Raw genomic sequence first — 288,358 nt, 5'->3', positions numbered from 1 at the left:
GAGGGCTGAAATTTATAAATAAAGGGCCCATAACGTTTGTTGATGGCCCATAAGGGGTGATCTGCAAAAACGTAACTTATTCTGTTGACTTTTGTGCTTTTTGATTTAAATTTGAGGAAATAATAAAACTGTTTACCTGCGCAACATAAAATTTTTAACTGCGAACAACTAAACGTTGCATACAACTTATTTAGGCAAGGGTTCGTCCAACAACAAAGTGACAAAAGTTTGTAAAAAAAACAAACAATCGAATCACGTGATTTTCATTGTTTAGTGAATTTCACTGTAATTTGGCCTACTTAAGGGTGTGGGATAAAAAAAATCGTTGCGTTGTATTAGAATGAACCCTCACGTAAATCAGTTAATCATAAAGGGGCCATTCAGTAACCACGTGATTACTTTTTTGAAAGTTTTAGATTTTTTCCCTCTTGTGAACATCGGTATATTTTGATTTATTCAACAAGTTTCATAAAATACTACTTTTTTCGAGTTGCATACAAACTTAAGTGACGGAATTTGTGAATGACCCATGTACAATTCTTTTGTAAATATGCTCGGAAACATTATATAAAAAATATATAATATTTAGTATCCTTTTATCTTAAACAACCAACTACGCATTCACCTTTTTTACCATGTGGCCAATATGATTTAAAATTTCGTGACGTTGCAACGCAAACTTAAACCTGTTGTAACTTTGGATCTAGACAACCAATTTAGTCGCTCTAGGTTGCATTTGAAAGCTCTTTCCAAGTACAAAGAGCATCCGAAATATCAAAATGATTGAATGTTTAGTTTTCTGTTGGTATAAACAACTGTCCCTTTTTCGTGACGTTGCAACGCAATATAATGGTAAACTTACCCAAGTAGCAAGAAAAACATCGCTTTTTATTTTTTGTTGAACAATTGCTGCACAAGCGTTTTTATACGTTAATTATTGAACTAGTGTCATAACAATTTGTAATTTGTTCAAATTTTGATCAAAAAACCATTGTTAAACATGGTTGTGTAACATAAATGCCAAATCTAGCAACGGATTACGAAAAGTTCATTTTGAAGTTTATTCTGACTTAAATGAAACATGCTTGTAGAACTCGGAGAGCAAAATGACATTTGTAGACATGATGTTACATTTCAGTTTGCTAAACATGATAGCATAGTAGATTTGACCTTTGGCTTCGGCTGGGATTTCTCGTAAACAAGTTGTTAATGTAAAGTTTGCCTTCGTGTTTTAAAAACCGAGAAAGAACATGTTGACGAAACAAGCACAGATAGTTCTAAAAATAGAAACAGCTTATGTTCAAGGGATGTTTTAGCAAACTGTTAGTGAACTTGGTAAAAGCTAGATGACCGCAGACTTCTAATTGACGTTTAGGCCTACTCATCCAACATAACCCCTCGTGGAAAGAAGCAGACGCGCGCCCGGACTTAACATTTGGAGTGATCGAGGGTTCGATACTTGCCGTGAGGATTCTTCATCAAAAAGGAAAACTGAAAATGCAGCCACCGGGGGAACCAGCAGCAGAGTATTATATAGCAGCAAACGATGTTGATTAGTACTTAAAAATTGAAAAAAATATCTCCATAAGCATAATAATGAAATTGAATGATTTTTTTTTTTGCTGATATTTTTATTATCCATCGTATCCCTATCAAAACTGACAAATCACAAAACTAGTAGTTAAAGTATTGTAAAGTGACATTACATACAAATAAAGTTTAAAATAAAGATACATATATTTAAAGCGAAAACTTGGGACGTATACTATGAAAAGCCTCTTTAAATTTCTTGTCTGCCACAATATGTTCTTGGACGGTTCTCAAAACGTTTTCCTAAATCACTTCTGAATCTAAAAGGCAGGATGTTGTTAAAAGGTTCTAACAACGTTCACCAAACCCAATTCAGAATCTTATAGTCAAGAGTTCTTATGACATGTTTAACAAACGTTCTCTATGCAATGATGCAAAACTAACTTAAACCACGCACATTTCTGACGGATGAAGAGATGTTCAACAACAGAAAAACGTGCGCTTTTTCCAGCGTTTAAGAGTCCTCAGGGACGTTGGGAAAACATAGTAAACGAGTTCAACAAGCAGTTCGGAAATCTCTTGGCGATTTAAGTGTGCTACTAGGGTACACTAGTTTGAAAAAATACTTTACTTAAGATAAACGGCAAATCCATGACATTTCCGTTTAGTACAACTAAAAACCTACAAAATGCAATCAAAAGAATAATTTTTGGATTTTATTTCGCTGAAAACCAGGAGTTTTTAGAAAAATGTTTTAAAACGCTGATTTTATCACAAATTGTTGCATAACTTAATCAACTTGTACATAATGATATTCAAAAGTTCAATTAATGAAAACCATGATTTTTGAAGCTTCAAGTAGTCTAGAATCGAGGAAAAATATCCAAATAGCTCATACACGCTTTTCAAAATTTCATCCTAAGGTGTACATTGCCGGAGAATGTGTCATGTAATTTAAATTTTCTCATTCGCAAAGTATTTTGAATCCCCCCGAAAAATGACAGAAAAGAGCCATTGTTTGCCATAGAAAACAAACAAATTTTCGCCTGAGCCCCAATTCCGTAATTCCCGTTTAATTTTCTCGCTTACAAACTCAAATGAAGCCCAATTCAATTTGCTCGCGGCCCAATAGCAAAAGTCGTTCATCATACATGCAAATACATGCATGTGCCGTCGTTTTACCATAATTGCAGTTTATCCCAGGGAAAATTCCATGCATATTCTCCGGTAATGCGCTGCCAAACGAGATTACCCACTTTCAACCTGACTCACACGTGCCTCATGCCATATGCTGGAGAAAAGTTCCAACTCATTGTCTGTTCTGAGAGGTTGTGGCGAGGAAGGGAGTTGCGCAGTCAGGAATCGAATTAATTACAAAGTTAATGCTTCCATTACACTTGGGGCAAGTGCATTAACCAGGAGAAAAAAAAACGCGCTTCACGCAAGCCCCACTTTCCATCTGGGAAAACTTAATTAACCAAAATGACTATTGAAATTTCGACTCGATGAAATGAAACTATTTTCCGCGGGGTTGGAGGACAACTTTTTCACTCAAGAAAAGTGGAACGACACAGAGTGAATGGGGGTGCAACTTGCATAAAATTGCATTCCTCACTAATTGCACCGGCAGCTGCTGGCTTCTTGTTGGTTTGTGGGTTGCAGGGAGCAGTGTCGGGGTGGTGGGAAATTGAAAACTTTCATTCCAAGACATCTTCGTCGTCGTTGTCGTCAGTTTGGGTGAGCTCCTCCGGAGAACCGCGTCGTGTTCTGCAACCGAACTATATATTTTTATTTATGTCCTCTCCACTTGGCAGCCAGAAATTGGTTGATGCTATCAACGCAACGGAATTGGCGTTGCAATTTTGAGGTGATTGATAAATTGTATTGCAATTTGGGCTGTGTGGTTGCTTTGCCCTTTCATGGTGGTTCTTGATCTGGAGAAAAGTTTCTTGGTTAAGGAGATTTTGGTATCAAATTGATGTAAACTGTTTGGTTATCAATCAGCTTGACAAACATGATCCAAACTTTGAATCATTTTATGTATTGGAAGGGAATTCACTAAAATTCAATTATGTCATACCTTGGCAAAATTGAAACGTTTACAGCCTTCAACATAAAAAATGTCGAGTTGTGTTTTCAACGGCACACAACTAAACACATTTAAATGTGACATTTAAACCACGAGACCACACCACCAATGATGTAACCATAATGTATTTATTTGCTCATTGTGTGACACCTAATTTCAGGAGAAAAAAAGGTGACGGCTGGTGCCTGCGGTAAACCGTCGATTTTTCTCCGCAATCAATACCCACATCACACACACGAAAAACGAAACTATTGGCACTACGCCCCCCGGGGCATGGCCTTCCTCTAACGTGGGATTTCTGCTCCAGCGCCTCTGACGAGACAGGAGAAACCGGGACCGACGTTTTACTTCACCATCCGATAGAAGCTCAGTGGATAAGGCGGGAATCGAACCCGCGTCTCATAGCATCATCGGGATCGGCAGCCGAAGCCGCTACCCCTGCGCCACGAGACCCACATCACACACACACTCACATCGATTTCGTCAACCACCAAGCCACAATCTACGTTCAAGCTCCGACTAGCTAGCTGTGTGGAAGCCGCTCAGTAAGCAAATTTGTTTCCCTGATTCAATAAACTCAAATCTAATCAAAATCAAACAGTCACATTGGCATCTCGTTGGTGGTGCTGGCTTCATCGTCGCCGTTGGTGATGCTGGGTGAGAATTTTTCCTGCAAAATATCCCGTGACATGTCGGAAAAGCGATCAAACACACGACCATTGCGGAGAGGAAAACGAAAGCGAAAAAGCGAGAATGAGATTTACATATTGGCAATGCGACACACATTATGTTTGATAGTCGTCACCAAGCGCACACACCAGTGCCGCCAGGGTGCTCAATTCGCTCAATTTTTCGATCACAGCCAGCAAGAAACTTCCCACTTTTTGGTGTTCCTTTTTCTTCAGGGTGGAAAACATGAAGAAGCAGTTTAAGGAGCTTTTGATCAGGCCACGTGGTGCAGCCAATATTTAAAAGGAATATAAATTGTCGCTTACTTTTTCAAAAGGTCCTATGTACATAGGAAATTGGTTTTTTTGAAAAATTAATCAAGAATTTTAAAAGAGAATTGTTGTTTTGAGGACAGGGTTGCCAATTATGTAACAATTGGACGATGCCCGAGGTATGCACGTATGTATACATTAGACTGGCTCGTCGTTATTTGATTTTTTAAAAAGATCAAATCAAACCAGAACAAAGTTTTTTGTATGCCTTTCAGACCCCTAAACAACTCCCCAAAATTTGGGAGCGAATTATTGCGTCCACAGCTAGCGAATTGAATTTCAAACTTGAATGGGATTTACACGGGGAAAAATCAATCAATGCGAGAACCAAGAAGGAAAATATTCACGTTTATAGTGCAAATGCACCATACTCATGAATAAATTCCTTCGTGGTTCTCACATTCATGAACTTAAATCACGATTACGAGAATTGATTTTTTTCTGTGTAGTAAATAAATAGTATGGGAAAAGTTTCTTTTTACAGTTTAATTTGAATCATTTTTTTATTTTCCTAACCAACACAATGGTGTAAAAATCTGAACATTCCCCAAGAAAGTATTGTGCTATCTTGCTCCTTTCAAGCGATACAGCGTGCTCAAAACTGGTCTAAAACGTGATTTCCGAGCAAAAACACGTTTTAGACCAGTTTTGAGCACGCTGTATATTATGACAGGAGCAAGATAGCACAATACATTCTTCCGAAAAGTTTTAGAACATTTTCTCAGTGTGTTGGTGTTGGTTTGAAAAAATTAGTGGAAAATAAAACTGATAAAAATCAAAATATAAAACTGAAGGTTTTTCCATACTAATTCCCATGCAAAATTGTGACGCAATCGCTCCCAATTTTTGGGGAGTTGTTTCGGGGCCTAAAAGGCATACAAATCTATGTTTTGGTTTGATTTGATCAATCTTAAAATTGTCCATATAACGACAAGTTAGTCTATTATGCTATTATCCATTATTATGCTTTTTATCCATTTTTCGAATAACACCAGATTAAACTAAAATGACTCTAATTTTGGTTGTTTTTGATTCATTTATCAGAAAATTCTAATGCTGATTTAAAATAATATTTCAATTTGAAAGGTTACGTATGTGAAATCAAAAATAGCCATGGCCATTTCAAATTGAAACCTGTCCTGGAGTTGTCATAGAGATTTATTAAGATAAATACAAATTAAACACAAAGCTGGGCATGTTTCTATTTAAGATCCTTCAAAATGTGTGTCGAAATGAATCCCTAAAAGGTGTTCAAATAATTCCACGAAATATGTCCCATATTACCCCCATAAAATTGTTAGTAGGTTGGCTTGCTTTTTTAGGCAAAAATAATCAACTGTGCAAATTTTGAGCCAAATTGGCTAAGGATGATCGTTCAATCATTGGAAAATTTCGCATAAATGTATGAGGGAAATCAGTGCTTTAGAATATAGCCAGCAGGTGGCGCCAGTCTCGCTCAAAATTTTCCAAGAGTGAGTTTTTTGTAGGAAATTCAGTTCCCTACAACTTTTTCGAAGGGTGCAAGAAGATCTTTTTTTTATGCAAAGCTTAAGCAATGTGTTTAAAAGTTGCTTTGCCTTTAGTCAAAATTTGGTTACAAAGTTAAACAAAACAAAATAGATACAAATAAAATAAATAACAAAGATTTCAACATTTCAACGAAAAAAAGCGACGTAAAATGCATCATACAACATTCGTTCGCGCTAATTTGCACGTCTATTTTAATTTTAATTTAAAAGTTTTTGAAGATAATGTTTATGCCTCTTGAGTCTGTTTTGTCTCCGAAAAAAAGGCTAAACTTTGCAAGAATATAAATATAGAAATCAAACATAGACAAAAATATTTAAAAATATGCTCACAAAAGTATATGCATTGCTTACCGACTTATCAAAAATATTAAGTTAATAAATCGACAAACTGCTATGGCGACAATGGGAGAGTGCACTGTATGTTCAAATAATTCACCAATGGAAAAAAATGATTCGAAAATCATAGAAATTCCCACAAAGAAAACTACTTAAAAATAAACAAAGTCGTTATGAAGACATATTACTGTCTATCAACTCACACAAAATTTGAAAAGCTTTGTCCGATCCCTCTTCGATTTTCGTTTAAAAAAATTGATTTAAGGTTAATCCTCTACTGCCCAAATTTTTTTTTTCGAAATTTTTAATTTATGCCGTGTTCAGGAGGTCATTTTGAGCAAGCTTTGTTTTACGAAAAACATGACTTCTCTAGTTTTATGTTTAAATTGTTTTATTTTTATTATTTTAATTTGCATTTATCTTGTTAAGTTTGTATTTGTTTTTGGTAGTATTTGGCATATTCTACCACCTCCTATCATTACATTTTGTCTATCTAATTTTTTCATGTATTTAAAGTCACTTTTTTGCTTTTTTTACATTTTCTGCTAAAAATTGGCAACATTATCATCTAAAAAATTCGTAGAGGCATAGTCTAAAAAACACAACCAAAGCTGACCTTTTGAAAAAAATGTCACATACAACAAGTAAAACTTCCAACCCATATTTTTTCTTAAATTTTAAGAAATGCTTTTAAATTTTGCAATGCTTTTTAAAAATCAAAAATTGGTTGTAAAATGGATTTCTGGCGATTTTTCAAATCGAAACACGTCTAAAGGCGGCATACACGCATAGCATAGCAAAGCATTGGTGTCTACCTGTAGATGCTACTTCGTTATTGACCAGGACCCCCCAAAATTGCTCCGTGGACGATCAACGATGATTAAAGAAGGACTTATGAAAAATAAAATGGGTAATTCTCTACCAACTCACACGAAATCGGGAAAAGTTGCCCCGACCCCTCTTCGATTTGCGTGAAACTTTGTCCAAAGGGGTAACTTTTGTCCCTGATCACGAATCCGAGGTCCGTTTTTTGATATCTCGTGACGGAGGGGCGGTACGACCCCTTCCATTTTTGAACATGCGAAAAAAGAGGTGTTTTTCAATAATTTGCAGCCTGAAACGGTGATGAGATAGAAATTTGGTGTCAAAGGGACTTTTATGTAAAATTAGACGCTCGATTTGATGGCGTACTCAGAACTCCGAAAAAAACGTATTTTTCATCGAAAAAACACTAAAAAAGTTTTAAAACTTCTCCCATTTTCCGTTACTCGACTGTAAAAATTTTTGGAACATTCCATTTTATGGGAAATTTAATGTACTTTTCGAATCTATATTGTCCCAGAAGGGTCATTTTTTCATTTAGAACAATTTTTTTTTCATTTTGAAATTTCGTATTTTTTCTAACTTTGCAGGGTTATTTTTTAGAGTATAACAATGTTCTACAAAGTTGTAGAACAGATAATTACAAAAAATTTGATATATAGACATAAGGAGTTTGCTTATAATCATCACGAGTTATCGCGATTTTACGAAAAAAAAGTTTATGAAAAAATGAGTTTTTTGGATTTATCAACTCAGGCTTGTATTGTAGCGAGTTGGTGTCTTCTAGACATTTGTAGAGCTTATCAAAACACACATTTATCTTCCAAGAGAGCGAAAATCGGACATTTTAAACGAAAGTTATAGCCAAAATACGACGAAAAAGACGCCATTTTGAAATCTGAATAACTCGAAAAGGTGGTGGTGTTTGATCTTGCTCTTAGAAGCATCTGAAAGTACACATTATAGAGTACATTTGCTGAAAATATCTCGGAGGTATTTTTTGTTTAACTTATTTAATCTCAATTTGAAAATGAGCATTTTTAAATCGTTTTTTGCCCATTACTTTTGATAGAATTGACCAAAATTCATTTTTCAAGAATAAAAATTTTCATTTTGACAAGCTCTACAGTTGTCTAGAAGGGCCCAAAAATTTACAAAATGATCTAGTGGTTGTAAAAGAAGTTGCAAGGCTGAAATATTTCAGGAATAAATTTAATTAATTTCTGGAGTTTTTTTTTGAAAAGGTTCAATGAACCAAATTTCCAGATTTTTATTTTTGAGTGTTTTTGAAACCGCCTTGAGTCAGGGGTATTGAAAAACACCCAAATAGCAAAAACTGAAAATTTGGTTTATTGAACCTTTTCAAAAAAAACTCCAGATTTGTTGATTGATTTAAGCTCTACAAATGTCTAGAAGACACCAACTCGCTACGACACAAGCCTGAGTTGATAAGTTAAAAAAACTCATTTTTTCATCAACACTTCAACCTAAATTACAAAAATGGCTCTAGAAACTTCCCGTTTGAAGATAGAGCTTTGTGCTCTTCAGCAAAGTTTCTCAGAATGGTGTTTCCTACAACATTTCTGGAGACACCAAAGCGCTATCTCGTCATCCTGCCAAAATAAAAATTCTGAACCACTCTAAAATTTGGACCACCCTAATGTCCACCATACCAAAAGATGCCCCAATTGACCCTGATCATTTGTCCGCAAGACACCAAAGCTCTAAATCTTAACGTGTGGCCGCTATCAATTTTGTCACGCTAGATTTCGGTTTAGGACCACTGTGCACTGGATGTAACTGAAATTGGCAGAGGTACAATTATTTAATTACTTTCTTAAATGAAAATCCCGTTTTTCCTGAAAATAAGTACGATATCAAATCTGGTTTGCAAATTTTACATCATACTCTATTGACACCAACAGTTTTGATTTGCGCACAGATAACGATATGCATTTGCGTCGGGCTTCGGACGTTCGGAACATTTTAGTAGAACCTTATCTTCAACCTTCCATGCTGTCCCCAAATTCGAATGAGGTTCAAATTGCCTCATTTGATTCTCCCTTCTTGTTTTAAGTATATTTCTGCATAAAAAATGTGTCTTTTATTCAAAGATTAAATAAAAAAATCAGCTTCAAAATAAATCATTCCCATGAATAAATTTGTCGGCAAATAATCATTATGAAAACGCTCCTCAAACAAAAATCCTCACATTAGCGAAGCTCGAGGAAGGCAAATTGTAGAAGCACATCTCCACGAGAACATTTTATTACTTTTTCAACATTGCGCCACCTCCGCACCCCGGTAATGCGCAAACATGCCTTACGGGGCCGTGTAAGAATCCGCCGATGGTTTGTGTCCTGATATCCTGGACGTGCAAACTTGGCGTTTCTCCTACTCCACATCCCTCCGGAAATTGTTGATGATAAATGATCGGTTCTTATTAGCAGTGTACACCGCCGTGAGCACGCTCGCGACTGGAAGCAACTTTTTTTATGGGCCACAAACTAAATTGGTATAAGGGTCATTCTCTGCCAATTCACACAGCAGCTGTCCCGATCCCCCTTTCGATTTGCGTGAAACTTTGTGCTAAGGGGTAACGTTTGTCCCTGGTCTTGAATCCGAGATATCAAAAAGCGGACCTTGGATTTGTGGTCAGGGACAAATCGAAGAGGGGTTGGGGCAACTTTTCCCGATTTTGTGTGAGTTGGTAGAGAATTACCCATAAAAATGGGGACTGGTGAGAAAAACCTGCTCTGAGTAGGAAATAACAATGATGTCAACCTCATTTGGACGCGATTTTATGGCAGCCGAGTAGAGGAGAGTTGTGCTTTTGGAGATTTTCGGAAACAATGCTTCAAAGGTTTAAGGAATTACATTGTATTTTGGTAACTTCAGAAAAAGAAGATTTCCTTCGGGTGTCTTTGCAAACAGCTTAATTAAAAAAATGAGGTCTTAAATTGTACATTTAAAATTGTCATTAAATCGACTGAAACCTACAAAAAATCATAATCACCCTAATCCCAAACCCCCCTCTAAAAACCAGCACCTTCCGTTGTTTTAAGCTCCAAACCCCGGAGCCAAACGCCATCAACTGGTTAATAGTTCCCATAGATCACGTGTAACGACCCCGTCGTCATCGGTGCCGCCACGTGGGTTAGGGCAAGTGCCAGCCTGGTATGGCCCCTCGTTTATCATCGTTTCCAGCGTTGGGCTCATCCCGGAGGGAACTTTTGGGCAATCTATTATGTAGTGAAAAACTTAAATCTGTTTAGCTTTCCCTTTTTCCGCTAGGCAGAACTTGGGACGGAATGAGGGCAAAGATTTTGGGGGTGGAGATTAACCTAGTCACCACATCGTTACTGTTCATTTTTTGTGAGCAGTGTGTGCTGCTGGTATGTGTGAGAGTATGTTGTTAATTTAAGTGCAGAGAAATGATTCAGCTCAAAAATGCTCACTATAAAAAGTTTGCAAATTTTTCTTGACATTTTATTTAAAATTTATTGCAAAAAAAATGTTTTTTTTTTTCAATCAGTTTTTCCGTGTGTATAAAATAATAACAGAAATTTGTTCAGGGAGAAAAACGATAAAATTAAGTTCTGTAATCTTACTGTGACAAAAGCCAACACACACAAACACACTTACCCAGTTTAATAAACCGGAAGTGATGGAGGGGGAAATGGGGTCGTCGTGTGGTCTGGACACAGCGAAAATGAGAGAATCGTTCCACTCACACGCACAACACATGTACCACTTAAGCGAGGAAAAACTTCAAAAAAGTAGCTTTCTCACTTCCTGCCCCTACTTCCAAGGAAAAAAAACTCACTCACACACACACACGTAAAATCTTTCGGGAAGTGTGTGTGCATGTGCGTATGGTGTGGGGAGAGGAGTAGGGGACTTACACAAAATCACACACACACACGCGAGAGTACGGTTCGATGAGTTGAGGTAGAGTGTACTAACGGCAAAAAACGGCAAATCATCCAACTTTACGGTTTGCTTTTATCTTTATGTCGACTACTTTTGCGACACAAGTTTGTCGTGACTGGAGCATGTGTGAGTGGTGTGTGGGTGCGAACGATTTAAGCTGTCTTTCAAAAGAAATAGCCACCTGGGGTCTAAATGGGGGAAAATGTTCACGTTGGGCTGCATGCTGTAATATTTTAAAAGTATAAATTTGAAGTTATGTTGAAACATGAATTATTTTAATTCAATATCTGATAAAAATATTGATTTAGGTTTGGTGTGAAATTTATTTCAATTCTTTGACGTTTCGAAAGGCAGTTCAAAAGTATTAGTTAGTGCATAAAAATGCTTGTTTATATAAATCCGGATATGTGTTAAGATATGTGTTCAGAAATCAACTGAAACGGCATCATGTTAAACAGATAATCGAAATATCTTCTCAAAGAATACAAAATTAGGAAGATCTGGCAACCTTATATCTGGTTCTGACCACTTAAATGATGATTATATTCTTTTTGCCTCTCTCACTGAGGTAAAGCTTTAACCCTGCTCTAAAAGAAACTTTTTTATTGAAAACTCTGAGACTCAATCGACCCATCGTTGGTTAGGTCTCATGTTATGACCGCTCAAGTTATATTTATGTTCATTTTTGAAGCCAGATATCAATTTTTCTATATATTTTTTCAGGATGGAAAAATAGCAAGTTTCACGGGGCCATTATTATTCAATTCAATTAGTTTTTATTACTAAATAATCAATTCACAATTTCGTAATTCTTATAACCTAACAGAGTTTTAAAGTACCTTTCAACTATGAGTTGTACTATAGTTCATTTTGATGTAATTGAATATCGTTACAATGGATTTGCCAAGAGATGGAAAAATTATTTAAAAAAAAAAACTTCAAAAATTGCTAAGGAAAAGGATAGAAATAGAAAAGCTTAAAACTAGATCACAGGGCCGTTATTATAAAGTACCAAATTTCAAGGGAATAAAAAGGGTTAAAATATCGTAGAACTATCATGTTAAAAGTACAGATTGTATTTTCTGCACATTATTTGTTACTATTCGTTGATCGAATTTTATGTATCTTCTCCAATTCGGTTCGTGATTTTTTTTTATTTGGACACGTAAAAAAATGGTAATACAATCAATCCTGATTGTGAAAATAATAAAATAATAAAAATATGGCCATTATTATGTTCATAATTTTTAATGTTGAAAAGTTATAATCAATACTATTTTGCATTTTGAAGTTAATTTAATTTGGAAAATAAGAGCTAACACTCAACTCTAATTGCGAAATGCAACTTAAAACCTGTTGACCTAACTTTTTCAAAAGGTCCTATGTACATAGGAAAACCATGGCTCATTGGTTGTTTAAAAAAAGTAATCTAGAGTTGAAAAAAATAACCATTATCAACATCATAGCACTCTTCTTGACATCCTCAACCGTTTGTAAATTGATTTAAATATTTTTAGCAATTCTATTTTTGACAGTCCAATTTCAACAGTTCTTGAGAGCTTATTTTTTATTGGTACAGATTTGAAAAATTAAATATGTGATGGAAAAATGTAACATAGATTCATATTTTCATTTTTTGACATTTTCCTGCATCTTTATTTCGCAAATATGGATTACAATTAGAAATTACTTTTACTTTATTTGTGTTTTCTGATTTAAATGAACAAAATATCTCAAAATGTGATGGTTACAGAAAAATCCAAATTTCACTGTTCTATATCGTAATGTTTCGAATTTCACGGATGCTCTTTTAAATTTATATTTTAAAATGAAACTGTTTGGCACTACCTTAACAAAGTTTAAAATTGTCCAACTAGGTGAAATTCCAGTATGTTTGGCAAGTTAAACGCTCGCTCCAAGCTCCATCCAATCTGCTGATTTTCACTATATAAACAAATATTTTAGCAAAACTTTTGATGGCAACTTGCTTGCTCGCTTCCTTTTGAGCTGATAATCACTCGATTTCAGTTGAAAACGCTTTTTATGAGCTGTAATTTAATGTCAAAGTGCTGATATGGCAACATTAGAGGCACGCTGGTATTCGATGCTGTTCCCCTATATGTTTTTTCCATGTAGCTTTGACCACTGAATGTGCCCTCAATTGAGCGTAGGTTTCAAAATTCAAAATAAGTTGAAAAATCATATTGTTGGACAATTTTTAATTTTCGTGTGGGTGGTGGAATAAGTCATTTTCAATTGATAATATCACGAGTTTGACCTTCAAATGCAACCTGACGAATAAAGTTTGGCTTGCGTTTTTTCTGAAATATTTGAATTTTACTTGAATCTTTTTAAACTGACTGGCTTTTATTTTTGACCCTTGTGTTTGAAATTGATTTTCAAAAACTGAAATGTTTGCTTTTTAAGCTTGATATGTGCTCAAAACATGATTATCATGAATCGCTAAGCTTTGTTAGCACAGAGGACGAAAAAAGAAACAAATATTAAAAAGCATATGTTGTCAATTTAGACTGTTTCAAATATTTTTCAGTCCCTTGCCTCCGGGCAGATTCGAAAAGTAGGGGGGGATGATTAAAAAATAAAAATTTGAATTACTTTACTTGGCAATCTTTTATTTGACGAAAAAAAACTTCGGTACTGTACATCAAAATTTCATACTTCAACATATTTGTGAACTGTTTTGATCATGATGAAAGTGATTATCAACGCAGGAAAATAAATTAAAAATTGAAATTCTCTGCCATTTAAAGTTTTTTTTTAAATTTGTGTTGCCTAGGTTGAGGTGCCTTAGGTGAGGTAAAATAAACAGAAAATGAAAATATTGGAGCGATACGACAATTTTACGAAGCAGTGAACACTCAAATTTGATAGTTTGGCAGTTTTATGATATTATAGAAGAGCAATTCTCTACGAAATCGGTCTTTTTTTAGAATTTTAATTTTTGTATTTTTAAATCCGAATGAAACTTTTTTGGTGCCTTCGGTATGCCCGAAGAAGCCATTTTACATCATTAGTCCATATAATTTTCCATACAAATTTGGCAGCTGTCTATACAAAAACGATGTTTGAAAATTAAAAAATCTTTTGAAGGAATTTTTTATCGATTTGGTGTCTCCGGCAAAGTTGCAGGTATGGATAAGGACTACACTGAAAAAATGATACACGGTTAAAAAAAATGGTGATTTTTTATTTAACTTTTTGTCACTAAAACTTGATTTGCAGAAAACACTGTTTTTATTTTTTTATTTTTTGATATGTTTTAGAGGACATCTAAAACTTTTCAGAAATTTTCAGGTTGTGCAAAAAATCTTTGACCGCATTATAAATTTTTTAATCAATATTATTTTTTTCAAAAAATCGAAATATTGGTCGTAAAAATTTATCAACATCTTTTTTCGATGTGAAATCAAATTTGCAATCAAAAAGTACTTCCGTGAAATTTTGATAAAGTGTACCGTTTTCAAGTTAAATCCATTTTAGGTCACTTTTTTGGAAATAGTCGCAGTTTTTTTTAATTAGTGCGCATGTTTGCCCACTTTTGAAAAAAAAAATTTTTTTTTTAAACTGTGAAAGTTTTCTATATTTTACTTTTTTGAACTTTGTAAATACGACCCTTAGTTGCTGAGATATTGCCATGCAAGAAGGGTGCCCAGAAAATGGGACTTTTCTCAAAACCTCGCTCCACACGCTGATTATTGTTTCTTAAGCTATTTTAGGACTCTGGGCCAAATATGAGCAAAATCGGTCATCGGACCATTGATACTCGGAGGTGAAGTTTGTATGGGAGAAATCGAAAAAATGTATGGAAAACCCAAGTTTCTTACGGTTTGGGCAGCACGGTGCGCTTTTTCCATTTAAATATTCCCAAAAGTGACATTCTTATTTCAAATTTAATGCTTTACAACTTTGTAGAACATACCAAAATTGTAAAACTCGATCCTGAAAAGTTATTGGCGATTTAAAAAAGTCATTTTTGTATGAAAAACATTTTTTTCACCAACTTTAGGCTCGGGTATCAATGGGTTTATCTCATCCACTGTCGCTCAAAATTTACACAGATGCTTTTCTGCTGTGGAGCAGGGGGTCATTTTTTCTGGGCACCCTACCATGCAAGTGTAAAAAAACAGGAAAATTGTTGTTTTCTAAGTCTCACCCAAACAACCCACAATTTTCTAACGTCGATATCTCAGCAACTTATGGTCTGATTTTCAATGTTAAAATATGACACATTCGTGAAATTTTCCGATCTTTTCGAAAAAAATATTTTCGAAATTTTTAAAACAAGACAAACAATAAAAAAGGGCGTAATATTGAATGTTTGGCCCTTTCGAATTGTTAGTCTTGATTTGAAAATTTTGAAAATATTGTTTTCGAAAAGATCGGAAAAATTCACGAATGTTTCATATTTTAACATTGTAAATCGGACCATTTGTTGCTGAGATATCGACATTAAAAAATGGTGGGTTGTTTGGGTGAGACTAAGAAAACTTCAATTTTCTTGTTTCTTACACTTACATGGCAATATATCAGCAACTATAGGTCGTATCAATTAATCAATTATTTTGAAGACGGTGCACTTTATCAAAATTTCACTAAAGTACTTTTTGATTGCAAATTTGACTTCACATCGTAAAATGATGTTGAAAAATTGTTGCGACCAATATTTGATTTTTTTCAAATCAGTATTGATTAAACAATTTATAACTCGGTCAAAGATTTTTTGCACAACCTGAATATTTCTGAAAAGATATCAAAAAATAAAAAAAAAATGAAAAAAGTGTTTTTTTGCAAATCAAGTTTTAGTGACAAAAAGTTAAATTAAAAATCACCAATTTTTTATAACTTGTATCATTTGTTTCAGTGTAGTCCATATCCATACCTACAACTTTGCCGAAGATACCAAATCGATCAAAAAATTCCTTCAAAAGATACAGATTTTTGAAATTTCATACATCATTTTTGTATGGACAGCTGCCAAATTTGTATGGAAAATTATATGGTAGGATGTAACAAAATCACACTTTTTTGTGGGCATTTCAGGGGATGATCCCCTAGGTGTACTGAGTCAGAATCCCAAATATGAGCACGATTGGTTGCGACAGGACCTGGCGCTCCGGCTTTAAAGTTTAAATGGGATTTAACCCGTAAAATCGGTGCGTTTTGGTTATTGCCATTTTTGAGTCCTTCAACGATTTTTGGATTTTTCAAAAACCTCATGAGCTTATAGTTTGAGTTTCAGGGCACAACTTTGCCGAAGACTGTGAAGAGATTTGATAATTAGTACTGCTTGTATAATGATTTGAAAATAAAAAACTTTTTGCCATTAATTTGTTTGATTTGTATTGGCAACACTTTCATTGAACGCACGCATCCTGAGCCAGGCGTCGTTACTATAGCAGCGAGAAAACATCCAGCGTACAACGGTCAAAGTTTGACACATGGAAAGAAAATGCTTTATTTGGATGTTGTGCTTATGTCGATGGTGCCGGAGGATTTGATCACCGGTCGGTGCTGCTCTTTTAATCTGTCGTAGATTCCGGTATTCTATTTGGCAGTGAATCGCAGGATTTAGTTCTAAGCCCACCTGGTTCTGTCTTTAACCCGTGTGGATCTTTTTCTTCGCGACCAATTGTGGTGCTGGGGGAAATGTTAGCGAACCTATGCTCGAACATAGTGCAATTGGTGTCTAATGAATTCGCAAAATATCTAGCCAGAGAAGTCTGCTGTATGAAAATAGTGTTTACTAATGTTGTCAATGCAATACATTAATTTGTTTATGATCGATTTTATTGCCAAATTGCCATAACTCTTTGATTGATTACAAAGCGAGTGAAAACTCTCACTAAAATGCGTGTCTCTCGAAATATCTTCGGGAATACGGAATATTCAAAATGCACACAACATCCGTGCGTAATAAAGCGCTTTCAAGACAGCCGCGTTAGTTGGCACTTGAGCAAGGTTTAGAATCGGTTCTGCCTGGGCATCCAACTGAACCCTAAGAGTCAACCGGAGAGCTTCTTGCAATTCCAAAGAACTTTCGTTCTCAACAATCACAACAACAAAAACAACAACACGACGCTGGACAAATACATGCCGACGCATCGCGACGCACCGTAGCATGCGTTGCATAGTTTGCCGAAAGCACGCCTCAAAAGCGAGTGTTGCCAGAACATGTTTTACGTTATCAGAAAAACAAGAGAAAAGATTTTGTAAATTCTGTACCATTTTTCAGAGCGGTCAAATCTCTTCGCAGTTTTCGGCAAAGTTGTACCCTGAAACACAAACTATAAGCTCGTGAGGTTTTTGAAAAATCCAAAAATCGTTGAAGGACTTAAAAATGGCAAAAACCAAAACGCACCGATTTTACGGGTTAAATCCCATTTAAACTTTAAAGCCGGAGCGCCAGGTCCTGTCGCAACCAATTGGGGTCATATTTGGGATTCTGACTCAGTACACCTAGGGGATCATCTCCTGAAATGCCCGCAAAAAAGTGTCATTTTGTTACATCCTATTATATGGACAAACAAATGATGCAAAATGGCTTCTTTGGGCGTACCGAAGGCAGCAAAAAAAGTTTCAGTCGAATTTAAAAATAAAAAAAATAAAATTCTAAAAAAAAAGACCGATTTCGTAGATCGACCGATTGCTCAGTTAAGTAACGGGAAATGGCAGCGATTTTAAAACAATTTTTTAACTTTTTTTGATGAAAAATACGTTTTTTCGTAATTTTGAGTACGCCATCAGGAGTCTAATTTTACACAAAAGTCCCTTTGACACCAAATTTCTATCTCTTCACGGTTGCGAGCTATAAATCACTAAAAAACGTGTCAAATTAAAAAACCCGAAAAATGTAAGGGGTCGTACCACCCTACCGTCATGAAAAATCGAAAAATGGACCTTGGATTCGTGATCAGGGACCAAAATTACTCCTTAGAGCAAAGTTTCACGAAAATCGAAGTGGGGTCGGGGCAACTTTTTCCGATTTCGTGTGAGTTGGTGGAGAATTACCGCTATTTTTTTTCCATAGTATCATAAAACTGCCAAAAATTTAATTCAACCGGTCATACCTTTGTAAAATTGTCTCAATTTTTCGATTAAATTATGTATTTTTAACATGCCTTGTTTTTGAAAACGAGCTAAGGCCGTTGCAAATATTTTTCAAAGTTTAATTCTTAATTTGCAACAGAAGTAATGTATTCAGAATTCTTGGACATGCAATGTGATGAATAATTTTTACTTGAACTCGGTGTGCCTGTTCAATCAGCAAACATACAGCAGAAACACATCAAACTGTTTGATCTCCCAGAAAGTGTCGTAATTTCGTGTGTCAACATTCAAATTCACTGCTTTCGACAAATAACTACGCTGTTAAATTTGATTATCATCAATAATTCAAGGTGAGGAAATCCGTGCCGTGAGCGGTGGTTATCGACGACGTCATCAACATAAAATCATCATAAGACGTTGGTGCGTGATGCCACGTGGAGGTCCTTGCGTCACGCACATACACAAACAAACACACGTGGATGGAAACCCCCTTTCACCCGCACCATTCGAGATGGCCCATTAATGTTTATTTATTGGTTAACTGGCAAGCGATCCAATCATGGAAATTGAAAACGGTTATAATTATTGATCCCCCAGCCTGTACTGGCTGTGTAACACACCAACAAACGAGCACACATACACACGCTTACAGCAGGTTGTTGGTGTGCTGTCACTGTAAAGAGAGAAGGGTGGGGGATTTAAGTGAAATTTAATATTTTAAAGAAAGGAACAATACGGCTCAGCTGGAGGGTGTGAGGTTACGGTCTGATAGAGAATAAGCATTAGTCGACGTTCCAGCTGGCGATTAGTGGCGGTTTGGTTGGCACGTGGAGCAGAAGATGTTGGCATTGGTCGTTGCGAAAGTTTTTTTTCCGAAATGAAACTTTATGAAAATTGGTCTGGGTGGCGTTTTGTGATGTTGGAAATCATGTTTTACACATGTTTGATTATTTTTTATGGTTTTTGTTTTCATTGTATGGCTATAGTGATGTATCATAAGACAGAAAACTATTTGAAATGAATTGACTTGGGAACTTTTTATAAGTTTAAGTTTTGGAGTGCTGATGTCTTGAAACTAAGTGTTTTAAACTTAAGGAAAAAAAACATTGAAATTAGGAAGTTCTCCTCATGACAAATTTATCTAAATAATCAAGAAATGAAGCAAATTTTGCCTTCCATTACGACACTTTCCAAGATGATAAATGATAAACGACTGCGGGAGTGACAAATTGCAAATTATTACTCAAATCTAAATTACGGAAAACGCGCGAGATAGAGAGACGAAAAAAATCCTGCCCCAAATTCACTTCGCTCTCGTCACTTTCTGCTCATAATCCAATTATTTTCCGCTCAAAAAGCTTATGCGATGACCTTTTGGGGCCGCCAGTGATGTACATTTCCAGGGAGTGACCTATCCCCCTATATTGGAATGGTGAAAAGGGGGTGGTGGTAAAATTAAACATGACAAATTTCACACAGCATACGCCGCCAACAATTACTGTCCCGGCTAACGGTAACAATTTGTCCGTTCTTCAAGCTCTCAAGACACTCCCCACCCACACTATTGTGATGGTAGTCTGGTGCAAAATAGTGTGACAACAGCCGGGAGTAGCCGGCCGCACAGGCAGAAATAGAATCCTTGGCACGAAAGCAAGAGATGGAAAAGCAACACCGTTCAGGCGGGAATTATTACACAAAGGAAATAAGTCAAGCACAGTTGAAGCTTAAATCAGAGGAAAGCGGAAAGGCACCCACTGCCGCCACCCTGTGGCTCTTCTGGACTGGCCTCTCGGGCAGGGCTGCTGTCTCCCGTTTTGCCTCTGTGGGGAGTTTGATTCAGTGGTCCACCTATAAAAAGTAATGTTTTTCAACTGTTGCTTTTACATAACAGAAAAAAACTGAAAAAATAAAATAAATTCTTCTGTTGTATATTATTTTTTCAACCGTAGAATTTTAATTTGCATTTTTGTTGAGGCATAATTTAAATAAAATTCAAATCATAATGAATAGCGAATGCTTCTGAGCAATTCTCTGTGATTTTGGTAGTTCGATTTTTGTTGTTTTTTTTTTTAAACCGACTAAAACTTTGTTAGTGCCTTCGGTATGCCCAAAGAAGCCATTTTTCATCATTAGTTTGTCCATATAATTTTTCATACAAATTTGGTAGTTGTCCATACAAATATGATGTATGAAAATTTAAAAATCGGTATCTTTGAATAATTGATCGATTTGGTGTTTTTTGCAAAGTTGTAGGTATGGATAAGAACTACATTGAAGGCAAGAGATACACCGTATTTTTTAGTGATTTTTAATTTAATTTTTTGTCGCTAAAACCTGATTTGCAAAAAAAAACCCTTTTTATTTTTTTATTTTCTGATATGTTTTAGAAATCATCAAATGACATCTTTTCAGAAATTTCCAGAACGGGCAAAAAATCTTTGACCGATTTATGATTTTTTGAATTAATACTGTTTAAAAAAACGAAATATTGGTCGCGAAAAAAATTGAACTTCTTTTTTATATGTTAAATTGAATTTGCAATCAAAGAGTACTTTAGTGATTTTTTTTATAAGGTAAACCGTTATCAAGTTATAGCCATTTCAGGTAACTTTATTGAAAAAAGTCGCAGTTATTCATTTTTTAAAATTAGTGCCCATGTTTGCCCACTTTAAAAAAGATATTTTTGAAAAGCGTAGAAAATTCTCTATAATTTGCTTTGTTGATACAACCTTCAGTTGCTGAGATATTGCAAAGCAAAGATTTTAAAACTGGAAAATTGATGTTATCTAAGTCTCATCCAAACAACTCACCATTTTCTAAAGTCGATATCTTAGCAACTAATGGTCCGATTTTCAATATTAAAATATTAAACAATGGTGAAATTTTCCGATCTTCTAGAAAACAATATTTTCAAAATATTTAGATCAAGACTAACATTTCAAAAGGGCGTTATATTGAATGATTGGCCCTTTTGAAATGTCATGTTATGTAGTTGTTTGAAGCCGAATCTCAATTAAATGTACAAAAACAATGTCCGGATCCATTATTCAACGCATCGTTGGTTAGGCATTCGAAAGCCCTTTCCAAAACATTGATGATCTGGCAACCCTGTCTCGAGTTATGACCACTTAAGTCAGTGGTCCTCAGCCAACTTATTCTCGCGGGCCGTTTTAGCAATTTGCTCCAGATTTGCGGGCCGCATGTGAAAATATAAATTAAAATTCCTTAAAGTTCTAGTATTTGAGCTGTTTGAAAGTTCAAACTTGCAAAAAAAAAATATATATATATATATGAATATTGAAATAACATAGAAAAAGTTTTTTGAAATGTATTGTACTCGAGTTAAATTTTATTATAATCATTCGTTTTCAAAAAAATTCAGATTTGTCGAAAACAAAAATTTTAGAGAAAAAAAAGATTCTAAACGCAGGAGAATGCATTTAACATTGATTTCAGCTGATTGCACTTAAATTTCCATTGAAATTTTGAAGTTTTATGAAAAAATATATTTTCTGCTCCCTGATTTTTCGGGCCAACTTTGAAGGGGTGGGGGGGAGACATAAACTTTAAATAAAATTTATATCAGCTTTATAAGAACTAATATGTCAAGCGTCCTGTCACAAATGTTGTTGTTGTTGATTTTATTAGGGGAACTTTAACCCTATGTGTCATTAGCTCCCTGGTAAAATTAAATAAAATTTGTTTTTCTAGGCCATGTAACACATCCAAAATATTTCATAAGGAGATAATGAAAGGAAAGGAACCAAATGATTTTAAAGACCACTCCAGAGAAGCAAACAAATTTTCCACATCAGGGTCATTCCATCTCAACTGTGCACGAAAAAATGCAAATTTGAAAATTACCCTCTCCGATCCTGCTCAAATTTGGCAGAGCTGTTGATACTATCAAAACACGCAAGAATCCCAAATTTCATCCAAATCGGACCATCCCCCTCCATTTTTGTACCTCCCCAAAAAATCGACTTTTTGGCGATTTTTGACCAAACCTCCTAGTTTCAAACGGCGATAGCTCAGGAACCACAAATCTCAGAAGGCCGGTCTTAGACTCAATTTTGAAGGAAATTGGACGTAGAATCCATTTCCGTGATCAAAATTTTGATTAATTTATTTTTTCTACCTGTATTGCGCAATTGAAAACTTTAAACGGCCGTATCTCAAAACACCCCAACTTTTTTATTTATTTGACCTCACCATCGTGTTCCCCGGCCCGTTTTACATAAGAATCACTTATCGACAGAAATGAATATGTTTCGTTCCAGAGATATCGAATTTTAAAGTTTTGGGTTTTCGAGATTACCTACATCAGCTTCATTTGCCGCATCTGCTAGAAGCACACAGGCGGGCTGATCAATAACTGCTACCTTGTGCTGGGAGATGATTGATTTAATTTATTTTTTAAATTTTACGCAAATATTTATTCAAATGGCTCATAGGGGAAATTCTCGTATGTTTGGCAGCTTAAGTCCTCGCTCCTAGTTTCGTCCAATTTACTCATTTTCACTATTTAAACAACAAATTTTGCAAAACTCGATAGAAACTTGCTTGTTAACTTCTTATTGAGCTATTTATCACTCGATTTCAGTTTAAAACGCTTTTAATCAGCTGTAATTTAATGCCAAAGCGCTGATATGGCAACATTAGAGGAAAGCTGGAATTAGATGCTGTTCCCCTACCTTGATCAATCTATTTTTGTGAAAGGAATATTTATTGGGTTATTTTGAATGCACCGTTTTTTACGTGTTGCTAACCGTTTTAGAGTTTAGAGACTAGGGCCTTTATCATGGGCGGTAGCAAAAAAGTGTCACTCAGCAAAAACCCCAAATCCTGCTTTATTATTATTATAATTATAGTTAATTATTGACACTTTACCATAATTTGGCAAATCTGATTTATGGTTTAAAAGATTGACCATATTAGATCAATTTTTATATTGTGAGCCAGCTCCATTTGATTAAAAGTTGATTTTGGTCAAGTTACATTTAATAAAAAAAAACTTTTTGCAATTCCGTCGTGAAACTACTCACTTTTCCTGTCATTCTTGAACGACGAAATAGCCTACTTTTCTGTACCAAAAATAACAGAATCAAATAGCAACACTTTTCAAAATAAATGCTGAAAAGTTCTACTTTTCAGCACTCAAATGGGTGCTGAAAAGTTGAACTTTTCAGCACTTGTTTTGAAAAGTAACACTTTTCAACATTTTTTTGATTTAAACGATTTATTGACAAAATATATGAAAATTTGACTCACTGACTGTGTGTTTTTTGGAATTGCAAAAAATGTTGTATGGAACTCGTTGCAAAACTTGATTTTTTCAGCACTCTTCGTTTTAATCCAACTCGGTGAACCTCGTTGGATAAATGTCGTGCTGAAAAAATCTTCTTTTTGCAACTCATTGCATAAACTACTATTATACGTGAGGACAGCAGTTGTATTGTGTTCGGAGGGTGTCGAAATCATCGCTTCTTAATTTGGGGAATTAGCCGCTTTGCAGCAGATCAAACTTTGTGATTTTCTTACATTTTTCAGTTTTATACTTTCCAGAAATCCTTTTTCTACTCCTTGTGATCGTCCTTCATTAGAGTACAACGTATCAACAAATTTTATTAATTTTAATTCATATTTTTTGTTCAATAAAGTATCGTGCACTTATTGTTCAGTGTTACTAACAAGATTAATTGCATTTTCCTGCTCGCTCCGTCGAAATCCAATTCTGCCCATTACTGTGTGTCGTTATTGCGCTGTCCTATGGGTTAGCACAGAAATTCACTTCATTTTTTTTTTTTTTTGAGCAGATACACATTCGCAATTAAACTTCAGTTTCCTACAGTGTTATACAGTTAATTTTTGCCCAATTTGGTAAAAATTATTTATGATGAAATATCATTTCAATAAATGGCCAGGTAGTAGTTATTGATCAGCCCACCTGTGTGCTTCTAGCAGATGCAGCGAATGAAGCTCATGTAGGCAATCTCGAAAACACACAACTTTGAAATTCGATATCTCTGGAACGAAACATATTCATTTCTGTCGATAAGTGATTCTTATGTAAAATTGGCCAGGGAACACGATGGTGAGGTCAAATAAAAAAAATAAGTTGGGGTGTTTTGAGATACGGCCGTTTAAAGTTTTCAATTGCGCAATACAGGTAGAAAAAATAAATTAATCAAAATTTTGATCACGGAAATGGATTCTACGTCCAATTTCCTTCAAAATTGAGTCTAAGACCGGCCTTCTAAGATTTGTGGTTCCTGAGCTATCGCCGTTTGAAACTAGGAGGTTTGGTCAAAAATCGCCAAAAAGTCGATTTTTTGGGGAGGTACAAAAATGGAGAATCTATAAAAATTAAATTAAAGTTTTAGTTATTTTTCGTATATTAAATTTTTAGTAATTCAATCGTTTTATAAAGAAAACTTGTTCATTATTTTACTAGTAGACTTGACATGAAGACTAAAACCAGCTCGTGGGCCGCATTGAAGATCTCGGTGACCGCATGCGGCACGCGGGCCTCAGTTTGGTGATCACTGACTTAAGTGATATTTTTGTTCCTTTTTTTTTATTTTGGATTTAAAACAAATAGATGAAATTTGTGCCCAGATGCGTATGCCCGATTAGGGTGTAATATGGTTGTATGGAAAAAATTAAGTTGTCCAAATTTAGATAGCACAGCATTTTTTAAGTTCCTTTTGGGATCCTAAACAACTCCCCAATGTTTGGGAACGATTGGTTTTGTCCTCACTTTGCGCAATGTGATTCAATTTTCCATATAAATTTGTATGGGAAAAGCATGTTTTTGGAGATTGATAATTATGAAATCCACATTTCACGCTGTACTAAAACCGGATTCATATTTGGATGCTCTGAAAGGTGCTCTACAACTTTCCAGAAGAGTGTATGGTGCTAACTTGCTCCTGAAAAAAAGATACAGCGTGTTCAAAACTCGTCTAACACGTGTTTTTTGCTCTAAAATCAAGTTTTAGACGAGTTTTGAGGACGCTGTACATTATTTCAGGGACAAGCTAGCACCATACTCTCTTGGGAAAAGTTGTAGAGCACCTTCCAGAGCATCCGAATATGAATCCAGTTTAAGTACAGCGTAAAACGTGGATTTTATAAAAAATCAAAATCCAAAAAATGGGTTTACCCATAAAAATTTATATGGAAAATTGAATCGCTTTGCGCAAAGTGATGATTTAACCAATCGAACTTTCGGGAGTTGTTTAAGACCCCAAAAAGGAACTGAAAAATGCTGTGCTGGAAAATCGATTTTGATATTACACCCAAATGCCCCATCATGTCACCCACTGTTTGTAAAGAGCGAGGAAGGCATCAATCACATAGGTGGGTTAATAGGGTGTAATATCAAAATCGATTTTCCAGCACAGCAATTTTTCAGTTCCTTTTGGGGTCCTAAACAACTTCCCAAAGTTTGGGAACGATTGGTTTAGTCCTCACTTTGCGCAAAGCGATTCAATTTTCCATATAAATTTCTATGGGAAAAACCATTTTTTTGAGTTTTGATATTTATAAAATCCACGTTTCACGCTGTACTAAAACAGAATTCATATTCGGATGCTTGAATGTTTTACTTTCCGAAGAGAGTATGGTGCTAGCTTGTCCCTGAAAGAAGATACAGCGTCCTCAAAACTCGTCTAAAACGGGATTTTCGAGCAAAAAACACGTTTTAGACGAGTTTTGAACACGCTGTATCTTTTTATAAGAGCAAGTTAGCACCATACTCTCTTCGGGAAAGTTGTAGAGCACATTCCAGAGCATCCTAATATGAATCCGGTTTTAGTACAGCGTGGAACGTGGATTTTCTAAATATCAAAATCCAAAAAAAAATGGTTTTTCCCAAACAAATTTATATGGAAAATTGTATCGCTTTGCGCAAAGTGAGGACTAAACCAATCGTTCCCAAACTTTGGGATGTTGTTTAGGACCCAAAAAGGAACTGAAAAATGGTTGTGCTCGCTAAATTTGGACAACTTTATTTTTTTCCATACAACCATATTACACCCTAGTGGGTTAAGTTAGTTTTTCACTAGTTTATGGTCAGCTTTTTATTGGTGGTGGCCTAGGGGAACTATACCCTTTCTCAGCCTATTTCTATTATCGGCCTATCAGCACTTTGATCATGAATTACAGCTTTCATAAAGTGTTTTTGACTGTTCCAAAGTGATAAATAGCTCAAATAAAAGTGAGCAAACAGCTCTCCATTGTTGATACATCTGAAAATGTTGATTTAATAGTGGAAAACGGCAAAAGTGATGAGAATTGGTCGAACGGCTTAGAGTGATAAAAATGGCCATATTTCCCCTAATTTGTGATTTGGGCCATATTTAATAACTTTGCACTGTAAATTAAGTGTAAAATTTTGGCTGATCAATTGGGTGTATGTATTCGGTATAATTTTTATTATTCTAACAATCTATCTATTTTTTTATAAGTGCACATTGTCAGCCACCTCGGAAAACAAAAACATTCCTTCGGGGAAAGCGTAACACAAAACCCAGCACAAAACACACAAACACACACACACACACCGACGTAGGAAGCAATCTTGCAAGAAAAACGACAACGACAAAACCGTCCTACAGGAAAAAAGGGGCATGGAAATGTGGCGGAAAACCTCTTTCAACTTCAACGAAGGCGAAACTGAAACGATTGCTGTCGTCGTTTTCGCCGCCTCCGTCCTGGGTTGACATCTTCTTCTTGGTCTTGTTCTTTTTGTTGTCAGTTGGCTGTGCTGAGCCACGTGGGCGCAACAGTACGCGGAAATGGGTCACGGGGAAAAGGGATAGGGCACTTCAAGGTTGCGAAAATTGTCACCGTGTCGTCATCGCCGCATCGCAACCTCAACCAGGATGGGCGGACGGGAGGGGGTGATTAAGGAGAGGGGGAAAAGTGATGATGGGCGCACACCAATTCTTGACAGCGGAGTGACACGTGGCAGGGCGAGCAGTGACACACACACACAGACATGATGGGAAATGTTTAGCGCGGTGGACTCCAAAGCGGAAGTGGTGGTGATGGTGATGGGAAACGACATGAGAGAGGGGGACGTAAACCGGGAGGAAACCCGGTTCAGTATTATTCCCTTGATTACACTCGAACAAACCCCGCGTTAGCTCTCATTCAGCGGAAAGTTGAGATATGTCATATTCAAAAGGGGGAGCAGTGACGTAATGTTGATATTTTATTTTAAGGGATCGTGCATAAACCACGTCTCTTAACATTTTTTTTTATACTTTTTATACAGAGCGTGGTTTTTCACAAGACCCCAAACCAAGATCAAACCATCCACTTTAACGACCCTCAGGTTTGTTGTGGTCTCTATTGCAAGTTTGCACGGACCGAGGAGTCCAAAGGAATTACTTATCGGCCTACAAGTTTGTTATGCCAAAAGGAGTTATTACACTGACTAAATAAAAAAAAAAGAAAAAGTCTACTTGCGGAAATGGAAAGAACTTCTCTTCTTTAAAACACCAATAATCAAATGGTACATTTTTAAAGGGATAAATTAAGTTAGAGAATTATATTAGATGAAAGAAAATGTTATCTTTGAGTTTTGGTACAGAGTGATAAAATATTATGATTCATGCAAAATTATGGTCGAAAAATTTTATTTAAAAACAAATCGTAAATCTTCCCAACTAAATATTTGAATCTTAGTCAAAAAACTAACTTAATCCACCTATGTGGTTGGTGCCTTCCTCACTCTTTTCCAACAATGGGTGATATGTGATATGATGGGTTTGGACACAATTTTCGTCTGATTGCGTTAAGTTTCGGAATACAAAAAAACACACATATCACTCAAGGGCTTATAAGAGGCATCTTAAGTGGTCATAGCTTTAGACAGGGTTACCAGATCTTCAATATTTTAGACTCGTTGGGAAGGTCTTTCGATTACCTTATCAACGATGGGTCGAATGATGGATCCGGACATTGTTAACATACATTTAAGTGAGATCCGGCTAGAAAAAAGTAAATAAATGTCACTTGAGTGGTCATAGCTTTAGACAGGGTTACCAGATCTTCAATGTTTTAGACTCGTTAGAAAGGTCTTTCGATTACCTTACCAACGATGGGTCGGATGATGGATTTGGACGTTGTTTACATACACCCAACTGACAGTCGCATGATTGTGATGCATGGCGGCATGAAAGTATATCAGAATCTGCATGAAAACTGTCCTCATGCATTTTTTGCGATATAGGGGTATGACATTTTTGCCCGTTACCGACAATTATCGACATTACCGACGGCTTTTTGGTTGTATTTCACAAAAAAGAAACCCTTAACAGAACGAGGGTTGAACCACTAACTTCTTGGTTATTGATCCGACACACTACCACCGCGCCATGGACGCTTGATGAAAAGTAAGTGAAAGAGCACCAAGATATGCTTCTCTTTGGAGTGTTGCTCGGAGACGGGCTAGCGTTATATGTGTTGGTGAGAACTGCAGATCGCTGAAATGTTTACACGCGGGCAAAAATGATCTAGGGGCTTGCTGCAAAAAATGTTATAAAATATGACATTTTCTGCAACAAATCCACTGTTGCAGATTTTGAGATATATTTTTCCTTTGGGTGTACATTTACGTGAGATCCGGCTACAAAAAAAGTACATAAATATCACTTAAGTGGTCAGAACTCGATACAGGGTTGCCAGATCTTCAATATTTTAGACTCGTTGGAAAGGTCTTTCGATTACCTTGACAAGAATGGGTCGAATCATGGATCCGGACATTGTTTATATACATTTAAGTGAGATCCGGCTACAAAAAAGTACATTAAGGACACTTAAGTGGTCATAGCATAAGACAGGGTTACCAGATCTTCAATGTTTTAGACTCGTTGGAAAGGTCTTTTGATTACCTAACCAACGATGGGTCGGATGATGGATCCGGACATTGTTTACATACATTTAAGGGAGATCCGGCTACAAAAAAAGTACATAAATATCACTTAAGTGGTCAGAACTCGAGACAGGGTTGCCAGATCGTCAATGTTTTAGACTCGTTGGAAAGATCTTTCGATTACCTTACCAACGATGGGTCGAATGATGGATCCATACATTGTTTACATACATTTAAGTGAGATCCGGCTACAAAAAAGTAAATAAATGTCACTTAAGTGGTCATAGCTTGAGACAGGGTTACCAGATCTTCAATGTTTTAGACTCGTTAGAAAGGTCTTTCGATTACCTTACCAACGATGGGTCGAATAATGGATCCGGACATTGTTAACATACATTTAAGTGAGATCCGGCTACAAAAAAGTAAATAAATGCCACTTAAGTGGTCATAGCTTGAGACAGGGTTGCCAGATCTTCAATGTTTTAGACTCGTTGTAAACGTCTTTCGATTACCTTACCAACGATGGGTCGGATGATGGATTTGGACGTTGTTTACATACATTTACGTGAGATCCGGCTACAAAAAAAGTACATAAATATCACTTAAGTGGTCAGAACTCGATACAGGGTTGCCAGATCTTCAATATGTTAGACTCGTTGGAAAGGTGCAGCGACCTCAAATTTAAATCATTAAATTTGTCCATTTTTCGAACCTCACCACAGTTCTGACCATGCGCGCTTACGCAAGCATAAATAATTTTACCCGTCGACTCGCGTTGCGCGACAAATAATTAAGCTTATGTACAGGTGTGGATCATGAGTCATCCTCACCTGAAAAGCCCTTTATTAATTTTCGCCAATTATTAGGCAATCACAAAAATGGTTAAGCTTTCAATTATGAATGTGCGATGTTATTCCATAGGGGAAATTGAAGGTGTGGCTTAACCAAATTCATTGGCATGTTTGTTCAATGGAGAATTCGACCTTCTCATTATTGACTTACATTTTTGAGAATATTTGAGGAACATTATTTTGATATTCCAATAACATAATTTAAAGTTTCACGACAATGGTTCGAACCCATGACTTCCGATTTTGAGGTGAACTCACTACACCATACGGAAAGTCATGAAGAATTGCAGAGGTCTGCACAATTTAATTCATGAGGTTCATCGATGCTTCTCATCGGAACGGACAACTTTTAGTAGAACAAAATTTAGTAGAGTTTTCGGGGACTGACTATAAAAACCCCAAAATTCTTGAGGAGGGCAGTTAGTTCCAGAATTAGTTCCAGTCAGTTCCAGCCAGCTCCACTCCAGTCCAGTTCCAGTTCCAGAAGAAGCCTCAGACCAGCCGGACCCGCCAGCAGCCACCAGTAGCAGAGGCCCCAGTCCAGCCGGGACTTAGCCGCCGTGAAGAGTCCGCCGGGACTTAGCCGCCGTGAAGAGTCCGCCGGGACTTAGCCGCTGTGAAGAGTCCGCCGGGACTTAGCCGCTGTGAAGAGTCCGCCGGGACTTAGCCGCTGTGAAGAGTCCACCCGGGACTTAGGAGTTCGGGGTCTGGCATGGCTCGGCGAAGAGGTCTGGAGGACAAGTCTGGCTTCAACGTAGAGAATTGGCTCGACGAAAGTCTTAATGAAATTAGCAACAAAAAGTTGAGTGATGTGATCGTGCGCGTAGAAGTTGAAAGTGTTACCACAAAAATGTAATCTTTTAAAAATGTAATACACAGATAAGTGATGTTTACTGATCTGTTTTGACTCTACAAGTAAATATCACAAAATCCTGAAAGCCTAAACCGCTCGGGCCGTTCAGGTGGTGACTAGCGGAAAGCAACGCTGTGTGTGTTTGGAATCGCCATTATGATTGGACAGAACCGAGAGTTGAAAATGTGACTATGTGTGAAAGCTAATGAACAAAATGATTTCGCGAAGTAACAAACGGTTAAAATAGTGTAAAAACGTTAAATTGAAGAAAATGTTATGTGAGGAGTTCTAAGATGGAAGCAAATGTGCAGCAGTACGAGATGGAATCAAAACGGGCTCGACCAATGGCAGAAGCATCGAAAATTTCAAAACCGGCCAACGATGGACAACACTAGGGATTCAACAATGACGAGATCATCTGGATCAACTGGAGACGAAATTCAGCCGCATCGAACACCCAAGAAGACGATCATGGAAATCTGGCAGTTTAGGGTGAGTAAACAAAAGTTACACCGAAATTTGATGTAAATAGTTAAAAACACGCTTAAAAGGGTGTACAGCAATCAAGGAAGTTGTTGTCTTCTGGTGCCAAAATTGACAAACTTACGGACCCAATCCTGCACAAATCTGATTGTAAAAACAGGCAAATTTTGTTGTAAATCACTTAGTAGACAGTACTTAAGGGGATGAATGAAACATTATATCGATAGTTCCCGTAGTTTCGAAAATACTAAAATATTTGTAACAAAAAATCTTGGTGCAAAAGCTCTTGTTGATGTGCACCGTTAAAGATGGCGAATTTGGAGATGAAGGATTTAATCCAGCTTATTCCAGAATTTGATGGGTCATTAGACTCACTGGAGCAATTTTTAATGATATTAGATTATTATGCTGATCAAATTCCTGAAGGCGAAGATCAGAGTAAATTTTTAAATATTGTTTTTATGAAACTAAAATTTAAAGCAGCAGCACGTATTAACCGAATTTATGCAAGCACTTGGGAAGAAACCAAGGCAAACTTAATTAGAGAGTTTGGTATCAAAACTACTTTTGGTAGTATAATTGAACAAATTGAAACTCTGAAACAAGGACGGGATGAATCATTTAAATCATATGCAGGAAGAGTTCTTGACATAAAATACGAAATCATAAAAATTGATCAAAGTTACAACGAAAATTCATTTACAGCTTACTGCTTAAAAAGCCACTTTATAGTTGGAATTATAAATAATGAAATCAAAGCAATTGCCACTAATAACCGTCATATGAAGTTGGAAAATTTGCTAGAATTTTTAGAAAATGAACGAATTGACAGAGAGTCTTTAAGAACTCTCGAACAAAGGTTACTTGCTAGTACTGAAAATTCAAACCTTAATTTTGACAGAAAAACAGAAATTTCAGATACAATAAAAATACAAATTTTTATCAAAGAAATAATTATCAAGCTAACAAATTTTATGAATGTTATAAAACGAATACTGCAAAGAACACTTTTAAACGAACTTATACAAATAGTCGACGCAATAAAAATCAAATTCCAAATAATTTTAAAATGCAATTTAACGAATACATTCCACCACATGAAACATTAAAAATCAATTTCAATAATGATTCAATATTTTATGCAAATATTGCTACCTTGGCAAGGCCAACAAAATTTCACAAATTTATAATTGACTCCGCATCATGTAACAATTTTGTAAGATGGGATGTGGTTAGTAATATGCGTTTAACTAACATTGATTTCAACGATAGAATTTCCATTAGAGGAGTTCATGGAATAGCAGAAGATACAGTTGGATCTGTAAATATGATTTTAATTATAGGAAATTCAAAATACGAGGAAAAGTTCTACATTTTGAAGCATTTCGCTGATGATGCAATTCTTGGAGCACATTTTCTAAAGAAATACACCTTATATATTAGTCAAAGTTTCGACAACATAGTTTTACGAACGCCTGATACAAATAATATGCAATATAATAATCATGAAATGACCAATTTATATAGAATCAATGACATTGAAAATATAAACAAAGTAAATATGGCAGGTATTGAAGCAAATAGTTATGACAATTTTAATACAAATTACGATGAAAATAATGGAAATAATCATGATGATGACAATGGCTGCAATGGCAGAATCCAACCGTGCATTGAAGAGTATTATGACGATCAAATTGAAATTGATGATGATAACCAAGATTACCCAAAAGAGATGAATTTAGAAAATGATCGGGATTATGATGTGATTGAAAACATGAAGCATGAGAAACTTACAGGAAATGAAAGAATGAGAAAAATTTATGAATTGGTTAAAACAGACCACTTGAAATGTGATATCAATCAAGAAATTAATAATATTTTGAATGATTTTAATGAAATATTTTATTTAGAGGGTGACGAGTTGACTTATACCAATTTAACCATGCATGATATTGAGACAACAACTGAAATTCCAATTAACAAAAGACAATATAGATTTCCTGAAGCTACCAAGAAACACGTAGAAGAACAAGTGGAAGAAATGCTAAAATTGGGGATAATACGCCCAAGTAAAAGTCCGTGGAATGCACCGGTATTATGCATCCCAAAGAAAGACTTAGACGCCGAAGGCAACAAACGCTACAGAATTGTAGTGGATTTTCGAGACCTAAATACAATTACTAAACCATTTGTGTATCCTATACCGCTTATTAGCGAAATTTTGGACAGTATTGGAGAAGCTCGATATTTCTCAACCATTGACTTGAAATCAGGATTTTATCAAATCCCAATTAACCCGAAGGATGCTGCGAAAACCGCTTTTTCAACATTTCTAGGACATTATGAATTTTTAAGAATGCCAATGGGACTGAAAAATAGCCCATCAACATTTCAAAAATTTACATTCACACTTATTTACGAAATACAACCAGTTAATGCGTTTGTATACTTGGATGATATTATTGTATTCGGTAGAACTATCGAAGAACACAATGAAAATTTATATAAAGTTTTGAATGCATTGCATGAACATAATTTAAAAGTTGAACCATCAAAATGTAAAATTTTACACAAAGAAGTCAGATATTTGGGTCATATTATTAATGAAGAAGGTATTCGACCAACTAGTGAAAATATTGATACAATCAAAAACATGAAAAGGCCGCAGACGATTAAAAATGTGAGATCATTTTTGGGAACTGTTAATTTTTATGGAAAATTTATTCCAAACATTGCAGATAAACGTAAGCCACTTAATGCATTATTAAAGAAAAATGTGAAATTTATTTGGACAGAAGAATGCGAAAATGCTTTTGAAGAATTAAAAAACTATTTAATTTCAGAACCAGTTTTAGTTAGACCGAACTACAATGACAAATTTGTTTTGACAACTGATGCTAGCGATTATGCTATCGGAGCAGTTCTTACTAATGAGAAGTCAAATGATCACCCCATCGCTTACGCAAGTCGTGCGCTTATCGGGGCTGAAAGAAATTATTTTACTATTGAGAAGGAACTACTAGCTATTGTTTGGGCAGTAGACCACTTCAAACATTTTATTTATAACCAAGATTTTATCGTTTACACAGATCATAGACCATTGGTAGCTCTATGGCATTTGAAGGAAACTTCACCAACGTTGACAAAACTTCGTTTGAAAATCCAAGGCATTGGATGTGAAATTCGTTACAAGCAAGGAAAGGAAAATGTGGTTGCGGATTTTCTCTCACGTTTAAATAATGATGAAGATCATGCAGATGATAAACAAGCATCAAAATTAGTAGCAATTACAACTCGTCAACAAGCAAAACAAAATAGACAAAATATTTCAAATAATCAAAACTCAACAAATACTCCAAACAGACAGAATTCATCTAGAAACAATACTAATTGGAATAATAATATGAATGGACTTCAACAAATTGACATAAATTTAGATAATGACGATGATAGCAACGATAAAACATTTACCTACAAGGATTTCCAAGATACAGATATCGATTTTAACGTTTTAAAATTTTCTAAAAATATTATACCATTTGAACAAGCCGAAGCTACATTTATGATATTAAACAGTGTTACGGTACACAAAGAATTGAGTAAATACATTGACCTTCCACATGGTATTAAGGATTACACCAAAGAAAATATATTTGTATTCCCGCAAAAGAAAATTTGGGGTTTAATTTTGAATGGAACATATCGTTCAGCAGTTAAGAATGAAGAATTTTTCGATGGTTTATTTGAAAGCTTTAAAGATTATCCTGATTTTGCTAAAGATGCATCAGTTATACAAATTATTTCTCATAGAATATTTAAAACAGAGTTGGAACTAAACTTATTACGATTTTTGCAATGAAACTTTCAAAGTCATTTACACTATATGCAACAGAAAATGAACGAATTTATGTAAAGCCAGAAGACAGAGATCAAGTGCTTAACGATTTTCACGACGCACCGTTGGGTGGTCACGTCGGAGGTAAACGAATGATAAAAGAATGAGTCCTCTATTTACATGGGAAAATATGCGAAGAGATGTTTTGAATTATGTAAAGCAATGTGATTCTTGTCAAAAGAATAAAATATGGCCAGCAAATAAGATGCCAATGAAAATTACGACAACATCGTATGAACCCTTTGATAAAATTTATATGGATGTGGTTATGTTACCAATTTCTAATAATGGAAACAATTGTGGACTTGTGATACAAGATGATTTAACAAGATTTTTGATTGTAGCTCCCATGGAAAACCAAGAAAGTACTACAGTTGCTAGAACTTTTGTCGAAAACTTTGTTTGTAAATTTGGTGCTCCTAAAGAAGTTGTAACCGATCGAGGTACAAACTTTGTAAGCAAATTATTGCAACACACATGCAAAATATTACACATTAAAAAGATTGTTACAAGTGCATATCATCCTCAAGCTAATTTAGTAGAGAGATCAAATAGAGAGTTGAAAGTTTATTTACGAAATTTTATTGGCAAAGATCCACAATGTTGGGATGAATTAATACCATATTTTATGTTTGAATACAACACTACAGAAAATTCATCAACTGGATATTCTCCCTATGAACTTTTGTATGGAAGAAAAGCTACTATACCAAGCACAATTTATAAAATCAATGATTCAGATTTAAATTATGACGACTATATTTGTTCAATGAAAAATATATTCAAGGATGCTCATGAAACTGCTAGAAACAACTTAATATTGTCAAAAGAAAAAAGAAAGGAAATTTATGACAAAAAGACAAATGATTGGGTACCAATGTGGGAGATAGAGTTTTGGTACAAATGGTACAGACAGGAATTGGTCAAAAGTTACAAAATAAGTGGCGAGGCCCTTATGATATCGTTAAATTTAACAGCGATCAAACGACCACTATTAAAAATGGAAACAAATTTGAAGATGTACATAATAATAGACTAAGAAAATATAATGATTAACATAACACTAAATGATAGTTCAGAATATACCCGTATAAAAATACATTTAACATTTTTTTAACAATTTATATTGAAAATACCTTAAAATTAAATGCTCCAATACTAGATAAAATATTTTTAAATGACAATTACAGTACAATTAAATAAAATTAAATAATAAATTACGATGAATGAAATGAATGACTTAGTATCATTAAAAACGACTATTAACAAAATACTACAATGAACGAAAATATTTATTTTAAACACGGGATTATTTATGTATATTGAACAAAAAAATAATAATAATAATATAAAACTTATTGAATTGATATGATTGATGAATTAGAAAAAAACGATTGTTATCAAGAGAACTAAATGAATCAAACCAAATGTGTTACAAATACCGATTTTTTTTATATAGAAAAATAAACATGAAAAAAAAGAATATATGATTGATTTGATATGATAAATGAATTAATGTTGAGTTAAACAAAATATGAATGATTATTATCAGAAAAATGCGCAAACAAGAATGTTATGAATTGGGAATGAAAGATAATTTTTATATGATTGAATTGATGGGGTTTAAAAAAGAAACAGATTAAGAAAATACCAGTACTGAGTTTATACATTTTTTTTTTTTGAAAAACACGTGAAGCGATAATGATCAAATATAAACATAATAATGAAGCAGTGATGAAACACGTTAAAACAATTAAGAAGCTGTTGGGTTGCAATTTTGGGAACATACTTAATTGAGCTAAAATGGGTTAACAGGGTATTAGAAAAACAATGACGCAATTTTTAACTACAAATAAAAACAAATCAAACGGACTGAACAATAACGAAATTTCAACGACAAGCAAATGAAGATGGTGTGATTATTAAATGTTTCAAAACAACATGTATGCAAGTAAGAGTGTGTGTGAGAATAATTGGACAAGGGAAGGCCACCCAGAATGAATGTTGAATGTAAACTTGTGTTTTATAATTTACTTAACAATGGATTAAGAATATATTTTCAGATTTTTATACGCTAATACGAAGGATTTACAGGAAACCATTGGAAGACGATCAAGAAGACAACAATTTCAACAAGGACGAATATGAACTACAGCTCAAGGAAAGGTAAAATTTGTGAGTATATCGTGGGGAATCGGAAAGGACGGTAAAAGTTCCGATCTAGGGATACATAAACTGATAAAGCAACGCCAAAGGGATTAAAAAGTAGACAATTGTACTCTATGGGGAGAGTTTTTTTGTCGAATAAAGCTTCAAAACAGTTGTAATCCATGGGGGGATTCAATATGTTAAAAACATTTCAAAACATTTGCACTTTACGGGGATAGTCAAATGATTATTAAAGGAATGGATAAATAATGCTTCAAGGGAAAATCAAGGGATAAATAATGCTTCAAGGGATTTTCAAGGGATAAAAAAATGCTTCAAGGAAAAACACCTTTAAACTGATAAAATTCAGAGGGATAAAAAAAAATCATAATGATTCAGCATTTTATTGCGAATTGCTCAAATAAACAAATTGATTGAATGGATTTGACAAATTTGAAAACACAAAGTGACAGACAAGTTTCATAAAAAGTGATATAACAGAAAGGATATTCTAACATGCGCAGTATTGCAATGACAAGATGATAGGATGTATAGATCAATTAAAAACTTTATAGAGTAATTTTTTTATTCAAGTATAAAAATAATAGTCAATTAGAACTGATTTTTTTTAGTATTGAAAATAATAGAACTGATTTCATATAAAAATATCAACAAGATTTATAAAATTGTAAGTAAATTTTAAATTCAATTTTGCACATAAATTAAATGATATTCATGCGAAGAGAACAAGTAAGAAATTTGTGTGGGAGAAACAAAACTAAAAAACTGAAGTATGGCAGAGACACAAGGATGATCGACGCGTTCGTATGCGGAGAAGTTCTACGCGTTCGTATGCAGAAGTTTGTGATGGCAAGATGGGGAGTGGCAAAGTCATGCGGGAGGTTGGACAGGTAACGGTGTTGATGTTGTTGTAAAAGGTCATATCAATGAGGATCAAGTCGAATTAAAACGCAAGTTTAGTAACGAAACATTCACGTAAAACAAATTACTAAATCAAAATGTGGAATTAAGCGAAGTAAAGATGATTGAAATGCGAAACATCAATTATGGAAAAAAAAAATGCAAGTTGAGATCATACTGCACGTCTGAAACTATTGAAAAGGAGAAGATCATGATAAACAAATGATAACATCTTCCGATGTCATTAATTTACAAAAGCCAAAGTTGCAAATTACACGAAAAGACAATTTTGGACAAACAACATGTTCTAAACATTTGAAAAAAAAATTACATCAACCGATGTAAATTATTCGAGAAAGTCAAATGTGCAAATTAACTTGAAAAGTCCAATTTTGAAAAAAATATTGGATTTACGATCAATTCCACATTACTCAGCAAATGAGAAGTCAATGCACTCTCAAAACTGACCATAGTCAACTCACAGCTGGGTTATGAAGCATAATTCATGATGGAAACGACAATTGCATTAATCGACGAAATTCAACACCTTAGCCTCGAAAACTGATCAATTGACCAAGTCACTGTGGAATGAATAGCCTCACGATAAAGACGATTTTGATGGAAGACGACGACGATAACAACCAGCCGATCAACACAGCTCTACAACAACAACAAATTTTGCTTACAGTGGGAAAAATGCAATGATTTTTTTAGGATTGATAATGAAAATTAATTTCAAATGCAAGTTTATTTAAATCAGTTTCAACGAAAATATTTTTAATAGAGAAGTTCAAAACGGTAATTCAGGTAATTTAACAGGACAGAAGATCAAAAGAGTAATGAAAATAATTTTACAGTAGAAAAATTAAAAGAGCAATTATAATTCTAAAACAATTTACAAGAAAGCACAAGAAGAACAAATTGTAAACCGCGCGATCACTACACCCGACAACATTCTTTCCATAGATGATCATTTCTTTCAGACGATCATCTAGCTGATAAGTGTGGGGGAGATTAACCGAACCAATTTTTTTAATCAATTTTTATAGCCAGCCATTTAAATATTTTTATGATTTTTGCAAAGTAATTTTCACAATTTAAATTATTAACTTTGGGAATATTCTTCCAACCTACAAATAACTTTCGATAGATGTTTTTAATGCTTTTCAAGAATACAAACATCTAGCTGGTAAGTGTGGGGAATGCAGCGACCTCAAATTTAAATCATTAAATTTGTCCATTTTTCGAACCTCACCACAGTTCTGACCATGCGCGCTTACGCAAGCATAAATAATTTTACCCGTCGACTCGCGTTGCGCGACAAATAATTAAGCTTATGTACAGGTGTGGATCATGAGTCATCCTCACCTGAAAAGCCCTTTATTAATTTTCGCCAATTATTAGGCAATCACAAAAATGGTTAAGCTTTCAATTATGAATGTGCGATGTTATTCCATAGGGAAATTGAAGGTGTGGCTTAACCAAATTCATTGGCATGTTTGTTCAATGGAGAATTCGACCTTCTCATTATTGACTTACATTTTTGAGAATATTTGAGGAACATTATTTTGATATTCCAATAACATAATTTAAAGTTTCACGACAATGGTTCGAACCCATGACTTCCGATTTTGAGGTGAACTCACTACACCATACGGAAAGTCATGAAGAATTGCAGAGGTCTGCACAATTTAATTCATGAGGTTCATCGATGCTTCTCATCGGAACGGACAACTTTTAGTAGAACAAAATTTAGTAGAGTTTTCGGGGACTGACTATAAAAACCCCAAAATTCTTGAGGAGGGCAGTTAGTTCCAGAATTAGTTCCAGTCAGTTCCAGCCAGCTCCACTCCAGTCCAGTTCCAGTTCCAGAAGAAGCCTCAGACCAGCCGGACCCGCCAGCAGCCACCAGTAGCAGAGGCCCCAGTCCAGCCGGGACTTAGCCGCCGTGAAGAGTCCGCCGGGACTTAGCCGCCGTGAAGAGTCCGCCGGGACTTAGCCGCTGTGAAGAGTCCGCCGGGACTTAGCCGCTGTGAAGAGTCCGCCGGGACTTAGCCGCTGTGAAGAGTCCACCCGGGACTTAGGAGTTCGGGGTCTGGCATGGCTCGGCGAAGAGGTCTGGAGGACAAGTCTGGCTTCAACGTAGAGAATTGGCTCGACGAAAGTCTTAATGAAATTAGCAACAAAAAGTTGAGTGATGTGATCGTGCGCGTAGAAGTTGAAAGTGTTACCACAAAAATGTAATCTTTTAAAAAATGTAATACACAGATAAGTGATGTTTACTGATCTGTTTTGACTCTACAAGTAAATATCACAAAAATCCTGAAAGCCTAAACCGCTCGGGCCGTTCAAAGGTCTTTCGATTACCTTAACAAGAATGGGTCGGATGATGGATCCGGACATTATTTATATACATTTAAGTGAGATCCGGCTACAAAAAAGTACATTAAGGACACTTAAGTGGTCATAGCATAAGACAGGGTTACCAGATCTTCAATGTTTTAGACTCAGTTGACAGCAAGCCTTTGTGATCGACGGAAGTCTTTCCAATTCGCTGATTGAAAGCTACATAAAGCGAAAGTGCGATATAAACAAACATTGCCAAAGTGTATTTTGGCAATCATGGCGCGGTGCTACCGCAAGCACTCACTGGTGATTGATTTCACATCAATCCCAGAAAAAATTACTCTAGAACAAGTACGCTCCTTCGTCTTCGACAATTTGGAACTCAACATCTCACAAGTCAAAACCTACAACTGAGCATGACAAATGCCCGTGTCTTCCTGGAGATGGGAAGCACAGAACAAGCCGAAGCTCTAGTTCTAAAACACCACCTAAAACACGCCCTACAAGCTGATAGTCAGGACTATGCTATCCCGCTGTACATGGCTGATGGTTCCGTTGAGGTGAAGGTCTATGACCTCCCTCCGTATCTACCAAACGGAACAATCGCCAAACATTTGTCAGCTTTCGGAGAGGTGCTATCGATCAAAGATGATGTCTGGCAAAAGTTTTTCCCGGGAGTTCCCAATGGTACACGGACTGTGCGCATGAAGCTGAAGAAGTCGATTCCCTCGTACGTGAATATGGAAGACGAATGTGCGTACGTAAAATACCGCAATCAAATCGCCACCTGTCGCTACTGCGGGAGAAACCTACACATCGGATCCAAGTGCTCGGATGTCAAGAAGGCACTGTCCGGTAACAGCGCTAACGGCCTGACCCTTGCTCAGATTGTTGGTGGAATGAACCCGATTGTGCCGAACGACGAGGACAAGACGCCGGCGAAGGAAACATTCCCTCCGGCTCCAGCGAAGCCGATCATCGTTCCAGCGCAGCCAGCTACTCCTGCAGCTCCAGTGAAACCAAACGCCCCGCCAGTCTTTCCATCTGACCCAATGGACATCATCAGCCCCCAGGACCCTGGACAAGATCGCAGTCAGCCCTTCTCAACGATATATCGGATGATGACAATCTTCCGGCATTAGATGGGTCCCGCTCCGCTACTGAAGTTGAATCTCCGGAACAGTCAGATGTGGATACAGAATTCGGTAAAGGAGGACGTAAGAAACGTCCCGCGTCGCCGAAAAACAAAAAGAAGAAAAGATCATCAAGCCTAAACTCCAAAAAGTAAATCAAGTTTATTTCGTCATCATCACTTTTCCCACGGGTAAGCAAACACAAATGTATATGTACTGCCGAAGCACAAGATACTGCCGTCCTCAAGAAGTCTCAAATCCTCGCAGATTCATCCGATACCATACACTGCCAACACCGATTGCTATCAACCTGCGCCCGCACCAGCTTCCAAAGGTAACAGCTGCGGTATATGTCCTGCCGAAGTCGATACTGCCACCTTTTTCAATGAAAATTACGCGTCATTCAGATTCAATTATCATCAATGGAGATCACACAGAGAACTCACCGATACACAGCTACTCAACGTTGTTTTCCCACTCGCTGGACATCCTTCTTGTAAAGGTAAAAGGCTCCAGTCGCTCCGGTATATGTCTTGCCGAAGCGCTCAGTGATACTGCCACTCCTGTCAAAAAATTTCCAATCAATTCAGACAATCTGCACCGCTCACCACTTAGAACATCAATGGGAACTCACCTGCTGGGTTACAAGAGAGCCACGACGACGAGAAAACGCTTGAAGACAACGAAGAGCTGGATATCTGGAGAATATCAACTGTCTTCGCTAACACCGTCTGAGCAGGTGAGCGTATCGATATTGTTTATAAACAACACTGACACTCAAAGCAATCTGTCAGATGTCAAAAAACAAAAAGCAGAGACCGGGAACGGCAAAGTTTTCACTGTGTGTGTGAGATTGCTCGTTGGGTTCGCTCAGAACAGCGCCATCTGTGTTCTCGCGCCAATAGGCAAGAAAATCGTGACGTAGCAAATGAACTCAAAGAACTCAGTATTCATTTTGTGAGTGCCTTTTGAGTGGTTTGACAGGTGTCAAATCGGGACTTAGAATTTTTTGAATTTGCTTCCGATTGCGCGAAACGTCATAACCCATTTTTTTTTCGTATCAGTGTCCTTGTGCTTGTCCGTGTTCGTATACGTGTACCTGACCACGTAGGTACCTGTTCCTGGTCGTTCCCGTGGCCGTGCTCAAAGCCGTGTCCTTGTCCGGACTTCTGCCCGTATTCGTGCCCGTGCTTCCTGTCGTTTTCGTGTCCCTGGCCGTGTAGGTGCCTGTTTCTGGCCATTCCCGTGGCCGTGTCCTTGCCGTGTTCCTGGCCGTGTTTGTGTCCATGTGAAACGGAACAACCGGAGCAAAATTATAATTTTAAATGCTAAGTCCCGGAACTGACACCTGTCAAAAAAGTTCATTCGGTTGTTTACCTTTGAGGTTAAGTTCCGAGCTTTTCTCCTTTATATCTCCAGCCCCTCTTCGATAGTAACATTTAAAAAAAGCACTGGCTGAAAGTTTTAATTTGGTAACATTAAACATCAACAACATTTCGAACCAAACAAAGTTGGACGCACTTCAAAACTTCCTAAGGATAAACGAAATAGATATCGCTTTTCTGCAGGAGGTTGAAAATGATCAAATAATTATACCTGGATACACAATTTTGTTCATTATCGACCACCGGAAGAGGGGTGTGGCAGTAGCACTTGGAAACAGAGTAGAGCATGTAACAGCAGAAAACTCGCTGGATGGTAGACTAATCGTCATTCGCTTAAGAAACGGGACAACTCTCTGCAACATATACGCACCAAGCGGAAGCCAGAACAGAAATGCGCGCGAGGATTTCTTCAATTCTACCTGTGCACATTACCTTCGAAACGTTACCGGTCCAATCATTCTCGGAGGAGATTTTAACTCCGTTGTGAATGACAGAGACGCTACCGGTGGCACTCCTCGGAGTGAAATGACTTCCCGATTGATGCTGGCTCTAAATTTGATCGATGTTTGGCGTTGTATCAACCCACGTGACACTGATTTCACCTTCGTTCGCACTGGATGTGGCTCCCGTCTAGATCGTTTCCTCGTCTCAAAATCTACCCGTGATTCCCTGAGAACTGCACGACACGTGGTTACGTGTTTTAGCGATCATAAAGCGCTGATTATTCGTATGGTTTTACCAAGAACAGGAGAGGCGCGTGGAAGAGGTCTGTGGAGACTAAATGCTCACGTGTTGGACGATGAAGACACAATCAACGAATTTTCAAGAAAATGGCAATACTGGATAACACAACGCAGAAATTACACATCGTGGCTCACATGGTGGATGCAATTCACCAAGCCAAAAATAAAATCGTTTTTAAAATGGCGTTCGTCTCTTCAGTACCGTGACTTTCGTGACACATTTGAGCTTTTGAACGGAGAGTTAAGTAGAGCTTACAATCTGCACTTGAATGACAATAACCAGCTTGTGCGGATTAACAGGATTAAAGGGCTTATGCTGCAGAAACAAAGAGAACATTCCAACAGATGTCGTATGTTGAATGAAACGTATCTACAAGGAGAATCTACAAGTCTTTTCCACGTGGCGCAGAAAATGCAGAATCAACAGGGCAGGACGATAAGGGAACTGGATGTGGACGGAAATGTTATCAACAATGGAACCGAAATAGAGCAAAACATTGTGAATTACTTCGAAACCCTTTTCTCGGCTACTCCAAACCGGTCACCTGTGGCAGGGTTTGAGCCAGCAAGACGAATTCCTGACAACGTTGCAGCTAACGACGACCTCTTGCGACCCCCAGACGCAAACGAAATCTTCCTGTGCATCAAAAACAGTTGTCCCAGGAAATCTCCAGGAGACGACGGACTGCCTAGGAATTCTACTACAAAACATGGAACATTATCAGCCAAGAATTCACTTCCGTTATCAATGATGCTCTTCGTAACCCTGACACCGATTCAAATTTTATGAACGGCGTTGTGGTCCTCGTCAAAAAGAAGCAGAGCGGAAACACAGTGAAAGCGTACAGACCAATTACTCTATTAAATTTTGACTACAAAATTTTAACGAGAGTGATAAAAAACAGAATGATTCCGCTGGCTGAACACGTCTTGTCTCCACACCAAAAATGCTCGAACGGGAAACACAACATTTTTGAAGCCACAACACAAATTCTGGACAAGATTGCATCGCTGAAACATAGAAGGCAGTCAGCCACACTGGTGTCATTCGATATGGACCATGCGTTTGACCGGGTGAGGCATGACTTTCTCTACTACACCCTCACACAGATGAACTTCAACCCGCAGCTGATCGACCTTCTACGGAAAATCTATGCCAACTCCTTCTCAAATATTTTGATAAACGGTAAGCTGTCCAGATCGTTCCAAATGAGCAATTCTCTACGAAATCGGTCTTTTTTCTTCAATTTTAATTTTTGTATTTTTTAATCCGGCTGAAACTTTTTTGGTGCCTTCGGTATGCCCAAAGAAGCCATTTTGCATCATTAGTTTGTCCATATAATTTTCCATACAAATTCGGCAGCTGTCCATACAAAAATGATGTATGAAAATTCAAAAATCTGTATCTTTTGAAGGAATTTTTTGATCGATTTGGTGTCTTCGGCAAAGTTGTAGGTATGGATTCGGACTACACTGGAAAAAATAATACACGGTAAAAAAAATTTGGTGATTTTTTTATTTAACTTTTTATCACTAAAACTTGATTTACAAAAAAACACTATTTTTAATTTTTTTTTTTTTTTTTTGATATGTTTTAGAAGACATAAAATGCCAACTTTTCAGAAATTTCCAGGTTGTGCAAAAAATCATTGACCGAGTTATGAATTTTTTAATCAATACTGATTTTTCAAAAATCGAAATTTTGGTCGTAAAAATTTTCAACTTCATTTTTCGATGTAAAATCAAATTTGCAATCAAAAGTACTTTACTAAAATTTTGATAAAGTGCACCGTTTTCAAGTTATAGCCATATTTAAGTGACTTTTTTGAAAATAGTCGCAGTTTTTCATTTTTTTAAATTAGTGCACATGTTTGCCCAGTTTTGAAAAAAATATTTTTGAAAAGCTGAGAAAATTCTCTATATTTTGCTTCTTCGGACTATGTTGATACGACCTTTAGTTGCTGAGATATTGCAATGCAAAGGTTTAAAAACAGGAAAATTGATGTTTTCTAAGTTTCACCCAAACAACCCACCATTTTCTATCGTCAATATCTCAGCAACTAATGGTCCGATTTTCAATGTTAATATATGAAACAATTGTGAAATTTTCCGATCTTTTCGAAAAAATATTTTGGAATTTTCAAATCAAGACAAACATTTTAAAAGGGCGTAATATTGAATGTTTGGCCTTTGTGAAATGTTAGTCTTGATTTGAAAATTCCAAAATATTTTTTCGAAGAGATCGGAAAATTTCACAAATGTTTCATATATTAACATTGAAAATCGAACCATTAGTTGCTGAGATATTGACGATAGAAAATGGTGGGTTGTTTGGTGAAACTTAGAAAACATCAATTTTCCTGTTTTTAAACCTTTGCATTGCAATATCTCAGCAACTAAAGGTCGTATCAACAAAGTCCAAATAAGCAAAATATAGAGAATTTTCTCAGCTTTTCAAAAATATTTTTTCAAAACTGGGCAAACATGTGCACTAATTTAAAAATGAAAACTGCGACTATTTTCAAAAAGTCACTTAAATATGGCTATAACTTGAAAACGGTGCACTTTATCAAAATTTTAGTAAAGTACTTTTGATTGCAAATTTGATTTTACATCGAAAAATGAAGTTGAAAATTTTACGACCAAAATTTCGATTTTTGAAAAATCAGTATTGATTAAAAATTCATAACTCGGTCAGTGATTTTGCACAACCTGAAATTTCTGAAAGTTGGCATTTTATGCCTTCTAAAACATATCAAAAATAAAAAAATTAAAAATAGTGTTTTTTGTAAATCAAGTTTTAGTGATAAAAGTTAAATAAAAATCACCAAATTTTTTACCGTGTATTATTTTTTCCAGTGTAGTCCGTATCCATACCTACAACTTTGCCGAAGACACCAAATCGATCAAAAATTCCTTCAAAAGATACAGATTTTTGAATTTTCATACATCATTTTTGTATGGACAGCTGCCGAATTTGTATGGAAAATTATATGGACAAACTAATGATGCAAAATGGCTTCTTTGGGCATACCGAAGGCACCAAAAAAGTTTCAGTCGGATTAAAAAATACAAAAAAAATCGAATGACCGAAATCCTAGAGAACTGCTCAAATCAGAAAATCAGTCAGGCAAGGTGACCCACTGAGCATGCTGCTATTCGTGCTGTACTTTCAACCACTGGTCGACAAGCTGGCAACAATTGGAGCTGCAGGGAGTCTTCTGAACGTGTATGCAGACGATATCAGCATGGTGGACGCGGATATCAACAACTTGGCTGAAGCTGTTATTAGAATACGAGAGTTCGAAGAGGTATCCGGTGCTGTCCTGAATCTGACGAAAACAACGGCAATGAAAATTGGGAATCCACGTACAGAAGGCGTACTTACCTGGATCAACTTCCAAGATTCACTGACAATTCTTGGTTTAACGTTCACCGACTCCGTCAAACAATCCATTGAGTTAACGTGGCAGAAAACTCTAAAAAACTTAAAATGGAGACTCTGGATGTGCAAATCCAGATCACTGAATTTGCTGCAGAAAGTAATTCATTTTAATACCTTTGTATCATCCAAAATTTGGTACGCTGCCTCAACGTTTCCGTTGCCGAAAAAGTACGAGAAAGCTATCCTCAAGGAATACCGAAACTTTCTGTGGATAGGACACAAACAACCCATTCGTTTGGAAACTTTGTTCCTGCCTAAGGAACGAGGAGGACTAAACCTACACTCGCCAGGATTGAAGTCTACTGCATTATTAACTAATAGAATGTTGGCTAATCAAACTCTGCTTCCATTTTTTAGTGACTTGTTGGGCAGCACACCTGTTCTGCAAATTCCCCCGCCTTTCCGCAAATTAAGATTCCAGCGTTAGAAATTTCAACACTTCCAACGCAGATCATCCGGCATCACAGTTCAAGCGGAATCTATAAGGAGCTAATCGATGGAGAGAGTGATCCACCGATACTTGAAACTCGAAGGCAGTGAAACGGATCTTCAAAAATCTAGCTGATCAACGAGTGGCTTCAACCCTGCGTGCCAACTGGTACATAATTGTGCACGAGAAGATTCAGCATAATGTTTTGTTATACAGACAACAACGTCGAGATAACCCGGACTGCAACGAATGCCCAGGCGTAGCGGAAACACTAGAGCATAAATTGTTTAGATGCATAACAGTTCGCACAGTATGGAATTATGTTCGTTCTTTGTTAGGGAATCTAGATCCACGTTTACAGTGTAAGCAAAACGAATACTTTATGTTTCCGTCATTACAAGGACTATCAGCGCCAGTAGCCCAAAGAACCAAACATATTGTAGCTAAATATCTGCATTTTGTTGTAAGTAATCCTATTTCTAACGTAAGTGTAGATAATTTCAAACTTGAATTGTAGAATAGCTTTTAAAAATTGTACCAAATAAACACTGACCAGTTTAAAAAAAAAAAAAAGTGGTCATAGCTTGAGACAGGGTTGCCAGATCTTCAATGTTTTAGACTCGTTGTAAAGGTCTTTCGATTACCTTACCAACGATGGGTCGGATGATGGATTTGGACGTTGTTTACATACATTTACGTGAGATCCGGCTACAAAAAAAGTACATAAATATCACTTAAGTGGTCAGAACTCGATACAGGGTTGCCAGATCTTCAATATTTTAGACTCGTTGGAAAGGTCTTTCGATTACCTTAACAAGAATGGGTCGGATGATGGATCCGGACATTATTTATATACATTTAAGTGAGATCCGGCTACAAAAAAGTACATTAAGGACACTTAAGTGGTCATAGCATAAGACAGGGTTACCAGATCTTCAATGTTTTAGACTCGTTGGAAAGGTCTTTTGATTACCTAACCAACGATGGGTCGGATGATGGATCCGGACATTGTTTACATTCATTTAAGTGAGATACGACTACAAAAAAGTACATAATTATCACTTAAATGGTTAAACTCGAGACGGGGTTGCCAGATTATCAATGTTTTAGACTCGTTGGAAAGATTTTTAAATGACCTAACTAACGATGTATAACATGATGAAGTTTGGTTTAGTTTACTGCCATTTATTCAACTTTCGAAAATATGCGAAAACACATTTTTATACATAACTTTTGAACTACTTATCGAAACTTCAAACAATTCAATAGCACCGTATGGGACCCTAAATCAAGTCGAATGCAACTGGTTTGGTCAAAATCGGTTCAGCCAGTGCTGAGAAAACTGCGTGACATTATTGGTCACATACACCCCTAGTAACATTTTAGGTTTTAAGTAGGCCATAAAAGCCTATTTAGGCCGTATGCGGGTTTTCAGAACCATGATAAAACCTGTAAGTTTAAAAATGTTACTAGGGACACACACATACACACACACATACACATACACATACACACACACATCCACACACACATACACACAGACATTTGTTCAGTTTTCGATTCTGAGTCGATATGTATATATCAAGGTGGGTTTTCGAGCTTTAAATTAAAATTTCAATTTTAGAGCAGGATTATAGCCTTACCTCAGTGAGGAAGGCAAAATTAAAAAGGTTTAGCTTACACCTAATATTACATTTCAAGCAATTCCAGCAATCTGCAATTTTTCTTACACACTCGATTATTCGAAGCCTCGATTATCCAAAGCCTCGATTATCCAAAGTTTCGATTATCCGTAGGTCTGTATGGGACTTTGGATAATCGAATCACGAACCAATTTTTTTTTGTTTTTCTTGTTTTAAACATTAAATTCGAGTTGTGCGACCCCAGTTTAGTCAAATTTGAATAGTTGATTGCTTATTAAATAATAAAAGGCATTTTTTCAATATTTCGTCACCGCCATATTGGCCGCCATCTTGGATTAAAAAAATGTAAATCACTTTAGCGTAGTTTAGGGGTCATACTTAAAACTCGACAGAAAAAAGACAGCGAAAAAAAAAATGTGAAGTTCGTCCAAAATTTGCAATTTTGACAACTTTTTTGTATTTTTTTAGGGGAGACATACCATCATGCATTTTTCGTGAGTCTTTTTGTAACATCTTAGGCTATTTCCTCAAAAAAAATGAAAGGAAAAAATCGTGACATCACCTTAAAATTTAACTTTTATTCTTAAAAATCAAAAAAATCACATAGAAAAGGCGTGTTTTTTCTTTCAGTGTATTTTTTTCAAAAAGCCCGTCCAATTTCTTAAGAGTTTGTCTATGTCCACTTTATGACACGATGCAACGGCTTCGAAATACAGCAATAGTTAAATAACGAATAACAAAAATATCTAAAACATTGACGTCCTTCTTAAATGTAATTTTCGAATCAAAAATGGTTTATATAAGTCTAGGACGAAATGTCAACAATGTTTCATTGATATCGAAAGGGTCCTATGCAAAAGCATAAGAAAAATTCCAGATTTGAGCTGGAATTGCTCTTTTATAAAAAAGTTTTGACCTAAACTCAATGTAAGCTATCATTTCCGTCTAATTTGGTCGGTGCTCTCTGTTATATTGTGTAATTTATAATTGCCGATTAGAAAGCGATGGAGAGCATAATACAGGGGTGGGTGCAGAGTTTTATATTAAGGCATGGTACAAATTTATATTTCATTTAAAGTTTTAGTACGCCTCCCTCTTTATAGTCATCCCGAAAAATCTAGGGACAGAAAAAATATTTTTTCAAAAAAGATTTTATTTGCAAGCGTTTAGAATTATTTGCAGCATGTTTGGATTGATTAAAAATCATTTAAATTTTACTTCCTTTTCGATGTACAAACTATTTGTTTTATTTTTCAAAAAAATATCTGGCTATAATAGCTGTTCAGGTGTATAATGCATTTTACATGTTTTTTTTTTTTCATTGACATGCTGAAATTTTGGCTTTTGATTTCAATTATATTTTTTTTAATTTTTTTACCCCCTCCCCTTGACCTCGGCCAGAGTCGAGGGACAAACACTTTGAAAAAAAGGTTGCATCGGCCTAATAAAATTTTCAGTCATGGATGTTAATTTGCTAAACATATACATTTAAAAAAAATAGCTTCTTAGTTAGTTGAAATACAAACGAAATCAACTGATTGATTCATCTTTTCGAAAAGTTCAAGCAAATCATGCAACCCAAACTTCTAGTTCGAGCATCCCTTGATGAGATGAGGATCTTTGTATCGTCTGAATTATTCAATATCATGCTAATTTCCCCTGAATTATCACCCCCAAGTCGGAGCTCGTCTGCTCCAGGAAAAGTCGACGCCTGTGCTTCGGAAAGCTCCACCACCACACCCACTTCCTTCCCTAGACACACCCTACCGCCCAACCGCCGATTCCCGCTCCCAGACACGCTCAACGGCAGCCCTTAAAGCCCAACCTCTGGTCTATTTTTAGCCCTCGGAAGGCAGTTTATCGACCGTTCTGATGCGACAGTGCCAGAGTTTATTTTTAGCAACTTTTGCGGGACACGCCGCCGCTGCCACTGCGTTATGCTCGGTGTTCCGGTCTGTCCCTCTGTATGTGTGTGCGCGTGTGTATGTGTGAACTTGTGTGCCGGAATGTATGCTCACCGAGGAAAAGGGGTTTCAACGGAGGGAGGGTCGAGAAGGGGAAACTAGGTTATGCTATGTATTCACGCGTCGTTGTCGCCAGCATACAACGAGACTGTATGTGTGCATGTGTGTATGTGGGTATGGCGCGTAAAGTATGCATGATACTCGCATATCTTCGCAAATACAACTGCAAAAATAAGAAATGTTAGTGTCGTGGTTGTGCCCACTTGATGCGAAGCATAGATTCACATAACTAGCGCACTTGGCAACGAAATCACGCTGTGCGTGTTACACTCTGTAGCAATTTCATTTGTAATGTTTTCCTTCTCTGGCATTATTTTAAGCTAGTTGATCATTGAACTTTAATGGTTCATAAAGTACCAAGTACACACGCAAAGTAAAATATTGAAATGAAATACAGCCATAACAATTTATGTTTTCTTTTCCATTGTAAAAATCTACACTTTAACTTAAACTGGAACATTATTTTTTAAGTGTGTGTGATGGAAAATCAGGTGTCACATGATTTTTTGTATTTTTGTGTAAAATTAGATGCCCGAATTGAAAGCGTACCTACTCAAAATTCCGAGAAAACATATTCTTCATCGAAAAAAAATTAAAATAAGAGTTTAAAAACTTAGCCATTTTCCGTTGCTTAACTGTAAATTTGTTTAAGAGAGTAACAGTGTTTTAGAAAGTTTTAGAACAGACAATTACAAGAAAGGCTATGATCATCTACGATAAACTTTTTCAAACCTTGTTTTCCGTAAAATCGCGATACCTCGTGATGGTTGTAAGCCAACCACTTATATTTATATCAAATTTTATGTTATTATCTGCTCTACAACTTTGTACAACATTGTTACATCAAACACAACACAAAATAAATAAATAAAAATCTTTTGTGCGAAAACCAATAACGTACTTTACGAAAAGTAGCTGAGGCTTCATCCATAAAGTACGTCATACTAAAATCAGCCAAAATTTACCCCCCCCCCCTTTGTCACGCTTTTCCTATACTTATAACACGCAATGTCACACTTCTTCAGACCCCCCCTCCCCCCCTAGAGCGTGACATACTTTATGGATGACGCCTGAGCAATTCTCTACGAAATCGGTCTTTTTTTCTTAATTTTATTTTTTGTAAATAGTCTCAGTTATGGGTCATTCCATCTCAACTGTGCACGAAAAAGTGCAAATTTGAAAATTACCCTCTCCGATCCTGCTCAAATTTGGCAGAGCTGTTGATACTATCAAAACATGCAAGAATCCCGAATTTCATCCAAATCGGACCACCCCCTCCAATTTTGTACCTCCCCAAAAAAACGACTTTTTGGCGATTTTTGACCAAACCTCCTAGTTTCAAACGACGATAACTCAGGAACCACAAATCTTAGAGGGTCGGTTTTAGACTCAATTTTGAAGGAAATTGGACGTAAAATCCATTTCCGTTATCAAAATTTTGATTAATTTATGTTTTCTACCTGTATTGCGCAATTGAAAACTTTAAACGGCCGTATCTCAAAACACCCCAACTTATTTTTGCCTTCCTCACTGAGGTAAGGCTATAATCCTGCTCTGAAAATGAACTTTTTATTAAAAGCTCCTAGACCCACCTTCATGTATACATATCGACTCAGAATCGAAAACTGAACAAATGTCTGTGTGTGTGTATGTGTGTGTGTATGTGTGTGTGTATGTGTGTGTGTATGTGTGTGTATGTATGTATGTGACAAAAATTCTCACTGAGTTTTCTCAGCACTGGCTGAACCGATTTTGATCGAACCAGTTGCGTTCGACTTGGTTTAAGGTCCCATACATCGCTATTGAATTGTTTGAAGTTTCGATAAGTAGTTCAAAAGTTATGTATAAAAACGTGTTTTCGCAAATATCCGGATCTCAATTATATGCACGTAAACGATGTCCGGATCCATCATCCGGCCCATCGTTGGTTAGGTAATTGAAAGGCCTTTCCAATGAGTCCAAAACATTGAAGATCTGGCAACCCTGTCTCGAGTTATGATCACTTAAGTGATATTTATGTACTTTTTTGAAGCCGGATCTCATTTAAATGTATGTAAACTATGTTCGGATCCATCATCCGACCCATCGTTGGTTAGGTAATTGAAAGAACTTTCCAATGAGTCCAAAACATTGAAGATCTGGCAACCCTGTCTCGAGTTATTACCACATGAGTTATATATGTGTTTTTTCTGGAACTAAAAAAAGCTGAAATGTGTGTCCAAACCACTCATATTACCCATTTTTGGTAAAAAGTGAGGAAGGCATTATCCACATAGGTGGTTTAAGTTAGTTTTTTTATTTGACCTCACCATCGTGTTCCCCGGCCAATTTTACATAAGAATCACTTATCGACAGAAATGAATATGTTTCGTTCCAGAGATATCGAATTTTAAACTTTTGTGTTTTCGAGAAAACCTACATCAGCTTCATTCGCCACATCTGCTAGAATCACACAGGCGGGCTGATCAATAACTGCTACCTGGTGTTATGGGAGATGATTAATTTAATTTATATTTCTATAATTTTACGCAAATATTTATTCAAATGGCTAATAGGGGAAATTCTCGTATGTTTGGCAGGTTAAGTCCTCGCTCTTAGTTTTGTCCAATTTGCTCATTTTCACTATTTAAACAACAATTTTTGCAAAACTTTTGATTTCAGTTGAAAACGCTTTTAATCAGCTGTAATTGAATGCCAAAGCGCTGATATGGCAACATTAGAGGAACGCTGGAATTAGATGCTGTTCCCTTACCTTGATCAATCTTTTTTTGTGAAAGGAATATTTATTGGGTTATTTTACGTGTTGCTAACGTACCTCCGAGGCCATGACTAGGGCCTTCATCATGGGCGGTAGCAAAATAGTGCCATTTGGCAAATCCGATTTATGGTTTAAAAGATTGATCATATCAAATCAATTTTTATATTGTGAGCCAGCTCCATTTGATTAAAAGAATCCAAGAATGATGTAAGAAAAAAATACTGTTGTTCGGACGGTGTCGCAATCATCGCAACTAAATTTGGGGAATCAGCTGCTTTGTAGCAGATCAATCTTTGTGATTTTCTTACATTTTTCAATTTTATACTTTCCAGAAATCCTTTTCTTACTCCTTGTGATCGTCCTTCACTAGAGTACAACGTATCAACAAATTTTATTAATTTTAGTTCATATTTTTTACTCAGTAATGTATCGTGCACTTATTGTTCAGTGATACTAACAAGATTAATTGCATTTTCCTGCTCGCTCCGTCGGAATCCAATTCTGCCCTTTACTGTGTGTCGTTATTGCTCTGTCCTGTGGGTTAGCACAGAAATTCACTTCATTCATTTTTTTGAGCAGATAAACATTCGTTATTTAACTCCAGTTTCCTACAGTGTTATACAGTCAATTTTTTCCCAATTTGATAAAGATTATTTATGATGAAATATTATTTCAATAAATGGCCAGGTAGCAGTTATTGATCAGCCCGCCTGTGTGCTTCTAGCAGATGCGGCGAATGAAGCTGATTTAGGTAATCTCGAAAACACAAAATTTTAAAATTCGATATCTCTGGAATGAAACATATTCATTTCTGTCGATAAGTGATTTTTATGTAAAATTGTCCGGGGAACACGTTGGTGAGGTCAAATAAAAAAAATAAGTTTGGGTGTTTTGAGATACGGCCGTTTAAAGTTTTCAATTGCGCAATACAGGTAGAAAACATAAATTAATCAAAATTTTGATCACGGAAATGGATTCTACGTCCAATTTCCTTCAAAATTGAGTCTAAAACCGACCCTCTAAGATTTGTGGTTCCTGAGTTGTTGTCGATTGAAACTAGGAGGTTTGGTCAAAAATCGCCAAAAAGTCGATTTTTTGGGGAGGTACAAAAATGGAGGGGATGGTCCGATTTGGATGAAATTCAGGATTCTTGCATGTTTTGATAGTATCAACAGCTCTGCCAAATTTGAGCAGGATCGGAGAGGGTCGTTGTGGGTCTCGTGGCGCAGGGGTAGCGGCTTCGGCTGCCGATCCCGATGATGCTATGAGACCGCGGGTTCGATTCCCACCTTATCCACTGAGCTTCTATCGGATGGTGAAGTAAAACGTCGGTCCCGGTTTCTCCTGTCTCGTCAGAGGCGCTGGAGCAGAAATCCCACGTTAGAGGAAGGCCATGCCCCGGGGGGCGTAGTGCCAATAGTTTCGTTTTTCGGAGAGGGTAATTTTCAAATGCTGTTCCGCTTCAGATGGAATGACCCTTATTCATTTTTTATAATTTGTGAACATGTTTGCCCACTTTTGGAAAAAATATTTTTGAAAAGTTGAGAAGATTCTCTTTATTTTGTTTTGTTGAACTTGGTTGATACAACCCTTAGTAAAGGTTGAAAAACAGGAAAATTGATGTTTTCGAAGTCTCACCCAAACAACCCACCATTTTCTAATGTCGATATCTCTGCAATTAATGGTCCGATTTTCAATGTTAAAATATGAAACATTCGTGAATATTTTCATAAATTTTAACTAAGACTTATATTTCAAAACGGCCAAACATTCAATATTACGACCTTTTAAAATGTTAGCCTTGATTTAAAAAAATTAAAAATATTGTTTTTGAAAAGATTGGAAAATTTCACGAATGTTTTATATTTTAACATTTTAAATCGGACCATTAATTGCTGAAATAATGACATTAGAAAATGGTGCCTTGTTTGGGTGAGACTTAGAAAACATCCATTTTCCTGTTTTTAAACCTTTGCATGGCAATATCTCAGCAACTAAGGGTCGTATCAACAAAGTTGAAAATAACAAAATATAGAGAATTTTCTAAGCTTTTCAAAACTATTTTTTTCAAAAGTGGGAAAACATGGGAACCAAATTAAAAAAAATAATAACTGCAACTATTTACAAAAAAGTTTCCTAGAAATGTCTCTAACTTGGAAACGGTACACTTTATCCATATTTCACTTAAGTACTTTTTGATTGCAAATTGATTTTACATCAAAAAATGAAGTTGAAATATTTTTGCGACCAGTATTTCGATTTTTTGAAAAAATCACTATTGATTAAAAAATTCATTACTCGGTCAAAGATTTTTTGCCCATTCTGGAAAAATCGGGAAATGAATATAGTGTTTTTTTGCAGTTTTAGTGACAAAAATAAAAAATAAAAAATCACCAATGTTTTTTACCGTTTTACATTTTTTCCAGTGTTGCCCTTATCCCTACCTATAACATTGCCGAAGACACCAAATCAATATATACCTTCAAAAGATAAAGATATTTGAATTTTCATATATCATGTATGGGCAGTAGGATTTGTAAGAAGCGACCGCGTGGTCCCGTTTGGTTGGTTGCACACACACACACACATCATATATGTATGGGCAGTAGGGTGTAATATCAAAATCGATTTTCCAGCACAGCACTTTTTCAGTTCCTTTTGGGGTCCTAAATAACTCCTCAAAGTTTGGGAACGATTGGTTAAGTCCTCACTTTGCGCAAAGCGATTCAATTTTCTTTGTGAATTTGAATGGGAAAATCATTTTTTTGAATTTTAATATTTAAAAAATCCAGGTTTCACGCTGTACTAAAACCGGATTCATATTCGGATGCTCTGGAAGATTTTCTACAACTTTCCCGAAGAGAGTATGGTGCTAGCTTGTCCCTGAAAGAAGATACAGCGTCCTCAAAACTCGTCTAAAACGTGATTTTCGAGCAAAACACACGTTTTAGACGAGTTTTGAACACGCTGTATCTTTTTTTAAGAGCAAGTTAGCACCATACTCTCTTCGGGAATGTTGTAGAGCACTTTCTAGAGCATCCGAATATGAATCTGGTTTGAGTACAGCGTGAAACGTGGATTTTATAAATATCAAAATAAAAAAAAATGGTTTTTCCCATACAAATTTATATGGAAAATTGAATCGCTTTGCGCAAAGCGAGGATTAATCCAATCGTTCCCAAACTTTGAGGAGTGGTTAAGGACCCTAAAAGGAACTGAATAATTGCTGTGCTCGCTAAATTTGGACAATTTTATTTTTTTCCATATAACCATATTACACCCTAATGGGCAGCTGCCAAATTTGTATAGAAAAGTATATGGACAAACCAATGCACAGTGGTGCGAAACCGAAATCTAGCGTGACAAAATTGATAGCGGCCACACGTTAAGATTTTGAGCTTTGGTGTCTTGGGGACAAATGATCAGGGTCAATTGGGGCATCTTTTGGTATGGTGGACATGAGGGTGGTCCAAATTTTAGGGTGGATCAGAATTTTTATTTTGGCGGGATGACGAGATAGCGCTTTGGTGTCTTCAGAAAAATTGTAGGGAACACCATTCTGAGCAACTTTGCTGAAGGGCACAAAGCTCTATCTTCAAACGGGAAGTTTCTAGAGCTATTTTTGTAATTTAGGTTTAGGTGTTTATGAAAAAATGAGTTTTTTTAATTTATCAACTCAGGCTTATGTCGTAGCGAGTTGATGTCTTCTAGACATTTAAAGAGCTTATCAAAAAACACATTTATCTTCCAAGAGAGCGAAAATCGGACCTTTTAAACGAAAGTTATAGCCAAAATACGACGAAAAGACGCCATTTTGAAATGTGAATAACTCGAAAGGTGGTGGAGTTTGACCTCGCTCTTAGAAGCATCTGAAAGTACACATTCTAGAGTACATTTGCTGAAAATATCTCGAAGGTCTTTTTTGTTTAACTCATTTAATCTTAATTTGAAAATGAGCATTTTTAAATCGTTTTTTGCCCATAACTTTTGATAGAATTGGCCAAAATTTGTTTTTCAAGAACGAAAATGTTCATTTTGACAAGCTCTACAATTGTCTAGAAAGGCTCAAAAATGTACAAAATGATCTAGTGGTTGCAAAAGAAGAATCAAGTTTTTACTGAAATATTTCAGGAATCAACAAAATAATTAAATTTATTCCTGAAATATTTCATTAAAAACTTGTTTCTTCTTTTACAACCACTAGATCATTTTGTACATTTTTTAGCCTTTCTAGACAATTGTAGAGCTTGTCAAAATGAACATTTTCGATCTTGAAAAACGAATTTTGGCCAATTCTATCAAAAGTTATGGGCAAAAAACGATTTAAAAATGCTCATTTTCAAATTAAGATTAAATGAGTTAAACAAAAAAGACCTTCGAGATATTTTCAGCATATTTACTCTAGAATGTGTACTTTCAGATGCTTCTAAGAGCGAGGTCAAACTCCACCACCTTTTCGAGTTATTCACATTTCAAAATGGCGTCTTTTTCGTCGTATTTTGGCTATAACTTTCGTTTAAAAGGTCCGATTTTCGCTCTCTTGGAAGATAAATGGGTTTTTAGATAAGCTCTTTAAATGTCTAGAAGACATCAACTCGCTACGACATAAGCCTGAGTTGATAAATTCAAAAAACTCATTTTTTCATAAACACCTAAACCTTAATTACAAAAATGGCTCTAGAAACATCCCGTTTGAAGATAGAGCTTTGTGCCCTTCAGCAAAGTTGCTCAGAATGGTGTTCCCTACAATTTTTCTGAAGACACCAAAGCGCTATCTCGTCATCCCGCCAAAATAAAAATTCTGATCCATTCTAAAATTTGGACCACCCTAATGTCCACCATACCAAAAGATGCCCCTATTGACCCTGATCATTTGTCCCCAAGACACCAAAGCTCAAAATCTTAACGTGTGGCCGCTATCAATTTTGTCACGCTAGATTTCGGTTTCGCACCACTGTGCAATGATGCAAAATGGCTTTTTGGGCATACCGAAGGCACCAAAAAAGTTTCAGCCGGATTAAATAATACGAAAAATATCGAATAACTGAAATCTCAGATAATTGCTCAGCTAACCCTGTCCCTGTCTGCCACGTTGCCTAACTCACTTCCGAATCTTAAAGGCAGAATGTTGTTTAACGGTTCTAACAACGTTGTCCTATCCCCATTTAGAATCTTTCTAGAGTTCCTATGACGTGTTTTACAAACATTCTCTATTGAAATTTGACTCGACTTGGTAAAACTAACTTAAACCACGCCCATTTCTAATGAATTTAGATGTGTTCAACAACAGCAAAACGTGCGCTGTTTCCAGCATTTAGCACTTCTCAGGGATGTTTGGAAAACATGATAAATAAGTTCAATAATCAGTTCGGAATTCTCTTGGCGAACAAAGTGTGCTGCTTGGGTAATAACTTCAGAAAAGAAAAGCATGTTTTAAATCTAATAAAACTTAGATTTATTAGTTTAAATTCAACTTCAAGTTGCTTTATCTCGAAAACGGTGCATTTTGTCAAAAATTCTATACAGTACTATTCGATTGCAAATTTAATTTTACAATAAAACTGAAGTCAATAAAAATTTATTAAGAATTCTATAAGTTTCAAAATTGTTTAGTTCAGCGGGATTTTGCTTAAAGTGAACTATTTTTACCCTTAAATATCAAACAATTTAAAAATATTAATTTTGGGAAATTGTTTTTTTTTTTGTAAAGAAAGTCAATTCATAAATAGATGTTTTTTCGTGCACTTATTCTTTTTTGAATAGTCCTCATCAACTTTACCGCAGACACCAAATCGATCAGAAAATTCCTTCAAAAGTTACAGATTTTCGAATATTTACGTACCATTTTTGTATCTGTCAAAATTGTATGGAGTCTAGAATGGGTGAACCACTTACACAAAATGGCTTCTTTGGTCATACGGAAGGCCCCTTCAAAGTTTGAGCCAAATAAAAAACTATTAATAATATCAATTTCCGGTTCAGGTGAAGAATTGCTCAAGTGACTTATCAATAATTCATTAGAGTAAAAAAATAACTTGTCATGTGAAGCATAAACCCAAACTATTTTAACAAACACATTTCACTCCAAAAGTGCACCATCACCAGTTTTCACATTTGTGGATCCGCTATGAGTGCAAGTATTAACGATTTCAAAACCAGCAGAGCGGGTGTCACACATCATAAAAACGAACAACGTTTAAAAATCAATCATCCAGAAATGTACTCAACATGTACACTACACTCTTGGCTACACTCCACCGGACAAGTTCTGCAACAGAGATTGAAAATCTGAAAACTTTCCAAATTCAATTCACATCGGGAATAATTCCTACTCCCCGTTCCCTACTGCTTGCCCTCTGGACCGACGCTGTTCACTTTATTATCGAATCGTGCCCTTTTTACGAGCAAAATTCAACTATAGTTACAGTCACCCACGTGCACATACTCACACACCCGTACACAATGATGGTGCTCAAGTACGCTGGTACTCAATCGATCCTCGTGTGTTCCCATTACAACCCACTACTCTTGGAAAAAGGGGATACAAGGGGGGAATGTGTACTTTTTGAGAGTAACCCTTGCCCCGAACCCCACTTCCTCCCTATAACTTAAGTGCCACGTTTATTGCACTTATCTTTTATGATTCACCTCTTTCGATGTATGCTGTTGCACTGGACTATCGAAAATATTTTCCTTTTGTTAAAAGTTTTTTTCAGAAAATACTCTGTACCAACTTCAACAGCACTTTCCCAGGGTCCCCCCTTTCTTGTTTGACATTCGAGTACATAAATTGGAGCTCGTTCGAAGCAATCACTCCCTGTGATTCCGCCTCTTGCAACTGACAAACAATTTGCGACCATGACGGTACACAACTGTTTGGACATTGTCTGATTGGAGTTGGTTCTGGGAAAGCCTGTTGCGCCCCCCTTCCCGGATTCCACTCAGAAGATAATTTTCCGACTTGCCTACCGGGGGCCTCCGGAGGTTGGAACCTGTCCAAACTATGTGGGGCTAACCGATGACACCCTCCCCCAAGAACTGGAATTCAATTTAACACATATACTACAGCGGGCACCCAAATCAACTTGGGAACCGCAAGCTTTCACTCGAGCACGTGGCAGGGTGGCTACTCAATTTAGGGTGCCCAAAATAAATAACAAGCGAAAAAAATGGTTTTTTGGGTTATTTCAAGCAGCTATGTCAATTTTGAGCGAAATTAGTAGAGATTAATCCATTGATATTCGGGCCTGAAATTGGTGAAATGTTTTTCATCATTTGGTATATTCAACAAAGTTGTAAAGCATTAAATTTCCAATAAGAATCTCACTTTTGGAAATATTTGGATGAAACTTGAAGACCGCTCAATCAAATCCGTAGGAAATTTGGGATTTTCATATTAAATTGATTTTTTCCATACAAACTTTTCCATATTTATTAGAAACGAAAAAAATCAATGCTGAATTTGACCTTCTGGTTTAAAAACTGTCTAGACTTTTTCAACATTCCAACGTCCAATGCTCCAAAAAAGTTGGAACGGTAACTTCTCGGGCATAACTCAACCAATCAAGATGATTCTTCTTTCCAGTGATTTGTTAGGATGTCCAGATGATTCTAGAACTTTGCAGAACTTAATTTGATCAAATCTGTCTGAGAACCAGCCAGTTGAAGTTACCGGTCCACCTTTTTTGGGAGGCTTGGGCGTCCGTGTAAGTTGGACTTGCGTTGGGCGTTCCAGTGTTCTATAAAATTGAATACCAAAATAGGAACTTTGGGTTTTTATTTTAATTATAAAAATCTCGCAAACAATGCACAGTGGTCCAAAACTTAAATCTAGCGTGACAAAATTGATATCGGCCTCACGTTAAGATTTAGAGCTTTGGTGTCTTGAGGACAGATGACTAGGGTGGTCTAAATTTTAGGGTGGTTCAAAATTTATAAGTGAAGCGGGATGACGAGATAGCGCTTTGGTGTCTGTAAAAAAGTTGTAGGAATCATTATTTCGAGCAACTTTGCTCAAGGGCACAAATCTCTATCTTCAAACGGATTTTTTCATAGCCATTTTTGTGATTTAGGTTATGGTTTTCATGAAAAAATGAGTTTTTTGATTTATCAACTAAGGCTTACGTAGAAATAAGTTGGTGTCCTCTAGACATTAGAGAGCTTAGTTAAACCAAGGGGTTTCCAGCATCGTATCAGACTGGGCACTAATCCAGAAAAACTTGGAGTTAAAGCAAAGAATACTGTAATTCCGGATTTACACAGTGATTCCAGTGTAACTCTTCAAATTCCTTAGAATTTCAGTAATCTTGCTTACACAATAAAAATTACTGTTAAAAGAAAATCTCGATTATTGCCTATTAGCTTTCAAGTATGGAACCAAAGCTGTAGCTAATACGGAATAATTCAGATTTTGAGCAAGTAATTCAGTGATTCCAGAATTACTTCGCAATTCTGCAGAAAATCTTGTGATTCCGGAAGTACTTAATCATTTCTTAGTAATTCGTGTAATTCCATAGTTCCTCAGTAATTCGTGTATTTCCCATTAATTGAAGTAACTAATGTTAAACAGAATGCATTTTGCATTCATTTATGGTTATTAGAAGTTCAGACAAAATTGGGAATGTCCGCTAATTTGAATGCTTGCTAATTCAAATGTATCCGTATGAAAAAGCACTCAAAGATCATAACCGGTTGTCAATCTGAAGTTGATATTTACCCCATTGTTCGATGATTTTCAAGTAGGGCTTCCAATTTTCCTGGGAAACGGGAAAAATATTTTTAATATCGGATTTTTTTTGAAACAGTCATAAAATCTTTGTTATTATTATATTGTTATGTTTTCCATGCTTTTAAAATCATAGAATTAGCTCAATACTATTAATATCAATCTAAACAAGGATAGCAGTTTTAGATAGCTTAAAAGATTATTTTTTTTGTTCTTTCTTGTCCTTTGAATTTTAAAAGCACCAGAATTTCTAATCCAATATGATATTAATTAAACAAGTTTCTTATTAATAATTAATTTTTATTTGTTTCTATATGACATGACTAAAACAGCTTAAAAATTCGTTCAAGTTGTCTCAAAAAACATAACCGTCAACAAATAAAATGATACCAATTTATGTAAAATTCTAAATAATTTTAGACTTGTTTTGACTCAACCAAAATCAATCTAATAAATCTAAATATTATGCAAAAAAATTGCGTAAACAGCTGTCTAAGTTCGATAGATTGGTCTTGATTTAGTACAAATGCAGCATACACCTGCAGATGAAAAAATATGATTTTTTTTTAATTTAAAACTATGAATTTATGTATATAATACTGTCTTTTCAAAAATTGATAAAATGAAATAGAAAATATTCAAAGCGTTTGGCATTTTGCGAAAATGTAAATATTTTTTTAACAAACGAATGCTGATTTAAAATTGCTATGCTATACACGTCTTATCCTGGGTGATAAATAGAGAGAATGCGTAACGTGATTTTCGAATGGTCCCACTTTGTTTACATCCTTAAGTAGGAGGCTGTTCAAGCACAAGCATGACTTTTTTCTTACTAGAAAATGAGCTGTTTTATAATCAGTAGCTTGTGTTAAATTTTTTCTAGTATTTTACATATTTTGCTGGAAAATTGTATGTTTTTTCAAATATCGATCGGTTAGAAGAGGTTTCTCTTTTTTACGGGTGACGAAGAACTGCGGCGAGAGTGTCGTTCTGCGATGTTGCAATAAATTCCCTGGTTGATTTTTGAATCCTGCAGCTCTTTCTGGTCCAGCGAAAAAACATCGCTAATTCTAGCGAAACTGATCCAACAAACAGAGAAGATTTTCAGTAAACCAGGTTTTCAAACGGAATCAAGCAATAAAGACAACTTTTGGATGGATAAAACCGCACCGACTCCATTCACAACTTCCATTCATAATTATAAAAAATGACGATCTCGCCTATAACTTTCTTATGATTTCTTGACTTCCAGGTCCTCAAAAGCCACACATTTTTTTCATTCTTCCAAAAAAAAAACAAACAATTTTTAATGAACGATAACAATACTCTCTACTTTTGTCGAACAGTAAATTGGTTCCACTTTGACAGTTCCAAATTGAGGCCGTTTTGCGAACCACTATTCCGCACCCAGGTCTTATCGAATACTTATTATTCCCCTTTTCATCTATTAACACAACCAAATCTACCAAAAAGACCAAAATTAGACTTTTTGCAATTCCGGGATTTCTCGGTACAAAATAAAAAATCTTCGGATTAGGAATATCCGTTTTTTTAGCGAGTTGTGGCGCTATAACCACGGCAAATTGTGTCCAGGGCATTCGTGGAAATACAATGTCCCATCCCAGAGGGTCCCGGAGTACCAAACCTTCTTAGCATGGTGCTCCCAACGAATACAACCAAAATCTCGCAGCGTATGGTGGTGTGTCCTCACGCTTCTTCCTCCCCTGTCGATTCAGAATTGTGTTGTTGTTCGAACACTCAGTGCTCAAACTTAACCCAATTACGAGTCATCTCTGCGATACGGCTTTACGCAGTAGGCCTGGCCGCTTTAACGCTTGTGATGTTTCAATGCTTTCCGATGCAATGGCGCACTACAAATGTTAATAAATGACAAGAAGAGTGCTAGGCGTCATCTAACCTAAGGCACTCTCCAGAATCCCTTCGAAAGATTGGCTGCGCTAGGGTCTGATTAGATTAGATTAGATTAGGATTAGGGAATATCCGGTTTTTGAAAAATCCCCTGCATTTTGCCTTGGGAATTCCCGGCATGGACGCTCTATTTCCAAACACGTGGTATTGTGTGTTTGACAGCTGTCAGTCTATCCAATTCTACTGACTTTTTTTTTCAATATGCTGGAAGGTAGGCAGTAATTCTATACAATTTTTATTAACTTTGAGCAATTCCTAGTAATCTCAAGGAATTCTGATTTAGACTGATCTGACTGATCAGTAATCCATGATACTGGAAACCCCTTGAGTAAAACAGACAATCCTTTTCCAGGAGAACGAAAATCGGTCCTTTTAAACGAAAGTTATAACCCAAAAACCAACAAAAAAGACACAATTTTCAAATGTGAACAACTTAAAAAGGTGGTGGAGTTCAACCTCGCTCTTGGAAGCATCTGAAGGTACACATTCCAGAATACATTTGTTAAAAATATTTCGGAATTTTATTTAGTTGAACTCATTTTATTTGAATTTGAAAATGATCATTTCTTTATCGTTATTTACTCATAGCTTTTGATTAAATTGACGAAAATTTGTTTTTTTTTTCTAAATGAAAAAGTTCATTTCTGGAGTTTTTGTTTTTTGAAAAGGTCCAATAAACCAAATTTTCAGTTTTTACTTTTTGAGTGTTTTTTAATACCCCTGGCTCAAGGTGGTTTCAAAAACAGCCAAAAAGCAAAAACTGGAAATTTGGTTTATTGGACCTTTTCAAAGAAAAAACTCCAGATTTTGACAAGCTCTAAAATTGTCTAGAAGGGCTTAAAACATACAAAATGATCTAGTAGTGGTAGAAGAAAAAAAGTTAAAACTTAAATATTTCAGGAGCGATTTTTATTAACTTTGTTGAACGGATGGTACCTCCCCTTCAAAATTAGACATCGCAAAATGGGCCAAAATTTCCCCCTTTAGAACAATGTTTTACGCAAATTGGCGGAGAATTACCTAGACGTGAATTGAATATTCAATATTTAAATAACCTCTTTTGCAACACCCTAGTGAAATCACTTAATTTGTGTGCCATTCTCGAATTTATTGAGTGCTATAATTTTGTCCGACACTTCTATTGTCAAGTTATATAAATAATGAATAATAATTTTTAAAACGGTTTTTATTTGTGACAGCACAAACGTTAAATTGCATAATTTTTTAAATTTATCACTAAGGAGACACCAATTGCTCTCACTGACATATGCTAGAAGAGCCAATTCTCGTTGAGTGAGTTGCAACTTAATTGACTGAGGAGCTCTCCCTATCTTTCTGTGCTCTGCTCTACTGGCGCGTCGTCCACATATGCATAACCATGTCCAAAGAAGCAGAAACTCTCGAGAAGAAGGAGCCGGGGTTGGGGGGGAGTGGGGGGACACGGAGTAGGGTTCCACCCACTCAACCCTTCCCCGAGGGGGCCGAACGAAATTGGTCTTCGATGGGTATTAAAATTAAATGGAGCTCTTTGCAGCAGCCCCGGCCTGGTGTCCCATAAATTCTTCGGTACTCGAGACCAGCAGATAGATGTCGTTATCATCGTTGTATGTGTATATGTACAGAAGTTGAATGGAGTTTGCGAATGGGGAGAGGGGGGAGCCTGACGGAGTCAAAAGGGGGTGATTAGTTTCGAGCACCCTCAGGATATGTATTAATGGGTGATGTGATAATATTCGATATTTTAATAATAAGACCTCGTTCTTGGAGCCATCCGAGTCGGTCAGCGTCGCCACTGGCATGGAAAGAGGATCCTTGGCTACGGGTCAGGGTTTGATGGTACGTATACTACGCTATGAGATGCGAAAGTGAAATTGGAAACTGGAAATCAATCTACTGCTTTGGCAACGATATTAAAATGGTATGTTTTAATTAAGTTTTTTTTCGGCGTATTAAAATTGTTCGATACATTTTCAATTTGCTTAGGCATAATTAATAAAGGAATGTGTAAGACAGAAAAAAAGCTTTCCCCGTATCAGTTCAGCATTTGATTTAATTACGCACGATATACAATATAATGGTTCTCCGCCTTTCACAGCAGGTGCGCCGATCCCTCTTAAATTAGTGAGAAACTTTGTCTTAAGGGGAAATTTTTATAACTGATCACGAATCCGAGCTCCATCTTTCTATATCACGGATAGCGGAGCGGCGGTACGAACCCTTTTACTTTTGAATTTTTGAAAAAAGACGTGTTTTTCAATCATTTGCAATCTGAAATGGTGATAATTTGGTAATTTCAGTTCAAAGTGACTTTCGTGTGAATTTCCTTTAGATTTCTAAAACTGAGCGAGTTGTGGCGCTATAACCACGGCAAATAGTGTCCAGGGCATTTGTGGAAATACAGTGTCCCATCCTCGAGGGTCCCGGAGCACCAAAACTTCTTAGCTGGTGGCTCCCAACGATTTATTGCTCCTACAAACAGGAACGTGAGCGGGGGATCCCCACGTTTCTTCCTTCCCTGTCGATTCAGAAATGTGTTGTTGTTTGAACATTCGTGTTCAAACTCAATCCAATTCAAAGAATCATCTTTGCGGTAAACTTTACGCAGTTGGCCTGGCCGCTTCAACGTTTGTGATGTTTCAAAGCAATTTATTGCATTGGGCACTGCAATTGTTTATAATGACAAGAGGATGCTAGGCGTTAATCAACCTAAGGCATTTTCCAGGATGCCCTCGAAAGACTGGCTGCGCTAGGGTTAGATTAGATTAGATTAGAATTTCCTTTAGATTTCTAAAACAAAGTTCTGGACATTTCTGGCTTTTTGAAAGAGCACACGATTTTGAATGAAACTGCATAATTAACACAAAAAAAAATCAAATTATTCGCTCTACAGCATTGCCTTGGCGTTCTCGATTGCGAGATTCCTACTCGAAACTGAAGTAAACCTTGATAATGATCAAAATCCTCGTCAAAATCTAATTTATTTATCTCTTCCAAACAACATAAAAACAATCACACGTCCGTCATCTCCAAATTATTCTCTCACTCTCATGTCAGACGCATACGCATCAGCTCCTATCCCTTAACGTCAACATTTTCTCTCGCAAACAATAGTAGCATGGAATTGAAACTCGTCTGAAAAATCTGTATCATTTTCTCATTCGGAACAGTGGCGCCACGTGGTGGTAGCTGCCCTGTTTATTACACTGTAAAATTATCCATGGCCAATCCAAGGAACCAGAAGGTGACAACAGAAATGTCCGTCCAAAATGGGTGCTGCAAAAAAACTTATTATTTTTAACAAATTTTCGAACAAATCAGCAACACTGAAAAAATCTGTCATAGCAAACTCATGTGCTTTTTCACGTGAGCTGCTCCAAAAATTAACACGATAATTTGCCATGCGTTTCCCCTGACCTAGACGTGTTTTTCACGTGACATTTATTTGATAATCATTTGAAATAAGCTGATCGCAAGCGAGATTTTTTTCATTCACTTTGGATTCAGCAGAATTTCACTTGGATCTACCCCATTCGACTTTTCCCTTGATTTCATAGTGAAAACCACGTGAGATTAAAATGTATTGGTTATTGAAGATGTTTGATTAAAAAAATACTTATTCGTAAGATGGCGACGGACGAAAACGGTTCAGTTTGCGTTTTCTTTCGTCGAAAACCTGAAAAAAAACTTTTTGGTAAGTATTCAATAGAAAAAACAGTGAAAATTCACAAATTCACATGAAAACTAACATATTTGGCCATGCATTTTCAAGAAATAAAACTCCGACGAAGGATTGGCTCGTGAATTCGTTTTTTTTTCTGAGGACAGACGCTGAATTTACCGATTGATCCGTGAACGTCAGCATAGCTTCTCGTTACCGTACCCAGATCCAGATCATCAAGGTCGAGTCGGCGGAGACCTCCAAGAACCGTCGGCAAGCAGTTTCATACCATCAAAAGCGTTACCGGAATCAGCTACCCGTCGTCGATGCCATTTTTAATAAGGGAAAGTTATGAGTGAAAAGCGCAAAAAATAGATCGGTGGTCCGGTTTTTTTAATGTAATCTGTAATTTGTTATTTGTTTCATAGATCAATAAAAAATGGTTCAAGAAAACTTATAATCGTAATGAAAAATCTTTTAAAATAAATCGAAAATTATATGCAATATTCAGCTCACATGAATATCACTGGAAAACCATTGTAGTTATACAACAAAATCATTTTATATTCACATGCAAACCATTCAAAAGTCATTTGAGCTTTCACGTTAAATTAACGTGTTTTGCATTTGGATTTGCCGGCTCGCTCGATCGATTTTTTTCAAGTGATTTCCACGTGACATTCACAGACTAAGTCGTATGGGGTAGATTCATGTGCAAAACATGTGACATTGCTATGTACCTTTCTTTCAGTGAACGAATTACAGGTTTGACAGTCGAACAACACTTAAGAGCGAGTTTTTCACCGATGTGAAACAGGTCGTATCGAGGTGCTCCGATTTGGATGAAACTTTCAGGGTTTGTTTGTCTATACATGAGATGAACTCATGCCAAATATGAGCCCTCTATGACAAACGGAAGTGGGGTAAAACGGACTTTGAAGTTTGAGGTCCAAAAAACATGAAAAATCTTAAAATTGCTCGCATTTCCGTAAAACTTCATCAATTCCAACTCTCTTAGATGCATTCGAATGGTCTTTTGAGGCCCTTCAAAACGTGCTATAGACATCCAGGATTGGTTTGACTTTTTCTCATAGCTATTGCAAATTACTGTTAAAAATGGATTTTTTTAAACCCTTAATAACTTTTCCCAACAGCCTCCAACACCCATACTCCCATGGGTCAAAAGTTTGGGAATTTCATGGACTATAAGCCTACGGTATTAACTTTTTGGCCAATCGCAGTTTTTCTCATAGTTTGACGATTTTTCTAGAACAAAAATTTTACAACGTTAGTTTTTGCCCTGTAGGCCTCCATAGCGGCACTTTTTGGTCTCAATTTTGACATATTCGGAATCCTCAAAAAAATTTACATTAGGTTGAGGTGTTGTAATTTTGAATTTGATTGTAAAAAATGCCATTTAGAATTAATTAAACTATTATTTAGCATTTTGTCGGATTAAGGATAAAACAACCCAGTCAAATCAATCCGAATTCTGAAACGGAATCTAATTAGAATCGTATACAAATTCCGTTTAAAACGCAACAACCGGTTCCGTGTTCGAACCGGTTGTTGCGTTTGAAACGGAATTTGTATACGATTCTAATTAGATTCCGTTTCAGAATTCGGATTGATTTGACTGGGAAGTTTTCGCCTACTTGATACAGCATTTGACGTATTGTTCACAGGATAAATAAGGTCTATTTCTTTTTTCAAAAATGTTTTATTTAATTATTTTTTAAAGCAAAATTACAACTCCAATACTTCTAACTTACGTGAAATTGTCCGAGGATTCCGAATATGACAAAATTGAGACCAAAAAGTGCCGTCTTCTCGGCATACAGGGCAGAAACTAACGTTGTAAAATGTTTGTTCTAGAAAAACCGTAAAACTATGAGAAAAACTGCAATTGGCCAAAAAGTTAATACCGTAGGCTTATAGTCCATGAAATTCCCTAACTTTTGACCTATGAGAGTATGGGTGTTGGAGGCTGCTGGGAAAAGTTATTAAGGTTTTTAAAAAATCCATTTTCAACAGTAATTTGTAAAAGCTATGAGAAAAAGTCAAACCAATCCTGGATGTCTATAGCACATTTTGAAGGGCTTCAAAAGACCATTCGAATGCATCTAAGAGAGTTGGAATTGATAAAGTTTTACGGAAATGCGAGCAATTTTAAGATTTTTTATGTTTTTTTGACCTCAAACTTCAAAGCCCGTTTTACCCCACTTCCCTTTGTCGTAGAGGGCTCATATTTGGCATGAGTTCATCTCATGTATAGACAAACAAACCCTGAAAGTTTCATCCAAATCGGAGCACCTCGATACGACCTCTAGAACAAACCGAGCAGAATCTACAAATACTGCCTCTTAAAAGTTGGTTTTGTTATTTGTTTTGCAAAACCGCATATTTTTAACGAAAGTGTCAAAAATATTCGTAATCACCTTTTGTCTCTTGGTGGCGCTTTGTGTTAGTATGTGTGTGGTCTATGTTTGAGCACACGATTTTGAGTGAAACTGCATCAATAACTCAAAAGTGATGAAAATGCATATGGGAAATTTATGCGGGCAGTACTCCTATTTGAGAATAGAGACGTGGGGTTACATCGTGTTGCCACCTGGTTTTTTAATGTGCAAGAGTGGAAAAGTAATCGTCTAAAAGTAGACGGCGTCCTACACAGAAAAAAATATGTAAATTTACACAGCACGTAATTGCTGTTTCTTATGTAAACTCACTCAATGTAATGTTGAAATATGATGTAATGAGGAAAAAGTAATGGAAATTACTCCGATGTAAATCTAAATCTAATGTAAATCATGAGTCTAATGGAAACGTTGAGCATGGAAACTCAAATCTGATGAATTTCTACCCGCGTTCGTCTTCCTGTAAATTCCTATTTAATGTAAATCATATATCCAATGTATTTCTGCCAAACGTTGACTTCAAAACTACCCGAACTAAAAATAGTTATATTTGGTTCTCTTTCTATCGCTCTCATACTTCGCTGGCTCACTGCCTGTGCCTCGACCTGAACAAGTTGATGCTTTAGCCGCTCGTTTATAAAATGCGAAGATGGCTCAGTCGGCAGCGGGTAGCAACAGTAACACCGAACATCCTACCCGTCGTCTGTTCGATTCCAGTCCAGCGTTATTCCACTTGGCCGTCGACGAGAAAGCGTCCCCTACCTGTGAAACAACTTTTAGAATCAGAATTTCCTTTTGCTGCCCGCTTCAATAATTTTAAAATAGAACATAGGCCACACCCTTTTCCTACTGCAATCCAAGTCGAGCTTCTCATTCCCATTGGCCAATCAGAATTAGTTGATTTGAAATAATGTAAAATCCAAAACTAATGTAAATTTTCAAAACTAATGTAAATTTCCAATGAATCTAATGTAAATTTCCAATGGATCTAATGGAAATATACATCATTTATCATGATACCTTTTGGTACATGATAAATAATGTAAATTTACAGAAATATTTTTTTCTGTGTATCTCGCCCAGCAAAATGAAGTCGATAAAGTAGTCGGTTTCGATGAGAAAAAGTGGAAAACGTGGTCTAAAAATAGCGTCGCCATCCCCCTATTCCCTCACTTACACTTTTGTTACACTTTTGTTACTAATCAAAGAAATACTTTTGTTACTAATCAAAGAAAATATGCTAAACGACATGCGACACCTAGTGTTGAGTAGCAGAACAGAGCGAAGAATGTCGATTGAAATTTCCGCCCTTTGAGGTTATGTATGCGAATTCTGTTTTGTTAAATTCCAGCGTTCAAAACAACTTTTGAGCAAAAATTCGAACTGATACTTTGTTAACTTTTGATGCTCTATCATTTTAAACAATATTATTTTTTCAAAATTATTTTTTTTTTGAATTTTTTTTATTGCGTTAATTTATAGAGGGCAAAAAGTTTACACTCGTAATACTTGAATTTTTTCTCAAAAGTTGTTCTAAGAGCTGTAAATTCAATTTTTAGTTTGCATTCCTATGTAACCGAACAGCGAAAATTTGAATCGTCATTCTTCGATGCTTTGCGCCATCTGTCGGAATTTTTGAGCTTTTAATCGCGAATTAAAAAATAATAACCAAATATGGACCAGTGGCTGGCGTGGTCGAATGGTTACGCTGTCCGCTTTGTAAGCGGATGATCATTGGTTCGATTCCCAACTGCTCCAGCCTTCCGTCGGATGGGGAATTAAAATGACGGTCCCGGCCTTGGTTACACTTTAATTTTTGAAACAGATAAGAGTAATTTTTTTAAAAGAATGTTGAAAAATTTTGGATTTCTATTTCATCCACCAGTTGGGATACACATCTGTATGTGACGCCACACAAAAAATACCCGGTGTGCCGTTGATCAAAGCGTGACGTGTGACTTGTTGAACAAACCGTACGGTGTACCATTTTACCAACACTGACAGGATGGGCATCGTCAGGCAGTCTTAAATTGAGCAGCATTTTTCTGTTGTTTGTTTTTATGCCAACGGGCACTACCGCTGCCACTACACAGTAGAAGCAATTTTTAAAACCCGTGTTCACTTTATTTTTTTCTCAATTTGTGTTGAATTGGTGGAAGTCGATGTATATTTTCAGATGTCTAAAACCACCATGACTTTTTAACTGTGTCTATGGCAGCATTCCGGGACATTGATCCAGCTGCATCAACCATTCGACAGCCTTTCTTTTTTCCACATGTTCACGGCAGCTTCCGGGTTGTGTTGATTGTGTTGTTGATTGTTGAGCCTCTCTATTTGAGCTACATCGAGGGTTGTAGACTTGCGATGGTTGACTTTTTGTGACTGATGCCATGACGTGCGCGTCGAACTGTGCCAAATCAGCACTTTTGAACGTTCCGCTCGCGCAATAGACTGGCAGGTGCCAGGAACTCGTTTCGGCTGTTGTCGATTCGTTTCCGTTTGATTAAGTTGGTGGAATCTAGTTTAGTTTATTCGAGGTTACAATTTTTCAAATTCTTCAAAACTAAAGGCAACTCACACCTTCGCTGTTTTCACACAATTTCATCTTCTATTTTGATTACAGAATCACTTAAACCCTCCGAGAGGAGCCACTTGCTCGCTGATGAATATCCATTTAATATCTTCCCTCATCATCTTTGTCTCGAGTTCTCCAATTACTATTCTTCATCCCAAGAGTCAACTCTCCTTCTGCAAAGGCGGAAGCATCAGCAAAGCACAACAACAGCAACAACAACAACAACAGTACGTGATTACTATCAGCGGAAGAGTTTACCCTGATGGAAAAATTGAAGCTGAAACCACTTTCTTCCCTTGGAGAACCAAGCTTTTTGCTTGCTTGCTTGTTGATGCTGATGCTGCTGTGCACCGTCATCTCATCGGCTTCTGCTTGAGCAGCTTGCTTCCGGAAGTTTGCTTTCTTCTTCCTCCTCCTCCTCCTTCTCAATTGCTCCCCTCCCACACAAACACACACACGGACCTAAAGTGCTGATAGACGAACGAACGCGACCCAGTCGACGCTTCGTCATCACGCTCACGCCGTTGTTCCTCGGGTTGCATCGTGTGCCTTTGTTGAGGACTCCTTTTGTTGTGCACAACGTTCGCGCGATGTCATCGTATCAGCTGCTGCTGCTTCCTTCTTTGGTGGTTGTTGCTGCTCTTGTTGTTGTTGTGGTGTGGTCCTTCACATGAATTATCTTCTTTCGCCTCAACGACCGGTTTGTGTGGCGCGAGCGCGCGTGATGCGTCCGATAACTTCAACTCGACAATGGAAGCATGCTTGAGGAATATTGTTTTGAAATGAAGGGGCACTTTTTATGCTATCAATATTTGGCAACGGATTTCAAGTTGATGGGGGACGATAATTTTTTCAGCAACTTTGTATGAGTGTTTTTTTTTGGAGTCGAAGTCAGAGTGGGTGGAAGTCGGAGTCAGAGGCACTCCAGAATCACACATTCTTGAAAACATGCCAATAATGATTTCGTAAATTACCTTGAGAAAAAGTCCAAACTCGATTATCCCAGGTTCGATTATCCGAAGAATTTTATGGGACTTAGTTTTTGGTTGCCTATTAAACTAAGAATCACCGCCATTTTGGCCGTCATCTAGGATTTAAATAATCTAAATCGCTTTAGAGTTGTTAAGGGATCATACTTAAAGACATTAAAGCAAAAGTCTGCAAATAAATATCAAAGTAGCTAAATGAAAGCATCTGCACAATTCCCACAAACAACACCTTTCTTTAATGGAGACACATGGTTGATCAAACTAAACAACCACACACAACCAGGTAGGGGAAGCTCGATGAGTTTACGTTCAACTCGATAGCTACCGTTCCGTGTGACTTGGTCCATTTGCATCCGGATTGCAGTGGCTCGTCGACACGAGCAGACCACCGACGAGATTGCCGGGCTCGGCAATTTCGGTCCGTTCCTTCGTCTTCGTCTTCGTTCATTCGTTTAATCAGTGCTAAATTGCATTCCACTTATCCGGTGAACACCCAACATGTCCTGCTTCTGCTACCGCCCAGCATCACCCCCTTAGTGCCTAGTCCCGATTTCGAACCGATTTTAATCAATTTGTGTTTTCGTTTTCTTCTTCTTCTTGCAGCCAAGCTGGACGGTGTCAAGACCTACATGCGCATGAGACGGGTCCCCAACCATCTCCAGGTGAAAGTGATCAAATGGTTCGACTATCTCTGGCTGACGCAAAAGTGCTCAGACGAGGAGAGAGCTGTATCATGTCTTCCTGATAAATTAAAGGTGAGTTGCGTACACGGATTCTGCATTTTTTGTATTCGTCTTCTTCTAACCTTTACGTGAATGTTTCCGAATGGATGATAGCAGGGAGACGAAAAAAGCTAGGAACGCCTCTAAATTATAAAATGCTTTTTTTAGTTTCACATTTATCAAAGAATCCAAATCCTTGACTGTTGGTAACCAAATTTTCATAGTAAAAGTAATTAAATTATTCACCTGGTAAAAAAAACAAAAAACCTTTTAAAAAAATCTAATAGCCTCTAGTTAAACCAAGCCAAATTTTATCTAAAAACAAACAAAGCAGTTTCAGCCCAGAAATGAAACATAATGGTCATTTTGTGTTTTGCATCGGCACCGATATTAAATTGTAAATTAAGAAAAAAAAACTTTCGCGTTCTTTGTAAAGTTGAGGTCCGTTAATTGAAAGAATAGGGTAGAGTAGTCATCAATGAGACACGGGGAACAATGATAAAATGGCTCTCACAATTAGTAGTTTCAACCAATCAGGCTCATATTTTTGGGAAAGGTTCGTCTACAGGATACACGTCTGCCATGATAGTGGCTTTGGTTATGGGCGCTCCCTTGAAAAGTAAATTATGGACAAAAATCTTTTGCTCGAAGGCTGCCATTTACACCAAAACTAAAATTTCTTCAGATTTTTTTCGAAGTTTCGTAAGGAATGAGTTTGGCTACAATGTCCTTTCATTAGGTTTGACAAAAATTTAGAATATACCCAGAATCCAGGGCTGTTCCATTGTTCCCCGTGGGTCCATGGGTAGCAATGAGACACTTTGATTTTTCTTCATTAAACTTTTCAAAATCTATGTAAATTATTCAAAACATGAATTGAAAGTGATTTTTGGCGTATTCATTGAGTTTTATCTCTATTTTACCAAAATATAAAGTTAGTTGGTATGAATATATGGATTTTACAAAATTTAAATACCTTTAAGCATAACTTTTGTTAATTATAGTTTCAAGTTGGCGAAATTGCCGATCTTCAATGGAACAATACAAAAACATAACGTTTTACTGGAAAATTATTGATTTTCGTAGAGTGTCTCATTGTTCCTGCCAAGTGCGTCTACAATGAGACAATTTTATAACTCTGGATGTAGTCGTCAGATCGATCTCTTTTTTTTTTAATGTTAGAATTAAAACAAAGTTAGTGCAACAAAAGCTCATTGAAACATGCTGATGACAAAATTCAAAAATCGTTGAAAGTTAAAACCAAAAGTGTATCATTGATGACTACCCTACCCTTCAGTTAATACTGGTAAAAGGAACATGATACAATACAGTTTTCAGGCTCAAAAAGCCCTAGAAAAGGTCTTGTATTTGCAGTTTTAGAAAGCATTTCTTAAAAGTAGAAATAATACTTCAAAATTTCGGAAAGGTTACGCAAATTAATGTTTTATTGATTAACTCTGGAGTTTATTTATTTATTTATTTATTTATTTTTTTTTGAAAAGATCCAATAAACCAAATTTTCAGTTTTTGCTTTTTGGGTGTTTTTTAATCCCCTGACTCAAGGCGTTTTCAAAACACCCAACAAGCAAAAACTGGAAATTTGGCTTATTTCATATATTTTCAAAAAAAAAACTCCAAAACTGAATTTAACTGTAATTCAATTCATGCATATGTCGGGTGAGTTTTCAAAAAGCCGTAAGAGCCACCGTGAACTCTTACACGAATTTTCGTTTTTCTCGAAAATGAGACAAAATTTCATTTATTTTTAGTGTGGGGCACTTGAAGGACGTGTAGATGAACAATCTCGAGCGTTTTTGATATTAATTTTTCATAAGTAGGTCGAATACCGATGTAAAAAGGACTTTGTTTACCAATGGCTCTTACGGCTTTTTCAAAACTAATTTATTACATTTCTTCAAAATAATTTTCACCATTTTAACAAATTTTAATAAAAACTAATCATCCCGGAACTTTCGATTTCCGGGAAATTGAAAATCTCGAGAATCGTCACCTCATACTCGGAGTGGTTGAAAATATTCATAATTTTTAGCCACCATTGTTGGTCCTCTGAAAATGCAAATGAATTCCATTTTTGCGTATTTATTTCAGGGATTTCACCATCCATAAACGACGTGGACACTTGTCTAATGTGTTTTTTTAAATAATGTTTATGGGCAGTTTCGGATGGAGTTTTACATTTTGAACAATAATTTACACATTTTAAAGCTAGCTCAGATAAAAATTGAATTTTGGTTACTGATTTACCGAATTAAAGTTTTGCTTAAAATAACAAAGAAACAAAACATTAAATGCCATTTTAAGTCTTCTTGTGTTTTGTATCAAAATTGTGAGTCTTCCACGGTTGATCTTCAACTACGGAGGATATTTTTACAGTTTTCCTTGGTGATTACCGAAGTCTTTCAAACATAAAAAAAAAATCAAAACACAAAGAATTTATTGATATTCATGTCTAACCATTATTTTAACACTTGTTGATTACATTTCTCACTATGCTGGATAAAATTTATTTGGATTAGCTGCAGTCAAAAATGCAAATAATTATATAATCGATGTTTTTAACTCAGAAAAACACAGGGCTGTATTTTCATGAAATAAAGTTAGTAATTAGATAAATAAATATTATAAACTTTGAGTTAAATACTAAAAGTTTTAATAAAAGATGATAAAAAATTATGTATAAATAATGTCCTTGGAAAAATGTAGTCAGAATTGTCCTACTATAATACATCAATAGATTGTCTCCCCTCCCACTAACATTTACACACAAGATCCTCTGTAATTACTCTCAGCTTTAAGTACAATGTAAATACAAAAGCCGACTCGGTCCTAACCAGGTCCCAGTACCGAAAAGGACCAAATAAAGATAATTTTATGATAAAAAAATACATCAATAATTCAAGCACAATATTTTAAATGGGCCTGTGGGTGTTTGTTAACAAACAGTCAACCCTGCTTATGGAAAACACAAACATTCAATGAAGCGAACTTAAATGAAAATAATTAAAAAAAATAGATTTTTTAAATGGAATAAAATTTCCCACAAAAAAATATTCTTATTATTAAAACACTAATGTGCAATTCTCTACGAAATATGCTGATTGCGACCATTTTTATTCTTTTTTTATTTGGCCACAGAAGCTATTTTGTGTCATTGGTTCACCCATACAAGTTTCCCTAAAATTTTGGAAGCTGTCTAGTAGAGTGACAAGAAACTGAAAATTTTGGAAAATCTCAAGAGATACCGCTGGTTCAATTGTTTAGGCAAAAATAAGTAACTGTGCCAATTTTGAGCCAAATCGGTGTAGGATTAAGGGTCGCGATCTGATAAAAATAAATGGAAAAATAATTATGCTAGGCGTCATCCACAAAGTACGTGATAAAAAAAGAGAAGAAACAGAGTTTTCGATGATAGATTTAGTATGCTTAAATCATAAGATTTTCAAAAAAACTGTTGATGGTGATTTCTATCGCTAAAACATTCTACAAAATAAAAATCTACACTGAAAAAAAATAAAAGTATCAAATTCCTAAATTCTAGGAATTTTGGCTCCTTTCCTTATTAAGTAATCAAAAAACCCGATTACTAAATAAGGAAAAGAGGCAAAATTCCTAGAATAAAGGAATTTGGTACTATTTTTTATTTCAGTGTAAACACAACCTGTAAAATTCAAAACTTTCTCGATTGAACTCCGAATTTATAAATAATCCTATACAAGGGTCCTGATTTTCGGTTCAATGATTAGAAACCACTCACTCATCACCTATCCATTCGTCGCCTATTCCAACCCGCGAGCATTCATGAGCGAATGAGACTCGCATACAGCCAGCGAGTGGCCCGAACTGTTCACTCAGCGAACAAATACATCGTGAAAATATTTGCCTACTCCGTCGCTCGACGACACTCACACACTAACATGCTCAGCGAAGAGCGATTTTCACAAAATGCCAGCGCTGCAGTCTTTTTGTCTTCACGCCCTCAGTTTGCCATCAATTTGATTTTTTCTTGGTGGAAGTTTCTTTGAATCGTGTCTGTAATATTATGAAATTAAAATAAATGCACAATTTTTGATAACATTGATTTTAAGCAACCCAAATCAATGAGTATAACGCAGCGCATCAGAGAAAAAATGTTGTTTATGGGTTGTTTTCGACTGGTATACTTGTTGCGAGTTGTTTGTGGCTTTCTCAGTCAATAAAACAAATCAAACGATTTTGTTGTTTGAAATTGCCCGACGTTTCGGCTCGGGTTTGAGCCTTTTTCAAGGGAAATTATGGTCAAACCCGAGCCGAAACGTCGGGCAATTTCAAACAACAAAATCGTTTGATTTGTTTTATTGACTGAGAAAGCCACAAACAACTCGCAGAAAAAATGTTTTCAGTTCAGAGTGATCGGAGCCGGTCGGCCTGCCTGAGCCGTTCGGAGACTGAGCCGATCAGAGAGAGAAGGAGAGTAGAAGAGAGTGTTCGGGAGCGAATGGTGTGAAAATGACAAACAGTAGGAATTCATTTGGCCGATTTTAGCGTGACATACTTTATGGATGACGCCTTATGTATTTTATACGACTTTTAAAAAAAACCACTCGTAAACAATATTGACAGCGCTTCTGGCGGTGACTTCAAGTACCTGCATGCAGTGTTGGAATTCGAGCGAGAAAAAGGAAAGCATTTCTCGCTCGCGAGCGAGGGTAAGAACTTGTCGTACTCGCACTCACATTTTCGTTCGCGTTCTCGCTCTCGCCGCGAGCGCCTCGTGCTAGCCGTTCGTCCCAAGCTAGCAATATGTTTATCAGGCTTATGAATACGAACCAGGCAATGTTATAGAAGTGTATCTTTAATTCAATGTGTTGTTTTTTTTGTTTCTAACACGAAAAAAAAACGAAACTATTGGCACTACGCCCCCCGGGGCATGGCCTTCCTCTAACGTGGGATTTCTGCTCCAGCGCCTCTGACGAGACAGGAGAAACCGGGACCGACGTTTTACTTCACCATCCGATAGAAGCTCAGTGGATAAGGCGGGAATCGAACCCGCGTCTCATAGCATCATCGGGATCGGCAGCCGAAGCCGCTACCCCTGCGCCACGAGACCCACCGTTCAACTTCTAACACGTTCAACTTCTCGTGAATGGGCAATTCTGGCTCGCGAGCTTTCCCGTTCGCGAGCGGAGGAGAGTACGGGCAATCGGTGAGTTTCTCTCGGCATCTCGAGACTCGCGGTGAGAACTCGAGAGAGAGAAATTTTTCTCGCGAGAGCGCGATAATACCAACACTGCCTGCATGTGTATCAAATCCTTGATGCTGATGCGATTGCGAAGGCACTTGCTCAGAACTTTAGCAGAAGGTGTTGATTACGTCGGTCGAAGCAACACACCAATCCTTCGTCCCCATCGTCATCGCCCACTTTTTGCTCAGCTCAGTTCGGCATCCCTGATTGAGCAAACTCAATTACTCGATCCTTCAGCATGAGTGTATGAGGCGTGGGTGTTACAAGTACGGAAAAACAAAAACAAAAATCACAAAACAGCAAAGGGGTATGGATTATCGAAACCGTTTAGGCGAAAACCCAGAACAAGATTTAGCGCAATTCATGGGCTCGATTCGTCGAAGAAGTGAATTGGCCGGGCAGCAGGTGGAAAGGGAGGGGTGGGCGGCGCGCGTCTAATGAATGGGCTTTTGTTCTTTTGTGTTTTGCTCTCGTGACGGGGCTTCACATGAACGACTTCTGATGAAACCGATTAAGGGGCTGGGGAACGATTCCTGAATGACTAGGCAATTTGCACCGTTTGACACGACAGAAAGAAAGAGTTGGTTGGTAACTTTGAAGTGTGTGTTGAGATTGATTGAAAAAAATGGTTTGCTTAACAAGCTGCTGTGATTTCTGAGGGTTAATCGTTGACTTAGAATGTTTGTTTTTCAAGTATTGAAGAATTTTGTTACGTAACTATCCCCTGCAGTCAACGCGGAACTATCCAACAAAACCCTGCAAACCTCAACCAATTGTGCAATCAATACACGCCCTAATCAATGCTTTCTATTCTTTTCTTCTCCTTTTCTTCCCACCCACAGGCTGAAATAGCTATAAATGTTCATTTAGATACACTTAAGCGAGTAGAAATTTTTCAAAATACCGAAGCGGGCTTTCTGTGCGAGTTGGTGTTAAAGCTAAGGCCGGTGCTGTTCTCCCCGGGCGACTTCATCTGTCGGAAAGGTAAGTTCCGAGGGTTTTTTTAGCCTCCCGTTCGAAGGCTTTTGATTGCAGAAATCCTAACATAATTAGCTTTTTGGCACGAACATGATGACGTCCGTTCTTGGAAGGAACCAGCAGCATACGTGACGTGCAGTCGAGATGCTACAAACGGTTTTCAACGACGTTCTGTTAGGCGGATCTATAAAAAGTTTATTCTCTGGAAAAGTGAAATTTTATTTACTTCTTCATTCTATTACTTGTATAAACTTCTTTTGATTTTTTCTGATCAATTTTACCAACAAATATTCAAAATCTATGCTTTCTGCTCTATTTTTCTTCTTCTCGTAGGTGAAGTCGGCAAAGAGATGTACATAGTGAATCGAGGGCGGCTGCAGGTGGTCGCGGACAACGGCAAAACGGTGATGGCATCACTCAAGGCCGGCTCGTACTTTGGCGAGATCAGTATCCTCAACATGGGTACGGCAGGTAAAGCGCTCGGTAAATATGATAGCCAAGCAAAATACTGTTGGTATTGACGTGTTGTATTTGTTCTTCTCCAAAAAAAATCAAAAAACCACGTTCCACGTTCACTACAAGCTAAAAATCAAAATCAAACCGAATGTCAAAAAAGAAACCGAATGAAATCCAAACAAACAAAAAAATGCTCGAAACCCGAAACTCCCATCACAATGAAGAAGTGTGTACATATGATAGGACCACAACTGCAACCTAGCGCGCGACTTCGACTTCCTTCAACTGCTCTCCGCACCAAACCAAAAACGCACGAAGCTCTAGAGTGGCATTATGGCACGAGACGCGAACCACGTTCCGCGTGGAGGAAAAAAAAGCACTAAAACATTCACTCGAAAGCTCGAAATTGCACGAACAAACAAAAAACACAAAATCACACATAACCCTGGCACTTAGAAGAACCGTAGAGTCAGAGACAAATCGTAAAAAGTTGTAGGGTTTAATCGTCCTTTTGCTGACGAAGAGCGAGAGCTGGGAGAAAGGATTTGCACACACACAGGCAGACAAAACATACACACAAACGCATACCCAAACAAGCTAGTTCAGTCGTGAGATGCATTAATGATCACACATGTGACGGTAGAAAATAGACTGATGCTTTTTTGGAAGCAGAATCAAAGTTCAAAGTTCATAACACGTGTCTGATTTTCGTTTACAACTGCACGGAAAAAAGTGATGATATTATTACATTTGGAAATGGTGACCGATTTTGTGTCAAAAATGTGTAATTTTACGTAAGGAACTGATGATTTTTTTTATCATTTTCTGTTGAATTTAACTTGTTTACACAGTTTTTTTTAAATAAAATTACTCAAAAAAGAGGTAATATTCAACCAACTCTAATAATTTTCAACCTTCCTAAATACAACTTTTTTTAACTGTGTGTTCAATCGTTGAAAAATGCACTCTCATTTGCAAAAGAAAACCCAGATTACATCTGAAACATAGTCAAAATTAAGTGAAAACTTGGTGCATTTTTAAATACTTTTGAAAAGTATCACAGTCATCCCACAAAATTCGAAACTATTCCTAAATACCGTCATCAGGGGTGGCATTGAGTCATACAAATTTCAGCATTTTTGTAAGGCCCAATCTCACCCCACAGACCCAATGTCAAACCTGATGACGGTACCTGGAAATTTGTCTGTGCTTCCACGGAAGAATTTATTCATGAGAATGGTGCATTTGCACTATAGCCGTGAATATATTACTTAGTGATTCTCAAATTCATGAACACAATTCACGATTTCAGGAATTGACATTTTTCCGTGTGTGTTAGTTTTTATTATTGAGTCACTAATCAAAATTTGAGAGGTAGCTCACGAGGAAAGGATTGCGTACAGGTCAAATTCAAAGAAACGATTTGATACTTGTAGTTGTGATATCTATATATTTTAAAATTACCCAATAAAAAAATCATATTATTATTACATCTCAGAATGGGTACAACATTCACGTCAGAAAAAAATTGTAATTTTACCTGTCAAAATCTGTAATTTCACCACTACTTTAATAATGCTTTGCCACTTTATCAGTTTAAATTGAGGTAATATGACACCTTTCAAATTTACACTTTTTAACTATAGGGGAGGGTGGGGAGACTTGATCCCCTTTTTGTATCGCACATAACTCTGTCAATTTCTCACAAAACTATGAACTTTTTGCATGAATTGAAAGCTTAAACATTCAACTATGTTTTGCTGATAAGGGTATTTCATCAGAATAACTCATCGAATCATGCCAAGCGTTTTAAAAAATATTTTACACCGGCATTTTCAAATGTTGGGGGTAATTTGATCCCCCTTTCAACATTTTGAAGAAATCTGAAGCAAAATGTTTATTATTCATCCAAACTTTTAATTTTCTATAAGTTACAGCAATTTCACACTACACATGTATGTTTGTGTTCAAAATATAACAAGTTTAGCATGCAAAATATTTAAAAACTTAAAATTTACTTTTTAGACAAAAATTGGGCATGTTTACAAAAGCTGGTAATTTTTGTTTACAAAACTTTTGAAAAATGGTTCAAATTGCAGTAAGTTATGTACAACTATACTAAAGGAAACTATGTACGAAAACCCAGCCCAATTATTTAATCTTGAGGCTGACTCCAGTGACTTTAAAAATGCAGGGATCAAGTCTCCCTAAACGCACTTTTTTTTAAATAATTGATTGTAAAAATAGTACGACGATAAATTTAACGTCAAATGCGTAAAGGTTTTGGAGTTGATATGTTTATCAAACAATTCACGTATAAAATATATTTTTTTGAATAATTTTTGAGTGTTTTTTACACTTTTAAAAACAAAGAAAAAAGATCTCTTGGAAGTTTTTTGCAGCACTTTTTAGAAAAATGTGTGTTACTCAACCCAAACATTTTTTAATTTTTTTCTTTGTTTTCTACGATGATTTTTACTCAATTTCGCACAACTTTCTAGAACAAAACAAATTTTTTTACCCACATGCTGACGAGATACAGGCTTGGGATCAAGTGTCCCCGGGGATCAAGTCTCCCCACTCTCCCCTACGCTGAAAACAAGTTCACAACACTGTTTGATCAATGTTATAGTCGAAATAAAAACAGTTATTTTAAAAATCATACACTTGCATTGTATTTTTAAATATTTTTTTTAGATTTCTTGAAAAGTTATAGAAACATTCATATTATTGTTTAAGCACAGATAAAATGATTTAAATTTTATTTCAAATCCATCAATCAATAATTTGAATCTATTTCAGCCTGTGTAATACACAATTGACAGCTGACCTAAATTTTAAGTGATATCAGTTTTTTTTTGAAATGAACTGTAACAAATTTAAAACAAATTGAACCGTGTTAAAATTAAAAATTGAATTGATATTAAATCTGGACAGAAAAAGCAAAAAAAAATGTTTTCACATAATATAATAAAACAAATACCTAAATAAACATATTTTAACATCGATAATCGTATTCAGCATGTTAAAACTCATTATAAAATACATTTGGGTCATGCCAGGTCAAATGGGTACACTTTTGGACTCGACCTTCACCGATTTGGACCAAACTTGGAGGGATCTATCGATAGTTTAAAGAAATCCAAAGTTTGGTTCTGATTGGAACTTCCCACTATTTTTGATGATTTTTTTAAAATCTTTTCTTTCTTTTAATCATAACTTTGCAACTATTTGAGCAAAAGACTTTTTACAGATTGCATTTATAAAAAAATGCTCAAGAAATTCGATAGAAATAAAATTTTAACCCTTCAATGCCTCCTTATATTATATTTTAACGTTTTAAGTATTAAAATTCAGTTTTGACAAATTCCTTATATTTGTATTAACATAAAAAAGAGGACGGTGCCAAAAATAGAGATGTTTCAATCAGGACCAAACTTTGGATTTCTGTTAACTATTGATAGATGAACGTTTCCTCCAAGTTTGGTCCAAATCGGTGAAGGTTGAGTCCAAAAGTGTTCCCAGTTGACATGGAATGACTTATTTTAAATATGATTAAAATGCCTCTGCAAAAATTGCGTAACATATTTTTTTCTGAAATACTTAGATTTTCCGAAAACTTATGATGAAATAAAATTATACTGGTGTATTATGTTTTAAATAACACTCATTTAATTGGAATAATGAAAACCAAGGTTGGACATTTTATTTATTTTTTCTGATGGTCAAGGGACATAAACTTTGAAAAATATTTGTGTTTCAGCATGTTTTGAAGTATCATTACTTGAACATGGTTTCTAAATACTCTAGTTTTTTTGTATTTTTTTTAATTTTCAATGTAAAATACTTTGAATTTCTATAGTTTGCAATATGGGTCTTATACAACGCGGAATTTGGAATTGACTTTAACTTTATTTAAATTTTAATTCATTGAATGATTGATTCATTGTTTGTTTATTTGATCAATTTTCCTTGGACAGGAAAAGCCACTAGAATGTTGACATAAAAACCTGCTTTTTTTGGTAAAAGGAAAGTAAGAGGAATTGACACTTAAATATCAAAGAAAAACAAGAATTTTGTGAAAATTTATTTTAAACCAAGATTTGAAGAAGTTGAAGAAGAAATTTCACTTCGAATAATCGAATCACAAAAAATACTATGTCTTATTTTTGACTGTCTAGTTTAAATATGACCCCAAACTATTCGGTGAGTGTAAAATATAAAAACAATGCATTTTTATTTAATAGGAAATCAAAGATTTAAATTTTACTAAAACGGGGTCGCAAAACTTGAATTTGATATTAAAAGTAAGAATCGGATAATCGAGGCTTCGGATAGTGTGTACACTTTGTAGTAAATGTTGTATAACAAATTGTAATACAGAGATTATCTTTACAATAATTGACATCGTTTAAAACCCATAAAACATGCAATATTAAAAATGTGTTTCTTTGAACTTTTAAAATCTAGGATGATTTTCTGCAATAAAATCATTTTAAGACGTTACATTTAATGACTTAGCATCGCTTATCTCCGATATAAATATCGAACCTTTGCAGTAAAATTGTTTTTTTTTGAAAATAATACTTCAAGGTTTGATCAAAATAAATAATAATAAGGAACATTTAGAAGTTCCTACTGTATTTGAAAGTATAGTATAGTTTAAACTATACACATGTACAATTATATTTTTCAGAAAATATTTTTTGTTCAAGCAATGATTAAGTTTAAATGTTAAATGTAATCAACATTTTTTGAGGAAATTAAAGGAATAAAAGAAAAATGAAAATGTGAATTGAAATCAGAAAGAGAATAAAAAAAAATCATCATATCATGCAATGGAACGTGGAAGTTACCAGTGTCATATAACATCATAAAATCATGTTAAAGGTATAATGTAGCAGTTTGTAGTTAGTTTGTACAAGTGTTCGTTTTTTTAAATACAATTATTGTGTAGTTTTGTTTGTGTTATTGTGACGAGAGTTGATCAAGTTAACATGTGTTACCATTTTTGTGTGTGCTATTTTGAGTGTTTAGTACATTTATCATAGTTTGTTTTATAATCAGCTATATTAATCAAGTGGTAAAAACTAATGAACAATACATTGTTTTATGCGAATTTATTGAAACAAAGCATTATTTTTCAACACATATTGAGTATCAACATTATTTGAAAAAGGTCGGTTCGTAACAAACAAAAGCATCCCATTCCTCGTGGGCTACTTTCTGCCACATTTCGACAAGCAAACAAGAAAAAATCAACTCCGAAAATCTCTTTTTGTCCTCTCCGCATACCAGTCCCTTCCAAGGACTGTCCATTCTAACCGTCAAGCTCTAGCTAACGGTGAAGCCTTTTCTACTAACCAAAAGTCAACGTTAAAAATCTCCAAATCTCTTCGGATCGTTTGCATAATTCTACTTTTTAAACCCAAATGTGTGTGCGTGTGTCTGTTTTTCGGGGGGCACGACTCCAGTTCTTTCCCAGCTCATTTGCTCTTGAAGTAGAACCCCTCCAAAATTCATTCGAAACATCCAAGTAGAAGCCCTTTTCCTTTCAAACTACTTTGTCCGGCAAATCCTTGCCCCTTTCTGAATCTTTTCACTGAAAGAATTCTACACATTCAATGCTCTAGGTTAGGCTGGCTTAACAAATTTGACTTTTCGTGGGTTTTAAATTTAAGCTCAAGTGAATCATGCTATCAAACGACGTTTTTTTTACGTTAATTAAGGTTTGCTTAAGCTTAGATTTAACTCATATCAATGAAATATTTGAACCAGTTTATTACACGTCAGGTACAGTTCAATACAAAAAGTAAACACTCTCTATAAAATAAGTGCAACTACTTCTACTCCTAGCCGAGTCATTCGCTAGCCACGTGTGTCGCTACCATAGAAGCCACAGAGCCATAAAAGACAGAAACAAAGCAAAATTAAACGCTGACTTAAAAATGTTTAGAGGAGCGAGCAAACATTCGAAAATCATCAAAGTATCAGATATCTTTATTAAAAACCATCTCTATTGAAATGCTTTGCTTGGCTATAATACCTTACCATAATCGAATCGAAATCGAAAACTCATTCGTTTGTTCGTATATTTCTCATAGGTATAAGTCTCCATCGCCACTCATGTTTCGCTATTTTCCTCTCAACTTATCTCCAAGACTTTCTCTCTGTCTATCTCTGTCTATCTATTTATCTTTGTCATTAATCTCATCAATTTGTGTGTACGGTTTGTTGTCTGTGTCGTTCGTTTTCTTCTACCTCCACAACCAATCCACTAACGTTACCATCACCACCGTAGAAAGTCTTTTGTAGGGACTTTTAGTCTATTTTTACTTGATTTTACGCCCGGAGAAAACTTTTTGATACAATCAATTATATGCTCTTTGAAAGCGTGCCTATTCCTCTCTATCTCTGTCTCTATCGCAGGATGTCAACCATTCTTTCTGTTTATTGTACTCTTTGTTGTCATTTTCTTTATAATTTTTGTACCTTTTTTGTCTCATCATGTTTACAAAGTTTACAGACACGCTTTCATTACGTTTCATATCAATGTAATCTTTTCTAAAATCTCTGATTTGCTTGACCAACTCAATTCGACACTAGTGCACTCGAGCATTAAACTTGTTTTCATCGTACGAGCAAAGCTGAACCTTCTGTACTCTTTAGACAGAGCTCGATGCTTAGAAAACTAGATTGGACTAATCCTTCTAGTTGAATTGTCACCAAAGCTGATGTGGTTTTCCCCCTTCCCCACCAGTGTTGTGTTAGATTGGATCTCCTGAGGGGATATGAAATGCACAACTAATTGAATTCTTTCAAATTTCTTGATGCAGGAAAATATAGGAGCTAGTGAAAATATTTGCTAATTTTTGAGGACCATGACAGAGCTCACTCTAGTTGAACAATTCATGTTCAAACAAATTTCCTCAGTACTTTTCAGTACTTTTTACCATCCATTTGAGTGCTGTAAAGTTAAGCTTTGTTTTTTCCAGCACTCGTCGTATTTAATCAACTCGCGTTATTGCAACTTGCAACAATTACTAACGTCAAGATTCGGAATCCGGACACTTAGTAGCATATTATTTTTGTTATAGCTGGCAAAAGATCATGTAATAAGTTGGAAATGTAGAAATATCATAAAGATGTAGTATAAACAGTCAGTTTTAAGATAACACATGCAAAATATGTCTTTTCTAACAATTTTTCATCAGAATTTCAAAATTTAAATGACTTGTTGTGCTTCGAATCCTGGACACTGCTAAAAGCTGATTCGAATTCCGGACACTTTTGATTCGAATTCCGGACACTCGTTTTTGCTTATGAATCACTCAAATTTGGGCTGAAATTTAAGTGAATGACATTCTTTAGATCTCAAACAAGCTGTTGACATCAAAACAATCGATATTTTGTATAAAAAAATTGGTAGAATTTAAGGAAATCAGAACCATAAATTTCTGCTTTGCCGGTGCTTCGAACGCCTATGAAATATTTCAGCGAAATGTTTCACAGTTTTAGTAAACTTATTATTCATTTTATTCAATTGTTTTGGCACAAACTACAGCGTTCAAACATACATTGAAAGAAAGTTTATGTAAGAATTCATCAAATAACACAGTTTTGACATTCATAATGCGAACTTATATACAAATAATTGATAACACAAGATGAGGTGTCCGGGTTTCGAAGCGTCCGGGAATTCGAATGATTACGTAATCAAAAATAAAAAGTGCTTAAAGCAAAAATATTCAAAATTTAAATCAAGCTCATCAATCTAAAATTAAATCACGTACGTCGATTGGGACTTGATTGGATCTAATTCAAAATTCACAAACCTTTGTTTTCCCATGAACTGCTCTGGCCAAACTGCATCACTAGATAGACCGGTACTACAATGTATATTTGAATAATTTTTGCAACAATGTCACAAAATACCAATCTCGTGCAATCCCTGCCGATGTGGAAATAAATAAATTACAGTTCGGACGTTGGTGCTGTCAACCATAAAATGTAATTTACAAATGACCCTACATTGCAGTGCAACCATATGCAACCCTACCCCAGCCCGTATGCTGTGTGTCAAATTTACCCCACTGTTGGTGTTGGTGAGAAACTTTCAACCCAAAGACTGAAACAGAACAACAACCCCCTACCGAACTTTGCGTGCACCAAATTATTAGTCAGACAATTTCAAAATTAAGGGGGTGTAGCCCGGAAAACCACAACCAAAGTTCAAAGTCCATTTTACACGTGGTTTTCCGATTTGCAAACTCTCTTGCTCGACTCTTTTCGTTTCGGGCCGAGGAGTCTCAGTGTGTTTGCAATGTTTATTCAATGTTGTGCTGGAGAAGTTTACCATTTCGTCGTTGTCGTACAAACTTGTCACACGTGTATTTTAGGCCAAATTGAGTTGAGATATAATTACAAATATTTGCGGTAGTCGAGTTCGACCTTGTGTCAAACGTGTTCTGACCTGAAATCCCTTTGGCCAGTTTTCACACTTACATCAATTGTCACAGGGTGTGTCAAAATAGCATCTTGTCGTGCTATCTTGACACAGCCTGAAAAATGATGTAAATGTGACAAATGACCAAAGGGATTTCAGGTCAGAACGCGTTTGACACAAGGCCGAGCTCGACTAACGTAAACATTTGTAATTGTAACTCGGGACTCCAGCAACCTTTGTTTTCTTTGCGTGCTCTTGCTTTTTGTTTATTTACGGTCAAACATTCAAACGCGTTATTATAGAAACGTCAAAATGCGACGTGCAACAAGATAGCACGACAAAACGATTTGCTAGTATTGTAATCTTATTTTATTGTTTTTAAACCAGAATTCCATTCGAAGAAATTTTCTGGGAAAGAAATGTAGATCCCAGTTGTTGTTGGTTGGATATCTGTGGAATGCTTTGAATAAATTTCACTTTCTCAGATTTGTTAATTTTACCCAAATTACAAGAGTTCTCGTTGTTTTTTTTAAATCATCGGGCAACTATTCAGATCAAGAGATCTTTTTTGGACAAATTATTTGAATAACTAAAACATGCCATTATTAGAGTTTTGGAAAATATTTTTCGGATAATTATTACATCTGTCCATAAAAAATGGCGCGTAAAAATTAATTTGCTGAACGATTTGATGTATTCGGCTCAGTTGTATCCCTTGTAACATTTTAGGTTTTAGCCCAAGTAACAAATTAAGTTTTCTAACACTATTGAAGAGGTATTCAAGATCATTCAAACAAAATTGGAAATAAAACATTTAACTCCTGAAAGCCGCATTAAATAAGAGTTAAACCTGCGTTAAGTGCAAAGTGGACCCGTTAAGGAGGTTATCAAGATTATTATTCAATACCAGTTTAAAACGTTTTGGTCCTATCTCAAAGTTTTATGTTGGTTCGCAAAAACTCTCTCAAATCTCATTAAAACTTATTCAAAACCAAGAAGCATTCAGTCTAACTTTCAGAATTCTTTAAAAGCAAAATAAAACATGATTTGACACCTTTCAGTCTTGCATCATGTCAAATTAACCAAATTTAGAACCAAAAGCACTAAATATATATTATTTTGAAAGCCATTCGGTTTTGTCAATTAATCTTAATAATTGTATGATTTTCAGAGTTACGGATACACAAATTATAAATATGATATCATTATATTCTAGAGAAAATTATTAAGATTTCATCAATGATATACCCCGTAAGTCCTATGCCACGGAAATTTCACTGATTAATTTTTCGTAATACTTCGTAAAAAATTATCCCCTTGATATTTTTCCCAAAATTACATCGATTTTGAAACAGAAAAATATTTTATTTGGCTTCCTCTTCATAAATTCAACATGGCTGCTTTTTCAGCCGATTTTCAGCTCTGCAAACATGGCGAAAGAAATCAAAACTCTATTTACTCAAATAAAACTGCTTTAAATGTTTTGAACCTTGTAATGCTCTTGTTAAAAACTTCTCAAGAGTGTCAGGGCGAGAGAAGCTCTTTTTTGAGAATACTCAAGAACTATAGAATTTAAAAAGGTTTTAACTTGGCTTTTATCAAGATAAAATCGCGTATTGCCAATGCCGTAGCGCATGCTGATTTTGATTGATTGGTATAGATCTGGTAGGGAGAAAATTTTGAAATAAAACACATTGGGCGATTTTTTCAATTGATTTTATTTATTCAATCGAATCGTACACTTAGAACACCAACATTGCGTAATTCATTTTAAATATCAGTTTTCACTTTTACTGTTTCTGCTGTCAACAGAAAAACAACTTATAATATCAAAAAGTCGGCGTTTTCCTCTGTATCACGCACAATTCACAGCATTTGTCTTCCTAAAGTTACACTTAATCACATAACACTTAAAACACATTGTATAGACCGTTTTTGAATCGGCGTTTAATTTTGAAGAAATTATTAACTCATTTTCGGATACCGATTACTGAACTGAAACGCTAAGGCGTACTAATACAAAATGTCAAACCGACGACGTCAAACTGTAAATGACAGCGCGTAGCAATACACATAATTAAATCTTTTTAGTTTTAGACAAGATAACTTCAAGAATGAAAAATTTTTTTTTCAAATTCTTTTCGAAAAGACGAAAACCATACATTTTTAAAGCAGTTCTAACCAAGGCTGAATGGCTTTTACCAAAATGTAAGCCAAAAAACACAACAACGAAAAAAAAAATCAATCAAACGTCTCGTTTATTGACGATACATTGTAAGACAACATAATTTATATCCACTTTGCCACAAAAATGATTATGCGCAATAACAGTACAGACATCAACTGCAAAACTAATCAATTTTAGTTTTGGAAAATATTCCGTTTTCTCACAATTCTATCTCAAAATTCAAACACACCACCAACTCAGTCATATTTATTATTATCAGCACACAGTTGATGAGACAGTTATTTGTAAAAATTCACTAAGAATTTACTAGTATTTAAACCTAAAACGTAATTTAATAAAACAGCTCGCCTCTTGAAAGTATTTCACTGCGGCGTTCGTCACGGACAACTAAATGTGTCGAAGTGACAGCACAAATCAAACAAGATTAGTAAAATGCTCACTGAAGTCTAAAAAGATTTAAAGCAGACTTTGTTAAGTGATTTAGGCTTTACCAAGAATTCTTCAGGGATACTTAAAGAAAAAAGTTGAAAACTGAATTAAAACTTCTAAACACATTTCTTTATCATATCTTGAGGAATTCTTGATAATATCTTTCAGATTTTGTGACGATAAAACCGGTTGGGTTTGGTGAAAAATGTAATAAATATTTTTTGCATTTTATAAAACTAATATAAAACTACATAAGAATCTATAGCATTTGTCTTGTTACTTGGGAGGTAGGCCATAAAAGCCTTTTTAGGCCGTATGAGGGTTTTCAGAGCAATGATAAAACCTGTAAGTTCAAAAATGTTACTAGGGATGCATTAATGAGAACTATTCAAATAAAGGTACTCTATAAAAACAAAGTTTTTTTTACAGTAAGTTAATTACCGTCATCTGGGCAAATCGGGACTACAGTCTGAATAAGGACAGCAATGTTTAGAGCACTTAAGAGGCAGTATTTGTAAATATTGCTCGGTTTGTTCTAGAGGTCGTATCGAGGTGCTCCGATTTGGATGAAACTTTCAGCGTTTGTTTGTCTATACATGAGATGAACTCATGCCAAATATGAGGAAGTGGGGTAAAACGGGCTTCGAAGTTTGAGGTCCAAAACACCTAAAAAATCTTAAAATTGCTCGCATTTCCGTAAAACTTCATCAATTCCAACTCTCGTAGATGCATTCAAAAGGTCTTTTGAAGCACTTCAAAATGTGCCATAGACATCCAGGATTGGTTTGAAATTTTCTCTTAGCTTTTGCAAATTACTGTCAAAAATGGATTTTTTTAAAACCTTAATATCTCTTTCCAACAGCCTCCAACACCCATATTCCCATAGGTCAAAAGATAGGCAATTTCAAGGACTATAAGCCTATGGTATTAACTTTTTGGCCAATCGCAGTTTTTTTCATAGTTTTTCGATTTTTTTACAACAAACAAATAACAACGTTAGTTTTTACCCTGCTGGCCTCCATAGCGGCACTTTTTGGTCTCAATTTTGTCATATTCGGAATCCTCGGACAATTTCACGTAAGTTAGAAGTATTGGAATTGTAATTTTGATTTAAAAAATAATTAAATAAAACATTTTTGAAAAAAGAAATAGATTTTATTTACCCTTTGATCAATACGTCAAATGCTGTATCAAGTAGGCGAAAACCTGTTTTACCCCTAAACCAACAAATTGTTAAAAAATATTTTAATTCATTCTAAATGGCAATTTTTTCAATCAAATTTACCACTCCAATACTTCTTATTTTACATGAAATTGTCCGAGGATTCCGAATATGACAAAATTGAGACCAAAAAGTGCCGCTATGGGAGCCTACAGGGCAAAAACTAACGTTGTAAAATGTTTGTTGCAGAAAAATCGAAAAACTATGAGAAAAACTGCGACTGGCCAAAAAGTTAATACCGTAGGCTTATAGTCCATGAAATTGCCTATCTTTTGACCTATGGGAGTATGGGTGTTGGAGGCTGTTGGAAAGAGATATTAAGGTTTAAAAAAAAAACTATTTTTGACAGTAATTTGCAAAAGCTAAGAGAAAATTTCAAACCAATCCTGGATGTCTATGGCACATTTTGAAGTGCTTCAAAAGCCCTTTCGAATGCATCTAAGAGAGTTGGAATTGATGAAGTTTTACGGAAATGCGCGCAATTTTAAGATTTTTTATGTTTTTTTGACCTCAAACTTCAAAGCCCGTTTTACCCCACTTCCCTTTGTCGTAGAGGGCTCATTTTTCGCATGAGTTCATCTCATGTATAGACAAACAAACGCTGAAAGTTTCATCCAAATCGGAGCACCTCGATACGACCTGTTACACATTGGTGAAAAACTCGCTCTTAAAGGTTTTAAATATGCATATGGATGTACACATTTTGTTGGTCTGAGTCTGTTCTAACCGAAACCAACCAAAAAATTAAAATATTGTGAACTTACATGGTTAAAACTGCTGTCCCAATTGCCCCATGTGTCCCAATTCGCCCCAGTTGACGGTACTCAAAATCAAATTCAAAATTTGGGGCAAAACCTTGCATCTTTTGAAACATATCGTTATGATTTTTTGAAAAAAAAATCGTTTCTTCAGTTGTTAATGTATAATCAAACTTCCTTTGAAACGCTCTTAATTTAAATTAAGTGCGTAATTTTCAAGACCACTTAAAATCTGAATTTAGCCTTAAAAAATCTGTTTTTCGATTTTTTAAAATAGTGGCAATAAAAGACAAATGGTGAAAACAGTTTTCTTTCAAAAAGTTCAGAAATTTTCAATTAAAACTCTTTGAGAAACTTTGAAGAGTAGACCTCTGGTTTCTGAGATACACTGCATAAAAGAAAAAAAAAACAAGAAAAATTGTTTGAAGAATGATTTTTTTTTAAACATCTACAATATTTTCCTTGAGAAAATATGTAAAAAAAAATCGAAATCATTTATTGCAAAGCTCATTGCATGTTGGACCTTTTTAAAGGATAGTCTTGATTTTAAACCTTCAAAATATTTTTTTCTTTTAGATCAGAAAATTTTGCATGTTATGATTTAGGATTCATTTAAATGAAAATTGGGTGGAAAACACTGTGTGGCAAGCCTGATGATTGGCACCATGAAAGAAGGGCTCTTTCTCGACATTAAGTTGGGTCCGTCGAAATATTTCGTCGGAAAGTAGAGCAACATTTTGTTTGAAGATTTTTTTGTCGATTTTATAGGATTTGTCTCCAAATAATTTCGATGGTATTATTATTATTTATTTGATGAATTTCGAAGGTATTATTATTATGTATCACATATATAGAAAGTGAGTGCTGAATTTTCAGGGTAAATTGTACTAAGAAAAGATTTTTTTTCGGTCGTTTTGGGAACCCCAATTTTGGGGATATTTCAAAGAAAGTTGAAAATCTGCAAAATTTGGTTCCGATACCCTTTATTGGAGCTCAAATATTGGTCAAATATGTAATTTAGAGTCTCTTGATGCATATTTTTATGAAATTTGATGAATATGTACTAGGGTGCCCAGAAAAAATGACCCCCTACTCCACAAGCGGAAATCGGTTTTTTGGGTTATTTTAAGCATCTGTGTAAATTTTGAGTGAAATTGGATGAGATTAACTCATTGATACCCGAGCCTTATGTGGGTGAAAAATATGTTTTTCATACAAAAATTACTTTTTTAAATTGCTAATACCTTTCAGGATCGAGTTTTACAGCTTTGGTATGTCCTACAAAGTTGTAGAGCATTGAATTTTCAGTAAGAATCTCACAGTTGGAAAACTAGGGTTTTCCATACTTTTTTTCCGATTTTTCCCATACAAACTTTACCTCCGAGTATCAATGGGTAAATGAAACTGAACAAATCCGGTTAAGATTAAATTGATACTGTTATAGCACAAATTTGACAAATCAAAGGTCTCTTTCTATGACCAATAGAATAAAAAAAATCAAATTGTATGGTTGAGCACCCCTGCCTTACAGTCTCGTAGAATCCTCCCTGCAAGAGTACCCAAAATGAGTTACGATAAATTAAGGTGGTTCTACTCCACTTTAAGGGGATGATAAAATATTCAACTTAATTTCAGGTGAATCGTTCCATGTCCTCTTTCCGGGTTTTACGGACGGGACAGGCCCCTCACAGGTGTGCGCCATCACCACAACAAACTCCAGCCTAGAATGTGTCTCTGTGTCCGGTTTTGGCCAGTCAGCGGTGGCAAAAAGTGGGTAGCCTAGGGCCAGCTTCCACCAGCAGCAGCTGTTCATTACATGCTCAATTTGTAACTCTCGGGCACCACGGCTGATGCTGTAAATGACTGCTGCTGTAAATGACTGCTGCTGCTGCTGCTGTTCCGGGGTGGTAGCACCCGGTTCTGGGCCTGCGCCTGTTTCGGGCGGTTCGGTGTTGTTGGCGTTTTGTAAAAGTCCATTTCAAACGGGGTACGGTACAGCAACGCAGCAAAACAACAACAGCAACAATGGCCGGCTGGTGGTGGTCTAGATTGGTCCTTTTCTGAGCTGTGAACTGGACAAAATTCCATTTTCCATTTGGTGCCGTAGGACATTACGGGGTACACCTGTTAGTAGCAGCAGCAGCAGCCAGGACTTGGTTATTCAGATTCAGTGGACTCTTTTTGGTGCCAACCTACCTGTCTGCTCGTCTGAATAGTCTGTTGTTATATGAACCTTGTGGATGTTGGCAGGAAAAACTGAAAACTTAGATTGACACAAAATTTCTGCCAATATTTCATTTATGTTTAATTCTAATGCTGACGGAGCCAACAGCTGAAAAAATTATATAAAATGTCATTAATTTGCAAAACTATTTAAACTTCTATTTTTCATTGAACTAAAAAAAGGTTTGGTTAACAAATTTGAAAGCACTCTTTAGTTAATTTGAAAATCAAATCATTTTATGTCTGTCTAAAGTTATCGCATCGATCTAAATTCAACATTCCAGCAAGCTCACCCCTCTGACTACTTCAATTTGTTCTGTTTTCAAATGCAAAATATGCATCATTAGTCAGCGAGAGATTCCTCTCCTCTGATTACGTTCGTCTCGTGACATTTCATATTTTCCCTATCTTTCGATTTTGTTCCGTTTTCAAATATTGGTTTCAACCTTTTGCTTATATTTCCATCACGATTTTCATTTTGCCACAAACATACATCCACTCAGACTCGCATAGAAGATTTGTCTGCATCCGTTCGGCACCGAATCTATTTTCCTCCTTTTTTTCGAGGACATTAATGAGCGTGTTCTCTCTTTAGAAATTTCGCTTCTCCTCTCTCTCTGTCTCTGTTTCTATTGATATGTCTCTAAATCTGGTTAGTCTCTCTCTCTCTCTTACTCTCTCTACTTCTTGGTAACGAATTGGAACGACTTTTTCATCATGATTATTTGTTTGGTTTATCCTAGCGGTTTTTTTCTGTTCTCTTGTATCGAGCAAATCTCTGGGTTTCAACAATTGACTCACATTTATGTTTTTGTTTTAAATTTTCATGAAATTTTGTCCATCCGTTCCCTAAAACTGAAGGTTGTATTTGCATCGTGAATTTTGGATACAAGCTTTCATACAATTTATATTTTCTAAATCTACAATACTGCTAAAAACACAACTCGAAAATATGACTAATAGTCATTGACTATGGGTAATTATCCATCAGTGGACCTCTTTCCTAAAGTGAAGGTGTTTTGATAAAATGTTCAGCATAATTTGAAACAAAGTTTACTGGTTAGCTGGTGTAATGCCACTTTTTCAGTCTAAATTGAGGTAAAATTACATCATAAAAGAGGTAAAATTAAACCTTCCAAAATTACAGCTTCCAAATTTACATTATTTTTTACTGTGTACATTTCATTGCCCTTTTTGACATAATACGAGTTTTGAGTTCAACACTAGCAACAACAACAGAATAGCATAAATTTTTTATGATTGAAATATCTATCCAATAATTTTTCGACTGATTATATGGAATCGGTCTTTTTTCTTTAATTTTAATTTTTGTATTTTTTAATCCGGCTGAAACTTTTTTAGAGCCTTCGGCATGCCCAAAGAAGCCATTTTGCATCATTAGTTTGTCCATATAATTTTCCATACAAATTTGGCAGCTGTCCATACAAAAATGATATGTGAAAATTCAAAATTCTGTATCTTTTGATGGAATTTTCTGATCGATTTGGTGTCTTCGGCAAAGTTGTAAGTATGAATATGGACTACACAGAAAAAAATGATACACGGTAAGAATTTTTTTGGTGATTTTTAATTTCACTTTTTGTCACTAAAACTTGATTTGAAAAAAAAAACACTATTTTAAATTTTTTTTTATATGTTTTAGAGGACATAAAATGCCAACTTTTTAGAAATTTCAAGAATAGACAAAAACTCTTTGACCGAGTAATGATTTTTTGAATCAATATAGATTTTTTTCAAAAAATCGAAATATTGGTCGCAAAATTTTTTCAACTTCATTTTTCGATGTAAAATTGAATTTGCAATCGAAAAGTACTCTACAGATTTTTTTGATAAACGGCTCCGTTTTCAAGATATAGCCACCGAAAGTTCGATTTTAGCGAAATATTTGCAATTTTTCAATTTTTAAAAATAGTGACCATGAGTGACCATTTCTGAAATTTTGAAAAGTTCAAAAAATTTGCTATAAAATTGTCTAAGAGACATTGTAGATTGGACCTCGGGTTGCTGTTTGGATGAGACTTAGAAAACTTCAATTTTCGTGTTTCTTTTCCTTTAAGCCGCTGTATCTCAGCAACCAGAGGTCCAATCTTCAATTTCTCTATGACAATTTTATAGCAAATTTTCTGAACTTTTCAAAAAAAATATTTTTAGAAATGGTCACTCATGGTCACTATTTTTAAAAATTGAAAAACTGCAAATATTTCGCCAAAATCAAACTTTTGGTGACTATATCTTGAAAACGGAGCCCTTTATCAAAAAATCTGTAGGGTACTTTTCGATTGCAAATTCAATTTTGCATTAAAAAATAATGACAAACTTGTGTTTGCATGGAACTTCAATTTTTTCCAAAAATCACTATTTTTTCAAAAAAATATAACTCGGCGGCAGATTTTTTGACCATGTTTCTCTATGGCTCAAAAGTTGCGGATTTTTGTCTTCTAAAACATATCAAAAAATCTCGAAAATCAAAAAGTACGTATTTTGGGAAATTGAGTTTTAGTGAAAAAAAAGTTGATAATTTTTTTTTTTCAAAAGTCCTCAACAATACCTACAACTTTGCCGAAGACACCAAATTGATCAGAAAATTCACTCAAAAGTTACAGCTGTTTGAATATTTACATACCATTTTTGTATGGACAGCTGCCAAAATTGTATGGAGACTTGTATGGGTGAACCCATGACACAAAATAGCATATTTGGTCATAGGGAAGGCCCCCACAAAGTTTGAGCCAAATCAAAAAATACAAATAAAATCCATTTCCGGTTTTGGTAGAGAATTGCTCCCTTATCAAGAGCAATGAGTATTGATGTTCAATGTGGAGTGGAGTTATTTTTGTATTTACTTTATGAGTGTGAGAGACACCAACCACCTAAAGGTGAATTAAGAAATGTTTTTTTTTTTTTTTTTGCTTATGAAAGCACCAAAGTTGCTGAAACCGTAAGAATTATCAATAAATCAAAACTATTAATTCTTGAACTTTGCTCAAACATCATAATTAAATTTTCAATGGTATTTTAAAATAATAAATCAAGAACAAAACATTGTTTATATTGAAAATGTGAGGTTTTATCAGAAACTATAAAGAAATCTATTGTTTTGATTTGGTGAAATTTTTAAACTAATCGATATTTAACGATTCTAATTAAAATTATAATTTTTATTCATGTATATGCTTTCAATAGTTTTTGTCTCGTTTTCTTTAATCTCTTAGTTTGTTTTAAGCCATATTTGTCAGAAAAAAAAAACATATGTAGTAACAATCAAAAGTGAGCAAAAGCCCTATTTTTACATAATATCAATCATTAGATCCACACCATGCATCAAATCATCAAAAATCGGATAAATCTGATATCAAAATTTAAATATTAATATTTTTTATTATTAGCACTATAGGAAAAGGGGTCCGAAACAGGCAAAAAAACCTTAATTTGCAAATGGCTATTTTTCAGCATGATGATTAATTAATAGGTAAAAAAATAATCGAAATTGTTTAAAAGGCTTCAGATTTTATGGTTCAGAATAAAGTGTTATGAAATAGTGCTTAAAATATTGAAAACTAGTGAAGATGCTCGTCGGCATTTTGGTGTCGGAATTATGTGAAAGCTTGAACCAACAAGCGGTGTTGGAAAATGTTAAGGAACTGATGCACAAAGTTTCATAGCTTTAAATCTCTTAATTTCAAAGGTGCATTAAAAGTGTTCATTTTCCAGGAGAATTGCTCGATTTCGTTTGTGTTCCGGTACGTTTTTCTCGGTTGCTGTATTTGTGGCCCCCCGTTCAGCTTTTTGATCTGAGATTGATGTGTCGTCGTGTAACCACACCTTTCGCATTAATTTTCCCCCCCTCGTTCGTTTCATTTACATTTTTCGTCCTAAAAACAATGAATTCGCTCCCACGCACACACACATCTGCAGGTGAAATGAATTAATCGAATTTTTCTGTCTGTATTTTTTTTTGCCTCCTCTTCTTCGTCACAAACGAACGGGAAACACCACCACAAACAAAACACACCACCACCACCATCACAGGCAACCGGAGGACGGCGAGTGTCCGTTCCGTCGGCTACAGTGACCTGTTTGTGCTGAGCAAGAAGGACATGTGGGACGTGCTGAAGGAGTATCCGGCGGCCCGGGTGCGGCTGGAGGCGATCGCGGTCAAGCGGCTCGAGAAGTACAAGAAGGCCCCACTAGAGAAAGGTAATGTCGGGATGAGAAAGCCCTTCGCCCCTCCCTCACTTTTCCTCTCCCCTGTCAATCCTCCCTCACTGCTACCCGTTCCATTCTTTTTCTACTTCCATTTTAACTTGCGATGGACCTGATTTGTAGAAATACTATCACAGATATCACTACAAAGAAATTGAGTTTGAACTCTTAAGACGCTCTACACCACTGATTTCCAAAGTATATTTGATCATACAAAGACTTCCATACTTTAATGGTGAGAAACACTGCTTTACACACTTTGTTAAGTAACTAACATACATAAAATTTGATGTTTAGTAAAACCTAGTACTACATTTTGTTCAGTCATTCTTGCAAAATATTTTGCCACAAAAAGTTAACTAAATATTGATAATGCTGTGAAAAAAATACCAAAATTTTCCTAGAATTTGTTGCCCACATCGGTTTGGCTCCACTGACGCGGTAAATTAATTAAATTGAGCCTAAATCGAGCAAATCCATGCCCTTTCACAAAATTGCGTAAACCACACAAACCTGCAATATTTCGCCTGTTTTTCTCCTTCATGCCGTCCACTCTCTGGCCCAGCGTTCTGTTCCAATAAATCTCCGAAATTGCATAATCCAGATTGGGCAGAATTAATTATAGCCCAGAGCAGAGCACACTTCACGAGTGCTGAATTTTGTCGATTTGTCGATTTCCAGCCGAATTAATTTCCACTGCAGGAACATTAAATATTCCATTTGTTCAGGACTCCAGGACAAGCCCCGCGGCTGCTGCACCAATTATAACTTTTTTCTTTCTCCAGTGCTGCATTTTCGATGTATTAGTTGCACTATGACTCGGAATTGTGATTCGTTGAGCTATCGATATTACATTTCGATAATGCGTAGTACTTTGTTTGTATCCTGCCCTCAACAGTCCGGCTCAATTTACTGTTGTGAGCTTCCATATGATCATTAGAGCCTTGGAAAATCATTTATTGAACCTAGCAACAAGTACTCAGAATCACCTGCTATTTGCATTACGCTATTTCGAATAAAATACTTTAAACTCATTTTGACCATTTTTGTGTGGACAATTGCCGAAGCTGAATGGAGCACACCACTTATGCAAAATTGCAGTTCCGGTCGTGTGGAACTGACAGCTAAATAAAAAATAATTTAAAATAAAACTTTTTCCGGATTTCTCCATAAGGATGAAAATAAATAAAAAGTGTTCTAAGAGGTGATATTGGGTAAATTTTCAAACAATTGGAATTTAAGGTAGTGTTCATCAAAATCCACCATATTTTGGGAAAATGTTAGTAAACTATCTATGAACAAATCTACGTTGAAAGATTTTCGATGATATTTAAATTGGTTTTTGTTACTAAGAAATTACGAGATGTGTATTGTTTTTTGACCCATTGTCACCCCTACTGACGGTATCCTATCTTTTCCCATCAGACGTGCCATAAGTTAGCACACATGAATAGAACTACTGGAATCAGCATTTTTAAGTTCAATTACAGCTTTTTAAAAGCGTTCTCATTTGAAATTATATAACAAATCAACAAATGGGAAAAGCCAGAAAGTTCCATAATTCCTTTCCAACAATGGCCAAATTCTATTTTTCAAGCTCACGATTTTACGAAAAAAAAGTTTTGAAAAAGTTTTTCGTCATCGATCATGGCCGTTCATGGTCACCCGCGATAGACACGGACGACGAAACAAAGAGAAACGCAAAAAGGTACTTTTTCAAAACTTTTTTTCGTAAAATCGCGATAACTCGTGATATTTATGAGCAAACCCCTTATGTCTCACAGAAAATTTTTGCTGCTTTACAACTTTGTAGAACATTGTTACACTCTAAAAAATAACCCAGCAAAGTTAGAAAAAACATGAAATTTTAAAATGAAAAATTTTGTTCTAAATGGAAAAATGACCCTTCTGGATCAATTTAGATTCGAAAAGTACATTGAATTTCCCAGAAAATGACATGTTCCAAAAAAATTTACAGTCGAGTAACGGAAAACGGAGCATTTGTAATTTTTGCCTTCCTCACCTTACTGAGGAAAGGCTATAAAATCACTCAGAAAACGAACTTCTTAGTTTTACCTCCTAGACCCACCTTCATGTATACATATCGACTCAGAATCAAATTCTGAGCAAATGTCTGTGTGTGTGTGTGTGTGTAGGGATGTGGGTCTGTGCACCAAAAAATATGCACTCGATTATCTCAGCACTGGCTTAACCGATTTGGACCGTTTTGGTCTCATTCGATTCGTCTTGGGGTCCCATAAGTCGCTATTGAAAATTATAAAGTTCAGTTAAGTACTTCAAAAGTTATGCTAAAAAAACGATTTTAACAAAAGTCCGGAAGATTGTAAAAAGGGTGGTTTTTGTAAGAAAACCCGTCATGCTATACATTTTTAGAAAGGTAATAAAAAGACCTTTCTAATGCGTCAAAAACATTTAAGATCTGACAACCCTATCAAAAGTTATAAGCACTTAAGTGTTATTTATGCACTTTTTGGAGGCCGGATCTCGAATATTTCGATGAAAACGTTGTCCGGATCTCTCATGCGACCTATCGTTGGATAGGTAATTAAAAGAACTTTCCAACGCGTCCAAGACATTGAAGATCTGACAACCCTATCAAAAGTTATAAGCATTTAAGTGTTATTTATGAACCTTTTAGAGGCCGGATCTGATATATTTCGATGAAAACGTTGTCCGGATTTATCATGCGACCTGTCGTTGGATAGGTAATTGAAAGCCCTTTGCAACGAGTTCAAAAGATTGCAGATCTGACAACCCTATCAAAAGTTATACGCACTTAAGTGTTATCTATGAACTATTTTCAGGCCGGATCTTATATATATTGTTGAAAACGTTGTCCAGATCTATCATGCGACAGGTCGTTGGATAGGTAATCAAAAGACCTTTCCAACGAGTTTAATAGATTGCAGATCTGACAACCCTATCAAAAGTTATAAGCACATAAGAGCCCTGAATTATGAAGATCTGACTATACCCAATCTGACGGAATGAATAATGAATCAAGTTGATAGAACACTGAAAGGTCCGCCCTTTTGTATCTATTTTGGATAGCATTACCCTCTAAATGTGAGGAAGGCACGAACCACCTAAGGGTGGATTAAGTAACGTTTTTTTAAATGTTTTTTAATGTTTTTTCGATGAAAAATTTGTTTTTTCGGAATTCTGAGCACGCCATCAAATCGGACGTCTAATTTTACATAAAAGTACCTTTGGCACCAAATTTCTATCTCATCACCGTTTCAGGCTGCAAATTATTGAAAAACACTTCTTTTTTCGCATGTTCAAAAATGGAAGGGGTCGTATCGCCCCTCCGTCACGAGATATCAAAAAACGGACCTCGGATTCGTGATCAGGGACAAAAGTTACCCCTTAGGACAAAGTTTCACGCAAATCGAAGAGGGGTAGGGGCAACTTTTCCCGATTTCGTGTGAGTTGGTAGAGAATTACCCAATAAGCATTGATATGTTTTAATTATAATAAAAAAGTGACCTGAATATATATATTCAATAATAAATGAATGGGCAAACGCAGTATTTTATTGTTTTGTTTCCAACACGTTTAATATATAAAAATAAAAAGTTTTCTCTAATTCGCTTCATTTTTATCCATTTTACATTTCATAGAATTCCAAATCAACAAAATCTTCACTAGGCTAGCCAAAATGATGTATATAACTTGAATTTTCTTCGAAATTCGGAAAACTATAAAAGAGCAATAAATATTGAAAATTTGCATCTCACCCTTCAATACTTTCACTAAAAATCATTTATATAAGCTGTATCAAACAAACAAAAATGTGCTTTCTAATATCCAATTTCCACGTAGACTGTCAAACCAAACTCATAAAATTTCGTGAAAATTTCACGGGACTTAAGATTTTTAAGATAAAATAAAATATTTTGAAGCCAAATTCATAAAATCATGCAATATAAATAATTTTAAATTTTCAAGAAGACTGTTAAACCAAAATCAAAACATTCCGTGAAAATTGCCTTTGAAAATATCTTAAATATTCTTAAAAGCCCAGAATGTTCATAACAAAAATAATACTTCAAAGCAAAATGTATAATGTCTTGTTATGACATTTTAACACGAATGAATGTTTTAACACAAAAAAAGCTTATTAACCCTCGACAACCCAACCCCGCCTCTAAACGGGTTTTCGTTTTTAGTACAACAAAAGTTGCTTAAAATGACCTCCTGAACATAGAAAAAATAAAAGTTTTAGAAAAATAATTTGAGCAGTAGAGGGTTAATCTTTTAAAAATCAATTTTGTTCAAAAGCATGCTTGCTTTTCTATTTTTAAAATATTTTTTTGACAAGGTCCTATAAGCTAATGTGTTTTATATGTTATAGGACCTTTTCAAAATAAAACTCTAGAAATATAATTAGTTATTTATTAGGTAATATATAACTAATTATTGATAAAACTTATCACGTTTTTAGATTGAAAAACTATTATAATTTACATACAATGGTTTTGTGAATGAAATATTTATCGAATTTATATGTTATATTTTGCATTTAAGTGATATCTTATCTGTATGAAAACTATATTGCATTTTCGTATCAAGTCATTATATTACTTGCAATGATTCCTCTGTGCTCTCTAGTATTAAGTTTACTGGCTTTCCTATCTAGTTAGCATCGTTAGCATCTCGTCGCCGTCGTGCTAACTTGTCGGACGTGCATTTTGGGCCAAATTGAGTTAAGAACGCCATTTTGTGCAGCTCACAATGCCTCACCTTTTGACCTTCGCAGATCCCCATAATTCGATTTCAATCCTGAGATATTCAACGAAATTCGAAAAAACTCCGTGCATTTTTGTCACTTTACATATGAAAGTAGTTTTAAATCTTGTCTTGCTATCTTGTCACTCCCTTTCATTTCAGGTTAGAACGCTTTTGACGCACGTACACTAACATAGACTAACATAAACATTTGTAATTATTACTCGGGAATCCAGCAACCAACTTCAACCAAACTTCCAGACAATGCACATAATGGTCACCCAAACAAAACGTATTTGTAATTGTTTACATTGCGTGCTTTAGGTTTTGTTTATTGAAGGTCAAACATTAAATCGCATTTTTCTCGGAACGTCGAAATGGCGGGTGCGACAAGATAGCACGACGATGTTGATTCTGTAGCTCAAGGGAGCACAGAGGCATCGTTATGATAGTTTTTTTCGTCATTCTGATGGTCATTGCGTTTCCCGCCAACTTTCAATCCTAATTTCTGGTCCATTTCCACACTCCTGTCACTCCTTCCTTTGTTTAGAGAGAACGTTATTGTGTTAACTATGTGCTATTTTTGCGATTACCTACTCAACCATCAACCCGGTGTATGTGTGTGCATGCACGTTTGTGTGCGCGCGTGTGTATGTGTGTGTTTTTTTTTTTGGGTTGCACACCGCCCAAAGTCGCCATGGGACGCTGCCAGTCGACGCCAGGACTTGTGGAGACCCGGGGCCGCACCACCATCGAGGACATGTGGATCTCCCCGACGACGGCGATAACGACCGCCAGCTCGATGGTCCCGTCCACATATCCGTCGGTGCCGTTGCCGGGTTTGGGCAGGTAAGGAGAAGCAGGTGGAGGAGGGGACCACCGGCTTCGCCACCGGAAGTGCCCTCGGATTGATTCATCCACTATCGATTCCTTTCTGGTTCTTTGCTCTGGTTGTTTCCCCTTCGTTCCCATTTCCGGCTGTTTTTGTTTCGTAGTTACAACTTTTTTCCGTACAAAAATGCGCAGTTCCTCATCCCGACATTTCCATTGATATGTTATGATAATGTGCATATTTTTTAGATACTTTGTCAAAATGCTTGTTTTTATACTTATAATTGTTGTCTTTCGATTTCAGAACAAGTGAATATCCACAATCTTTGGCGTAACGCTTTGGAGCTCGGGATAATTATTTTATTGTTTCAAATATTTCTATCAGATCATCTTAGCTTTATTTCTTTAAATCCGCACCAAAAAACATAAACTCTAATAAAACATTATGATTGGTTGCAAAAAAATAATTAAAATTCAAGTTTATTCACCAATTAATTGATTTCCAAGTGAGAGAATGTGGCTTCATTAAAAATATTTTTTTAATTTCTTACGTTATAAAAGCAATAAATCATATTAAATCAAGTAAGTATTTCAACCCTTCCTCATCAATTATAAACCAATGGCTGATAGAAGTCTTATTATGGTTATTTCAGTATTAAGCAAGGGTCCTGATTATTCCAAAAGACTCATTCACTCGCGACCACAAATCGAACCACAAATCGACCCCTTACCCTTGGCTATTTAAGAGCTGAATGCTAGTATGAAAGAATGTTTCTATCTGATAGCGTTTTGTGTAAAATTCCACATAAAATCTTATATTTATATGGGAATTACTATGAGAAATTTGGATTTTCTAGTATGGCCAGACATGAGCAGAATGGTCTGGAGAACAACTTTCTCGAAGGAAGTACATATATCGAGACGTTGAAATGTAATGAATGCTTGATCAACATCACTGCGCCTCATGTCAAACTACACGGAAAAAAATCAATTCTCGAAATCGTAGATTAAATTCACGAATGCGCGAACCACGAAGGAATATATGTACGTTTATAGTGCAAATGCACCATACTCATGAATAAATTCCTTCGTGGTTGATTTTTTTTCTGTGTACTGCAACGTGATTGTAATATCTGAACCATAACAATATGTTTTATCATATAGCCTGATGATGTCGGAATCGTGCAAAACGATAATGCTAAGGCTCAAAGGCAGACGTTTCGTATAGCCAAAGCTAATCCTATTTGAAATGTAGCGTCGTGGTGTTCATCAAGATCTCGTAGCAGGCTAAGAAAAAAAAATGCTTTCCAGGGTAAAACCGATGATTCCGACGACCCCGGATGTATAGCCGTTGAGCCCGACGCAGGTTCAACGAATCGATATGTTTCCTTCGTGAGTGTTGTTTTCCAGACAATTCCACTCATGTCTGGCTATACTAGAAGTTGCTGCTTGTTTTCTCCAGACCTGTAGAAGCGATTGTACAAAAGTCAAAATTTCCTATAGTTATACCCGTATAAACATTAAACCGCTAAGCCAGTTTTCAATCACATTAGTTGATATTTTCCTTGTGGGAAACTTTATCTGAGAACTTTTCAAAATCCGTACCCATCGAATTACCCATTCATCAAGGTTCCAGCCCGTTCGGTATCATTTTCAGCACTTTGCTAGTCATTTTTCTAATGTATGTTCTTTGTATTTCGTAGCAAAAGCCCGATGCACCAAGCGTTACGCCTCCCGTGGATATTCACCGGCTTGCCAACGGACCAGCATTTCTAACCTCGATCTTTCTTGTCTGTCTCCTCTGTCCGTTTTCTCTGTCACCGTCCTCACCCACAGCCGCATGACCAGTCCACGATCCCATCGGGGTGAGCTTGCCGGCAGTCAGCAGCCCCAATCGCCCGGTTCGGTGAGCCCCAGCGTACACAGTTCCGGCGAGGAACGGCCTAGAAGTCGAGCGACGTCCCACCAGACATCGCGACCCCAGTCCCAGCCGAGTCGGACCGGCGGTGGTGGACCAGGCGGAGGAGCGGGAGGAGGCGCGGCAGGTGGTCGACGGAGTATCTGCGCATCGGTAAGCGGGTTCACTACCAACGAAAGTAACAACCTGCTCGGACCGCCGTGTGACTCGTTGACCCACATCGAATCGTCCGGGGCAACGCCACTGCTGGGATCCCACGAGGCCCTCGAGGGCGAGATCAAACGGCTGCGGGAACGTCTGCACACCGTCGAGTCGGAGAACTTCAGCCTGAACGCCAAGCTGGCCCAGCAACAGTGGGAGGTCGAGCATCGGCTGGCGGAAATCGAGATGCAAATCTGTGGCGCGTCGTCCGCGTCCAGCATCAGTCAGGAGAACGAAACCGAGGACCTGGAACGGAACCGGGAGAGTATCATATAACACGGAAGCGAGCTGCCTCAAAAAGTTGCCCTGGTGTATGTGCGATGCATGACTTGAAAACAGCGCTGAAACAGCACACGTGGGAGGACGACACCGGAGACTACACAACACGGCCATTTTCGGATATTGGTTTGGTTCTGGATCTCACCTTTTTACTCATTTATTTCGATTGGAGGAACCATCTACCTAGCAAACATCAAATCAAATACTACTTCCGCATATTTAGACATACACACAGAGTAGGAAGGAGCGGGCGCGATAACAACCTGCAGAAGACGCCTAAGTTTAGTCCAGAGTTTTTCTTGTTTCGACCTACGAATGTGAACAATCAAGGGGGTTCCAACATAATTCTGTACTTATCTCATTATTTCATTGAACTGCTACTTGTTATTTGAAATTATTCAGATAAATTTGGATGAGCTCATGAGCATCCAGAGGCTAAATATTAGAAATTGTTGACAAGTATCAGTTTGTGTAGATTTCTGGATTTTAGTCAATTTTCCCCCAAATTATCTTCCATTTAAAACATTATTCTTTCTTGAGTATTCGGTGAGACTCAAGAGGGAAGAAAAAAGTAATACAGCGGGGATCAACAAAGAGAGACATCTTTCATTTAATTGTAATTAGGTATAAATATCCATTGATAGTATAATTCAAAAATGTATGCAATGGTTCAATGATAATTCTTATTATGCCAACAAATTCCAACTTCGAACTTTGGGAAAGATTTTTTTGCGAAAAAAATTCCGTCAATGCCTCGATATTTTCACTTGCTTTCCAATCATTAGTGGAAAGCAACTGTACACCTGTAAAATTTTAAAACACTTTTTTCATCCAAATGTTGAAACCTAGGCTTGTAATTTAAATTTTTTTGTCCCCTCCCTCCACAAGTAACATTTTTTCCAGGAGTTCTACAAGAGCTCTTCAAGATAGCTACAGCATAGCAGTTTGGACCGCGGTAGGATAAAATTCTCTTCAAAACTTCTTCAGGAGTTTGGAAGAATACTTGAAGAGAGTTTTATCCTACCGCGGTCCAAACTGCTATTCTGTAGGTATCTTGAAGAGCTCTTGTAGAACTCCTGAAAAAATGTTACTTGGGTCGACTTTGGTCAGAGCCAAAGGACATAAACTTCAAAAAATATTTGCAACGACCTAATTAAAATTTTGTTATTTTTCCAATTTTTATGCTTTTGATTCATTTCGTTCAATTTTCTTTTGATTTTACTGAGTTATTCTCTGATTTTGCTATGTTTTAAATTTTGGAATTGAAATTGAAATGAAATTTTTAAATTCTTTAGATTTTTTTTCATTTGTCGCTGTGTTATTTTCAATACCTTTTTTTTTAATCTTTTTGAATTTGATTTATTTTTATGAACATATTTGAGTTAATTGAATTCATTGGAATTTATTTAAAACCTTATTTTTTTAATTTATTGGATTTTTTTATTTTTTTGATTATTTATTAATTTCTCAGATGAGTAACTTTTTGCGTTTCTCTTTGTTTCGTCGTCCGTGTCTGTCGCGGGTGACCATGAACGGCCATGATCGATGACGACCAACTTTTTCAAAACTTTTTTTCGTAAATGATTATAAGCAAACCCCTTATGTCTCTATATCAAAATTTTTGTAATTGTCTGCTCTACATTTTTGTAGAACATTGTTACACTCTTAAAAAATAACCCTGCAAAGCTAGAAAAAACACGAAATTTTAAAATGAAAATTTTTGTTCTAAATGAAAAAATGACCCTTCTGGGTCAATGTAGATTCGAAAAGTACATTAAATTTCCCATAAAATGACATGTTTCAAAATTGTTTACAGTCGAGTAACGGAAAATGGGAGAATTTTTAAAAGTTTTTTAGTGTTTTTTTCGATGAAAAATACGTTTTTTCTGAATTCTGAGTATGCCATCAAATCGGGCGTCTAATTTTACATAAAAGTCCGTTTGACACCAAATTTCTATCTCATCACCGTTTCAGGCTGCAAATTATTGAAAAACACCTCTTTTTTCGCATGTTCAAAAATGGAAGGGGTCGTACCGCCCCTCCGTCACGAGATATCTAAAAACGGACCTCGGATTCGTAATCAGGGACAAAAGTTACCCCTTAGGACAAAGTTTCACGCAAATCGAAGAGGGGTCGGGGCAACTGCTGTGTGAGTTGGCGGAGAATTACCCATTAAATAAATAAATTAAATGCATGTTTTCAATATTTCATCACCGCCATTTTGGTCGGGGGCATCTTGGGTTTAAAAATTGTAAATCTCATTAGAGTAGTTTAGGGGTCAAACTAAAGCTCAACAATAAAAAAAATAAGACAACGAAAAATAATTTTGATTCATGATTCGTTAATCTGAAGTTTAATTGTGCAAGACCTTTGGATAATCGAGTGTGGACTGTGTTTGGGAAATGATTATTTTTAATTCAATATTCTATTTTTTATATATAATTTGAACAATCGTTCCAACCCCAGACGTAATCAGACGATGTTGGAAGCCCCTTGGAACGTTTGAACGAAAGAAGAAGGCAACGACTGTCAGGGAGAGAAACTACCGGAAGAGTAAACAGAGCGAAAACAGCATTACGGGTCATCTTTGACAAAGGCAGCTATTCTACGGAACCACTTAGAGAATGGGGGTGGAGCAAGCGAGAAACCCCTTTTGCGCTGCAGAGAGCTGCAGTTTTTGATAGAAGTCGGACAAAACCAACAACAACTACAACCAAAAAAATGACTACGTAGTTCACAGATAGTGAGTTGATTTGATACAAAACTAGCATTACAGAAGAAAAGAAAGAAAATAACATGTTGTTTGAAATATCGAGCGTCACTACTGATTCGGGTACTAAAGTCTGGAGGAGCAGACCGTTAATGAATCTGATACTAAAATCGTGCTCTGTATGATAGTCGAATCATTTCATAAATGTTTCTTATAGCAGAGTGTTACGAAGCTAACCCGTGTGTATAAAGGTATGAATTATAGCGACTAATTAAAATAAACTCGTAATACGGAACAAAAATGAGAAGAGAAAGATTCGTTATTATCGAACGAAGTAGATTTTTTACTAGCAGATATAAAAACTGAAAAAAAGTAAAAACCAAAACAACTAAACGTGAAAAAAAATAACTGTTGAGAATATTTTGGTGGCGCTGGTGCGGCTGCTTCATGAGTTTAATTTACTGTTACATTCGATAGTATATTTTATCACACAAACAAAAAACACTTTGTTACGAGCACAGTGCCACCGAAATCACCACTACACGGAAAGCATTCGCTCAACAATTGAACGACAAAGCCTGCGCTAACCCCAACCGCGAAAACTGGGGGAGGCTCGGGGCCAAATGTGAATATTTCACTGTAAAAACATATACATATAGTACCACAAATCTAAACCGAAACTTGCCAGTTTTTAAAAGTTTTTTCCATTGGCAAAATAAAACAAAATTATTATCAAAGCAAAAAAAAACATGACAAATAATCTTTCATCGGTCGTTGCAAATCGTTTTTTCCTCATTCCATTCGTCGAAAATATGCCACAAAATGAAAACATACAAAAACACACTTTTTAAATTTTTGATAACTAGGATTATGGTCAAGTACTAATCAATTTTATTCTTTACGAAACCCAAAAAAAACAAGCAAACCTTTAAGTAACTATTAAGTACTCGCGTGGAAGACAGAACGGAACCGTTGTGTGTCCGTTGGATGCGCGCACGAAAGTTGAATTACTCCTTAATCCCTTTACTCGAAATTCAAGTTGATTGTTAAGAACTAATAAAGGAACACACTCACACACATACAAGCCCACACTCACACATACCAAACGAAATAAACAAGCGAAACGAATCTTTTTGAAGCATCTTTGATTAGCGAATGTGAGCTGTACTAAACTCTATCAACCTTATCACGTTTAGCTTTTCTTTGTTTTATTGTCAGTTTTCCTTTTTTTTAAGAGTCCATCAATCTGGTACTAAAGTTAACTTAAAGCATTTACAAGTCAGCGCTCGAATCGTACTGAAATTTAATTTGTCAACATTACACAGAAAATAATCAATTCTCGTAATCGTGAACTAAGTTCACGAATGTGAGAACCACGAAGTAATTTATTCATGAGTATGGTGCATTTGCACTATAAACGTGCATATATTCCTTCGTGGTTCTCGCATTCGTGAACTTAGTTCACGATTTCGTGAATTAATTTTTTTTTCGTGTATGAAGAAATATTTCCCGAAATCTTAAAAGATCGTCAAAGAGTAAACAATATTTTCAAACTTTTCTCGGTTCTTTTTTTAAGGGGTTATTTATATGTAAATCGGCAAAAATGTCAGAGGTTAGTTTGAGCACACACTTAAACTTTTTTCAAAATCTGTTTTCAGGGCATTAAAAAATACATTTCCATCTATTAACAAAACAAATTTGAAGACATTTGGTTGTATCTTTGCCGAGATATTGCTATTTGAAGTTAGCAGTTTTAAAAAACGGGTGCCACGATATCTCAACATTGCTTCGACCAAATCGGCTCAAAATTTTGGTGAAGACTCGTTAAACCGTTCCCGTGTGCATGACGGAGGCCGATTTTCAAAAAGATTGTTAAAAAAAGATAAAAATATTTATCTGTTTTTCATATAAAAATCGCCAGTTTTTGATTTTTGTAATTTTTGAAAATTCAAAATTTTTAAATCAGGCTTCGTCATGCACACTGGACATATCTTGGGAGTCTTCACCCAAAATTTCAGCCAATTTGGTCCGTCCCATCTCGAGATATCGTTGCACCCGTAAATCAACTTGGTGTTCAGAGAAAAACGCTCTCAAAGTTTGACAGCTCGCTTTGCGCATGGCAAAATTCTCAGTTAAATCATGAAATATCTTCATGAAACTTTCAGGAGTGATTGAAAATCATCTTTTAAGTTGATTTAATAATTTTTCTGTAATATGAAATTTTGTGATTTTCTACATGTATGTAACCCCTTAAGCACTGTTCGTGAATTTGTATGACCCTTTATGTTTTAAATGACAATGAATTAGTAAGATTGAAATACTTTTTGAGTCCTTTGGAACTGGGTTTTGAGCTTTATTATACCGATATTTGACCATTATAAGAGGAATACTATTTCATTCAAATTTAACTTTATACGAGTTTTTAGAAACCTGTCCAACAATTTAACAATTTGAATGTTTTCATAATTTGCAATAATTTTAATTGATAAAATCGAAGTTATCAATGTAAATAATATTTTTTTTACAAAATATAATTTATTTGGAAAATAATTTAAGTACAGATTAACAACACTTGTACAGATTAACAAAAAATCGGCATTTCGTGAAAATTCAATTTTACAATAAAAACTGACTTAATCCACCTTTGTGGCTCTTTACAAACAGTGGGTGCCATGATATTTATTAACTGAAGTGGTCATAACATGAGACAGGGTTGCCAGATCTTCAATATTTGGTCAAATAGGAAAGGTTTTTCAATAACCTAACCAACGATGGGTCGGATAATGGATCCGGACATAGTTTATATACATTTAAGCGAGATCCGGTTTCAAACAACTACATAAATATGACTTTAGTGGTCATAACTCGAGACATGGTTGCCAGATCATCAATTTTTTAGACTCATTGGAAAGGTCTTTCGATTACCTTACCAACGATGGGTCAGTTGATAGATCCGGACATATTTTACATACATTTAAATGAGATCCGGATATTTGTAAAAACACATTTTTATACATAACTTTTGAACTATTTATCGAAACTTCTTACAATTCAATAGCGAAGTATAGGACCCTAAACCAAATCTAATGCGACCAATTCAGCCAGTGCTTAGAAAAGTGAGTAATATTTTTTTTGTTTTTTTTTTTACACACACGAATCTTTTATTTTTTTTATTTTTTTGTTTATTTTTTAAAGAAATCGAAAAAATCTGGCCAAGGACCGACAAAAATTTTGGAAAATCTTTGAACTATCAACGAAGAAGGGGAGGTTGGACATGAATTTATTCTAAAGTTTGTTAATTTAACTTTTAGGCCTCAAAGGTTGGATTTACATAATCATTCAAATAAATAATTACTGTTTTTTTTTTCATTTTGTTTAATGAACTCGCCAAATCAGATAGTAAATAAAAATTGACAGAAAATTAAATATAAGTCAAATGTGCCAAAATCTGGCACAGAGAATGAATAATCTTTATTTTTACTGAACTGGCAACCCTGGCTATGACCCAGTAAGGGCAAACTAGGGACTCTATATAAAGGAGAAAAGCTCGGAACTTAACCTCAAAGGTAAACAACCGAATGAACTTTTTTGACAGGTGTCAGTTTCGGCACTTAGCAATTAAAATTATAATTTTGTTCCGGATGTTCCGTTTCGCATGGACACAAACACTCCTGGTCAAGGGGCAATAGGGTGCCCAGAATATGGCACTTTTTTTCAAAACCTCGCTCCACAAGCTGAATATTGTTCCTTGACCTATTTTAGGACTCTGGGCCAAATATGAGCAAAATCGGTAATCATTTACCCATTGATACTCGGAGGTGAAGTTTGTATGGGAAAAATCGAAAAAATGTATGGAAAACCCAAGTTTCTTGCGGTTTGGTCTGGACGGTGCGCTACTTCCATCCAAATATTCTCAAAAGTGAGATTCTTATTGAAAATTTATTGCTCTACAACTTTGTAGAACATACCAAAGCTGTGAAACTCGATTCTGAAAAGTTATTAGCGATTTAAAAAAGTCATTTTTGTATGAAAAACATTTTTTTCACCAACTTTAGGCTCGGGTATCAATGGGTTAATCTCATCCAATTTCGCTCAAAATTTACACAGATGCTTAAAATAACCCAATAAACCGTTTTCCGCTTGTGGAGCAGGGGGTCGTTTTTTCTGGGCACCCTAAGGGGCAAGGACACGGCCACGGGAATGGCCAGGAACAGACACCTACACGGCCAGAGACACGAAAACAGCCAGAAGCACGGGCACGAACACGGGCAGGAGTCCGGACAAGGACACGGCCTAGAGCACGGCCACGGGAACGACCAGGAACAGGTAACTACGTGGTCAGGTGCACGTACACGAACACGGCCAGAAGCACGGACAAGCACACGGGAACTAATACGAAAAAAAAAACTCGGATTATGACGTTTCGCGTAATCGGAAGCAAATTCAAATTCAAAAAATGCTAAGTCCCGATTTGACACCTGTCAAACCACTCAAATTGCACTCACAAAATGAATACTGAGTTCTTTGAGTTCATTTGCTACGTCACGGTTTTCTTGCCTATAGGTAACTAAACGAGTTTGACGTATCCAAACGAACATTTGACTTTACGCCTAGCAAAACATGGCAGTGTTGGCAAGCTCAAAACATACGTTGCCAGTTCGATTTAGCAAAGTCTGGCCAGTCTCCCTTTTAAGAGTCTCTTGAGCAAACAGTATTCAGCAGTATTTAGTTTAACAAAAAATATAATTGTTGGATACTTTTTGGAAACTTATAAATAAAATCACTTCCCTGTTAGTTGCAATGTGCGATTTGCAAACAATTTCACTCTGAATCTGCACTCAGAGTTGAGCCAAAGTGTCAAAATGTTGCTTTTTGGATATACATTGTGTAAATATGATAATTTTATGTAGAAACCTTAAATATTTCTAAATATCAATATTTTGACAATTTTGCCCAATTCTAACGGCAGAATAGGATTTATCGAGCAAAATTACATGAAAAAACTTATAGTTCGACAGTTTTTGTAGTGTTAAATCGCTACTTTTCAATGTTACCTTGCGCTTAAGATGGCTTTAACTTTTGACCCTTATGTTCAAATTAACGTGTGAAAAAATTAAAAAGTTTCAAAATTCCCCGAATTTAACTTTTTTCAAAAACTTAATCCTGAATTACTACATTCTAAAAACTGATTTTGAAAGTTTGTTGGGATACTACCTCAACATTTGGTCGAAGAAGGCGTAGATTACGAAATAAAATGTTGGTGTCTACAATAGAGTTGGTGGAATTGGCAAGCCCGACAATTTTCTAAAAATCAACAAAACTCGCAATAATAATGAAGTGACCTGTTTTTTTCCTTTTTTTGTTGATGAATGTCAACGTGCTGAGAGAGAAAATATCGTTAACTCATTGATGATCTTTTAAAAAAGTTCTATAGAGATTAATTTCATCATGTTTCACCACGTCTCACATGTATCAATGAGAAAAGTCCGCTAGCGAAAAATGAAATTTTGAGAGAAATTCTTTATCGCGTATAACGCCTGAACAAATCTACATTCCTGGATGATATTATCGATTTCCACCATTCAATGTCAGAGTTACTGGCTTGTAAGATAGTTTGACTTCTTTTGTTTGAGCAAAAATCAGATTCCAATTCTCAGTGGATCAATTTCGCAGAAATACATGAAAAACTAACTTTTTTATATTATTAGCTGTAGTAATTGCAGACAGATCTCATTTTCAATGCACCAAATAAGTCACGCGCTCGTAATTTGATTAAATTTCGCTTCGCTTCGAATTTTTTTTTTGCGACACTTGCTACAACTAGTTACGGAGAGTAAATTAAAAACGGATAGAAGTAAAATTTGTAAAATTCAACAAAAGAGATTCTAAATAGCTAGCAAACCTAGGAACAATTTAAAAACAAAAACAAGTAAAAACGAATATTTTCTCCCAAAGTGTGAGGAAATTTAAGCCACGCCCTCTCCCATGTTCATGGCGATCCGTCTCCCTAGTGAAATCGGGGTTCTACCTAAACTCATACTCTTTTGTTACATCGTTTAAACCTCAAGGAATCTCTTCCAGTGAAAAGGTCTACATTTTCAGGAGATTTGTTTCAAAGGCCTAATTATAAATCAGAGTATAAAAAAGAGAGAAAACTACCACCACCTCCACCAAAGCCACCCTCACAAACACACACACAAGCTCACTATGCGACCCACACAGACTGTTATATCCCGGCCATTGCAACGGCTTCTTTCACTTCTTTTGCTTCTATTGAACTTCTACAGCGAATGATCACGGAAAAAGGTACATCTTATGTTTTGTGAACAAAGTGAGGAGTGTTGGCTGGCTTCCTAAAAGCTCAGACAAACTAGACACCACACGAACAGAAAAGTTGAAGAAAACAGCTTAAAAATACAACAGAAACAAAAACCCAAAAAAAACTCTGTGGAAAGGGACCAAGTTTAATTGTAAAATAGCAGTTTACAAACAAAAATCACACACACACTCACACATACCAACACATAAACCAATGAAAAGTCAGATTGGCAGTGCAGGCAGAATGACCATTTCAGTTTAAGTTTGTCTCAACGGTTAAGTGCCAAAGCTTCCCGTGCCTATCGGGGTAAGCGTTTGTGGTTTGTGTCACGGCTAGAAGTCGAACGCGCGCCTGATTCTGTTGTGTTTTTGGTAAGCATTTTGGGGTGGTAGCAGCTTGGAAGTGATGCACCGAAAAAAAAACTATAACCATATAAAAAAAATCACTGAAAAATCAATCGTCCGAATCGAATTCAACACAAATTAATCAATTTTATAAATTTTGAATAATTGTAATTACGGAAAAATTGAGTCCCAAAATCTTAAGGGACCAATCTCTTACTACGTAACCAGGTAATTTGTAAATGCCAGATTTTTCACGCGTTTCTCTTGAATTGAGCTGGATTTACTCTATAAAAAGTTATGAGCACTTAAGTGTTATTAATACACTTTTTTGAGGCTGGATTTCAAATATTTTAATGCAAACGTTTTCTTAATGTGTCATGCGACCCATCGTTGAGTTCGTAATCAAAAGATCTTTTCAATAAGGCTTTCTAGGAACAGAGGAAGATCTGAGAAGTATGGGAGTTCCGAGTCGGAATTGGAGAGTAGCAGCCCAAGACCAAGTTCAGTGGCAGCGCATCTGGAGACAGCTCATGACCCGGAGGTTGTACGAGCAGTAAAAGTAAAAATAAGTAGGAACAGTGAAAAAAAAAATTAACTCAACAGTGACGAACTCCTCGTCACAGTGTCCTGATACAAAAAATGATTGAGCTCAAAAAAACCAACCAGGACAAAAAAACTTTTGTTGGAAAGAGATAGCAAATCTGATGCAAATAAACCCGCGTTGGTAAATTTCTGACTAGAATGCCTTAGTAGCCCAAAAAAAATTGAAGATCTGACAACTCTGTCACAAGAAATAAGTAATGAAGCTTAAGAGACAGTGTTTGTAGATTTTGCTCGGTTTACTCTAGATGTTGTATTGAGGTGCTCCGATTTGGATGACACTTTCAGCGTTTGTTTGTCTAAACATGAGATGCACTCATGACAAATATGAGCCCTCTATACGGAGAAAAATGAGTTCTCAAAATCATGAACAAGCGTTCATGAAATTCGGAATCACGAATAAAATGTTCAAATTTCACGGTACGTTTTACAAAATCGTACCGTGGAATTTGAACACTTTGTTCGTGGTTCCGAGATTCATGGACGCTTGTTCACGATTTTGGGAACACTTTTTTTCTCCGTGTACGACAAAGGGAAGTAGGATGACATGACAGCCACATTTTTCCTAATGTTGGTGCCACTGCGCGATTTTGACATTTCGGGCGTACACCATTTGAACGCCATCTTCGCTTAAAAATCTGGATAAAAATCCATTTAAAATTATCATAGTTGGTTGTGTAATGGGATTTTCTTTCAACTGAAAAGGGTAACAAACTGAGTTATTTTTCGAACAAACCTCTGTTATTATTTTGTTTTTTTTTTACAGCTAATCTGGGTGTTTTAATATTCTCGATTTCATTGGTAAGTTTTCAAACGAGCACTTACAATGCACTCATTTTCTTGAGCGATGAACTCCAATGCATGTAAAAAGTCACAAACAGGAATAAGGGAGCAAAAAATGGGACGCGAATGTCAAGAAAATGAAGGAATTCGACGCTAACGGGAGAGACTTGAGCGAAAAGAGACCGGAAATGGACATTTTTCTCTCAATTCTCTCTCGTTTTGCACAAACGATGAACGTTTTGACCGAACGATGATCATTTTGCTTCGTGCGCATTTGAAAAGATCTCAGTGAAATCGAGAATAACAAGTCCTGACCTCCTGAAAAAAAAAAATGAAATTTTCCAGCCTCTTTGTGAGTGCTTGAATTGTGGTTTTGAATTCCGTAGGTTGCATTTGTTGAGGTGTTGAAAAACTATACATTCAGTGTGTAATATTAGATGACTTTGCTTACAAATGGACATCACATGCTTTTGCATGCGATTTTTACAACGGATTTTTGTGTAGCATTCATTTTCCAAGCTGGTACCAGCTCATATTTTCACAGTTTGTTTTTGAAACTTATTTGCAAACATTTTAAAACAAAGGTCAAATCACTTCTGTTATTGCACCAATATGAAGCCGTACGAATTACGTGAATATTTATGCTCATATAATACGCCGTATGCAATACACTCAAAGTGATTAAACCCTTGTTTTAAAAACACATAAACACATATAACTGCCATTTCCTAAAAATGAAAAATCAACAAAAAAAACACAAATACACATGAAAAAACCCCAAGATAAATCAGAAAAAAATAAAATGCAGAGTTGGGAATACGCTCACGATCATTGAACATAGCTACGAAATAGAAAAAAAAACCAACACGCTGGAAGAAACTGGTACATATTGTAGGGAAGCAATTCAATATCGACAAATTCACACGAATAAAGAAAAGAAAAAACACACACACAAGCGAGAACACACACTACTATACCGGTAAAGATGAAACCAATAAGTGAAATTTTGAAAATATTAGTCAAATATTAATAATAAGCAGAAATGAAATGTGATTGTGCGCGGCGAACTAATGTTAGAAAACTTTAAGAAGTGAATTAGAACAGCGATAAAATTGCTAAACACGAGAAATAGCAAAAAAAAAATAAAATAAAATAAATCTCGTACGTCACTGTAACATATAGGCGTTAAGGACAACTAAGTGTAAGGAAGCGCGAACTAAATGACTTTTACACGTCGTTCACACATGGACAAACACACACACATACAAACAAAAAAACGCTGAAACAAAATCACACAAATGAACAAACACAATGAAGCAAACGGTGGCGGTGGTTAAGGTTTAGCTAATCGGGAGCAGTGAATGACTTGCGAGCAACGTTGAAACTTTAAAGTCGTTGAACATGGAGAGCGCAAGAGTAAATGAATTCAAACGAACGAATTCACAGCCCAATTAAAGAATTGTAATAGAACATTTTAAATTTTTGAATTAATATGAGAATGAAAACTGCCAAATTTTTAGATAAAAGTTTAATAAGAAAATAATTAAACACACAGAGAAATAGAAAAGAAAGGAAGAGAGGAAAAGAAATTGAAACACATTTAATAAACACGCAGGAAGCAACCCTAGCAAACGAGTTAAGAGAAATACAAACAAAATAGTGAAAATCCATACCACACAAGTAACTTGTAAATTTGCCAATTGCGAAACCATAGAACAGGAAGGAATATTAGTTGTAAGATATTGAAATCTTTTAAGTTTGTATCACTCAGTTCCTTAAATTCCGCAGGAAATGAAGAAAAACGACAAAGCAGAGGAAAGAAGAGTTGTAAATAAAACAGTGGAGCCAAAACGGTAATGTGCCAAAGTCTTGCGCTGACGGAGTCAGCGAGTGCCAATGGAATACCCGATTCGACTGGTAGTTTGACAGTTCGCTCCATAAGAAATACATTGCTCACTACCAATCGCGTCGGGTACTCCATTCTGAGTAGGCTGTTCAAACCCTCTTGTGGAGCGCCTCTACCGGCAGCTGAGCGAAGGTTGCTTTCGTAGTGCAGCAAACGGGAGCTTTTTTTTGTTCCTGTGATTTACTCTTTCTTTGGGGCAGCAACAAACCAAACAAAAAAGTGGAGCTCGACGAGAGCTCGACCTTGAATTTGAATTTGATCCGCCAACGCTGGGAGCGATCCACCTAGGATGACTTCGGGGTGGTGGGATAAAAATTCGAACGATGCGATACAGCAGGTCCAAATCGAATCCGTTCATGTCGCGACGAAATGTTCAAATTATGCAAAACCAACCCCGGGTGAGAAAAGGAAAAGTTTAACCACGTTGCGTCACATGTGCCGCGGTGGTGTGGCGACTGACTGGTCACCAGAAACAAAGTGTTGCTGGGCAGCCGTAACCCTTGGTTTGATCGGTGAATGCAGTTTTGGATAGAATCGTTGCTTTTTTCTTAACTTTATTGGAAGTATTTAAAGTTAGCCTGCATATTTTTCAAATATCTATTTATTTACAAATATGAATCATGGACTAGTTTGAGTGGATATTTCATAACAGGGTTGTCAGATTGTAAAAATAGCATCATTCTTGAAAAATCGAACGAATAGGTTAAAAAATAATTTTAAAAAGTGCTATAGGTTAAACTCGAACATTTAACACACAATGTGGCTTAAGACGAAGTGCTCGTTATGAATTTACAAAAAAATGATTGTGTCAAAAATAATCCATTCCAAATTCCACGTCATTTTGCACCCGTTTTGATTTATTTATTTTTTTAGCTATTGTCCTACAATATTCAAAAGCAGGTACTTTTACCCTACTGTCCAACGGTGGAGTGGGGACGTCTACCTTGCTCTCTAACAGTACTCAACTTTCCAACAGTGTTCAACATAAGGGATATTTACTATACTGTCTAATAGTAGAAGCCTCTACTCTACAGTGAAACCTCAGAGACATTCCAACAGTAGAGAATTAAACCTTATTGTTCAACAGTAAGAACATTTATCCTACTCTTCTATTGTAGGAACGTATACCCTATTGTTCAAAGTTAGGGACATTTACTCTATTGTTCAATAGTAGAGCAATTCCCTCAGATTTCGGTCTTTTGATTTTTTTTATTTTAAATCCGACTGAAACTTATTTGATGCCGTCGGTATGCCCAAAGAAGCCATTTTGCATCATTAGTTTGTCCTTATAATTTTCCATACAAATTTGGCAGTTGTCTATATAAACATAATGTTCAAAAATCTGTATTTTTTAATGGATTTTTTTCACAAGGCAAAGTTAAAGGGATGGATAAGGACTACACTGAAAAAAATGATACACGGTAAAACAATTGGTGATTTTCTTTTTAACTTTTTATCAATAAAACTGCAAATCAAATAAACAAGTTTTATTTTTTTATTTTTTGAAATGCTCTAGGGGACATCAAATGTCAACTTTTCAGAAATTTCCAGAATATGCAAAAAATCTTTGACTGAGTTATGAATATGAATATGAAAAAAATAAACATTTTTCGAAAACAATATTAAGATTTTTTTAATCAAGACTAACATTTCAAAACGGCTTAGTATTGAATGTTCAGCCCTTTTGAAATGTAAGCCTTGATTATTTTTTTTAATATTGTTTTCGAAAAAATCGGAAAATTTCACAAATGTTTCATATTTCAACATTGAAAATTGGACAGTTGCTGAGATATCGACATTAGAAAAAGGTTTGTTGTTTGGGTGAGACTAAGAAAACATCAATTTTCCTGTTTTTAAATCTTGGCTTGGTAATGACGTCATGATTCGAAATCCGGACACTTAGTAGCATATCATTTTTGTTATAGCTGGCAAAAAATCATGTCATAAGTTGGTAATGTAGAAATATCATCAGGACCCGCATAAAAAAGTACCATATAAAAACTTTTTTCATATGGTAATTGAACTTTAAACTATATTGTTACTACCATTTCCAAAAATGTTTGACTACTATTTTAAAAATGGTATTTATATGGTTGGCATGAATTTTTACTATCTCACAAATGGTTTAACCATCTGGCATAAGGGTGGTTAGCAATGGTAACCTTAAAAACTCAGTACTATTTTCGTCAAAAACTGTTTGTTGTATGGTAAATAAATGGTTTAAGTACTATTTGGCAAAAAGTAACCTTAAATCAAACAGTTCACAAATAGTTTAAAATAGTTAAATTTTAATTTTGGGAAATTGAAAAAACGATTTCACAAATAGTTACCATTTCTCAAACTGTCATTGTATGATCCAATATGGTAATCAAATGGTAATTTTTTATCCGGGGATGTAGTATAAACTGTATATTTTAAGAGAATGCATGCAAAATATGTCTTTTCAAACCATTTTTTATCAGAATTTCAAAATTAAATTGACTTGTTGTGTTACGAATCCCGGACACTGATAAAGCTGATTCTAAATCCGTACACTTCTGATTCGAATTCCGGACACTCGATTTTGTTTATGAATCGCACAAATTTTGACTTAAATTTTAGTGAATGGCATTCTTTAGGTCTTAAATAAGCTGTTGGTAACAAAACAATCGATATTTTGTTTAAAAATATGCTAGAATTTAAGGAAATCATATCAATAAATTTTTGCTTTGCCTTCCCGGTGCTTCAGACGCCTATGAAATTTTTTAGCGAGATATTTCACATTTTTGGTAAAATCATATTTTTATTTTTTTTGGCATTGGCTACAGCGTCCAAACATTTTTGAAATGAATGTTGATGTTAGAATTTATCAAATAACATTGCTTTGATAATAATTATGCCAACTTATATCCAAGTAATTGATAAAACAAGAGGTGTCCGGGGTTTGAAGCGTCCGGGAATTCGAATCATGACGTTATCTCAGCAACTAAGGGTCGTATCAACAAAGTTCAATAAAGCGAAGTATAGAGAATTTTCTCGCCCTTTCAAAAATATTTTTTTCAAAAATGTGCAGACATGGGCACTATTTTTAAAAAATTAATAACTGCTGCTTTTTTTTCAAAAAAGTTACCTAAAAATATCTATAACTTGAAAACGGTGCACTTATCGAAAATTCACTATTGAACTTTTTGATTGCAATTTTGAATTTAGATCGTCTAATGAAGTTCAAAATTTGTGCGACCAATATTTCGATTTTTAAATCAGTATTGATTCAAAAACTCATAACTCGGTCAAAGATTTGTTGCACAATCTGGAAATATTTGAAAAGTTGGCATTTAATGTCCCCTAAAACATATAAAAAATAACAAAAACTTAAAAAAGTGTTTTTTGCAAATCACGTTTTAGTGACAAAAAGTTAAATGAAAAATGACCAATTTTGTTTTACCGTGTATCACTTTTTTTCATTGTAGTCCTTATCCATACCTACAATTTTGCCAAAGGCTTGGTGATCAAAAGATACAGATTTTTGAATTTTCATACATCATTTTTGTATGGACAGCTGCCAAATTTGTAAGGAAAATTATATGGACAAACTAATGATGCAAAATGGCTTCTTTGTGCATACCGAAGGCACCAAAAAAAGTTTCAGTCGGATTTAAAAAAAAAGCATTTAAAATGAAAAAAACGATTTCGTAGAGAGTTGCTCAGTAGGAGCATCTACCATAATATCTAACCTCAGGTACATCTACCCTACTGCTCAACAGTAGGGACCTTTACCATTCTTACTAGCCAAAGGGGCGTTTACCCTACTATCCAACCACAGTAAAAAAGTTGTATTTTTGAGGGTTGAAAATTTTGATGGTTGACTACAGTCGACTTTCCAAATGTCAATATTCATCGGACCATCGAAGAAAAGATATTCGAAGAAAAGAACAATCAGTTCACAGGACGATGCAAAATGAAGAGTTGATTGAAAATAGGAATGTTTTTCGCCGTACCTTTCTGTGGGAAACAACCATGGCAACTTTTATGTCAAACATCCTCCGAAGCTTGGTTTCGCAAAGAAAAATGTCTATGTAATCCATGAGAAATGAAATTATTGACAACCGGAAGACATTTTTAAAGCAAGAATGGTGCAAGAGACCGTCTAGGCAGAGATTCTTCAATCAATTTCGAGAAATGAAGAGAATCGAAGTATGCAGTTTGAAGAGACTGAAGAATTCATCGTTAGATGGAGCAAAATTGAGATCGAGAAGATCGACAACCAGAGAGTTGACTGTATTTCCTCTTTTTCAAAGTATAGTTTTTGTGGATGAAGTGAAATTACAAAATTCTATCGCTGTTAACCGGTTTGAGGTTAACTTTTCATTTGTGATCTTCAACACGGCTGCTGAGTAAAATTTCAAACATAAATTCCAATCTGGTCAGCCAAGGGTTAGTCGAACAAATTCCACCACAAAACAAAAACTGGTATCGAAAAAATGCGTTCAATATCATATCTTATCGAAGCCACAATGTGACTAAATTCGGTGTCATCTTCATCTCGCGATCGATTGCTAATAGAGATTGCGTCAAGAGCGATACTGCACGGGGTTCAAATTCACGGTCCGGCCAGCTCATATATATGTTAAGGTCCTGCTCACAGCGCGACAGTGGAAAAGAGATTAGCAACGCGATGTTGAGTTGACATAAATGACGACAAAGTTGCGCTTTAGGACCGGTTCTCGCTGTGTGCAGTTATTAGTGGAGATGAATTTGCATACGGTTAAATTGCATCAACAGTTGTGATAACTGCGACGCGGTGCATGCTGCTTGAGACTAGGAAAAGTACTGATTGTGTGGTTCAGATACGGGTTTTCTTTCAAAATTGATTTCGACTTCACTTTATTTGAATTTGAAAAGATAGATGAGAATTAAGAACAAGCCAAGTTTACTTCCGCAAGCGAGCAATTGGGAAAAAAGAGAGTTGCTCTCTTGCTCTTGCACTACAAAATCAACCTATCGCTCACAGAGGCATTCCATTCAACTGCCATTAGAAGAAACGTGCAACAAAATGACAAACAGAAGAATCAACAGCGACCAGTAAATCAGTTGTTACAAATTAAGTACAAGGAAAATAAAACGAAAAATGTACTCTTGATAGACCTATCCAAACTATTAAAAAGTTGCCAACAAACAGCCAAACGGAAACAATGGAACATGGTTTTAAATGCACGTATTTGTACACTAGCAATGGTCACAAAGAAACAAGATGATTTTAAAATTGCAAAAAAATACAAAAAATCAAACAAACTCCAAAAAGACGGAAAAGAGCATTGTACAGAATTGATAGGAAGAGGCGGATTTATTATTATGTTTATTTTAAGAGCAAACTGAATTATAACTTATTACAACAAGAAAAAAGAAAACAAAATGGTGAAGAAAATGCAGATGATCGATTCAAAAGAAAAAAAAAACCATTTGTTAAATCGTAATATTTTCAAATTTATTGTAATTTCTATGAAATATATGACAAAAATTGCAAAAAAAAATGATATGCGTTTGCAATCCTGTTGTCCCTGAGCTCATCTGAACGTCGTTTATCAGCTTTCTCTTAACGCAGGCTCGAGTTGTGTTCGAATTCCTTAAAGTACACTGAATAAATCCTCTGGTAAGAATCAGTTTTCCATCCAAACTTATTATTTGAAATAAAACCTATTATTTAATCACAGGGTTAAGTTTAATTTCACAATAATAAAAATTCAAAACGATTAAAAATATATTTTTTTATTTTTTTACAGCTGTGCAAATGCATTGTAGCCTGCACCTCCCTCCGGCTAACCAGTTCAGTCACAAGCGGAAACCGGCAAAATTTCCCCCTCTAGCTTTGCCATTCCATCAACCAGTTGACAGTCGGCAGGCGACTGGAGTTTTGCAAAATTTTCAATGTCAACACGTTCTCGGCTGCGTGAAACCCTGGACTCAATTCTTTGACGCCTCGGAGCCTTTTTGAATCATGGTTTGGGTTTTTTTACTGCATTGACTGGAAATGATCAAATTATGTTTATGAAAATTTTACCAAATCAGTTTATTTATGACTTGAAAATAATATGTTCATTAATTTAATTTAGTTTTATAACCCAAATATGGAAACATAATTTGAACATCGCCATTTTCTTCTTGCAAAACTTACGCACCTCTGACGTTTACAAGACAAACTGCACGGTATCGATAACAAACAACACGTTTTGACGATGCAGCGCGCTACTTTAGCGAACCACTCTGTGCTGCGCAGCGCGGTGCAAGTGCAAAACAAACAAAACCGTTAAAAAAAACTCCAGTGGCAAGTTTACGGGGTCGTTCATAAATAATATTAGCAAAAATGATTTGAAAGTCTGGTGAAAAACGAACACATTGCGGAATTAAAAGAAAAAAACTACGTTGTCTATTAATGAACCCTTGCACGAGAAAAAAAAACGCAATCCAAATCGCTGTGCGTAAACAACAATCTCCGGTTGATCTTTCGTTGTGGAGGTTAAAGTACCAGGTTCAGATACTGACTCTCATGTTGACATGTTTGAATTTTTTTTTTGAATTAAATATACTTTATTGAATCTTAATTATAATAATTACATTTGATTTACATAATAAGTGGTCAGCTGTGGCTCTTCAGCTTTAGTTTGCTTTTCGTGATTTAAACACTGTTCATTTTTATAACTTGAAAAGTATATGATTTATCATTTTTGTAACACTAGGTACAATGAGGAAAAAAAAGAAAACATAACCTAACCTAAAACTAACTTAAACTTACAATAAACTAAACCAATCCTTGAATCAAGGGGTATTCAGATATAGCACATTTTTCCCTGAATTTCAAACATTTTTCTTGAATCTTCTGATCCAACATTTTTACTTCTGCTAATTCATGAACCTCACTTGATCTTGTCCAGCCAGGAACATTCAAAACCATTTTGAGTACCTTGTTTTGGACACGCTGGAGCTTCAATTTATGAGTTCTAGCGCAACACTCCCAAACAGGTACTGCATACTCAATAACGGGGTAAATTATTTGTTTGTAAACTGCTAGCTTATTTTTCAAAGATAGCTTTGATTTTCTGTTAATTAAAGGATACAAACACCTGATGAGAATGCTGCACTTGTTCAATATTTTATCTACATGCTGCCGAAACAATAGTTTCGAGTCAAGTATGAGACCTAAATAGACAACTTCCTTTGACCAGGGTATCGAAACATCATTCATTTTATCAAAACATCATCCTTTGGGGCAAATCTGGCCGATTTGGAAAGTGGAAAAATGATGGTTTGAGTTTTGGCTGCATTTATGCGAATTTTCCAGTCGCCAAAGTATTCGGAAAGAACGTCAAGACCCTTCTGAAGGCGGCCAACTAAATATCTGGTTATTTTACCCTTATAAATAACGGCAGTGTCATCAGCAAAAGTGACAACACACCATTACCAGGAAGAGTAGGCAAATCAGATGTAAAAATATTGTACAGAAGTGGGCCAAGAATACTTCCTTGGGGAACCCCAGCATCAATGTTGAATAATCCAGAAGCAATCCCATTCAGAAAAACCCTGAACGATCTCTCCGAAAGATAGTGCTGGATAATTTTGATAAGATACATTGGAAAACCGTATAAATACAGTTTATGTATCAAACCATCATGCCAAACATTGTCAAAAGCCTTCTCAACATCCAACAAAGCCATAGCAGTTGATTTAGACTCAAGCTTGTTCTGCTTGATGATTTTAGTTACTCTCGTAAGCTGATGAGCAGTATTATGTCCCTTTCGGAAGCCAAACTGCTCGTTCAAAATTATATTATTATCGTTGGTAAAATCCAAAAGCCTTGAATAGATGACCTTCTCAAAGAGTTTGGACAGACTACTCAAAAGACTAATGGGACGATAACTTGTTGGCGATGTTGGATCTTTTGAGGCTTCAAAATTGGTATGACTTTGCCCAGTTTCCAATTGGTGGGGAAGTAACCAAGTTGCAAACATTTATTGAAAATATTGGCTAGATGTTGAAAGAACTGATCACTCTGTTTTTTCAACACTAGATTAAAATGTTATCAAAGCCTGGAGCTTTCATATTTTTCATTTGTTTAACTGCAACTTTGACTTCCTCACCAGAAACATGGGAATCTGCAGGAAATTCAAAGGTAGAGTTATTAATTGTTGAAATACTATTGGCAACTGATGTTTCTTTACGGCTGGTCATGGAAGCGCCAAGATTATGAGAACTAACAAAATGAAGCCCAAGTGCATTTGCCTTTTCCTCGGATGTAATCAAACGAGAATCCTCAACAATAAGAGGAGGAATAGGCTTTGGTTTGTTTTTAAGAACTTTTGAAAGTTTCCAAAATGGTTTTGAATAATTCCCAAGCTGGCTTACATGTTTTGAAAATTCTTGATTTCTGATATTGTCAAGTCGGTCTTGTATGATTTTGTTCAAATTGTTAACTGAAATCTTTTGTCATAGTCCCCAGTCCGTTGATATTGTCTCCTATAAACATTCCTAAGTCTAATCAAGTGTTTAGTATCTACGTCAATATCAGTTACCTTAAAATTAACAGGAACCTCCCGAACGTTGGCAGCCTCTGCTTGGTTGATAGCCTGCTGGATCACCTCCAGCGAACGATCAATATCGGCAGAAGTTTCCGGGTGTTGATCATAGTCGATGTTGCTGTCGACCACTTGCTGAAACTGCTGCCAGTCAACGTTGTGGTAATCTTTCCGGGTTGGTTGCCGCTGCGGAGTAACGGAAGCTCCAACCTCCACAACCACCGGATAGTGATCAGAACTCAACTCTTCAAACACCTCAGGATGAGCCACGTTCTCAGCCATATTGGTAATGAAGAAGTCGATGATTGAGTGATTCCCAGACCGAGCCACCCTCGTTGGACGATCTGGACTCACAACGTTGTAGTATCCGTTTTGCAGATCGTTGTGCAGAATCACTCCGTTCCGATTCCTCCTGCTGTTGCCCCAAACTTCATGCTTCGCGTTGAGGTCACCAGCGATGATGTACTTTGCGCTCCGCCGTGTCAGCTTCTGGATATCGCTCTTCAGTTTTGCTGCTGAACCATCTCTGGAATTCACCTGACGTGGGCAGTATGCAGCAATGAAGAGTACTGGGCCAACTGAAGTGGGAATTTCCACCCCAACGGCCTCGATGATGTCCAGCTTGAAGTGTGGCAGCCGGCGTGGCTTGAGATCACGATGAACAGCGACAAGCACACCTCCTCCTCCAGAGGTGGTCCTATCGAGCTGCGTCGCGATCTTGTAGTTTTGCAGATAAACTTTTTCACCGGGCTTCAGATGAGTTTCCGTGATGGCAGCTACGTCGATCTCCTTCTCGCGAAGAAAATCCACCAGCTCTAAATTCTTCTCCTAATGGAGCAAGCGTTCCAATTCAGCAGCTTGAGGGACCTACGATCCATACTGGATGACGAACGAGGTCAGCACTTCAATCTGCTGGGTCTTGGTTTTGCATCCACGCAGTGCAGCGGACATCTGTTTGAAAATATTGAGGAGTTCGGTTGAGGTGTAAAGATCATTACCATTTTCCTCAACTGCTGGTTCTTGGGTTGGTCTTGGCTCCTGGCTGAAGCCCGGTGGTGGCGGTCTCGGCTCCTGGCTGGAACCCGGCCGTGGATGATTCATCTCAGCTCTCTTCCTGGGATCCAACGGCAACGGTGCCAAGTTCGGGACCTGGCGTCGCGGTTGAAGAGGTGGAAATTTTGCTCCACCAGGGCTGGAGGAGTTCTACGACGCTGAGGCTGATTCTTCGTCGATGCTTGCTGCCGAATTTTCACGAACTCAGCTCTCTTGGGGCACTTTCGGTCGGTTGACGAGTGCTCACCGTTGCAGTTGAGGCACTTCACCAGCGAATCTTGGATGCACTGGGATGTGATGTGCGCATCGGTACCACATTTGGCGCAACGACGCTTCAGGTGGCAGTTCTTACCTCCGTGCCCGAAGCCCAGGCAGTTGAAGCATTGCATGTTGACATGTTATTTGCGGTGGGTTAAAGATTAAGAAAAAATGCACAACTCCAAAAATGCCCTCAAAATTTTATCATACAGCATTTAATAAATTGGTGTTGTTCTGAATAAGATTTTAGAAGAAAATATATGCTATTTTTTTACTAAAATGCCAATAACTCATATTTTGGCCAGATGCTAGTTTCATATGAACAAACAACCTCTGAAAATTTCAGGCAGATTGCTGAGGTCGATGCGAGATGGGTATGTTTTGCTCGTGGACTCGCTCTTAAATTTTTCTCGAATGTTGACATCATTTCATCCCAGATAAAATATGTTTGCTTGTGCTTTGTCCGGAATTTAAAATATTCTGCATTTTTAAATATCATGCATTAATATGCAACTTGACGATTTCAGCAAGTTGATCTGTAAATAATGCTTAATAACTCTTTACTTTTGATAAGGTTGTCAGAGCTTCAAAATAAATGGACCCTTGGAAAGTTTTTTTTTTTTTGATTACCAACTCAAGAATTGGTCACATGATATTCCGGATCAAGAATGTGTATAATCAACATTTTTGTGTCCGTAACTTTGAATAAGGTTGTCAGAATTACATTATTCAAATACCTTTCGAAAATATATCTTCTAAGAAACCACGCTTTTTACTTTCTTTCGGACACCGAATCGTTTTGCTTTCCTCACTTCATTGAGGAAAGGCTTTAAAATCACTCAAAAATTTAACTCGTAATTTGACCTCGTAAACCCACCTTCACGTACACATATCAACTCAGAATCTAATTCCGAGCAAATGTCTGTGTGTGTGGTGGGATGTTGATCAAAAAATTATCACGGGTCCCATAAGTCGCTATTGAGTAAAAACCCGGAAATGGATTTTATTTGTATTTTTTTTATTTGGCTCAAACTTTGTGGGGGCCTTCCCAATGACCAAATAAGCTATGTTTATGGCTGCTGTCCATACAAAACGTTACTTAATCCACCGATGGTGGTTGGTGCCTTCCTCACAATTATGTACATATTTGTTTCTGTAGTAAGAATGTCAAACCTACAAATTTTATCTAAATTTTACTTCTTACAACATATCTACATGGAGTATGGGGTCTAGAATCCCAAAAATCATTGGACGTAATATTAGAACAACACCTACGGGGCTGTTTCATGAAAATTGTTCACTTTCAATAGTTATATTACTTTAAAGTTTTTTAAGCCTTAAGGCAGTAAAAAATATATCTGTTCATTTTTCCCGGGAGTTTCAAATCAACAAAATCCCGGGAGCCAGATCTCCGGATAGATCCGGACAACTTTTTCATCAACATATTTGAGATCCGGCCTCTAAAATGTGTACAAATGACACTAAAGTGCTCATAACTTTTGATAGGGTTATCAGATCTTCAATGTTTTGGGATCAATAGAAAGGTCTTCCAAATACCCTTCTGAAAATGTATGATCAGACGGGGTTTCTTACAAAAACCACCCTTTTTACAATCTTTCAAACTTTAGCCAGAATCGTTTTTTTAGCATAACTTTTGAAATACTTAACAAAACTTCATAATAGTTAATATAGGTCTTGTGGGACCCTAAGACGGATCGAATGAGACCAGAACGGCCCAAATCGGTTCAGCCAGTCCGGAGATAATCGAGTACATTTTTTCGGTGCACGGACTTACAGACATACACACGCACAGACATTTGCTCAGAATTTGATTCTGAGTCGAAGGTATACTTGTAGATAGGTCTACGAGGTCGAATTGAGAAGTTCATTTTTCGAGTGATTTTATAGCCTTTCCTCAGTAAGGTGAGGAAGGCAAAAATGGTATGTAAATATTCAAACAGCTGTAACTTTTGAGTGAATTTTCTGATCAATTTGGTGTCTTGAGCAAAGTTGTAGGTATTGTTGAGAACTATTGACAAAAAACAGGTACACGTAAAAAAATGCAGTTTTTTAATCAACTGTTTTTCACTTAAACTTAATTTCCCAAAATACGTATTTATTGATTTTCGAGATTTTTTGATGTTTTAGGGGACAAAAATCCGCAACTTTTGTGCCATACCCAAGTAACATTTTTTCCAGGAGTTCTACAAGAGCTCTTCAAGATAGCTACAGCATAGCAGTTTGCACCGCGGTAGGATCAAATTCTCTTCAAAACTTCTTCAGGAGTTTGGAAGAGTACTTGAAGAGAGTTTTATCCTACCGCGGTCCAAACTGCTATGCTGTAGCTATCTTGAAGAGCTCTTGTAGAACTCTTGTAAAAAAAATGTTACTTGGGATAGAGAAACATGGTCAAAAAATCTGCCGCCAAGTTATGAGTTTTTGAAAAAATAGCGATTTTTGGATGAAATCAATGTTTTATACAAAAACAAATTTGATTTTATTTTTAATGCAAAATTGAATTTGAAATCGAAAAGTACTTCACAGATTTTTTGATAAAGGGCTCTGTTTTCAAGATATAGTCACCGAATGGTTGATTTTAGCGAAATGTTTGCAGTTTTTCGAATTTTCAAAATAGTAACCATGAGTGACCATTTAAAAAAATTATTTTTTTTTTTTGAAAAAATCAGAAAACTTGCTATAAAATTGTCCAAGAGACATTGCAGATTGGACCTCGGGTTGCTGAGATAAAGCCACTTTATGAAAAAGAAACACGAAAATTGAAGTTTTCTTAATCTCACCAAAACAACCCACCATTTTCTAATGACGATATCTCAGCAACTAATGGTCCGATTTTCAATGTTAATACATGAAACTTTAAAATGCCTTTAAATGCTAGTCTTGATTTAAAAATTTTCAAAATATTTTTTTCAAAAAGTTCGGAAAATTCACCTACACAGAAAAAATATTCGTGTAAAATTACATTATTTATCATGTACCAAAAGATATCATGATAAATGATGTATGTTTACATTAGGTACATTGGAAATTTACATTAAATTCATTTGAAATTTACATTACACAGCTAAAAAAGTAGTAATCCAGCTGCGTGTAAAAGGCCTGGGTAAAAAATAAACTTTGCATTATTTTATGAAATTCTGTGTAATATTACACCCTGAAATATGTAGCCCATCAGTATGGGAAACCTACTTAACCGAAATGTCAAGCTCATATATGCGTTTATCCTTACAGCTTTTCATCGGTCTGATGGCCGAGTGGGCTAAGGCACCAGTCCTTACTGTTGGTGCTGGGTTAGAATCCCGTCGGTTGCAACTTTTTTTTTGTGTTTGCAAAAAATTTACATGCAGTGTGTAATATTAAGTGTTTATTTTGACGAAGGTGATGTGCATGCTTTTGCATGCGATTTTACCATCGGATTTTTTGCTGTGTAGTCCAAATCAACGAATTCTGATTGGCCAACGGAAATGAGAAGCTCGATTTGGATTGCAGTAGGAAAAGGGTGTGGCCTATGTTCTATTTTAAAATGATTGAAGCGGGCAGCAAAAGGAAATTATGACTTTAAAAAGTTGTTTCAGAGGTAGGGGACGCTTCCTCATCGACGGCCAAGTGGAATAACGCTGGACTGGAATCGAACGGACGACGTGTTACTGCTGCTACGCACTGCCGACTGAGCCATCTTCGCATTTTATAAACGCGCGGCTAAAGCATCAACTTGTTCAGGTCGAGGCTCAGGCAGTGGGCCAGCGAAATATGAGAGCGATAGAAAGAGAACCAAATATAACAATCTTTAGTTCGGGGAGTTTTGAAGTCAACGTTTGGCAGAAATACATTGGGTATATGATTTACATTAAATAGGAATTTACAGGAAGCCGAACACGGGTAGAAATTCATCAGATTTGAGTTTCCATGCTCAACGTTTCCATTAGATTCATGATTTACATTAGGTTTAGACTTACATTGGATTAATATTTATGACTTTTTTCTCTTTACATCATATTTCGTAATGTTGAAATATGATGTAAAGAGAAAAAAGTCATAAAATGAAAAAAAATTAATGAGTTTACATAAGAAACAGTAATTACGTGCTGTGTAAATTTACATTTTTTTTCTGTCAGGCAATTTAGCGGTCTCCATCACTCAAGTATCGGACTACCATTCCCATCCACTTCCGCGTGTCTTACCACTGGTCGTGGCCGGCGTTGGTATTGATCAGCATGATAGGGAGCGTTCTTTTATTACGTAACGTAAAATTCGCGTAATACAAGATCATTTGCAAATTTTTATAGGTGCTTATATGAAAATTTTGCGTTAAGCAACATAATTTTTCATCGCAATGTGGTTTATACAAAAATTTACAAAGTGGCCGATTGTGGGAACACTCTTGCCCGGTGGAAGTCACCCCAACGGCCAAACAAATAAAAACTGGGTTTTCAAATGGATTTGTTGTTTAAATCAATGAACGATGGAGTCAAACTTTTTGAAGCAATCGGTTTGTATACTATCACTAAACAAGAGGTCCAAGTTTCAACTTATTTTGTAGCACCAGTTAAAAGATACAGTGGAAAATGTAAACTAAAATCTGAGAAGCAAGAGCTAGAATTGTGCTTAGTTGTCAAAAATGTACTACGTGTCAAAAGTTAGAAACGAATTCGTATAAAACTAAAATTAGCTTAAATCAATAGTTGCCGGGACCCGTGGTGTCCTTCCCCAATTGACGGGGAAGTAAATGTTGGCCCCGGTCTAACCTAAAGGGTTAGGTCGTTAGCTCAGTCCAGGTGTAGGAGTCGACTCCCTGGGTCCTGCCGCGGTGGAGTCGCTGGTACGCAGTTGGACGCCAAGGCAATGCTGTAGAGCGAATAATTTGATGCTTTAGACTTAATTTATATATATTTTTAAAAACAAAAGAACATATGGCACGTTTTGAAGTGACATACTAATGCAAAAGGGTGATTTGTAGATTTGAAGACTCATCTAATGCTCACCAACTCTCTAAAAAACAGTTATAAAACGGGCTCGCGCTGTTTACCGTCAAACCCAGCACTCTCCTCAAATCCAAACCAAGCACAATAAGAGTGCATCTTTGCAACCGGATTGCACCGAGCCAGACCAGGTAACACTACCGACCTGCCACCTACTCCTGCTAACCCCGGCTCGGCAGCCGGGCCGGTTTACCCCGCCACAAGCCACTACTGGTTGCTCGTAGATCTTGTTTTCCAACAATTTCACTTGAAAAAGGTTTCACGAGCCGTAAACTGGGGCAAATCGGGACACCACGTCGGTAGGGAAATTTAAATTTCATGTTCCGATTCACCCCACCGCACGGTTCCCGTCTGCGGCCAGACTCCAAACAGGTGTGCGAAATTGGCGCCGCCAGACATTCAACGACTTGGAAGGCAGACTGCATTTTTTGGGGGTGGCACACCGCCTGGAAAAGAGCAAAAGATCAAAAAAGACACACAAACATTCGATTCGTTGAATTTATGCAGAAAAGCGCGCGCGCTCGCGCAGCCTGCGATGTCGATAGCTGAAAGAGAGCCGGCGCGCGGAGTGTGTGATGAAAGGTCGTTCGCTCCTTGAAACGTGAATTAACAGGTTGTTAAAAATATAGCGGGTTTTTTTAAAGATACTGAGCGAAATGGGTAGATAGATATCTAGGATTAAATTTTCAACTCCAATTCAGAAGAAATTCTCGCTGTTTTTCAGTATTTTAACATATTATAATTCATACCTGTGGAATTCAAACCCAGCACAAATAAATAGGGCCTCGTTTTATCCCAAATGACTATTGAATTGTGGGATGGACAAACGCGTATACACTTAATCCCCTAAATACGCTCCCCCCGATTGCGCCTCCTCCGTTTTGCGCCCCCCGAATAGCGCTCAAACCCCGAAATAACGCTCCCCCCAAATAACGCTCCAATTGGCGCAAATCTGGGGAGCGTTATTGCGGGTTTTGGCGTAAAATGAGGTTTATTTTTTAAATGTACTTTATTTACATATAAATGAAACATTTGTATAAGGGGTCATCCACAAAACACGGATAAGGGGCCATCCACAAATCTGGGTATCCAAGAACTCCCGGAAGTCATGCCCTAGATATCTACCCTAGTATCTACCCGATCATCGGGGGTCTACATGGGTGTAGCTTCAGGTAGCTTCACTGAACAACGATGGATACTCTGGGATATGTTGGATTGTTGTGAGTCATCCAAGACCTCCCGAATGTGATGACCCGATGATCTACCTGATCAACGGGGGTCTATATGGGTGTATTAACCATCGGTATAGCTTCAGGTAGCTTCAGTGAACCACGATGGCTACCCATCACCATGTTGGATTGTTATGGGTCTTCCAGGAACTCCCGGGAGTTATGACCTGTTGATCTACCTGTTCAACGCAGGTCTATATGGGTGTATTAACCATCGGTATAGCTTCAGGTAGCTTCACTGAACCACGAAGGATACTCTGAGGTACGTTGGATTATTATAGGTCATCCAGGAACTCCTGGAAGTCATGGCCAGGATATCTACCAGATCAACGGAGGTTTATATGGATGAATTAATCATCGGTATAGCTTCAGGTAACTTCACTGAACCACGATGGATACCCTGTGCCATTTTGAATTGTTCTAGATCATCCAGGAACTCCCTTAAGTCATGGCCTGGTTTAAGTAGACACCCAGGCCATGACTACCTGAATTGCTGGAAAACCCTAAACATTTCAGCAAGCTGCAGAGTATACATCGTTGTCCACTGAAGTTACCGGAAGCAATACCGATGGTTCATATACCCATATAGACCCGCGTTGATCAGGTAGATCAACAGGTCATAGCTCCCGGGAGTTCCTGGAAGACCCATAACAATCCAACATGGCGAAGGGTATCCATCGTGGTTCACTGAAGCTACCTGAAGCTATACCGATGGTTAATACACCCATATAGACCCCCGTTGATCAGGTAGATCATCGGGTCATAACTTCTGGGAGTTCCTGGAGGGCCCATAACAATCCAACGTAACCCAGAATATCCATCGTGGTTCACTGAAGTTACCTGCAGCTTTACCGATGGTTAGTTCACCCATATAGACCTTTGTTGATCAAGTAGATATCTTGAGCATGACTTCCGGGAGTTCTTGGATACCCAGATTTGTGGATGGTCCCTTAACTGTGTTTTGTGGATGACCCCTTATATGAATACTTCATTTATATATATAAATAAAGTACATTAAAAAAGAAAACCCCATTTTACACCAAAACCCCGCAATAACGCTCCAGCGATTTGCGCTCAAACCCCGAAATAATGCTCCCCCTGTTTGCGCTTAAACCCCCAAATAACGCTCCACCGAATTGGGCTCTCCCCCGATGTGCGCCCCCCTCCCAAAAAAGAGCGCACATGGGGGATTTAGTTATGAGATTGATATTTCAGTCTAGAAGATTTCCCATTCGGAAGGGCAACATATTTGTAGGTGTAATATTACACAAAATTCCATAGGATAATGCTAATTGTATTTTACATCCAGGCCATTTACACGCAGTTGGATTACTCCTATTCAGAATGTGATGTGTCCCAATTTAGGCTATTTGAACTTTGAATATACTTTAATTTGAAAATTTGGTATGCTTGTTCCTTCATATTCATATTTTTCCATATCCGTTCTATAATATTCCGTAAGCTTCTTATTCCAGTACATGTTCTCGACGTACGATTGTCAGGCATGAAATGCCAACACCAACCGGTATCATAGTTCAATAAAGCACATCAAACGGTATTGTCGGTCACGATGCGGTCGCTGCCAAACCCTAACCCAACCCGCAATGAGTCCTTTGAAATTATTTGCCCCACCTCTTTCCCCTCACTCCCCGTTGCCAGAAGCCGGTTTAATCAGCGGCAATAGCAAGCGGTAGTGCTCGTTACACGACTCATTTGCAACCAAGAACCAACCTTCCACCGAGCTCTGGCAGCTCTGTCTAACTCTCCTCCGCCGGTGACGACCGAGCTGCTATTGCTAAAGTTCATCAGCTCCATTATATTGAATCGTTATTACCAGCTTGCACTTGTTCCTGCTCTACTAGGCACCGCGCACCACATCCACTCACCGCAAAACTGTACGGCGGCGTTGTGCTAGCTTGTCCTACGTTTTTCATAACATCGCAGCTTGGAGGGTATGGCGACGAGGTTAAATTCAACACGATTGTGCTAGCCATCTCCATAACATCGCGGCTCAGAAGGAAGGTATTGACAAAAAAAAAACAGTACAATTCAGTTTGACATCAAAGCAGACATGCGACAAAATAGCACAACGTTACAAAGTTGCTTAGTCTGGTTGCTCTTCAATGTGGCCAAATAGCAATTTGCTTACGTGATGGCACGACTTGGTGTTGCTGATCGTCAAATTCGCCTTTCCTTTGGTGCAAAGTTTTTCGAGGGTTGGACCTGGCCCGCAAAACAGACTAGAGAGGCGGGTTTCGACTAATTATGTTGTTAGCGTGACAATTGCGCCCAAAATTTGGGCTGCAGCCCAACACCGTTGTGCCTGCTGGGCATGACCATCACTTTGGGTCTGCAGGTTTTCATGCGAACCATACCTGTCTGGGCTGTGCCCGAGTGTGTTGTGTTCCCACTAAACACCCCGTGATCGGGTGGTTTGGCGTGTCGGAAAGAAGTGCAGTTTTAATTAAATTTAATTTGAAACACTCAAAAGAATATTAAAATGCTACGGCACTCGTAATGAAGCACACAGTTGCAAATGATAGTATTGTTTTAGTTCAAATAAAAACTAACCTAATCCACCTATGTGGTTGGAGCCTTCCTCACAACAGTGGCTGTACACAAGTTTCATCTATTTTTCAGATCCGGCTTCAAAAAAGTATATCAATATCACTTAAGTGGCCATATCTCGAGACAGGGTTGCCAGATCTTCAATGTTTTGGACTCGTTGGAAAGGTCTTTTGATAACCTAACCAACAATAGGTCGGATGGTGGAGCCGGACATAGTTTACATACATTTAAGTGAGATCCGGCTTCAAAAAAGTACATCAATATCACCTAAGAGGCCATATCTCGAGACAGGGTTGCCAGATCTTCAATGTTTTAGACTCTTTGGAAAGGTCTTTTGATAACCTAACCAATAATAGGCCGGATGGTGGAGCCGGACATAGTTTACATACATTTAAGTGAGATCCGGCTTCAAAAAAGTACATCAATATCACTTAAGTGGCCATATCTCGAGACAGGGTTTCTAGATCTTCAATGTTTTGGGATCGTTGGAAAGGTATTTTGATAACCTAAACAACGTTGGGTCGGATGATGGACCCGGACATAGTTTACATGCATTTAAGTGAGATCCGGCTTCAAAAAAGTACATCAATATCACTTAAGAGGCCATATCTCGAGACAGGGTTGCCAGATCTTCAATGTTTTGAGCTCGTTAGAAAGGTCTTTTGATAACCTAACCAACAATAGGTCGGATGGTGGAGCCGGACATAGTTTACATACATTTAAGTGAGATCCGGCTTCAAAAAAGTATATCAATATCACTTAAGTGGCCATATCTCGAGACAGGGTTGCCAGATCTTCAATGTTTTGGACTCGTTGGAAAGGTATTTTGATAACCTAACCAACGATGGGTCGGATGATGGACCCGGACATAGTTTACATACAGTTAAGTGAGATCCAAATATATGTGAAAACACATTTTTATACATAACTTTTGAACTACTTATCGAAACTTCAATCTGTATAAAACTCGATCTATGGGACCCTAAACCAAGTCGAATGCAACAAGTTCGGGTCAAATCGGTTCAGCCAGTGCCGAGAAACATGAGCTAGTTTGTTGGTCACATACATACATACACACACACATACACACACACATACACACACACATACACACAGACATTTGTTCAGTTTTCGATTCTGAGTCGATATGTACACATGAAGGTGGGTCTACGACGTTTTTATAGGAAGTTCATTTTTAGAGCAGGATTATAGCCTTACCTCAGTGAGGAAGGCAAAATAGTAGTTTATGCAACAAGAATCAAAAAGGAGATTTTCTCAGCACGAGTCGTACATTTATCCAACGAGTTTAACCGAATTGGATAAATACGACCTACGTGCTGAAAAAACAATTTTTGCAACGAGAAAGCAGCCCTATTCGTCATGCGAGAATGATAGGAAAAGTAATTAGCTTCACAACGGAATTGCAAAAACACTTATTTTTAAAACATAACAAAATCGTGACATTTCTTTGTCAAACACATGTTTAAACCAAGAAATCCACTCTCTTGTTATTGGTGTTCCTTGGATCGATACTCCCCTTTAAAATAGAGATTATGGATTCTTTCAATTCGACGTTGTCGTGCTATTTTGTCGCATGTCGCTTTTTGACGTTCCGAGAAACGAAAAAAGAGCACACAATTTAAACAATAACAAACAAGTTTTGTTTGGTATACCATTCTGTGCATTGTCCCGATGTTTTATTGAATTTGGTTGCCGGAGTCCCTATAACTCAGGACTCCGGCAACCAAATTCATTAAAAATGTTTACAGTAGTCGGGCAGGTTCGTGTGTCAAACACGTTTTGCCCTGAAATCCCTGTGTCTTTTTGTCACATGAACACGTCAGCACGGCAAAATTGAAACTTATTTTATATGACGACTGACAATAATGCACGGATTTTTTTTTCGGTTTTTATTGAATATGTATCTCAGGATTTAAATCGAATTTTGGGGATCTGAAAAGGTTAAAAGGTGAGGCATTGAGAGTTGCACAAAATGGCATTCCTTACTCAATTTCAAGGTAGTTAACGATAAAATTATCGAGGCTCGATAACGATAACGATAGTTCTATCGTTATTGTTATTCCGATAATTCTATCGGCGATTATTAATTGACGGTAACGGATGATAATTTACATTGAATATATTTCTAAAATTGAATAAATACATCCAAATTATGTTGAATTTTCAAGCTTCCTCTTAGTAAATATTTTTGTGATGATATGGTAATTTTCAAAGTATAAATACAAATAAAAAAAACCACAAAATACCGTATTTTTTAAATGCTCTCAAATTAAAAAAAATGCAATAGGGGTATCAAACAATTCGAAATTTTGCATTTATTTAAACTGTTTCAGAGTTTTTTAAATGAAATACAAAAAATCAGAAAATACCGTATTTTCTAAAAAAAAATCAAATTTTAAAAATTTGCAATATGGGTATCAATCGATTTGAAATTTGCATGTATTTTAACTGTTGCAATGTTTTTAACGAAATACTAAAATATTCATAAAATATCGTATTTTCTTAAAAATACTAAAAATTTTATTATTCGCAGTATTTTTATGAAACGATTAAAAATTTTAAATGTGTTTTAACTGTTTTACAGATTTTTGAATAAAATACTCAAATTTTCACAAAATACCGTATTTTCCCGAAAATACTCAATTTTTTATAATTCGCAATATGGGTACCGTAAACTGGGGTGACTTTGATAGCCCGGGGTGACTTTGATAGGTTTTTCAAATACCCGTCAAATAAGTATCTAAACATTTTTGAGAATTTTTAGTATGTAAGCATTAAGGGATAGCTTATCGAACATATATGCAAAAATGTGACTGTTACATTGGATGTATCAAAATTAGTGGCCAAATCAAATTTCTATCAATGTCACCCCGGGCTATCAAAGTCACCCCAGTTTACGGTATCAAACGATTCGAAATTTTGCATGCATTTTAACTGTTTGTTTTGTTTTTTGAATGAAATACAAAAATTTTCACAAAATACCGTATTTTTTTCGAAAATGCTAACATTTTTATAATTCGCAATTTAAGTATCAAATCATTCGAAATTTTAAATGTACTTGAACTGTTTTAGATTTTTTTTTTTAAATTTGAGTATTTCATTCAAAAAACTCTAAAACAGTGGACATGCATGCAAAATTTCTAATCGTTTGATATCCATATTGCGGATTATAAAAAAATGAGTATTTTCGAGAAAATACGGTATTCTGTGAAAATTTTAGTATTAAGTTAAAAAAAACTCTCAAACAGTGAAAAAGCATGCAAAGTTATGAATCGTTTGTTACCCATATTACCGGAACCATGGTGTAGGGGTAAGCGTGGTTGCCTCTCATCCAGTCGGCTTGGGTTCGATCCCAGAAGGTCCCGGTGGCATTTTTCGAGACGAAATTTGTCTGACCACGCCTTCCGTCGGACGGGGACGTAAAAGTTGGCCCCGGTCTAACCTAAAGGGTTAGGTCGTTAGCTCAGTCCAGGTGTAGGAGTCGTCTCCTTGGATCCTGCCTTGGTGGAGTCACTGGTAGGCAATTGGACTCGCAATCCAAAGGTCGTCAGTTCGAATCCCGGAGTGGATGAAGGCTAAGGTGTAAAAAGAGACCTCTACCTATCGCAAATTAGTGGAAGGTGGAGTTGGTTTCATTGGGACTCACAAGTGTTCAAAAAAATAGGTGTGCTCGTCAATTTGATCATTTTGAATTTCCACCATCCACTTTATACTGTACCACACATGATTCAATTCATTTTCCTGTTTGCATTCCGTTTGTTCGCTGACACTCGCCAATTGAATCCGGCTTAATTAACTGTGCCAATAATGGCAAAAAAAAGAAAAACACATAACCGTGTGTGGTGTTCAAAGAAAGAAGAGTGTATTGCTCATCAACTTGACCGCGCGCCGATCATGGCAGAATTCCCCACCGTTCATATAGGAAATCAGCGAGCACATTTCACCTTGAAACATTCCAAAGTGGCCAGTTTTGGTGGCGGCTGCTAGCAGACCTTCTATTTCTGCATAGTAAATTTAGATCGTCTCGATGGTGACTTGAACGGCAAACTACAACAACAACAACAGAAAAAAACAAAAACAACGAGTTTTGCAGTTGCCTTCTTTTTCCTCTCTTTTACGTGAACTCACCATTCCGGCTCTCTCGCGTGTTGCTGGCTGCATTACCGCATAGCTACTATTGCTGCTAAGAGTTGAGTCAAGCTGGATCCAGATCAAACCGCCTAATGCCAAACACCACCAACAGTCAAATACTAAGAAGAAATCGCGACATAAAAGTTGGCCGATGTTGGCTGCTGCATTTTTCCTCTCTGTTCCTCCCTCTCTCTCTCTCTGCGAAGAAAACTGCTAGTCTGAGCACCAACCCCATCATCATTCCCTATTCAGTAGTTAACAATATAATTTTGTCAGGAGTTTTACCAATAGGACGGTTGTAGGCGCAATATATTAGGTAAAATTCTCATATAATTAAGTTAAAGATCCGGTCTTTAAATCCATCCAATTCGAAGATGTCCTCTATTTAAACAACTTAATACTGAGCTAATTATGACCTGATTTCAAATTAAAAAGCTTTTTAGAAGGTGTAATTGAACGTCAAAGTGCAGATTTAATACATTCTGTTCCCCAAATTACTTATTCTAAGACTTTTATTGTGTTCTTATGAACAATTAAATTTTTAAATTTAAATTCATTCTCAACGCTGCTACTCAAAAAGATTGACGAAAGAAATGAGAGAAAAATCAAGAGATTCCAACTAAAAGAGACGAACCCTTGCTCTTCATTATCGCGTAATTTATATTACACTACAATTTCATTTATTCCAGGTCAGCTGAGTAGGAAAGAGTTGAGAGACTTGATCCCCAGCCTGTATCTGGTCAGCGTGTTGGTTATAAGATCAACACAACGTCATGATTCGAATTCCCGGACGCTTCGAAATCCGGACACCTCATTTTGTTTTATCAATTATTTGGATATAAGTTCGCATTTTGAATGTCAAAACTGTGTTAATTGATGAATTCTAACATCAATTTTCATTTAAAGTTTGTTTGAACGCTGTAGTTAATGTCAAAACAATTAAATAAAATAAAATTATAAGATTACCAAAAATGCGATGTACACAGCAAAAAATCCGATGGTAAAATCGCATGCAAAAGCATGCACATCACTTTTGTCGAAATAAACACTTAATATTACACACTGCATGTACCATCATTTTTGCAAACACAAAAAAAAAGTTGCAACCGACGGGATTCAAACCCAGCACCAACAGTAAGGACTGGCGATTTTTTAAAGTTTGGGGTCGAAAAGTACCCCAATACCTATGTGATTTTTTTAATATCAAGGAAAATGATCAACGGCTTCACCTTAATCAACATACAGTTTTTACAACTTAAGATTGCTGATTTTATTGATTACAGTGATAAAGCTTATTTTTCTGAGTACAATGACCCTTTTTACGACCACAAAGAGTTTAAAATGGATTTTTAAATCAATTTTGAAAAATAAACCATAGTTGATCCATCGAAAAAATGTCGTCTTGTCAATTTATTTTTTTGCATTAAAATGAAAAAAGTGATCAGAAAAGGTTTTTAATCGTGTTTTTACCGTTGTACAAAAAATTGACCTAGGGCTTTAGTACCCAATTGTTTCAAAAGTGCATTTCGTTAGACTTGATCCATGCATTTCAACGGATAAAGGTAAAATTGCATCACACTTATGTACAGCAATTCCCCATAAAAACAGCATGGGAAAAAACAAAAGTGCTCGGATCGGGCTCAAAATTTTTCTGGGGGTTCCCTGGTCGAAATAATTAGAGCTGTATTTTTTTGTTTGGCCATTAGGGTGACCTATGCCGTGTTAGGGTGGTCTGAAAAATTGCCATTTTCGTCGATTTTCGCAAAAACCACTTTTTTTGAAAAATCATAACTCCTCGCCATTTCAACCGATTTCAATTGTCTTATACGCAAATGAAAGGTTATAAGTTGGCCTTTCAAAGAAAATAGTAAAAAGTTTGAAAAATCTAGCCTAACATATGAAAAGTGCGTATGAAACTTTAAAATGCCGTATTGACGGTGTCTGCATCAAAGAGCCTATGTCTGGAAATGTATTTATCGGATTCCCCGGACATTTTTACGTAACATACTAAAAAATGGGAGGAGTTCATTAACAGGATTCCGAGATCCGAGTTGCGTCTTTCAATTACGAAAATTTTGGTACCCAAACATGTATAGGGGTAATTCTCCGCCAACTCACACAGCAGTTGCCCCGACCCCTCTTCGATTTACGTGAAACTTTGTCCTAAGGGGTAACTTTTGTCCCTGATCACGAATCTGAGGTCCGTTTTTTTGATATCTCGTGACGGAGGGCGGTACGACCCTTCCATTTTTGAACATGCGAAAAAGAGGTGTTTTTCAATAATTTGCAGCCTGAAACGGTGATGAGATAGAAATTTGGTGTCAAAGGGACTTTTATGTAAATTAGACGCCCGATTTGATGGCGTACTCAAAATTCCGAAAAACGTATTTTCATCGAAAAACACCAAAAGTTTGAAAATTTCTCATTTTCCGTTACTTGACTGTAAAAATTTTTGGAACATGTCATTTTATGGGAAATTTAATGTACTTTTCGAATCTACATTGTCCCAGAAGGGTCATTTTTTCATTTAGAACAAAATTTTTCATTTTCAAATTTCGTGTTTTTTCTAACTTTGCAGGGTTATTTTTTAGAGTATAAGAGTATACAAAAATGTAGAGCTGACAATTACAAAAATTTTGATATATAGACATAAGGGGTTTGCTTATAAACATCACGAGTTATCATGATTTTACGAAAAAAAAGTTTTGAAAAAGTTGGTCGTCATCGATCATGGCCGTTCATGGTCACCCGCGACAGATACGGACGACGAAACAAAGAGAAACGCAAAAAGTAACTTTTTCAAAATATTTTTTCGTAAAATTGCGATAACTCGGGATGTTTATAAGCAAACTCCTTATGTCTATATATTAAAATTTTTGTAATTGTCTGCTCTACAACTTTGTAGAACATTGTTACACTCTAAAAAATAACCCTGCAAAGTTAGAAAAAACACGAAATTTGAAAATGAAAAATTTTGTTCCAGATGAAAAAATGACCCTTCTGGGTCAATGTAGATTCGAATAGTACATTAAATTTCCCATAAAATGACATGTTCCAAAATTTTTTACAGTCGAGTAACGGAAAATGGGAGAATTTTTAAAACTTTTTTAGTTTTTTTTTTTTCGATGAAAAATACGTTCATTAGGAATTCTGAGTACGCCATCAAATCGGGCGTCTAATTTTACATAAAAGTCCCTTTGACACCAAATTTCTATCTCATCACCGTTTCAGCCTGCAAATTATTTAAAAACAGCTCTTTTTCGCATGTTCAATAATGGAAGGGGTCCTACCGCCCCTCCGTCACGAGATATCAAAAAACGAACCTCGGATTCGTGATCAGGGACAAAAGTTACCCCTTAGGACAAAGTTTCACGCAAATCGAAGAGGGGTCGGGGCAACTTTTCCCGATTTCGTGTGAGTTGGTAAAGAATCACCCATAGGTAATCGCTGAAATTTTTAAGTTATCGCAGTTTTAGTGAAAAAAGTTGATTTTTTGCCAATTTCGTCATTTTCCGTTTTTTGCGTGCGGCGCGTCAAAATACACGGATTTTATTTTCAAAAAATCATATCTTGGAATCCTGTTAATGAACTCCTCCCATATTTTAGTATGTTACGTTAAAATGTCCGGGGAATCCGATAAAAGTATTTCCAGACATAGGCTTTTTGGTCCAGACACCGTCAAAACGGTATTTTAAAGTTTCATACGCCCTTTTCATATTTTAGGTTAGATTTTTCAAACTTTTTAACTATTTTTCTTTGAAAGGCCAACTTATCACCTTTCATTTGCGTATAAGACAATTGAAATCGGTTAAAATGGCGAAAAGTTATGATTTTTCGAAAAAAGTGTTTTTTTTGTTGCGAAAATCGACGAAAATGGCCATTTTTCAGACCACCTTAACACGCCGTAGGTCACCCTTATGGCTAAACCCTCAGAATAATTTTGAGCCCGATCCGAGCACTTCTGTTTTTTTTCATGCTGTTTTCGTGATGAATTGCTGTATATACAGTTTTTTTTATTGCTATACACAATCCAAATTTACAAAGCTATTTAGGGGAATGTGGGGTGAGATGACCATATGGGACAAGAGCAACAATCGCTCGTAGGATCGTTATACTTACAATTTTCATATTTTTTTTTTTTGTTGCTAGCCATATTTAATTGGGATATAAATACATAACAGAACTTAAAAACTGATTAAAGAATGTAAAAAAAATCATATGCAATAAACTAACATTACGAAAATTTTAGATTATTACTCTAAATATTTTATTTCCAAAATACGATCAAATTATTAGTAAAGTTTTATAATTTCATCTAATAATGAAAAAACGTTTCAAATACATTCTAATCTGATTTGTCAAAGTGATAACTGTTCAGTTGTTAGCAATTTAACATTGTGTTTCAAGTATCATCCCTTTTGCCCCAACGGGTTGTTTTTCTTGCCTCACTAGTTGAGTAGAACGTACTGAAAATCAATAATATTGAAATTAATTTTTTGGTGCAAAACAGGATTATTTAGAAATTTGTTCTTTCAAAGTCTTAGTCAAACCCTGGAATAAGATGCATATCACAAAATCCGTCACATTTTTTTACGATTTTATTAGGTTTGTTATACTTGCCTCACTTGCCCCTACTGTGTTGTTTACCTGTAAAAATATTTTTTTATTCATTTGTTTGCGTTCAAGAACCACTTCGAAATGAAATTGTAGTTTATGTAACAAGTTGCAATATGACGATTTTTTCAGTACGGGTCATACAATTACCCAAAAAACCAGTTGCAAGTTCAATAAATACGACGAGTGCTGAATAAAACGAGTTTTGCAATGAGTTGCTTACAACATTTTTTGCATTTTTTTTTTTTGTTCAAAAAAATCTTTCTTCTGTGAAAAATATGCTTAAAAAAGTTTTTTTTTCTATACTAAAATTGAACTATTCAGCACTCAAATGAATGCTTTAATAAACCTTTCAGCATTGTTATCTTTGACGATGCATGATGATGACAAGGATAAAACTACTTGATCCACCTATGTGGTTGAGGCCTTCCTCACTCTGTATCAACCATAGGAAATATGATGGGTTGTGATGGATCTGTACATCGTCAACATACATTAAAGTAAGATCCGGCTTCAAAAAAGTACATAATTATCACTTAAGTGATCATAAATCGTGGTAGAATGGGTAGAAGAGGGATCGGTGCAAATGCTGTATGAATTGGCGGAGAATTACTCATTAGATAAAATAATTCAAAATTTATTTTAAAATGTGGTTTTTGTGCATGCTTCTCTAGAAATTTAAGGGGTTACATGTAAATCGGCAAAAATGTCAGAGTTTGGTGTGAGCACACACTTGAACTTTTTGTAAATCTGTTTTCAGGACATTAAAATATACAAATTTGAAGATATTTTGTTGTATCATTGCCAAGATAAAGCTGTTTGAAGTTAGCACTTTCAAAAAACGGGTGCCACGATATCTCAACACTGCTTTGACCAAATCAGCTCAAAATTTTGGTGAAGACTCGTTAAACCGGTCCCGTTTGCATGACGAAGACCGATTTTGAAAAACCTAATTTTCCTAAACCTAAACCGCCTTGAGTCAGTGGTATTAAAAAACACCTAAAAAGCAAAAACTGAAAATTTGGTTTATTGGATCTTTTCAAAAAAAAACTCCAGATATGTTTATAGAATCTTTAAAAAAAAAACTCTAAATATGTATAAAAGTGAAACATTCCTTACAAACTGACCCAAAGCTTGATCAATTGCAACTGTACTCCAAACTACTTAAAAAAAACCCCAATGTCACCAATCACCCATCGTATATACGAGTCTCGACTTCAGCCCAACCCAGCTACTCCTAACCTTCTCGGGATATCCCCTAGCATCCCCTAGATCACCCTTCCTCTTCCAGTGGTGCGCCTAGTAAGCCATTCACTAGAGCCAGTTACTACCACCTTCTCTTCTCAGCGATCAAGAGAAAGAGAGGCCGAGAAAGAGTCACCGCAAGAGAGTGACTCCACGATCGACCAGCAGCATAGTGAAATGCCATGCCTGTATCGAAATCACCTTTCATTCTGTGATCGATCGTTCGCGCGGCTGGTCGTGTTTGTCGTGCGCCCGTACTCGTAGGCTCGTAGGACCTAAAGGATCGTGATCGTCGTGCTTCTTTTGTGTTCAGCCTGTTGAAGGTTTCTGATCGGATCGGATCGGTGGGTTCGTTCGCGCGCGCGTGCTTGTTTCGCTAGGGAGCTGTTCCCTTCCCCGCAGGTTTTGGCGGTGTGCATTGCAGTGTGTGACTAAGAAATAGTTTTGAGGTGAGCTGACGAAGAGACACAATCGATGGCGGGTGGCGGTTTGGCCACGATTTCGAAACTAGAACACACGAAAGGGCTCTAGCTGAGTGAATTGGGGAGTGAGGGGTGGGAGGAGGAGGGGGTGGGGTGGGTAGAAAGGAGAAGGGATTGTGCAATTTGTGAAACAGGGGGTGGTTTACGGCGGTTTGACATTAAATTTTGTAGTGAACTAATTGAGGTCAAACTTTTCGTAAGAAAGAATTGCATTTTTATGCAAAACCCCACAGTGTGTCAGGAACGTGTTTTATCATACAATTATTTTGTACTATAAAATGTTTTCAATGAGCTTGAAAAATAGACGCCAAATTAAATGTTTAAGCGTATCAGTTATTTTATCCAAAATGAACGGTAAAGGATGAATCTCCATAAAATGCAATTTGGCAAAGGATTTAAGCATGAAAAAAAAAACAATTCTATTCAACTCAATTCATGCTAACATTTAAACCACAGACTGGAAAATGACAAAAAAAAATAACTGTATTATTGCAATTTCATTTCCATTCAATACCGTTATGAAACAACTATCGTTTTCTGTCATTCTTGAATGACGAAATGGAATATTTTTAATCGCCAAAAATAAGAGTACTGAAAAGTACTTTTGAAATTTTGTCGTGAAACTACTTACTTTTCTTGTCATTCTTGAACGACGAAACAGCCTGTTTTTTGTACCAAAAATAAAAGAATCGAATAGCAACACTTTTCAAAACAAATGCTGAAAAGTTCTGTGCTGAAACTAAAACGGATGCTGAAAGTTGAACTTTTCAGCACTTGTTTGGAAAAGTTATGCATTCAACTTTTTTTTATTTAAACGATTAATTGACTCAGTCCATGACATTTGTCCTATGATTCTGTTCAAAGGTGTTTTTCGTAATTGCAAAAAACTTTGTAAATGGGTCATTCCAGGTCAACTGAGTACACTTTTGGACTCGACCTTCACCGATTTGTGTATCGATAGTTAACAGAAATCCCAAGTTTGGTGCTGATTGGACCATCCCTCTATTTTTGGCACCGCACTCTTTTCGTCGATTTTCTAAAAAACTTTTTTTTTCTTTTAATCATAACTTTGCAACTATTTGAGCAAAAGATTTTCTACATGATGCATTTTACAAAAAAATGTCCATGGAATTCTTTGAAAATCAAATTATAACCCTTAAATGCCCACTAATATTATATTTTAACGTTTTAAGTATTAAAATTTAGTTTTGACCAATTCCTTATTTTGTTATTTGAGTTATTTTAACACCATCGTGTTCCCCGGACAATTTTACATAATAATCAATGTAGGCCTCAAACTTAAATGAACTATTGGCGAGATACAGTGATTTTACTGAAAAACGTTTGATTTTGTTCTGCACTCTGTCCTATGAATTCAAATCCGAAATAGGTTTCTCACATATAAAAACGGAACTATGCGGGATTCATCATTTTTTGTTGAAATGTACTCTTCCGAGTGCTGCGTAAAATTAAACTTTTTTCAGTAAAATCGCTGTATCTTGCCAATAGTTCATTTTAGTTTGAGGTCTACATTGATTATTATGTAAAATTGTCCGGGGAACACGATGGTGATAAAATAAAACAAATAAAAATATAAGCAATTGGTCAAAACTAAATTTTAATACTTAAAACGTTAAAATATAATATTAGTGGCAATGAAGGGGTAAAATTTTTATTTTTATCGAATTCCTTGGACAATTTTCTATAAAATGAAACCTGTAGAAAGTCTTATGCTTAAGTATTTAAGTAAAGTTATGATTAAAAGAAAAAAAGTTTTTTAGAAAATCGACAAAAAAGAGGGCGGTGGTTCTGTTAACTATCGATAGATGAACGTTCCCTCCAAGTTTGGTCCAAATCGGTGAAGGTCGAGTCCAAAAGTGTACTCAGTTGACCTGGAAGTTGTTGCAAAACTTGTTTTTTTCATCACTCGTCGTATTTATCCAACTCGGTGCACCTCGTTGAATAAATGTACGACTCGTGCTGAAAAAATCCTCTTTTTGCAACTTGTTACATATTATACTTTTCAGAGTGCTGAAAAGATCAGTTTTTCAGCACAGCACTCGAGCAATCTTTACTAAATTTGTTTATTGGCTCAAACTTTGTGGAGCCAACTTTATGACCAAAAAAGCTATTTTGTGTTATTAGTTCACCCATACAATTTCAAATACTTTCCATACAAAAATTGTACATAAATATTTGAAAATCTGTATCTTATGGAGGAATTTTCTGTGTCTTCAGCAAATTTCTAGGTATTTATAAGGACTATTCAGCAAAAATAGGTACACGGCAATTTTTCGTCGTTTTCTTTGATAATTTTTTTACGAGCATTCAATTTCACAACATCCGTATTTTTTAATATTTAGAAATTTGTAATGTATTTTAAGGGACAAAAACCCCAACTTTTGATCCGTAGAGAAGTTTGGACAAACATTTTGCCACAGAGTTATGATTTTTTTTCAAATTGGTGTTTTTGGGGGAAAAAATGAAATCTTACGATAACATTAAGTTTGATGTCAGTTTTGAATGTAAAATTAGATATTCAATCGAAAAGAATACAAAGAAATTTTCATAAGGTGCACAATTGATTTAGTTTTCAAGAAAACGATTTTTTTTTTAAATAGTGTTCATGAGTTAGGCCGTTGCAAATATTTTTCATAGTTTATGTGTCGCGAAAAAAAATCGTCGATACCTCGATATTTTGAAAACTAATGATTGGAAAGCAACTGGGCGCGTGTACAATGCATTTAAAAACACTTTTTTCATCCAAATGTTGAAACCTAGGCTTGTAATTTCAATTGTTATATTTTTATATTTTTTGCCTTTCCCCCCACTCAGGCCGAGCCGAGGGACATAAACTTCAAAAATTATTTGCAACGGCCTTACCAGTTCCAAAAATTATTTTTTCAGATACTTCAGAAAATTTCCTATAAAATTATTTCACCCAATCAGCCCCCCATTTGCCAATGCCAATATCTCGCCAATCAATCATCCAGTTTCAATTCATATAAATGAAACGTTTGTGAAATTGTCTGAATTCATCATTTTTTTTATTTTGAGAGCAGGACTAACTTTTTAACAAATATCAAATAACAAATTTTCTAAATAACGCCCTTTTAAAGAATTAGCCTTGATTCCAAGATTTTCAACAAAAAATATTTCAAGGAGAACAGAAAATTTCACAGATGTGAAATAAAAAAGAGAAAAAAATAATTTTTGTGGACTGTTTTTTATTCGAATAACCCTCATCAATACTTACAACTTTGCCCAAGGTACCCAAATCGATCAGAAAATCTCTCCAAAAGATACAGATTTTTTACAGTGCCATTTTTGTATAGATAGATGCCAAAGTTCTATGGAGCCTTCTAAGGGCAAACCAATGACGCAAAATTACCTTTTGGTCATGACAGTCACTAAACATAGGCTTGAATTATTATTAATAATATGTTTTTATGAAACTCAAGAAATGTGTTTTGAGTGTATGGCACAAGCTTACATTTTCATCAATTAAAGAATATGATGTTTCAGTAATTTCTTTTAACGATGACTTTTTCTATAAAGTCTATTAGAAAAAAACAAGGTGCAAACAAAAACGTTTGAAACTAACTGGAGTTTAGGGAAAATTAATAAAATCCTGACAAATTTTCATAAGTGATTCCACATTTTTGGCAGAAACACGTTGAAATACAATAATTGTTCTAATCGCTCTTTCACAGAACATGAACCCCACGTTGGCTATCTGTTGCTGCGTGCTAGCATCCCTGCTGGTAACATCCGCAGTTGGCCAGCCGCAGCAGCCCGAAGATGGTCTGAGGTCACTGTTGCTGCGGCGGGGACGCCAGGGACACAAAGGTCAGTCTGGTGCTAGTGCTGGTGACGGTCAACCCACTGCTCACGTGCCAGCAGTGGTGGCGCTTGATTTGAGTTCGTTGTTGTGTCGTAATTCTCACCTGCTCACTCATAAACACACTAACCTTTATCAAGCTCATCAACATCATCGTCATCTCGATCACGATCACCGTCAGGTTCACCACCGTAGACGTAATCGTCACATTAATGCAAATCATGTTCAGCATAATTCACGCTTATCTCATCATAAATCCATCGCCGTTGATAACCTGGGTGGAGCACCACAAAGGAGTAGTAGTCACGGTGGGTTAAGTGACGCACAAAGGCAGCTTTTGGACGCGGAGATCAGCACGGTAGCCCGGGTGCACGATCAACGGTTGCGACAGCTTGCTTTTGGGACCAACCTCACGTCCTTCAGCGCTTATTTTCTCGATAACCTGAAGAAGAGTAGCAGCACCGCGGTAAGGTTTGCATTTGCGCAAGACTTGTCGCCGTCAGTTGACTCCAACTCCAAGTCGGCAGCTTCACTAACACTAGATCAAACCGCTCCAACCACGTTCACGACGGTAATCAAAGTGTGGGGTGAAGGTAGCGAGTCCAAGTTTGGACCGGTTTTGGAGTATGTCTTACAGCGCATTCAAACCATATTTTCAGTCTACAAGCACGAGGACCAAAGCCGTCCCGGAGTACCGGTAGCAAACGCGATCACCGAGCCCAAGTCGGCCGCAGACAAGTCCACTACAACTACCGAGGACCCGTCAACCTCGGCCTCCTCAGCCACCCCGGCCGTTCAACCTTCGTTCACCAAAAAGGGACTGCACCCGCTGTTGGCGCGTAAAAAGTTCCAACTGTCCTCGAAGGAGCACAAGGCCAAGGCTACCGCCGAAGCCGAAGCCGGAAGCACTACCGCCGCCGCAACCTCCGCAGCGGATTCTTCCGCCGATTCGTCTTCCTCCTCGGATGTCTCGCCCACCTCCCCCTCGGGAACCACCCGCCGAACGAGGCCAACCCGTCCCCTGGGAGGACGCGTTACGGGCAGCAGGGCACCGACCTCTCCGCGCACCCCTAGAACCACCACCAAGCGGACCACCAGCACCACGGAAGCGTCCACCACCACGGTGCGATCGACCCGGGCACGCCGGGGACGTCCAACGCGGCCTAACAAGTTCGGTACAACGGTGAAGGTGGAACCTACCAGCACCAGTACCAGCACCACCACAACTACTACTACTACGACGACGACGACGACGCCAGCGCCAACAACTACCACGACTACGGTAAGAAAAAATCCAACGTTACTTTTTTTTCTTCTTACAGTACTTAATAATTATTATTAAGAGTCGTATCAACAAAGTTCAAAAAAGCAAAATATAGAGAATTTTCTCAGCTTTTCAAAAATATTTTTTTGCAACAGTGGGCAAACATGTTAACTAATTTTAAAAAATGAAAAGCTGCGACTATTTTCACAAAAATCACCTGAAAATGGATTTTACCTGAAAACGGTGCACTTAATCAAAATTTCACTAAAGTACTTTTTGATTGCAAATTTGATTTTACATCGCAAAATGAAGTTGAAAAATTTTTGCGACCAATATTTCGATTTTAAAAAAAATCAGTATTGATTCAAAAATTCAAACTCGGTCAAAGATTTTTTGTACAACCTGGAAGTTTCTGAAAAGTTGGCATTTAATGTCCTCTAAAACGTATCAAAAAATAAAAAAAATAAAAATAGTGTTTTTTTGCAAATCAAGTTTTTGTGACAAAGCGTGAAATTAAAAATCACCAATTTTTTTTACCGTGTATCACTTTTTTTTCAGTGTAGTCCATATCCAATGGATATTATCCATACCTACAACTTTGCCGAAGACACCAAATCGATCAAAAAATTCCTTCAAAAGAAAGAGATTTTTGAATTTTCATACATCATTTTTGTATGGACAGCTGCCAAATTTGTATGGAAAATTATATGGACAAACTCATGAAGCAAAATGGCTTCTTTGGGCATACCAAAGGCACCAAAAAAAATTCAGTCGGATTAAAAAATACAAAAAAAAATCGAATGACCGAAATCTGAGAGAACTGCTCAGTACAAAATCATTTTGAGTATCATTTTGAAAAGTTTTTTTTTTCAAAGAACTTTCTATGGAAATCACCTTTTTATTAGCTTTTCATAGAAAACTGTTTGGCATGAGTTTCCAAACAAAACGTAGATTTTTGTCAAACTTTCAATTGTCGAATGTTCCATCACAAAATGTTTATAGTACCCAAGGGGTGTTCAAACTTATTAAGAAATACCTACTATATATACTCACAAGTAAACATTCTACAAGAAATAATTTGATTTAAAGCTGTCACAAGCACGAATTTCCATAAAATTAAATATTTTTTTAAGCATAAAAACGACGAATATTTTAAATTTGAATATTTAGGTGTTTTCAAAAAAAATTTAGTAATTTTTTCCAAAAATGAAATGGTTTTCAGTAAAAGCTTTCTAAATCTGAGAGAATTTTGTTTTAATGAGTTATATTTATAGTGAACGCCCAACGTGCCATTTTATTACCTGTATTCTAAATATTTTTTTATTTTTCAAACAAAGGAAAGCAGTGAAGAGTTTTTAGCTCTAAATGCTCTCTATGGAAATTTGCTATTTTATTACATGTATTCTATTTTTTTCAGGAAATCAGTGAAGAGTTTTTTATTCCAAATGCTCTTTATGGAAATTTTGCTATTTTTTTTTTCTCACTACAAGATTTTAACATCAATTGAGTTGAATAATGTAATTAAATTTAAGTTGGACAAAATAAATCGATAATATATTTTATTGTCGATTATGTTTTTACTAAATTTCCATAGAGAGCATTTAGAGCTAAACACTCTTCACTGCTTTCCTTTGTTTGAAAAATAAAAAATATTTAGAATACAGGTAATAAAATGGCAAATTTCCATAGAGAGCATTTAGAGCTTGAAACTCTTCACTGATTTCCTGGCTTGAGAAATAAAGAAAAAATGGTTTTTGCTATTCAATTTCATTTTCTTATTTTATTTAAAAAAGGTGACAAAATGTAAAAAAATATCATAGAGATTATTTAGAGCTTAAAACTTTCTTATGGTTATCTTGCTTGAAAAATATAGTTTTTTCTGTTGAATTAAATAAAATAGAAAAGTTTCCTGAAATCTTTATAAGGTTAAACTTATGTTAACTGATTTTCTTTTTATAAAATTAAAATAATTGTTAGAAGATTTAGTTTTTATTTTTTTAACTTGCGTATTTGAAATTGTTTTTTATCTTAATTGGTTGTACAAAACTTGTAATTTTGTTAAACATTTGTTTTGTCAAGACAAACATAAAAATAGCTGTGCAATAATTTTGCTGTTTCTAATCTTAATTACTTACCAGTACAATAAAAAGAATATAATTTTATAAATTTGTATAATTTTATCTGAATTTTTTTTCAACCATCCAGACGAGAGCATTTAACATAAAAACTCTCTATGAACACTCTGCTATACTAGTTTTCACTTCAGACGATCTCTACCAAACATGCCTCATATTACCTGTGCCTACGACGCGGTCGCTTTGTGTTTGTCGCAAGCAGTATTTATTATAAAAATAGTTTTTATTTTTTATTTCGATATCTATTGAAGATAGAGCTTTGGTGCCTTCGAGAGTGTTGTTCATTTTTGGTAGTTGAGCAACTTTGTCGAAAACAAAAATATTTTATACCTTGTATCTTAGAAAATAAATAGTTTTTTCTTGTTTTGCACAACTAAAATCAACCAAATTGTAATGACGTCTGAGACAATAATATAGAACCTTTTGGTACCAGCAACTTTCTAGAACATGTCAACTTTCTAAAACTTATCGTTTTTGAGATATATGCAAATCAATATTATTTTTCCCCATACAGAGCTGGCTCTGTTCGCTGCATACAGAGCTTAGCTCTGTTCTACCATACAGAGCAGGTAAGGAGTTTTTATTGAGCCTGTAGAGCTCGATGCGTCTCTGCATGGGCAGTACATATAATACAGTGGACTCTCTCGTTGTCGATATTGAAAGGACCGTCGAGAGCGGGAGTTATCAAATCATAGAACGAAAAATCAAAGCAATCTATTAGAAGGGACTGAAAAAATTATTGACAGCAGAAGCAATATTAGGTCTATTCCCGTACCACAGAATTCTGCAATTCTGCACAGAATGAGCAGCAGACGTAGATTTCTGCACCAAAAGTTACTTTTCTCTCAGACAAAAATTATAGAACTGCTCGTCCCGAGGGTCCCGGAGCACCAAAACTTCTTATCATGGTGGCTTCCAACGATTAATTACCTAAACAAACAGGAACGTGAGCGGGGGATCCCCAAGTTTCTTCGTCCCCTGTAGATTTAGAAATGAATTATTGTTTGATGTTCTGTGCTAAAACTCAATCCAATTCAACGAATCATCTTTGCGGTTAACTTTACGCAGTTGGCCTGGCCGCCTTAACGTTTGTGATGTTTCAATGCATTCCGATGCAATGGCGCCCTACAAATGTTAACAAATGACAAGAGGATGCTAGGCGTTAATCAACCTAAGGCATTTTCCAGGATGCCCTCGAAAGACTGGCTGCGCTAGGGTTAGATTGGATTAGATTAGAAAATTCTCGAATTTCTTAGCTGATGAAAGGTTTATCAGATCTTCAATCTTTCAGGCACATAAGAAACAAAACAAGATGGTAAACTTGTTAGTGCCATAAATTGAATAATTTACATAGTCCTATTGTACTTTTTCTCCAAGAAATAATAATTTAAAATTGATCCATCTATTATCCTTCCATCACCAGACAACAACCTCAACCACCACCCCAGTTCCTTCGACTAGCGTAAGCAGCAGCAGCAGTAGCACAAGTACCAGCACTTCAACCGTTAGCAGCGGCTCTTCAAGCTCAACGACATCGACATCGACCTCTGCCACGGAAGAGGGTTCAGCACAGTCGGTGTCCTCCAGCAGCAGCAGCAGCACCAGCACCAGTTCGGTTGCCCCGACGGAAGTAGCGCCGGCGCCCGTCTCGACGGAAGTTGCGGCCGCTCCAAAGTCCTTGGCACCTGCCACGCCCGCTCCGGTTCACGAGCGGCACCAGGAGCGCGAGGACGATGAAGTCATCTACGACTGAGCGGAGAAGCGGGCTAAAGTGGGAGGGAAAGTGATTTTCTGGGAGTCTTTTTTTTTTTGAATTTTTCTTTTAGATGGAGAAACGCCGTTGCCTGCCAAAAGACGACACGAAACTACTATTACTACTTGTGCCTTTTAATTAATTGTGAATCATAGAGAGAAAGAGAGAGGATGTGACGACGAGTGAAGGACGGAGAACGGTCGAACCGGGGGGATGGCAACCCTATTCCGACCAAAGCAAACTGACAACAGTCGACATTAGCACGGTTGTCAAATGAGAGCCCACAACAAAAGCACTAGCTGTCAAATGGTAGCCCATAACAAACCATTGTTTGGGTTTTTGATTTTCAATTTTCCCGCAATTCAAACGATAAATACCTGAAAAAACACGTGAATTGTGTTGCTGACGGCAAATTCTATCATATCCTTGGAGATTCCATCCCAATATTGGCTGAAAATTCATATCGAAAAAATTGATTTTTCTGTTTACCTTTTTTTGCTTTTTTTCTTTTGGTCGATCAAACAGTGCGCCCGTACACTGTGAATCGGCATTACACATTTTTCAGTTTGGTTTTACACATTTGCATGGGACTTTTGAGTTTAACCAGGATAACACACTTCGTGTTACCAAAATAATATGAATAATACTGATTCTGAGTGTTTGTTTTCTGAACTTCCAAGATGGCGGCTTCTTCGCTACCCCCTGGGTCGAACGGTTGTTGACGTTGACGCGTACAGATACTGAATGCGAGGAGCGACTACAAAAATGTGATTATATTTAATCGTGTACGAATAAAACATGTTTTTTGAAATAAGTTAAATAGTTGTGTTGTTTTGTCATAATTTCTTCGAAATTCATGTGTTGCTGAAAAGTTATAAATAAATGACAAGCCTCTGTTTTTTTCTATAATTGGTTCAACAAATATAAATTCCATTTCGTTCATGCGTTTATGATGTTTTTTCTTTAATTTGAGTTCTTGATGTCTGAGTGAGCGCGTAGTTGTCCGATTCCGACAGCCCTGCATTGTATAATGTTATATTGTTTTGTTTTAAAGCTTACCAAAATGTCTAATCTTATGCAATCAAATCAATTAACTTGTTTCATATGCAATCCAAACTCGATTATCCGATGTAATATAACCTAGGCTTCATCCATAAAGTACGTCACGCTAAAATTTGTAATTTGTTGGTTTATTGGGTACGACAACTTGTTAGTTTACACTGTTAAATCAGCCAAAATTTACCCCCCCTCCCCCCCTTTGTCACGCTTTCCCTATACTTATAACACGCAATGTCACACTTTCTCAGACCCCCCCCTCCCCCTCTAGAGCGTGACATACTTTATGGATGACGCCCTATTCAAATTTCACTAAAATGGGGTCGCAGAATCGAAATGTAATGTATATTTGAAAATTAAATTTCGAAAAAATGTTGTTCATGATTCGATTATCCGAAGTCCCATACAAACCTTCGGGTAGTCGAAATTCGGAACTTGGACTGTAATATTGAAATCTTTTTTTTTAAATATGAATTAATTTTTTGCATTTTTTTTCAGTATTAGCAAATTTTTAAACAATGTAAACCCCCTCTCCCCTCTCCCCTGGAATTGTCCCCTGAGCGTGGACAATCGCCATAACCCTCCTCACCCCCCTTAGGTGTCCCCGTGGTTTATGAATGGTTTATGGATGGTTCCCTTCGGATAATCAAATCTTCGGAAAACTCGTCATAAAAAAAAATCGCTTTCAAACCATCCACTTTAACGACCTTTAGGACTTTTGTGGTCTTTATTGCAAGTTTCTGCACTAACCTAGAAGTCCAAAGGCATGATTGGGGAGAGCACCCAAACCTATTTTTACTCCAAGGAGCCTTCCACTCCAGGGTTCAAACTGACGACCTTTGGATAGCGAGTCCAACTGCAAAATTTCTAAGTTCTGACAATTTTTTTTTTTTAATATTTATATTTTGCGCTGCTGAACATTGTTATTTAATTAAAGTTAAAATATTTTTAAGCTAAATATGATTGGGTAATTCTCCGCCAACTCACACAGCAGTTGCCCCGACCCCTCTTCGATTTGCGTGAAACTTTGTCCTTAAGGGTAACTTTTGTCCCTGATTACGAATCCGAGGTCCATTTTTTGATATCTCGTGACGGAGGGGCGGTACGACCCCTTCATTTTTGAACATACGAAAAAAGAGGTGTTTTTTCAATAATTTGCAGCCTGAAACGGTGATGAGATAGAAATTTGGTGTCAAAGGGACTCTTATGTAAAATTAGACGCCCAATTTGATGGCGTACTCAGAATTCTAAAAAAACGTATTTTTCATCGAAAAAACACTAAAAAAGTTTTAAAAACTCTCCCATTTTCCGTTATTCGACTGTAAAAGTTTTTGGAACATGTCATTTTATGGGAAATTTAATGTACTTTTTGAATCTACACTGACCCAGAAGGGTCATTTTTTCATTTAGAACAAAATTTTTCATTTTAAAATTTCGTGTTTTTTCTAACTTTGCAGGGTTATTTTTTAGAGTGTAACAATGTTCTACAAAGTTGTAGAGCAGACAATAACAAAAATTTTGGTATGTAGACATAAGGGGTTTGCTTCCCAAGTAGCAATCCAAATGCTCCTAAGTTTTATCAGTTTTTATAAAACATTTGAATAAAGCGTCTTGCTTTTATAAAAGCTTTTATCAAGTCTTTTTGGGCTTAGCAAAATACTATTCTAGAATTATCTTGAAAAAATCTTGAAATGTTCTCGAAGAACATGGAGCAAAGTTTTATTAATCTCTTTTTTAAGTACTTACAGTTATCTTGAAGAAGATATTTCCAGATCAAATTGACTTCACCAAATCAGTATTAAAACCAAGTTGTTTAGGGAAAGCTTTATTCGAAATCTTTTTGTCTTGACCTTTCAAATGTCAAACTCAGTCTACTTTTAGCAGCAAGAAGATCAGACGTTTCTAAAGTGCCAGGCAAGCTCTTTTATAAAATTAAAAAAGATCGTACGGCATTCGTAATTGTTATGTGAGTTAGTAATTCAATTGTGTCAAATTTAGATTCGTAAGGTGATGAAACAAGTGTTGTGCATCTTTCTGAGCTTCCGGCATTGAACATTGGAAGGCGTTTCCGAATCATCAAGTGAAAAAAAGTGACAAGTATTCTTTTCTGTTGTAATAAATAAATAAAAACGGTGAACTGAACGAAATCCTAGTTTCATTCAAATTTGACGAAAACTCGTTATTCGTAATTCACGAAAATGACGAAAATGTGCCAACACATGATTTTTGGATCTATCTCCAGTGGGCTAAAACTTGCATGCGCTACGGTCGCAGTATTGTGCATTTTACTCTGGGTTAAAACTATTTCAAAGCTCACTCCAGTCTAGAACCCCTTGCTTAATCTTAAACAAGAGCTTTTCAAGAAACGTTGTTCTTGATCAAGAGCATCTCAAGAAAAGATGTTTTTCTAATAGCTTTAAGTCAGAACAAATAGATTTAACGAATTTCGCCATGTTTAAATGAAAAAATAGCGACCTAGATGGACGCCATGATGATAATTACAGCTAAACAAGAAAAGTTTGCTTAAATTTTATGAAAAATGAGAGTTATTCTGACAGAATAATCTATTCGGTGTCTATTTTTTCGAGATATCTCAAGAAATTGATTGGTGAAATTTTAATGGCATGGGTTTTCGCAATATGATTGAATCGATAATCAAACACTTATTTATATAATTATTATATTCATGTCACCGAATAAAGTTAACCATTTGTCGTTAAAAGTTTCAAAGAATAGTTGGATTTAATAAAGTAAATCTTGCACCCATATTTGCTTGATAAAATATAATTTATCCTAATCAAGAATAAACAAGTTTAAATCATGTTTTATTGCGGCTACCAAGAGATCTTCAATAAAGCTACAAATTTGATTAGCTTTAGAATAAGTTCTATTAGATCTCTTGAGAGTATCTGGAGAGTCCGTTAAAAATCAACAGCAATACTGTTTGGCTCTAGAACTCTCCTGAAATACGCTCTTGACAACCTCCTAAAATGGTCCATTTTACACTTATTGCTGCTTTAACTCTTCTTTATTGCTGCTTTCAGGATAAAGCGGTTTTTTGCTCGAATCTTTCCAGAGACTCTTAAAATATTCTTCCAGAGTGAATTAAAACGTAAATTGTTACTTGGGATTATAAACATCACGAGTTATCGCGATTTTACGAAAAAAAAGTTTTGAAAAAGTTGGTCGCCATCGATCATGGCCGTTCATGGCCACTAGCGACAGACACGGACGACGAAACAAAGAGAAACGCAAAAAGTAACTTTTTCAAAACTTTTTTTCATAAAATCGCGATAACTCGTGATGTTTATAAGCAAACCCCTTATGTCTGAATATCAAAATTTTTGTAATTGTCTGCTCTACTACTTTGTAGAACAGTGTTACACTCTAAAAAATATCCCTGCAAAGTTAGAAAAAACACGAAATTTTAAAATGAAAAATTTTGTTCTAAATGAAAAAATGACCCTTCTGGGTCAATGTTGATTTGAAAACTACATTAAATTTCCCATAAAATGACATGTTCCAAAATTTTTTACAGTCGAGTAACGGAAAATGGGGGAATTTTCAAAACTTTTTTAGTGTTTTTTTTTTCGATGAAAACTAAGTTTTTTTTCGGAATTTTGATAACGCCATCAAATCGGGCGTCTAATTTTACATAAAAGTCCCTTTGACACCAAATTTCTATCTCATCACCGTTTCAGGCTGCAAATTATTGAAAAACACCTCTTTTTTCGCATGTTCAAAAATGGAAGGGGTCATACCGCCCCTCCGTCACGAGATATCGAAAAACGGACCTCGGATTCGTGATCAGGGACAAAAGTTACCCCTTAGGACAAAGTTTCACGAAAATCGAAGAGGGGTCGGGGCAACTTTTCCCGATTTCGTGTGAGTTGGTAGAGAGTTACCCGATCATCAATGCAGAAAAATGTATTTTACATTGTTTTGAGTTGATAAGACTTCTACCTATTTCCATTGAAATTTTCCAGTTTTAGGAAAACAAAATTTTGCCCCCTGATTTTCTGAACCCATTTTGAAGGGAGGGGGGCGACAGAAACTTTGGAAAATATTTGCAACGGCCTAAACAAAAATAGTGAAAATTGTAAATATCTGTTTTTAAAGCAAAAACTAAAATTTGAAATTCTCCCTTAAATCCATTCACACACGCACGTCTTATTATCATTAGAAAGGATAGTCCCAAAATAGTTCAAGTACACACTTGAATAAACTTCCTGTTCAGTCATGTCCTCTCACCCAACCCAAAACCATTCTTTCAGAGCTGTCATACTTTTATGGCCAAACCTTTCCCATCCGCCATCGAACTTTAGCGCGTGTCATGAACTTTTGTCTCGCACATGTTCCATTCATTGTAGGAAATGGCATTGATTTTGGGGACTTAGTCACTACGCCTAGTCTAGTTACTGGTTACGTGCTGTGAACGTTTGAACCCGTCGATCATATTCGAATGGCAGTCACCGTTAGTGGACCACGTCAAACAAACAGCAAAAAAAAGGTTTCACAAAACAAGTCTTTGGGGCGGATCGACAAGTGTCAGCTTGGTTTTTGGGAAAAAGTGGTGCCTCGAGTTGCTGATTCACAGCAACTAGTATGCAGTGGTTATAATAGACTAGGGAAAAATAACCACAATTGTTATGTCCAGCTGATCTAGTTTGCTTCATACTTAATTTGTTGAGCAATTTTAGAATTAATGGCACTTTTTTTTGTTACAGATCCAGCTAATATAAAAATGTTTAACGGTACTGGTTGTTTAAATTTTATATTCAATTGTTTTTTTGTTATTTTATGTTTGAGAGATTGTATCATTGCAAGAATAAGCGAGGCTGTAGAGGCGTGTTTTTATGAATCCTACTTCGGATTTAAATAATTTATCGACTTCAATTTTAGTTCACCCAAAGACCTAAAATCCTCCGACTCCGACTTAAGTAATTTTTTCCAGCAAAGTTTTTTAAAAATATGCCGACTTCGTACTTTAGCTATGAAATACTTCGATTTCTAAATTTAATGAATACCGTTATCAGGGGTGACTTTGGATCTGGGGGGTGAAATTGGGTCATACAAATTTCAGCATTTTTGTATGACTCAATCTCACCCCAGAGTGGTAACTATGAAGTATTTTGTGATATTTCAAGGGAGCGAGGGATAAAAACATTAAGTACAATTTGTACCTGCCTAACAAATAATCCCATTTTGTCAATACTATTTACAGCTGTTTTTATGGATTCATTTCCATATTATTTATAAATTGTATCAATAATTGAGATAATCACAAAAAAGACTCTGGATAGATTTGGCTGAAATTCGAAATCCAGATTGTCATGCTTGTCAAAATAAGTCTGAAACTGCTATGTCTGCAAAATCAAGCAAATTATTTATTACAATAGAGTTATCTACGTGCGCATGTATTGCGTGTTTGTACACGAAGGGTTTTTAGGTTAAAATTTGTACCCGCCAGCAAAAACAAATGGTAAACTAGTGTGCGTGAGATCAGGCTTAGATAGCTCTATATTAAAAGAAAAAAAAACTATGATAGTCTAAGGTTTTATAACCTACCACAAACGCAGCAATAGTGCAACACCTTTTTCGATACATAAAAAGTGTTGCAAGGCAATGCAACACGTTTCAAATTTAACACAAGTGTTTCATACCCAGCAAGCTGCTTCACCAACACTAAGCACGAAGCTTTTGTTGAGAAAATGTAGCGTAAAGCTTTCGAACTAAAGCTTGCACGGGTAAGCGGTTTGGTGGAAATAAAAAAGAGGATCGGTACAGTATATCTATTAGGATGTAACAAAAATGACTTTTTGGCGGGCATTCTGGGGTTTGTTCCGGTGGGCATACTGAGCCCAAATCCCAAATATGAGCTTGAGTGGACGTGCAATTTTAAATGGGATTTAACCCGTAAAAATACTTTTTTTTTTCAAAAATGTCTATTTTTGAGGCACTTTTTCCACCAATGCGTTTACCAAAAACATCAAGTTTGGAGCATCTTGGAGCTCGGTACAGACCTTCAAAGTATGGCATTTTTTTTTCGAAAAAACCGTCCCCGGCAAAAACGATATGCGTCGGACCTCGCGACGCCCGAGACGCCATTTGATTTTCAAATCAAATAAAAAAAAATCAAATAGTGCGAAAGAAATAAAAGCAGTTTGTCAAGGAATATTTTTGGAACTGTCATCAAGCAGTGCTCAAGCAATTTCATCTGCTATTGGAGAAGATATTGCAGATGGAGAAGAAGTACGTTGAAGATCAGCAAAGCTTGGTGGCCGGTCTGCGATCGGTTAACCCCTTCCCGCCCAGAGCAAAATCGAGATTTTTTACGTTTTTCACCATAACTCGTAATAGGATCGACCAAATTTGATGAAATTTTAATGGCCATAAGCTAACAATCTATATAAACTAATGCAGGTTGAATCAAGTCGAAAAAATGCATGGTTGCAGAGAAATTTAGTTTTGAAGACAAAAATTAGTGGTGCTCTGGAGTAATCATGGGCGTTAGAGAGTAAAGGTTGGTCGGAGAACGTGGAATCGGGCTGAAGCAGCAGCTGACCAAGAATCGTCAGCATATCTGTACGCCAGGATGTGAATCGTGTCGGCAGGAATAAGATCAAGCTGCTCGTGATAGAGGCTCGTGAGTGCAGCTGGAATTCCGAACGCATACGACCAAAATAGGGGACAACTCCCGGGTGCTAAGGACTACCAGAAACCAGAAACTTGGTGAGATCTATCCAAACTGAAATTTTCCTTAAATAGAACTACGTAAATACCATGCTAAAAATGCTAAGCTGACGGTTTCTTACACAATCTATCCTTTTTACAATTTTCCTGAATTTAGCCGGAATGGTTTTTATGCATTGATTTTAAAGTACTTTAATACTATTATTATTTTATTTACTTCACTATTTATAGATAGTGACTAGTGGGACTCCAAGACGGATCGAATGAGACCAAAATGGTCAAAATCGGTTCAACCAGTCCCGAGATAATCGAGTGCAATTATTTAGACAAATGATAATGGCTGTAAGTTAAAACAAGTAAACATTGTAGATGCAAATAACAACGGGAGAAGAACAAAAAGAGGAGCAAAATGATGTTTCATCAGCACGAAACTACCATTTACAGTCCAGACTCGATTAACCGAAGGCCTAGGAAAAAAATTACTTCGGACAAACGAATCATCGAATAATCAAATACTCTAAAATGATTTCGAAACTTTAAATCCAACATGGCTGCAAAATGGTGATTGAAAATTTTCATTTATTTAAAAGGCAATCAAATATTCAAATTTTACTAAAATGGGGTCGCAGAACACGAATTTGACGCTAAAAGCAAGAAAAATAAAAAACCAAACATTTTATTGGTCATGCTAAGATTATCCGAAGTTCCATACAAACCTTCGGATAATCGAGGTTTTTCGGAAATCGAGTATGGACTGAATACAAAATTTATAAAGTTACTGCTAGCTCGAGAAGAAGAAACAAAAAAAATGACAAAACGTAGTTTTTAAGACTTGTGCTTTTATGTTGAAAATTAATTTAATTTAATTTATTAAAATAGTTCTGCAATGTATTTTGGAACCACCCCATCCCCATTGTCATCGCACAACTTCATCAACAATCTCAGCCTCGCACGCGCGGTCATCATTCTCCTCTCTGCATCGAAGCGTTTCTTGAACCGTTTTGTTTGGAGCATTCGTTTGTTGTTGTGTCGTGCCAACTTCTCTCTCCTCTCTCTCTAGAGATCAACACATTGACGCGCGCGTGTTCAACAACAGCCGGGTGCGGGCACTGAGTTGCGCGCGCGTTTATTTCTTTGTTGAACTTCGTCGCTCGCCGTTTAGTTCGCGTTTGACAGCCGTGAGAGTTAGTTCGCGAAGTTCTGCGGGAAGAAATTTTTCTGTTCTGTGTTTAGTGTTTACTGTGTTGGTGCGCGCGCTCGTGTTATTTATCATTTATTTTTTTGCTACAGGTGAGTCGCGTTCCTCCTACGACAACGCCGTCAAGCTGGTGAGACGGATCTGTATGGGAAAGATGACTCAGTGTGCATGGTTTGTAGGAAGGTTCTGTCGTGAAGTGGTGGGGTTCTGGCTTGAAGATCATACCATGGGGGAGTGGAAAAGTGCCTCCAGAGTGAGTTTCCACCGGGCGGTGTCTTTCTTTCGAAGGCCACACTTGCGCTGACATCGGTTTCTGGGACCTTCTGCGCGGTTGGACGAGGAAAAATCCGTTTTTTGCGCCAGGTGTGTCTTCTAGCGGCGGAGCTGGAAGAAAATCAGTGCTGGAAATGAAGCGTGGAAATGATTATTCGTTTAGAAACGGGCCAAGAATACTAATGAACTGTGAAGAGGTTGAAATTTATGCAAAGTAGTGAGCCAAGTGCGTGGTGAAGATTGGTTAGACAACTGGAGTTGAACGTGATGTTAGCGACGAACCTTCATAACTAATATCGTCACACGGAAAGAAATCTGAAACGGAAACAGTGTTTACGAATCTGAAATCAGTGTCATTGCTGTCAAAATTGATTTTGAAGGTTCTGTCAGCAAAATTAGCCCCATTGGCAACGATTTCGACATTGTTAACACTGCTTTCAGAATCGTCAACACATGCTCGCGCAATTCCTCCGACAACATTTCTGTCAGTGTGACAGCGAGTTGTTGTTCTTGAAACACCACCCATGCTCGTGTCAAACCAAAAGAGTGCAACGAGGAATGTGTGTTTCGCTGTTTCTCAATCGGCAGGAGGCAGAAAAGTATATGTTTTAAAACCTCTCGTGACTGGGGGTACTTCTGAGAGAGTGTGCACCTCCGATAATTGGAAGCAATCAACCACCGACGACTGTTCACTGTTGAGAAACCGTGATTGGGCGTGTAAGTTGTTGAAGGAAGCAGAACAGCAACCCTGCTGCTAAGGGTCAGATCAAGCAGATCGAAATCGGTGAAACATTCCAGCAGTGTCGGCAACACTGCAAGTGACAAAGAGAAGGAACATTTAGCGCAACTGTTGTGTAACAATCGCCGTCACCCCCGTTCGATGTGTGTGAGTACAAATATTACGCAATTGTTTAAATATCTGGCACAGTCCGGTGTCGCACCAGCCACACCAGCTACTACAAGCCGTTCCTTGCCGGGCGAGGTTTGGTGAGATTTATTTCGTTGCTTCCACTGCTGATGTCCATGAACAGAGTTGAATAAACGCGCGGATGGCATCATTATTTATCTGTGTGTTTGGGCAGGCAGAATAAGTGGAGAAGGATTGAGTTATCATATGAATGCAAGGTTTAGTTTGAGGTACCTAAGACTTAATTTTTAAATATTTGATAAAATTTTACTTGATTGAGCTCGGATTGATTAGGGACATTTATTGCAAAACAGTTGCAAACTTCAAGCAAATACTGAAGCAACTTTATTTCAAAAATTGCATGCATGTGTGTACAATTTGGTGAAAAATATAGTGCCAAAAGCATAAGAACAAATAAAAAATAAAATTTAGTCACTAGAACTTGTCCCGCCCGTGTGGATCAATCGGACCGCGCACAGGACTCACAATCCAGAGGTTGCCGGTTCGAATCCCGCGGCGGGCGCTCTAAAAATTCTAAGTGTAAATATGGGTATCCGGCGCCGTCGCTCCGTGCCGTACTCAAACACTTAGGAGCCCAGGGCGGCGAAGTCCTTGTAGTTAAAAGGAAGACACTAGTGGTTGGTACTAGCAATAGTGGCCGACAGCTATAAAGTCAACTTTGTTGTTGGGGTAACTATGGACCAAATAATTATATGCCTCTCTATATTTCTTGATAATAAAATTAATTTATTTTCCCTGGGACAAAAAAATTTTTTGAAAGTTCCAAGAAATTTCCAATAAAGAAAAAATTGGATTTTTCAAGCTTAATTTTCATAATTTTCATCAAAAAACTATGAAAAAAGCTCAAGAAATAATTCCAGGCCATTATGATTTTTTTTCAGGAGAATTATCTTTAAAATTTATTTACTTCAACTCAATTTGGTTTTATTTTATTTATTTATTTTTTCGGGACCCGTGGTGTTGGGGATAGCGTGGTTGCCTCTCACCCAGTCGGCCTGGGTTCGATCCCAGAAGGTCCCGGTGGCAAATAGGAACGTGGCGTTACATCGTGCTGCCATCTGGTTTTTTTAAGTGCGAGAGTGTAACAGTGCTGAGTCATGTGTGTGTGCAGTGTGTGTGCAACCAACCAAACGGGACCACGCGGTCGCTTCTTACAAATTGAGTTGTTTCCATGTATTTTTAGATCTACATTCTATACATGCAAATAACTCGCATAGGCATTTGGAAGGTGTTAGCTCTGCCGAGCTTCGGTGACCCATTTCTACGCTGGCTAGCCGAGCGCGAGGTACTTCAGCTTTATCGACAAGCCCCGCCCTGAAGAACGTTTGCACCAATCGGATTCAAACGTTATTTAGAACTTCCGAACCCTTGTCAAATGGACAAGGACCCAGCGCGTATATAGTTGATAGTAACAGTATTCCTAATTCCAATCATAGTTCACCAAGTCGCGATGGCCTAGTGGTTAGCATTTTTGCTTACCAATCCAAAGGACGGGGGATCGAACCCCGACTCGAGCGACTTTGATTTTTCGTTCATGTTCAGAGTTTCAAGATTTATATTTTCCTATAATTTCTCCTTGGGAGCAGATGGGAATCGAACCCAGGACCATTCGCTTACAAAGCGAACACCGTGACCAGTCAACCACGGCCGCTCCTAGTGTAACAGTGCTGAGTCATCGTCTAAAAATAGACGGCATCCTATCTCGCCCAGCAAAATGAAGTCGATAAAGTAGTCGGTTTGATGGAGAAAAAGTGGAAAACGTGGTCTAAAAATAGCGACGCCATCCCCCTATTCATCAATCGTCCATGGCGCGATGGTAGCGTGTCGGATCATCAACTAAGAAGTTGATGGTTCAATCCTCGTTCTGCTAAGTTTTTTTTCTGCAATACAATCCATCAGCCGTCGGTATCGTCGATAATTGTCGGTAACGGGCAAAAATGTCATATCCGTACATCGCAAAAAATGCATGAGGACAAATTTCATGCAGATTCTGAAATACTATCATGCCGCCATGCATCACAATCGTGGCACCGCCGACCGGTGTTACATTCGGTTTGCCTTTTTTATTTTTTATTTTTTTGAGGCATCAAATGCCAACTTTTCTGAAATTTCCAGAATGGTCAAAAAATCTTGGATCGAGTTAGTTATAGTTATAGAGTTACAAATTTTTGAATCAATAGTGATTATTTCCCCACTTAAAAAATATATTTTTGAAAAGCTGAGAGCTTTTTAAAATTTTGTTGATACGACCCTTAGTTGCTGAGGTATTGCCATGCAAAGATTACAAAAACAGCAAAATTTACCCGCCATTTTCTAAAGTTGATTTTTCAGCAGCTAATTGTCAGATTTTCAATATTAAAATATGAAAAATTCTTGAAAATTTTCGATCTTTCCGAAAACAATATTGATTATTGATTTTTTTAATCAAGCCTAATATTTCAAAAGGGCTGGCAAAAAAATAAAAATTAAATAACAAGCCATAGTTTCAATATATGAAGGCAAAAAGTGTTTTAAAATGCATTTTACACTATTTTAGTTGTTTTGCAATCATTAGTTTTCAAAAACTTTAAGATTTGACGAAAACAAAAATTTTAGAGAAAAAAAACTTTTTGCGGTGCTAAACATCGAAAACTGTCAAAAATTTTAAACTTTTTTTTTTATTTATCTAAACATTCTAAAAATGATTCTAAATGTAGAGGAATGCACTTTACATTGATTTCAGGTGATTGCACTTGAATTTCCATTGAAATCCTGAAGTTTTTTTTAAATATTTCGTTTGCCCCCCCCCCCGGATTTTTCGGCCCGACTTTGAAGGATGGGGCGGGGGGCGGAGACAAAAACTTAAAATTAAATTTGTACCAGCCTTAGCAGTTCTGTTCCAGGATGTTTGGTTTTCAATCCAGAGATTTGTCGAAACTTTTAACTAAGATCAATTCATAAGACTTTGCAGGGAGGGTACATTTTTCTAAGTTTTGATTTTGCTGGCTGAGGGCTCTTTTAGGGATTTTTATTTTGAGAAAAAAAAACTCTTATTTTGAAAATATAAACTATTTTTTTTTGCATCGTATCCTCATTCCAGTATTTTGTATTTTTGCTTAAAATAAAACAAATCATTTTCATTTTCGATTGATGTTTTTCTTAACAAATCATAATGTTCCAATATTATTGCAGCAATACTATTAATTCAATGACCAACAACAACCCAACTCGGCAGCATCGTTCCGTGTCTCGACATTTTTATATTTATTTATTTTTTTTGAGTTGCGATGTTGCATGATGTCTCGCAAAGGTGTGTGCTGTAGGGCAAAACAGTCCCACACACAAGGCAACACTAACTGCGATGGCGATCAATCAAAGCGTCAAAGATTTGTTCCGCCGAAGCATGTGTTTGTGGCAGTAGCACGAAGCGAACCTCGCGAGCGAGAGAGAGCGGGAGCAAAAACACGTGCATGAGAGGAGGGTCTTCGCGAACTGCGCGCGCATACCTTCGCATACACACACATTCTGTATGACACACGATCGTTTTGTTGCTGGCGGTGATCGTCGCCCGATTTGTTAAACACTTTAGCATTGAGTGAAGCTCTTTAATTTTAGCTTGGATTTTTTAACGTTGAAAATATTGTCTTTTATTTTCTACACTTCAATTTTTTAAAATAATTCTTCTTCCAATTTGCGTTCTAAGTTGTGATCTAATGACACCCTCACTAACACACATGCACAAAGCTGTCCCACAAGTCCGCAGTTTGGTAGAGTTGTTGCTGTTGCGGTCGACCGTCGTAATTAGAAGGTATTGGCGCGATTTTAACATTCTCGAGCGGTCAAGCTGAATGAATCGCATCGGCGCACGGAATTTGTACACGTCGTCGCCGATCGACGGAGCAGTAAAAAATCACCAAATTGGGTCATGTCAGATAGTCCACGCATTGGGTCGAAATCAGTCGTTTTAAGGGTGCATAGGAAGTTGTTGTTTTCTTATTCTAAAATTTTAAATCTTACGGACCCAATCCTCCAACAATCTGATTGTAAAAATGATAAAACTATGCCGCAAATAATTTTGTAGACGTACTTTGGGGGATGAATAAAAAATTGCATCGAATGGTCCCGTACTTTCAAAGATACTAAATTGTCTGTAACAAAAAGCTCAGGTTGATATGCAACGTTAAAGAGAACAATCTCGATTTTTATTCAATTTCTGTAGTTTTTGTTAAAAAAAACGTTGCTGAATCCACCTAAAGGTGGTTGGTGCCTTCCTCATCGGCAAAGTCTTAACCTATCGCATAATAGATCCGGACAATATCTAAGATCCGGCCTCTAAGAAGTGTATTAAAAATACTTAAGTGCTCATAGCTTTTGATAGGGTTGTCAGAACTTCAATGGTTTGGACTCGATTAAAAGGTCTTTCGAAAACCTTTTCTTTAAGAATTTAATCATATCGTTTTGCCTTCCTCACTGAGGTAAGGCTATAATCCTGCTCTAATAATGAACTTTTTATTAAAAGCTCGAAGACCCACCTTCATGTATACATATCGACTCAGAATCGAAAACTGAACAAATGTCTGTGTGTGTGTGTGTGTGTGTGTGTGTGTGTGTGTGTGTGTGTGTGTGTGTGTGTGTGTGTGTGTGTGTGTGTGTGTGTGTGTGTGTGTGTGTGTGTGTGTGTGTGTGTGTGTGTGTGTGTGTGTGTGTGTGTGTGTGTGTGTGTGTGTGTGTGTGTGTGTGTGTGTGTGTGTGTGTGTGTGTGTGTGTGTGTGTGTGTGTGTGTGTGTGTGTGTGTGTGTGTGTGTGTGTGTGTGTGTGTGTGTGTGTGTGTGTGTGTGTTTTTTTTTTTTTTTTTTTTTTTTTTTACAAGGTCGGAATCTGCTACCAGACACCTGAGAATTCAATCCTCAGGTAGTGTGGGGTTGGGAAAACAAAAAAAGAGTTTTCCCGACCCACTAAACCAGTCCTTGAACGCCGTGCCCTTGTCCCCCCGGGACCACCTTTCGGTATAACTTCGGGGGGAGGCGTTGCATTTTCTGCACTAGTCTACTTACAGGATCCATGCCGGGTGCTAGAACCATTTCCTGTCCTACATACATATGAGTCCATGCGAGGGTTTAACCGCGCCCAAGAATCGCGTTGCTTTTGATCGGCTAGTCATATGCAGCCCTCTCCTTGGACCATCGAGACGTGTACCGATTTGGTAGAGCCAACCGTCATAACGTGCTCTCCTTCACAGCCACACTCGTGGGTTCTCGACTCCTGTGACCATCGAGACGTGTACCGATTTGGTAGAGCCGACCATCATAACGTGCTCTCCTTCACAGCCACACTCGTGGGTTTTCGACTAGGCTCCTAGTCGTTCCTCCTCTGATCGTCTCTCCATTTCCGCTGGAGAGCCGAAGTGATCTGCGTCACCGCTCCGACGACCGCATTCCACTTGGCGATGTCGCTGCACATTCTTCGCACCACATTATCCGGGCTGGTGTCCGCTCCGATAATGGCCAGCATTTCGCTTCGCGCTGCCTCGAAGCGAGGGCAGGCGAACACCACGTGCTCCGGTGTTTCCTCGCAATCGACGCAGTCCGGACAGAGAGGAGACTCTGCATGTCCAAACCTGTGCAGGTACTTCCTGAAGCAGCCATGGCCCGACAGGAACTGTGTGAGGTGGAAGGTGACCTCTCCATGCCTTCTGCTCACCCACGTGGATACGGACGGGATAAGCCGATGCGTCCATCTGCCTTTCTCCGTGGTGTCCCACTCACGTTGCCACCTTGCCAGCGATTCGGCTCTCGCAGCTTCCCGGATACCTCTCGTGCCTCTCCGGGTGTAGCGCACGGTGTCCTCCTCCAGTGTGATGCCGATGGGGATCATTCCGGCTATGACGCCAACTGCTTCCGACGAAATGGTCCTGTACGCGCTTGCAACCCGCATGGCCATCAGTCTCTGCGTTCTGTCGAGCAGCGCTCGATTTCGCTTCGTCCCCAGCGCCGTCCACCATACCGGTCCGCCGTACCTAAGTATGGACGTCGCGACACTTGCCAAGAGGCGGCGCCTACTGCTCCTGGGTCCAGCGTTGTTCGGCATCATCCTCGACAGTGCCATGATCGCCTTAGCCGCCTTCTCGCAGGCGTAATCGACGTGGCTGTTGAAGTTCAGCCGGTCATCCACCATCACCCCGAGGTACTTGAGCGCTCTCTTCGAGTGCACGACGTGTTCTCCAACGTGAATTTGGGCCTGCTGCACCTTCTTGTGGTTACTAACCAGCACCATCTCCGTCTTGTGGTGAGCGATCCGCAGCTTCACCTCGAGCATCCAGTTCTCGATCATTGCGATTGCCTCCATAGCCAGCACTTCGACCTCCTCGACATTTTCGCCGGTTACCGTCAGCACTATGTCGTCTGCAAAGCCCACAATCTCTACGCCGTTGGGTAGTCCCAGTGTCAACACTCCGTCATACATTCCATTCCACAGTGCTGAACCCAGAATGGATCCCTGTGGAACTCCCGCGGTAACAACAACGGTTTTTTGTCCATCGGCAGTGTCGTAGACCAGCACGCGGTTCTCGAAGTAGCTCTTCAAGATCATGCACAAATAGTCAGGCACCTTCATTTTGTGCAGCGCTGCTGCTATGGCCGCCCAGCTCGCACTGTTGAACGCGTTCTTGACGTCAATCGTGACTATTGCGCAGCAACGGTTCCCCTGCGTTTTTCCTCCGCGCTTCGTCGGCTTTCTCGACCACTTTCCGGATGGCGTCCACCGTGGATCTCCCTTTACGGAAGCCGAACTGCCTCGCTGCTAAGCCATGCTCGCTCTCCGTGTACTTGGTCAGCCGGTTAAGGATGATCCGTTCCAGAAGCTTTCCGAGGGTGTCCAGCAAACATATAGGCCTATACGATGATGGGTCCCCCGGTGGTTTGCCTGGCTTCGGCAGCAACACGAGCTTTTGAATCTTCCACGGGTCGGGGAAGTGTCCTTCGTCCAGGCATTCCTGCAGGACTGTTCGAAACCTGTCCGGGAATGCTAGAACCGCCGATTTCAGGGCGAAATTCGGGATTGTGTGTGTGTGTGTGTGTGTGTGTGTGTGTGTGTGTGTGTGTGTGTGTGTGTGTGTGTGTGTGTGTGTGTGTGTGTGTGTGTGTGTGTGTGTGTGTGTGTGTGTGTGTGTATGTGTGTGTATGTGTGTGTGTGTATGTATGTATGTATGTGTTCAAAAATCTTGCCAAGTTTTCTCAGCACTGGCTGAACCGATTTTGATCGAACCAGTTGCATTCGACTTGGTTTAGGGTCCCATACATCGCTATTGAATTATTTGAAGTTTCGATATGTAGTTCAAAAGTTATGTATAAAAATGTGTTTTCACATATATCCGGATCTCAATTATATGCATGTAAACGATATCCGGATCCATCATCCAACCCATCGTTGGTTAGGTAATCGAGATACCTTTGCAACGAGTCCACAACATTGAAGATCTGGCAACCCTGTCTCGAGTAATGACCACTTAAGTGATATTTATGCACTTTTTTGAAGCCGGATCTCACTTAAATGCACGTAAACGATGTCCGGATCCATCATCCGACCCATCGTTGGTTAGGTAATCGAGAGACCTTTCCAACGAGTCCACATAATTGAATATCTGGCAACCCTGCCTCGAGTTATGACCACTTAAGTGATATTTATGCACTTTTTTGAAGCCGGATCTCACTTAAATGCATGTAAACGATGTCCGGATCCATCATCCGACCCATCGTTGGTTAGGTAATCGAGAGACCTTTCCAACGAGTCCACAACATCGAAGATCTGGTAACCCTGTCTCAAGTTATGACCACTTAAGTGATATTTATGTACTTTTTTGAAGCCGGATCTCACTTAAATGTATGTAATCGATGTCCGGAACCATAATCCGACCCATCGTTGGTTAGGTAATCAAGAGACCTTTCCAATGATTCCACATAATTGAAGATCTATCAACCCTGCCTCGAGTTATGACCACTTAAGTGATATTTATGTACTTTTTTGAAGCCGGATCTCACTTAAATGCACGTAAACGATGTCCAGATCCATCATCCGACCCATCGTTGGTTAGGTAATCAAGAGACCTTTCCAACGAGTCCACATAATTGAAGATCTGGCAACCCTGCCTAGAGTTATGACCACTTAAGTGATATTTATGTACTTTTTTGAAGCCGGATCTCACTTAAATGCATGTAAACGATGTCCGGATCCATCAACCGACCCATCGTTGATTAGGTAATCGAGAAACCTTTCCAACGAGTCCACAACATTGAAGATCTGGCAACACTGTCTCGAGTTATGACCACTTAAGTGATATTTATGTACTTTTTTGAAGCCGGATCTCACTTAAATGCATGTAAACGATGTCCGGATCCATCATCCGACCTATCGTTGGTTAGGTAATCAAGAGACATTTCCAACGAGTCCACATAATTGAAAATCTGGCAACCCTGTCTCAAGTTATGACAACTTAAGTTATATCTGTGCACTTATTTTTCTGGACCTAAAAAAATAGCTGAAATATGTGTCCAAACCACTCATATTACCCATTGTTGGTAAAAAGTGAGGAAGGCATCAACCACATAGGTGGATTAAGTTAGTTTTTAGCATAACTTTTGGAGTACTTTACTAAACTTCATAGTTAGGGGCTTATGGGAATCCAAGGCCGGCAGATTTTCCGACGACGTAATGCCGAGTTGGTAAGAAATTTCATCGAAAAATCAATTCAATCGACCTTAACGCCCCCAAAACTTTAATTCTACGCTAATTTATTGACATTTTGTTGAATTAAAAGGTTGCAAAATTAAGTTTAAATTAGTTTTATACAGGATTTCCAGAGTTTTATAAATTTTTATACTAAGTAATTTCAATCCAAATTATTTTTTATTCAATCAAGTGGGTTGCGACACTGGAGTAATGGTGAATTATTGTCTAATTATTTTATTCATGTTAGGGGAGTGTGGGGTAGTTTTGACACCCTAAGGAAATTGCTCTGCCACGGCTGTATGAATATTTTTATGGTATGTGGATGACACCAGAGGCTAATAGAGACCATATTTTGTGGAAAAATATAATTTATTTAAATTATAAATTTTGATGAAAAGCCTATTTTTAGCGCAAAAATTAAAAGATGTCCTAATTAACCCCACATTTTTGTGTGGGGGTAATATGAACACCCCTATGGGGTAATTTGGTTTGTGGGGTAATTTGGACATGCCTTTTCAGATTTTCATCAATTCGAATATTGAAATAAATTTATCTAAATTCAAAAATAGGGGTTTTGTCAATGTTCTCATTGCTCACATTCCTTTTTCAGTGTTTGACATTTTAAATTTCTTTAAAAACTCAACCAACCATGAAAGTGACTTTTTTTTGTCTGACATGTAGATATTCAGGTATGTCCAAATTACCCCCATATCATTTTCTATCAAAAATTGCAATTTTTGATGATAAAATGGATAATATGCACAATATTTTTACTACATATCTCAGGCATCGTCTAAGCAACCCCCTTCAACAAAAATTGACCAATTTTTTTGCCATATAATCCCTGCAAAACCTTATTTCCCAACACTTAAAAATAAAAACTCAAGGCAGTGCCAACCGGCCTTTGGAAACTTTTCACATTATACCAAAACTACTTAACATATTCCAACTTTTTTGGTTTGTCCATACTCCTAGGCCATTATTAGTACTAGCCTTATCACTTGAATTGCCGTTTTCACTTTATATCCGAAGAAAAGGTGATTTTTAAAGGGGTGTCCAAACTACCCCCACTGTCCATATTACTCCCCTACTCTTCTTCTATTTCGAAAGGTGTACAAACATTTTTTTTTTGTCTAAAACGTTGAAGAATGGGCATTTAGTTGCGGAGATTCAGCAGATATACGAAAAACAAACAGGAAAATTGTAGTTTTCAAAGTCTTAACAAAACTTCCCTCCATTTTATAATGCCGATGTCTCAGCAATTAACGGGTTACATACATGTAAATCAGCAAAAATGTCAGAGGTTGGTTTGGGCACAAACTCAAACTTTTTTTAAATCTGTTTTCAGGACATTAAAATATAAATTGTCAACTATTAACAAAATAAATTTGAAGACATTTGGTTGTATCATTGCCGAGATACAGCTATATGAAATTAGCATTTTCAAAAAACGGGTGCCACGATATCTTAACACTGCCTTGACCAAATCGGCTCAACATTTTGGTGAAGACTCGTTAAACCGGCCCTGTGTACATAACGAAGGCCAATTTTCAAAAAGTTTATTTTTAAAAAAGATAAAAATATTTTTATGTTTTTCATATAACAAATCGAAAGTTTTTGATTTTTGTATTTAATAAAAATGCAAAGTTTCAAAATCGGCCTTCGACATGCACACGGGATATGTCTTGCAATTCTTCACCCAAAATTTCAACCAATTTGGTCTATCCCATCTCGAGATATCGTGGCACCCGTAACTCAACTCGGTGTTCAGAGAAAAAAGCTCGCAAAGTTTGACAGTTCGCTTTGTGCATTGCATAATTTTCAGCCTAAATCGCCTGTAGCTTACTTTAATCATGAAATATCTTCATGAAACTTTCAGGAGTGATTGAAAATTATTTTTTAAGTTGATTTAATAAATTTCTGTAATATGAAATTTTGTGATTTTCCCCTTAAAGGTTTAATTTTCAATGTCATGTCATGTTCAATGTCATGTCAATGTTTATTTAAAGTTTTCATCCCTTAGCTCTGATTGAGGTTCAGGGGAGAGGGAGATCAAAACATATTTTAAAAATTTTAGCATATTAAAATAAACATTAAGCATAAGCATCACAAAATGACTTTGACATCATAAGAGTTATGTTACTGTAAAAATTTGCAAATTATCAATGATTATATCTAAAAAATCTTCATCTTGATGGTTGCATAGAATTTAGTATGAATCCTTATTGGCACACATTTGTTTCTCAATTTTAATAGTAAACCCCTCCTCAGTAATCTTCTTAAGGCAATTTGCCGGCCACCGAAAAGGAAAGTGGTTTCGTTTTCAGGTCGCAAAACGTCTCTCGAATATTTGTACCCGCCAGGTCTAACCGGGGTTCGTCGCCTGATGGGATAACGTAATCTTGCGTGGATGGCGTGTGTGTGTGTTTGTGTTTACAATTCGATTGATCTACTCGGCGGTGGTGGTGACATTGGCTGCGGCCTCAAATGGACGCCTCGGCGCAGAAAAGTGACAGCGACTGCGAGATTTTTGCCAGCATCAAACACTTCCTACGCTCGGGCTGAACTGGTGCGACGTGTAGATTGGTTCAGGTTAATGTGTTATGTAAATTGAGTTTTAGTTTATTAGATTTGAGTGGGATTAGAAGTGTTGGAAGCTCTTTTTGGCACTTCAATTTTGGTATAACTGTTATTTTGATAAGCAACTTAACTTTTGAATTTGCACAAACTCTCAAACCAAAGCGGCCAAGTAATATCAGTAAAACAAACACAAAACTACCAAACTTAATTCATTTGTTAGATAAACGTTTTCCCAAAACTCTCCCAACGCGGCAACTCCAAGTAATCAACTTGTCCCGTTTTGTCCATCATCAATCTTATCTGAGTCGTAGAAATTCGCAAGCCTCGACCCGCAACCTCGAATCATCAGCAAAACCTGGTAAGAGTCTGTGCATTGTCTTCCGATGTCCCCCGGTACCCGTAGCGGAGTTGTGGCCACGACCGTCAACATTGAATTGTCAAGCCTTCTTTCTCGTTGACTTGGGTGCTCAAGCTCGGTGAAACTCTCGGCGTGTTGTCTTCTTCGCGACGTACCGTACAATCACGACTCGACCCGGGCACCCGGTTGGAGGTCATAAATTCTGCTTTACTACCTTAACAATTCTCCATCGGGCTTCGCGGACTGGGACTTTTAAAATAAATTAGTATTGTGTATACATTTTTCGCACATCAATGGACACAACCTTGACTTTTGACCACCGGGCAAACCTCGACTACCTTCAACGGGTACCCTTTTTTGGTCATGAGGAAGGTGATAACGCTTAGTCAGCTATTCGGTCGTACAAAGTAACTGACTTTGAAGAGTTGATTCACCTTCTAAAACTCGGACAAAGTTAGTCGACTTCAGTTTGAGAAGTTCTTTAACAACCAGACGTACGGCAAGACAGCACAACGGCCCAACAAGTAACAACTTTGTTTTACGAACCTTCCAACAGAGTGTCTGACCGTCAGCTTCATTAGCGAGATGTGTTAACGATCCCTTAATTAAGCAGTCGAGTGAGCAATACGCGCAAGAACCTAACTTTGCATCGCTCTTTGTCCATTTTAGAGTGAAATTTTACACTTATAATTTGAATAACTTTTGCAAATCTCAACCAGAATCAGTGCAACAGAAATTTTCACGATCACGGCAAGTTCCACCATAATTGCGACGACCGCCGCACGTGTTGAGGTGGGCGCGGTTCCACGTTGGCGTAGCCAGGCCCATTGTTCTCGGCTTGTTAGTGAGTGTACAAAATAAAAACAAAACCGCGCCAAAGCATGCCCGCAAAACTGCACTAAAAACAGTAAACTAGCTGCGGTGGTGCATCTCTACTCGTTTCAATCGCTTTGTAGCTCGTTTCACCTTCCTCGTGGCTGATTCTATTAGCTCTATTCTGTGCGGTGGAGGTTTCGAGGTTGCTTTAAGTTGGGAGATGTAATCTATAGCGAACTCCCCGGTCAGCATCAAGGTGCGAGATGAGTAATGCTGCTGGTTTTGTTGATAGAATGGAATATTTTGCTTTCAATGTTATTGACGTTAATAGATTTACTTTTATTAAGTATTGTTACGATTCGTGAACAAGGCCGCTATATGAACCTGTACGAAATTATTGAAAATACCTTTCCCTCAAATTATTTAATTCTTTTTTTCACATATATACTTTGAGCATCAACAAACTATTGAATTTTACGGTAGAATTGCTCTTTTGTTCATTTATCGGTTTTCTACCCGAAAGGACCGAAAGGAAAGGATTTTGTGTTGACAAACAAAATCAGCATTACGTCGCGTTGCGTTTGAAACGGAGTTTGTGTAGGATTCTAATTAGATTCCGTTTCAAAATTCGGATTGATTGATGCAATTCAAGATGCTTAGATCATTTCCATTTCTAAAGTTCAAGTAAAAATTAGCTATTCAACTTGATATTCCTCAGCTTTTGACCTGTATGAAAAATGTTCAGTTTTTGGTCAGATATCGTTTTTAATACGGATCTGAATCAAAAAAGTCTACTATAAAAAATATATAGAAAAACCCTGATGATGACTGTATTTTTTTCAATTTTAATTTATTGTCCTGAAGTTTGAAATGCCTAAGTAATTCCGAGTTTGAAACCAAAATATTGTAAATGTAGAACCTCTTACATTTGAAATCAGTGGATAGCGAAAGCTACAATATTTCATGAATAATTGAAAGTTGCTAGTATTTAAACGTGTCCGTGTCTGAACCAAAGATCCTATGTCTGAAAATATTTTTATCGGATTTCTCGGAAAATTTCACATAACATATTAAAACATTGGCGATGTCGAACCGTACGTTTCCGAGATATTTTTTTTTTTTTGAACTGAGTTTTTCGACGCGTCACGCGCAAAAAAAGGAAAATGACGAAATCGGCAAAAAATGAACTTTTTTCACTAAAACTGCGATAACTTTAAAATTTCAGCGATGACGTATACCATATCGCAGTTTTAGTGAAAAAATGATTTTTTTGCCGATTTCAGCATTTTTCTGTTTTTGCGCGTGGCGCGTCGAAAAATTCAGTTTTTTATTTTCAAAAAATCATATCTCGGAAACGTACGGTTCGACATCGCTAATGTTTTGATATTTTATGTGAAATTATCCGAGGAATCCAATAAAAATATTTTAAAACATAGGCTTTTTGGTCTAGACACGGTCCAAACGCCATTTTAAGTTTTCTTACGACTTTTTCAATTGTTAAGCTAGATTTATGAAACTTCTTACTATTTTTCTCAAATAGCCAAACCTTTCACCTTTCTTTTGCATCTAAGACAGATAAATCGGATGAAATGACGCGGAGATATGATTTTTTTTTAAATTGGTTTTTGACGAAAATTGCCATTTTTTGAACCACCCTAGCACGATGTAGGTCACCCTAATGGCCAAACAAAAAATACGGGTCTAATTATTTTGGCCAAGGAACCCCCAGAAAAAATATTAGCCCGATCGGAGAACTTTTTTTCGGTTCAGGCTCTTTTCAAATAGAATTGCTGTATAGTTACATGAAAATTTCACAAAAATATGTATTTTTGAAAATGGAAATTTTTTACTCTGAGAAAATATCAAAATATTTGTTATTACAATACACTCAACCCTTTTTGGTCACTTTTTCGTTTGACACTTTTTTAGTTGGTACCCCGTTGGTTTAACGTAATTATTTTTCTAAACATTATTGAAAAAACTATTTGTTCCGAAATAGTGCATGGACTTCTTGTGGTCTACCCCAGTACATGTTTTAAAAATAATTAACTTGAGAAAAACCTTACCTGTTGGAAAATATTCTAAAAACAAATTGAAATCCTATCAAAGTCACCCCGGTTTACGGTACTCAAAATTTCAGTTTTTCACAAAATGGGTAAATAATCGAAATAATTTTTGTATTTTCAAAAAAGGTTGTTATTACATTCGAAAATTTTCACAAAACTACGAATTTTCGAAAAAAAACTCGAAATTTCACTGAAAACTTTAAGGATTTTCAAAACAATGCTACTTTATTCGAAATGTATGATAAAATCCCAATCATTTGATACCCATATAGAAAAAAAAAACAGAAATTTCGAGTATTTATTCAAAAATACGTAGTGTTGTGATATTTTGTTATTACATTCGAAAGATATAAAAAAATCCGATCATTTGATAACCATATTGTAAAAAAATGTAATTTTGAGAATTTTTTTTTTCAATCGAAGTTTTGTGAAAAGTTTGAGTATTTTCAAAAAAAAACTGTTGTACTTTCGAAATGTATGAAAAAGTCACGATCGTATGATACCCATATTGTAAAAAAACGATAACCTCAATAAAAATAAAATAAAAAAGCAACTGTGCCGATTTTGAGCCAAAACGGTTAATTTTAAGATCCCGACTGATCGCTGAAGTTTTCATGGGAAACTTCACAAAAATGTATCGAGAAAAGCATATTTTGGCAGCAGGTGGTGCATTTTTTTTCTAATTTCGTGTGTGTTAGCAGATGATGAAACATTCAATATTCCAATTAATTTCAAATAACTAAGATTTTCTCAATTTTTTACAATTTTGTTTGACATTGTCGATCCAAGATTCGAGATATGGGCTTTTAAAGAAATAACAATTAGGAAATACTGATATTTCTAAGTGGAACCAAATTTTATTTCATTTTCATTCGACGATATTTTGGAAACTAATGAACCCATTTTTCAATGTAAAAAATGAAACCATTGAGAATTAGAAAATATAATTTCATTATTTCAAAATCACGAGTAACAATTCAAAAAGATGAAATAATATTAATGGATTATTCTTGTTTTCAGTTTCATACAAATTAAAAAATTCAGTGAAACGTTGATTTGCAAAAACGTAGAGAATATTTAAAAAAAAGTTAATAATAGAAAGAAAACTTTCTTTTATGTTGGCCTCACAATACTGTTGCATTTTTACGGTTCAAGACAATGGCAAAAGTCGTCAACTACGGATCTTTTTTAACCCCTTTTTATCCGTCCAAACGTCTGTTACCTCGATATATTTTCGTTTTTTTTCACCCAGAAAAAAGGAAGTGCAGAACACTAATTCGATTGTGAATGCCGCCTTATTACACATAATCATCTGATGGCATATTAATTTCAAATCGCGCGCACTCCTGCGGGAAAATTAGATGCTCGTTTGTTTCAAAATTGAGGCGTAATTGGCGAAATTACACCTTTTTTTTATTTTTGCTCGATTAGGTGAATTTCTAGGTCACATGAACTATGACTCAAAGTGAGCGATTGGAGACAATTTTATTGATATTGTTTTGCGGCAACCACCCTTTTCTCATTGATATTACTCAGCTCCGAAACCCCACCAGAAAACCAATCATTTATGAATAATTACGTTCAGATGAGGTAATTACAACCCAATCGAGCGGCAAGCAGATTGAGCAAACACACTCACTCGACCATATGTTTTCGATGATCTTGCCAAATTAGAGGGTCTCTCTAGCATAGTGGCACGCCGTCGAGGGCAATGTTTGTTTGTTTACCCTCTCGTGCTGACCCACCGACACAGAGAGAGAGAGGAAGGTTATAACCTACTCAATCACCAACACCAACCTCAAGTGGCAGCAACAGGTTAAGTCACTTTACCTCTCGAAGCTGCGGGCAGCGAGCTGTGCTTGAAAGTGAAACAAATTCGATTTCATTCATCCCACGGTTTTCATTCTGCGAAAAATGCAAATTTATCCACCCACATGGAACGAGGCGGGTTGGGCTAGCTGACGAACTGCTTGATGGACCAACTGCCGGTGTGCTCTCAGCTGGCGTAACCGGGAACAACCCCCAGATTTTTGCTGGTTGCGATGGTGGTGTACTCAATTAGTACTAAAAGATTAGTCGTTTAAGTTATAGATTTTTAGTAAACAAATAAAATGTTGAAAAATAAAATAGTTTCAAAAGTTAAATGTGAAATAACGACAAAAAATCGAGATATTACTGTGTCTAACAACTGCAGATTTATACGATCTCGATCGACCTACTGAAAATGTATCAAGTGTGACGATGACGCCATCAGAGTGGAGGTGTGACTCGTTTGAGGTTAGGATTGTTCAGATGTTAGAAATCGCAATAAACTGTGGAACCTATTATCAGAAGTTAATGTTGACTTTAAAAATATTGGTTAAATTTAAATACCCATTTTTTATTATTTTTTTAATTGACTGAAACTGAGCCAATAACTACAGTCATCCTTCATGTTCGGAACAGTTTACAGATCTGCCAATGTTCAACAAATCATGGAAAATCGATAATTGAAAATAATGATTTGTTTTTACGTTCATGTGAAAGCTTTTCTTCCAATCTTTCGATTGATGAATAGACCGGCTGTATATTTTTACGTTTTATATCAAGTTTTTAAAGAGAAATATAGACCCTTGAAATCCACAAATTCGGAACACTTTTTTCTTACGATGTAAAGAAACTTTTTTTTTTCTTCAGGAGTACATATTTTTACAAAAAAAATGACTTTACACTCTGAAACCAATAAAACTCAAGCTAAGTTTGAAACATGGTCTGATAACTTTTTTTGTGAAAATATCAATTAAATTCAGGTGTTCCACAATTGTGGGAGGCACAATAACATCCCACAATTATGGAACAGGCAATTTAGAGGCAGCGTTTTGCTGCTCTGGATAAAATAGTCTTGAAATGAGGTTTTATGTTCCAAAAGTACTATTTTAACTAGTGAAATAGCAAGAGAATTTGTGGGTGTTCCGAATATGTGGGATGACTGTACCCTAAAGACTTTACTGTTCAGACCAAAACAAAAACAAATGCACAAAATAACTAAGACCGATGCTCATATTTTTTTCATAGTCGCTCCCCCATTGGGTTTGGGGAGTGAGATTAGGTACAGTGATTTTTTACGGATTTTACAATTTCTCAGGTTCTTCTCAATGAAATAAAATTCTGGTGAGAGGGGTTGTGTAGGAAACATCTTGTGATGACTAAGCTGAAAATATCTCGTTCCTAGAACAAATCCTATAATTTTAGCAGCTGTCTAAAGGTACGTTTTTGGCCAAAAATAACCTCTCGATAAATCAACTTTTCAATATTTTTGTAGGAATTGTTCGAAAAGTACCTAAATTTTTGAAAATCACTGCTTCAAACATTGTATCTTGTCAATACGATTCCCTCGAACAAGAAACACTGTTGGATGACTTGTTTTTACCATAGCTTTGTATTTGAGCCACTGCAATACATCTTACTAACGTGAAATTTTTCGAGGATTCCGAATATGTAAAAATTGAGCCCTAAAGGTGCCGTCATTTTGGCCTACAGGGCAAAAACTAACGTTGTAAAATGTTTGTTGTAGAAAAATCGAAAAATTATAAGAAAAACTGCGATTGGCCAAAAAGTTAATAACATAGGCTTATAGTCCATGAAATTACCTATCTTTTGACCTATGGGAGTATGGGTGTTGGAAGCTGTTGCAAAAAGATATTAAGGTTTTAAAAAAATCAAATTTTAACAGTAATTTGCAAAAGCTATGAGAGTCAAGACGATCCTGGATGTCTATGGCCCATTTTGAAGTGCTTCAAAAGACCTTTCAAATGCATCTAAGAGAGTTGGAATTGATGAAGTTTTACGGAAATGCGAGCAATTTTAGATTTTTTAGGTTTTTTGGACCTCAAACTTCGAAGCCCGTTTTACCCCACTTCCCTTTGTCGTAGAGGGCTCATATTTGGCATGAGTTCATCTCATGTATAGACAAACAAACGCTGAAAGTTTCATCCAAATCAGAGCACCTCGATACGACCTCTAGAACAAACCGAGCAGAATTTACAAATACTGCCTCTTAAAACTAGATCACAGTTTTTTATCCTTTATAGATGTGCTTGATCTTCAGCTCCCCAAGGGCCAGGAATTGCTCCGCCTTGTTACGGCAGGTCCGAAACCGCGTCATCATCTCCCCTGCGAGAGCAAAGAACTCTGGCAGGGTAAAGAGATCTTCTCCGGTAACTTCTTGCTGGGCCGTATTGCCACTACCGGCAGCGACCACGCTGGCGAACGATCGCTCCCATCCAGGAGGGAACGCTGAGTTGTCCGCTGGAACCGTATGATGACCAGCTGCCGACACGGTTACGCTCGTGCTTCGCTGAGGAGGGTGGGACGCTGCTGCTTTCTTCTTCCTCTTTTCCTGCTCCTCGAGGTAGTTTTTCCGTGCGCTGCATCCACGGTAGTTGCTGCGCGCCTTCGTTTGCTCTGCCTTGGACCCCAAGTCCGCTTTGCACGGCAGTGCACACGCCTCAGAGAGGTGTGATTCACCGCACTTCACACAGCGGGGCGGGAGGTTGCAGTTCCGCGAGCCGTGGCCGAATTTCTGGCAACGGTGGCATTGTGCTGCGTCCGACGGGTTCTTTGAGTAGAACCGCCAGTTTACCCAAAACCCGTCCAACGCCTTAGTTCGCCGCAGGTCTCGAATTTTTACGGTGCCGCGGTCGAAGTACAACAGGTACAGGGTGTGTGTACCTGTTACTGTTGTCTTCCGCGAGAGGACTTTTATGTCACGCGGCGTTATGCCAGCACCCGAGAGGTCCTTCTTGAGGTCAGAGATCGGGCGATCTTGGTACCCCTGCAAAACGACCTTAACGGCAGTCTTCTGCACAGGGTCGAATGTGTAAAACTTGAAGTTTTGACGCTTCAATTTCTTCACAACCAGGTCGAAGTTCTTTTCGTCAAATGTGTAAACTTGCACTGACGACTTACCGATTTTCAAACAATATCCGAGGCCTTCCAGCAACTCGTCAACATCGTCTGCCAACGTGTCCAAAACAAAAATTAGAGGTGGTCTACGTTCCGCTGGAGAGTTGTTCTTTTTTGACGTCGGCACTTTTTTCCGTGCACGACCATCATCGTCGTCGTCGTCGTCGGTAGTGCTGCTACCGTCAGAGTTGTTATTTTCTTCGTCGTCGCTCAGCATCTGGAACTCGTTCCTGATGGGGATGTTGGCGGATGTTGATGTGCCACTGGTCGTGGCACCGGAAGTACCGGAACGGGTTCGCACTGGTGATCTCGGAACGTATCCGGGATGTAGATACTTTTTGTCGATTCCATCTGCGCTCACCCTCCCCTGCGCGATGGCGGCCGACACGGCGTTTGTTTGTTTTTCGAGGCCGCACTCGAACTGCCACGGCCACGGCCGGCCTTTGGCATGCTGGAGAAGCAAACTCGCGGGTAATCACTTTCAACTACGGCGAAAAAATTCGAAAAAACGGTAGAGCACAGAGCACTTGACTGCTGCTTGCTCTCGTGCGTACACGGAGGTGATTTTCCTGTTTCTTTTTCTTTAAGCCACTGTATCTCAGCAACCTGAGGTCCAATCTTCAATGTCTCTTAAACATTTTTATATCAAATTTTCTGAACTTTTCAGAAATGGTCACTCATGGTTACTCTTTTTAAAAATCGAAATAATGCATATATTTCGCTAAAATAAAACATTCGGTCACTATATCTTGAAAACGGAGCCCTTTATCAAAAAATATGTAAAGTACTTTTCGATTGCAAATCCAATTTTAAATAAATAAATTAGGTCAAATTTTGTTTTGTATGAAATTTCAACTTTTTTCCTAAAATCACTATTTTTTTCAAAAAATCATAATTTGGCGGCAGATTTTTTGACCATACTTCTCTTTAGCTCAAAAGTTGCAAGTTTTTGTCTTTTTTATTTGTTTAAAAAAATATCAAATTTTTTTAGGGGAATTGAGATTTCGTGAAAAAAAAAGTTAATTAGAAAATTCACCTCAAAAGTTACTGTTGTTTGAATAGGGTATATGACCCTATTTTGGACCTACTATGCAAAGCTTCAACATATTTCGCATTGTTCTCGGGAACGGTTTAACTTATTTTGCTCATTCCAGGACTATTTTGTAGCTTAATTCATGCTTAACAAAGTATACAATTTAGAATTGAAAATAATTCAATCATTTTATTATTATAAGCATTTCAAGTAAAACATTTTTTGGATGCTTTTTGGACTTATTGAATGTATTTTGGAGCCATCGCTGGATCTATTTTGGACCCACACTCTGATTGGTTGAAATTTTGACAACTCGAATTGCGGCGTGCGGCGACGAAACGCACACTTTAAAAAAGCTCGGATTGATAATCCAAAGGGCCTATCCAAGCGTTTTGAATCAGAAAATATTAATTTTAGATAAGAATATATTTAATTCTGGAAACTTTTTTCATTAAACATTGGTGAAATACTCACATGTTTGGTTTTTTAAGGAGTCAGCTCTATTTCCATCAAATTTGCTGATTCTTTCTACAGAAACAAATTGTTTTCCAAATGTTATAATAGCTTGTTTGCTTACTTTTTAAAGCATTTTATTCTAAATTGAACGCAAGGCCGATGTTGAAAAATGGTTTTACAATAATAATAATAAAAATTACGGGATGTCTAACCGTATGGAACGGTTCAAAAAAAAAAGTTTTAAAAATGATAAAAATGAGAGTTAACAGTTTTTTTTAACAGAAAAGAGAGGAAAAGGTAAATAAAAAACTTGAATAAAACACAACAAACAAAAGTTTTATTCAACGACAGCGTAGATTCAACTTAACAACTACAAACTTAGGCATCATCTTCAATCTCAACCCCGCCTTCTTCGGATGACTCCGAATCTTCGTCACTTGATGTCATTCGCTCTAACTGTACCAATTCTTTCTTTTTAGCTTTCTTCTCTCTCTTTTTCGCTTCAATTGCTTCCTGTTTCTGCTTCCGTTCTGCTGCTTTTTCTCGCGCTCTTCAAGCCTCTTCTTCTTTTCCTTTTCTACCTCTTCCCTTTTCTCTTCTCTTTGTTTCTTCCGCTCTTCAATCCTTCTCTGCTTCTCCTCCTTTGCTGCTTTGTTTTCTTCCGCTTTTCTCTTACGTTCTTCGGCCTTTTTCTTCTTTTCAACTTCATTCTCTGCCTTCTGTTGCACTTTTTTTTCAGCGATTTCAATCCTCCTCTGAAGGAGATTTTTTTTCTCCTCTTCGATCCTTCGGATATCTTCCAGACGTTCTGCAGCAGTCAAAACTGGATTTGCTTTTATTTTGTAGTTGATGTGCTTGCGGGCTCGTTCGGGGGTTTTTGGCGTTGTGAGGTACTTCGAAATGTCACACTCGAGCGATGTGGTTCCTGCAGCCGGCAAATCTGACTGAGCCGGAACAACGGTTCGGCTTACTGGTTCCGGCGTAAGCGCTGTTTCAACAAACGAATCATTCCAAGATGTATAATGTGATCCAAATTCGCCATAGAAAGAACTTGACGGTCGGGAAGAACTTGACGGGCGGGAAGAACTTGACGGTCGAGAAGAACCTGACGGGCGGGAAGAACTTGACGGCCCCGCAGCGACATCTGTTGATGAGTAGCCCGAATGGTCACCAAGATTTTGCGATGCGCGGTTGGAGTGTGCTTCATGCTGCTCTAATACGTTCAATTCTGTAACATCCGAAGAGGAAGCAAGGTCATCAGAATGAGCAGGTTCTAAAAAATATAACAATAATTAGCTAATGTTGAGTTAAGTTACGTTTAGTTTACCTTTACGAGATTTGCCAAAGCATTTACTGTAATCCACAGCATCTGCGTTGAACGGGAAAAGTCCGCACGGCTTGAAGGACTCGCTGACGGTTTTAATTTTGAAAGCGTGCTTCATCGCCCTTTGCAGGATTTCCGGGAACGTTACAGGTGTAATTTTGGCACTTTCCCCGTTTTCATCCTTGAACTTTTTAACCTCCTTCTTCCAGTAATGCTTCAACGGTCCGAAAACACCAACGTCCGCAGGTTGGATGATACGAGTAGAGTTCGGGTACAGTGAGATCAGGACGATCTGCAGCTTCAGACACGCTTCAGCGACCTCTAGCGACATATGACTCTTGTGGCCGTCCACGAAGTAAATGACTGGAAATTGCACATTCCGCTTCACCAAAGCCGGGTGTAGGACTTTCTTGATGTGGCCAACGAAGTTAGCAGTATCCATCCACCCCGTTTCCGTTCCGCCGAGTCCCCAATCGCCAGGATAATGCTGAGCTATCTCCTTTCCAATCCGTTGCTGTGGAAGAACGACGAGCGGCGGGTACGAATGTCCATCGGCCGAAAACGTGAACAAAACAGTTGTTGTTTGCTTCGCGTTACTCGGTTCAACTATGGACACGTTCTTACTCCCCTTCTCGGCAAGAACCTTTTGAGCCGTAATGTTCATTGGCATGCCGGTTTCATCTCCGCTCAACATACGAGAAGGATCTTCGAGAATATCTTCGAGGCCGTAATCGCGAGCGTACTCTCCCACCTGCGCGTGCCATTTTCGCAAGTCTGATTCCGACACATTAGCACTAGCTTTACTTATTGCTTCTGGTGTACGTATGCTCACGTCCTTGTGACGCTGAAGGAATCCTTCGAGCCAGCGTCGACCTACAAAGATAATAATACATAGTTTAGTATTGATTAAACCTAACATTGGACAATTTACCTGGTGTGTTATCTCGAAAAGGGTTACGACGTGGATTTTCCTTCAAAAAAACGGATATTTTCCGACGTAACGCTTCGGTCGTAACAGGGAACGCCTTCCTCTGCATCTCCTTAATCCAGCAAACAATTTGGGATTCCTCGTCACAGGTCAGGACGGTTTCAGGGCCCCTTCGTCCTTTATTCTTGTAGTTTTCACCCAAACGGTAACGTAAAGTGTTCTTTGGGATCGAGAACTCTTTCGATGCTTTATACTGGGTCATTGAACCTTTACGAACTTGCTCAATGGCACACGCAAGTATTTCCGGGGTATACTTGACACGCTTGTTTTTTGTTATACCTTTGACATGCGCCTTTCCAGAGCTGGGCGGGGAAGTGTGGGCTTTGGAGCGATTCGGGATGAAATCAGAGCTGCGATTTGTCACAACAGGCAGCGTTGCGAACGGTCTTCGTGGACTGGCCTCGCTGGACCCTACTCGCTGAGCTTCTTCGATTTCTGCAGAATCGATCATGAATGAGTCCCAACTAACGTCACTGAAGTCCAAGGATTCGCATTCATCCGACGCCAAGTCCCCGTCTTGCGGACTTTCGTTGAAGTCATCTTCCATCCTAAATCGTTCTTGGTCAGACGCGGGGTCGCGGGCTTGCCGGCCTGCTTGTCCGATCCATTCTTCCTCCGAGAAGCTCGTGTGAAGTTCCTCGAGCAGACCATCTAACCCGCCTTCCTCTGCAACTTGTTTGTTTACACAGCTGTCCGTATCAGGAACTCCGCCACGACTCGCGGAAGCGACACATCCTTCCTCTGTGGCTTGATTGTTTACAGCGCTGGCCTCGGCGCTGGCCATGTCGGGAGCGATACATCCGTACGGGTCGTACATCACAATACGTGGACTGCTCACGGCTCGTGAATCGGTTTGCTGTGATAAGTCAAGAGGAGCCAGTTTCGGGAAAGTTCGAACCACCGGTGGCGCTTTACGTCCCGTAGTGAGGTCTAGTGGAGCTGAAAATAATCAATAATATCATTAATTTGAAATAAATACACATGAAGTACTCTTACCTGGCAACATTTCGATATTATTTACAGAAAAATTAAGCAAAGAATTATTAACAAAACTTGACAAACGTTTCTTACGACACCGCGACACCTCAACTGACAGTTGACGATTGAATAAGCAAAAGGGCCTAATTTGGATTCCAAGTCTAACAGGGTTGCCAGCTCTATATTTCTTAAAGTAGTCATTAAATATTTTGCAGGTAATTGGGTAATATTTTGGATGACAAGAAAAAAAACAAACCAACAAATCTTTTTTTAGTTAGTTTGCAATCGGTTCTCATAAACCATCCCAATCTCTAGCATTAAACAAAATTTAAAAGAATCATTTTTACATTAAGGCGTCATCCATAAAGTACGTACGCTCTTAGGGGGAGGGGGGGTTATCGAAGGAGTGACAAGATGTGGCGAAGGGGGGAGGGGGGGAGGGTGCCAGACTGTGACGTCACGCTAGGTTTTTTTTATGATTGCATAATATTAATTTAAAATGTACACAATTAAATTAAATCCTCTTTTCTAAAATTGTTTGCTTTTTATTATTTAGAAGAACATTTCACACTATAATTTATTATATAGTCACTTTTTTTCAGCTGGAACTTCAATATTTTGCAAATTCTTGCTTGATAAAAATAAATCCTTTCAAAGCAGGGTGTTCATAAGAAAACTACTATAAATGGTTTGAACTTATTATTTGAACTTGCAAAGCTGTGAAAAACAGTTAAAGATTTTTTTATATTTGAATATACCAGGTTCAAACTTTTAAAAGATACAAAATTTATTTTTTTTTATTTGGCTATGCTGATTCTAGGAAATGAATAATTCGAATAATTTAACTTATTTTTCTCATATAAAAATTGCCAAAAATACCAATACTTTCAGAGTTTAAAGATATAAAAACTATAAAAAATCCCATCGAAAACAAGTGGGGGGTCTGGCAAAATGTGACGTACTTTTTGAGGGGGTTCACCTTGTGTGAAGGGGGGAGGGGGGGTTAATTTTGGCCTATTTTTGCGTGACATACTTTATGGATGACGCCTACTTGTGGTAGTTATTTGTTTTCAAAGCTCTAAGTTTTTTTTAGATATTCTAATTTAAGAAGTTTATTCAGAATTATTAAATTTAAAATATTCTGTGATTTCAAAGAAACTTTGAAAAAATTTAACAACTGTTGAAAAGTTCTAAAGTTTACATAAATAAAACTGGCAACACCTTGTTACGAATGTGTTGGTGATAGCTTGTACTGTTGGACCAGTAGCTCCAAAAACTGATCCAACGCGGCAGATTTGGAAAAATATTTTCAATTGAGTTTTTTTAACAATGAAAAGGTTTTTTTAGTGTTTTAGTGACGAAAAATCAAAGAGTGTTTCATAAACAACACATTCACTGTATGGAAACCGAGTGAAAATGATTTAGTGCCAGTGCAGAACAGAAAAATTGACATGGTGTCACGACGCAAATCGAATAAGCAACGAAGCCGTTTTTTTTCGACCCAATCGACGAGCCGGGGAAATTTGGAAGGCGTTGGAAAAAGTGGCTGGAATATCGAAAATAATTGTAATTGTTAACATTATTTTGTAAGGTAACTTAGAAAACGGTCCTGCTTGAACTTTCTTTTCATTGGTTTCAGTAAAATCCGAGTTTAAAGGCCATAATTTACATAAATCAGGTAAATAGGTCCAATATAGGTACTAGGTCCAAAATAGGGACATATACCCTACTTACGTACCATTTTTGTATGGACAGCAGCCAAAATTGTACTTGTATGGGTGAACCAATGACACAAAATAGCACAAAAATAGCAAATTCTTTTGTCATAGGGAAGGCCCGTACACAAAGTTTGAACCAAATAAAAAAATACAAAAGATTAAAATGGTCGAAATCGGGCGATTTTGTAAATAATTGCTCATTTGAGCATCATTTTAGTTTCATTTGACCCAATGTCACCCAATCTAAAGAGGGAGATTGTGTCAATTTGCAAACAATTGGCATTTAAGGTAGAGTTCTTCAAATTTCACCATATTTTGGGAAAATATTTGTGAACTGTCTAAAAACAATTCTGCGTTTAAAGATTATCAATGTTATTCCAATTGTTTTTGTTATTAAGAAATTACTAGAGGTGTATCGTTTTTTTACCCATAGTCACCCCCACTGATGGTACTGATAATAATTATTTATTTTTCTGATATCTCGCCAAAAATAAAAAAAATATAAGTATTGAAATAACAAGCAAACTACATTTGAATGCAAAAAGTGTTTTAAAATGCATTTTACACTAGTTCAGTTGTTTTGCAATCATTTGTTTTCAAAAAATGTATGATTTGAGGAAGACAGAAATTATAACGAAAAAAAACTTTTTGCGGTACGTACAGTACGATTTTTTTTTAAATTCAATAGATTTTATTAAACTCCGACATGTTGAAAATGATTCTAAACGCAGGGGAATACATTTGAAATTTATTACAGCTGATTGCACTTGAATTTCCATTGAAATTTAGAAGTTTTTTTGGACATTTTTGTTTTGCCCTCTGATTTTTCGGCGCGATTGTAAAAGGGAGGAGGTAGACAAAAACTTTTAAAAATATTTGAAACTACTTACCATTCTTGTCATTTTTGAGCGAGCTTACTTTTCTAAACCAAAATTAACAGAATCGAATCCTGACACTTTTCAAAATAAATGCTGAAAAGTCCTACTGGATGCTGAAAAGTTGAACTTTTCAGCACTTGTTTCGAAAAGCTATAATTTTCAACATTTTTGTTATTTAAACGGTTTATTGGCAAAATACATGAACATTTGACTTATAATTCATCTCAAAGGATGTTTTTCGGAATTGCAAAAAAAAAAATTGTTTGGAACTCGTTGCAAAACTTGATTTTATCAGCACTCGTCATATTTATCCAACTCGGAGACCCTCGTTGGATAAATGTACGACTCGTGATGAAAAAACCTTTTTTTTGCAACTTGTTGCATAAACTACTAAGGGAACGTGCATAAACCACGTGGCCTTTTTTTGGTGAATTTTTTGCAAGCACATTTTTAGCTACTTGATACCATCAAAAAAAAAATTAATTTGTGTTTGCATTTTGGTACGCATTTTTAGGGTATTTTAACTTTGGATACTGTCACTTTATTTTTTAACAGCTTTTAAACTTTTGCAAAACGTAGTTACATGAGTACTAAAAAGTGTACATTCAATTACAGGCTCAAAGTATTGATATATATATATAATTCAATATTGAATTTGAAAATATTATGACATTGAAATATAAGTAATAATTTTAAACACAATAATTGTATGGTTTTGAAGTGTAACAAAAAATGTATGCATATAAGTAAATTCAAAGCGCGTATTTTTTTGTTTTTTTTAAGAAAAGATTTTTTTAAAGGCCACGTGGTCAGCCGTCGACCCCCCCCCCCTCCCCCCATGGCTTTTCATGGTTTTTTTCGGTCGGATTTCGGACCCCCTCCCCCTAAGGAGACCACGTGGTTTATGCACGACCCCTAACTGAACAAAAAAAACCAATCCAAAGATTTTTCTCAATTCATAAGTCCGATGCACATATTCTTTTAAGGCTGAGGGCAAATTTTGGTGATTTGAAGGTTTCCATTACATGCAGGCTTGTATGAAGAAAAACAATTATGCACAATGGTTTGACCTTAGGAAATTCCATGGGCAGAAATACAAGTTTGAGAACTGCTCAGTATCGACTACAAAACACTCAATGTTAAGATGCCAAAAATAAGATGAATCACGTGTCAAATGTTGTCTTGATTGTCATAACATTGCATAACCCTACAACCGAAATCACAAACTTTCCACCACGGTACGTACCTACTGACCCTAATCGCTGCGCAACTGTATAAAGTTGGGCAGCCTAACAAGATCCGAACCTACACACGACCCAGGAATCCTCTGCGTCGCGTCACGTCACGACTGCAGCGCCGCGACAATCTCTCATATTTATTCAGCTTAATTTTCCAATCCCGCAGTCACAGCTCACCGGCTTTTAAGGTCAAAGCGCGTTCACCGCCGCGGCCCGGCCCGAACCGTGCCGGCCATTTGGTTGGGTTGGGGCAGTTTCGGGCGGGAATCGCATGGTCAAGCAGAAAAAAATGGAGGCGCGAACGTGAACCACCGGTCTTTAGCCGTGCCAGGTAGATTTTGGATAGCCGGACTCAGCTGACTGAGGGGCAGTGACTTAAGTCTAGTTGAACCATGTGGTCAAGCTTTTTGCAGTGCGTGGCCTAATGGTTACGCTGTCCGCTTTGTAAGCGGATGATTCTGGGTTCGATTCCCATCTGCTGCAACCTTCCATCGGATGAGGAAGTAAAATGTCGGCCCCGGCCTTGGTTGTTAGGCCGTTAAGTCATTCCAGGTGTAGGAGTCGTCTCCATGCCATAAGTACAAACAACACACCAAACCAAGCCTACTCCGGTGGAATCGCTGGCGGCGGTTGGACTCGCAATCCAAAGGTCGTCAGTTCAAACACTGGGTTGGAAGGTTCCTTGGAGTAAAAAGAGGTTTGGGTGCTCTCCCCATTCAAGCCTTCGGACTCCTAGGTTCGAGCAGAAACTTGCAATAGAGACCACAAAAGACCCCGGGGGTCGTTAATGTGGATGGTTTGATTTTTTTTTTTTTGATTTTTTGGTCAAGCTGGGATTTGAAGCTTTTTTTTCATGCTTAACTGCATAAAGTTCACCCAAAAAATAAACCAAACGTCCATGATAAACGACTTCCTTTCCGATCACGGTCTAAAAATAGAGCGCTTCGTTACGGTGGCGTGGCGAGCAATGTTTACCATAACGTCCTTCCCGGAAGGTGGCGGCACCCACGCCGTGCCGAGTTATGACGTGAGTCGCCGTTTTCCGTCCGTAACTATGTATGGTTGTGGGCGGCCACGAGAGAGACATTCTTCGAGACTTTGCAACGATTACGGCGACGACGGCGATGATGATGAAGCTGAACAATCCGAGGTATTTTTTAATGGTTGTACGAGCTTCAGAGCCAGGAGTCTGGCGTCGCTGTAGAAGGAGATCATTCTAGAAATGTGACCGGAGTCCGGAGTCGCAATCCAGAATAAAAATCTGGTAAATAAGCGAGACACACTAGACTTGAGACAATGGCACTCTCAGTCTGACTTGTATTTACCCGGGAAGCCGGGACCTAAGGCGGGTATTGTTAAGTGACACACTGCAAAGTGCTACTGCTTTGAAATTTAAATCAACTCATGCCGATCAAGGAATGCAGTCTCGACTTGAGTTTAACGTTCTATACCTTAGAAAAGAAACCCAGCGTCCATCGACATGTTTGTTTTAGGGGGCAGGAGGGTGCCCTCTACGACGTGAATGACCTGTCGGAGGTTGTTTATTAATATTCCACATAAATTACCTCAGACAACCTTGGGTCGGACAAATATGACAATGAGATATGAATGCATCGCGTTGAACAACCGCGGCGACGATGTTTCCTTTGAGAGGAGGATGTTGTCACAATTGTACGTACGTTGTGCACCACCCTAGATGGGATATCTCACGACGTTGTTTGAGGTCTTCGATGATACATGGGTCCTTGCATAGGTTGAGGTTATGTTGAGTAACACAATCCGAGTTACATGCAGGATTGAAATATGAAAAATCAGATCTGTGGAGTCAGAGTTTACACTTTTAAAAGACCCAGAGTCAGAGTTGACAAATTCTAAGCAGCCTAAGTCGAAATCACTAAATCTTCTGATGTCTAAGTCGGACTCGGACTCCGAGTTTGTTGTTGGAGTCATAGTCAACGTCACAGCCCCTTTTGTAATAAATTGAATATTGAAGTTTCCTTTTCAAACTGACTCAGTAGACGACAAATACAACGGAAGGAAATCAATAAAAACAGCAGTCGGTATCGCCTTCCTTCATCCGCCAGTCAAGCTATCAATAAACAATAAAAAATATCGAATAGAGGAGTTAATTACCAACCAACCACTCTCAACACTCTCAAGGTGGCATTTTTCCCCCGCAATATTTAATCAGCTGCAGGTTCACCAACTCCCAATGGCACTAAGCTGGCCTGTGCCTGTGGGCACAATCTCTGGAAATGGAGCTGCGGCGCGAGAGTTGCGTTTAATTGAGCAATAATAAAAACTGCACTCGCGCTGCACGTACACACCGCTCAACCGGTGGTCATGTCTGTGCGCTTGGGGACTGCTTACTTTGACCAATACTTACAGATATAAGTGACTAATTTTTCATTGTGGCACACGAACTTTATTGAAAGCAAAACTTTTAAATCAGGAAACTTTCAACAAAACCACAAATATATCAAAATAATTTAGAACTCGTTGATCTTGACACACATTTTTGTCTCTTTTCGGTTCATGTGTTGTAAAAAATCAAAGTTTTAAGAATTCGCTTCAGATTAATTTTCTTAACAACACAAACAAGGTTTACCGAGTTGGATAAATACGAACAGTGCTGAAAAAATCAAGTTTTGAAACGAACTGAATACAACCAGCCATGCATCGGCACTAAGAGCTCTTCTTAACGGCACTCAGCTTGTTCCACATGGCATTTTCGTTTAAAGTAATGCTATGCTTGTTGCCAGGCAAAAACCTTTTTTTTTGGCATGGATAATGTGTAGAAAACATTTCAATGGTAATGTTCTCTTAAGCTCTTTAAAAGAACTTCTTAAAAGCTCTTTGAGTGCGCTTAAAGGTTCTTACGCTATATCTCACTTGGTTTTCAAAATTAATTCTCAGGGTCTTCGGAAGCCTAAAAAGCGTAATTAGTGTACTCTAATCACTGGCACAACATGCTGGGCAAAAAAGGTTGAAAAATCAATTTACGAGACATGGTTTCAACATTTGAATGCAAAAAGTGTTTTCAAATGCAATATACACCTGTCCAGTTGTTTTGCAATCATTAGTTTCCAAAATATCTAAATATTGACAAAAAAATATTTTCTGCGATTTTTTTACGGAATACATTGGAATTTCATAAAAGTTCCAAACATTTTTAAACAAGCCCAAACATGCTAAATATGATTATCAATGCACAGTGGTCCGAAACCGAAATCTAGCGTGACAAAATTGATAGCGGCCACACGAGCTTTGGTGTCTTCGGGACAAATGATCAGAGTCAATAGGGGCATCTTTTGGTATGGTGAACATTAGGGTGGTCCAAATTTTAAGGGTGGTTCAGAATTTTTATTTTGGCGGAATGACGAGATAGCGCTTTGGTGTCTTCAGAAAAGTTGTAGGGAACACCATTCTGAGCAACTTTGCTAAGGAACACAAAGCTCTATATTTAAACGGGAAGTTTATAGAGCCATTTTTGTAATTAAGGTTGAAGTGTTAATGAAAAAACGAGTTTTTTGAATTTATCAACTCAAGCTTATGTCGTAGCGAGATGGTGTCTTCTAGACATTTGTAGAGCTTAAATCAATCAACAAAATAATTAAATTTATTCCTGAAATATTTCAGCTAAAACTTGTTTCTTCTTTTACAACCACTAGATCATTTTGTACATTTTTGGGCCCTTCTAGACAATTTTACAGCTTGTCAAAATGAACATTTTTATTCTTGAAAAACGAATTTTGGACAAAAAATGATTTAAAAATGCTCATTTTCAAATTGAGATTAAATGAGTTAAACAAAAAAGACCTCCCGAGATATTTTCAGCAAATGTACTCTAGAATGTGTACTTTCAGATGCTTCCTTTTCGAGTTATTCACATTTCAAAATTGCGTCTTTTTCGTTGTATGTTGGCTATAACTTTCGTTTTAAAGGTCCGATATTTGCTCTCTTGGAAGATAAATGTGTGTTTTGATAAGCTCTACAAATGTCTAGAAGACACTAACTCGCTACGACACAAGCCTGAGTTGATAAATTCAAAAAAAAAAACAACTTTTCTGAAGACACCAAAGCGCTATCTCGTCATCCCGCCAAAATAAAAATTCTGAACCACCCTAAAATTTGGACCACCCTAATGCCCACCATACCAAAAGATGCCCCTTTTGACTCTGATCAATTGTCCCGAAGACACCAAAACTCTAAATCTTAACGTGTGTTCTCTATCAATTTTGTCACGCTAGATTTCGGTTTCGGAGCACTGTGCAATGCAGGAAGTTTTTTGGAATTTTTTTTTGCCCTCTGATTTTTCAGACCAATATTGGGGGGCCAAATTGATTATAAATTCCTTTCAGAATGTGAACATTTTGTTTGGAGTTCCAGATCGAATAAAAAATATTTAGTTGCTATTTTTTTTTGTTATTATTATTCAAGAAAATTTAATGATAACGCTACAAGTAAAAGCAACATTTTCCAAATATTTTGTTTAATAAAAGATCAAATAAACAGGTTTTCGCAGAACTTTAATTCAGGCTATTGCAGCTTTTATTTTGGAGATTTGTTTTTCCCCACATTTTCAAATTTTTGGAGCACAAATACATTAAACATCCCTACAGTTTTGCTTCTGCGAAATGATTACCAAATGTTTAGGATTTCATGAACATTTTATTGACGATAATGTGGTCCAAATTTTATATATTTTATATTATAAATTTGAGTAAGAAAGTACAATATTACTACAATATTATTTTTATAACCATATAACATTGTTGCAAATATTTTTCACAGTCTCCCCACCCCCTTCAAAATCGGTCTAAAAATTCAGGGGCAAAATAAAATATTTTTTTCAAAATACTTGGAAACTTTTCAACAATTTTTTTAAATGCAATCAGCAGAAAACAATTTAAAATTCCTCATCTAATCTAATCTAATCTAATCTAATCTAACCCTATCGCAGCCAGTCTTTCGAGGGCATCCTGGAGAATGCCTTAGGTTGATTGATGCCTAGTATCTTCTTGTCATTATCAACATTTGCAGTGCGCCATTGCATTAGAATGCATTGAAACATCACAAACATCGAAGCGGCCAGGCCAACTGCGTAAAGTTAACCGCAAAGATGATTCGTTGAATTGGATTGAGTATGAACACGAATGTTCAAACAACAATACAGTTCTGAATCTACAGGGGAGGAAGAAACGTGGGGATCCCCCGCTCACGTTCATGTTTATTAAAGCAATGAATCGTTGGGAGCCACCATGCTAAGAAGTTTTGGTGATCCGGGACCCTCTGGGATGGGACATTGTATTTCCACAAATGTCCTGGACACTATTTGCCGTGGTTATAGCGCCACAACTCGCTCACAGAAAACAATTTAAAATTCCTCATACTAATAATTAAACCGCTGTTACCGCTGTCTTAAAAAGCATTAGACATAGGACAATGGTCAATATGTAGACTTTTTGTAAAATTGTTTGGAGAATCGATTCCCACTAGCGTTTTTTGAAAAATTTGACGTTTAGCCCACTTAAAAAACATGAGTTATATTAAATGATTTTTGTTTTTTTTTTTAGGAGAGACATATAATTCTGCATTTTACGTGAGTCTTTTTGTAAAAAAAAATGAACAAAGCAAATGTGACATCACCTTAAAACTTAACTTTTAAACTCAAAACATCTCATGGAAGTGGCGTGTATTTTTCTTTCAGTGTATTTTTTCAGAAAGCTCTTTCAATTTCCTACAAGTTTGTCTTTGGTCACTTTTTGATACGATGCAACGACTTTGAGATACAGTGATTTTTGAATCACAAAATCCAAAAATATTTAAATAGCTTACGCCCTTATCAAATGTCATTTTCGATTACATTTGACTCCATATACACAAAAATGGCTTATATAGACACAGGGAAATATGTCTACAAAGTTTCATTGAAATCGGAGAGGGTCGGGCACAAATTTTTTTTTTTTTTTCATAAAATTATTTTTATTAGGTCCTTTTCGGTACTGGGACCTGGATAGGACCGAGTCGGCTTTTGTAATTACAAAAAACTTAATAATTACAGAGGATCTTGTGTGTAAATGTTAGTGGGAGGGGAGCCGATTACCCGCGGCCTACTCGGGGTTAGTAGGGAAGGGATTGATGTTAAAGACAAGGCGTGGGATGGGAAGGGGGATTGTGTAGGGGTCTTGGTTGGCTCTGCTGGCCTTTGCGTTTTGTCCTCAGCCGCAACTCGGTGTCAAGCTGCTGGGGCGTTCTTGCTTTGCTTCCGGTGCAATCCAGAAACGACGGCTTTGTGCGAAGGCGAGTTATACTAACAAAAGGAAAAACTAACTGGAAGAAAACTAAATGGATATTTTGGAATCTACGAGGAACTGATAGATCGGATAGAGAACATCAAGGTCTAGTTGAGATAACGCGTCTCACATCGGGATTTCTGGTGGTCTTCCTCGGGCCCTGAGGGTATCTTTCAACTTAATTCTGTGAGCCTGGTGATCTGGACACGCCCATACGAGATGGTCGATGTCCTGATAACCCTGCCCACAGTCGCATAAGTTTGTATCACTCATGTTGATACGGTACAGATGAGCCTTGGATGAGTAATGGTTCGACATAAGGCGGGACATCGTTCTGATGAATCCACGCGTCAAGTCCATTCCCTTGAACCAGGCTTTTCTTTGCACCTTAGGTCGTATGGAATACATCCAACGTCCCTTGGTGTCGTCGTCCCATTGTTTTTGCCAATCCAGAAGCGCACGCTGCCTCGGCAAACCGTAGCATTCTTGTAGGCTAATTGGCCTTTCAAAAATGTATCCACTCTCAGCACCCTTCTTGGCGAGCAAGTCCGCTTTCTCATTACCCGGAATCGAGCAATGAGCGCGGACCCACACCACCGTGATGCTGAAGGACTGAGCCGCCAGGTTGTTTAAAGTCTTGCGTATTTCCGTGAGGAAAAACGCAGACTCCCTGGTCGGCTTCAGAGACCGGATAGCCTCAACAGAGCTAAAGCTATCGGTGAAGATGAAGTAGTGGTCAGGTGGCATGGTCTCGATGATTCGCAGTGCGCAGTAAACCGCGGCTAACTCTGCGACGTAAACCGAACTCGGGTCCTTCAGCTTAAAGAACAGCTGATAAGATTCATGATAAACACCGAAGCCCGTACAGCCGTCGAGCTTGGAGCCATCGGTGAAGAATCTGTTGTTTGGAGGAACATGGTTGTACTTTGATGCGAAGATCGACGGTACAACCCCCCGCAGAAGATGGTTTGGGATACCGGGAGTATCGGCTTTCATGGACGTGTCGAAACCAATCAGGGTGCTGCTGGTTAACGGAGGCGTGCGCTGTACCGTTGTGCTCGGGCTCCACTCCCACGATGACATAAAGTCATAATATAGAAGCATGCGCCGAGACTCAACGTGAAGGTTCAGCAACGTTTCAAAGTTGTCAATTACCAGTTTATTCCTGTAATCACACCGGATCAGGAACCGGTAAGACAGTTCGTAGTAACGAGTTCGCAGAGGCAACACTCCCGCCAAGACCTCGAGGGTCATGTTGTGAGTTGAGTGCATGCATCCCAAGACAATGCGAAGACTTCGGTACTGTATCCGCTGGAGAACCAACAAGCGTGATTTCGCAGCTGACTGGAAGCAGAAACTGCCATATTCCAGCACCGAGAGTATCGTTGTCTTGTACAGTCGAAGCAGGTCAGAAGGATGAGCACCCCACCGGTTGCCAGAGACACTGCGCAGAAAATTAGTTCTTTGCAGGCACTTTTGCTTCAGGTAGTTAATGTGCTTCCCCCATGTTCCCTTTTGATCGAAGATTGTACCCATGTACATGAAGTGGTCCGACTGCTCGATAGTCTTTCCCGAGAGAGAAAGATTGAGCTGTGCCGGTTCATGCTTCCCCGTAAAAACGACCAGTTCCGTCTTCGCCGGAGAGAATTCAATACCCTTTTCAACTGCCCAATGGGCCAAGTTGTTCAGGGTATCTTGCCCAGTCGGGCACAAATGTACTAACAAAATTATTGATTTGAGCTAGAATTGTTCTATTGCAGAATATATATTTAACATTTCTCTTGGTTTAGTATAAATACACAGAAAAAAAATTATGGTAATATTCTTCAGGAAATGGTGAATATTCATCAGTTCACCAAGTTCACAATTTTACACTAAAAACGTAACTTAATCCACCTTTAGGTGGTTGGTGCCTTCCTCTCATTTAAAGAGTGATCACAATCCCCTAAAGAGTCCACATGGTTTATGGATCTCCCCTAACGTGATCGCAGCACCTAAGAGGTCCTAATAAAAATAAGTGACGAGTAAAAAGAACAGACTTTCTACAGACTTTTTGTCAAGATTATACAGACACCGCCTTTCAGGAAAATGGCATCCCTCTACAAGGCTTTTTTCGTGGCGATCCTTTGAGGTTATGTAAATTCAGGCCATTTTTTAAACTCTTTGTAATTTTAGATAGGTAAGTTAGATCTTGAAAATTCTTAATCCACAAGAAAGGTCGTCTCATGTGCTTTCTAAAAATATATAACATGTGAGGGTTTCATGAAAAAAACCACCCTTTTTACCATAATTTTAATTTAATACGAAACAGTTTTTTTGACATAACTTTTTAAATACATGATAAAACTGCATGAATTTAAATAGCAACTTAGGGGACGTTAAGACGGATCGATTAAATACATTCCGGCCAAAATCGGTTGAGCCTGTGACGAGATATTCCAGTGACATTGATTTGGTACACATGACTACATACAGCCAAACACACAGACATTTGCTCAGCTGGTGATTCTGAGTCGATATGTACAAATGTAGGTAGGTCTAGGAGGTCTAATTAAAAAGTTCATTTTCTGAGTGATTTTATAGCCTTTCCTCAGTAAGGTGAGGAAGGCAAAAAAGAGGTAACATTCAACCTACCAAATTTTCAACCTTCCAAAATTCAACTTTTTTTCTGTGTACATGATTTATAAACCCAAAATCTAAGTGACCCAACGAAATGTTGAGTTCGTCGTCTGCGGAATGAAACGGCACCGGTTTGATGAGCTCGCGACGAATCATTAAAGAAACAAAATGCAAAAAATATGGCAATGCTTTTTGTTATGTCCGACCCGTCGAGAGCGAAAGGGATCTTGAGATCGGAGAGCCCAGCGTGAGTGTTTATTTGTGTTTGCAAGAGCAGCAGCCAAACGAACGCTTGAAGCGTGAGAAAAAGCTGTTCTGAGAGAGAGCGACAAACGCTTCCCATTTACGAACACAAGCGCGAAACGGTGGAGTTGCTCGGTGGTTGTGCGCGTTTGAGAGTGTTTTGAATTACTAACACTTTCTCGAAGTACCAATACTGCTGAAGGTAGAGAGATGCATCTTTTTTTTTTCTTGTATTTGTGGGGAGAAAAACATTCTTCTCTCGATTTACTCTCCGATAGAGCTTTTGTCGCGATCAAAGGTACACACAACTTGGCGGCGAGAAGTGTTTATTTTGGATTACGTCACTGGTCAAACTAGTGAAGGTGGACACATTTCACACATACGAGGGGAGGGGGAGGAAAACCTGTTTGCACTGCATGTGACCAGCAACAACAACAACAACACACACGAAAATTGCGGCATTGCGTGTTTGTTGATTGTTGCGAAGGAATTTATAAACAAATTGCTTTATGATCGGATGTCCAGTTATTGCGCGGTTTTGCGCTGACTGTCGTAGAATGAAGGGAGTCCGTGTGTGGCTCGTTTTGGTGAAGGTGATCGATACTGTTGCCGTACGGTTGATTGGTGGATTGTCTGACGGCCGGACTGCCACACCACATATCGAACGGCCTTGAGAGGTGATTAGTAGCATATAGGTGACAAGACATGAGAACTTTTGATCGATGGGATTACATTTTTTATGAACAATTATGACAAATAAAATGTTATGATTAATTTTGAATTCTTTTATAATCTTCAACTAAGACCGCTGCAAATAATTTTCAAAGATTATTTCGCCCCTTCCTGCAAAAACGAGAAACCAAAAACCTGTTTTTTTTACGAGAATAGAAGTCAAATCAACAGAAAACAATTTGAAAAATATCGTTTGTCGTTTGTTTTCTTACTTTTAACATCAAATTTGAGTTCTGTGACCGAATATTTTGCCGAGCTTTCGAGGCCGTGAGGTTACGGGTTTCGCCTTGTAAGCGGAAGGTGGTGGGTTCGATTCCTGTCTGGCTCGGCAAAGTCAGAGATCCCTTAAAAGAATAAATATGCTCACTGGGAATACTGACCAATAGGGGATGGCTTTCGACCAGCGGCGTGCTGGGTTTCCAATCCATAGGTCGTGAGTTCTATTCTCGTACCGGGATGGTGAAGTTTTAAAAATATTAGTCAATTTTGATTGCTTGAGTGCCTGTTAGCATAACAAATGCATTTTCTCAGAATTTCATCACTCCCATTTTGGCCGCAATCTTGGATTTAAAAATAATTACGCTCGACAATAAAAAAAAGACAACGAAAACAAGCGACATGAACTTTGAAAAATATTTGCAAAGGCCTTAAAAATATTATCGTGAATTTTGCTCAATGCTTGGATATTTTGAAAGCTAATGATTGAAAAATAATTAGATTGATGCGAAATTATCCCACAGTGCCATCGCCATAATTTTCAATCTTTTGCAGTTTTAGTAAAAAACAAGTTATTTTTCCCGTCTTCGTATTTTTTATTTTTTTTAATTCGATTAATAATAAGTGTTTTATAGCCTTTCTTCTGTTTGAGTTGATTTGAAAATTTAGAAAATATTCTTTTCGATAGAACGAACAGTTTTATGAATTTTATGAATGGCATTTTCCAATCTTTTCGAAAACATTTTTTTTTGAAAAAAAATAATCAAGACTAACTTTTTAAAAGGGCGTAATATTAAATGTTTGGCCCTTTTAAAATGTTAGACTTGATTCATTTTTTTTAAATATTTTTTTCGAAAATATTGGAAAATTCCACGAATGTTTCATGATTTAACATTGAAAATCGGACCATTGGTAGCTGAGATATCGACATTAGAAAATGATGGGTTACAAAACTTCAAATTTCCAGTTTATTTTTCTTTAAGCCGCTTTATCTCAGCAACCAGTGGTTCAATCTTCAAAATCTCATAAACCATTTTCAAACAAATTTTATGAGCTATTCAACAATAGTTTTAGCAATGGTCGCTAATGGTCACCATTTAAAAAAAAATCAAAAGCTGCAAATATTTGTAAAAAAAACAAACTTTCTGTGGCTATATCTTGAAAACGGGTTTTTTTATCAATAAAATTGAAAAGATCTTTTCGATTGCAAATTCAAATTTACATAAAAAATTAGGTTTTTAGGCATGAAATTTAGATTTTTTTTTCCAAATATCTCTATTTTTTAAATGCATAACTCGGCGGCAGATTTTGATACCCTAAAACAAATAAAAAAATCTTGAAAACAAAAAAATAAGTATTTTGGGAAATTGAGTTTTTGTGAAAAAATAGTTTATTTAAAAATCGGCAAACATGGTTTTTCCTTGTACCTATTTTTTCTCAATAGTCCTCAACAATACCTACAACTTTGCCGAAGACACCAAATCATTAGAAAAAATCTTTGAAAAGTTACAGATTTTCGAATATTTACGTACCATTTTTGACAAAATGACACAAAATGGCATATTTGAACATAGGGAAGGCCCCCAAAAAATTTGAGCCAAATAAAAACATACAAATAAAATCCATTTCCGGACCTGGTAGAGAATTGCTCAACTTTGTACAATTGCAAGACGTGGAAGAATCCTGATTCAAGATACAGATTTTTGAACATATTAATAGACTTTTTGTATGGACAGCTGCTAAAATTGGTATGAACGACTTTATGACGTATAATATCTGCTTTGGCCATAGAAAAGGTACACACAGTTTTAACGAAATAAAAAAATACAAAAAAATCGTTGTCGAAGTGTCAATGATTTGTTCTACTACTGTTCTACGAGTTCACAGGGTTCAAGGCACTCAGTGTCCAGGAAACAAAATCTCTACCAAAACTCATTTGAAAGTGACATCGAACTCATCAGTCGTAACCCGTTGATTTTCAATGAATTACAGTTGTCCACTTTGTCTTATAATTTTGTTTGTTCCTCCAACCAAGTCAACCGAACCGCTGATGTCCGACATGTTTCACGGTTGGACTGATCCTCGAAACACCCCTTCTAAACACTATATTGCGCATCCTTTTGGGGGAGGGGGGAAATAAAAACCACGGCAGAACAAAACTTCCAGCTCAGTAGTACGGCACGCCTGGTTCTGGGTTCAATCAATCACTAACCACAGTTTTTTGTCCTTTTCGCATAGGTTAAGTAAAATGATCAACGAAAGCCGCTAATCCGCTACCGACATTCACCGTGTGACATAACCTCGAAACCATGGATCTACCAAAAGGAGCCAAAATCACACACGCAGGTCTGCTGCAGCACACTCCCGATGGCAAGAAGGAGATCCAGAAGATTACCCAGGCCGGGCTGGTCGCCCGGTCGCCGGAGGGGACTGCAGCGAAAGGGATGAACATCCGGGGCAACGAAGATTTGTGGGTGGAGATTCAGGCGAACACGTTCAAGAACTGGGTGAACGAGCACCTGCGGGAGTCCGGGATGCAGGTCACGGACTTTCACGACGATTTCTGCGACGGAACGTACCTGTGCGCGCTGGTCGAGGGCCTTCAGAAGCGTCCACTGAAGCCGTCCTGGAACAAGCGCCCCGCCAATCAGCACCACTATCTGGAGAACGCGACGACGGCGTTGAACGCCATCGAAGCGGACGGGGTGAAGCTAGTCAACATCGGGAACGTGGACATCGTCAATGGGAACGTGAAGCTGATTTTGGGGCTGATTTGGTCGCTGATCGTGCGGTACCAGATCGGTCGGAGCAAGTTCCCGCCGAGGAAGCTCATGTTGGCGTGGCTGCAGGCCGCGCTTCCGGACTGTAAGGTTTCCAATTTGACGTCGGATTGGAATAGTGGAGTGCTGCTGTCCGCGCTGTTGGACTACTGCGAGCCCGGGTTGTTCCCGCACTGGCGAACGCTGGATGTTCACGATTCGGTGCGGAACTGCGAGCGAGCGATGAATCTGGCTTATGAAAGGTTCGGAATACCGAAGGTGCTGGAGCCGGAATACCTGGCGTCGGGTTGGCTGGACGAACTGTCCGGAATGACGTACTTGTCGTACTTTATGAAGCCTGACGGACCTGGGTACAACGCGACCATGCGGTGGGTCAACAGTACGATTAAGCGACCTGTGTCCAACTTCACGGTGAGTCAGCTTGTTTTATGTGATGCTTACGTTAAAATTCATTTACTTTCAGACGGACTTCAATGACGGAAAAGTGTTCTGCGAAATCATCAAGGATCTGGGCGGACCCGTGCCCGACCCGGCCAAGTTGAGCTCCGACCCCATCATGTGGGAGAGCAACCAGAACAAGGTCATCGAGGGTGGCCTGAAGCTGGGCGTCAAGCCCGTCCTGTCCGCCAAGGACATGGCAACGGCGGACGAGGAGCATCTCGGAGTCATGGCGTACACCACTTGGCTGCGCTGGGTGATCCCGAGACCTCCGCTGGCGGACATGTTCGCCGTTCATCTGGAAAGCACTTCCGGACGAGTTGGCGAGCAGACCCGTTTCCGGGTGGAGGTGCTCTCGCGGGAGGTTGAGCTGTCCAAGGTGAAGGCGTACGTTGCGACGCCGAACAGCAACACGATGCAGCCGGTGAAGTTGAACTCGAAGGGCGAAGGTTCGTACGTGCCGGACAAGTACGGAATGCACGAGATCGTGCTGGAGGTTGATGATAATCAGTAAGTTTGAGGAAGGTAGATTGTTGTGACGAACTGACCATTACTTGTTTCGTTTATTTTAGATTGGGTGGTCATTTCTTCCGCGTGTTGCCGCGCCTGGTGCACGTGGCCCCACCCGGGATGGCTCCGTGCGCCCTCGGCAGTCTTGTCGAGGTGCTGGTTAACGCTACGGGTGCACCGAAGTCGGAGGACATCCTGGTGACGGCGTACAGCCCGTCGGGGCGTCCGCTGAAGTGTCCGCTTAAGAAGGTGGGTTGAGATCGTTTAAAAAGATTTGGAGTCTCCATTATAATTATACTTATCAATAATCCCAAGTTAAAGATCACAAAATTTGAACAAAATTGAATCATAAGGAATGGGCTATATTCTAAGTTCTGTCCCTTGCCCTGGAAAAATAGTCGACAAATTACATTTTAACATTGATGTGTTGGTATCGTTCCAGCTGGACCCGGGACACAGTGCCATATTCAAGCCGGACGAGGCCGGCGTCTGGGAGATTGCCATAACGTACCAGGGGCGCCACATCCAGGGCGGACCGTTCACGTGTTCCGTGTTCGATCCGTGCGGCGTGTCGGTGCACGGACTGGACGGTGCCATGCCGCTGCGGGCGCACTCGTTTGAGGTGGACGCCCGCGGGGTCGGGGTGAGCGGGGAGCTGCACGTGGACATTGTGCACGAGAAGCGCTCGCTCGTTTGCTCGGTGGAGAAGCTGCAGGAGAACAAGTACCAGGTGACGTTTCTACCGCGGCAGAACGGGAAGCATCGCGTTTACATCTACTTCAATGGGTACGATGTGAAAGGATCACCGTACATTATGCGGGTTGGAAGTAAGGGTCGCTCGGGAAAGACTAGAAGTAGCCCTAGTCACGACAACCGAATGAGATCGGAGAGCCCGTCGTATCATTTCAACAGCTCTTCGTTGAACAGGAAGAACGAGTCTTCGCTTAAGCGTGAAATTTACTCTCCGCAGACGGTCCAAACTACCAGGGAGACGTACAGTAGCCGTGTTACGTCTCCGTTACGCGAGAGTCCTTCGCCGAGGGAGATCCAACGCAGCGAGTTTAAGAATCTATCGACCGACAATATTGACTATGGGTTCAAGAAGAGCACGGAAATGTTGGCGAGTGACTTCAAGACTCCCCCGAAGGACGACGCGTACAACTACGTTAAAACTATTCGTACGGAAAATCACGTAACGAAGACGATCCGCTCGCATCGCGACTCGGAAAGCCCGAGCCTGATCCGCGCTAGTCCAGGGCTGAAGAGTCCGCAGACGGTGTCTTCAACGATCTACGAAACCAACTCAAGAAATGCTACCGCTAGTCCCAAGTTCTTCACTTCAACGACCCGTTACGTCCCGTCCCCGGTAGATCACCGCATCTCCAGCCCAATCAACATGCACGAAAAGAACGAAACGTACAAGGTAACCGAGCGTGAGTCCTCGTACAAGAGCACCATCACGCGCGACGTAGTCCGCGATAGTCCAACGATTGACATGTACAAGACCGCCCCGTCTGCCGTAGACTACTCGTCCAACATTCGGGTGACCGCAAACAACAACGGACCGTCGCGTCGTGACAGCCGCGACGTAATCAACAAAACCAAGCACATGTTTTCGCACAACTCGCTGGAATCGCTGGCCAATCTGACCGAGAAGCAACTCAACACGGACCTGACGTACGACCGCGCCGTAGACAGCCAGACCGAGAAAAACACACACTTTAACAAGTTCTCGCTGGGGGAGAACAACCACCGTCCCGCCGACCGCAAGATCATCGAAGACGAGGGCTTGTACCGTCCCGGGGGTTACCTAAAGAACTACAAAACGGAATCGTCGTCGAACGAGCGGTACGAAAAGTACACCACGCTGAACAGCGGCTTCGAGCCGATCGGGCGGGACGTCACCGGGGCGCGGGCAATCCGCGTCCAGGACATTCCGGACGGCGTACTCGGCAGACCGGTGGAGTTTGAGAGTAAGCTGAAACACCTTACCCAACCTAACACCAAACCCTAACCTCAAAATCATCTCTTTTAGTCGACGGCTCGCAGGCCGGCTCGGGCAACCTGGAGATTCTGGTCAACGGGGGGCGCGTCACGTCGGCCGTCCGAGCCCTCGGCAATCAGCGCTTCATCGCGAGCTTCACGCCGCACGAGTCCGGCGTGCACACGGTGCAGATCACGTTCAACGAGGAAACCGTGCCCGGTAAGTTTCTGCGGCTGCAGCTGGCGTTCGGCGATTAGATCCGAAAGCCGAAAGCGCTCTCTCTCTCTCTGTTTTGTAAATAGTTTAATGCGTTAGCGCAGTGCTACTGTTCCTCCCAAAGATGAATAGCTTTATGCACAAGGCGCGACAGAAAAGCGGTTTGAAAGAAACGAAGGGAACATTCCTTGGCGGCTTATAGAGAATTAGAAATTCTTTTCTCCTTCTCCCAACCTCGTCTGATCATCCTCCATCTGCCAAGCGAAGGTTACATTCTTGTGCGACAGGTTCGTCGCTTAGGGTGTAAATAGACGCACAAGTCTCTTAAACCTCAAGCGCTGACCTACATTTTGGATGAATGCATGCGTACTGCGAGGATGCGAAGATCACAACAAAACGGTAAAATTACAGCTGAAGGTGGCTTGCTTCGGTGAACTTCAAGTTGAATGAAGTTCATTTTCAGAGAGCAACAATGAATGGAGCTAAAAATTAGTTATGATTAGTCAATAAATTCTTGTAATATTTATGATCTACGACAATATTTAAGTTACCAACAGTTTGAAGAAAAGCTGTCTCTTCGTCTGCTACATGTTGCTATGTTAAAAAATAACAACATAGTTGCTTAAAAATCGAATTTAACATTTCTTAACTCTTGTTTACGGATGATAAATTCGATTGAGACAAAATGAAATTGAATGAAGGAATTTGTCTATTCTGGAAACAGATCATGACGTTAATTCAGGGATGAGAGTATTGAGAAAAGTTTGGGCAACATATGCTAAGCATTTTTCATGTTTAAATAAACGTATTTGTCTTAACAGGTAAACTAGGGGGTAAGAGAATTATACAATAAATTTAAGATTATTGATTGGTGAAGGAAAAAGTCTCTTTACATTAGAAAATAAGCTCTCAAATATTTAAAAAGCTCCTGAAATTATTCGCTCTTCAGTATTGCCCTGGCGTTCTTCATTTCGAGATTCCTACTTGAAACTAGGTGTTCGAAAGGCTTGATTGTTGAGATGATTGCAACCCTCTTTTTACACTTAAGCTTCCATCCACCCCTGGATTCAAATTGATGAGCTTTGAATTTTTAGTTCAACGGCCTACCAGCGACTCCATCGAGACAGAACCAAGAGAGAGGACTCCTACACCTGGACTTAGTTAACGACCTAACCTCTAGGCTAGACGGGGCCAACATTTACTTCCTCGCCCGGCGGAAGGCGTGATCAGACAAATCTCGTCTCGGTATTAAAAAAAATCACACATAAGATATTGAATATGATAAGTGTCAGATTATTGGGTTTCTTTCATATTCCGGAAGTGTCACCGGTAATCGGTTCCAGATTAAGTCAGAGAACATCGGCATGACCATAGATTGACATATCTTTCAATTTTATGAAGTTTGATATGTCGGATGATAGAGTTTCTCTCATATTCCGAAAGTGTCCCCAAGGGGCCTCCGGTAACCGGTTCCAGATTGGCCAGAATTGGTCAGCGAACATTAACATGACCATAGTCGTATATCTATCAATTTCATAATGTTTGATATGCAACATGATGGGGTTCATAAAAAAGTCAAGTTGACGGTTCATCGGGTATCTGGGAACCGGTGCCAGGTTACCTAGAACTAGCCAGTGCCACTCCAAAGTGGTTCTGGTAATCGTGTATTGTGTTTTAGTAAATTCTATGGATCAATTTTAACTATCGTGAATGTAATGGTATCGCATATACAGTCATCCCACATATTCGGAACACCCACAAACTCGGAACACTTTTGTGGTAATTTGTCAATAGGATGCAAAATGCAACTTTTCTGTCGTCCCTGCTTATTTTAGGACCTTTATTTTGACGTTCTCTTGCTATTTCACTAATAAAAAAGTACTTCTGAACAAAAAACCCTCATTTCATGACTTCAAAACACTGCCTCCAAATTGCCTGCTCCGTAATTGAGGGATGTTATTGTGCCTCCCACAATTGTGGAACACATGAATTTAGTTGATATTTTCACAAGCTTGTACCGAAGAAAAACAAAATGGTCTGCTCACCCCAAAAATAACATCAATCTGGCGAGACTCATATTCAGCTTACCAAGTCTGCGCCCCAACCCACTCGGCTATCTCGCCGCTGTGAAAATTGTCGGATCAATGCCAATATAACAGTAGGTTTTCCGTATGTCGTATACTGTGTTGATTGCATACGATGTATCAGGAACCTACAGCTACATCGGTGAATTTCCAGGGTTCCGAGAGGGTTGGGGCGTGAACTTGATAATCTGAGTATGACTCTCGCCGGATTGATTTTTTGTGTGCACGTTTTCTCATACAATATTACATGCTTTTGCTCACAAAGGTGATGTGCATGCTTTTGCATGCGATTTTACCATCGGATTATTTGCTGTGTGTGGTCGGTTCCTAATCCCCTTCTCGCGTTCTTCATTGCAGTTTTCTGAGAAAACAAAAGAATCTTTGGCGAGTGAGCGTAAACGATGAAAAGAAAACAAAATTGAAAGAGGTAAAAGAAGAGAACTCACAGCCATCAAACGATAGTTTTTGTATCACATGTTACCGTCTGACTCGATTCCTTAGGCAAAAATAAGTTTCTGTGCCAGATTTGAGCCAAATCGGTTAAGGTTTAAGGGTCGCTATTTATCATTGAAGTTTATATGGGGAATATCGCAAAAATGTATGCAGAAAAACTTCGTTTCAGTATTTTTCTGCCAGTCGGAGCATGTCTCTCCCAAAATTGTTCATGTGTGAGATTCTTGTAGGGAATTTAATGTTTCTACAACTTTGTCTAAGGGTGCAAGAAGATCCGAGATGATGGCACAGATACTTGTTTTTGCCTAAGGGATCGAATCAGAGGGTATCCCTGATGTCGATTTTTGTTATTGTCACTCTTGTGTTGAAGAAATTTATGTTGTAATATAATAAACATTACATTTAAAAATCAAAACTGAACTATTTTTTACAAGACTGCCAACAGCATAAATGTATTTGCGTTTTGTAACTTTAGCTATGTAAGTTTTTAAAGTTAGAGTAGTTTCAAATGAACATATTTATTTCCTAATGTTGTGAAATTGGGAAGACGAGTTTTTTTCTGTCGATTTACTTGTACTGTAGGACATTAACAAATTGTTTGTTGAGTTAAATCTAAAATTCCATCAATTTGAGCTAAAGAACTTGTTACTTGAGAAATATTGCTTTTTTTTCCAAAAAACATGTAAAGTCCCGAAATTTCTGGAACCATTCCCCTTGCAACCTTTTGCTCAAGTTCATTCACCAAAACCAACTTGCACGCAACTTTTGTTTCCTCTGCAACATCACTATCATCGACGATACACCTGTTGACTTCGTTACACCTTTTTCTATCGTCGCCGAGTTCATTCGCAGAGTCTCCATTTCAACTCCCAAACCTGCACTACGAAGCAGGGCCCAAAACAAACCAGCTCGAAAACAGAGAGCGATCAGCCTCTCTCACTCTCTCTCTCCTTACCTGGCGCGATCTCTTCGATCGCTGCTCACCTGAACACTGCGCCGCTACCTGTTGAACTCCCCGAACATTCACCGGAGAGATTTCAGTCTCAGTTTGGTCGTGGCACGGTTTGGACGCGTTTTTCGAAAAGGGCTCTTCCGCGAGTTTTCCTCTTACGTGTGTGTGTGTGTGCTTGTGTGCGTGAAAGGGAGCGATCGGTAAGGCGTTGCTGTGGTGGGTGGAAAGAGATAGCAGCAACGGTGGAGCTGATCGCGCAGGTTTCTTCTTGGGGAGATCGCGGCAGAAGTTTTCACCTTTTAGTGGTTCGAGACGGCATAGTTTCACCCGCCGGGGTTCCCGTGGAGCTTTCGCGCGCGTACTGTGGTAGTGTTGGTGCGCAGGGGGGAAACGATCGCTGGAGTCGTGTGCGTGGCGGGATTTGAGAAAATACCTTTGCGGATCGCGTGGATTAATCCGGTGTAGGCGAGCCTGCTCGGGAATGCTCTTGGCTCTACACAAGGGGTTTTTGTGTTTGTATTGGTGGCCATCTTGGAAATACCTTTGTCGTGTCGGTGAAGTCAAATAAAAAAATAAAGAAAAGAGATATCCAAAATCCGAAGAGATCGTGGCGACAACAGATGACGTGTGACAGTTTCGCGTTCTGAATTGGGAGGGAAATTTCTTCGCTAGGGTTTTGCAAGGGCTTTCAACGGTCTCCTCTTCTCTGATTTTCCTCAATAACGGTGGTGGTCCCTTAACCAACTTGCGCTTAATCTTTAAACTAGGTGTATGGTAGTAGCTTAACTAGCGAAGAAATACCCCAAATAAAGCGGCTATAAAAGAGGTCTGGGTTTGACCCAAAAAGGTGTTATTAGAGCAGTTTGGAGCAGGAATTCAGCAACGTTCGTCGGCCTCCGGTTGAGCAGTGGATTAGCGAATTAGCGGCACCTGCGAAGGAGCGAGACAGCATTTCTAATCAAGTGTAAGTCAATTTAAACAAACCATAAAATTGGGAAAGTTATTCATCCGGAACTTGACGTGTGTCGATCGGAAGTGTTATCGAAACATTTTGTCTACTTGGTGAATGCGGGTTGTCTTGACTCAAGTGTCGATGATTTGTTGTGATGGTGACTCCTTGGCTTTGAACTTATAGTGCGAACACCCACAGCTGATCAGCGTACTGATGATAAGTGATGTACACTGCTGTGTTGTAGTAAACATCGCGTGAATCACGTTTCGGAGCGGTTGACTGGCTAGATTTCTGATAAATAATTATTCAATGCAAGTAATTTCCTCTGTGGGTGAAATTAAAAAGTTACAAGAGAAACTTCGGTTGCACTATTTGAACATACAAAATTTGAATAGAAATTAAACGATTTTTCATCAGGACAAGAAAATTGGTTTTAATTTTTTTTATAAAACTTCTAACTTTAACTTAGCAGTATTATTTGTAAATCACCTAAGAAATCTAATCTGTTCCGATCTAAAATGCAGGGCTGCGGAGTCGGGTCATATTTCAAGCGACTCCGACTCCAACTTCGGCTTTCTGAGTTAAGCCGACTCCGACTCCGGCTCCGGCTTTCCACAATTTTTTGACTCCGGCTCCGACTCCGACTCCGGCCTACCAACTCTAGCCGCGTCCGACTCCGACTCCAGCTTTCCAAAATTTGTTAACTCCGGCTCCGACTCCGACTTCGACACCTAATCTGTATTTTAAATATTTATTTAAAAAAACGCATTTTCAGCACAAGAATTTTCTGAGCAAATTTGATTTTTTTTCAGCAACTTTTCATTTACTGAAAATGTCAGTAGTGCAGATTTCAGTAAATTTAACTGAATTCAGTAATGAGAAATTGGTGTGCAGTAACTATCAAAATTACCCTGGTTTTGAAATAAAAAAAATCAAAGTAACTATTTTTTAAAGCTTTTTTGAATTTATTTGAGAAGCCGTACATGGACATTGTGTGATCCAGCCCAGTACACACTTTAAACATACAAATCATTAGAAAATTCTAATATTTGAAAAATAAATTAAATTATATTAATTATATCACCCCGATTTAAGTCATTTAAAAAAAATTAGACTTGTTCAACGATATTATTTCAGGATCAACACTTTAAGAGTTTTGTAGAGAAATTGTAAACATTGGGGTAATCGATATATCTAATAAATTCAATTACTCGTATAAACAAAGTTGCATATGCGAGGCATAAGAGCGCCGGTTCAACTGTATTTCAAAATTAGTTGCAACTTATTTTCGATTTTTTTTGTCAGCATTTCAAATGTTTTCAGCACGAAACTTTGATTTGTTTTTCATTCACATACAAAATGAGCATGTTACGTTCCAAGTAGAAGATTTATATAATAGTTGATAATGTTTTAAAAACATAATTATTTTTGTTAAATAATTAAATAATTAAATTAAACAAAAAAATGTCAACGCAGTGCACTCAGTTCAATAAATAAATTTAAAATATAAAAAAATTAACATGAATTATAACAAATAGTGAACAATAAATAAGTTCGTAAATTATATTAACTTTTTTGACAACTCCGACTCCAGCTCCGACTCCGGGTCTATCAGAAATTTACGACTCCGGCTCGGACTCCGACTCCACAGCCCTGCTATAATGTTTCTTAACCGAAACATTACTGTTAGGAAATAGGTTAGATTAGTTTGGTATGAATTTTTTCAAATCAATGGATATGAGTTGAACCGTGAACAAGTTACATTACAATAAATGTTAGATTCAGGTGGATGCTGTGAATTTTACTGAAATACAGTGTTGCGTTCCTCACGCGCTCACGGGCTTGTGAGCGCTCACTTTTCGCTCATTCGTGAGGAGGAGCGCTGCGCGAGCTAGCTCACGTTTGCCCGCGCTCACGTTTGCTCCGATTTTTTCAGCTCGCGTTTGCTCCACGCTCGCGCTCACGCTCATATTTCGCTCACGGAGCGCTCATTTTGGACGTGTCGCTAATCATTTAACGTTTATGAGAAAGTTTTTTTTTCAATTCTAGATGGAATTTTTGCGTAAGGTGCAGTAGGGCTGTGGAAATATGACTTTGTGAACAAATTTTATGATATATGAATTGGAATAGCTTATTTTCATCAATCATGTTTTTACATAAAAGGTTGGATTCGCAAGGGTCAAATAATTTTTTAGACATACAGTTGAATGTATAAATATTTTAGAATTTAAAGGCCTTATTGTAGCAGAGAGGGGCGGAGGGGTATACACGCCTAAATAAAAGGGCCTGTAAACCTTAGAAAAACTTACAAAACAATGAATTGATTCAAGAGGATTTATGCTTTGGTAAGTTCGATTGGTAAGTTGATTAAAATATAACATTAAACTGTTTTATGTACCTAATCAGTGTTTTGACTACATTTCCAAATTGCGGGTCAGAATGAGTTACCATTAAAAAAAAGTTATTCCGTTTATTAAATCTTTCAGTGATTCAGTGATTAGAAACGGCTTATCATTTCTATAAGGTTAGTCTTTATTTAGCAAACATTTTAGAAAATAGGGTAACATTTTTGAAACAGTTCTATTTTAAATATATGCCTCAAAATTCCTAAGGGTTGAAATAACCCTTTTGACTCAAATCAAATAAATTGTCAATATTTTTCACCACGAAAAGGTTGGCTCTTCTTCCAACAAGTGGATTTTATTCAACATTTTCGCAACCAAACCTCTAAAAATATTCAATTACAAGTTATAAATGATTTTTTGAAAATTGATGATTGTAACTGTTTAAAAGATTATTTAAAAATAAATAAAATATAAATAAATTGTCAATATTTGTGTACATAACAACAATACAATATGGTCCAATATGGATTTGATTTGTGAACAAACAGTGCATCTCTTCACGTCAATGAATGTTTACATTATGAATTAAGGTTTTTGTTCGAAAAATGTCTAGATTTTAAATAGAACGTAAATTTTGGTTCGCTGATCAAATCCATTTCATTGCCTACTTTTGTTTGTTCGACCACTTTCTTGATTGTTTTTGCTGCCTGTGCAGGCAGATGCTTCAACAGGAAAAAACAACTACCTACTTTGGCTCACCAGCTCACGTGAGCGCAAAACGCTCCGGTGAGCGTGAGCGAGCACGAGCTACCTGATAAAAACTCACGCTCCAGCTGGAGCGAGCAAGCCTTCCGTGAGCGCTCGCTCATTCGCAACCCTGCTGAAATAAAACAAATCGTACTAGAAGGGTTAATAAAGTTAGACTATTTATGTTTACAATCAAATAGTTTCAGTATATGGTTCAGAAATTCATGTTTATAAAGATATAATGTTATTTCACTCGCTTTAAGAAATGAGCGGCTCTTTTGTACGGCTCTTTCGCTCTTTTTCAAAACTTTTGAATGGTGTGATTTTTCATGTTTTCATTGGACTTTATAAAAGTTGTACATTTTATTTGCAAATAAATGACTTTTCAAATTTAAAAGAAAACTAGAAAAAAAAAGCTGAAAATATTCGTTGAAAAAACTTTTAAGTGGTGTTCAAATATTGGTATAAATGTTAGTTAGATTCCTTCAATATCAATTGATGAGTAAGTTACAATAGACTCCACAACGCAATATGTCAATTCAAAATGTCGGGAAATAGCCAATCTTTAACCTGCCGTTTTTTAAACCTTAAGTTCCTTAAAAAGTTCTCTGTGGAGAAATTCTGAAAAATTTGACATTAATTCATTTTGCAGTTCTCTAAAAGAACAATTCCGTGTCAAATAGGGAATCGGTTGTACCGGACCCTCTCCGATTTCAATGAAACTTTGTAGACATGTTATCCTTCGCCTATAAGGCTTTCTAGACCCAGTGAAAAAATATAATTTAACCCAAAAATGACGAATTTCTCGTCACAGTGTCCTGATGCAAACAATGTTCGAGCTCGAGCTGTCACAGCCCTGCGAAGTATGTTGGCTGACATATCGGGCGGTCAGTCAAAAAAACCAGCTAGAAGGCGCCTGACAAAAAACTTTTGCTAGAAAGAGATAGGAAACCTGATGCAAACAATCGTCCAGCTGTAATGTAAACATACTTTGAATGTGTTGGTAAATTTCTGACTAGAAAGCCTTATATAATCCATTTTTGTGTATTGCGCATATTCCCGAAAAAGACACGCGGCATACCAGCTGCGGCACATTCTGAAATGCCGCGCGGCGTGTACCTTCGAAAGAAACGGACAATATATGGAACCAGGTCACTCGATAATGACATTTGAGAAGAGCGTAAGCGTTTTAGATATTTTTGTATTCTGCAATTTAAAAATTTCTGTACCTTGAAACCGTTGCATCGTATCAAAAAGTTGTCAAAGACAAACTTGTAGAAAATTTGACAAGCTTTCAGAAAAAAATACACTGAAAGAAAAAAAAAAACACACAACCTTTATGGGATTTTTTGATTTTTAAGTTTAAAATTCAAATTTGGAGGTGTGCCCACGATTTTTTTTCGTTCAAAATTTTTGTGAAAATAGGCTAAGACGTTACAAAAAGACTCACAAAAAATGCAGGATGGAGCAACTCACCATACAAAAATACAAAAATCCTTTACTAAAAATTTCAGCTCAAATTTAACAAATTTAATTACCCGTGGTGTAGGGGTAAGCGTGGTTACCTCTCACCCAGCCGGCCTGGGTTCGATCCCAGAAGGTCCCGTTGGCATTTTTCGAGACGAGATTTGTCTGATCACGCCTTCCGTCGGACGGGAAGTAAATGTTGGCCCCGGACTAACCTAAAAGGTTAGGTCGTTAGCTCAATCCAGGTGTAGAAGTCGTCTCCCTGGGTCTTGTCTCGGTGGAGTCGCTGGTAGGCAGTTGGAACAACAATCCAAAGGTCTTCAGTTCGAATCCCGGGGTAGATGGAAGCTTAGGTGTAAAAAGAGGTTTGCAATTGCCAGAACAATCAAGTCTTCGGACACCTTGTTTCGAGTAGGAATCTCGCAATTAAGAACGCCAAGACCAGTGGAGTGAACAATTTGTTTTTCATTTTAATTATCTTCAAAACGGACACCAACTTTTGTCTGAACTCAGTTCCACCAAGAACATCAAGATATTGTGAAATGCGCGTAGAAACGCACCCACTCGTGACGCCGCGTTTCAACGCTGACGTCCGCCCAACTCATCGCCTTACAAACAGAAAATGTGTTCTTAGCTCATCCCTGACGGTCACACCCCGGCCCCGGGAACAATGGCCTCGTGCGGGTTGGGTCCCAAAAATTCCTAACTTGACTCCTCCACACGCGTCTTGGACAGAGGTTTCTTCGGTGAGGTAGTGCTTTCTTGTCACTAGCGTCAATTTTTTACGTATTCGAGAGAAAAAATATAAATTACTCTGTAAATCTAGAAGTTGCTCACGAGTTTGCACCACGATAGCACCACTACAACACACTCGCCTGTTTGGCGGAGTGGTGTCATCAACCTCTTCACCGAGTTGTTGAGTTGGTTCGCTGGAGACATTACGGGAACAACTAGCAACTTCTTCAACTGGGAACCCGCGACGGCTTTAGATACTTCCGCGTTTTTCTTGTTTCAAGCTGGAAATACAGGTGCAGCCCCGCGCGGTGCGGTCATTTTTTTTTCAAGTTTCGCGAGACAAAACGTGAAACAGACCATAAAACAAGTTTCTACACAGGTATCATTGCGGTGCGTTTTGTTTGCTTGTGCATCCAACAGAACACACATCACGTATATCTCCGAGTGTGGAAACATTGTTCGGAGGACCACCAGCTCAATACTAGCTTTAGCGACTTAAACGAGTTTTGCTGAAGTGTTGTATAATCCGTAATGACAGTTATTTGTTTTAACTGAACGAAATGCGAAACTTCTTTTTTGTCAGTGCAATTTGCACCACTTCAAGAACCAACCTCCGCAACAATGGAAAACAAATCTACTTCCGAAACTGATTAAGACCTTAAAAATTCACGGTCACGGGTTTTGGACTGTGCATTGTTCCATCCATCCCTCCCCAGAAGTAACCACCTTGCAAGTCACGCCCCTTGGATCTATATTTTGCCAAATTACCACGCTTCTCCAAGGTGTATAATTGCCCGGGCATTGTTTGTTTTCAGCCGTCGTCGCGCAGCAAGTTAGTGCCGTGAAAGGTGACGACGACGACGACGTTTTTGGTGGCTTGGATGAGAGGATCTACCGACTTGTAGTGATTGTTTGAACACGCACAGGTGGTTCGGATGAGGAATGTCAAGGTCTTGTCGCCGCTGTCAGGTGAATGTTGTTGGCTAATAAGGAATGTTTTAAACGTTTTTAATCGAATGGATCATTAGCAATCATTTTCATGCCGGGCACAACTAGGGAAGACAATGGCAGTGAGTGTCTTTCCGATTATTCGTGATTTACTTACTGGCTGTCACTTGATAAGATTATACTGTAATAACTGGCTTTAATTTGCACATTTTGCTTTTCTTACTTAAGAAAAAGTATAAAACAACTTGAAATAAACCTCCTAAACTAGGTTGTAGAGTCTCATGAATTTTGAATAATTCCGACTCCGATTCAAAATCTAGCTTCTTAAGAATCCAGTTTCACATCAACAACAAAATAACTCTACACGGAGAAAAAAGAGTTCCTAAAATCGTGAACAAGCGGTCATGAAAATGGGAACCACGAACAAAGTGTTCAAATTTCATGGTACGTTTTTCAAAATCGTACCATGGGATTTGAACACTTTGTTCGAGGTTCCCATTTTCATGAACGCTTATTCACGATTTTGGGAACTCTTTTTTCTCCGTTTACCGTCGTGTTTATAGTTTTAAGACTCAGAAGTAACTTTAAACCAATAGATTACAGCAAACGGGTTAAAACAAAAAACAAATTAAACTTTTTTAAAACTGAATAATAAACTAACAAAAAAACAGTGCACAGTGGGAAAAAGGGCTCAAAAAATTACCGCAACATGATTTCGCACAAACCATCGATTGCTATACACCAAAAGCTTCGTTTTTGGACCAGGAACAATAATCCGGTGAAAAATCGCACTGCACGGACCGGTGGCCGGAGTACAGGCCACCGGAAGATCCGGAAATTCCTAAAACCACTCTTGCAACATATCAAACTTCATGTTTTTAAAAGAGGAGTGTATAACTCATGTCCCCATCCAAAATCAACAAGTTTGATACGTCGCACGACTAATTTTTGCTGTTTCCCACTGCGGTTCCGGATGTGGCCACCGGAGATCGGTGGAACCGGTTCCGATGGTTCCTATGGTATTTAATATGATTCTATGATTGTTTCTCATGACTTTTTATGATAGAAGAAAGCGTATCAGTTCACAATTGGATAAATCAGATACTTTTTCCAAAAATCCGGATCTTCCGGTGGCCTGTACTCCGGCCACCGGTCCGTGCAATGCAATTATTCACCGGATTATTGTTCCTGGTCCAAAAACGAAGCTTTTGGTGTATAGCAATCGATGGTTTGCGCGAAATCATGTTGCGGTTTTTAATGAGTCGATACGTATACATTAGGGTGCCCAGAATAGGGGACATTATCTCAAAACCGCGCTCCGTCAAGTTTGTGTGGAAAAAATGAAAAAATGTATGGAAAAAAAAATTTTCTTACGGTTAAGCCAACACGGTACGCAACCTCAATCCAAATATTCCAAACTGTGAGATTCTTATTGAAAATTTAATGCTCTACAACTTTGTAGGACATACCAAAGCTGTAAAAATCGATCCTGAATAGTTATAGAGCAATTCCAGCTCAAATCAGGAATTTTTCTGGTACTTTTGTACCCGACCCTCTCCGATTTCAATGAAACTTTGTAGACATGTTATCCTAGGCCTATATAAGCCATTTTTGTGTATATGGAGCCAATAGTACTCGAAAATAACATTTGAGGAGGGCGTAAGGTATTTAAATATTTTTGTATTTTGTAATTTAAAAATTACTGTATCTCGAAGCCGTTGCGTCGTATCAAAAAGTGGTCAAAGACAAACTTGTAGGAAATTGGACGGGCTTTCTGAAAAAAATACACTGAAACAAAAATATACGCCACATCTAAGAGATTTTTTGATTTTTAAGTCTAATACTTAAATTTAAAGGTGATTTCACGATTTTTTTTCGTTCAAAATTTTTGAGGAAATAGCTTAAAATGTTACTAAAAGACTGAAGAAAAATGCATGATGGTATGTCTCTCCTAAAACAATACAAAAATCATTTACTAAAACTGTTTTTTGAAAAGTGGTCAAAATTTTTAAAACCCAGTAGTGGGAATCGATTCTCCAGACAATTTTACATAAAAGTCTCCATACTGACCATTGTCCTATGTCCAATCCTTGGGAAGATACAGAGGTTTTAAAAATAAAAATGTTGAAAAACGGGTTTTTTGGTGGTTTTTGGCAATTTCTATATGACAGACTTGGTTTTTCAGTCACGTAAATATTTTTACCGGAAAGCTCGTCCAATTTCCCATAAGTTTGCCTCGGACAGCATTTCAATTGGATGTAAGGGCTTACAGATATAAGCTTAATTGCATTGCTAATAACTGAAAATAGAATATTTTTTTCAGTGTGGTAGAAACTAGGATAGTAAATTTGCTTACGTAAATATAAAAACGATATAAATCAAAAATCTGTCAAAGACAAACTTATGGAAAATTGGACGAGCTTTCCGGTAAAAATATTTACGAGACTGAAAAACCAAGTCTGTCATATAGAAATTGCCAAAAACCACAAAAAAAAACGTTTTTTCGACATTTTTATTTTTAAAACCTCTCTCTAAACAGGTTTATTAAATGATTTTTTTTTAGGAGAGGCATACCATCCTACATTTTTCGTCAGTCTTTTAGTAACATTTTAGGCTATTTCCTCAAAAACTTTGAACGAAAAAAAATCGTGACATCACCTTTAAATTTAAGTATTAGACTTAAAAATCAAAATTTCTCATAGATGTGGCGTGTATTTTTGTTTCAGTGTTTTTTTTTTCAGAAAGCCCGTCCAATTTCCTACAAGTTTGTCTTTGAACACTTTCTGATACAACGCAACGGCTTCGAGATACAGTAATTTTTAAACTACAAAATACAAAAATATTTAAATACCTTACGCCCTCCTCAAATGTTATTTTCGAGTACTATTGGCTCCATATACACAAAAATGACTTATATAGGCCTAGGATAACATGTCTACAAAGTTTCATTGAAATCGGAGAGGGTCGGGTACAAAAGTACCAGAAAAATTCCTGATTTGAGCTGGAATTGCTCTATAACCAATTTAAAATGTCATTTTTGTACGAAAATCATTTTTTTTTCACTAACTTTAGGCTCGGGTATGAATGGGTTAATCTCAACCAATTTCGCCTAAAATTTGCACAGATGCTTAAAATAACCCAACACATCGTTTTCCGCTTGTGAAGCAGGGGGTCATTTTTTCTGGGCACCCTAGTATACATGAAGGTATGTCTAGGGCGTTTTTATAAAAAAGTTCATTTTCTGAGCTGGATTAAAACCTTACCTCTGTGAGAAAGACAAAAAGTGAAACAAAGAAATGAGTGTAACTTTTTTGTGAATAGTCCTTATTATAATCTGCAACTTTGCCGAAGACACACAATCGATCCCATTTGAAAATACTGATTTTCATATATTTACGTTCCCACTTTGTAGGGGAACTATACCCTTCCCAAGTAACATTTTTTTCCAGTAATTCTACAAGAGCTCTTCAAGATAGCTACAGCATAGCAGTTTGGACCGCGGTAGGATAAAACTCTCTTCATGTACTCTTCCAAATTCCTGAAGAAGTTTTGAAGAGAATTTTATCCTACCGCGGTCCAAACTGCTATGCTGTAGCTATCTTGAAGAGCTCTTGTAGAACTCCTGGAAAAAAGGTTACTTGGGTTTTTCAGCCTATTTCTATTATCGGCCTAACAGCACTTTGGTCATGAATAACAGCTTTCATACAGTGTTTTTGACTGTTCCAAAGTAATAAATAGCTCAAGCAAGTAACTCTCCATTGTTGATGCATCTGAAAATGTTGATTTAATAGCGGAAAACGGCAAAAGTTATGAGAATTGTTAGAACGACTCAGAGTGATTAAAATGGGCATATTTCCCCTATGATACAACTGTATGGAAAAATAAATGACATAGGGAATATATGGACCAAATTTCTCCCAAATAAAAAAAAATCGTCCAGAACTTCTCTGTATGGAAATATTGAATTTCAAAACCTGGATTTGAATTGTTTGTGTTTTCTAAAATTAATCCATATTTCCACTAATATTTTCCCATCACACGAGATTGTTTCCATTCTCGACTTCAGCGAGCCCTCTAACACACAAACCGCCGTTGGGCTCGCTCACGGAGGAAGGAAACTCCGCGTCGACGCCAACCACGTTGATTTGACCTAAATTTCTGCTGGTTTGTCTCTCACTCTTGAGCCGCCGATCTCACCTCGACTCTCGCTCGCGCATTTTGCTCGAAAGGAGTTTCTGCTGCTGCAAAGGTTGTTGATTCCGGTGGAACGGTGGGACTATTGCTTCGAAAATCTTGACAAAAATTTGTTAAAAATTTTAAAAAATATCTATTTTTGAATTTCGATTTTTTTTGAGTATTTTTGATTAAAGAACTTTTTTTTTATTTGACCAACTACCTTCACCGTCCACCACAGATCACCACAACAACACCGTGCCGGAGACCCACACACTCTCTTCCCACATTAGTATGCTGCTGAGTCAGCTAAGCGTGTGCTTTCCGCCACCAAGGCGCTGTTGCAAGTTCGTTTGTATGTTTAGCAGCAGAAAAAAAGGTTTGTCACTCTGGAACATTTTGGCGTCTTTCGAGGTGTCATAGAAGGCTTTTTTAGGCTTCTTTTGGTGGCAGACTAAGCACAGTCACGTGTTGTTTGAAGCTCGAAAATTGTTAGTAAACATTAGTGAGCCAACTGAATGTCACGTTGCACGGTTGTTTTTAACTAATTTTATTTCAGGAAAGCGATAATCAGCGTTTCTTGATAAGTTTATTTAATAGTTCCCTCTAAAAATTGTCAAGAGATTAAATTTAGACATTGCTTTTCAGAGATTTCACTAAATTCATTCTAGAAACATAAAGGGTAACTACTGATCAAACCCCAACCAAAGTTGAATTCAACAACAGTGACACTGAGTGATGTCGACTCTGGCTAGCGAAAGGCACATACACAGAAAAAAAAATCATGGTAATATTACATCTGGGAAGTGGTACATCTTTTATGTCAGAAAAAATGTGTAATTTTACCTCTAAAAATGTGTAATTTTATATCTTTACTGGAGTAATGTCGCTTTTTCAGTATAAATTGAGGTTAAATTACATCATAAAAGAGGTAATATTCAACCTTCCAATATTAAAGCTTCAAAATTTACACAATTTTTTTCTGTGTACAAACACACCTTGAAAGCAAAGTCAAATTCGACGCTGTCGTACTAACTTGTCGCACGTTGCTTTTGACGTTCCGAGAAAACCGCGTTTCAATGTAAACAGTGACAAGCACGTTTTGTTTGGATGACCATTCTGGGCATTGTCCCGAAGTTTGGTTGAATTGGAATTGGTTGAATTTGGTTCTGACCTGATATCCCTTTGGCCAGTTGTCGCACTTTTAGTAATTTTCAGGGTGTGTCAAGATAGCACGACAAGATTGAAACTTCTTTCATATGAAAAGTGACCTGAGTTTTTTTTTCTGTTTTTATTGAATATCTCAGGAATAAGATCGAATTTTGAAGATCTGTGAAGATCAAAGGGTGAGGCCCCCAATGCACGTGCGACAAGATAGCACGACAGCGACGCAATGCTAAAGAAACAGTTATTGAGGAGATCCGTCGAGGTCAGTCTGATTGATTGGCAATTGTTCATCGGGTCAATGGAAGAACTTGCAATTTGAAAAGACAAAAAAAACAAAGGTTAATTAAAACGATTTATTTTCGCTAGAATTATGTTCTTACATTCGAGTAATGAAAATTGGCTCAAAGTTATACACAAATTGTATAAAAATAATTTTCAATAAAACTAATTGCAGATTGTAAAACAACCTTAATCTAATCGTAGAATTTAAAACTTACTAGAATTTAGATTAAGAAGGCTTGCAAAATCATGATTCAGAGCAGTTTTTATCAATATCTTCAACTCTGTTGAGGAAAGCAAATTTGATATTTGAAAACCTGAACGCTCAAAATAAATAGTAAGGATTCATCAACTATTCGTTCATTTAAAAAAAACCTGACAAAAAACTGCCCTAGTAGATTATTACACCAAAATCAGGAAAAGCAAGTTCAACGACTTTTCAGTTCCTCATTCGACAGCACCACGAAACAGCTTCGGCAAAGCTCAACCATAACTAGCCACAGTGGACCCAAAAAAGTATACTTTACGAATTAAAAAAAAGTAATTTTAAATTCCACTCTTTCACGGCTCGTCATGCCCCCCCTCGTGACAGGTGGTGGCTTACGAAGACCGGCTCGGCTCGACTTGATGAATGCCAATGTTTGGCGTACGAATAATAATAAAAACATATTTTCAATCCTTTGGTGAAGTCGGCTGGAAGCGGACCAAAATCCGAAATAATAGCGTTGCTAATTCCGTCAAAAAAACACACACACACACAGACGTGACCAAAACACGCTCAAATCGCATTTTTCGCCCATGTTGTGTGTCTTTGCGTTGATGCACGTTGCGCAACACAACAACTTTTCGTTCGTTTAACTAGTTTAGCACACCCAGAGCGTTGAGGCTATGGACAACAATGCTGTTGCTTTAGGCTGTGGAACGCCACACACGTGATGGCAATGATGGCTGGCTGGGCTCTAATGACAAATCTTCTAAAATGTTGAAATTTGTTGCCTCAGGACCTCGAAAGGTGATGTTTTTGGTCACGCGGTGTCGCATTAGTTGATGTGTTGCGCAACACTTGATTGGATTTGCGTGGCAATTAGTTCGGTTGCAACTATTGAATTCGTGGGAAATGGACTAAACTTAGTGTGGTTACTTAACCTAGCTTGGCAATCTTATTTGACTGAAATCTTATGCATAATTTGAAAAGTTTTTGAAGGCATTTTCTTTTAACATTCTTGGATTAAATTCCAAAACATTATGTTTAAATTGCTTTCTTTATTGGAAAAATAACTATAAACACCAACAAGAAACTTAATGAAGACAGTTAAAACATTTGCGTAATTTTGTTATTAGGAGACTTGAAAACCACGATAAACCCACATGACCGTTACAAACCATATAAAAAGTGATTCGCACAGTTGCGTTATCAGAGCGAGGAAATTTAATGACCAAAAAAAACCTCTCACATTTACGTATGTATCAGATCAATCTGGCTGATGCTCAGCTGGCAGCTCTACAAAGATGATACCCATTAGCACGTCTTTTGGAAGTTGACCAACAAAGGTGATGTGTGAAGCAGTTTCAGTATTTCTTGGATTTTCAAACGGTTTGGAGTCTGTTTGATCAACGTTGTTTAAAGTTGAAATGATGTTTTGTCGAGGTTTTTATGAAACTGTGAATTAAATATGGTCATGATTTTTTTTTTCTTTCGGCAGATTTAAATACTATTTTGTATAAAAAAAAATCATTAACATTTAACATTTCATTTAAAAATAAATTTGCAATCAAAAATTACTTGACATATTTATTTCAAAATGTGTGGAAAGCGAGAAGCCTAAACAGCTCCCATTTTCAAGATGATTTTATTTTGACAACTGCTGGTACACTGTCAGAAATAAATCTTTTTATTTAATGTCTGCTTTTTTGATGTTCAAAATAATAAAGCCTTACTTTTGAATATGTCTAAATTTAGATGTTTATGCCTTCTAAAATGCCCCAATGTCACCCCTGATGACGGCAAATTTACAGCTTCTGTTAACATAGGGAATTTATGGAATAAAAAAAAAACAAAATAAAATTCTAGAAAAAATGTGAAATTCGTAATATTGAATGTTTGGCCCTTTTGAAATGTTAGTCTTGGTTTAAAAAAATTGAAAATATTTTTTTCGAAAAGATCGAAAATTTTCAATTTTAACATTGAAAATCGGACCATTAGTTGCTGAGATATCGACATTAGAAAATGGTGGGTTGTTTGGGTGAGACTTGGAAAACATCAATTTTCATGTTTTTAAACCTGTGCATGGCAATATCTCAGCAACTAAGGGTCGTATCAACAAAGTTCAAAAAAGCTAAATATAGAGAATTTTCTCAGCTTTTCAAAAGAATGGGCAAACATGTGCACTAATTAAAAAAAATGAAAAACTGCAAATATTTTCAAAAAAGTCACCTAAAAATCGATTTAACTTGAAAACGATGTCCTTATCAAAATTTCACTAGAGTACTTTTTGATTGCAAATTTGATTTTACATCGAAAAATGAAGTTGAAATATTTTTGCGATCAATACTTCGATTTTTTGAAAAAAAAAACAGTATTGATTAAAAAATCATAACTCGGTCAAAGAATTTTTTCACAATTTCTGAAAAGTTGGCATTTGATGTCCTCTAAAACATATCAGAAAATGAAAAAAATAAACAAAAATAGTGTTTTTTTTGCAAATCAAGTTTAAGTGACAAAAAGTTAAATAAAAAATCACCAGATTTTTTTTTACCGTGTATCATTTTTTTCCAGTGTAGTCCGTATCCATACCTACAACTTTGCCGAAGACACCAAATCGATAAAAAAATTACTTCAAAAGATACAGATTTTTGAATTTTCACATATCGTTTTTGTATGACCAGCTGCCAAATTTGTATGGAAAATTATATGGACATACTAATGATGCAAAATGGCTTCTTTGGGCACACCGAAGGCACCAAAAAAGTTTCAGTCGGATTAAAAATACAAAAAAAAATCGAATGACCGAAATCTGAGCGAACTGCTCATAAATGCTTGTTTCTGCAACATTTCAGCGAGTTTATCAATGTTTCAAAGCGATTTTTTGTCTGCAGCATTTCTATGAGTTTCTCATTTATGTAAAAAAATGTATTTTTGTTTAAGTAAATAATTGGAAGTTTTTACAGTCTGACAAACGTAAACAACTCTTTAAAATATTTCCACAAGCATTTATTTTTTTTATAAATATATTTTATTTTAGTTTCATTAATAAGCAATTCTCTTCGTTTCCTTAAATTGACTTTCAATTGCATTTTTTTATTTGGAAAAGTACCCAATAGGCAATTTAGCCTAATTGGTTTCTCCATATAAATTTGGCGGCTTTTCAGAGGAAAATGCTATGCAATCATTCGAAAAATATTACTTAAGAAGGGATTTTCTGGTCGATTTGGTGCCTTCGGCAATGTTTAGGTTAGGATGATTCATATAAAATAGAAACAAAAATTGATTTGACAAATTTTAGCTTATTCTTTTTTTTTTTTTTAATATGTCTATTAAGGACAAAAAGTGCCAACTTTTGAGCTAAAGGGTTTAATAAACGTTTTTTTGTCGCCAATCTATGATTTTTCTTTTGTAAAACAGTAATTTTGGAAAGTATCGAAAGTCCTCCAGAAATGATTTGGTATTTTTGTTTTTTTTTTACAAATAGTATCCATCTCTAAAAAAAATATATATTTGAAAAGCTAAAACAATTATATAACGTCAGTGAGGGTGGCATTGGGTCAATGTGTTTTTTTTTAGGATTTTACAATTTTCCAAATTCTTCTCAATGAAACTTAATTCTGTTTAATGGGTTGTGAAGAGGACATCTTAAATGACTTAGCTGAAAATGGGACTTTTTTCAAAACCTCGCTCCACAAGCTGAATATTGTTCCTTGACCTATTTAAGGACTCTGAGCCAAATATGAGCAAAATCGGTCATCATTTACCCATTGATACTCGGAGGTGAAGTTTGTATGGGAAAAATCGAAAAAATGTATGGAAAACACAAGTTTCTTACGGTTTGGTTTGCACGGTGCGCTACTTTCATCCAAATATTCCCAAAAGTGAGATTCTTATTGAAAATTTCATGCTTTACAACTTTGTAGAACATGCCAAAACTGTAAAACTCGATCCTGAAAGTCATTAGCGATTTTAAAAAGTCATGTTTGTATGAAAAACATTTTTTTCATCAACTTTAGGTTTGGGTATCAATGGGTTTATCTCATCCAATGTCACTCAAAAGTTACACAAAATTTTTAAAATAACCCAAAAAAACCGTTTTAGGCTTGTGGAGCAGGGGGTCATTTTTTCTGGGCACCCGTATAATCACCCAACTGACTATTTCAATGCCCGTGTGCTCTCTTGTTCTATCTAGATAGGAATCCTAGCAAGCTCAGTACAAAAGAGCACACCGGCAACGATTTCTGAACAACAACTTGATCAAATTTAAAATCAAAATATGCCAAATATTTATCTCTCCACCTGTCTCAAACCACATCTTTCACCAAAGGAATATCGCAGGATTGGTCACCTGTATTTGTGCTTGCGCGTCTCTCTTTTTTCATTCCAAACTAAAGCCAACTTCGTCACTCGTCGTCTCCAACAATCAAGGTTAAATTAGCATATCCCTACCCCACTCAGCGGCGACATCTTCCAGCATCGAATTAAAATTCACTTGTGCGACGAAGCAGATTTCTTCCCCAAAACGCTTTCCCCTGGTGACTTACACGTGGCCATCGGTGACGAACCCCTCAGCTTTGGAAGTTTACACCTCTCTGCGTGTGCTCCACTTTAGTGGGAGTAGCTAGTGACTTTTCGGATGAATTAATGAACCGTACCATGGGCGCCATTAGTTACGAACTAGATAAAGTTAATAGATTCGTCTTAAAAATCGCCAAACAAGCTCGAGCACCAGAGTAAACACACAAACACACGTGGAAGAGTACGACAAAAGGAAAAAGAAAGCACTTTCCATTCAATTTCCTTCTTGGAACAAGAGTCTGAGCCCGACGAGTCTCGCGAGAGAAAAGCTCGCGAAATATGATTGATGCCAACGAGTTGCGCACCATCAAATATGCTCGCACGGTTTGAGATTTTGCAATTTCTCAACACTGGACTGTTGCACTATTTCACCCTAACCGGTGAGATTATGCGCTAGTGAGTGCAAGCTTCATTAGTCGGACTGTCTGTGGCTATTGGATGCTGCATTGTTTCGTTGATCGAACCTTAACGTGAAGTTGGACTGAATTGGTGTTAAATTAAAGTTGCCACAAGACTGCGAATTGGAATCGCTATGAGGTGGTGAAACGAACTGTAGTTTATAGATCTGTAGCAAACGAAATGGTCAAGACATTTTGCTAGGAGATTTCCCAATTGAACTATATGTCTGTTTGTGCTACGGTATTGGTATAACGTAAAGAAGATCCAAGGGCGTATCGATCTCGGGTTGGAACACCGCTTTTGCAAAAGAGTTTGAACAGTCAAACTAAAACGCCTAAGTTTTGAGATTCACAGAACATAGAAATACCTTCGAATTGTCATAATTTTCAAACACAAAATCAGCAGAAATTCTCCACCAAAATTAAATAGATTTTATTTGTATTTTTTTATTTGGTTCAAACTTTTTGGGATCCTTTCCTATGAACTAAGAAGCCATTTTGTGTCTTGGTTCACCCATACCAGACTCCATACAATTTTGGTAGCTGTTCATACAAAGATGGTACGTAAATATTCGATAATCTGTAACTTTTGAAGGAATTTTCTGATCGATTTGGTGTCTTCGGCAAAGTTGTAGGTTTTGATGAGGACTATATACAAAAAAAGTAAACGGAACAAATTCTTGCCGATATTTCAATCAACTTTTTCACAAAAATATCAATTTCCCAAAATATTTTAGGGAACATAAAACCGCAGAGTCATAGAGACGTATGGACACCAATTTTGTCGCCAAGCCACGATTTTTTTTTTGAAAAAAAATCTTTTTTCGGGAAAAGTTAAATGGTCAAAAAAATCAAATTTGCAATTGAAAATTATTTTAAGATTGTTGGATAGAATGCATCATTTTCAAGGTATAACCACTTAAAGTATAATTTTAACTGAAAAAATCCCGTTTTTTTTTCAATAGTAGCCATGATTATCCAATTCTGAACATATTTTTATTTAAATTTCAGAAAATTCCCTATAAAATTCTCTATGAGACATTGAACACTGGACCTCTGGTTGCTAAAATACATTTTTGCAATTCCGTCGTGAAACTACTTACTTTTCCTGTCATTCTTGAATGACGAAATAGCCTACTTTTCTGTACCAAAAATAACAGAATCGAATAGCAACACTTTTCAAAATAAATGCTGAAAAGTTCTACTTTTCAGCACTCAAATGGGTGCTGAAAAGTTGAACTTTTCAGCACTTGTTTCGAAAAGTAACACTTTTCAACATTTTTTTGGTTTAAACTATTTATTGACAAAACACATGAAAATTTGACCTAAAATGTCACTCAGTGTGTGTTTTTTGGAATTGCAAAAATTGTTGTATGGAACTCGTTGCAAAACTTGATTTTTTCAGCACTCTTCGTATTTATTCAACTCGGTGAACCTCGTTGGATAAATGTACGACTCGTGCTAAAAAAATCCTCTTTTTGCAACTTGTTGCATAAACTACTATTGTGAAAGTTTTTGAAATAGCAGATTATGCAACATTGTTTACCGAGTAGGATAAATACGTCGAGTGCTGAAAAAAAAACAAGTTTTGCAACGAGTTCCATACAATTTTGTTTTGCAATTCCGAAAAAAAACACTCTTCGAGTGGAATTGTAAGTCAAATGTTGATGTACTTAGTCATTCCACCGTTTTAATCAAAACAATGTTGAAAAGTTCAACTTTTAAATACAAATGCTGAAAAGTACAACTTTTCAGCATTTTTTGCAGTGCTGAAAAGTAGAACTTTTCGGCATTTCTTTTGAAAAGGTTTCCATGCTGTTTCGGCTTTCGAGAATGACAAGAAAAGTTAGTAGTTTTACGACGCAAAAAAATATTTTGATAATTTTGGAATCAAGATTAATATTTCAAATGGACGTAATTTTGAAAGTTTGGACATTTGACCTTAAGTCTTTCGTGTATTTGTCTCACATCCGTCAAATTCACTATTTTAAATACGTTTTAAATAACTAATTGTCTGGTTGAAAATCTGGCAACATTGTGTGATTTTTTAACCTATCGAGGCAGTTTGTTGTTCTTTGGAATAACATTTCTGATGAAATATCGAGACTAAGGCAGTTTTGGAGCAACTGATGAGCCACTTTTTTGTAGCCGGCCTCAGTGGCTCAGACAATTGACGCTTATTTTCGCAATCCAGTGATTCTTTGTTTAAATCCCGGGAAGAAAGTGTTCTTGGTGTCCTCTCCGTTCAATCCTTTGGATGCCGAAATCATGCAACAGAGAGCATTTTTTTTTAAATTGAAAAAATGTCACCAAACTCGTAACATCCTCCCAGGGCGTAAACCTGTGAATCTACTCGAAACCGGACGTTCTCCCTCCGGTTTGCGAGAGTGGCAATGTCCAAATAAAAATATACAAATTCCCGCCGGACAAAAGCTCACGGAGCTCAAATTTATTGTGCATAACTTTCACCGCACGGCTCAACTCCCAAACTCCGGACTTTAAACTTCATCGACCATGTGCGCGACGGAGGTGATGCTGCGTTAGGGTGATGTTGGTTTGTTTGTTTGTTGTTGTTGTTGTTTTGTGTGGTATATAATTTGATTTAAAGTTTTTCTGAACTTTTATCATATAATTGTGGTAGGAATTTCTTTCAGGTTTATAAACGTTATGTGTAAAATCTTTTTCAAAATTTAAGAAGGTTTTAAAATTTTGTTTGAACTCAGGTACATTTTATTTATTAAAAATGCTTGCATTTTTTTAAAAGATCCAATGTTTGATCTACTTTTTTTCCATTCAAATAAAGTTATCAGAAGTAATAAATTGAAAAATTAATTTAAATTTTCAAAATGAACCACCCTGCGTAAATAATGCTTCTCTCTCTCTGTCAGTTTTTCACTACTTCAAAAGAGTGTTCCAAACGAAGAACCGGTGTGGCGGACAGCCGCACCGTGTGCAATGAATGAAAACAAATGAAAATTTAAATTAAATGTAATAAAATAGCAATTATTGCCTGCACGCCGGACGCACGCGGATTGCAACGAGTGTTGGTCAAAATAATAAAAAAAAAATTATGGTGGTTCTAAGAATTTTATTTTTTGATATATTTCAAAAACTTGAAAAAGGGCGAATCCACTGAAATATCTTAGATAATTGATTCAATCAAAATAATACTTTTTAGAAGGGTAAAATTCTGAAAAAGACATTTAAAATAAAAAAAAACATTTAAGAGAAGTTGTGTTTTCCGAAGAACATAAATTATCAGCCAATATTGACAAGTTCAACATTCCAGAACCACCCTAGTCACCGCTTGCGGTCACTCGACTCTCGGGGATGCCGATGACCAGATGAACCGGTTCTTCTTCGCAGCACTTTGTCATAAACCGAAAATATTTCGCGCTCCGTACTCAATGGTGTGGTGTACCGTGCGTACCGCAAAACGGTTCAAAATAGATGTGCTCTCAATTCGAGTACCAGATTTCTTGAACTTGAATTCTTTGAGTTTTTTTCCCACCAGCTTTGTTTCGCCTTATTTTGGCGCGTTTTTTTTCTTTATTGTAAGAAAAACTTAATTTTTTCTTCATATAATTTAAATTTGACCACGTGTGTTGCATGACCGATTGGAGGGGCTGATGAACCACAACGTGATTGGGCACTTTTTAGGCAGTCAATTTTTAGTCCAATTTTGGCGCCAACGTCGAAAATTTCCCCCAATCGGATGTAAATCGCAACCAAATCGTACCTTCTTACACGATCATCATCAGCAGTCATATACGTAATAGCCGGTGGTTTCTTCAGCTGATTGTTGATTTCCAGCCGTTTCTGCTGCCACAGTGTTTATTGATACACGAGATACTTGCTCCACTCGCTTTCTCTCCGGAACATTCCAAACCGCTGACTCTGGTGGCCACAACCGTCAGCGAGGTGCGTCTGAGGGGCTTCTTTCAATATTTACTTTTGGTCACTATCTCACCTCTTGCGGACAGCCGGAATCGGATGCTGCAATACGGACACTTGGGTTCTCTGAAAAAAAAAAACATTTAAATTTAAATCATTGAAATTTTTAATATCTCCCGGTAGATTAATTTGTAATAAAATTCTAAATGGAATAGGAACGAATTTTTTTATTCAGTCATAAAAATTGAAAATTTCTCAGAGAATTTCTTTACTCGTACCTTGTGGTAGTATCAACATTAAGATCCACTCGATTACATCTTTCGATGATGATGATGGAGTTGTTTACCCGCTGAAAGGCTTGCTGAATGGTGTGTATGGCCATTGGTCACTTATGTTTTACAAAATATGGCCATCGGGCCAAAAGTAAACTTTCTGCAAAGCAAAATCTTCGCGTTTTAATCGTCGGTCCAAGTGAAGTTGCTTACGTAAATAAAACATTGCCTCGCTTGATTAAAATACGCTGCATCACAAAGCTCCCGTCAACCGTAGAAAATTCCATAAACATAAGAATAATTCGTTCCACAGTTTCCTCCTCATCAAGATACTTTACATTTTACTTTCCCATTCGGCTCACGTTCGCTCGAAACTGTACCGGTGCAAAATTTAGCAGTGGCAACGGCCAAGTCCGTGCCATTCACGCGTGCGGCTTATTTTAATCACCCCACGACTGACTGTCTTAATTCATGTCGATTGTGCAATACCGAGCCGCAACCACGCAGCGTCAATCAATCAGTTTTCAGACATGTCTGCGCCATGTTTGAGTTGGAGCAGCAAGTTGGAAAAACTTTCACATTTCTGATTAGAATGAAGGTTAATATATGGTTTTTCTTTTATTTTTGAGATAAAGTCAATTTAGATTTAAAATATGAACTTTAAATTTACCATAAAATTTCATGTCTCTCGATTTTTACAGTAGAGTAACGGAAAATGGCAGTTTTTAAATTATTTTTTCGCAAAATACGCAAAATAGCCTACACAGGGAAAAATCTATTCACGAAATCGTGAATCAAATTCATGAATGTGAGAACCGCGAATGAATATATTCACGTTTATATTGCAAATGCACCATACTCATGAATAAATAATTCACGAATACGGGAATTTATTTATTTTCTGGTAAGCCTTAATCGCGATATCTCAGATACTTTTGGTTCAATTTTCAGTGCACAGTAGTTCAGAACGCAAAATTAAATAGAAAGTTGTGTCTTCAGAAGAGTTGTTGCACATGGAAAGGGGCAACTTTTGGTTTGGTTAAAAATTAGGGTGGCTCATGATTGAGATGATTTTGAAAATCAAACATTTCAGAAATATTTTTGGGATTTTTTTCGTCTTCTAGAAAGTTGTTAGGCTTGTTAACCCAAGCATCTTTGTCGAAGATACAAACATTTTAACTCGCAATATTCGCCTTCTACGACCAACATCTGAGCAAACCTTCAAAAATCAGTTTTTGAACGTAGCAATTCAGGAAAAAGTTTTAGAGAAAAGTGATCAATCGTCAAAATATCGATTTTTGGTCACATTTTGGGTTTATTTGATTATTTTACATAAAACCCAAAATATGACAAAAAAACGATATTTTGAAACTTTGGTTCAATTTTGAGGGCAGATTCAAATTTGGCGGGCAAAATTATATGAAAAAAAAAATTCTGTCAGCGTTTGTAACGTCGTTATTAGAATTCCCGGACGCTTCGAAGCCCGGACACCTCATCTTGTTTTATCAATTATTTGGATATAAGCTCGCAATAAGAATGTCAAACCTGTGTTATTTGATGAATTCATCAACATTCATTTAAAGTTTGTTTGAACGCTGTAGTTAATGTCAAAACAATAAAATACAATAAAATTATAAACTTACCAAAACTGTGAAATATTTCACTGGAATATTTCATTGGCTTCCGAAGCACTGGGAAGGCAAAGCAGAAATTTATGGTTTTGATTTCCTTAAATTCTAGCAAATTTTTATATAAATTATCGATTGTTAACAGGTTTTTTTTGCGAGTGTTTTCCTGTTTCCCGTTTCGATTTTTCAACCAACTTTATTTCCATCCATTGAGATAAATGTGTTAGTCACAGCTGTAAGGATCCCCCAAAACTCTGTACTGCACTTACAAAAACTTTTGTTAACCGACAACTATAGAAATAACCACCGTCCAAATTTGTGCGGTTCATAAGCAAAATCGAGTATCCGGAATTCGAAGCACAAAAGATCATTTGAATTGTAAAATTCTGACGAAAAATTGCTAGAAAAGATACATTCTCTTAAAACTGACTGTTAATGCTACATCCTGATTGTTCGCGACGACAAATAAGTTTTCGGAGGATCTTTAGCAAACGCTTTTTTAAGCAGTGTAGCTTGAAGCTGAAATGTGTATTTAGTCCAATTAATGTTTTGCCCAACAGAATTCAATTTTTTACTCACATTTAGTCTCCTAGTTCTAATCTGTCGCAAACAGAGTAAATTCGTCAGCAGACGACGGATGGAGCTGATAATCAATAGCTTAAATCTAAATACAAATAAGTTAAATTCAGCTTCAAATAATATATAATTTTTTAGTTACCGCAAAATCAATCAGTAATTTCCTTCTCGTATCTGATTGAGGAATGATAATGGAAATTCTTGTTTTGTCTCTATCTCTACGTACGGTGTCAGCGTGACATTGTCAACGTGACCGATCTTACTATAGTATTTTTGCTGGGTCGCGTTTGGGCGATGATCCGAGGGGCACGGTCGGCGCAGTCAGCGCAGTCGGCACGGTGTGCTCGCAACATCCTCCCCCACGTGTCGCATGATGATCTGCACCAGAATCCTCAGCGTCACCAACGTCCAGCAGAGCCAACCCGACGGCTGCTCGCTCTCGCAACAGACCCTTCGATGTCTGTACATCCGCCCGACGTACTCTGCCATCCTTACCAGGATACGTCCTTGTAACGCGTCCTCGCAGCCACCCATTCCGATGTCCTTCGTCCACAACAAGCACGAGATCGCCCTCCTTGATTGGTCTCACCTCTTCGAACCATTTAGTCCTTCTCGCGATCGTCGGCAGGTATTCCTTCACCCAGCGGCTCCAGAACTCGTCCAGTGTGTGCTGAATACTGTTCCAGCTGTTCTTGATGGCCGCGCCTACGCCGACCGGATCCTTGACGACCTGCTGAACGCCGCTCGAACTCAGCATGAGAAAATGGTTGGGGGTCAAGGACTCGCTGTCTGCGCTCTCCAGCGGCACGAAAGTCAGGGGGCGCGAGTTGACCATATGCTCCGCTTCCGCTAGTAGGGTGACCAGCGACTCCTCATCCAGCTTGCGTTCCACCGGGATTACGCCCAGTGCAGCCTTCACGGATCTTACCATTCGTTCCCAGCAGCCACCCATGTGAGGCGCGGCCGGCGGGTTGAATCGCCACTGTGTGTGGGTGTCGGTGAATGTACTGCTGAGTTCGTTGTGGTTGACCTTGACTATTTCCTTCAATAGCTCTCCGCTGGCTCCTTGGAAATTCGTACCGTTGTCCGAGTATATCTCCTGTGGCGCTCCACGTCGCGCGATGAACCGGCGGATTGCCTTCTTGCACGAGTCCGTTGACAAGCTCGCGACGAGCTCCAGGTGAACTGCGCGGATCGTCAAGCAGGTGAAAAGCGCCACCCAGCGTTTCGCAGCACTGCGTCCAACCTTGATCAGGACCGGGCCCAAGTAGTCCACGCCCGTGAACGTGAATGGGCGTACGAAAGGGGACAGCCTCACACGTGGGAGGGGTGCCATCATGGGTGCCACCGCAATGGCCTTTTTTATGCGGCAGAAACAGCACTCGTTCGCCATGACCTGCCTTGCCGCAGTCTGCGCGGCCGATGGTGTTCTGATATCCTCCTCGCCTTCTGGAGCTGACCAAATTGGCATCCTTTGCAGGTTGTCGTGTTGTGCAATTGGTGTTGACCGTGTTGATTCGTATTGTTCTCGATATACTGTACAACAGCTACTGCTCCGACTCGGTTTGGGTGAGCTCGATCTACAATCGTTTGTTGATTGTATCGGGAAGCTTTGTTGGCCCTGAGCGCTGCTCAGTTCAGTATTCACGGCTGCGGCGGCAGATATCAGCTGAGATTTTTCATATAAGAACTTCAGCTCTTGTTCAACTCGGCGTTGCCGAAATTCTTCTTCACATTTCGGCAGTTTCAGCTGAAACTCTTCTTCTTCTTTTATACTGTGTAAACGAAGCGTGTTTACCTCTTCTAGAAGTAGAAGCCTTTGTTTCACCCGGGCCAGTGTGATTGCATCACCGGCAATTGGGTGCTGAGAATTACTAGAATTGAATATTCCGCTGTCTTGATCGAAGAGACGGTCATCAAATCTGGTAGATTCTCCATACATTTTGCTGTCACGCGATGTTATTCCATGCAGAGGATTAACCACGATTTTCCTTAAAGTTTGTTGCGGTAGATCGGAAGTCCATCGAGGTTAGAATTAAACACCGTCTTTTTAGCAGCTAGAAAAGCAGCTTTAAGGCTGCATATTGTTTATTAAGTATGTTTGTATTAAAATTAGTATAGATATACTCACAAAATCGGTATTCATCTGTACCAAGAGTATTGAATCTCCCGTGTCTAACCAACAAGAATATGAGCTAGTCCTGAACTGTTTGGACAATAAAGTTCAACTGGCTTCAAAAGACAATGCCCTCATTTGGCGTAGATAAATTTATGCTACGCAACCGAGTTGCCAGTTACACAGAAAATACAAGAAGCAAGTCTTCGCAACACTGATGATATTTCTACATTAAATTTTCCAATTTATTACATGACTTTTTGTCAGCTATAACATAACCCAAGTAACGTTTTTTTCCAGGGGTTCTACGAGAGCTCTTCAAGATAGCTACAGCATAGCAGTTTGGACCGCGGTAGGATAACATTCTCTTCAAAACATCTTCAGGAGTTTGGAAGAGTACTTGAAGAGAGTTTTATCCTACCCCGGTGCTATGCTACTAAGTATCCGGATTTCAAATCATGACTTTAGTGTTAGATCTCTCCTTTCGAATGCAATCTGGTTCTTTTTCGAACTAAATAATTTTTTAATGTTTGTTTTCTAGAGCTCTCCAAGTGCCCCTAACATCACCTTTCTCTAAAACTTTACCGTGAATTGCAAAGTTCAAAAAACTGATTTTTGAAGTTTTGCTCAGGTGCTTTCTCTAAATTTGGTCTTAGAAGGCGTAGATTGCGAGATAAAATTTTGCTGTCTTCGACAAAGTCACTTGGGTTGGCAAGTCTAACCACTTTATTGAATGCGAAAAAAATCCCAACAATATCCCGGAAAAGTTAGATTTTCCAAATCACCCTTATCGTGAACCACCCTTATTTTCGAACAAATCAAAAATTGCCCCTATGCATTTGCAACAACTTTTCTGAAGACACCAACGCTCCAAAACTACACAATTTTTCGGAAAATCCATCTTCCACTTAATTTTGTGACTTAAAAGTGAACAGCGAATTTTAACTTTAACTTTGAGTGATAAAAAGTCAAATAACATAATACTAATTTTTCCGTGAATCATTTTTTTCTGAAAATTTCTAAAGTAACTTTGCCTAAGACACTAATTCGATCAGAAAACCCCTCCTCAAGGTACAGATTTTCTAATATTAACATGCCATTTTTTTGTCTATGGATTCTATGGAGCCTTGTATGGAAAATGTATGATGCAAAATTCTATTTTTTTTATTCATAACTTATTTTTATTAGGTCCTTTAAGGTGCTACGACCAGGTTAGGACCGAGGATCAGCTTACAATCAAAATACCGTAAACTGGGGTCAATCGGGACACATGGGGCGAATTGGGACAGCAGTTTAACCATGTTGGAGCACAGTATTTTTATTTTTCTGGTTGCTTTCGGTTAGAACAGACTCAGGCTAACAAAATGTGTACAATTATTTCCAAATTTAAAAGCTTTAAGTGCTCTTAAAAACTGCTGTCCCTATTCAGACTGTAGTCCCGATTCACCCCAGATTACAGTATATAACAAAAAACTCATTACACTCCATACTTGGAGATCATGTAACTGACGAGGGTTACTTGGTCCAAGCGGGCCTTGCAGGTTTTGAATCTGCCGATGTACTCGGAGAAAATGCCCCACAGCTCAGCAGAACTGTAGAGCACCTCCCCGGCTTCCTCTTTCGTAGCTCCACCGTCTCGGGAGCCACTGCTTCCTTGGCTTCTTCCTGCGGGGCGAGGGCGATCCTTCGATTTTCCGTCCGGGACTGCACCCGGCAACGGAGGGAACTCCGCCGGTGTGAACGCCGGAACTGCTGGACTCTGCTTCTCCGCCTTCCTTGCCGGCGGTTTCGGTTTCGACGCCTGCTGGCGCCTCCGGATGAAGTCCGCACGCTTAGGACAGCTGCGGTCCGTGGCTTCGTGGGCTCCAGAGCAGTTGGCACACCGCTTCGGCTCGTTTTCTTGGACTTTGCACTCGTCCGTCTTGTGGGGATCCCCACAGTTGTTGCACCTCCCTTTCAGGTGACAGTTCCTGGTTCCATGACCCAGCTGCAAGCAGTTCCTGCACTGGGTCACGTTCGGCCGCTTGTTCCGGTAGGCCTCCCACCGGATGATAGTGCTTGCCACAACTTTCATTGCATAGAGCTTCTTCAGATTGGTGTATCCCTTGGGGAAGACCACAATGTACAGAGTTTCGTCCACGGTGGACTTTTCCTTCCGCTTGATGACATGCACCTCCAGCGCGTCCAGCTTGAGATCCCTCTTCAGAAGGTACTTGACCTCGTCCGGTTTCAGTTCATCAGGAAAACCACGAAGAACCACCCAATGATTTCGTTCGCTCCGCCGATCGTGGGTGTAGAATTCCACTTTCTTCTTCTTGAGTAGCTCTTGCAACTTGTCAAAATCTTTGACAGAGAAGCAGGTCACCTTGGTTCCAAATCGGGTTAGTTTGTAAATCGGTTTGAAACCAAATTTAGAGTGCATAATTGACAAAGGGAGCGCGTGGTCGTAAAAAATATTCGGAGTGAAAAGTGATTTTTTTGTGTGTGCCTTTTGTTTCACATTTTTGTCGTGTATTGTGTGCTGCGAGGAGAAGATTGCCCTCTGAAAATGCAGCGTCATCAGTGCATAATTGACAAAGGGAGGGCGTGGTCGTTAAAAATATTCGGAGTGAAAAGTGATTTCTTTTGCGATTTTCAAAGCCCTTCCTATATCATCGTTGATCGGAAGGCACGGCGTCGGGTGGATTGTGTTTAAATTTTTCGAATAAGGTTTTATTTTTTTGCGGTGAAAAAGCCATTTCTATATAATGAACGAAAGACACACTGACAATTTGGATCGTTGAGTTAATAGTGGAGCAAAATAACTGTGTGTGAGTGAGTTTGTGTATTAACCAGAAAGACCTTCCCATAGCATCGTTGCTCGGAAGGCTCGACGACGGGTCTGTTATGAAAGTCCTCCCCATAGCGTCGTAGCTCGGGAGGCATCGAAAAGCCAATACCTTATCCTACTAACCCAAAAAAAATAATAATCACGTGATGCTTGAAGGAGATGCTGTGAATTCAACGGTCTCAAGCGGTATCAACAAGTATATAGCGAAAAACTATGTGCTTGATGAGTCTGCAACTTCAACTATCGGATTAACATTCCTCCCTTTCGTTGAACTGCAGGCTTCTTGGGAGAGCGCCGGTATTGACTAATAAAGTAGAGATCTTCAGAGGTTAAACAGTGAACGGATGGTTGGCTCCCACTGATCATTTTTGATTTATTGTTTAACTTCAGCTGATCTGTCAATAATGGAGTAGCAGTTCATTGGCAGTCAACCATGCTCATGCTCATGCTCATGCTCAAATCGGTTTGAAACCAAATTTACAACTTTCCACTATCGCCACGAGCTTGTAAAAATCCGTGGTGTTCTTCACCACCAAAGGTGGTTGCTTTTGTTTACCTGCCGACTGGCCGGGTGGTGGAACCGCCGGGGCGTCCCCTCCTCCTGCTGGGCTGGTATTGTTGTTGTTTTTGTTATCCGCTAGCGGGCTGAACTTGTTGTTGTTGAGCAGGGTCTTCTCAACTTTTCCTCCTTCGATGCCGATTCCAGTGACCTCGCTGGACTTCTTCCGCTTCCGATTCCTGCGGACGGGACGAAAATCTTCCTCCTCGGAGGATTCCTCCACCTCCATCTGTCAAAAACTTCCAAGCACGCGAGATGACAACATGAGCAAAACACGTCTTAACTTGTCGCTGGCTGGCGACTGAGTGATGCAAAATTCTAGATAATTATTGCCAATTTTGCACCTAATTCGACGCACAGCCAGAAAATATTCACACCTCAAATATGCACACATCAGAAGGCAACCCCCTCTCCACCCCGCTTGCCTAATGTGGTGAGTGTCTAGGATAAAAGCTATCATCAATTTAAAGCAAAGCTTTCGGGTGTGTGTCTTAGACAATTTTTTTCTGCTGTAGTTTGAGGTGTGCACATTTGTGAAGAGTTTTCCACAACTTGTTCGATTGTCTAAAAATTCTGCTAAAAAAATACGTTAGACAGAATTGAAATTAAATTTGTTGCAATGTTTGGTTAAAAAATGGTAAAAAGAAGAAAAACAAGAATTTTCGCATTATAAATGTTTAAATGGGCCAATGTGATTTTGTAAACAAAGAATGTATCCTGCTCACATCCGTGGATGTTTACATTAGGTGTGAGCAGGATACACTCTTTGTTTACAAATTCGCATTGGTCCATGAATATGATTTTTGATCTATATTCAGAGCAGCGCTGAAAATGAGTGATAGAAAAAACTATCATCACTGATAATCCCGGCACTAAAATACCAGAGAGTGTAGCGACCTCCACAACAGCTCTTTTTCTCGACCTCGCACTCTCACCGCTGAATCTTTCTCTCTCTTTGCTCTCTGAAAACCGCTATGCCATAATAATTTAATCACTGAGAACTGAGAGATTGATATTTTTACATCCCTGGTCTTCATAGTCAAATCAGGGATCGGGGCGTTTTTTTATATATGACAATATGATAAGATACAAGATCCTCTGTAATCACTCTTAGCTTTAAGAACAATGTAATTACAAAAGCCGACCCGGTCCTAACCAGGCCCCAGTACCGAAAAGGACCTAATAAAAATAAGTTTATGAAAAAAATATGAGAAGATGAAGTGGTTCGTCACTGCGGATCAATTCACTAATATTCATATTCATTATTTAAATCAAGCACGAAAATGTAAATGAGCCATAGCCGAACTGTTAACATAATGTCCATCTTGCTCGTTCCTAATGTAAACATCAATATCGACTTTAATCCATCCAAAATTCAAGTGTACCGAACGGGATTTGATCCCTAAACCTTCTGCTTGTGAGGCAGAAGCTGCTACCATTAAGCTACAGAAAGGTATGCAAATATTGGTTTGTATTTGTGGATCGAAAATGTTAACAAATATTATAAGAAATATTTTGTTATTTCTCTATTTTTATGTTATGAGAAAAGCCGTTCGCTACTTCTTTTTTGTATAAAGATTAAGAGTTACGAAAAAGTTTTTTTTGCAATTCCGTCGTGAAAGTACTTACTTTTCCTGTCATTTTTGAACGACGAAATAGCCTACTTTTCTGTACCAAAAATAACAGAATCGAATAGCAACACTTTTCAAAATAAATGCTGAAAAGTTCTACTTTTCAGCACTGAAATGGGTGCTGAAAAGTTGAACTTTTCAGCACTTGTTTCGAAAAGTAACACTTTTCAACATTTTTTGTTTCAAACGATTTATTGACAAAATACATAAAGATTTGACATAAAATTTCACTCGATGGGTGTTTTTTGGAATTGCAAAAAATGTTGTATGTAACTCGTTGCAAAACTTGATTTTTTTCAGCACTCTTCGTTTTTATCCAACTCGGTGAACCTCGTTGGATAAATATACGACTCGTGCTGAAAAAATCCTCTTTTTGCAATTGTTGCATAAACTACTATTTTGCAGTTGTGACTGTTTCTGGATATTTTTTCTCAAATATCTTGTTTTCTTACATTCATTATTGAATTTTAAAAATAAAAAAGACTTTTTGATGATTTTAATTTAAAAATTAAAGTAAATTAAAAAAAATAGAATATAACTTTAATGTAATGGAATGTTATGTTATGCTACTGACAAAATTTTCTAAATATCTAAAAATTTGACATCTTGAAAAACTTAAGTTTGATTACTGATGTTTATTTCGATTTTTTAAAGGGCATGACAAAAACTTATGAAATTTATGGTGACCTCATAAAAATAATTCAGTCCAAATCTGTTTGGTGCCAATTTATTTAATTGTATTCAAAATTCCATTTGAAATTTGGATCACAAGTTGAACCAAAAACCTACATAACGACAAGTCCTCACGTACGGTTTGCTACTAAAATACAAATAATTTGACACAAAACCAGCTCGTATTTCCCCGCTTGTACACTGCTTAAAACAACAAATCGCAAACCTGCAGAAACAAATCACTACTGTGAACAGAGCATCGAAGTGCAAACAGAGTTGTGCAGTTGCAGCGCAAAACGTGACTCGCATGTGAATCAATCGATATTGCATTGTAAAATGCTCCAAACACCCGTGTGCGCGACGACCACGCGCGAAAGTTCAACCCATGCGTCAAACATAAATCTATAATAATAATAAAAAATAAAACTAGCAAAAAAGAGATCATAAAAGCTCCTGGGAAACGCGGCCCAGCGTTTCCCACCAGCGCGAAACAATTAAGCGTCTATTGACACAGAAATAACAAAAGTGCGAAAAGTAAACAAGAAAATTGCTATCAAGCTTGAACTCGCTGATGATTGATGGGGCGCAGAATTAATGGCCACTAATGAATGACGGCTAAAGCTCTCACATGGGAGCAGATGCAACCTCGCGATAGAGAGCAAGAGAGAGAGAGGGAGTGGTGGAAAATGGGAAAAGCTGCGAAACAGTTTATCTCGCACTACTTTTCTACTTTGGATGTGTCAGCGTGTGCAAGTGTGTGGCACAGTGGCACAGCCCTGAAGGTCTCGTAGATGCTGAAGGGATTTTTTTTTATTTTACTTTTATGCATATTATTAGCGAATTTACATAATTTCTAGGTTACTTGCTAGGGCAGGTAACGGCGTGTGATTGTAACGGTTATTTTTAAGTTGATCACATTTTTTATCATCTAATTTATTGCCATTCCTTCAATTTAAAATCATCAAAAAGCTCGTCCAATTCCCCATAAGTTTACCTTTGACAACATTTTAATTACAAGTATAGAATTACAGTAATAAGCTTACTTACATTGCTCGTAACACATAACTGAAAATTTGATATTTTTTTCAGTGTAGTTCCTTGGATAGTAAATTAGTTTACATAAATAATAAAACGAGTTAAATTGAAATGCTTTCAATGTCAAACTTATGGGAAATTTGACGAGTTCTCCGGTAAAAATATAGAAGTAGCCTACAACCACAAAAAAGACCAAATCGAGAATCGAATTCCCGCTATCGATTTTTGAAAATTTTGACGTTTAGACCATATTTAAAAAATCGGTTTTCCAGACGATTTTTTTAGGGGAGACATACTATCCTGTATTTTTGCAACATCTAAGGAAATTTTCACAAAAATGTTGAACGAAAAAATCGTGACATTTTGCTTTAAACTTAAAAATCAAAAAAAGTTGCGTGTTTTTTTCTTCCAGTGTATTTTTTTCAGAAAGCCCGTCAAATTTTCCACAAGACTTTGAACATTTTTTGATACGATGCAACGGCTTCGAGAATATTCGAATAACTTACACCCTTTTCAAATATCATTCTCGAGTGCAACTGGCTCCATATACACAAAAATTGCTTATAAAAGCCTAGGATAACATGTTTCCAAAGTTCCATTGAAATCGGATAGGCCGATTCCCTATTTGGCATGGAATTGCCTAATACAAAATTATTTTCCGATCGGCATAGTTGTAAATATTGCTTATTTCTTCGCTGAAAATATAATCATATTTCAAAATAAAATTACCTTTTTTTTATTTCTATTATTATAATGCACAAAAAAAATTACTCTAGATAGGCGTGTTTTTCAAATTCTTATTTTTGGATTGCACATTTAGAAAATTTAAGTATTTTCGAAAAATGCGGTAATTTGTGAAAATTTTTAGTATTTAAAAAAAAAAACAATTATTGAATAAGCATGCACAATTTCGCTTCGTTTGTTACCCATATTGCATATTTTTAAAATTTGAGTATTTTCGAAAAAATACAGTATTTTGTGAAAATTTTAGTATTTTCAAAAAAACTTTAATAGATTGAAAAGCATACAAAATTTCGTGTTGTTTGAGACCATATTGCAAATTTTAGAAATTAGAGTATTTTTCGAAAAAATACGGTATTTTGTGAAATTTTTAGTATTTTTCAAAAAAAGACTAAGCATACCCAATTTCGCTTCGTTTGATACTATTTAAATGATTATTTAAATTCTAGTATTTTCGAAAAATACGGTATTTTATTAAAATTTTAGTATTCTATAAAATTACTTTAATAAGGTGAAAGATCAGTAGTGCGGTGCTTGTGGGGACGCGCAGTCCTGCTTTTTTTTCGTGTTATTTTCCGTCTCTTTTGTGTCGCTATTTTTGTACATGGGGTGATTGGATTTCTTCTTCTTTTTTCATTTATTTTTAGTTCGCGCGTTCGTTGGCCGATGAATTTTATTTTTGTTCTCTTTATATAGTTTTCGATAGAAACGATCCGATTGAGACAAGCAAGTCGTATTGCTGGATTAAGTCCTTTCCATATCATCGAGGATCGGAAGGCACGTCGACGAATATGTTTTAAGGCTTCTGATATAAAATAGTTCTAATGAATGAAGCCCTTCCTACATCACCGTTGATCGGAAGGCACGCCGACGGAGAATTTCTGGAGAATCGCGGTCGAATTAATACTATATTTAAATCCCTAGATAGGTATCTTTCCGCAGCCGGCTGCCTAAGATTTTTAAAATTTCAACCGATAAACAAATTGCTTATGGTCGCATCACCTACCACAGTGAATCCTGACCTCATACCCATCTTACTAACCCCTCAAAACTCATGTGATACTTTGTCAGAGACGCAGCTGATTTGGCGGTCCCATCACTCAAATATCGGCTAACATTCCCATCCACTTCCCCGTGTCTTACTTCTGGTCGTGGCCGACGTCGGTATTGATCAGCACGATAGGGACCTTTGAAAATTGCGAAGGGGTGATGATTGGTTCCTACTTTTCATCTGTGGTCCACGGAGCAATGCTATGCTATGCTAAATTACTTTAATAAGGTGAAAGAAACATACAAAATATCGCTTCGTTTGATACCCATATTACAAATTATGAAAATTTGTGTATTTTTGGAAGAATACAATGTTTTGTGAACAATTTTGAGTCCATATTTATACTTTGAAACTTACTACATTTTCAAAAAATATATTCTTTGTGAATGCATTGAAAATTTTACATGATATGGTTGAATCAATCGATTTTAGAAAGATTTTTAAATGAGTTTTCGTCCATTATCGGCGCGCAAATGTAAGGCACGCAAATGTAAGGCACACACATCCACACGCAAGATGAGAGCTTAACTGCTTAACGAAAGTCGCCATCAATATCTTTTCACTTGCGCTAACGTTTTCAAAGCGCTTAAGATATGAAATTGCTTCCAACTACCGGCAACATGTTCTTTTGAACATTAGTTAGTCACTCACTTGAAAAAAAAAAACCCGAAACATGTAAATAATTCGCAAGCTCCATCAATTAAACAAACGCACCAAGTCTTTTGACGTTCGACTTTTGACGACCCATTCCTATCGAAGGCTGAAGAAAAACAAGCGAGAAGCGGTGACAAATAAAGAACAAAGGGTGGCCACCAACACCAACAGCAGCGTCTGTTCAAGTAGGCCAGCATTGCCAGGAAACTACAGCTACTTTTCTAAGTGTTTGCTTAAAATTTCATCACAATTGGTAGCACTAAGCAGAAGAAAAAAGAACTAAGCTGAAAATAGAAAAATGGGCTGGCCCAATGCATTCTCGTCTGATTACAATACATTTGGGAAATATTTTTTTGAATGCTTGTAAAAGGAATAGAATAACTTTTAGTAAAACTGAAAATAAAAAGAAATGTTCACAAAAAGTTGCTCTACTCGTTGGTGTACTTAGTTTTAGTGAATTTCAAGGAACACTCCAGATTATCCAGCATCATTCAAACACGACCACTTAATATGCTTAAAATTGGTATATTTCCCCTACCAAAACTTCCTAGCCAAAATCTCGGAGCGTATGATGATGTGTCCCCACGATTCTTCCTCCCCTATACATTCAGAATTGTGTTGTTGTATGCCCACTCCGTGCTCAATCAAAAACTCAACCCACTTCAACAAATCAGCTCTCTGCGGTAAACTTTACGCAGTAGGCCTGGCCGCTTTAAAGTCGTCTGTGATGCAATGGCGCACTGCAAATGTTAATAAATTACAAGACGATGGGGCTAGGCGTAATCTAACCTCAGGCTTTCTCCAGGATCCCTGCGAAAGATTGGCAGGTTCGATCCCCCGTCCTTTGGAATGGTAAGCAAAAATGCTAACCACTAGACCAGAACGACTTGGTGAACTTGCAAATATATCAGTTCCTCTTAGATTCCAAAATATCCATAGGGACGTGGCGTCACATCGTGCTGCCATCTGGTTAGCCACCCAAAACCCATTCCCTTCCTACTTCTTGTCTTCACACCAATTTCTCATTACTGAATTCAGTTAAATTTACTGAAATCTGCACTACCGAAATTTTCAGTAAATGAAAACTTGCTGAAATTTCAGCAAACTTTGACAGCCTCATACAAATTTTAACTGAAGTTCAGCGAAAAACTAACTGAAAATTTCAATAGTGCAGTTTTCAGTAAATATTAACTAAAAACGAACATCAGAATTTGCTGTGTTGAAACATCAATCCCCCACTCAACCCTTTTAACCCCGAGCGGGTAATCGACTCCCACTCCCACAAGATTCCTGTAATTACTCTTAACTTTAACATAAAAATAATTAGCCGACTCGGTCCTAACCAGGTCCCGGCACCGAAAAGGACCTAATAAAAATAATTTTAATAGGAAAAAGAACAATTCTAGAGTTTTTTTTAAAAAGGTTCAATAAACCAAATTTTCAGTTTTTGCTTTTTGGGTGTTTTTTGATACCCCTGACTCAAGGCGGTTTCCAAAACACCCAAAAAGTAAAAACTGGAAATTTGGTTTATTGGACCTTTTCAAAAAAAAACTCCAGAATTTATCATGTCCGCTGCATACCAGACTGACGCGCAACCGTTTGTTGTGTTGCACAGAAATGTTGCATCCCCGCATCGTGACACATCGCGCGCGCGCCTCTTGCGACACAGTCTGGACGCAAACCTCAAGCCCAAGCGTTTGTTTTTTTTATGCTTTTGGTCTGATTCATCATGTCGAACAAATCGGTTGTTTTCTACTGAATAAAAAAAAACATTGATAAAAACATTCCACTATAACTTATTTTTCCGTTTCCGTAGCGTAATGATTGGCCAACAACGCATAGTTTGCCTTGCCATATTCTGTCAATCGCTATTGGAACAAAAAAATATTTCAAATATACGTCTTCGGAGCATACTCTGACTACAGATTGGACTTTTCAAGAACATCTCTTTTTATTTTATCATGAAGGGTCCTAAGGAAAATAACCTTAAGGGACCCGAATTATTATAATACAAAATTATATGTAAGAATTGATTGTTCATCATGATTTGAATTTCACTGTTTGATTGCTGACAGAGATCAATTAAAAATATTTTTTTTTTCTCTCTCTCTCCTCCCCCCGCAGGGTCACCGTGGAATATCAACATCATGTCCTCGCCGGGGCTGACCGCGCTCGGTGAATCCACCCGGCTGGTGCCGGCCAACGTGCCGGCGGTTTTTGAAGTGCTGCCGCCTCCTGGGGCCTCGATCCGGGGCAGTGACTGCGTCGCGACGGTGCTCTCGCCCAGCAAGAGCAAGGTCAACGCGCGCGTCACCCACGAGGCGGCCAACGGGGCACTCCGGATCGAGTTTGTCCCGGCCGAGGTCGGCACGCACATTATTGAGGCCTCGATTGGGGGCACCACGTTGGTGGGCGGGCCACTCATCGCCAAGGTGTACGACTCGAGTCTGATACAGGTGACGGACGTCAACGGGGGAGTTGTTGGGCAGCCGTGCCAGTTCCGGGTGGATGCCAGCGCTGCGGGCGAGGGTCAGCTGGAGATTTCCATCAACGAGGGAGAAGTGCCGAACCACGTGCAGGTTGTGGGTGGTGGGAGATGTTTAGTTTCGTTCACACCGGAACAGGCCAAGCCGCACCTGATCGATATCAAGTTCAACGGAGAAACCGTCATTGGATGTCCGTTCGTGTGCTCCGTGGCCGACACTAGCCGAGTTCTGCTCAACCTGTCCAACCTGGAACTGATTCCGGTAAACCGACCTGCCTCGTTCCACATCACGGTCAGTGGTGGAGGAGCGGCCGAGCTGGCCGTTAGCGTTCGTGGACCCCAGGGAGAACTGCCGGTTCGCGTGACCGGAGATATTCACGCCGGCTTCACGGCTGAATTCACCCCGAACCATGTAGGGGCGCACACGATCAACGTTGAGTACAACGGCTACCCCGTACAGGGAACGCCCTTCGTGGCCAAGTCGTACGACGCGACCAAGGTAGCGGTCGGATCAGTGTCCAAGGGCACCGTTGGCAGACCGGTTCAGTTCACCGTCGATGCCGGAGACGCCGGCGAAGGAAATCTGGAGATTACGATCTCCGCCAAAGGCCATAACATCCCCACCCAGGTGCACCCACAAGGAAATGCCAAGTAAGACCACCAGCAAAAACTCAACCAATCAAACCAAGTTCTAACCTACATCTTCCATTCCAGGTTCGCCGTCTCGTTCGTCCCGGCGGAACCGTGCGAGCACATCATCAACGTCAGCTTCAACAAGATGCTCGTGCCGGGCTGCCCGATCACGGTCATTATCAACGGGGGAACAACCGGACCGCAGGTGTCCCTCGGGGGACCCGGTCCGCTCCACTTGCCCAATTCGCTAATCATAAACCACGCCGGAGGCCGACTGGAGGACATCGAGGTCAACGTCGAAGGTAGGCCCAGATCGTACACCATTTCTATCTAAAGTGTTGTGTTTTTAATATGAGTTTTTCTCAGCCTCGTACATATTTATTCAATTAGAACCTAGAACCAATTCGACCGTAATCATCTATTTGGCCACTCTTTGCCCCCACCTTTCTTTTTGCTCTTTATCTTTTTTTTACGAATCTTTCGGCTGTCTTCGCCCAATCCCCTGCAAAATTGTCACACCGAAGAAAAAAGATGATTCCAAATTGTTAGCAGATTAAACTGAGCGCACCACCGTTACTGGAGATATTAATCAAAATAACCTCCACCGGAACTGCACCAAGAAACGGTACCAGAGAGGTTCACGGTGGCACCAAATTGGTCACGAAAAAACCGCGGCGAAACTGATTCCGTTCAGTAAGGGTTTGGTTTTGGTAGTCGTTTCACAAGTTTTAACAATAACGGAAATTATAAAAAAAAAATTAAAAAAAAATCACGCTTGCATTGGAACCGGTGTCAAAAACCATTTCAAAATGCGCCTGAATTTATGTTTCAAGAGCAAGTTCCAGTTCAAATGGAGCCTACAATAATCAAAGCATTATGAAAAGCTGGAAAAGCTCTCAGCTCGCTGTTATTAGTACTGCCTACATTTAGGACTATGATTGAAAACAAGATTATCTGGATCCGATTACCGGATGGTCTCGGGATATTTCTCTGGAGAAGTAAATAGGGGAGATGGGGGTAAGACGGCCACCCTAAGGGAGAAGTCTAATAAAATTTACACAACAGATTATTTTGATCTCAAATTACGTACATATTGTTCTACTACTAGTCCATTATAGAAATGACACAAATTAGTTGGTCTAAAAACCAATTTTCAATACTTTTCAGCAATTTTAAAAAAAATAATTGAAATCGTATATATATGAAATACGCGGGGTAAGACGGCCGCCACTGTGGGGTAAGACGGCCAGTGCTATAAATTAACTTAATAACTTTGCTAAATCCACCCAAACACCTACATGGTTGGTTCAACAGACTTCTCTGAACATCATAACTATTTTGGTTGAAAAAAATCAGGTTTCAAATGTGAATAAAAATGCTGTTTAAAAAATTTCATATTTTGGCTCAGTGAATTTCATATTATTGCGACCACATTTTATGAAAAACTATGAACTTTTACTACAAAACAAACACAATTTGATACAAAAAAATAGTTTGTGTATTTAGATTAGAATAAGTAAATCATACTTATGTAAACAATATTAAATTAGCGATTTTTATGAAAAGTTTGATAGGATTTCATACTATTCAATGAGTTTTGCTATATCTCAGTAAACAATGTTGTCGAAACGGTAGTTAACAGCATTTTGATTAAAAATTGATAGTTTTATTGAAAATGCTTTTCCTTTATCTACAAATATGTCTTAATAGCCAAAAACCGTCAAAAATATAACCTATATCAAATAAAATCTACAAATTACGGGTGGCCGTCTTACCCCCGGAGGAGGTGGCCGTCTTGCCCCCAAATAAATTATTTTTTTAAACATTTTTTGTAAACAGTTCATCGCATTTTTTGAACTTTTTCGAGGGACATAATCTAGGGAAAACTTCAATTTAACATGAAAAAATATTTCAAGACAGGAAAACATATTGTTATTTAACAAAAATGCTTAAGTTGTAATTAATGAAAATTACATCCAGTTTCAAGTTCAAAAATTATTTGTTTATTTTGAGCTATTTTTATACTATTTCAAACAATATTTCTGGCAAAGGTGACTCCATATGCATTATTTAGCATGAGGAACAGTATTGCTAAACATTTTAGTAATATTCATTAGTATACTTATTAAAACAGTGGGGTGGCCGTCTTACCCCGCCTGGCCGTCTTACCCCCAGCTCCCCTAATTGAATTTTGAATTTATTATTTGCGTTTTTTTTCAGACCATTGAAGTTTTTGACATGAGATCAATTTGAATAATACAAAATTGCATAACATTGTTGTTTTTCGAACTGGTTTAGCAGAAATGAGGACCGAGGACGTTTGATTAAAGTTTTTTAAAAAAGGGAGTTCTACTGCAATCAAGCAACAATAAGCTTAACCCAGTGATACCCAAATTTTCTATCGAGAATTTTGATTTTTTCAGGAGGTCATTTTGAGTAACTTTTGTTCTACGAAAACTATACTCCTCTTGTTTTATATCAAGTTTCTAGTATTTTAATCTAATTTGGTCTTGTTTATTATAAGTTTTAAGAAAAAAATTCACAATCATTTTTATAAATGAACTTTCATAGAATTTATCAGCCAAAATAACGTCATGATTCGAAATCCGGACACTTAGTAGCATATCATTTATGTTATAGCTGGCAAAATATCATGTATTGACAGTCATTGACAGTCAGATCAAGAGTGAAAGACACCACCTACGACCTTAAAGAGCCATTTAAACAGTTCTTTTTAAATCTTTCGAAAATTATTGATAAATTTGATTGTTGAGAAATGCAGTTGATGATTTCAATCAATTTATTTATCTTCATAATTCAAACAGAAGTGTGAAACGACTACCAACACCGATACCGAATCAAATGCAATATTTGCACAGCAATCTCTCTTCAGTTTCCACCTCACGTGTACACAGCCTGCAAAGATTTAATCTGATCAACTCTCTTCACCTTTCTTGTTTTTTCCACGTGTATATTTCAGGCCGACGTAGACTTTTGTACTAAGACCTCTTACTTAGCACGAACTAAGTTGTTTTCCATGCTAGCAAGAGAATGAGAGAGAGAGAGAGAGGATATATGAACCGAAAGTTCAAGATCAATTTATATATTTTTGCTCGTTAATAATTTATACCTTTTGTTACGTTTAATGAACGGATGTTAATGGTTACCCTTTCCCTTAACTAATACTTCTGGCATAATTATTTAACAATCGTTCCATAATTTCAACTAATCGGAGAGTTGCAATTCGACACAACCACGCGAGTGAATCAAATCACTCAATTGGCATAACAAGACTAAGAAGTTCAAACAAATTCAGTTAGGCAATCCTTGGTTGAGGTGTCTAATCTTTGGGCCATTGCATGCTGCATGCTAAGCATAGGTTAAGTTCGTTTAGTAGAAATAACTCTACCCTCAGTAACGCTTCGTCCTGTCTGTCGGCTAACACCAATTTTACCTTTCCCTTTCTTACTTCCCCTTAACCCTAGTTGGTATCTGAGCACATTTTTTATGATTTAATACTTGATTTATTTTGTATAAAAAAACAAACAACCTTGAAGAAGAATAAAACAAACTTATTAAACAAGACTACAAAACGCTATCTTTTTGACGACCCCTTTCCACCCCGAACCAAACCAAAAAAAATCCCAAAACCCTTGCAAACTCCCCCAAAACCCCCGTTAAAACGGTGACACAAAACACAGGACCGTCCGGCCATTCGGTGCCAGCGCAGGTCCTGCAGACGGCGGATGGAGTGTTCAAGGCGGAGTTTGTGCCGCGGGTCGTTGGAGAGCACCGCGTCAGCGTGACCGTCGAGGGACAACCGACGGTGGGCAGCCCGTACTCGGCGAAGGTAAGCAGCGCGAAACGAAAAACCTGGTTTGAGTCTTGGGTATATCGGACGGTGAAAGGCTTGGCGTGAAGCTGTAAAGCCTCTGTAGATTTGAATGCTTGCATACTAAACGGGCGCAACTTGTTGGACCTTGAAAAACGTTACTTAATCCACCCTTAGGTGGTTGGCGCCTTCCTCACATTTAAAGGGTGCTATCCAAAATGCAAAAAGTGCGTAAATAACACTTAAGTGCTTATAACTTTTGATAGGGTTGTCAGATCTTCAATGTTTTGGACGCGTTGGAAAGGTCTTTTGAATACCTATCCAACGATAGGTCGCATGAGAGATCCGGACAACGTTTTCATCGACATATCTAAGATCCGGCCTCCAAAAAGCGTATAAATTACACTTAAGTGCTTATAACTTTTGATAGGATATTCAGATCTTCAATGTCTTGGACGCGTTGGAAAGGTCTTTTGAATACCTTTCTGAAAATGTATAGCATGACGGGTTTTCTTACAAAAACCACCCTTTTTACAATCTTCCGGACTTTTGCTAAAATCGTTTTTTTATCATAACTATTGAAGTACTTAACTAAACTGCATAATTTTTAATAGCGACTTATGGGACCTCAAGACGGATCGAATGACGCCAAAACGGACAAAATCGGTTCAGCCAATGTCGAGATAATCGAGTGACAATTTTTCGATCAACATCCCACCACACACACAGACATTTGCTCAAAATTTGATTCTGAGTCGATAGGTATACATGAAGGTGCGTCTAGGAGGTCTAATTGAGAAGTTCATTTTTCGAGTGATTTTATAGCCTTTCCTCAGTAACGTGAGGAAGGCAAAAACTTACTGTGAAGCTTTATCGTTTTAGCAGAGACACCAACCAAATCAATGCATAAGCTGTCAAGGTCGTTTTCAACTTTATAAAGATTAAAAGATTTTGGCTGAATAGTCCAAATTAAATAATTATAGTAGATTGTTTTAGGTGGATGATTCTCCGCCAGCCAACTAACACGATATCGGAAAAAGTTGCCCCGACCCCGACCTTGCGACAAAAGGTCGAAGGACATAAGGTCGAAAGACATGAGGTCGGATGGACCAAAGGTTGAAAAGGGACAAAAGGTCGAAAGACAAAACGTCGAAAGGACAAAAGGTCGAATATGAAAAAAAGAAACAAATCATAATCACACCGACCAACAAAATTTCTGCGCAGGCTCAACTCGGCATAAAGTTAGGGGTCCCAAGAAACACGTGCATTTTGAATTTTTCAAAAATAGTTTGGCTGGACCGAATGGTTCTTCTCCAAAGTTTGTATGGAGATTTAGTGCGGTTCGGTTCTCCTACATATTGCATGCAATTTTTGGGTTGTATGCAAGAGCGACAAACCGCCCGAATTCTCCATGAGGAGAAGAGAGAGCTCCAGGCTTTTTCAAACTTAAATGTTATTTACTGGGTGCTGAATAATGGTTCGCAAAACGGCCTCAATTTTGAACTGTCAAAGTGGAACTAATTTACTGTTCGCCAAAAGTAGAGAGTATTGTTATCGATCATTAAAAAATGTTTTTTGAATGAAAGATGTGTGGCTTTTCAGGACCTGGAGTTGAAGTCAAGAAATCTTAAGAATGTTGAAGGCGAGATCGTCATTTTTTATAATTATGAATTGAAGTTGTTTATGGAGTCGATGCGATTGTATCCACCCAGATGCTGTCTTTATTGTTTGTTTCCGTTTGAAAATCTGGTTTAGTTAAAATTCTCTCTGCTTGTTGGATCAGCTTCGCTAGAAGTAGCGATGTTTTTTTCGCTGGACCAGGAAGAGCTGCAGGATTCCAAAATCAGTCAGGGAATTTATCTACGACATCGCAGAATGACACTCTCGCCGCAGTTCTTCGTCAACCGTAAAAAAATCTCTTCTAACCGATCGAAACGCGACAATTTTCTAGCAAAAAATGTCAAAAATTAGACAAAATAAAACACATACTACTGATTATAGAGTTATCTACGTGTGCATGTATTGCGTGTACGTACACGAAAAAGATTGAGGTTAAATTTTGTACCCGCCAGCAAAACAAATGGAGTGCTAGTGTGCGTGAGCTCAGGCTTAGATAACTCTATTAAACAGCTCATTTACCAGCAAGAAAAAGCCATGCTTGGGCTTGAACAGCCGCCTACTTTGTAGATGTAAACAAAGTGGGATCATTCGAAAATCACGTTACGCATTCTCTCTATTCATCACCCAGGTTATACATACCAAAAAATGCGCAAGGATCTGGCCTATACGCCAGTGATGTTGAAAATAAACGCTTTAGTGGCCAAAATGCCCCAAAATGTGATATTTTTGAAAAAATATTTTTTACGGGTCAAATCCCTTTAAAATTTAAATGCAAAGCGCCAACTCCTGTTACGCCCAATCAAGCTCATATTTGGAATTTGGGCTCAGTATGTCCACCGGAACTAATTCTTGAATGCCCCCCAAAAAGTCATTTTTGTTACATTCTACCAGTCGTCCCAGACAAACTATTTTTTTGAAAATTCAAAATGCACGTGATTCTGAGGACCTCAAACTTTATGCTTCCCCTGGAGTTGAGCCTGCGCAGTCATTTTTGTCATTTTTTGTAAGTCAGTGTTATAGGCGATTTCTCAATTTTTGTTTCCATTCAATAAACAACCCATTTTTCCAAACACACATCGTTTGAAAAATCGAATTCTAATTTTTTTTTTGAGTTTTTTTTCAAACTACCTATTTATGACTTTTAATTTTTCCATACTTTAAAATTTCCAAAGAAAATAAACATTCTTGACTGTTTGAATGTTTTTGTAAGGTTTTCCATTCTTTCAAATATTAACAGTTCTCGACTTCTAAATATTTTGTAAGTTTATATTTTATTTATAAAAAATAAATAATGGTTAGAATATTTAAGTGACTTTTCCATTTTTTTTCAAGTATAAAAAGTTCCGAAATCAGAAAAGTCTTGCTTATTAAATATTGTTGCAAGTTTTCTATTCTTTTTAAAATCTATCCTTCATGCTCACATCAGATCCTTAGAAAAATCTGACTTCAAAAGTTAATCTGCATATTTAAAAAGTTTCGATCGTGTTCAAAAAGTCTCCAACAATCCGGGGGGGCAAGATTTTATTCAGAAGACCTCTAAATTTTTAAGAATATAAAAGTGCAGTTAATGAAAACCCTTTAATAATCCTTTCGATAGTTGTTTTTCAATATTTATGCATTTTGGCCAGCATCAAACGTTTTTTTTGTAAAATTTTATTTTTTAAATCGACCTTTGGTCCATTCGACCTTGTCTTTCGACCTTTTGTCCTAGATTTATCGATTTTTTTAATATTTCAACTTTTGATCAAAACTAAATCTTCGATAAACACTTCAAAAACCGACTTCCAACTGTTTGGCATTTGGCACCAAATAAGTGTTTTGTTTTTCGAACTTAATGATAAACAATTTCACACACTGCTGTAGAAATCGAAGGCAGACCAACATGTATGTCAGTCAGTGCAGATTGTGCTGTTGATAACAGTGCAATATCTGGGATGTTGAGTTTCTTTTAACGATATTAAATCCAATCGTAAACAAATGTGATATTGTCTCTGCCTTATACGGTAATGATTCCTCCCTTCAATTAAAATTTATTTGAGCTTTGAAGATTTTTGAGATTTTTCTCTGGCACAATGAACTACAATAAAAAAAAACAATATCAAATTTCTAACGTAACAGTCGAAATTCCATACTGAATGAAAAAAAAAGCAATACTCAAAAACTTTGTATGACTCAAAGGGATAAACTAAATAACTTTTTGCAATTCCGTCGTGAAACTACTTACTTTTCCTGTCATTCTTGAACGACGAAATAGCCTAATTTTCTGTACCAAAAATAACAGAATCGAATAGCGACACTTTTCAAAATAAATTCTGAAAAGTTCTACTTTTCGGCACTGAAACGGGTGCTGAAAAGTTGATCTTTTCAGCAGTTGTTTCGAAAAGTAACACTTTTCAACATTTTTTTGATTTGAACGATTTATTGACAAAATACATGAAAATTTGACTTAAAATTTCACTCAATGGGTGTTTTTCGGAATTGCAAAAAATATTGTATGGAACTCGTTGCAAAACTTGATTTTTTCAGCACCCTTCGTATTTATCCAACTCGGTGAACCTCGTTGGATAAATGTACGACTCGTACTGAAAAAATAATCTTTTTGCTACTTGTTGCATTAACTACTATTGTAACATACACGAGATACACTTATGCTATTTACCTTGCCTTTCGTACTGATTCCATTGCAATAGTTTTCTGTTGTAAAATTTCAATGCATAAGAATGCATTTAACTTTTCGTGTGAATTTATATCCTTTCCGAATTAAGAAAGGCATATCCCGAGTAATTCAAATTTCTCACAGTATTAAAAGTGTTAAGGTACCCTTGTGCTGAAGTTTGTGTTAGGGAAACCGTCAAAGCTTCTATTGGTTTTGAAAAATGATACAAACTATACCCTCCAACCAAGCGTCCAACTAAACTCGACCTGTAGCCACTTTGCTCGGGCGAGTGGCTAGCCATGAGCTGAATACTAATGACCGGCTTACATTCTCCATCCACACCCCCGAAACTATGCGCTACCTGTCGAGTCATGCTGCATTTCCGGCGAAAGCTTTTGTTGACAGAACGACTTTTAAGGTTGTTCACGATACGTCATCAACTACAACGGGAAGCGGTTTCTTAACCCCTTCTACGGATGAACTCAGGGTTGAAGTTTTGAAGCGTTCAATTTTTGAAAGCTATGATAATCTAGCCGCTTACACCCCTGGTACTGTACTCAACCAAACCGCGTATAATTACCGTTAATTGTGGACGCGACGACGACTTCGCGTGGTGGTATTTTTTTGCGCGACCTGCACTCTAACCGCAGTTTTCTTGTCCATTCCATGTATCACGGTTGTTGCTTCCGTCATTTGTTCTAACGCCGCCGAAACATCAACACCACAACCCCACGACACGCAACACTCCGCGCGATGAAGGTCTACGACGTCACCGCGATCAAGGTGAAGAACGTCAACAATGGTACCGTCGGCAAGCCGGTCGTCTTCTTGGGTAAGTTGGCGCTTTATAGATTCAAGATTGTATCTAATCTCTAATCTCAACTTTCTACAGTGGAAACCTCCCAGGCCGGGCCCGGAAATCTGGAGGTGACGGTCAACGGGGGGCGCGTGCCGACGTCGGCGCAGGCCCAGGGTCAGCACACGTACGCGATCAGCTTTACACCGCGCGAGGCCCAGAACCACACCGTCGAGCTGCGCTTCAACGGGCAGGACGTGCCGGGCAGTCCGTTCACCTGCAAGGTGAGTACCGAGTTGCTGAGTGTGAAGTGTGTACAAAGATGTCCAAGTTTTAAGCAGGTTTTAATCTGGGTGCTGAATAGTGGTTCGCAAAACGGCCTCAATTTCGAACTGTCAAAGTGGAACCAATTTACTGCTCGCCAAAAGTGGAAAGTATTGTTATCGATCATTAAAAAATGTTTTAATTTTTGCAATAATGAAAAATGTTTGGATTTGAGGACCTGGAGTTAAAGTCAATAAAACTTAAGAAAGTTGAAGGCGAGATCGTCGTTTTGTTATGATTATAAATGGAAGTTGTTTATGGAGCCGATGCGGTTGTATCCATGCAGAAGCTGTCTTCATTGTTTGATTCCGTTTGAAAACCTACTGGTTTAGTGAAAATCTTCGCTGCTTGTTGGGTCAGCTTTGCTAGAATTTGCGATGTTTTTTTGCTAGACAGAAAGAGCTGCAGTATTCCAAAATCAGCCAGGGAATTTATCTGCGACATCGCAGAATGACACTCTTGCCGCAGTTCTTCGTCACCCGTAAAAAAAACCTCTTATAACCGATCGAAACATGAAAACACACACAATTTTCCATCAAAAAATGTCAAAAACTAGACAAAATAATACACACACTACTGATTATAAAACAGCTCATTTACCAATAAGAAGAAGTCATGCTTGTGCTTGAACAGTCTGCTACTTAGCAGATGTAAACAATGTGGGATCATTCATAAATCACGTTACGCATTCTCTCTATTCATCACCCAGGTTTTAATAAGTGCGCTAAAAACTCTGTTCTGTTTCAAACTGTAGTCCCGTTTAGCCTAATTGTAATTCAAAAGTCATTTGAAAACTTCACATTTATTTTTCAATAAGGTGTAAACAAGCCCAAATTTACTCATTTTAAGTCAGGGAGGTCACCAAATTTCGATTTTCAAATTACAGGTTTTTTTTCCTCTATTCCAGCTCGTGAGAACCGAGTCCAAAATTATTTTCCCGGAAAGTTTTTACATCAATCTACAATGCTTTTTGATCAGACCTAAATAGCAAAATACCTTTAAAATTTAAATTTGGTACAGGTATTTTGATTAATACGTTTAATTCTTATGATAGTTTTCAAAAGACTGCTCTAGTTGTAAAGGAAGTTGATTTTGCCTTCCTCACATTACTGAGGAAAGGCTATAAAATCACTCTAAAATGAACTTCCTTATTTGACCTAGACCCACCTTCACGTATACATATCGACTCAGAATCAAATGCTTTCAGGGATTGTTTGTACATATAAAACTAGCATCTGGCCAAAATATGAGCACTCTAGGTCAACGGAAAATGAGGCAAATCGGGACACAAAGGTTTATGGTTCAAAAACGTCAAAAATCTTAAAAAAGTAGTAACTTGGGCAAAACTTAATTAAATTTCAAAAACTCGATTCGACCTGCAGATTGTAGGGGACATCTGGGGCTACTATCTGAGACTTAAATCGCTTTGGGTAAGGCAGTTTAACACATAAAATAGACATTTTTAGATCAAATTTTCCGGTGATAGATTTTCATTAAATGTGATTCGAAGACTTTTTTTAACTTTAATTTTTTTAAAGGCTAAAATAGATGAAAATAATCATTTTTCTGCTCGGTTCTATTGTAAAATTGTCTCAGGAACACGAATATGATCAAATTGCGAGATTGTTACGTCACGCTAGGTATTTTTATGACTGCATAAGGCTGGTACAAATATTTTTAAAAGTTTTTGTCCTGCGTTTAAAATCATTTTTAGCATGTTTGGGTTTATTAAAAAATCTTAAGATTTTTTGAAAATTTTCGATGCAAAATCTTTTTTTTCGATACAATTTTTGTTTTTGTCAGATCTTAGATTTTTTGAAAACTAATGATTGCAAAACAACTGAACTAGTGTAAAATGCATTTTGAAACACTTTTTTCATTTAAATGTGAAGATTATGGCTTGTTATTTAATTTTTTATATTTTTTTTATTTTTTTGCCCCCCCTCCCCTTTGACCTCGGCCAGGGCCGAGGGACAAAAACTTTTTTAAATATTTGCATCGGCCTAATATTAACACACAGTTAAATTAAATCCACTTTTCTAATATTGTTTGCTTAGAAAACTTTAATTTTCGTGTTTCTTTTCCTTTAAACCGCTGTATCTCAGCAACCAAAGGTCCAATCTTCAATGTCTCTTTGACAATTTTATAGAGCAATTCCAGCTCAAATCAGGAATTTTTCTGGTACTTTTGTACCCGACCCTCTCCGATTTCAATGAAAGTTTTTATACATGTTATCCTAGGCCTATATAAGCCATTTTTGTGTATATGGAGCCAATAGTACTCGAAAATAACATTTGAGAAGCGCGTAAGGTATTTAAATATTTTTGTATTTTGCAATTTAAAAATTACTGTGTCTCGAAGCCATTGCGTCGTATCAAAAAGTGGTCCAAGACAAACTTGTAGGAAATTGATGGGCTTTCTGAAAAAATACACTGAAACAAAATACACGCCACTTCTATGAGATTTTGATTTTAAGTCTAAAACTTAAATTTAAAGGTGTTGTCACGATTTTTTTTCGTTCAAAATTTTTGAGGAAATAGCCTAAGATGTTACCAAAAGACTGACGAAAAATGCAGGATGGTATGTCTCTCCTAAAAAAATACAAAAATCATTTACTAAAACTGTTTTTTTGAAAAGTGGTTTAAACGTCAAAATTAAAAAAAAAACCCATAGTGGGAATCGGTTCCCCAGACAATTTTACATAAAAGTCTCCATATTGACCATTGTCCTATGTCCAATCCTTGGGAAGATACAGCGGTTTTAAAAATAAAAATCATGAAAAAATGGGTTTTTTGGTGGTTTTTGGCAATTTCTATATGACAGACTTGGTTTTTCAGTCTCGTAAATATTTTTACCGGAAAGCTCGTCCAATTTCCCATAAGTTTGCCTTTGACAGCATTTCAATTGGATGTAAGGGCTTACAGTTATAAGCTTAATTACATTGTTAATAACTGAAAAGAGAATATTTTTTCAGTGTGGTAGAAACCTGGATAATAAATTAGCTTACGTAAATATCAAAACGAGTCAAATCAAAAAGCTGTCAAAGGCAAACTTATGGGAAATTGGACGAGCTTTCCGGTAAAAATATTTACGAGACTGAAAAACCAAGTCTGTCATATAGAAATTGCCAAAAACCACCAAAAAACCCATTTTTTCATGATTTTTATTTTTAAAACCGCTGTATCTTCCCAAGGATTGGACATAGGACAATGGTCAATATGGAGACTTTTATGTAAAATTGTCTGGAGAATCGATTCCCACTATGGGTTTTTTAAAATTTTGACGTTTAGACCACTTTTCAAAAAAACAGTTTTAGTAAATGATTTTTGTATTTTTTTAGGAGAGACATACCATCCTGCATTTTTCGTCAGTCTTTTGGTTATATTTTAGGCTATTTCCTCAAAAAAATTGAACGAAAAAAAATCGTGACAACACCTTTAAATTTAAGTTTTAGACTTAAAAATCAAAAAATCTCATAGAAGTGGCGTGTATTTTTGTTTCAGTGTATTTTTTTCAGAAAGCCCATCTAATTTCCTACAAGTTTGTCTTGGACCACTTTTTGATACGACGCAATGGCTTCGAGACACAGTAATTTTTAAATTGCAAAATACAAAAATATTTAAATACCTTACGCCCTTCTCAAATGTTATTTTCGAGTACTATTGGCTCCATATACACAAAAATGGCTTATATAGGCCTAGGATAACATGTATAAAAACTTTCATTGAAATCGGAGAGGGTCGGGTACAAAAGTACCAGAAAAATTCCTGATTTGAGCTGGAATTGCTCTATAGTTATTATTATTATTGTTGATCTGCGTTGGAAGATTCACAAAGGTAAAGCTTCAATGTCAATCTTTGAAGAGAGTTTTAAGGCTCTTTGGCGTTTGCGTTTTCATCTTCTGGAAAAAAAAACTAAAAATAAAAATGATTCACTAATCAAAACTTATGAGTCAATAAAAGTACGCAATTTCATACGTTTTTCTCCCCTCGCAGGTATCCCCGGCGGCCCGCATCGTCACGAACGACCTGATGGACAAGGTCAGCGTGGGCCACGTGTTCGAGTTTCTGGTCGAGTCGGACATTTCACCGGTGGTGGAGGTCCTCGGACCAGCTCGTCGAGCGGTTCGCGCCGACGTGGTTCCGGCGCCCGCCGGCTACAAGGTCAAGTTCGAGCCCATCGAAGTGGGCGATCACTCGGTTGAAGTGCGCCTCCCGGGCAGTGGCCACGTCGAGGGCAGCCCGTTCCTGCTGAAGGCCTATTCCGCGGAGAAGGTGGTGGTTACGGATATCCGGCCGGGGGTTGTCGGGAAGAGCGTCAGCTTCGGGATCAACGCTAGCCAGGCTGGAGCGGGAAATCTGGAGATCATCGTGGCGGTTGGCGGGAAGAACGTGCCGAACTTTGTGCAATCGGAGGGCAATGCACGGTTTAAGGTGAACTTTAAGCCGACGGAAGCGGCGACGCACTCGCTGTCGGTCAGGTTCAACGGGTACCCGGTGCCCGGGTCGCCCTTTGCTTGCCACGTGACGCACGCTCCGGTTTCGCTGTCCAAGGCGATCGCCAGTGGGGAGTGCTTGCGTCAAGCTCCGGTCAAGTGCGAGAACATATTTGAGCTGGAGGGATTCGACGGGATCGATCCTCAGGTGTTGATCACATCTCCGTCGGGGGATACCGTTTCTTGCCGAGTGACTTGCAGGGATGAGGTTCACTTTGCTTCGTTTGTACCGACTTCGGTTGGGCGGCACTTGATCAGCGTGACGGCGAATGATCAGCACATTAATGGTTCGCCGTTTTCTTGCAACGTCTTCGACGTCTCACGGGTTGCGATCAGCGGGCTTGATCATCATAACACGATGGCTTCGTTGGGAGTTCCACTGACGTTCAGCGTTGACGCCGCCGGTGCTGGCGAAGGAACGCTGGAACTGGTGGTATCAACGGCAACAAGCACGGTTAAGGCCGAAGTTACGGCCTGCGCTAGAGGTCTGTACGACGTAACGTTCGTGCCACAAACTTGCGAGGCCCACTTTGTCAACATCACGTTCAACGACTTGCCGGTGGATGGAAGTCCGTTCCGCTGCGAGGTTCAGCAAAACACCCAGAACGTCCAGGTCGGCAACAGCACCTTCATCGAGCTGATCGGCGACGATCAAACCGTTGAGATTTACGACCCGGAGAACAAGATGGTACCGTTCACGCTGTCTCGCAAGTCGGCCGAGTTCAAGGCGACCAAAATCGGCAGCTACATCATTCGCTACGTGGACGCGGAAACGCGATCGTTCATCGCCGCTCGCACCATCAACGTGTTCGACCCGTCCATGGTCAAGATCATCGAGGTCAGCGAGGCGTACTGCCACAAACCGGCTTCGCTTGCGGTTTCGATCGCCGATGCTGGCACTGGGACGCTCACTTCGGTGGTTCGCTGCGGAGGGCTTGAGGTTCCGCACTCGATTCGGGGACCCACCAAGAACGGAACGTGGGAGATTGTGTACCATCCAACGCGCGTCGCTCCGCACAAGATCATGATCCTGTACAACCAGGTGCCGATTGCGAGCAAACCGATTGAGATCAACGTGTTGGCGCCGGCTATGAGCAAGGAGGTAGGATCACCAACTAAATATTCATTGCATAATTTCTCACGAAACATATCTTGCAGATCACCGTCAACGGACTGGGGCTGTACCAGGCCCGCGTCGGCAAGACGACGTCGTTTGCCATCGACACCGTTGGTCACCCGGCACGCGAGTTTGACGTGGTCGTGTCCGGCCCGGGAGGTCAAGCGCTACCGGTGCGTTGCTACCAGACCAAGGGTGGCCATCTGCAGGCCGAGTTCACCGTGCAGAAGGTTGGGCAATGCTTGATTGGTAAGGACGATCGCCCTCAGAACTCGCAAGATCAAGTGTTACTAACTTCGTTTCTTTTTCAGACGTGCTGCATCAATCGAAACCTTTGCCGGGAAGCCCGTACACGTGCGAGTCGTACGATCCTTCCAAGATTCACCTGCAGAATGTGCCCAAGATGAACCTGTGCACCAACTCGCCAATCTCCTGGCACGGTAGGGCATCAACCCCTTTTATATTGTAACTCTTCCTAATCTCCGTAAATTTCCACAGTGGAATCCGAAGCGGCCGGCGTAGCGGAAATCGAGGTGACGGTACTCTCGCCAACCGGCCAGAACGTCCCGGTCAAGCTGACCCAGCAGGAGGATTACGTGCACCAGATCGAGTTCTTGCCGCTGGCTGCCGGTCACTACAAGGCGACGGTGGTCTATGGAGGGGAAACTGTGCCCGGATCGCCGATCACGTTCGCCGTGCAGGCTATTGGCAGCAAGACCGACAGCCACGCGTCCGGAAATGGGCTGGAGGTGGCGCACCGCGGCAAGGAGACTTCGTTCGTGGTGTTCTGCCCGTCGATGCCGAACGTGCAGATCGAGCGGTGCGACGAGCAGGCGGAGAGGATCGAGCCGAAGATCAAGAATTTGGGCAATAACGAGTGGAAGATCTTCTACACCATTTTGACGGTCGGGGAGTACGAGATTAGGGCCAGTTGTACGAATCGTGGGCCACTGCCGGGATCGCCGTGGACGATCGCGTGTTTGGATCCGTCGAAGGTGGCCCCGATTGGAGGTTGGGGAAGTCTGCTGGATAGCAATGGTAAGCTGCTGCTGCCGACGAAGATCGCGTTCGATACGAGCATGGCTGGACCGGGAGAGTTGACCTGTTACGTGGACAACAACGAGATTAGCGTTGAAAAACAAGGAAACGGAAGAAGTCTGATGTTTTTGACGGACGACGGGCTGGCCAAGGGAGAGCACAGCTTTGACTTGACGTGGTCGGGACTTCCGATCTCGCAGAGTCCTGGCTATGTGTTTGTCACAGGCAATTCATCCGCCGCCGATAAGGTGGTCCTCACAGGTCGAGGACTGACCTCCGCTCAAGTTGGTGAAATTTCCCACTTCACGATCGACGCCACCGAAGCGTTATCCGGCAAACCCGAAGTTCAGATGACCTTCGACGACGGCGAAGCCCTTTCGGTGACCCTCCTCCAGCCCCGCCCCAACGAACTGATCTGGCTGGCGTCGTACAACCCGCACAAATCCACCGGTGGTCCGCTCAACCTGACCGTCGAATGGAACGGTCGCATGATCAAGGGCTGCCCGCTCACAATCTCCGTTGGACCGGCCGTTGACGCGGCCAAGGTACTCTGCTCGGGCGAGGGTCTTCGCAACGGCGTCGTCGGTCGCGACATCAAGTCCTGGATCGACACCCGACGGGCCGGTCCCGGCGAACTTACCGCACACTGCTCAGGCCCGCGCAAGGTCGCGTACTGCGAGTTGTACGACCACGGCGATGCCACGTTCACGCTGAACGTCAAGCCCCAAGAACCCGGACGGCACACGCTCACGATCAAGTACGGTGGCCAACACGTGCCCGGATCGCCGTTTACGCTGCGAGTCGCCGGGGCTCCCGACGCTAGCAAGGTGCGCGTGTACGGACCCGGAATCGAGCACGGCGTGCTCGCAACCTTCCAGTCGAGGTTCATCGTGGACACGCGTGGAGCCGGGGCGGGTCAGCTGACGGTGCGCGTGCGGGGTCCGAAGGGAGCGTTCCGCGTAGAGATGCAGCGGGAAAGCCAGAAGGATCGAACCATTTTGTGCAAGGTATGAATGAACTTTAATTTAATCGACATTTGCTCAACCTTCTCCTTTTCTTTGCAGTACGATCCCACCGAGCCCGGAGATTACCGCGTCGAGGTCAAGTGGGCCGGCGAGCTGGTGCCCGGATCGCCCTTCCCGGTGCTAATCTTCGACACCCAGGAGGAGCTCAAGCGATTCTTGCACGTCAATTAATTGTATCGTAACATTTTTAAAGTATTTTTTGTGCAGTTTATATTTTTACGCGTAAGATGTTGACTAATTTATTAGACAAGAGTTACGAAATATTACAAAATAAAAGAAAAACAGAAGAAAAGACGTTTAATATTTACATCGATTACATTTATTGCATAATTTAATTTTTTTTGCTGTAATAAAAATGACCAATTAGATTAAAATTTCAATCGTGTCCCTCGTAGAACCGTGAAAGAAAATCCTTCGGCTTCGCCTCAACCCCATCCTTCCAGTACCGCATCAGATGGCTCTTGTCCTTCCACCGGTTGACCGTCTCGCGCAGCTCCATCTGGCCCTTGATCAGCAGCATATCAATCACCCGCAAATCGGTCACCTTCCGGTGGCGCAGGAACTCTTCGCGGATCTTCGCCCGGCACTGTTCCCGCGACTTGGGGATGTCGTACCTGTGGATGATGGCCGGCACCTCGCGGTACCACGTTTTGTACAGGCTCAGCACCTTGCGCCGGGCCTCGTGGTGGTCCATCGATAGGAGGGGGCGCACCTGTTGCAGCGCAGATTCGGCGGCGATTCTTCCGGGGGTCATTTTCGGTTAATTTCGTGTTGTCAACGACTAGAAAAAATAAGATGCAAGGCCTACTGCTTTAGAAAAAAAATCACAAACGATTCGATGTTAGGATTAAAAAAAACCTCTTATTTTGTATGACGTAACAGGGTCTTAAAAGGTAATGGCCTATCTACAATCACTTAACTTAGAAAATTTCACTTAGCTTAGGAGTTTGAATCAATGGAAACTTGAATGGAAATGAATCTCTGTAGTTTTTTTTTTTTTGAAAAGGACCAATAAACCTTTTTTTTTTTTTTTTTTTTTTTTTTTTAGAGCGAGTTGTGGCGCTATAACCACGGCAAATAGTGTCCAGGGCATTCGTGGAAATACAATGTCCCATCCCAGAGGGTCCCGGAGTACCAAACCTTCTTAGCATGGTGCTCCCAACGAATACAACCAAATCTCGGAGCGTATGGTGGTGTGTCCCCACGCTTCTTCCTCCCCTGTCGATTCAGAATTGTGTTGTTGTTCGAACACTTAGTGCTCAAACACAACCCAATTACGAGTCATCTCTGCGATACGGCTTTACGCAGTAGGCCTGGCCGCTTTAACGCTTGTGATGTTTCAATGCATTCCGGTGCAATGGCGCACTACAAATGTTTATAAATGACAAGAAGAGAGCTAGGCGTCATCTAACCTAAGGCACTCTCCAGGATCCCTTCGAAAGATTGGCTGCGCTAGGGTCTGATTAGATTAGATTAGATTAGATTAAATGGACCAATAAACCAAATTTTTAGTTTTTGCTTTTTGGGTGTTTTTTAATACCCCTGACTCAAGGCGGTTTCAAAAAAACCCAAAAAGCAAAAACTGGAAATTTGGTTTATTGGACCTTTTTAAAAAAAACTCCAGATCTGATCTTCTACAATGAAAAGGAATAAAATTAGAAACTTGACGTATGGTTTGGAAAATTTCAAAATCTACGGTAAGTTGACGTTTCCATATCAAAGGTAAACAAACAACTGCATAGCAACGTATATCAGCCCAGCAAATTTTTTAAGTTGATTGTGGATGACGGCCGTAAGTTGTGTACATTTTCTAAGTTTTACTTTACTTAACTATTCTAAGCTAAGTGATTGTAGATAGGCTATAACAAAAGCCCTATGCAAATTTGTATGTACAACGTTAAAAAACACGACTAAAATCCATTTCTAACCACTTTTTGCCTTCCTCACTGAGGTAAGGCTATAATCCTGCTCTAAAAATGAACTTTGAATCAAAACGTCGTAGACCCACCTTCATGTTTACATATCGACTCAGAATCGAAAACTGAACAAATGTCTGTGTGTATGTGTGTGTGTATGCAATGTGTATGTGTGTGTGTATGTGTGTGTGTATGTATGTATGTGACCAACAAACTAGCTCATGTTTCTCGGCAATGGCTGAACCGATTTGACCCGAACCTGTTGCATTCGACTTGGTTTAGGGTCCCATAGATCGAGTTTTATACAGATTGAAGTTTTGATAAGTAGTTCAAAAGTTATGTATAAAAATTTGTTTTCACATATATCCGGATCTCACTTAAATGTATGTAAACTATGTCCGGATCCACCATCCGACCCATCGTTGGTTAGTTTATCAAAAGACCTTTCCAACGAGTTCAAAACATTTGAGATCTGGCAACCCTGTCTCGAGATATGTACACTTAAGTGATATCGATGTACTTTTTTACTCCGGATCTTAAAAAGCGATGAAATTTTTGTATCTGAAAGAGATGAAATTTCATATCAGCCATTGTTGGTAATAAGTGAGGAAGGCTCCAACCACATAGGCGGATTAAGTTAGTTTTTTTTATTTTTATGCAATAAAATCTAATTACAAAACAACATTTTTTCGATGGATCAACTATGGTCCCCTTAAAACGAACTGTCAAGTAGGACCTTTTCTGTCATGAAAGACCGGGAGGGTAATTTTTAAAAATGATTGCGTCATTGTACGCAGAAAAATAAGCTTAAGGTTGTGAACAATAATATTGCACAATCAAGTTTAATGTTAGGACCTAATTGGGTACTAAAGCCATATTTAATGTACAACCAAGTGTACAACGGTAAAAATACGATCAAAAACCATTTCTGATCACTTTTTTTCATTTTAATGCAAAAAAAAAAAAAAAACAAAAATTAAGACAAGACCGCGAGGTTAATTTTTCAAAATTGATTTAAAAATCCATTTTAAACTCTTTGTGTTCGTACAAAGGGTCAATGTAGGTACTCAGAAAAAAAAGCTTTATCGCTGTAAAAATTAATATCAGCAATCTTAGCTTCAATTTAGGACCCAATTGGATTGTTTTCTAATTAAAATGAAATCCCTTAGCTTGGGAAATAAAGTCGCCCAACATCTTTGTTTTCATAGCATCATTTTCCGAAAAATCCCAAAATCAATCATCTCATTCAAAAAAGTACACCGATACTTGTCCTCGAGAGAACTACACTACACCTTCTGGTTTTTCCCCCCCAAAAGCACCCAAAGACGCACCCCACAAGAACGATGATCGTGCAGGAAATGAACGGGCAATAAATCTGTCTAAGCGCACACTAATCCGGACCGGATTTCGATTTGCCATTTCAGGTTTTGCCCGGTCGGCACACCCCCACCCAAACTCATCTGTCCCATCCGCCCTGACCCCGATTCTGCCCGACCTCCGACACTCCGGCTGTCAATAAATTATACTTTGCTTGTTATAACACATCCCTCCCCTTTACCGTTTTTTCGGAAGCTCCCCTGGACACAAAGGGTATCCTTACGATTTTCGGATTCGGTTTCGGTTCGTTTTCGAGCGTGTAAAATTTACAAAATGTTACTCCAGGGGGGACATTTATTAGGTTGAGGGGGGTCGATGGTTTGCCTGTGCTTGCTTTGGGCAGCAGCCTAGATCTGTACTTGTACCGTACGTACTAACGAGCACTCTCAAATCTTGGCAATCAATTTTGGAAAAGGGAACCATTTGTAAAAAAGGGTTTCCGGGGTGTTGAAACTTGAAAAGGAAAAGGGGGTTGCTAAATTTTTTTAGGCGATATAAAAAAATCCATTGTAGGTATTTTGTAGGATTTTCCTGTTTTTATTTTTTGTTGATTTTGAGTTTTGCATACGTTTTGCTGATTGAGCACTCGACTCCACACGGCTTTCAGCACAATAAGATATCCGGTTCCCCAGCATAGATCATTTCCCAGAAAAAGAAGAAGAAGTTTACACTTTTTTTATAATTTGTCTTCAAACTACATGGAAAAGTGAACCTATATGAAATAAATAGCTCTTGTTGAACATCCTTTTGTTAATTCTTCAAGTCACACAAAAAAGAAAGGGTGATCTCAATGAATTTCAACCAACACCAAAACCAAAACCAAAACCAAAACCAAAACCAAAACCAAAACCAAAACCAAAACCAAAACCAAAACCAAAACCAAAACCAAAACCAAAACCAAAACCAAAACCAAAACCAAACCCAAAACCAAAACCAAAACCAAAACCAAAACCAAAACCAAAACCCAAAACCAAAACCAAAACCAAAACCAAAACCAAAACCAAAACCAAAACCAAAACCCAAAACCAAAACCAAAACCAAAACCAAAACCAAAACCAAAACCAAAACCAAAACCAAAACCAAAACCAAAACCCAAAACCCAAACCAAAACCAAAACCAAAACCAAAACCAAAACCAAAACCAAAACCAAAACCAAAACCAAAACCAAAACCAAAACCAAAACCAAAACCAAAACCAAAACCAAAACCAAAACCAAAACCAAAACCAAAACCAAAACCAAAACCAAAACCAAAACCAAAACCAAAACCAAAACCAAAACCAAAACCAAAACCAAAACCAAAACCAAAACCAAAACCAAACCAAAACCAAAACCAAAACCAAAACCAAAACCAAAACCAAAACCAAAACCAAAACCAAAACCAAAACCAAAACCAAAACCAAAACCAAAACCAAAACCAAAACCAAAACCAAAACCAAAACCAAAACCAAAACCAAAACCAAAACCAAAACCAAAACCAAAACCAAAACCAAAACCAAAACCAAAACCAAAACCAAAACCAAAACCAAAACCAAAACCAAAACCAAAACCAAAACCAAAACCAAAACCAAAACCAAAACCAAAACCAAAACCAAAACCAAAACCAAAACCAAAACCAAAACCAAAACCAAAACCAAAACCAAAACCAAAACCAAAACCAAAACCAAAACCAAAACCAAAACCAAAACCAAAACCAAAACCAAAACCAAAACCAAAACCAAAACCAAAACCAAAACCAAAACCAAACCAAAACCAAACCAAAACCAAAACCAAACCAAAACCAAACCAAAACCAAAACCAAAACCAAACCAAAACCAAAACCAAACCAAAACCAAACCAAAACCAAACCAAAACCAAAACCAAAACCAAAACCAAACCAAACCAAAACCAAAACCAAAACCAAAACCAAACCAAACCAAAACCAAACCAAAACCAAACCAAAACCAAAACCAAAACCAAAACCAAAACCAAACCAAAACCAAAACCAAAACCAAAACCAAAACCAAAACCAAAACCAAAACCAAAACCAAAACCAAAACCAAAACCAAAACCAAAACCAAAACCAAAACCAAAACCAAAACCAAAACCAAAACCAAAACCAAAACCAAAAGCAAACCAAAACCAAAACCAAAACCAAACCAAACCAAAACCAAAACCAAAACCAAAACCAAAACCAAACCAAAACCAAACCAAAACCAAAACCAAAACCAAACCAAAACCAAAACCAAAACCAAACCAAAACCAAAACCAAACCAAACCAAAACCAAAACCAAAACCAAAACCAAAACCAAAACCAAAACCAAAACCAAAACCAAAACCAAAACCAAAACCAAAACCAAAACCAAAACCAAAACCAAAACCAAAACCAAAACCAAAACCAAAACCAAAACCAAAACCAAAAGACGGACTCAGCGACAAGTCCAAGAAGCAGAGAAATTTTAAAATAATGATCTACTTTCGCAACAAAAACAAAACAATTTGTTCGGTATAAGTCAAATGATAGACGTGTTAAAATATTAAAAACTAATTTTCACTAAAAATCATCAACATAACATAAAGAAACCTCAACAAACTTGACTTTCAAATGCTTGAAACAGAATAAAAAATCGTTAGCAAAGTTCAAAAGCTACCGCGAGATAACACACAAAAATAAAAGTGCTGACCGGAAAAGTTTTCCCCCAAAAAGTTGAGACAAAAACATCATAAATCGTGACTGTTTTTATCCCTAACTATAAATTCCTGGCCGCTGCCGCTGCTCACTGGAATTGGGCCAATTCTTTTCCCATTTTCCTCCCGTCCACTGCCGGCCGATGAAAAAGGACCTAGGGACGTCGCTTCAAAAGTATAAATCCATCGTCCAGCAGTCGAAAGAGAACTTTTCCCGTTGGCCAAAAAGCAAAGCTCGCGCGCGTGGAAAAGCACTCTTTTTGGTGGACGGTGGTGGTGGCGGTTTTAAAGCTCTTCACCACAAAGTGGTACAAGTGGATTTTTGTCACACTGCTGACTGAAACCAGTTTGCCAGTTTTCGAGGGAAGGAAAAACGCCACAAATTCCTTCATCCAAAAGGCAGATAAATCTCCCAGCTTTGGCCGACCGGCAGGAGACGAGACAACCTCCGAGGTTTTTTTTTGTTGTTTGTCTCGGCCAAGTCTGGCACAGAAGCCAACCCGAAAATTATTTGCCGGAATAGAGGCAAGCCACAAATCCGATTGCTAAATGAAGATGTGGCCAAGAACAAGAAGTTTGGGAGCGTTTTGGAATTTCAGGCGAAGGAATTTGATTGCTCAATTTATGGCCGTGTCCGAGCAGGTAAAAGAGTTGAATGGTATGATGTGACGAAAATGAAATTTTTAGAATAAATTTGGAACGAAAAACGTTCTATTAGAAGTGAAATTTATTTGTAGAAGTATGTTATGTATGAGAAATTCTCTACGAAAGCGGTCTTTTTTTAAGAATTTGAATTTTTGTATTTTTTTATCCGGCAGAAGTTTTTGCGGTGCTTTTGGTATGCCTAAAGAAGCCATTTTGCATCAATAGTTTGTCCATATAATTTTCCATACTTATTTGGCAGCTGTCTACACCAAAATGATACATGAAAATTCCAAAATCTGACCTTTTGAAGGAATTTTTTGATCGATTTGGTGTCTTCGGCAAAGTTGTAGGTATGGATAAGGACTACACTGAAAAACTAACTTAATCCACCTACGTGGTTAGAGCCTTCCTCACTTATTTCCAACAATGGCTGATGTGGTGGAATTGTACAAACATTTCATCTATTACTTAGATCCGGAATACAAAAGTACATAAACATCACTTAAGTGGCCATACCTCGAGACAGGGTTGCCAGATCATCAATGTTTTGGACTCGTTGGAATGGTCTTATAATAACTTAACCAACGATGGGTTGGATGGTGGATCCGGACATAGTTTACATACATTTAAGTGAGATCCGGCTTCCAAAAAGTACATCAATATCACTTAAGTGTACATATCTCGAGACAGGGTTGCCAGTTTTTCAATGTTTGGGACTCGTTGGAAAGGTCTTTTGATAACCTAACCAACGATGGGTCAGATGGCGGATCCGGACCTAGTTTACATACATTTAAGTGAGATCCGGCTTCAAAAAAGTACATTAATATCAATTAAGTGGGCATATCTCGAGACAGGGTTGCCAGATCTTCAATGTTTTGGACCTGTTAGAAAGGTCTTCTAATGACCTAGCCAACGATAAGTTGGATGGTCGATCCGGACATAGTTTACATACATTTAAGTGAGATCCGGCTTCCAAAAAGTACATCAATATCACTTAAGTGGGCATATCTCGAGACAGGGTTGCCAGATCTTCAATGTTTTGGACTCGTTGGAAAGATCTTTTGATAACCTAACCAACGATGGGTCAGATGGTGGATCCGGACCTAGTTTACATACATTTAAGTGATATCCGGCTTCAAAAAACTGCATCGATATCACTTAAGTAGGCATATCTCGAGACAGGGTTGCCAAATCTTCAATGTTTTGGACTCGTTGGAAAGGTCTTTTGATAACCTAACTAACGATGGGTCGTATGGTGGATCCGGACATAGTTTACATACATTTAAGTGAGATCCGGCTTCCAAAAAGTACATCAATATCACTTAAGTGGGCATATCTCGAGACAGGGTTGCCAGATCTTCAATGTTTTAGGCTCGTTGGAAAGGTCTTTTGATGACCTAACTAACGATGGGTCGGATGATGGACCCGAACATAGTTTACATACATTTAAGTGATATCCGGCTTCAAAAAACTGCATCGATATCACTTAAGTAGGCATATCTCGAGACAGGGTTGCCAAATCTTCAATGTTTTGGACTCGTTGGAAAGGTCTTTTGATAACCTAACTAACGATGGGTCGTATGGTGGATCCGGACATAGTTTACATACATTTAAGTGAGATCCGGCTTCCAAAAAGTACATCAATATCACTTAAGTGGGCATATCTCGAGACAGGGTTGCCAGATCTTCAATGTTTTAGGCTCGTTGGAAAGGTCTTTTGATGACCTAACTAACGATGGGTCGGATGATGGACCCGAACATAGTTTACATACATTTAAGTGAGATCCGGATATATGTGAAAACACATTTTTATACATAACTTTTGAACTACTTATTGAAACTTCAATCTGTATAAAACTCGATCTATGGGACCCTAAACCAAGTCGAATGCAACAGGTTCGGGTCAAATCGGTTCAGCCAGTGCCGAGAAACATGAGCTAGTTTGTTGGTCACATACATACATACACACATACACACACACATACACACACACATACACACACACATACACACAGACATTTGTTCAGTTTTCGATTCTGAGTCGATATGTATACATGAAGGTGGGTCTACGACGTTTTTATACAAAGTTCATTTTTAGAGCAGGATTATAGCCTTACCTCAGTGAGGAAGGCAAAACATGATGCACGGTAAAAACAAATTTGGTGATTTTTTATATATCTTTTTGTCACTAAAACTTCAATGTCAAAGCCTTAAAATTCCAACTTTTCAGATATTTCCAGGTTGTGCAAAAAATCTTTAACCGAGTTATGAATTTTTGAATCAATACTGATTTATTCAAAAAATCGAAATATTGGTCCCGAAAAATTTTCAACTTCATTTTTCGATGTAAAATTGAATTTGCAATCAAAAAGTACTTTAGTGAAGTTTTTATAAACTGCACCGTTTTCAAGTTAAAGCCATAGTTATTTATTTAACTTTTTTGAAAACAGCCGCAGTTTTTCATTTTTTGAAATTAGTGCAAATGTTTGCCCACTTTTGAAAAAATATTTTTGAAATGCTGAAAGCTGATTCTCTATATTTTGCTTTTTTGAACTTTGTTGATACAACCCTTAGTTGCTGAGATATTGCCATGCAAAAGTTAAAAAACAGGAAAATTGATGTTTTCTAAGTCTCACCCAAACAACCCACCATTTTCTAACGTCGATATCTCAGCAATCAATGATCTGATTTTCAATGTTAAAATATGAAACATTTGTGAAATTTTCCGATCTCTTCGAAAAAAATAATTAAAAAAATAAATCAAGACTAACATTTCAAAAGGGCCAAACATTTAATATTGTGCCCATTTATGATACTAGTCTTGATTTCAAAATATTTTTTCGGAGAGATCGGAAAATTTCACGACTGTTTCATGTTTTAACATTGAAAATCTGACCATTAGTTGCTGAGATATCGACATTAGAAAAAATGTGAGTTGTTTGGGTGAGACTTTGAAACTTCAATTTTTCTTTTGCTTTTTTTTAAGCCGCTGTATCTCAGCAACCAGAGGTCCAAACTCCAATGTCTCTTAGAAAACTTTATAGCAAAGTTTCTGAACATTTCAAAAAAATATTTTTTGAAATGGTCACTCATGGTCCCTATTCAAAAAAACGAAAAACTGCAAATATTTCGCAAAAATCGAACTTTTGATGCATATATCTTGAAAACAGAGCCCTTTATCAAAAAATCTGAAATAACTTTTCGATTGAAAATTCCATTTTACATTTATATATTACGTCAAATTTGTTTTTGCATAAAATTTCGATTTTTTCCAAAAATACGTATTTTGGGAAGTTGAGTTTTTGTAAAAAAAAAGTTGATTAAAAAATCTGCAATTTTTTTTCGTGTACCTATTTTTTCTCAATAGTCCTCAAAAATACCTACAACTTTGCCCAGGACACCAAATTGATCAGAAAATTTACTCAAAAGCTGTTTGAATTTTTACATACTACGGAAAAATCGTGTAATTTTCCGTCATATATGATGCACATAACTGCACAGAGAAAAAAGAGTTCCCAAAATCGTGAACAAGTGTTCATGGAAATGAAAACCTCGAACAAAGTGTTCAAATCCCATGGTACGATTTTAAAAAACGTACCATGAAATTTGAACACTTTGTTCGTGGTTCTCATTTTCATGAACGCTTGTTCACGATTTTGGGAACTCTTTTTTCTCCGTGTGGAGCGTCAAATATGACGCAAATTTACATCAGTTGTAAAATTACACGATCGAACCAATCGATCTTGGTCGTGTAAAATTACATGAAACGCAATGCTGGTGGGAAAATATTCCTATTGGAATTGAGAATTTTTTATTGGATGGAAGAAATCATTGTTGTTTTCAGTTATTAACATTGTTTTTATTCCTCGTCAATGCACTCACAACAATTTGTACAGTCATCCCACATATTCGGAACACTTTTGTGATAATTTGTCAATAGCATGCCAAAAGAATCTTTTCTGGCGACCCTTCTGCCGCCTGCAGAGAAAACCCAAACAAACTATTTATTGATTTGATTTCTACGGAAACACGTTATATTTACCATTGCTTACACCTGAATAAAATGTCCTCGTTGATCAAAAGAAGCAGATTCTGATAAGATAGTGGAAATATTTGAGTAGAAAAGTCGATCCAACTTTCAATCTTGTAAACATGGCTGACGTTTGTTTGCTTGACACATTTTTCAATCGTGTAACAAACAAAAAGCGTGAAATTCTGTTTTATCTAAAAACACGTTCCAGTTATGTGCATTACTTTTGATGTAATATTAGGTTAAGATTGATGTATTATTAGATTTCGAATATTATATTTTTTGCAGACGCATGCTAGTGCAAATTTTGCCATATTGTGTCAAAACAAATGCAATTTTACATCAAATTTTCTTGTACAAGATAAATCATTCCATCAGATTGACGATTCCGATGAATGTAATATTCCATTTTTTTAAGTGTGTACGTACCATTTTTGTATGGACCGCAACCAAAATTGTATGGAGACTTGTATGGGTGAACCAATGACACAAAATAGCTTTTTTGGTCGTAGGGAAGGCCACCACAAAGTTTGAGCCAAATCAAAAAATACAAAAAAATAAAAATGGTTGGAATCGGCCGATTTCGTAAAGAGTTGCTCAAATGTTTCATGTAAGTGTGAAAAAGAACAACCCACTAAGTTTAGTTTTATCGGTGTGCTCACTGCTTAAAATCCTAGAAACTTTTTTGCAGCTTAAAAGTTTTCTCCACCAGGTTCAAAAAGGTAAACCAACGACTCCGAAGTGCACCAAGTCACCAAAAGCCCAAGATTATACACAAAGTTATTCTGATACCCTGGAAAAGCTGCCGGAAAAACAAAGGACTTTCGCCTCGCCCCCCCACTCCACTCCTTTGTCTTCTTTGCGTATAAATCTCTCGCAAAATAAGGCAGATTTTGTTTCACTTCCTTTTTAAAACGGTGTCTCCCAGTTTGGCCTCAAGATGCTCCGGTTCGGTGTCTTCTAGCTCTCACTCTAAGCTAAACACTGATGTGGATGATAAGAAACACCGCTCACTTGGGACGATTTTACAGTCTTTCTGAGAAGAGAGAGAAAAAAAAACAGTAAGATACAAATCCTTTAAACTGCGCTGCCTTATTTGAGTCCACACACACTGTTTTCATGAAGCACTTTCCACAGTAAATCCGGCAGGGATTTTGGGGGTGGTCTTCCGTTGAAGGGCGATTCGGTGTGGATTTGTCCAGATAAATCATGTGGAAAATTTCAACAACGGCTGAACTGATGAAAGCGGAGTAATTTTCCTGTGAACGGTTGGATTCAAATTCAATAATCGATTAATGGTATTTCACCGGGATAAAGGCTTTAATTTGGGATTCTTGTTTCTCGTGGGTGTAGAGAATGAGACGAGAATAGCCAATATAATGAAAAAATACGAAATCAATTGAATTATTAAATGTTAAATAAGTGGTAAAATTGATACTGGAAAATCATCACATTAGCATGATGAAATCCAGTATTCAACCTGCTAAGATCACTATCTCCATGCGAATGCGAATGAATTATTCAATGTAAACTTAGTGCCACAAACTATATTTGGCCATTTGAAATGTTGGAGTCGAAACTCTAGTGTTCCTGAAGGGATTCAAACTGAATCCTAAAGGGCATAAATGTCAAACAAGCAAAGCGAGGAGAAAAAAAGTAAACTTGCTCGATGGAACGTCATTCGATAAACGATTGTGCTTGCGATAAGTGGTGTTTACTACAGTGGGGACAAAAATGAAAAAAATAGCAATTTAATTAATGGAACGATATTTATATGAAGCAAGAAAATAAATAAATAAATTTCAGCATTATATTTAAAAGATGTGCAATTAATGTCGAATTCAGATTTCGATTAAAAGACTCCTGCAGGCTCCTGACCAGAGCTTTTTTTGAAAATGGTTTTCAATGGTTTTAAAAAAGCCCGTAAAGTTTCTCAATTTTTTTTCTAAATTTAACTGGTCAGTCCAAATGATGTGGAATTCTGGACTTTTTTTTTTAATAGAGCTATACATTTAAACATGCAAATGTAAACATTGAGTATATCCTTTCCACACCTTATGTCAATGTCCATCGGAACAAGCGGGATACACTCAATGTTTACATTTGTTTATAAGACCTAATAAAAAAAAGTCCAGAATTGATTAAAAATAGTGATGTTAAATTAGACAATCGTGATAAGTAGGCAGTGATTTTTCACGCGGATCATAATTCCAAAACTCTAACGAAAATTTCACGGATCGTAAAAAATGTTATAATAAATTAGAAAATCTAATGTAAAAAATACAGAGAGTACTATTTCTACAATATTTTATATTTTTATTCTTCAATCAAACTAAAAAATGGATCACTTGTTTTTAACGTAATGCCGTCGTCAAGGGTAAGATTAGGTCATAACAATTGCAATTTTTGTATGACTTAATGTCCCCCCCCCCCTGATAACGGTTATAATAGAAAAGTATAGTGGACCCTCTGAAGGGTTTTTGATGAAAAAATCAATAAAATCCCAATTTCAAGCGTGTTTTTGTCTGCAAATCTTTTATTTGGCATGTTCAGCATGATTTAAAACAAAGTTGACTGACATTGAATTGTCCTTTTTGCCAAAATAAGTGTTTTGAGGTCGACATCTGAAATCAGACATGGCCACTAGCATTTTCACAACAAAACAGCATTTCTATTTTATGATTGAATTAACTATCCAATCATTTTTTGACTGGTTATTTAGCTTCAGTAAATCGAAATAATGTATGTTTAAGGAACTACAGTCAAACCTCTTTTTTCGCGACCTCCATTTGCGCTAATTTTTTTTACGCGGTTTTTTTTACGTGAAGAATTCAAAATAACGCGAACTCAATTTACGCGAAAAATTCAAAATAACGCGATCCGATTTTAAACTGTCGGAAGTCTTAACCATTATGGTCATATCTTCCTGTTCAACGGGAACCACAATCAGGGTTTTTACAATCTGTAGCTTCAGTGACCTACGGATACTCTGCATCATATTGGGATGTTCTGGACAACTAAGAACATCCAGAAGTCACGAATAGAATATATATCTGTTCAACGGGTGTTTGTACCGGGGTATTCACCATCGATATAGCTTCAGGTATCTTCAGTGAGCCACGATGGTCTCTCTGCGATCTGTTAGAATGTACGAGGTCATCCAGGAACTCCCGGATGACATGGCCTGGATGTCTAACTGATCAACGGGGGTCTATATGGGTGAATTAACCATCGATATAGCTTCAAGTAGCTTCAATGGACCACGATGGACACTCTGCGGCATGTTGGATTGTTTTGGGTCATCCAGGAACTCCCGGAAGTTATGGTCTGGATATCTGCCTGATCAACGGGGGTCTGTGTGGTTATATCAACCATCGGTGTAGCTTCAAATAGCTTCAGTGGTCCCAGATGGACACTCTGCGGAATGTTGGAATGTTTTGGGTCATCAAGGATCTCCCGGAAGTCATGACCTGGATATCTAACTGATCAACGGGGGTCTGTATGGTTATATCAACCATCGGTGTAGCTTCAGATAGCTTCAGTGGACCACGATGGATACTCTGCGGCATGTTGGATTGTTTTTGGTCATCCATGAACTCAAGGAAATCAAGGCCTGGATATCTAACAGATCAACGGGGGTCTATATGGCTATTACATCCATCGGTATACCAACAGGTTGCTTCAGTGGACCACGATGGACAATTGCGCCATGTTAGATTGTGTTGAGACATCCAGAAACTCGTCTTCAAATGCGAATGCTAATTCTAATGGGACATTTATGCGATGATCAGGAAAATATTAAGGCCAGGACTTCCGGGAGTTCCTGGATGACCCCAAACAATCCAACCAGCCACAGAATGCCCATCGTGGTCCATTAAATCTACCTGAAGCTATACCGATGGTTAATGTAGCCATATTGACCCACGTTGATCGGTTAGATATCTGGGGGGTTCTTGGATGATCCAAAGCAATCCAACATGCCGCAGAGTGTCCATCGTGGCTCACTGAAGCTACCTGAAGTTATACCGATGGTTGATATAACCATACAGACCCCCGTTGAACAGGTAGATATCCTGGCCATGACT

General features: G+C 37.7%; 5 protein-coding genes and 1 long non-coding RNA gene across 11 annotated transcripts in view; 3 read left to right on the top strand and 3 right to left on the bottom strand.

Annotated features, from left to right (window-relative positions):
* Window positions 1-110,226, top strand: part of LOC6038593 (potassium/sodium hyperpolarization-activated cyclic nucleotide-gated channel 1) — a 128,460-nt gene extending 18,234 nt beyond the window's left edge. Inside the window, exons 2-7 of the mRNA XM_038262326.1 lie at window positions 75,151-75,302; window positions 81,354-81,495; window positions 81,823-81,972; window positions 101,262-101,429; window positions 106,880-107,036; window positions 108,855-110,226. Of these exons, the coding sequence (XP_038118254.1) occupies window positions 75,151-75,302; window positions 81,354-81,495; window positions 81,823-81,972; window positions 101,262-101,429; window positions 106,880-107,036; window positions 108,855-109,413 (1,328 nt within the window). The 3' untranslated portion in view covers window positions 109,414-110,226. The remainder of the gene's footprint in view (window positions 1-75,150; window positions 75,303-81,353; window positions 81,496-81,822; window positions 81,973-101,261; window positions 101,430-106,879; window positions 107,037-108,854) is intronic.
* LOC119769523 lies at window positions 42,058-42,585 on the bottom strand. Its single transcript, XR_005278404.1, has 3 exons — window positions 42,461-42,585; window positions 42,273-42,389; window positions 42,058-42,203 (listed from the first exon to the last, which is right to left on the bottom strand). It is a non-coding gene; the product is annotated as an uncharacterized LOC119769523 (long non-coding RNA).
* A 40,726-nt stretch (window positions 110,227-150,952) lies between the features above and the next one.
* LOC6038592 (cell wall protein DAN4) lies at window positions 150,953-160,497 on the top strand. Of its 2 annotated transcripts, XM_038265005.1 has the most exons (5): window positions 150,953-151,189; window positions 154,936-155,071; window positions 155,723-156,345; window positions 159,886-160,233; window positions 160,289-160,497. In XM_038265005.1, exons 2-4 carry the CDS (start codon window positions 154,939-154,941, stop codon window positions 160,213-160,215), a joined length of 1,086 nt encoding a protein of 361 aa, XP_038120933.1. In that variant the 5' UTR covers window positions 150,953-151,189; window positions 154,936-154,938; the 3' UTR covers window positions 160,216-160,233; window positions 160,289-160,497. The 2 variants fall into 2 exon arrangements, with proteins under 2 accessions (XP_038120933.1, XP_038120932.1); XM_038265004.1 differs by having other exon boundaries at window positions 159,886-160,497.
* Window positions 160,498-169,122: 8,625 nt separating this feature from the next.
* Window positions 169,123-274,014, top strand: LOC6038589 (filamin-B). 5 transcript variants are annotated; one of them, XM_038266089.1, is made up of 16 exons: window positions 169,123-169,254; window positions 210,788-211,740; window positions 211,793-212,277; window positions 212,340-212,526; window positions 212,720-214,250; window positions 214,313-214,480; window positions 255,744-256,755; window positions 256,819-257,039; window positions 260,439-260,587; window positions 265,605-265,677; window positions 265,738-265,925; window positions 269,961-271,562; window positions 271,619-271,826; window positions 271,889-272,017; window positions 272,076-273,622; window positions 273,680-274,014. In XM_038266089.1, exons 2-16 carry the CDS (start codon window positions 210,859-210,861, stop codon window positions 273,809-273,811), a joined length of 8,514 nt encoding a protein of 2,837 aa, XP_038122017.1. In that variant the 5' UTR covers window positions 169,123-169,254; window positions 210,788-210,858; the 3' UTR covers window positions 273,812-274,014. The 5 variants fall into 5 exon arrangements, with proteins under 5 accessions (XP_038122017.1, XP_038122019.1, XP_038122022.1 ...); XM_038266091.1 differs by lacking the exon at window positions 169,123-169,254 and adding an exon at window positions 170,024-170,321; XM_038266092.1 differs by lacking the exons at window positions 169,123-169,254; window positions 210,788-211,740; window positions 211,793-212,277; ... (1 more) ...; window positions 212,720-214,250; window positions 214,313-214,480 and adding exons at window positions 218,063-218,166; window positions 218,734-218,930.
* Window positions 169,558-194,415, bottom strand: LOC119769221. The gene is made up of 6 exons (XM_038261145.1): window positions 193,575-194,415; window positions 192,647-193,516; window positions 191,782-192,592; window positions 182,918-183,026; window positions 175,893-176,621; window positions 169,558-169,563 (listed from the first exon to the last, which is right to left on the bottom strand). The coding sequence occupies exons 1-6, from the start codon at window positions 194,413-194,415 to the stop codon at window positions 169,558-169,560; spliced, it is 3,366 nt and encodes a 1,121-aa protein (XP_038117073.1).
* LOC6038584 (NADH dehydrogenase [ubiquinone] 1 alpha subcomplex subunit 6) lies at window positions 273,942-274,472 on the bottom strand. The gene has a single exon (XM_001848314.2). It carries the CDS (start codon window positions 274,392-274,394, stop codon window positions 274,017-274,019), a length of 378 nt encoding a protein of 125 aa, XP_001848366.1. The 5' UTR covers window positions 274,395-274,472; the 3' UTR covers window positions 273,942-274,016.
* Between the last annotated feature and the right edge of the window lie 13,886 nt (window positions 274,473-288,358).

Source organism: Culex quinquefasciatus, chromosome 3, assembly GCF_015732765.1.
Source record: "Culex quinquefasciatus strain JHB chromosome 3, VPISU_Cqui_1.0_pri_paternal, whole genome shotgun sequence".
NCBI lineage: Eukaryota > Metazoa > Arthropoda > Insecta > Diptera > Culicidae > Culex > Culex quinquefasciatus.
This window is presented reverse-complemented; position numbering and strand designations above follow the sequence as displayed.

Coding starts and splice junctions, on each gene's coding strand:
- LOC6038592 (XM_038265005.1), top strand. CDS start 154,939: ATGAACCCCACGTTGGCTATCTGTTGCTGCGTGCTAGCATCCCTGCTG. Junction 155,072..155,722: donor GGGACGCCAGGGACACAAAG/GTCAGTCTGGTG, acceptor CCATATTTTCAG/TCTACAAGCACGAGGACCAA. Junction 156,346..159,885: donor CAACAACTACCACGACTACG/GTAAGAAAAAAT, acceptor TTCCATCACCAG/ACAACAACCTCAACCACCAC.
- LOC119769221 (XM_038261145.1), bottom strand. CDS start 194,415: ATGGCCAGCGCCGAGGCCAGCGCTGTAAACAATCAAGCCACAGAGGAA. Junction 183,027..191,781: donor AAGCTAAAAAGAAAGAATTG/GTACAGTTAGAG, acceptor CCCAACTTAAAG/CAACCTCGAAACCTCCACCG. Junction 176,622..182,917: donor GAGATGCACCACCGCAGCTA/GTTTACTGTTTT, acceptor GCTCACCACAAG/ACGGAGATGGTGCTGGTTAG.
- LOC6038589 (XM_038266089.1), top strand. CDS start 210,859: ATGGATCTACCAAAAGGAGCCAAAATCACACACGCAGGTCTGCTGCAG. Junction 214,251..214,312: donor CAGACCGGTGGAGTTTGAGA/GTAAGCTGAAAC, acceptor CATCTCTTTTAG/TCGACGGCTCGCAGGCCGGC. Junction 256,756..256,818: donor CACCCACAAGGAAATGCCAA/GTAAGACCACCA, acceptor CTTCCATTCCAG/GTTCGCCGTCTCGTTCGTCC.
- LOC6038584 (XM_001848314.2), bottom strand. CDS start 274,394: ATGACCCCCGGAAGAATCGCCGCCGAATCTGCGCTGCAACAGGTGCGC.